We start from the raw sequence: 220554 nt of genomic DNA, 5'->3' as shown, positions 1-220554 counted from the left end.
GCATTAGTTTATTTAAAGGCAATTCCATGAAAAGTGAAACCAGTGGGTTAAAATTTCATATTGCAGTTATGTTACTATATTTTGCATCATTCTAAAGCTTAAAATGTGTATTTTCTATATACTGCATTGGTTTTTCAATAAAAGTTAAGTAATATTCTTTTTTCCTAGTTGGAAGTATGATTTTTCAGGTTTTCAAAACAATAAAAAAAAAAGAGTACCACATTTTCAAATGCTTATTTCTAACTAAAACGTCACCCGTCAAGGTATGACGGGTGAAAAATGCTTCTACTCTTCTACATTTGAGTGAAGCAATTGCCTGTTTGGTGATATTTTGACAGTTTTTTTTTTTTTTTTTTTTTTCATACTGTCATAAGAAATAAATATTTTTCATTTATTGATAGAAAAATAAAAATTTGCACGTCTAATGTCTGTCACACAAAATCTTGTAATGTCTGTCACACAGTTAAAATATTTTTTAATCCTTTTTGGAAATAATTACTTTTTTTACTCAAATATTGTAGAAAACATTCTTTTTTTACTAAATATATATATATATTTTTTTTTTGAACACATAACATAAATCAATTCAGAGCAATGGGGTAACAACGAGGCATCATCCCATTTCCATGTCCATTTTTTGTAATGTCTGTCAGTGTTTTATTACTTTATAACCCCAAAGCAGAATACTACTAAATTTGCGACGCACGTCGCAGAACTGATGCCTGAGCTGCAGAACAATGTTACTCAAATGTGAGAGAAAAAACTCAGACAAATTTTCTGCAGAAATTCTACAGATTTCTGTGAAATTTCTGCAGAAAATCTGCAGAAACTGCAGTTTTTCTGCAAATATCTTCCAACTCAAGATAAAATTTTTCAAAATGTCTGCAGATATCTTTAAAATACCATTAAATCTAAAATTCTTGGAAATTACAATAATTCGGCGGAAAACTCGCAAAAAATGTTGAATTCCATAAGTCATCTGCAGGAACTTAAGATTTACTTTGAACTTAAAGAAATCTACAGAATTTGCGCAAAGCTTCTGCAGAAATTTCATATTTTAAATCTGAAAAGATTCTGATTTTTCTAACGCTTTTGGTTTCTCCTCAATCGACCCTCATCCACTGCAGTTTCCTCCATAAACCTTTTTTTTTTTATACATTTCAACGTCTATCGCCGAAAATTGCGTGTCTTGTTTGAGATTTCAATCCTTTTGTATCCAGAAAATAATTCAGTTATTTAGAAAGTTTTTAAGTGTTTTATTATTTGCTACCCTAACTCGACTCATTTTACTTATTTTTTAAGTAATTTATTATTTTTTTAAACATTATTTTAATTTCTTAGAAGAATTTTTAGAAAATTTTGTATCTTTGCTTTTTTTTATGCATTTTAGGAAGCATGTAAAACATTTTTGGAGAATCTCAATCGGTTTAGGTTCCACAGAGATGCACAGCAGCAGTAAAGTTTTAAAAAAGTGAAAAAAAAAAAAAACTCCTGTATGAAACGATTTTGATTTAGGGCTCCCGATTTGTGGAAAAGATCACGTTGGTTGTTTGTGCATACAATGCTTGAAGTACTTGCTGAACAATTTTGGTCAAATGATTTTACGTTGCAGAACATCGTCAAGTATTCTGCTTTGGGGCTTTATAACTCAAATAAGGGCATAAAAGTGTCTTAGTACACCAAAATTTATTAACATATTTTAATATTTGGTACCTGAAACTAAGGAAAAAAGTTGTCTGATGTAATGTCTGTCACATATGGAATTAACCATAGCAAATGCAGCCATTGTAGCATCTAAAGGTTCATACCTCAGCTTATTCAAAGTGGCAAAATAAGATCAAACTTAATCAAAACAACGTTCCTCACTATAAGAACAAAACAACAAGCGCAATGACTGCCGTCGACTTAGGGTATTCATCGTATCATCGTTTGCTACAGGTCAGGAGCTATCAGGCCGGCATTCCGGTTTCCTTGACTTGAATATCAGGGGTGGCGGCATTCTCCCAGGTGGCGAAAATCCCCCCGGTTTACCCTAGTGACTCGGCAATCTCATGGCAAAAAACTAATATTGTGCCAGGGTCGCTATTATTAATTAGATGCTATTATGAGCTGGCATCAGGGTTGGCTTTCTGCCGGCAGAAACTAGTTTTTGCCGTGCCAGTGGCAGAAACTGGTTATAACCGGTAAAAACTGGCAGAAAATGGCAAAAAACTTAAAAGTGTCTTTAATAACTTTAACTTTACTTAACTTTTAAAGTGATTACTAAATGATATTTGTTTTAATAAACTGAGATATCAAACTTCATTTCATCACTGTAAAAAATAAAATACTATGCTAGTGCCCTTGATTTAGTTCAAAAGGGGAACTTTTCAATTGCAGATGCTTGTAATATTTGCATTAATCTAACAAAGGACAAAAATCAGATGGGTTCTTAGGCAAGAGGAGTAACATACAGAACTAAAAACAGGAAATTACTTATTGTAATTTGCTCGCTTTATATGCTTCATCTAAATCGCTTGTGATTGAAACTATCACATGCTTCAAGAAGAAAGTGTAAGAATTTTACTTGCCAATATTAACCTAGATTTTGTATGTACCTAATGTCACAGCTTTGCAAAACAAATTGGTCCCATTTCTCGAGACTTATTTTCCATTCAAATTTTTATCACTTTCCCAGTTACTAGATGCAGTCCCAGTAGCAGAAACTTTCTAGCCAGTCTCGATGCAGTGTGAAAAAATATACAACAGATGAAAGTTTCACGAATATTGCTTGTTTTTTTTTTTTTTTGATGCATTGCCTGCTAGCTCTTTTGTTGCAAGAATAGTCTTAAGTTCCTCATTTGTGCTCATTAAATTAAGAAAAAACTATTTGGATTTTTAAAACCACCTTTTCTAAGAGGCAACTGCAGGGTCCAAACAATGTAACATTTGTTGCAAAGTAACAATTGATATTGTGCTTTAGTTAACAAATTAATTATTTTTTCTGTGTATTTTCTACTGTGTGTCAGTAATTAATTTTTTGTCATTTTGTGAGTTTTTGCCAGTTTCTGCCACAAATGTGGCAGAAACTGGTTTTTGCCATGCCAGTTTTAACCGGTTTCTACCAGTGGTTTTAACCACCTTGGCAGAAACTTGCCAACCCTGGCTGGCATGAACTTGTAGATTGGTATGCGCCCCCTCCCCCCCCCCCCCCTTGTTCTGCTTCACCACTTTCAACTTTTTTCCAAAACTTTTCAAAATGTTAAAAAAACAAACAAAAAATCTTGTAAGTAAGAATCATAACAGAGACACTACCAAACATCAGTAGTGACTAAGGCTTATAAGGGTGGGGGTATATAAAAAACTAGAAGTTCGGAAAACTTTTACTGACAAATAAAACCACTCTCATTTGTTTGCCCCTTTCTTTTTTCGAAAAGTGGAAGGAAGGATGGGGGGGGGGGGAGGTAGGAGAGCACAATCTGGAATGAAGCTGAACAACATGACAAGTTATGCTCAAAATAGCCAAGTTTGTTTGATCAACTGATTTTAATAGATGTATCGATATATATTGTTGCATGACTCTCCTTTACAATAAATAGAAATTTAAAAGAAAACAAGCAATCAAGAAAAGAAAAAACAGCCGCCCTCCAGATGATGTAGAAAGACAGTTATGTGGACAGACATATGATCTGATACTTTGATTTCTTTTTAGTTTTGTGCGAAAAGAATGGAAAAACATTAAAACAAGGTGAAACACTAGTATTTTGCCAGGATCTTGGGACAAACCATTTCTTTCATCCCTCAAAAATTGAAGGTTGGTTTGCTACCGGGTTGAGAGGGGGGTTCTTTGTCTTATTTTCAGGGTTCGTACGGGTCATGGAAATCCTGGAAAGTCATGGAAAAAAATTTGAATTTCAGACCTGGAAAAGTCATGGAAAATTGAAATTTTTGTCCAAAGTCATTGAAAATTATTTAAAGTCATGAAAAATGTCCTGAGCAAAGAGAAAGTAACAGTTGCTAAAAGAGCAGCAGAAATATTGAGTGATTTAACAGTCTTACATATTAAAACTGGAAAATTGAATGATCCCAAAAACAATTTTGAATTTTGAAATCGCATTACATCCACTTCTGTAGCAGCCGCTCTTTTTTTTTTTTTTGCAATATGATTTTACTGCTTGGGCATCACTCATTTTGCATTTACCATTATTTTCAAGACTTTTTATATTCTGTAGTAGCGAATTTGCACATTCTTGATTTTGCCACTCTCACTTAAAAAATGCAATTCAATTGCCTCCGAAATTGTTTCCATCACTCGTAAAAACTTAATTACTAAATTTAACAGAGTTTATCTCAATTTGTTGAAAGTTTTAGAAAATTAATATCATTAGTCAGGTGATAAAACACAGAAATAGGGGAATTCTAATACTCTAAAACAGTACTGCCCAACATACGGCCCGCAGAACTAATCCATGCGACCCACTGCTACGTTCAATGTCAGGAATCAAACCCTATGTTCAGGAATTTCTGAACCTACTAATTTATATGCATTTGAAAATGTGCAAATAAGTAAACAAGTACATTTGAATCAGAAATTTTTTTTGCTACTGAATGTTTTTCTTTCTTTTTTAAATATAAATATCTGGTTTAGAAACATGAATTTACTAAAGAATGGCTTTTCTTTAATGAACCAAAGTACTATCATGCTATGTGTATGCTTAAATGCACTGCTGATGCTAAAAGGCAACCTTTGAAGCAAATTTATTGAAACTTAGTTAATGACTCATTCAACCTTTGTCCCATTCATTATCATTTTACCTGTTTATAAAGATTATTAGACATTTAAGTACCGTTATATTTCATTCACTGTAGTTTTACTAACTTTACTAAAAGTTATATGATGAAGACAAATAAGAATAGTTTAGTTTTTAGGTGTACACTGATATTTTTTCAATCACAAGTAGTGATGTGGATCGGGTAAATACCCAGTGGGTAGGTAAATATTTTTTGGGTATTTACCCAAGGCCTGGGTAAATACCCAAAAACTGGGTATTTTATAAAAAATGCAAAAAAGTGAATGAAAATTTTTAAAAAAAATCTAAATATGAAAAAATTGGTAAAACTGATATATACATATGTATTACACAGTTTATAATATTTTTTATTGAAAGACTTGATGAAATCATGAAAGAAACATATCGTGAACCAAAGAATCTTTCTTTTCAATATCATAATTGGAGAAGTATAAGCAATTCATTATGAACTTCAGGATTTCAAAATCACAATCTATTTTAGTCATCAAAATGAAAAAAAAAGGAAGCATGAGGGATGTTTGGAAGAATAAACTGAGAAGTTATTAAGACACTATGGTGTTATTTATTTTACTGATATTTAAGTGATAACATGGAAAATATAGAAACAGTTTTCACATTAATAAGCAAAAAAAAAAGTGAAATTTTCTTTTCTGTTGCCTTGCTCATTTGCATTTGCTCCCCTGTAGGGTGGGAAGGTAAATATTTTCTTGGGTATTTATCCGAAGGCAGGGTAAATCCCCTAGTAATTGCGCATTTTGCAAAAAAATTTTAGGTAGTATTAAAAGGTGAATATTTTCTTTTTTAAACATAAACCCTAAAATAAAAGATTAAAAATTTTAAATGAATTTTAAATGTTTATGTATATTATGTGTGTATGTGTGTGATACAGAATACACCTGAACAATGGAACTAAGTTTGGAGGAAATTTCTGCATAAGATATAGGTAAATAAATAGTAATAATAAATTGAGCGACACTTCGTTACATTTTGATGTCATGCAGGGACATATTACTGGGTAGACTAGGACCTTAAAAAATTATGTTTGCTTTTTTTTTTGTAACCAGTTAAGCTTTTTTCTTCTTGTAGAATGACTTTTTATATCTGAAATTTGGCTATCAACAGTGATTAGACATATCCAACACATTTAATGTGAATATCATATTAGATTGCTAAGCTGTTTCGCACAATAATTCTTTAAATATGTGATCAAAATACAATTTTTGGGCAAAACTTTATTGTTTTGTATATGGTTCATTGTATATATACATAATGGAATACATACAGAAAAGTATTTTAGTTGAATATAAATTTTTGAAATAAATACCCGGGTATTTACCTGGGTATATACCCTGGGTATTTACCCCTAAAAATAAATACCCGGGTATTTTACATCACTAATCACAAGTAAGTGCTTCGATGAGGTCGAAGCATTTATGTAGAAGTTTCGCTAATGCTCATTTCCAAAAAATTTCCAGTTTGAAATTAAATAGTACTATTCTCTTCATGTAACAAGGTCATGAAATTTTTTTATGAAGTCATGAAAAAGTCTTTGAAAAGTCATGGAATTTTCATCCGAAAAGAGTATGAACCCTGTATTTTGAAGAAGAATGTTTATAAACCTTTATAATAAGGTTACTATTCATTTTGTTTTGTTTATTTATTTTGCATTTTAGAAACAGTTTTAGAAAAAAAAACCCATCAACTAATGTACTTTAAAATGCTTTTTACCAAATCTTTCTATCTACATTTGGTGCTGAGTTATGATCCATTTTATGTTCAAGCATCCATGAAAAAAAGAGGGTCGTCTAAAAATCAAAGTCGCTTAAATAAAAAAATAAAAGAAATAAAAATCTAAAAGTTTAGACTTTTGATTACCTCAAAAGGTACAATTGATGAGCCAAATTTTAAAGAAATACAAAAATGTGAGAGAAATTTTTCTCAAATTTTGGATCACTTGACATGACCCTGTACTTGATAATTATCACCCTGTATTATAAATTATATGATTAAATAAACTTTTTCTCATTGTGTCTTTTTTTTTCCGCAAATTTTTAGATTTCTTGCTTCAGGATGTACTTATACGGACCTGATGTTTGAATTCAGAATAGGAACATCGACTATCTCTCAATTAGTGAAAGATGTTTGCACCAAAATTTGTCATCATCTGAAGGAGATGGTCATGACCGACCCAAACTCGGAAAAGTGGAAGGCAATAGCCGACGATTTTTATAAACGAAGTGATTTCCCTAACTGTGTCGGAGCTATAGATGCTAAGCAACTAAAAGTTATTTATCATACAGGAAGGCGCAGAAATGGTGAAGCAAAACGCTTTTCTGTTTCTACGTTCGTGCTTCTAGCCATTTGTGATTCCAATTATCTCTTCACAGATGTTGATGTGATACAGTACGATCAAACTGATCCAAAAGACCCCATTGAAGATCCTGGCCTCTTTGGAGACTCAAATATTGGCAAAAAACTATACAATAGTGAAATGAACTTGCCCAATCCCTGTCCTCTTCCAAAGACTGAAAGACCCAACATGCCATTCGTGTTGGTGGCTGGTAAAGCATTTGGACTTGCGAGAAATGTAATGCGTCCATATGCATCAAAGAGCAATGATACAGAATTAAAAGTTTTCAACTGTCGTCTCTCGAGAGCCAGAAGGTTTATTGAGTGCACATTTGCAATTTTTTCTAAAAAGTGGGGTGTTTTTCACAGGCCGATGACTACATCCCCCGAGACAGCTGACAAAATCTTTCGAGCTTGCGTCCTGCTGCATAATTTTATACTGCTTCGAGACGGCTATTGCTTTGAAGATACATTGCAAATCCATGGTTTTTTCGATGTTGCAACAGTAAGTTCTGTAGTTCAAATGACTGGCCCTTCAAAATCCTATCGCAATCTATTTTCTAAGTATTTTGTTAGTCCTGAGGGAGAAAGGAAGTGGCAATATTCTAGGATCTGAAACATTGGTGTTCATATTGTATATGAATCTTTACAAATAGATAATTTTATACTATTAACAATTTATTATATTACATGTGTGTAAAGTTGGTATTTTTTTAATGAAAAATAAAAAAGCAAATTAAAGTAGCATTTTGTCTTTTTTAAGTTATTTGTATAATTGTTTCATGTTTAAAACCAGTTAACCTTGTAAATTGTTGAAAGCTTTTATGATTCAAATAAAAATAAAAAATGCTTAAATTGTTTGATTTACATTCTAACTAGTTAAAAACAATGAATTTTTGCCATAAATCTGTGACCTACATTCAAGCTATTTTATGGCTGATTAAAAAGTTTCCAAGTCAAACTGTTGTTACAATATTACATGCAATCGACTATTAGTTACTCAAAGTCGCAAGGGACTTTTTTTTTCCTCTACCGTCAAATGAGACTGTTTTCATTGCGTTCTTCGTAAATCATAAGAATTTCATACATTATCTATTATTACTTGATTCTTGGAGGCCCTAATAATAAATGGGCAAATACTAAAAACAGGGTTGGTTTTTGGACTGTCCAAAACTGGTTTAGGACATGACAGTGGTTTTTACCGTCTAAAACTGTGCAAAAGTATCCGAAAGTTTTAAACTGTCCAAAAGTAGGCTAAAACTAAAGGGGGGGGGGGTGTAATCTAATCAATTCGTATTTACTGCAACATTCATATTGCATACATATAAATGTTAATAAGTTTTAATTAATGATGTTTGATAATATTTTTCTCAAATATTCATTTAGAAAATATTTTACTGAAAAATTGCCAATAACTCTATTGGATAAAAACTTCCTTATGTAACAGTTGGTAGAGTTATCAAAGGAAATATAAATACAACTAATTTCAGATCCATTTAAAACTCAATGGAGGATGTTAATAAATGTGTAATATTTAGGTGTAAAAAAAAAGCTTAATTTTTTAATGGTTTTTGCACATAGTAAGTTTTAAATGATGTTTTAACAAAAATTATTTTTTTAATCATAGATTAAAGAGCAATAAATTGATGATTAAATATATGCACTTATATCAGGGTTGGTAAAAAAAAAACGTTTTTTTTTTTTTTTGGTTTAAACCGGGTTCTTTTTGGTTTAAATACTATTTGCGAGAAAAACAATTTTCGGAAGATAATTAAGATTCCATGTCATTAACAGTTATTCAATAGCCACAATATACCTAATTTCTTGATTAATTAAAGAAATATGAACAAAATCTTGTAACTAAATTAAATAATTAAAATAGCTTTCTGCGGGTTAATATTGATTGAAATGTTTGACTTGATTAACATATTAGTATGCATGTATATATAGACCCTTTATGATACGAAATACTTCAAGAAGTGGTTGTGATGCAGGTTAAGATAAAATATAATGAAGATCCAAGAAAAAAACTTTATAAAACTAACATAATATGAATAAGGTAAAAGTTATAAAAAGGGGTAAAGGTAAAAGTTATATTTTTAAGCATAATCTTTTCAAAAGAACAATTTTTATTTTTTTTCTTTCTGATCTTACATAATGCTGATTTTTATATACACAATGTCGCAAATATTGAAGTAAAGCAAAATGTACAACAGTACATGATTGAACAGTCAAAAAATTGATTGCTGTTGTATTGACAAAGTTTTTTTTAAAAAAAAGTGCTGCTCTATATTCGACTCCGTTCTTATTTTGGAAAGACTTGGAAAAGATATCGACTATCGCTAAAACAAAGAACCAAATCAAAAATACAAAAATTGGTGTAACATGGCTTAAATTACAGCTTATTTACTGGCATACATGTTGCATCCAGCATTGAAGTTTAAAAAAATATTAAATGCACTCTTTAGAACAAATAAATGTGTAACAAATTCTATTTCAAGAAAAAAATTTTTGCCAAAAACGTTATATACGTGAAGTATAAACTTTTTTTTTAAATTTGATTCAAAAAATATTATTTGCGTTCACCTGCACAACAAATCTTAATTTTTAGGTGCAAACAATTAAGTTAGACTGTTGATTACCTTACAAGTCAAAGTTAAAATTCCAGGAAAGTGCAAATAAATGGGCAAAAATGTCACACCCCTGCAACAGGAGTGAGCAATATAATGGATTGCATCTACAATAAAAGGTTCAATCCTTAGTAAATCTTAACTAATCATGCAAATTAAGCATAATGATGTAAGTTGACTGAAATCTGCTTTACGGCACATATATGAAATAAAAAATATATAATTTTTTTTTTCAATTAAAGCTTGTAATACATTTTGAAGAAGCAACTTTGCAATTTTAGTATTTATCTCTGCAACTTAGCTAGGAACTTAGCATAAATGGAATTTTACATTTTTCAATATGTGTGGGGAAATCAATGTGAACCTGTAAAATAAATTTTTTTTTTGGCTTTTTTTAAAAAAAAAAAAAACATTTTTTAAAAAACCGCATGGTTTTTAACGTTGGTTTTAATGCTATGTTGGTTTAAACCAAACAACCCTGACTTATATTTTTAAACTTTTGCAATTTCTTTTTTTTTAATTTGTATTTTTAATGTGATACATTCTTTAACTATAAAAAAGGGATATTTATTGCAGTTAAGTCGATTATTGTACTATATTTTAAACACATTCTTTTCCACACATGCATAAATGTCAAAAAATTTGATTACTAGTATGAAAAAAAAAGAACCCCTCATGCATACAAATTGAAGTTTTTAATGAACAGTTCAACTTCTGGTAACTAAATTAGAATCAGATGTTTACAGTGAATAAATATTCAATATAAAACATAACAATTGACACATTTTGTTCCGTTTTTGATATTTTCTTGCAAAATACAGTTCCTCTAAAAATGTAGTTTTGGACAGGACCTTGTCAACTCTGACAAAAAATATACCTTAAGAAAACGTAGTGAAAATGATAGGATAACATGTAAATGAATATTAAGAGCAAAAATTTGAAATTATATTAAAAGTTTTGAAGTGTTGAGCATTGTTAAGATTTTTGTTTTTTTCCCTAGCAATATTACAAATTTTAATAATAATTTAAAAACTAGTCAACCCGTGCGGAACTCCGCACTGTGCTTCGAATTGTTTCATACGCTCTTTAAAAATTTCAAAGAAAGAACATTCAAAAAAAGTAAGCGCACCAGAGGAGGCCTGTAATTTGAAGACAAAAGTAGCAAAACCTTGTTAAATACAACATTGTGATAATTTGATCATCGCTCACCTTTTGTTTGTACATATTTTTAATGCAAACATAGATATCATTAAAAGTGTGGCAGAGTGACTCGTGAAGAAGCAGTAATTGTGCATGTGAAAAAACAGGTTGTGGCAAATACAGTCCTGCCCGACACTCCAACAAACCTAGCAATTGCTCCTTCCTTTTCGAATGCTATTCATTGAAAGAATGCATAGTAAAAAACAGCAAAAAGGCTTTTTGCTCAAAAAAATAATAATAAGATCATGCTTCTAAGGTTTATCATTAGCCAGCATGATACGATTTAAAATTATTCATAAAAATGGAATTTGATTAAAGAATGAGGAAGATTTCACGTAGCGATTAAAACAAACATTCTAGAGATGTAATAAATTAGATTGAAAATAAGTGTTTTTATTTTTGAATATTGAACAATTTCCCATAGCAGGCTGCTTTAACTGTTATGACTTAAATGCCCGCACATGTTTTTCTTTTAATCGAACACTTAAAATTCAAAACCAAAACCAGTTGAACTGAGTCCGTTTTTTAAGTGTAATTTTTTGAACGTAGACAAAATGTATTTTTTTTTTCAGCAGAAAGCAGAGGAGTAGAAAATGATTTCTTGCTAATGAAGTTGATAATAATTTTAATGCTTTATATCGTATTCGTGCAAATAAAAATTAAAGATTTACTGGGTGAAACTCGTAGTTTTAATTTGGCGTAGTATTTTTTCATTTGTACAAAAGGTCGAAAACTGCTATTAGAAACATCTACATTTCAGCATACAATGAAAATTTTTTTCTGCACAAAAAGGATTCCCTTGAGGTAAATCTAATACTTTTTTATGCATACATCATGCTTAGTGGTTTAGACCTAGTCAAAGCTTTAAAAAAAAGGAAGAACACCCTTCGATTAATAATCAACTTATCTGAATGATAACTAGCCTGCATAAAGGAGTCGAAAAACCAAGTAGCATTCCTACTGCATTTATTTTATTACCTGTGTTACCTGTTGTATGTTTTGAGTACATGTAATGCGTAATATTAATAGAAATTTGCTATTATGTCGGACAGCCCTGAGCTTGCCGGAAGTTCAGATAGTTTATAGCCAAACGCTCTACCGAAAAACTTATCAATTCAACCGAACAACCAAGTCCAATGCTTTTAAACTTTACACACACACAGGTTAATTTTAATTTTTTTTTTCTTGCCGAAAAAAATTTGAAAATTGTATTAGAACTTTGCTTAAAAAAATCTGCATAAGAACTACAGGCTGCATCAAGGTTTTGGAACAGCAAGGGACGTTTTCGAAAACTTTTTTCAAGAGATAAGAAAGATCTCATATACTGACAGAAAAATAATCGACAGAAATAATATATAAGATAAGATATTGAAGAGAACTGTTTTTATTTCTGAAACTTTTTACAATTTGTCATTGCACGCAGCTTGAACCGTTATGGCTCAGATTTTCGAGGAGTTTCTGTTATTGTAAAAAAAGTCTGGGTGGGGGGGGGGGGGGAATGGAGTAGTTGGCAAATCCTGCTAATGAATAAAGGCAGGTAAGTGCACAATTATCGAAAAAATTGTTCAATCAAACTAAAACATCAACAAAGACAAGTAGTTTTCCTGAGCTATTAAAAATGTAACAAAAGGAAACTGAGAAAATGAAAATGAGGAGAGCTTTTTAAAATTATTTAATTAATATCAATTTTGGGGAGAAAAATTAAAGACAAAAAAAGATAATTAAGTAAGAAAAAATAATAGAAAACACAATTTTTCACCTTTTAAAATACGTATACTTGAAAAAAAAAGCACCTTGTTAAGATAGTTAGAGGCGTTTTTGTTCAAAATTAAGCACTTTTGAGGGACCTTTGTAACAATCACTTAAAGCGCTTTAAAGAAATTGCCAACACCCATGGGAATCCTCTAAAAGTACTTCTTTAAAAATTAATATTGTAGTTCTTATTAAGTCAATTGCTATAAGCCTAAAAAAAGAAATTTGAAAAGCAATCCTCCCTCCAAGACACCTCTAATAACGAACAAACCTTCCAGTCCCGTGACTGTTGGTTATTCAGGGGTACCATGGTATATACAAGCATATCTCAAATACTAAATCAAATTGAGATTAACTCTCTATCAGAACTGAAATCTACAAAGGATTTTTCTTAATCTTGTATTAAAAAGTCTTCGTTATCAAGATGTTTTGGTATCTAGGTCTTCGGCAAAACCAATTTTGTTTCAACTGTGTCCAACACAATTTGTGCATGTAGTTGAGCATCTCAGCTTACTTTTTACACATTCATTGTATCTAATGCCCACCTCAGAGCACACTTAAGAGATGAGGCTCAGCCAGTCTTCTGGAGCAGAAGGCTTGGCTGTTGCAATAGGACGCAGTTAATGTTTCTTTGGTAATAATATTTCTTCATACCCATTAAAAATAACAGTATGTACGAAATTCTATGCGTACCAGTGACATATACGCTGCATTGCTAGCATATTTCCTTGAAGTTTGCTAATCGTTATCAAAAACAACACACACACACACAATGGAGAAGGTATCTTCCACATCTGTAACACATATGAGGCAGTGTGAAGCAAAGGGATGTAAGAGGCAAAATTAAAAATTTGGAGATAACCAGTACACATGGTAGGTGAATCTCTCTTCTGTTTTTGGGCAAGAGATGGTACTAGTAGCCCTGGTAGTTGCTGCTATACAGCATGATTTAGAAAAAAAAATCAATGAAAGCCTACCTAGGATGTTATCTTTAAATGCATTTTACTCAAAACTTGAAAATGTCCACTTACATCCCTTTGCTTCCAGGGCCGGATCAGCGCACAAGCTGCTTGGGCCCGGGGCCCCATCTTTCTAAGGGGCACTGAAGTTTTTGAAAACTTATGCATAGCATTAAAAACTAATGTATTTTTGTAAAAATAAGGAAAAATCATCTTTTAAATAAACGTTAAGGATTATTTTACCATTATTTTGCATTGATTTAATGTGACAGAATAGAGAGGGGGGCTTCCAAAGCATTGTGGGCCTTGGGCCTCACTTTCAGTTAGTCGGGCCTTGTTTGCTTCTCACTGCTTCATGTGAGGTTCTGAGAAGCAAAGGGGTGTAAATGGTAAAATTGAAAATTTGGAGATAACCATAGTACACAAATAGTAGGTGAACCTCTCCTCCGTCTTGGGGCAAGAGTACTAGTAGCTCTGGTAGGTGCTGCTATGCATGCTATGCAGCATGATTTAGAAAAAAATTTCAATGAAAGCCTACCTAGGACCTTATCTTTAAACGCATTTTACTCAAAACTGTCCACTTCCATCCTTTTACTTTTCACTGCCTCATATGACACCACCTGTGTGTTTTATTCTGGTGGATAGATCATTTGCTTCAGGTAACAACACTGTAATGATAGGGGATTGCTCTCCTTATGAAACCATTTTCATCAAAATATGAAGGAGAATAAGAACATAACTCGTACTGGAAGATTTCTGCTGTTTGTTAATCTATCCTTACACAAGGTGACCAGGGTTTTCAAACTAAAAATTAGGACATATAACTGACAATAGGGGGGGGGGGGGGTTCAGAATTTCACTATTTCATTGAATTAAAGGACTTTTAGATTTTAACGAAAAATAGTTTGGATAAAGCCCCCCTTTTGCACCACACATATTTTATGAAATAACAGTAATTATTCTTGAAATAAGAGCAGGATTACCTATGAGAAAAAAAATCAAGTGATCGGAGATTTAGTTAAAAAATTTATGAAAAATACACATTTGAGTGCTGCGAAAGTTTCTGCAGGGTCAAATGAAAATTTTTACACTTAATTTCCACCTAAAATGGTTTGCCAAGTTCTCACATTAGCTGGATTAAATGGGACATCTTCCTGCAGAAATTTTCTTGGCCGTGCGAAAAACAGAAAGCTTACTTTTTGTCACAAAATCAATGATAAATAAGCTCAAAGCATTTTAGAATTATGTCTTAATTACAGACAAAAATGAATTGAGCATTTTTGGTTAAATTGCTGTATAATTGTAAATAGAAGAAAAAATTAGGAACTTAATCTTAAGAACTCAGTTGGACCAGCTAATCAGGACGGTGAAGGTGTTCTTGTGTGAGGGTGTATATCAGCATCAGGACTTGGTAGGTTGGAATTATTGATGAAATAATAAATCATGCTGTTCATTTAGATAGTTTCAAAACCAATTTTAAACTCTTAGCCAAAAATTTGGTTATCGGAAATAATGTTGTTTTTTATCAAGATAACGATAAGAAGCACACGGTTTTCAACTTTTCCGTCTAATGCCTCAAAAACTGTCCTAAGGTTTAGAAAATACCCATTCAATCTCCAGATTTGAAGTTAATGTAACATATTTAGAGATATCTGGAGGCTAGATTACGAAAATACGGCTTTGAAACGAAAATAGTGCTAGAAACAGTAAGACTCGAAGTGGTATTTAAACACTTACTCAGAAATTTCACAAAAAAAAAAGAATGAAATCTATTCCCAGACATTTAAAAGGTGTTGATATTGCGCATGATATTCTACTAAATAATAACTCAGTAAAAAGTTAGATTGTTCAATAATACACATTTTTTAAAGTGTACGAAGACTTTTGTGAGATAAAATTTCCAGTACTTTTGATTTTTAAAAAGTTAAGTTTAAATACCTATTCCGAAACATTAATTCTATGAGAGTCGTAGGTGTACGAACACTTTTGGGAGCCACTGTACTTAAAAAGGTAGTTTATACAAATACATAAGTGATGACCAGCAACAGGCTCTGGGCCCAGCTAGACTGGTCCTAGTCAATTTACAATCCCCAGTGAAGAACATTGGCCCTCTTAAATCTATCTACTCCCTTGCTCATTACCACCTCTTCCAGTAAGCTGTTCCAAGGTTCCACTAACCTGCTAAAATAATAAATTTTCCTAACATCCATGTTAGCCTGAGATTTAAATAGCTTAAAACAATGACCCCCTTGTCCTGTTTTCAGTGCTAAACTTCAGCCCTGTAACATCTTTCATTTTGATAAATTTAAACAACTGAATCATGTCCCCTCAGTCTCTTCTTTGCTCAAGACTGTATATTTTTAGCCTTCTAAGTCTGGAATCATAGTCTAAATGAGAAAGTCCATTTATTAGCCTTGTAGCCTACCTTTGAACCCTTTCCAATATATTAATATCTTAACGTTTAATGCAGTATCACTCATTAGATGCAGTTGCATAATCGAGGCTGTGAAATCTTATTGCAATGAGCAAAATATCGATGAGCAGTAAAAAGTGATGCAATTAGTTTTTTCTTTTAGGTGAGAAGTACCAAGTTTAAAAAACTGTGAGCAACTTGGTATCAGGGTTCGTGCTCAATTTCAGAAATAAAATGAAGGAGTTTTGAAGGAGTAAAATGAGGTTTTGAAGGAGTACTAATGGGCTGTCATTAAATGTCACACTTTTTTTTAAACATATTTGACCCCCTTTGTCACTATGTGTCACACTTCACCTATTCCTTCTCTTGTCACCATGTCATATTTTTTTACAAACATTGTTACAATAACTGTGTGATGTCACATATTGTCCTCCTCTCTCTTTCTCTTGTCACAATTTCATGAACCTGTCTCCCCCTCAAGGTATGACATCACTTGTGATGACCTTTTTACAATATCATAACTGTGATTCACTAAACAATTGTCTCTTTAACACAATCACCTAATGTAGTACATCTACTTGTGTGTTTTTAAATAATTAAATAACAATTGAAAACCTGACCTTTGCTGCTGAGAGTGTGGTGGTGGTGGGAAAAACAGTAATCATAAAGCTTAAAAAATAGCCAAGCACCATTTAAGCATGTTTTACTTCACTAATGAAATGTCTTAATCCATCTAATGATATTTTCATTTGCAACTTTCTTCTATAATCAATTTGTAAATCACATCTTTATGAAAAAGATAGATAAAAAAATTACAACATTAAAATTGCCCTTATACCTTCGCCCTTGTGACGAAGTTAAGTTGTCGATCTTAAGTATTTAAAGTTACTGTCATAGAGGAAGGCTGTATTTTATGTAAAAAAGAAGGAGTATTGAAGGAGTCAAAACCAAAATGAAGGAGTTTGAAGGACCCTTCGAAAAAAATTCCTAAATGAAGGAGTATTGGAGGAGTTTTGAAGGAGAGTACGAACCCTGGGTATTTTGCACATTACGTGCACAATCGTTGAAAAAAGTGTAATTTTCCACAGGTCTGCAATAATGCATCAATAAACTAATATTACTACGTACTGTCTGACCACGGATTGTATGGAAAGACAAACATCCGTTTTACAGCTGGAAATGGACGAATCTATTATTTTTTTACCAATGTCAGCTTTTGCAGAAGCAGAGTTTCATTCAAATGAGCGGAATACGCGCATCAAATTTTTACTTTTCCCAGATATTCACATAGATTCGTCTTATCTGGACGTTTGAAAATTCTATGCAATCCGTGGTTGGACAGTAATGACTGAAAACTAAATGAAAATTGTCAAAATTTGTTTATTTACAAGCAGAAAAGTGGCGGTTATAAACAGCATTCGCTTGCATTAACTGAATCCTTTTTATTTTTTTAATTTTAATTTTTGAAATGGGAGATGATAAAATTAATCTTTTGAAAATAACATTGCTGTAAGTTATTCTCTCACTTCACTAAATTTGGTGTGATTTTTTGGTTTAGTTTAAATTACTATATATATAATGTAGATTTTTCTGGAAATTGCTGGAAATGCAAATATTTACCACTGAAATTTCATTGGTTTAAGCGGTAAACGGCTGACCAATCGCAGCGGAGTTGTTGCTATAGCAACCCACCGGGAAGATTCTAGGCATCTGGCGAGATTCTGGAGTTCTCTAGAACTTGTTTCGTTGTTGTATAAATACAAGTCTGTGTGAAATGACAGTCAGTTGTTATTTGTGCTTCTAAAGTGTTATATCCTGAGTGTGAGCTTTAGTATCTCGAACTGCTTGTATCTGATACGTATTTGTTGAAAGTAAAATGGCTCTGTTTCCATCGCTTCTACGACGCAACTGGTGGGATGCTTGGGATTACCCTTCCAGCATTCTAGACCAACACTTTGGCATGGGTTTGTTGGATTCGGACTTGTACCCTCCATCTCTAATTAGCGGATATATACTTCGCCCTCGTACTCAAGCAGCTATGCAAGCGTCTGGCCAGTCCGAAGTAAAAAACGATGCGGATAAATTCAAAGTTATGCTGAACGTGAACCATTTCAAGCCGAACGAAGTCGATGTGAAAGTTGTGGATAATTTCGTCGTCATCCATGGTAAGCATGAAGAAAAGAGCGACGAGCACGGGTTCATCCAGCGGGAATTCACGCGACGATATATGCTACCCGAAGGTGCGGTACCTGAAGCTGTGAAGTCTTCCCTCAGCCCCAACGGCATCCTGACCGTCGAAGCTCCGAAAAAGGCGAAGGAAATTGCCCCACCGAATGAGCGTGTTATTCCTATCACCATGACGAAGGCTGATGCAGTGGAAGACAAAAAGTAACTTTAAACGTGCACTTTCATTTAAAGACTGGTTCTTTTTCATCCTAAATTTGGACTTCTGAAGTTAAATGTTGATATTAAAGGGACACCTTCATCATGAGTTACCTCAACTGTATTTGTATTTCTGCATTGATTGTAAGTGTACAAATTGTGGATAATAAAGTAAGTTGTGTTTTCTGAATTCATGTTTCTTTATTTCTTGTATTTTGGTTAGTTCTTACAAAGGTGCTTCAAGAAATATAAATTATATACATGAAAAAATATGGTTGACAAATTAAAATATTCTCATAAATAATTCAGTGGAAACATAAAGAGCTTAATTTTGGAAATTAGCTTCAACTCTCGCTCTTTTTTTACTAACTTTTAGTTTTTATATTTAGGCAGTGAATTGTAACTAAAATTTAGAAATTTTGAATGATATAGTTATTTAACTGAAACATGACTATTGTACAGGGCCTGATTAACGCACGGTCCGGCGGGTCCACGGACCTGGGCACCACAAATTTAGGAGCACTAAAATAGCCTAAATTAACTTACTTCCTTTCTTTTTTTTTTCCGTTAAAGTGAACGTTCCTTTTCAGCTTTGAAAATAATCAAAAATCGTTTGAGAAGCTGCGTTTCTCAGGATAATTTACAGGCGTTTTTCCTATTGACCATTGAAAATTCTGTGACATCAAAATTAGATTTCGATGATGTGATCGACACATTTGCCTCTGTTAAAGACAGAAAGAAGCCTTTTTAAAGCTTAATGTCAGACTTAGTTTTTTTATTTTTTGCTATTTTTGCAGTTTTAAATTGTTTTTTAATTCATTTTCACCTTCAGGTAAGGCAATTTTAACTATGATCAAGTGTTTGGTATTCATATCCCATGTTTCTGTAGTAATGTGTAGGTTTCTAGTGTATTAGGTTTCTAGTATGAAACATTAACTTTGAAATTGTGCTGATTTTCTCATGGGGGGGGGCACCAATTTTTACTCAGGACCTGGGCACCAGTTTGTCTTGATCGGGCCCTGCTATTGTATAAAGGCAAGTACTTTAAATAGGTTTGAATTTATCTTTGACAGGTATCGAACAATATTCAAGGATATGCTTTTGAAGAAAAGCCTGAATTTTGCACTATTTATATTGATGTTATTTAGAAAGGGAAATGAACAGCAGTAAAAAACGTGTTTTTTCCAGCTTTGCTGATGCAAGCAAAATTAAGCTAATATTGACAAAAAAAAATTCAAGTGTTATTGAGTCAAACCAGGCCAAAGTTGAGGAAAGAGATAATAGAATGCATTTATATGCAGTTTTACTTTATGCTTTGTCTGTCTTTGGTGGCAGGAAGGGATTACTATTGATAACAAAATTTAAACTCTTATGTTATTACTTAAAAATAATTTAGGTTTAAATTGGGAGAAAACTATATCCTTCTCCTCAAGACAAGAATTACTCTCAAAATTTTGCCCAGAAAATCTCTAAATACTGAGGCTGTTCTCAGAGTATACCAATTGCTCACACGATCAAAAAGAACCTAAATTTTCCGTTTTTGTAGCGTTAATTTCATACTTTTCTGGACGAGCTCCCCCCTCTCCTTTGCTGTTCTACAAATGCCACGAAAAAACCCTAAATTGCATTTTAGGACTTCGGGAAATTTGTCAACTGAGGTTAACTTATCTAACCCTTAACCAGGGATGTAACTAGAGGGGAGGCCGACGGGGCTCATGCAACGGGCGCCAGATTTTGGGGGCGCTAAACTGAGTTAATGTTCAACTTTATTTTTGTTAAAAAAAATATATATATATAAAGAAAATTAATTTGAATTCTGAAATTTTGAATCCAAATTATGTTTTTTGCAATCATGAACTGAGACGGGACCCTAATCATTGGAGTTATTGTTTCTAGAAACGGCTCCTGTCCCCCCTCCCCCCAAGCCTGCCTCTCCTCCTGGACGGTTACGTGTGCATAGTTGTGTGTGTGCGTAGACCTGTGTGTATGCACGTAGGCGTGTATGTGTGTGAACGTGCGTGTGTGTAGGACATGGACGCCTCCGACCAAGAGATCGAATAGCTCAAAACCGGAGCAGCCGCACTGTCAGCAGAGGACGGTGGGCGGTGGTGCTGCAGCGGCTTCTGGTTCAAGTTGAAAAAGGCACTGACACCAAAAACGGTCAAATGAGAACATTAAGCAATCGTGATTGCTCAAAAAAGGCAAATTATTAAGAGTCCAAAAAAAAAAAACCCTCTAAGTGTGGGCGCAGGCAGAAAGCTTGCATGGTTTAATGTGGATAAATAGTGGTAAAGAGAGTGAGGTACTCGCAATTCGTTCGTCTCTCCATTCAAGCGATAAATTGAATGATTACTTTATAGTATGCCTATACGTAACATTATGTGCGCACATTTTAAACGAAACATTTAACTTGTTAATTGAAGCGGAACATTTGAAAATATTTTATTTATTTTCGGAATCGGAAGACGAATTTATATTTGGACAAGCTTATTAATATCTGCTCAAGCAGGTCGTTATCCGAAAGCAAATTAACATAGAATATATATAGGAATAAAGTTAGGACTTTTACCACTAGTCATTATAATTGAATGATTTTTAAAATGTGTGATCGTTACAACGATCGTCGACTGTATATGTAATTTTAAGATTTTTTTCAATTAAAACTGAAGATATTTATCTCTAAGAAGTTTTATTTAGATCTACACGAAATGTAATGCACGTACATAGTTTTGTTTGTGCAAAGTTTTGTACGCACAAAATTATGACTGCATGATGTTTTGTCCATGCGAAGTTTTGACCCATTATCTTAATTACTGCTTATTGTCTGTATTATCCGGATTTTGTTTATTCGAATTGCCTTTGGTCCAAGTTGGTCCGGATAAATGAGATTGTACTGTAAGTGGAAATAAACTAAGAAGCTCACTGAAAACATGTAATGTTATAATGTTTAAGATTTGTTCTTTTTTTAAAAAAGTTAGCAGAACGAGTTTTGATATCAAGCACATCCAGTATATGTTTTTTTATTAAATATTTTTCAGATGTATACTATACAACAGAGGTGGGAAATGTGTGTGCTTTAAAAAATTAGCCCTTGTAATAATTATTTAACTATACAGATTGCGATAATTCAAAATGTGTTGCATATAAAATTAAGGTAATGTTTAAGATTATTTGTCCGTTTCGAGCAATTGTAAGTTGTTGGCTTAAAATCGATATACTAAGTGGTAATAATAAATTAATTTCAAGTGAGAGACAAATAGCCCACTAATTTTTTTCATCGGAGTTAAAATTATTTCACAAATTATTGTGACACGTTGAATATTGTTATTTTTCTAACAAATTTCTTCATAGTAGCATAATAAAAATACTTACAAATAAATAATTGAAAACATTTCTGTTTTATTGTTTTCATTTGAAGTGGTAATTTTAAAATCTTATCTCGATATATTAAAAAAAAGAGTAAGGTCAAAGAAATTGTGAAAGGATGCCTGAGGCGAGCCTGCATCCAGGAGACCTCAGAGCACCTATAGTCTTGAAATTTTGTACAAAACGACTTCGAGCCCCAAGTATATGCACCTGGGGTTGTTTATTTTAAATTTCAAATAAGTTTTTTAATTCATTTTTTAAGCTAAAATTTCACATAATAGCATATTAAAGAAATGAAAGATTTCACACATCGCGTAATACTTCCTGTTGTTCCAAAACAATTTTTTTTTGCATCAAATAAAACTTGTAACAGTTTTATCTATAAATTAGAACAGCAGATCTATGGGTTTCTATTTAAGCGAAAAGTCCTAGGCTCATTCCGGAGCTAAAGAGCAAAATATATTACTGGAGACCACGAACTTAAAAGCAATTTTTCAAACGTACAAAACTGCCATTTTGCAATGCTCGGGAGCGCCTTTAGCACCTATAGCTGTGCAAGTTGGTACAAGTTCGTTTGGAACGCGGGAAAATGCTCTTCAGATCGATTTTTTTTTTTTTTTTTTGCAAAATATTTCGGTTATGCGTATTTCTATCGAATTATTTTTATATTTTCGGGTAGGAGTGGGATTGTGTTCTAAAAATGAGCTCTTCACTTAAATTCTATTTTCTATGGGAGGTAGAGGATTATTTTCACTTTGTTCGAAACGGAACTTGTAACATGTTTTTAAATCTGATTCTTTCTGACAGACGATTTAAATCTTTGCGAAACAAATAAGGTTGCGAAGCAATCTTCGGAGGTTGGCAAGCGTCAGCGAGCAGGAGGCAGAGCCACCTGGTAAAAAAATACAATAAAATAATAACAATGCAACAAGTTCTTAATCACTCTCTTGTGGAAATACAAAATATTTTTCCTTGGAAAACTTCGTATGTAAAATAATGAATAAAATATTTAATGATTTTTATCACCTATCGAAATTTTAAAAAAATGAAATACAGTGATAAAATTGTATAAAAACTTGTAATTACGTAAAAATCGCATTTATAGGCTTATCAACAAATGCAGCCTCCTTTATCACTGCCTAATGTACAATTATATTTTTAAAATAATGATTTTTAAATATTTATTTTTTGTGTGGGGCGAGGAGGGCGCCGAAACGAGGTTTTGCCCCTGCCCGAAAATGTCCTAGTTATGTCCCTGCCCTTAACTTGCCTGAAAGTGGCTTAGATGGCCTTCTTTTGTGACTTCATTTATGAAGGATTTCTGATAAGACCCTCTCCCCGTTAATATCCTGATGAAAGCTTTAAAATGAAGCTTTTGGAGGGAGAGCTTGCATATCTATCACTTTCTCCAATACGTTCAAAACTAACCTAACTTTTTTGGAACCTCAGTGGCAAAATATATCCAGAAAGGGGAGATTCCAAGCACTCTCACTCTCCCCTCCCATTAATGTCCGCAAACATTGCCTAAGGGTGCATTTTTAGGCTCAACGGCAAAAGAGCACCCACTCTTCTGATTTCTCAACATGTAACGGCAGAATATTTCTGTTTCAAAGATTCATTTTTGAAAAGTATTTTGAGGTCAGAACTCGAATCCTGACCTTTCTTTCTACATAATCAAAAATAGCCCAAAATTAGATTTTAGGATACTAATTTAAAAAAATACTCGAACATTTCCATTTCGTAACATTTTTGAGGGAGTATTCGTAAATCAATACCCCGTACGTAACGTGTTTCAAGATGGCCTAAAATTGAGTTTTTAAAATTTCATTTTATAATAAAATTTCTGGGGAGTTGGTTCAAAAATTTTGGATGGCTACTTCCAAAAGGATCGGCTGGATCCGCCACTGATTGGTGCACCACATTACCTAAACTTCTGGGTCTTACTATGTATTTCAATCTAGTATGAAACTACGTTTTTTTCAATATTAATTTGGGGGGGGGAGGGGTAGTGGAGAATCCTAGACCACACACATCTGTTAGAGTTCAACTACTATACTCTTCAAGCTTGTTTGCTCATATTTGAAGTATATGACCCTTTTCTAAACCAGAAGGTGAATCTGCCCTTGGTTGAAGAAGTAATAGTTTTTAATTTAAAAATTAGTTTGGATTTAAACAGCTTAAAACAAAGAAGCTCTAGTTCCACCTTCAGTGGAGATACGTAGCTCAGAGATCTTTTCTCTAAAGAGTGACAACTGAATCACATCCTTTGTTTGATTCTTTGAATAATGAAATTATTTTGAAAGTGAACTTATGCAAATACAAATGTGATGGCCAACAGCAGGCACTGGGCTGAACTAGTCTGGTCCTAGTCAATTTATTAGTCCTCCAATAAAGATCAAAAATCTTTTTGGTCTTTTCAAATAAGATAATATCTAATCATAAAACAATGTAATTAAAGTAAAAATATTGTAAAAAGTTGAATATACAGTGGAGCCCGCTTATTGGAATATCGGATAATAGAATATCCTGCTTAATGTAATAAAATTTCAGTGTACTGCACCGTTGATGCATGTTATTTTTATCCCGGATAATGGAATATCCCGCCTATTAGAATAATTTTACCTGGCAAATTGCCTATATGTGTATATGTTTCAGATTTTCAAGAAACCTCTTTTACAATGCAAAAAATTGGGAGCTTTTAGACTTAAAGTCATCTGAGAAAAGCACTCATACTGATCTTACGTTCCTTGAAATCCTGAAACGCTTGTCTTCTCGACAACCCTGAAACACGTTTGCTGCTTCTTGAAATATTTGTGCTTTGACAGGGACCAGGTCGGCTAGTCGGGGATACCCAACTGGGTCACTCAAGCAGTTTTTTTTATTAAACTTAATACATTTCAATTCACACCTAACATTTTTTAAAGTGTCAAAATAACAATAATAGTAAAAAACTTTACTGTGTAAAAATTTTTACTGTGAAAAAAGCTTTTGGAAACAGGTTTTTTTTTTCATTCTAAGCGGTGTGGACTTCGGCTATTTACTTTGGTCCCCAAAATAAATAGCCGAAGTCCACACATGTGAATGCTTTTCTCTCTTATCAACTTTCTCTCTAGTTTTTTAGAACTCTGGAGGCCACAGCTTCCACTTTGAGGAAACGGGAGAAGGCCGCCCTGCTATAAATGCATGGGCCATGCTTGGGGGTGTTGACACATGAGCACAAGCATGCACAGGGGAGGAGGGAGAAGGGACACCTGTTAGCCCGGTTCCGAGCCTGAAGGGTGCCCAAGATTTTTACTTTCTTCTATATATAATATATAGAAGAAAGTATTGGATTCGTGCAAATTTTCGAATTTCGAATTTTGACGGATTCGAACGTTTTGAGGTGTGTTGAGTCCATTTCGACTATTTTTGGAAAATGTCTGTCGGTCTTGTGTGTATGTGTGTGTGTATGTGTGTCACGTCTGTGTGTGACCAGTTTTTTGTGGCCACTCTACAGCAAAAACTACCGCATGAAATCGAACGAAACTTGGTACACATATGTGCCCCTATGTGAACTTGTGCCCATTGGTTTTTGGCGCGAATTCCTCCAAGGGGGGTGGAGCAATGGGACGTTTTTTGAGTTACATGTGATTGCTATTCCTCAGGAAGTAACTGGCGGAATCAAACAAAATTTGGTCCATATGTTGCCATTAACAGGAACAGGTGCTGATTCAATTTCGGTGTCAATAACTCAAACAGTGGTTGAGCTATAGAACGTTTTTTGTCGTCAATTGTGACTGCTGTATCTCAAGAAATAATAAACGGAATGAAAGAAAAATTTATCGGCAAGTAGCCCTTAGTAGGTATAAGAGCTGATTTTATTTTGGTGTCAACAGCTAAAAAGGGGGTAGCGCAATCGCCCGTTCTTTTTTTCCATTGTGAGTGCCCTATCTCAAGAAGTAATGCTACGTTCTGGTTGAAATTTGGAATATATGTGAATCCATACGTAAACAGGCTTTGGTTCAATTTTGGCGCCAATCGCGCCAAGAGGTGCTGATTTATTTTATTATCATTATTTTTTAGTGAATAAAAATAGTTTTATTAATGCAACAATAAGAAAGATAAATCGTAATGGATTGTCGTCTGCGTATTTCTCGTGATTTTAATTGTATGGAAATGATCGGAAATATTATCTCAATGATTTAAAATTTTTAACTGTTGCCATCTTATGTTTGTTAACAAATAAAATATTTGTAATTAATTCAAGCAAGGCTTTTAAAATACCTTTCAATTTTTGCTCTTTGCTTTGCTTTTGCAATAATTCAGACATTGGGATGGTGGTCCAGTTTTTGCATGTGTAATTTCGTTTTTGTTGGGAATATTGCTTCCTCGTCAAGCATGGGGAGGGATCAGAAAAAAAAAGAAAAATATAGAAGAAAGTTTCGTGATGGCCACAACATACTAGTTTTAATGAGGGGTGATATATATGTAGGGACATAGGGGGGAGGGTAAACAAGATGGAGGGAGTCCCGTAAAAATCATTTGTGACGGGCCCTAAAGTTTCTGTGCACACCCCTGGTATTCTCTGGATGTGACAGATTCAACTAAATGCTGTCAGTTGGCAAGAGATTTCATCTGTCTATTGTAAATTATAGCTATATGAGTATTTTCATCTCGGAGTTGCATACAGGAAATCAAGTTTAGCCTACAATAAACTGAATCTGAAACAGGACAGAATTTTGACTTAGAAGGGAAAGCTCCTTAACATAGGCGGATTTAGGACTAAATTAACAGGGGGGGGGGCTTTTTTTTTGACCAACATTAGTTGTAATCAAGACCACATTTAGACTTAACGGAGTCCCTAAGATATTTCAGGCATGAGGTCTCTTTGTAGTTCTAAAGTCACCAGAGGTTATCTTAAGTCTACAATTGATTACTTAGATGGAAGAACTAATTAAGTCTAAACTTTTCCTTTAAAAAAATATAAAAACATTTTTCATGTGGAGAATAGAGAAGTTTCGTTTGGTGCAACAACGGGACAGAAATGTAAGATCAGACCTCTGCTTTCGCTTAAGAAAGACATTAATGTATTGGAAAGGGTTCAAAGGCGGGCTACAAGGCTAATAAGTGGACTTTCCCACTTAGATTATGATTCCAGGCTTAGAATGCTAAAAATGTACAGTCTTGAGCAAAGAAGAGACCGAGGGGACATGATTCAGCTGTTTAAATTTATTAAAACGAAAGATGTTAGGGGGCTAAAGTTTTGCACTGAAAACAGGACAAGGGGTCATTGTTTTAAGCTATTTAAATCTCAGGCTAACATGGATATTAGGAAAAATTATTATTTTAGCAGGGTAGTGGAACCTTGGAACAGCTTACTGGAAGAGGTGGTAATGAGCAAAGGAGTAGACAGTTTTAAGAGGGCCATTGATCTTCACTGGGGATTGTAAATTGACTAGGACCAGTCTAGCTGGGCCCAGAGCCTATTGCTGGTCGTCACTTTTGTATTTGTATTTGTATTTTTAGTCAATTATGTGGGAAAGACATTAGCCTTTCTATCGGACAGTCAGACACTGATGTTATTTGTTGGTCTTACCAAAAAATGAGTTAGTCTGGACTTACTTGGTTCTTGCATCAAGGCCCTCAATTGTGTGTTTCAGATTTAAATATCAAAACATTGCCAAAGTCTTCGAACCTTCACCATTCCCTTAAAGTCACTAAAGATAGTTTAAAATTTCACTTATAGAAATTTTTGAGGAAGAGATCCGTAACCCTTTTACCTGCACTATAGCCTAAAATTTATTTCAGTTTTAGAAAAAAATGTCCAAAGGGAACTAGTGTTTCCCCCAGACCAAAAAAGTGCTCCTTTTACTTTTTGGTATACTAGATACATACAAATTCAAGTGTTTTCGATAGTAATTATTTTTAAAATATTGAAAACCTTTTTGATGTTTAGTTTAAAAGTAATGCAAAAAACATTCAGAATCAGATTCTTGTGGCTAAGTGATTGAAACGAGAAAGTGACATTTCAAGGGCTTGTGTGAATCTTGGCTTTTTGAAAAAAAATTCACTTTTGTGAAGTTTTGTTTAAACTTTTAAGGGGCAATTAGAGTTGATTAAGTTAAGGGTCAAAGGTTAGCTTAAAAGCGGAAGGGCACGGTGCCCTCCTAAAAGACCTTGGGGGAAACACTCGGGAAACCTGTTTCCTCTCATTTAAATGTTTCCAAATCTCTACATAGTATAAAATGAAGTTTCCAAAAAGCGTCTGTGTGTTTGAACTCGCAAAACTCATGTAATTCTGTTACTGTCCAACTGCAAGAGGGTTAAATATAAATTTCTTTTTTGATGAGACAATACCAAAATCAATCTGTTAAAGTAAAAAATTCGCTTCAAAAGCACGAATTCATAGAACATCAATGAATAAAAGTCGCTGAAGGATTACAAAATGATATTCTCCATCACTAGATGGTGTGATGCATCTAACTTCGTGAGTTTATGTAAACCACGTTTTAATTTTCTCCATTTCCTTGACTTGCTCTCTTGTGAGAATAATTTTTAAGTGTAATTACGAATGGGTTTGTGTTATAAACAATTTATTCCGACTATCATTTGCAACAATTCTTTATGATTGTTTTTTTTTTAAAAATATTTGTCTCAACTGTACTGAATTTTGAGAAAAACTTCTTGTTAGTATAACAAACAGTAATTTGTTCTCATCGGTACTAGCATGCTGTTCTGTCTCACTATTTAGCTTTATACCAAGCGAGATAATATTTATAATGCCTTGAACATTTGTAAAGAGGTAAAAATATAATTAGTTGGAACATATATTGGGATATTTAAATAATTGTATAGAATTTCGAAAAGAGAACAGAAGCGACTGAAACAGAAACTAATAAGATCGACATTCATCGTAAATTTCAAACTAAAGGGTTGATACAAACCTATTCTGAGCAAGAGGAAATCATTCAAGATGATGTTAATAATGGAAATGAATTGTTGCCCGAAGAACAGTTAAATAATAATGATGAAAAAACTACCCACAATACAAAAGAAACACCCACACTCACAAAAATGATGGTTTTAAAGCCAACAAGTTAAAAACCAAATTATTTCAAGATGAAGGACTTCCAAGCAAGTACAGGCGGAGGTGTATCACGCAATATTAATAGTACCACCAACCTGCGTGAATTGAGAAAGACTACTTTCAACTGCAGGGATTTTTTTCACTAAAATGAGTTTCAGGTTCCAGGCTTTGTGACAAATAGATGCATTATCATTTTTTTTTTAATTATGATGTTTGTCCCTTTATTTTATATTTGTTCATTTAAGGGAAAAAATGCACTTTTTCCCCAAAGTAATAAAATATGGCAACGGAACATTATGTTTTTGAATGTTTTTTGGGAAATTTCAAGTACCAGTATTAAGGTCACGTTAAAAAAATACCCAATACCAGCATTGCAATCCCTAGCTGTAGTGTATGCGAGTGTTATTGAATTTTGTAAGCACTATGTGCATACATACACTATCATCCGTTTTTTTAACCTAATTTGTGGATTAACCACGGATTTGTTTATCTGGGTTTACCATGCCACCCTATTCCGCAGTTAATTAGGATTTTACTGTACTTCCTTTTGTGACTATTTCACCTAATCAGTGTTTAAATTTTTCTGAGAATTTCCAATTTTTTAGATAATTATTTTAATAGCAATTATAATAATCATAAAACTGAGTGAGTGTTTATCCCAAGTTCAACCCCTTAACGATATTATTTTCAAGCAATCATAAAAGTGTCCTTTTTTTAATTCAAGAAAATTATGTAAATAAAGTGTTTGTATAATCCACACGTTTATTTTTGATTTTTGGAATTTTTTTAGTTAGAACTTTGCACACTCTAGCTCAGAAATATGGACATGAAAAATCAGAGTTGAGAAATCTGCCCGTAATATTGATGGGAGGAAGTGGGAAGGTGGTTTAGTGATTTTCATTTATTTTAAGAAACTAATTTATTTTGCTTAAGCTGGTACTCGAATTTCATTTTAATAGTCTACTGCATATTACAATTTCAAAATGAAATTATTTTATTCATGTATGTGTATTTAGTGTCAAGTCTGCTAATTTCATTTTACCAGCTCTACTAACTACATCTTTAAAGAAAATTTGGTCAATATATTTCAAGACTTCTGAAGATGACAATGGTCAACATAAAAAAGGCGATAGATCCTGTTCCGTTTCCAAACAAGTATCTAGGTAAGAGTTTTACAATTTTAAAAGATTGAGGGAGCAATTTAATCACATGAGAAATATTAATTGCATGTAGAAGTGTCAATTAGTAATATTGAATATTTTCTTGAATAACTAAGCAAATGCAATAATCCTTTGCATTAAAGTACTTTTTTGTAGACATTTAATATAAGTCATTCAATATACGGTCGAGCCCGCTTAATGGAATAGACAATTTTCTATGAAAAATTATTCTAATAAAGCGGGATTTTCCATTATCTAGGACAAAAATAACACGCATCAACAGCACCGTACATGGAAATTTTATTACATTAAACAAGATATTCTATTATCCGATATCCCAATAAGCGGGCTCGACTGTACCTATTTTCTTATCTTAGACTGATCATGGTTTTGAACATTTGTTTTTTCTTTTTGAATTAGTAACTAAATAAACATTTAAGTTTCTAAATAAAGTTTTAATTTTTAAATAAATCGAGACTTCTCTATTACAGTACAAAACCTTTTATCCAGGATCCGGGAAAATTTTGCTTGATTTTCCGCCATTTTTTAAAAATAGTTTTTCAAAATACCTACCAAAATGTGTACGTTTCTTTTATAAGTACCATTTATACTCATGCATAATTCTGGAAATTTGGTACAAAAATGAGATTTAAAGCTGGGGAGTTAGTTATCCTTTACGTGGGGAAAAATTTAAGAAAAGAGGTCCCAAACGAAACTTGGAAGGGACTCTCCGAGATTTTTATATTTCCAATATTTTGTTACAAAACAACACTAAGTAAATGGGTTCTGGCACCTTTTAATGTTTTTTTTTCATTGAATATCCTTTAATTAAAGCTTGTTGGAGCATAAGTGACTGTTCAAAAAATGTGGCAAATGACAAATGTCAGATTCACGAATTTTCGGAATACACAATACTGTGGAATCTAGACATCGTTAAAAAGATGGGAAAAAAGTCTAACATAGCTACAAGAACATGAACAGAGATTTTATTGATATTAATTAGATTCAAAAAACTAAAATTCACAAAAATCGGAATCACGAAAAAAAAATTCATTTATATAAATAACATTCACAACTCGTTTCATGCACTAATATTTAAAAAAATCCATTTATGGTATTAAACATGTTACATTTCACTTTCAGACACTTCTTTTCAAATACTGCCGTGCATTTTTTTTTCTTTTGAAAGCTGTTTTAAATTTTCGCCTATAAAGTGCTTTTTTTTTAAAGTAAGTTTTAATATTTATTTTTGATATTTATCATCTTTTTTGAACTTTTATCTTACTATTTCAAAATGCATTACTTTTTATTATTGTAGTTTGAGTTCCATAAACAATCTGCAAGTAATGGTTTTCAACACGATCCAGGAAACTGTGAAATTCATATGTCCGGGATAGTGATACTCTCGAGCATTCTGGATAATTGGTTCTCTACTGTACTAAAAAAGGATATCCGCCTGTCTGTACGAAGTATAGGGTCAAGATCATTTAATCGACTTTCATGAATATCAATCACATTTAATTAGTCTGAAGCAAACAAGTGTCTGCATTTTTTTTTCTTCTAAAAATCATTTATCCTATCATTGTTAATATGGAGACAAAATTTCTAGCCAGTTTTGAACTGTATATAATTTTAAAATTTGGTTTATCTACACAACTTTTCTACACAGCATTTGGAAGATTTTCCCAGCTGTCAAATTAGAGAATGCTTTTTGCCTCCCCTGATGACATCATGAATTTTCTGCAGCTGATTTATTAAATTGGGTAAAATTTGGGCGTTTTTTTTTCACATCTAAAAATTTTGTTTTGTTTTTGTCAGAAATTTGTAAATTTTTCAATGTCTCGTTATTTTTCCTACATCCTCATATATATTATCAGAGCTGCCAACTTCTATGAAAAAATCGTAGTTTCTGCGAATTACAGCTTTAAACCACGATGTTATGAAAGTGGGTATAAAATTTACGATTTTGTTTTTTAATTTATAATTTAAAAAAAAAACAGCATGAAAACTAAACTGTTAAGTTCAGGAAATCAAACTTCTACACATGTGCTGAGGGTCTCTGCGCAACAAGCATCGCTCTTTGAAAGATGCATGAGATGGATCGGTTTTTAGATTGCGATGCTGATCCCGTCATTGAATCTTCAGAAAAAAAAATAGAAAAGCTGCCAAAAATTCTGTGAAGAATATGAATTTTTTTTCTTTCATATCAATCATTTTCTGTGTCGTATTTGAAATTTGTCAAGTATCATTGTTTTTGTTCATTTTTATGTTGACAATTCATCACTTTAAATCTACGGCAGCAGCCATGTCCCCCCCCCCCCCATTGTAAAATCATCAACAATGGAACTTCTGCCACGGCATGAGCAATGTTTGACATGCAGGGAAAACTTTGTTTTGACAGGGCTGAACTGGATCCGGTAACTTAACTATTTTACGCTATCGGTTGGAGTTTAGGGTTAATCCACTGGAGTCAGGGGTTAAAATTTCAACTATCAAAATATCACCAAGCAGACAATGGCTTAGTTCAAATGTAGCAATTTTCACTCGTCATAACTTGATGGGCGATTTTCTAATTGCAAACTAATAATCATTTTCACTATGCAATTTAAAAAAGTGTCTGAACAGATTTTTGCAAAAACCAGAGATAGAGACAGGCAAATTGCTTATATACAGGCTATTTAAAGCGCCTTTAATATTAGATGCTTTAAATCAATTTTGTGAAATATAATTTTCATACAAACATGTATTAATGTATGTAGCATTAAACAAGAGGCAGTGTTTCATATAAACATTTTTTATTGTCTTAGAGAAATATTTTATATTAACTAACTCAAAATACACAAACATGCATACACTCAGTCAATGACAAGATGATATAAGAGATGAATGATAATTTTCTAATGGCAAGTCAATGACTAGTTGATAATGAGCACCATGAAAGCTTCGAATTGAAAATCAACACAAATACAAGCAAAAACATTTTTTTTTTAATACAGCTCTATTAATTGACCAATTACACAAAACAAAGATATAGGAATTTCTCTTTGACAGTTTTATACAGAAACATTACAGTGTGTAATTTCATGTATTCCTTTTGATTATATTTTTGTATAGTATTATTTTAAAAAAACGCGGAAAGAAATTTAATACATTCTCAAATATTGTGAATGACTCAACATAAATTTCTATTAGTTCTAATATATACAATGTTCCATTAAAAATGCTCTTTTCATAAATGCATTGACTGGTATATTTATTGATGATTTTATTATCTTATGAAAGTCATATTTTAAAATATATTTGATGACATGGCACAGAAACATCCGTAGGATGGTTCTGTGTCGCATGTAAAGCTTTCTACAGTGTGTATAATGCAAATGTAGTGACTTCTACAATACATTAAAAAGCAATGACTCTGGAGTGCACTATCTCACAATTATCAATCATTCATACAAAAATCCGACCACACTTTTATAGATTGGATGAAATTGGCGTGAATGTATAATTTTTTCCTCAAAAGGAAACACAGGGTGTTTATAAAGTCTTGCACTGATACTTAAAAAAAATTTTCAAAAAAGATTTTACAGGGTGTTTCAGTTAAGGGCCATTCGACGGAAAATGAGCATTTTGTCCCACATGTGACGCCTCATATATTTCATTAAAAATAATATAAAATATTAGTGAAAGTTTTACTTCTACTTAAGAAGCTACAAACCTATGTGGGATTTATTAGGCGACAAATTCCGTCATTACCCTTCAAAATTATTACTTTTTATTGAAATATCTGAACTGTCACATGCAGGACAAAAGGTTGCCTTTTTCGTGGAATGGCCCTAAACGTTTAAGGACTCCTAAGAGGATGAAGGTGCATCCTGAAGGACTTGAAGTCATATAGCAATGCAGTGTTAGAAATGCTTTTCCCGACGTGGTGATGCACACAAAAGCACCGTAAACAGGGTTCGTACGCTCCTTCAATACTCCTTCATTCAGGAAATTTTTTGAAGGGGCTCTTCAAACTCCTTCATTTTGTTTTTAACTCCTTCAAAACTCCTTTTTTTTCAGTTCAAGTCTACATAATATTCCTCTATGACAGTAACTTAAAATACTCTGACAACTAAACATCATCACAAGGGCAAAGGTATAATGACGATTTTGATGTAGTAATTTCATATATTTATTTTTTTCAAAAGATGTAATTTACAAATTGATTATAGAAGTCATAAAAGTTGAAGGCAAAAATATTATTAGATGATTAAGACATTTCTTAATTGAAGTAAAACATGCTTGAATAGTGCTTGGCTATTTTTTCAAGTTTTATGATTATTGCTTTTCTTTCCACCAAACTTTCAGCAGCAAAAGTCAGTTTGTCTAATTATTATTTAAAAATACATAAGTAGATGTACCATATTTAGTGATTTTGACAAAAAGACAATTGTTTAGTAAATCGTAGTCATGATAGTGTAAAAAGGATCATCCACATCCACCAGTGGCGCCGACTCCATGGGACCTGAGGGTTCCCGAGCCCCCTCAAAAAAAATTTTGAGGGGACAGGGCCCCCTCAATAATTTAAGAAGATTATTAGTTATTTAATGCTTTCTAAACTCAAATTTGTCTCAGTATTTTTTATTTTCCTTGTTTGAAGATAGTTACCTTGTAAAATACATTCAGTAGTGGGTTACAACAAATAATTTTTACAGTAAAAAGCAGGTTAACTGAAAACGAGTGGTGTGAATAATGATAGTGTTACATTGCTGCGAGAGCTTAGAATTTATCCCAGTGTGCGAACCTGCGGATAGTCTGTCCGATCAACAATGGGGCAGAAGCGATTAAACAACTTGGCTGTTCTTCATAAACACCGAGGTATTTTGGATGAATTGGATATTCGATCAGTCGTCAACGACTTCAAATTCAGTAATCTATTCAGGCGGTCGACATTTGCACCTTTCTAAAGACAGCCCTAATATTGGCATTCAAAGCAATTTTAAAAATCTCTAAAATAGAGAATTGACTACATACAGAATGTTAGATTTAAAACTTCGAAATATCCTTATATATTATTTCTGTAGCCTGTTTTTGGTTTCTACGCCAAATTTCCCTCAATTCTTGATCGATTTCTTTGATTTACGGCTAATTTTATAGCTTATGGTGCTGGCTACTGACGAAAAATAGACCCGCGGTCTAAAAATTGTTTCCTTTAGCCAAAAAACCTGTTTTAAAGAACCAGAATAAGGTTTTCGGTCAAACTTATAACTTTAATTTGCGCTATAACCGACAGAGCTGAGTAGCTTGATCGGCAGAGCGTTCTCTTCGTAACCAGGAGATTACGTGTTCGGGCCCACGTCCGGACAATCTGCAACAAAAAAATTAGAGAAATATCGCGCATTACATGAACACTGAATTAAATGAATAACAACTGTGAGGGAAAAAAATAAATGAGAAGGAAATGCTCGTTGCTGATATGAAATCATTCAGTGATTTTGTGCTAAATTACTTCGAAATTGCACGTGTTTTTTTTTTTTCTTTTTTTGAAGCTTTGGCTCTGGAAAGAAAATTAAAGCATAATGTAAGCGAAAATATAAGTAACAGGTTTAAGACTTCAGACTACAATATAATTGTTTTTTGTTCAGAAAAAAAAATAAATAAATCGTATATTGAAATATATATTCTTCTAATGAGTTTTTGACTCTTTGCACAAATAAATAAAATACTACCTCAATTTGAAGGGTAAAATATATATTTTTTCTTCTTTTTGCTAAAAAAAAAAAGCTTATCACATTTTTACTACATTCGAAAATCTACGCTTAAAAAAGAGCATAGTTCAATTTATTTTGTATTTTAACCGTGCTGTTAAATGATGAACACGTGCTGCCATCTAAGTTATAACGGTTTAAGCAGCCTGCGATAACAAATTGTAAAAAATTTCAAAAATAAAAACATTTTTCTTCAATATCTTATCTTATATATTAATCCCCTCTCATTTTAAAACCTATCAGGCTGGCCAATGACGAAAAAAAGACTTACGGTCGAAAATTCAAGTTTTCGAAATCGCCTCTTGCTGTTTCAAAACCTTGATGCTGCCTGTAGTTCTTATGCATTTTTTAAAGCAAAGTTCTAATGCAGTTTTCCATTTTTTACGTCGCTTTCGGAAAAAAAAAAAAAAGCCTGTGTGTGTGTTCATATTTTAATAAAGCTTAACAGCACTGGACTTAGTTGTTCGTTTTAATTGATAAGTTTTTTTCGGTAGAGCGCTCGGCTATAAACTATCTGAACTTCGGGCAAGCTTGGGCTGTCCGACATAATATCAAATTTATATTAGTATTACGCATTACATGTGCTCATAACATACACACCTAATAAAATAAATGCAGTGGGAATGCTACTTGGTGTTTCGACTCCTTTATGCAGGCTACAGTTATCATTCGGATAAGTTGATTGTTAATCGAACTGTGTTCTTTGACTACATCCAGACCACTCAACATAATGTAAGCATAAAAAAGTATTAGATTTACCTAAAGAAATCCTTTTTGTGCAGAAAAACATTTTTATTGTATGCTGAAATGTAGATGTCTCTAATAGCAGTGTTCGACCTTTTGTACAAATGAAAAAATACTACGCCCGATTAAAACTACGAGTTTCACTCAGTAAACCTTTAATTTTTTATTCGCGCGAATACGATATAAAGCATTAAAAGTATTATCAACTTCATTAGCAAGAAATTATTTTCTACTCCTCTGCTTTCTGCTGAAAAAAAATACATTTTGTCTACGTTCGAAAAATTACACTTAAGAACGGACTCAGTTCAACTGGTTTTGGTTTTCAATTTTAAGTGTTCGATTAAAAGAGAAACATGTGAGGGCATTTAAGCCGTAACGGTTAAAGCAACCTTCTATGTGAAATAGTTCAATATTCAAAGATAAAAACACTTATTTTCAATCAAATTTATTACTTCTCTAGAATGTTTGTTTCAAACGCTACGTGAGATCTTCGTCATTCTTTAATTAAATTCCATGCTTTGCGAATAATTTTAAATCGTATCATGCTGGTTAATGACAAAACACAGATGCATGATCTTATTATTATTATTATTTTTTTTTTTTTGGCAAAAAGCTTTTTTGCTGTTTTTTACTACGCATTCCTTCAATGAATAGCTTTCGAAAAGGAAGGCGCAATTGCTAGGTTTGTTGGGGTGTCGGGCTGTTAGTTAGAAAGGCGCCAATTCGAATACGTGCCAATAAATATCTCTTTAATGTTTCTTTTTTTCCCGTCAGATGCTAACATGTGCAGGACTGTATTTGCCACAACCTGTTTTTTCACATGCACAATTATTGCTTTTTCACGAGTCACCACTCAGCCACACTTTTAATGACATTTATGTTTGCATTGAAAATATGTACGATTAAAAGGGGAGCTATGATCAAATTATCACAACGTTGTATTTAACGAGGTTTTGTTACTGATGTCTTTAAATTACATGCCTTCTCTTCGGCGCTTACTTTTTTTTCGGTTCTTCTTCATAATGTTCTTCCTTTGAAATTCTTAAAGAGCGAAATGCCTTATGAAACGATTTGAAGCACAGTGCGGAGTTCCGCACGGGTCGACTAGTTACTACTATTTTATTACCGTATTACTATAGTACTGCATTAGCTATTTTCAAATACTTAAATATTTTTAAGGTATAAGACCCTATAAAAACCCGCTATTTACATACTATATTAACTTTATTAAACAAATTAACTGTGGGATAATATTTTTATTTAATGAACTCTGAGCCTTATTCATAGCAAGTTTAAATTAGCTATTTCACTTATTAATCAAAGTACGACAGCAATATCTTATGCTTTATTTTTTTAATGATAGTTTAAGATTTATTTAATATAATTTCAATCTTTTTATATATATATATTCACTATTCTGCAATAGTCTACAAACAAAATTATTATACTATAAATTAAATTTACTTTTTACGAAAATACCGTACATGTGGTTTTTTTTTTTTTCCGTTTTTCAAAGCCAAAACAAGTGTGGAGTTAGCGAGAGTACAGTTTTCGGGGTTCTAATGTTAATATATTACTCTAAAATGCTTAAAAAACTGTAAAACTTACTTTTTCCATCTCCAATTTAGAAAATTTCCCGGGGTTAAACCAGCGATGTGTCCCCCACTCTCCCAATACTTTTTGTATTTAGGCGCACTGGGAGTGCCCTTCCATGCAAGTCAAGTGCCCTTGCTTGTTCAGTGACTAGCCACGGAGCTGCACGACTTCCCCCAAAATAGAACTGTAAAAATGTCCCACTCTGAAGACAAGTGACATGATCTAATTGAACCAGAAAATTTGTATACAAATTCTTAGATTGACTTTGAAAACGCCATGCCACATATTGTTTGTTTGTATAAATCATATACACCAGAAAATATGTAAATTGGCGTTTTCAAGGTTCAAAAAATCTTTTTTTTTTTTTTTTGGAAAAGTGGAGGGGGGGGGGAGGGCGCTATGGGATAACATAACCCATGGATCACCGGTGACGTCTAGCCCCCTCAATAATTTTTGCAAGTCGGCGCCCCTGACATCCACACTTGAGGGGGAGACAGGTTCATGAAATTGTGACAAGGGGAAGAGAGATAGTGACATCACACAGTTATTATAATAATATGACATGTGACAAGAGGAGTAGTAAGGTGAAGTGTGACACTTTGTGACAAAGGGGAAGGGAGTCAAATCTGTTGAAAAAAAAAGTGCGATATCATTTAAGGATAGCCCATTGGTACTCCTTCATTTTATTTCTGAAATTGAGCATGAACCCTGCGTAAAGAAAAGATATTGTAAGTGAAAAATCTTTTTATTAATGCATGTAAAAAAGCAAAAGGGACATGCTTTTGATTTTTTACATCAGTGATGTTCTCATCAATTTTTCTGAGGGTATACTCCCAGTAATCCATTATGAACAATATGTTTATGCGATCGAAAGCCGTCGATTTATTAGGTGTTAAGAAAGATAAAGAAATAAGGTTGCTTGTCAGAAAATGTGGTTAATGGACATGTAATGTTTTTGCTTTGGGAAATTTTAAAAATGCGGCAATAGAATCTGAATTAGAAATGAAAATTTTTGAAACTGGAGTGTAGGGTAGTTCAAAAAAGGTATAAGTGCAGAATGTTTTTTTGACAACCTGCAACAAGAACTGAAATTGATCTTCATTGGTTATTATTTTTCCATTAAACTCTTTTATAATTTATATTAATTCCTTTCAACAAGAGTATTAACAACTGGCTTCCTTCAATAAATTTTAGTACTTTTATAGTTTTCCCCAAACTTGCAGATCTCCCATGTTTTGCATGATTCTGTTTGCAAGATTTACTGGTTTGCAAACAGAATGACTGCTCTACTTAACAAGAAACATAGTAATTTTACTTGAAATATGTTTCTACATAAATGTATTTCATTTATGTAGTAAAATTTACTTTCATCTTATTTTTCACAAAATTTCCAAAATGTAGCAAATTGGCTTTAACCTGAAGCAGTGTTTTTTTTTTTTTATTTTTTTTATGCATTTTCTTTATTAGTGCAAAACTTTATGAACACACTGTATAACAGCATTATTTTTAAAAATGAAAATGTGTTTCACAGTGACACTGAACGTTCAGTAAGCTCAGGCTGGAGAATAGGGAGCATGCAAATTGTAATGTCATAAGAAAAAATGAATACAGCATACAAGCAAAGGAAACTTTTTTTTAAAGAAATAGTGGGATATATTATAGGAAATATTACTATAATTTTGCATTGAATTTTGCAACTTAATTTATTTATAGATTGATAAAAATAAGATTCGGAGTATCAATATGTAATTTAAACAATTATAATTAATTATATGCATGGTTTTAAATATTGTTTTAAAGTAGCTTTGCAGTTTAATGGCCAATTATTATTATTAGCCAAGCAAATTTATCATCTTGATTACATTTTAAGAAATTTATTTTTTCCTGTTTTTTTCCATTTGGGGAAAGGTGGGGCAGCCTGAATTTCAGAATGAGTTTAAAAAAAAATCATAGCAATGAAATGAATTGTTTAATTTGAGTCTAGGAATAGGACATGCATTTGCGTTTGAGGGATGGTTATTAAGTGTAAGTTCAGCTTAATAGTATTTAGTAATTGAACTACCGATAATGATTTAAGATTGAAAAATTTTATATGAAATAATTAGAAGGTTTGAATAGTCATTTTATCTAAGCTGGAATCAATGGTAAATAAAACATATTTATGCAGCTGTCGAACTCTTAACAAACATTATGGTGCATGAAATACACCGCAAAGAAAAAAATTAAAAAAACCTTATGATGCTGAATAATTATTATAATAGAGTTTGGGAAATTTTTGACGATTTGACAAATATTATAGTCAATTGGATGACTTAGTAACATTCATTAACACATCACAATTCAAGTGAAAAATATTGCATTGAAATTGATACTGAAAACTATTCAATTGAAAACCTTTGATTTCATATTTTACATTATAAAAATAATTTTCTGACTAACTTATGATTAAACACGCATTTCTTCAGTTCTCAATGTAAGATATATTTCTAAAAAATGTGTAACTCACAAACACTCATTTAAATTACTTCACACTACCACATTCAATGCACTCCACATGGCAGTAAAATATAAAAATTATGAACCATTTCATTAGCAAAAACGGCATATTAAAAACATGTAATAGCTTAATGTACAGTATCGTAAGTTGAAATATTTTGTACAGTTATTTGATAAAATGGCAACCTACAATTCTTGGTGAAAACAAAACTGTTATGATACAAGGTGTCCCAAAAGTGACCGGTCACTTTTAAAAATCAATAAAAAATTAACGGGTAGAGATAGAAAGACGCGGTTTGTTGCAAGAGGCTTAGGACAGCAGTAAATTTTCACGCATACAAACATAAAAAATTAGCTACAATGTTCCTCAACAGATGGCGCTACAGGAAGTTTAAAAGTTTTAAAAGAAAACACAGACTGTAAGATCGCCAAAATGATCGGTATGTTTAAAAAATCAATACACTAAATGGGCAGCGACAGAAATACACCATTTATTTGCCAGATGCTTGAAAAAACAATATATTTTCAGACAGACACACCTGAAGCTTCCTCTAAATACTTTCAGCACCATCTATTGTCAAAAATTGTAACTATTTTTTATGTTTGTATGCATGAAAATTTACTGTTGTCTTAAGCATATTGCAACAAACTGCGTCTTTCTATCTCTACCCGTTTAGTTTTTATTCATTTTTAAAAGTGACCGGTCACTTTTTGGACACCCTGTATTTTAAATTTCATATATAAAAAACATGTATTGTAACATTAACAAAAACAAGCCATTCTACGAAATCTTTCATTTATTAATGGACCAGCCATGCAATGGCTTGAATGATACGACTCAAATATTTTTATAATTCACAAATATCTACACATTTTATGTGCTTCAATATAGATTTTAAATACAGAAACAGTTTTAAAAAGAGGATCTGCACACTTTGGCACATTCAAATTTAAATCTATATAATTACATATAAAATTAAAAAAGCATTTCTTACTTTACAATATAAAAGAAAATATAAAAATCACATTCAAATAATTCTGACTTTGGTAAAATATTTATAACTTTAAATCTAATGTATGAAACAATGAAAAAAAAAAAAATACATATATAATTCATCAGTTATATCTAAGATAATCCTCCAAGCTGAACAATTGTTGATGGTTAAATACTTACATATGATCCTAAAAGAAGTCTTGCTTTATTATGGTGGAAAGCATAAAGAAAATGAATTTTGAAAATACTATATTCAGTAACAAAAAACAAAAACATAGATAAAAATAAGAATTCTATGACATAATTACTTATTTATTAATTATTATTATTATCTTTATTTTCTTTGAGTGAGTTTTTGAAAATTGTTATAGTGTATGGAATTACATATTTGTTGACATTTATAACAAAATAAATGATTTTTTTTTCTCCTCGCGGGACAAAGTAAATATATTGTAAATGTTAAGAAATTTTTATCTCAATATTTTTTAAACAAATTAAGTTTGTTTTAACTCTTTTTTTTTTTCTGATATCCAAATTGTTTACAGCAAGGAAAACTTTCAGAGAAGTAAGAACATTTTAATATATCATCACCTTAGTTGACATATAATTTGCTTCATGTATCTAATTTGCATTACCTATAACTGACTATAACTATTGACAAAGTTGTAATGCACTAGCTTTAAATCCTTTCAACAGAACCAAATTAAAAATACGACAATTATCAATTTTGTAAAGGAAAACAGCAAAATCTCTCAAATAAATAAACAGTAAATTTTGGGGGGGGGGGGGAAACACTGTTGCTTTATAACAAGTAATCAAACTGCTTTAATAAGAATCTAAAAAAAAAAAAAAAATCCAGGAACCAACCTGAAAGTTTTAATAAAGTCCTAATCAGTCTCTTATCTTTTTAAAGTAATTACACATGCCATTTGCATACTTTTAGTCTTCCTGGTTTATAAGTGAGGGTAACAGAACATGGTAACAGATTTTTTTTTCGCAGTCTGCGAGGCAGATTCCCCCCCCCCCACCAACAAAGATTAACAAATGTTATGTTAAGCTTGAAATGCACAAAAATAAGATGCTCAGCTTAAGAATACAAGTATATGCTACCTGTGGATTATCCCTCTGGAACCCAGGAAATAAGATACAAATTTTCCTTTGCTGAAATTCAAGATTTTTTTTTTTCTGCCCCAACTAAGGAATAGTCTGCAGCCTTTCTCAAGAATCTAGGACAAGTCACACTGTTTCTGTTACCAAGAGGAAGGACAAGTTATTTTATTACTTAAAAAAAAATATATTTCAAAAACTAACCTTTAAAACAGATTTTTATTTTATAATAGTGAAATATCCCCCCCCCCTTCCCTAATATTTTAAATAATACTGCAATGTGTACTAGAAAGAGCCTCATATTAAACAAAAATTAATTGAAAAATGAACAAAGCAAAAATTTAAAACAAAATTAATTGTTGAAATTCATAAAAATTACTCTATTAAAAATTCCAAAAGCATTAAAAATGCTTAAAAATTGACCTATGTATTCAAAGAGTTTAACGTTCCTAGTAAGTTTTTCTCATTGTTGACCATCCGTTTTCAAAATTTTAGTGATTTAATTCACTTTTAAGAAAGAAAAGGAGCTGTGAGTTGCTAGCTCACTATCCAAATATTACATAAAACCAAGCTCATAAATACGCCCCCAAGAGTGTAAAAGTAAAAAACAAAAATGAAACAAAATTTTAATATAAATGGAAGCAAAACAAATGTTTTAATACTTAATGAACCAAATAAATATATGTAAACAAACTACAAACATAAAACATACAACAGTAAATTAGTTACGGGAGAAAATCAGATGGAAGACAACATATCACAAGCAAGATAAAAAAGGTTGGCTTTTAAAATACAGTCATGCCTGAGTATAGTGAAATACACCACATAATAACTTCGTTACAGTCCTATTTTTGTTGTAAGACTTAAAAAAATATACAGTAAAACATGAAGAGGGATTAAAGCTATTATATTATAGCCGCAAATTTGCTACATGAGACTTCGCTATAAACAGACATGACTGTATCCATAAAAGTAACAGAAAAAAAAAGCAAGGTGAATTGTGTAAAATACTTAACAAAAAAACTACAGGTGGGTTGTCTAATAAACATACATGAAAGCCTAATTAGAATACAGTGCGAAAACTAGGGTTCTTAATCTTTATTACCCTGCTCCCCTAAATAATATAAATATAATTGTGTATTTTTCTATCCTCAGAAAAATACAATTTTTTTTTGATTGCCTGCTTAATTAGATAGTATAATTACTAGTTATTGAAAATAAAACTCTGAAAAAATATTTGTTTAATGCATGTATACATTTTGACAAGCAAAAATTTCCCCACTTTTTTGAAGATATTGCAACTCCCCTAGCCGCAGTATTTGGGCCGAGAGGAAAGTCTTGTCAGGATATTTCACAAGTAAGTGTTTGAATATTCTTTTATCATAGTGTCAACCATGTATAGTGCAAATTTTCAACACTGGCTGCTCATATTTTATAATCATGTAATCTAATCTGAAACAAATCCAATGAGTGCCAATTGGAGAAAAAAATCATTTCAAGAAATATTTCAACTAAATAAAATTGTAAGAGTGGGTAACAAGTTGTTGAAAAGCACTTTCATCTAGTTAAGTGTCAAAAAAATATTGCATATTCACATGAGCATATCTACAGGGTGCAACCAGTTACCCTTAATCAGCCGACACCCCCTTTTTTTCTTCAGCAATGATTGGTAGCAGATGTATACTTTCCGTTAACATGAGATAAAGAATTGTACTATAGGAGTTTTAAATTAAAAAAATTTTATTTTCTAACAATTATAAAATGAAAAATTTTTAAGTTTTTCAGTCTGTATAGTATTTATTTAATATAATTTTTTACTCATTTCAATTTTTATTGCATTAAAAAATTTCCTGCTATACATAAAAGAAAGACAAAAATTTTTCATTTTGAGTTTTGTGATTTGCTTACTTTTGCATGCTGAGATTTTTTCTTTTTCTGTTTGTGGTATATATATATCAGTATATCTCATTCTATTTTTTTTTTTTTTTTTTAACTTAGTTGTATAACTGTCTTCAATTTCAAATTTTGTTACATTTTGTTTTTTTAATTATTACGATTCATTGCAAAAGCTTTCAAAACATGTTTTATAACTCTGAAATGCTAGTTGAAAATTTTAATCATTTAAATAACATTTATTTATTTATTTTTTCTTTTTTTGAATTTATTTGGACCATAAATTTCAAATAAATTCTATTCCAAATTTGGAACTTTTAATTTAAAACCTAAGTTTTAGAATTTATTATTTTGGTCAATTTTTGCGGTATAAAAAGCATACTTTTGTGTGATGTTTATTAAAGTGAGCAAAAATTTACTTAATATAACTGTAGAAAGCAAGAAAATGTAGAACGGTTTATAATTCTTACAAAACATAATATTTTCAATTATAAATCCCTTATCATTTCTTATCTTATTTATAATATTTTTGTTAATTCAAAAGCAGAATGATTAGTTTTTTCCCAAATGTAATAATTTATACCACAAAAGCTAATATAATTATACATATGTTTTCATTTACAAAAAGAATGTTTGTTAAGTTTTGACAATCCTTGCATTAATCAATTTTAATATGAACACCCATCATAGAAGAGAGCTCGAAGAATATTAAGAAAGTTATCTCCACTCTCTCCATGTATTGTTCAACATGAAGGCTGTTATATTATAGGTGCACTAGTATATTATCCCTTTTTATTTCTCTCTTGGGGGTTACATGAATTTCAGAATATCGTGCAACCACTCCAAGGCATCAAAACTAAGGATCAAATGCTGCATCTAAGGTGACAGCCTAAATGTTAACAGTATGTGGTGAGAATTAGAATAATGTACATGAAATACACCACCAGCTCAGTCAATTCCAGCCGATTACTGCAGTTTTGTGCTTATTAACACTCATCAGCCCGACATAGGAAGTGACAGCTACAGCTCTGTCACTTCCTATACCGGGCTGATGAGTGCTAATAAGCACGAAACTGCAGTCCTCGGCTGGAATTGACTGAGCTAGCGATGTATTTCTGCCTTAGCCCTGGCTGTAGGGCGGTAACACACTGAATAGAATAATGTGTTGACTCTCTTTAAGCTAACAGAGTTGTTCACATTAGAATTTACTGATGCTGGTAGTTTTCTTAAAACTTTCAAAATGTCTTTGCCACATAAAATAAATAAATAAATAAGAACAAATGCATAATTATATTAGGTTCTTCTTCTTTAAATTCTTGTGATCAGGAAATGACTTTGACTATCTTTGTTTGGAGTTTGTTGTTCGACGCCGAACTCCAGCAGTTGTGAAGATAAAGAGAGGGTAGGGATAATGTGTTGCACCCTGAGTATAATAGCTGCTTCAAAAAATGAATGCTTCATGTTTTAAATCTCTCTTTTTAAGAAAAATGCTTTCGGGGTGTATTGACCAAAATATGTTTTTTTAATGCAAAAAAGGAAAGAAAAAAATGAAAATAAAGTTCTCTATGAAATGAGCTTTATAGAGTGTTTCAGGTTTTTTTTTTGTGTTTCTTGTGTTTCTGAACCAGGAGGATAAAAGACAGCCTGACCAACACATTTTCCCGATCTCAAAACCCTACTTTCCAATTTGTTTTCGGCTTTTTTTAGCAACATTTTTGGGAAGCATTTAACATTAAGTATTCTCTCATGCTTTTTTTTAATTCATTATTGACTTTTACGGGAAAGTAGGCTGAAAACTGGGAAAAAATAGCCATACTGCAACTGATTTGTTAACTTTCACTTTCTATTACTCTTACGATCTGAGATTAAGAACCTCTAGTTAAAATGAGCAAATAATTCACTCTAATCACAATGACGTAATCAAATAGTCAATACAAAATTGATTAACAGATCCCTAGAAGTTTACAAAGAGAGATTGTTTTGTAATAAATAAAACCATTGCAGTTCAGAACCTAGATGAATTAATATGCAATCAGAAATAGCAGTTATGTAGGAAAGTAAAATTTTAATTAAATGTAAAATAATTTGATGCAGTTGTATAACAGATGAAATGTTTTTAAGAATTTACCTGGTCTACAGCTAAAATCTTAAAAGTTTATTTTAATTAAAAAAAAATCTTATTTACATATTTTGAAGTATATTTATTGTAAAATAATGAATGACTGATGAAATTATTAAAATATTGCTTGTAGCATCTTAATTGCTATATTTATATGATTTTGCCTAAGGAAATACATGTTTTCATTATGAATTATGAAAATATTATTTTTCTTTATATTGTTTAAAAAGAAGTTATTTTATTATGATTAGTTTAAAAGACTTGATTTTCTTAAATATCAAATGATACAATATCACATTTCAATGCAAACTACACGAGTTTCATATTATTTCATTATAAATGAATTTGTACAAAGGAAAGAAAAAGAATAAAGCTTTTAAAATCTAATACATTTCAATCATAAAAGAAATATTTGTTTTGATAAAAGTAATTTCATCAACATAAGTGATTTTTTTACTTCAAAAATTATTTTGAAAGGGTATAAAACTCATGTTTTGAAATTGAAGTCACAAATCAATTCTAAAACAGAATATTTATTCTTTCAGAAAAATATTATTAAAAATTTAAAACTTCAACGAGAAAAATAAAAATAACAAACATTTGAATATGAGGTATAAAATTCTATGTTCTTAAGTTACCATATTGTAAAAAGGTTGTATTTCCGCTCAAGAGGCACATATGCTGATTAAAGATACACCAGGATTTTGTTTTGTTCAAATTAGTAGACGACTAGAATATCTCAAGCCGCTGTTCTTCTTTGCATAGAATGTGCCACACAGCAATAATAATAACTTAAACACAGGCAGTACTGTACAAAGGAATATTCACCGCTGTACAACATTAACAAGATCACGCACTGTATTTTGTAAATCAGAGAGTAATTTTGAATTGTCACTACTATTATTACTATTGCAAGTTCGTAGCTGTTCTCCTTGGTTTTCGAGGCGCGACAAAAGTTCTCGGAAACGAAAGCGTCCATGCGGAGGGATGTACTCTGCATACCCGGAACAAGAAGTGCGAAAAAGTTGCACCTTATCAGTTAGCTGGATAATACTCATACTGCTTATATTAGGAGCATTTCTAAGTCCTATAATATTGTTTTCTAGTGCACTTGAAATTTCTACTATTGAAGCTTTGGTGTTAGCGAGTTCCGACTTAGAGTCGCCATCATTTTCGTTTCTTTCGATAGTTTTATCTTTAGCAGACTGGTCTAAAGAAGATTGAGAAGTTGGACTATCAAGCCCCTTTACACCACCCCTAGGAAAAAGTTGAGGTTTTAGAACAGGTTTTGAAGGTTTTGACACAGATGTTAGTGGTGCCACAGGGCGACCACTTTTAACTGGAGGCTTCTGTGGCACTTGAGGTTTGGAAATATTGCTTAAAGGTATTATTGATTCATTTGTATTTTCTTGAAGTTCAGATTTTGTTGAATGCAGATTGTTTTCTGTTGGCTTAGGTTCCTCTTTTTTACTTTCATTTACATTTGAGTCTTTTTGATTTGTGAACTTTATTTGTAAAGGAGGTGAACTTTTCCAAGATAATAGATTGTTCCTAGAACTTTTTTCAGTGTCACCAGAATCAGATTGCGTGCTGCTTATCTTTTGCTCAGCATTATCGGGCATCTCGAAACTTCTTTTCATTCTTGACTCAAGTTGCTGAGTCATAATTTTAGGCGCTACTTTTTTTACACAGTCAATAGATTTTTCATAACTATGGCCCCCTGTCTCTTTTTCCCAAAGCTTTTTCAAACTACTTATGCTACCAGAACTATGCCTTTTGTTTTCATCATCAATATCGACTATACTTACCTTTTCAGGATTAACTATTTCAGTAGTTTCGTGTCGGATTTCACCATCCGATAAAACGCTAGTTCTTTGAACAGGTGTAGTAATATGGTCTTTCAGCTTATCTTCTTCAAGGGAGGCACACATCCTATCCATGACAGGTTTTGAATACACACTACGTTTTTTATCTACCTCATTGCAGCTTTCTGCAACATGATTGTAAGTAATACTGATATTTTCTATTTTTTCATTCATTGCGTTTTCATTTCTCACTTTTTCTTTACTATTTGTTTCGACTTTTAGAGGTTGATCGATGGGAGATATTTTAGTTGAAGCAGCATCATTATTTTGCTGGGCTGCATCAGAAGTTTGGGCAGATGTTGAACCCATTTCTACAGCTCTCTTGCGAGCTTTCATTTTTAGACTTTCAAATAGTTCAGATACAAGTTGAGCAGCAGGGTTTGCTGGTGGAGCTGGAGCTGTTTTATGCCTAGAATTAGACACTGGTTTTAAATTCTGTCTAAAATCATTTTGAACATTTTCATTTGCCGGTCTCATGTCATTTATTAGCATGTCTCCTGGTGGCGGAGGAGGAAAATCATTTACTAGTTTAGAGTCTTTCATTTGTGGAGGACTATTTGCATTTGAACCTAAAGAAGAGGCAGATGGACTCTGAACATGATCTGAAATGGAATTTGATAAGGGAGATTTTTCGTTATTGCGACCTAATTGTTCATCCATTGAGCCACTTTTCACTAAATTATGTTTAGGAGGACTTGGAGGTCTGTCTTTTGGACGCTTTTTTAGAGTTCGCCTCACCAGGCCACAACCGAATGGTGGTGGTGATTGATTAGAAACTATTCTGTCATCCTCAACAGAGTCTCTGTGCTTCAAATTAACTCCAAAGAGTGCAGCACTTTCTCCTGCAGCATCTCTAAGCTCCTTTGCACTTTTAGCGCTGTCTTCCGATTTACCCGTTTTGAGTATATAACGATCATTTTTTTTATTTCTTGGCAACCGAGGAGAAGGAACAGGTTTAACAGCTAAATGATGAGTTTCAGGAATGGAACCAGTCTCAAAAACCTCACTAGATTTGGTATGAGTCAAGTCAGACTTTTGACGCTGAAGAACATTGTGGGAAAAATATCTAGATACATCTACACCAGGCCTCAGGCTAGTAAGATGGGAGTTATTTACTTCTGAAATATTCGCTATACAGTTTGTTTGTCTGTTTCCAGTTTCTATTGTATGTGAATACATATCCGAGCTTACCTCTTTCAACACATCCAATTCCGATTCCAATACTGGTTCCGGTTGGGAACCGGCATGGAGGCCATGCTGTCGAAGAGATTCTAAATATGCACCTATTCTAGCTCCTTTTGGAAGAGTGCCGTAACGGTTTATTGCTCTTTTCACATTCTGCACTTCTAGTGCAGCAATCTGAACTTTCTTTGGTTGTGCTTTGTTATTTGCTTGTGCATTATCTTTCATTCGTTGTTGAATGTTAGGAGGATAAGTTCTAGTCTTTTTCAATTTCTGTTGAGATTGGTGCTGCACGGTATTCGGAACACTGAGTGCAGACGTCGCAGTGTGGCTCTCTGAATCTTCCGTGTCTGGTGTTCGCTCTTGAACATCACTCTCGGTTTCACCAGCACTGCTGTTTAGATCTTGAAGCTCCTTGTTGATGTTTTCAAACACCTTCTCAAGACCATTGACGGCTTCTTTAGAGCCTTCGGATCCATCTTCCCCTCCAGGTTTATCTTGGTAAGTACTATCACGAAAGGAACTTGTTCTCTTTGGAGGAACTGGAGCTGTTTTGCTGCGGGGTCCCGAGCGCCTTAGCTGAACAATGGTTGATTTTGCAACTGGAGCAGACTGCTTTGGTTGACTACTAGCACGGGTACCTGAAATTATCCACAAAAATATTATACAAACATACATGTGAGGCAGAGAAAAGCAAAGGGATGTAAATGCGAAAATTAAAAATTTCAACTCATCCCTGGTAAGTGCTGTTATAAAGCAGGATTTAGAGAAAAATTTCAATGAAAGCCTACCCAGGATCTGAACTTCAAATGCATTTTCCTCAAAACTTTAAAAAGTTCTCTAACATACCTTTCCTTCTCACTGGCACAAATGTTTAAATTGTAATTAATTCTTTTATAACAGTCAAACTAAATTTTTCATTTCAAAGAACTTTTAACAGCTCCATTTCAATCACTGCTTGATCTTTAAAATGTGAACCCAGAGCCTTTTTCTTAAAAGACCAGTCTAGTCATTTGGGCAATCAGGAGTGGGGGAGGGGGGGGGAATAATTTAGCCCCTCCTCTGGATTTTAGAAACATAATGTAATTATGTAATGTTGCTTGTATTGATGTTTTTTTCCCTACAAAATGCATTCAATTGCACTTTGTAGGCACCTTTGCCCCCCCCCCCTCCACACTCCCCAGAAAATGTTGAAATGGCGGGCCTGCAGAGGAACCTGGTTTTAGAAACATTTTTTACATCATTTTGATGAATTTTTTTCTAAATTTTTCAAAGGAAGCTGACTAATATTTGCCTTATATAAAGAGGCATTTTCTTGCTACAAAGGCACATGAATTTCCACTGTTATGCAAAAGTTTACTAATCAAAATGTTTTTTGCTGAAATTCAAAAATAGTTAAATTTTAATAGGAAGTTTTTGAGGAATATTTCCCAACTCTTCCCCCTAAGAAAATTGAAATGCCATTCAATACATAATCCACTTTTCTGGTTTTCAATCAATTTGATGCAAGATTTTCACCTTAAGGGTGAGGCTTTTTTGTCTAACCATTGAGAGATTCACTAAACACTTAGGGATGCTTCTGTAGAAGTAGAACATCAAACTAATACATACAAGTCAATATTGAAATTGCTAGAAGCCATTTGTGCCGTGAAGTACAATTGAGGGTCTTGATGCAAGAACCAGCTAAATCCGAATTTTTCATTAAAAGAAAAAAAGAAAAAAAAATCAGTTTTGCGTGTAGACAATATAGATGTTCCAATTGGTACAACAATGGGACACAAATGTAAGATCATACCTCTGCTTTGTAGTAAAAAATGTGGGAAAGATAATAGAGTTTTTATTGACCACTGATGCTATTTATTGATCTAACCCAAAATGTGCGAGTCTGGACTTACCTGGTTCTTGCATCAAGGCCCTCAATTGAGATCCCCTTGCAACTACTAGGTGTACAAAACACCATGTTACTAATGCATTGGGCGAAAAAACTAATCAAAATTAATTTTGATGAAATTCGCATTTAAAATTCAGTATTTTTAGAAAAGTTGTTTTGTGAATTATTACAGTCTGAACATGTACCTTGATCAGGTTCTTCTGCAGCTAATGATTGAATATTGCTGTTACTTCCACCATGTTTTTTAAAAGTTGATGGGGGAGCCTGTTGTTCCAGCTGCTTTTCAACCTCTGAAATAGATTAAATTGTTAAAGAAAATACTTGATATTTAGTACTTTGAACAAAATGATTAACTTAGTATGAATTCTTATGATTTACCAAGCAAAGGAAGGAAAAAAAAGAGAAAGATTGCCATTATATACTTTAGTATTACAATACTTTGGATCAGTGGTTGGAAGTAGCGCACTACAAGTAGCGACGCTACTGTAGTAGCTACATTTTTGAGTAATTTGTAGTGTAGCGCACTACTGTTTTATAAAAGTAGTGTAGTGAGTAGTTAACTACAAAAAAATAGTAGTTTGTAGCAATTTCTGGAAACTACTTTTAAATAAACTGAAAACAAAAAAAAAAAAAGGTTCAAATGAATTTGATTGGCTCAAATTTTACACAAGTACATCAGCGGATACAATGGGAAATAAGACTCATAAAAATACGAGCTGATCTCAGGCATTTCATTTTGACGCCATACGTTCTGTTTGACGCCATCAGTTTTTTTGCCGTTGTAATTTTTATATTTCACCAATATTCATATTGCAAAAAACACTTATTTTCGCGAAAATAAAGATATCGGTGATTTCGCGAATTGAAAATTTGATGAATTTTATATGAACTGACCGAAGATTAAAAAACAAAAATATTTTAGCGAGGCTTAAATTTTTGACAGTAATTACCAAATAAAAAGAAGCTACTTAATTACTGTTATAGAAAAGGATGAAATTGAACTGTTCTGGATGACTTACAATAAATACGAGCATTACAGTGTGTGAGAGTATGATAACGGACATTTTTATTAATGTCTTCTGATGAGCTAATTTATCAATCTTTTTTCTTCAATTCACTTATGGTGTGTGTGTGTGTGTGTATCAGGATCCCCCCCCCCCAAAAAAAAAAAAATTGAAAGTTGATTTTTCAAGTCGCACACTCTCTTATATTTTATCCTTTTACATCCAAAAAAAAAATCATATAATTTGAACAACGGCAGCAAGTGCCGATTATGTCTGAAAGTGTGAATCAGCATTTGTGTAATGCTAGGCCAAATTGAAATAAAATGTTTTTTTAGAAACTCAAAATTTCTGTTGATAAAACGTTCCTCCTATACCCACATATGCACCACAAAAACATTTATTCAAATTAAAAACCATTTAGATATCCCACACGTGCCTAACAATTATAATTTTCTTCAAAAAATTAAGTTTTTGATACATATTTTCAGAAATGTAAGATTTTATGAAATTATCAAGCTGAAAAATATAAACAGTGTAAAGTAGAAAAGTAGGTAATTAGCGTTAAATAGAAGTGTTTGTTTTCCTGCAATTTTTAAGTCTCCCACATAGTACTCAAAGATCTGGTTTTTTTCCAGGTTGAGTTAAGTTTTTCATTTAAAATATATTATTTTTTTATTATTCGTTTGTAATCGTTGATCTGTAAATGTGTTCGTTATTAATTTTTGAACTTGATATTCTATTTAAATTTATATGTAATTTTTTAAAAGATAACTGAAAAAAAAATCAATTTTTTAAATAAAATTATAAATTTTAGGTCAAGTGTGGCATATTTAAATGTTTTTTAATTTGAATAAATGTTCTTGTGGTGCATGTGGTGTTGAGTACAGGGGCAACGTTTCCCAACAGAAATTTTGAGTTTCTAAAAAACTTTTTTTTTTTTTGCGATTTGGCCTAGCATACAAATACTGTTTTACACTTTCAGGTGCAAGTCAGCACGGGTTGCCCTTGTGCAAATAGTATGAAACTTTTTTTCACGATTGTATTGACGCAAGAGGAAAAATACAAGAGTGTATGCGACTTGAAAAATTGACTTTCATTTTTTGAGGGACAGCCTATTGTGTATGCTTTTTATTTGCTTATTTTTTTGGAAAGTAGCAAAGTAGCGACTACATTTCAAAAGTAGTTTATAGTTACTACATTTTGAAAAAAGTAGTTGTAGCTGTAGTTAACTACATTTGTAACAAAGTAGTTGTAGTTCGCTACAAAAGAAATGTAGTTTTTCCAACCACTGCTTTGGATGTGATATCCACGCCTCCAACTACAACTTATTCTTTGGTCAGTAGAATAAGGTTTTAATTTTTCTCAGTAATACTAACTTTATTATAAAATCTTTCATAGATAACATGAGTCATGTTATCTGTCATGATGAGAGACTACATAATGTAGGTGTGAAATTTACGGAGGCTACTCCGGAAAAATAGATTTTTCTAGTTCACAACTCTCAAAATTCCAGGATTTTTTAACTGAGGAAACTTGGGATTCCAGTAAGAATCTCTTCTGAATAATTTTTTACATGTTGTTTAAGGATGTAATGTGTTTATGTTATAAGTTTAAGTAGGTTGACAACACCAAGGCTAATCAATATCAAACAGAGCACATAACATGCTTTACTGATATTTAAAATTGTACTTATCTTAAAATTTTACAGACATCTAAAAAGAGCATAATTAAAGATGCAGTTTAATACTAATGCAGCAGGGAATGCATGGGAAATGATTATTCTTTTCTAGTAGCTAGTGGAAATGCTTTTTTTTTCCTACTTAAGTTGCAAAATGTGAATATTTATATCCTGCAACTTAAACATAAAATGCCCATAGCTCCTATTTTATGTGTGGAAGAAGGGCATCAATTTTCGGGAACCTTTTATAAAACTTTTTAGCCGTTTCCTTGTTCGAACCTAATTCTAGGTGCATAACTTTTCAAGGTTTTTTGAGCCTCAATCAGCTTTTTCTCTTCTGATAATATACCAACAATTCTTAAATATACAAAATGAAAGGTAAATACATTATATTAAGGCAACTCGCATATTTCAGCAATATTTCATTTCAGTTAAATTTGTTTGAGATAGTTTTCATTCACATACTTTTAATTTCAAATTATGGAACATGCAATTGCTTATTCAGTCCATTAAAACTTAATATGTTATAAATAACGAGGCACCCAAAACTCATTCCTTTAGGGGTGCCTGTACAACTGTTTCACTAAAGTTTCAAAGGTATATTTCACTATAATCAAGCATTACATCTGTAATGGCATAAATTTTGTTGCACTTCCCTTCATTGTATACAGAGGTGTGAAATTTATTAGACTCAAGGAAAGCTTTTTCTGCAGCTGTGAGTAGTGTAAAGTATTTTTTCGTGTATTCTTGCGCTTGGACCACCGAAATAACAAGTTTATGAGTGATTTTGTTTTGCACAGTGGTTTCAGGGAACAGTTTTAGAATTTGTTTTCATGTTTTACCCTTCGAACATCGGTTTTGATGAACTTTGTGAAATGGGTAAGCTGCCTGATCTCTCACCAGGCAAAAAAACATCGGTTATGTGTATGTTACACCAAAATACCTTTTCACGAAAGGAACTTGCAAAAAAACTCACTATTTCCCCAAAAACTGTCAGTAGAATCAATGTTTCTGTCAAAGAAAACACACCAGTTGTCTTAAAGAAGTTTGAAAAATGTGGCAGAAAATGCAAAAGGTCTCCAAGAATGGAAAGAAAACTTATTTAGATGGTCAAGGCCAACAGAAGAGCAACTAGTAAAGACCCTGCTAACAATCTGAAGCATATGGTGTGGAAGTGGAACCACCATTGGTCCAACGAAGACTCATCGCCAATGGGATGCCTGCTCGAAAGCCACACAGGAAGGCCAAAATCACCCCAGATATGGCAAAGAAAAGGATTCATTGGGTCAAATATATACAAGGGATGTTCTACAGACCACGGAGTGCTTTTCTTTGCCTTATCTATGATGATTTTGGCCTTCCTGTGTGGCTTTTGAGCAGGTATCCCATTGGCGATGAGTCTTTGCTGCACCAATGGTGAGTACACCTCCACACCATATGCTTCAGACTGTTAGCAAAGTCTTTTCTAGTTGCACTTCTGTTGGCCTTGACCATCTAAATAAGTTTTCTTTCCATTTTTGGAAACCTTTTGCATTTTCTGCCATTTTTCCAACTTTTTTAAGACAACTGGTATGTTTTCTTTGACAGAAACATCGATTCTGCTGAGTTTTTGGGGAAATAACGAGTTTTTTCATAAGTTCCTTTTGTGAAAAGATATTTTGGTGTAATAAACACATAACGCTTTCTTGCATGGTGAGACACCAAGCAGCTTACCCACTTCCCAAACTTTACCAAAACCGATGTTCGAAGGGAAAAACATGAAAACGAACTCTAAAACTGATCTCTGAAACCACTGTGCAAAAAAAAAAAAAAAAAAAAAAAATCACTGATAAACTTGTTATTTTGGTGGTTCAAGCGCAAGAATACACGAAAAAAATACTCAACACCATCTCACAGTTGCAGAAAAAGCTTTGGAAACAGAACTGACCATAATGACGGAGATTATCAGATAAGACTCAATGCTGTCATGCAGTGGCGGATTGGTTGAAAAAATCGGACCTGGCATTAAGAGATGTAGCGGCCCCATAGCTCTTATAGATATTAAATTTTACTTAACGATTGGGATATCACTTAAATATGAGGACTTAGCTTTCTGGCTTCTGGGAGTTATTAAAGTATTAGCAACATAAACTTAATGGAAAGATTAACATTGAGTCTGAAATAGGGGGGTCCGGGGGGCCTCTATAGCGAAAATTTTTGAAATTGTAGTCTTAAAAGCTCAGTTTTAGACAATATTTGGTGATGTTAGGGGAGCGTAGTTCAGGGTTTCACCTGCTGCAATTTTTCGGAAGTGGAAATCCAAAAACAGAATTTTAAATTATATTCGAGTATATGGTATGAAGAGTGGTTCCGGGGGCTCTCCTCTGAAATTTTTAAAAAAGTATTAGCTCTGAAAACGCAGTTTTTGAAGATCTTTGGTGATTTTAAGTCGAGATAGATTCCGAGGCCACTCACGAGAAAATTTTCAAATTGAAGTCTTAAAAGCCTGTTTTGGTAAAGACTAGGGCGCCGGCAGTTACTCGAAAGTTAAGTTCCAAAAACGAAATTTTTGCTGACCTTCAGTGATGTTAGGAGAAGGAGTTTTCAGGAGGTTCACCCCGGAAAATTTTCGAAATTGAAGCACTAAAAATCAGATTTAAAACGTTCTTTATTGATAATGCCGAGAGAGAGGAGGGGATGGTGCACTTTCTCAGAAAATTTTTGGTACTGTTAATTTAAAAAGACATTTTTAGACCATCTTTGGAAATGTCAAAAAAATGGGAGAGGTTCGAGTGCTTTCCTCCAGCAAATTTTCAAAACTGGAATTCTATGTTAAGGCTGGAGTGGATTTGGCTGGTTTCTTATGAAGTTATTTAAAATTGAAGCCCAAAAATTTTAATTTTACACAATCTTCGATAATATTAGTAGGGGGGGGGGGGAGGTTCTGGCGACCACGGAATTCTTTCGACATTGGTTTTTATCAACTTATTTTCTTTTTAAACTGAGGGGCCCGAAACCGTGAGTTTGTACAGCATACAGAATACTTTATGTTTCGTCAAAAAATGTCTGAAACTCACATTTCGTTGGCCTCTGGCCTTTCATTTGATAATTTTAATAATCTAGAGTCTTACATGCTCCTCAATGGTATTTTAAGATTGCATTTTTTAAATAATTTTACGGAAAAAAATATTTCTTCACTTTTATTCCAATTGTTATAAACAGGGTCGCTGAGAGCAAAAGCGGACCCAGGAAAAAATGACATAGGTAAATTTTTTTTTCACAGGCCCCCTTCTACACCTTTCACCATTAAGATATTTTACCCTCTGCACGAGTTCAATTCCGAGCCGGGCCCCTATTCTCCAACTAAGCTGACATGACCTCATGTCAGGGCTTGTTGTAATTTGCATTTTATAGCAATTGTGAATTTTCATTTATAAATAGAAGCATCTAAGAGACCAAAGGTATTTTAACTTTTTACGATCGCTAAGGTTTCCCTGTTTTTTTTTAAATTTATTCATTTATTTTTTATTACAACACTAATAACATATTGGCAGCCCCAAGGTCCGACTAACTAAAAGTGAGGCCCTAGGCCCACATTAATTTGGGGGCCCCCTGAAGACTATGCAGTGTTTGATTTACATTTTTAAAACAGGCATTTTTGAGGGCCTCTTTGTCTAATCAAACAACTATGTATAAATCACTTATGTACATTTATGAATCCCCTTTGGGCCCTCTCATAATCGTGACCAAGTGAATTCGTTGCTGGCAGAATGATTAAAAATCCCCCTTTGAAGTTTTTTCCCAATTAATAAGTCATATTTTTTTATTTTTTAAAAAATACATGTATTTCTCATATTATTGCAATGCTATGCATAATTCTTTAAAACATTTGGGGCCCCTTAGGAACATGGGGCCCAGACCTAGATCTAGTCAGCCTGTGTGGTAATCAGGCCATGGGCAGCCCCATTTCAGAAATCCCCTCCCCCCTCTTGGTGACGGCCCTGCCTCCCTCCACCCGCAAGCTTGCAAGCTTTAGCCCATGCGTAAAAATGAGCTGAGGCTGTGTTTTGCGAATTTGCGTTATTCTAAACACATGCGAGCAAAATTTATTTTGCTGTTAGTAGACAGGCCTGAAAGACTTTGCTGTTAGTTGATCGGCCCGAAGCATGACCGGCCCACCGGGCAAATGCCCGGCTGCCCGCCGGCTGTATCCGCCACTGCTGTCATGGAGGGGAAACTCAAAGCAAATGAGAAATTTAGCGCCGAAATAATGTATATAGTACTTCGACTGGTCTCAAAAAACATAATTAGGCTTTTAAAAAGGATCTAGAGGCTATTTTTAAGCTGGAATATTCGATTTTCCTGTTTTTCGCTCCTTGAGTCTAATAAATTTAACACCTCTGTACATGATTTAATTATGTAACATTTAATTGTTTTTTTTTTCTGTGCATTTTCTACTAAAATAATGACAGCAATAAATCATCAGAACATTACTGTACAGAAATAACACACATATATTAAAATTAATAAAAAATATTTTTGTAATTTACGTTGGTTTATGTATTTTATTAAAACATAATTTTAAAAAAATGCTTTTGACATTTATTCTCTGTAAGTATTTAAAAAGTTTAGAAGCTGTATGTCAAAATAGTGTGATCATAAAGCTTTTTGACGTTTGGAAGTACGACATTATTTACAAAACACAATAAAAAATAAGAAATGTGTCACTGGAGTGGTCTAACTTATATATTTTTTGAAATATTAATTCTGAATCTTAAAAATCAAATATATTGTAGGGAGAGGTTTAAAACAAAACTGTCATTATTTTAGGACAAAAATTTTGCAGACTTTATCATCATTTAAAACATTAAACAACAAAATGAGTGTGACCTTTAAAACTTTTGGAAGGTTGAGAGGGGAAAAACTGATTACAGGAAATTTAAAGTTTAAGCAAAATTAAAATCATACACAACATAGCAACAAGTGTTGTAACAATGATGTTTGAAAATAAATAAAAAAATAAATAATTAACTTGATAGATAAAGATTACCTTCAGTAATGCTTGAATTTTGAAACATTGTTTCTAATGTCAAGTGAATGTCTTTAAATGTTGGCCTCTCAGATGGCTCCCAGTGCCAACCTATAAAATTTTACAAACATTACCGATTTGTACAATTTACTTGAAACTTAACTTCCAAATATTTTGCTTCAGCATTACGTCATGTAATAAAATAAAACACAAATAAAATTGTAGTTAATACAGTAACAGATAATTATTTGATTGTTTTCTAAACACTATTCAACCACCAAAAGTTAGCTTAAAGTTTGAAGGAGCCTAATGATAAAAATTAATTAATGGCTAATTAATATAAGTTTTGAGAATAAAAAACCTTACAAATTGTTACAGAGTCAGTGTTGTAGTTAAAAAAAATATATTTAGGAGCATCTCGCTTTTTATTGAGTAGATGTCACAGTTGATGAATTTTTGTGATGCCAAAAGAGCTTAGTTCAAATTACTTTTGCCACTTTTTTTTTCAAATAATAGACATTTTATTTTTTTAACTTCAATTCATTTTGTTTTCATTTTACAAAAATAAATTAGTTAGCGTGTATGGGCATCCCCTTACATTCCGCCCAACTACAGAACTACACACAGTACCAGTCAATAAAGTGTGAACTTCACACTTTTTGGCTCTAATTCATCCAAAAGTCAACTGAAATTATCATAAGAACTTCAATACTAATGCTAAGTACTCTCAGATATATTGAAGTGTTTCCTAAGTTTGAGACGCAAATCTGACCTTAAGCAACGATATTGGTTACTTTTATTGAACATAGAAATTACAATTGCAATACCTAAGGTGCCACAGGTGGGTAATGATGGTCATGAACTTCCTTTGAGCATCCAAAGTTAGGCTAAAGCTGCATTTTGGGGATATATTTAGAAAAATTCGGCCTGGACACTCTATTTATGCCCAAAAATTACTAACCCTCGCCTTCCCAAAATGACCCTCTCAAAAACTACAAGATGAATCCCTCCATGGTTGCCACAGCAAGATCGTATCATCAGTGACTATAGAAGAAATGAAAAACCCAACATTAGAATGTGATAAAATAATCCTGAAAGATAAAAAACGCATTGCTCCAAATGTGATGAATATTCAATTACCAAATTTTTGTTAATTATTACTTTTGTTACTTGTAAGTATGTAAGAGTACTTTCAAAAATGCAGAACCATTACTGAAATCAGATTTAAGAGTTAAAAATAGCTTCTGACTATACCGGTAGATAATAAGTTCTAAGTAATTAAAATTGACTTTTTTTGACTGGTTCTGTAAGTTACTTCTTAGAACCAGAAACTATGCTGAATAAATTTAATAAAAGATTAATTATATAAAACAATACTACTAATAGTTAGGTGTAATAAATTCATTCAGACCCCACCTAGCTATTGTGCCTCCATTCGGTTCAAAATTGATAAGTTATCATGGTAATGTGAACATTAAAATATTCATGGTTTTTTAAGAAAAAAAAATACAAATAAAGTTACAAGAAAATTTCAAAATGAAACTGAAATTTTAAAGAAAAAAGGAACCAGGTTTTGAAAAAACCTAATTTTGGGAACTAGAAACTAAAAGGACTTGCATGGGGGAAAGGGGCCAGTTGGCAGCTCTGGGCTATGTTTTACGATATTTAAGTGACTACAAAACATATGAAATTTCAAATGAAGATTAACAGTATACAAGAACATGTAGAAGCTTATATTTAATCAAAAGTGTTGTCATAAATATAACCACTTACACTGTCGCATTAATTCATATACTCTTGGTGGGCATCCAGGTGGGCATTCCATTCGATAACCAGATTCTAACATATGATAAACATCAGTCAGATCAACTCCAGGATATGGCGACATTCCATATGTTGCAATTTCCCACAATAAAATGCCAAAAGCTTTAAAAATAAAATCATGCTATGAATTTATTTTTCTAAAAAAAAGAACATTAAGATAAAAATTTAGAAATAATGAAATAGCATGGATAGAACAAAAGAAGCATTTTCAGAAAAATAATCTTAACCCCCAACTGCCCACCCTGACTGTGAGGTTGCCTAGTCTAAATTTCAGTCAAATTAGACAAATTCAGACATTTTAGTCTTCGAGTAAACACTTGCTCATATCAACCAGTTTTTTTTATCACAAATTATACCTTTAACAAGTTACTCATCTTGAAACATTGTTAATCTTAAAATCACCACATTAGTTATCGTCTTGTTAATCTTGGAACCCCATCCACTGAAACTTTTCTCAAGTCAGGGAAAATTGTGTCTTTTTGACTTTTGATACTATAAAGTTAATTAGAAAAAAATCTTACAAAATACAACTCAAAAAACAGAGGTTACATCAAAGAGACATATATTACTCGATTTTAATCTCAGAATGCTAATTCTAGACTTAAGTTTCCATAGTTGAATTTTGAGCTTGAATGAAACGATGCTTTTAACAATGATCTCCCCTATTGTCCCTCGAGTACTGAGTAGCTTGTCTCAAAATAGTTAATCCTCTACTGCCCAAATTATTATTTTTTGTAGAAAAAAATATTTATATACACAGAGAATGTGTTAAAAAATAATGTATTTAATACCTATACGGTGGATTTCTGTTTTCCGAATTTTTTGAAATATTAAATTGTGTCAGTATCAACAATCTACTGTATTACCCCGCATTATCTGGCGCTGCAAAATTCGGGTGTCACCAGATTTTCAATAACACTTGTCTGGTCCTTTCCGGCATGCCGGAAAAATCGAGGTTAGGAAAAAAATTAATACTATAAAAATAGATGTTCAGCTAAAAAATGAATATAAGTTCTTAAAAAACCTTATTAGTATTAATAAACAGTTTAATTTTGTAAAAAGATTTACCAACAGTATCAATTGTTATTTTAACAGGAAAAATAGTTTAATAACGAATAATTTTATAAAATTTAAATTAAAACTAAGTAAGCAAACATTTAAGTAGTAAGTAACTGCCCCTAAACCAATGCTAAAGAATTTACCATAGCTATTCAATAAATAAAAATGAAACTTGCTTCTCTAAAAGGAAACTAAAACAATTTATTTTAAAAAAAAATATGATCAAATCGCAGTAATGATTATTGCTCCTGAACTGATGAATTAAATCAATTAATAATGACCTGCCATAAATAACAAGCATATTCCATAAATAACAAGCATTATATGCAATACACTTTTTTTTGAAATAAGGTTACTTTCGGAATTTATTTATTTATTTCCTTACAGTGGTTTGCTCTCTGATTGGAACTGAATGGGGAAATTTACATCTGTTTTGTAGCAAAATAAACCTCGAGTTATCCGGCATGCCCGAAAATTCGAATTTCACGGCATGCTGGTCAACCTCGCTTTTTTCCGGCATGCCGGATAATGTGGGGTAATACCGTAAATGTAAAGCAGCCATGTTGCACCACTCAAGTCACACTGATCTACAAAAAAATAATGCTCATAGGGAAATATAATGAAAAAATTTCATGCAATTCTAAGAAAACCAATTCATATAAAACTTACCCCCAGAAGATAAACAAAAATAGTACAAATATTAGCAGTCATCGAAATAATGCATTTGATATCAGCCGTGCTGCTAAGTGCTAATTTACTTAATTTACATTACTCATCCACAAGATCCCTACTTTCATTCCTAGTGGGTGAATAGGGGGATACAATGGAATTGAACATCAGAAGTAAATTCATTGTACACAAATTGTATCATGATTTTCAAAATTACTATTTGAGTTTTGAATAGATTAAATAATGCATCATACCCCACACATCAGATTTTGTAGAAAACTTGTTATATGCTAAGCCTTCGGGAGCTGTCCATTTGATGGGAAACTTGGCACCTGCATGAGCTGTATAAGTATCATCCCTCATAAGCCTCGCCAATCCAAAATCAGCCACTTTCACCAGATGATTCTCTCCAACTAAGCAATTTCTAGCAGCTAAATCTCTGAAAGAAATTAAATATGCATCAGTAATAATCATTTTCTCATAAATTTAATTAATTTAAAAAGACTCTATAAGGTGAAGATTCTCAGGGGAAGTATTACAAGCAAATTTCAGTGATATAAATATCTGCAACATAATTAACTACTCATCACATCACATCACATAACACAATAAGACTTCCATGAGCAACAATTTCACAGGGTTCATACTCTATTTGGATGAAAAAATTCCATGACTTTAAGACTTTTTCATGACTTCATAAAATTTTTCATGACCTTGTTACAAGAAGGGAATAGTACTATTTAATATCAAATTTGCCAATTTTCAGAAAAAAAAAGCATAAGCAAAACTTTTACGTGAGTGCCACTACCTCATCGAAGCACTTGTAATTGCAAAATTATCAGTGTACACCTAAAAAACTATTCTTAAATGTCTTCATCACATAAATTTAAAATCTCAAAGCAAAGTAAAAATACAATGAATGGAATATAATGCAGGGGTCTGTCCAGGATTTTTCACAGGGTCCGTTTTTTGTGAAAAATAAAATAATTTTGTGAAAAGTGAATTATTTTTGTGAAAAATAAAATAATTTCGCAAAAAAAAAAAAAAAAAAAAAAAAAAATTTTGTTAAATCGAAATTTTAGAATTTAGAGCAGGTACAAACTACATCATTTAAACTTAAAGTAGAGAGTTTTCCTCTTCTATGTTGAGAATATCATTCTGGGGTGTTTTTCTAGTATTTAGCGGGGGGGGGGGGGGCATCGCTAACTCAAGTAGCAATATATATCTACCATTCTACATTATGTTAAATTATACTAGAAATATTTCTGTACAGCATTTAAAATAATTGTAACAAAAAAAAAAAAAATAAAATTCAGACGAGGGGGTTCAGCATTTAACTTTTTTACCCAGGACACTCTTAAAATTGCACAGAATTTCGTTTAAAACTTATAAATTCCGTGATTTTAACAAAAATAAAAATAGATTTTGTTTACTTCTTAACAAAGCGTACTAAACATCAAAAATTCAAAATATCGGAATCCCATAGCGGATGCAAAGAGATCGCAATTCTCAAAGTGAAGGCATCAAAGGTATAAAAACGGCTTGTAAAAGAAATATTTTTGATAAAATTATTTTTAAATTGCATTTTAGAGTCCTATGATAAACAAAACATATCATTAATATCTGTGGACACAGCTAAAGCAAAAATAAAATTAAACCATTGATTCAGCATTTTAATTTTTGAGTCATAAAAGAAAATGGAATTTTGCTTTAAAAACTTGAAGTGCGTGTTCTAACAAAAATAGACTTTTCATTTATTTGCATCCTAATAAAACGAAGTTAGCTTGAAAAATGAACAAAATATGATTCTTATATCGGATGTTAAAAGATTGTATTTTTAAAAATGTAGACATCTAAAGAAAAAAAAAGGCAAGTAAAACAGTTTATTTAAAGTTAATCATCCTTGTTAGCATCGAAAAATCAAACCCATATAATTTTCTCCCAAAATAACAGTTGAACATTGCACCGCACCATAGAAACGCAAATATTGACAAGCTGGTAAAATGATGAGAATATTTTCTAATCAAGTCATTATAAAGGTTTAACGCCAGACACTAAATGGCGATAATTTTAAAGTTAGTAACCCTATCTGAAGCGATCACATTTTTTTCCCCACCCTTACTATCCCTTTGCAGTTCTAAGTTCATTTCGCTGATATATATTATTATTGTTTATTAAATCATCAGTGGGGGAGAAAAGTGCTTACCAAACGCCTTTTCAGAAAAGTTTACAACAACACCGCTGCTAATTAGCTGTGATAAAACAAAATTATTTGAAACCAAACTTATTTCCAGCTGTTAATTTCTTTCCAAGAAGCGAACAACAAGCATTATATTTATTTGGCAGTAGCAATTTATGGCTTGCAGGAGCATCACAAGAGTGCCGATTTTTTTTTCTTTGCAAAATTAGCAGATTTTGTATAAGCTGATCCCTCTAATTTGACTTTAAGAAAGGTTCCAAAAATTATCGGTTTAATATGCGTTACTTTGCTTTCAGATTTGCTCCTTCAAAAAACAATTTGTGAAAGATCCGATCTTGTTTATCAGAATTTTGTGAAGGGTCCGTTTTGGTTGATCGGGATTTTGTGAAAGGTCCGTTTTGTTTGATAGGGATTTTGTGAAAGGTCCGTTTTGGTTGATCGGATTTTTGTGAAGGGTCCGTTAACGGACCCAAATATCCTCTGGTCAGACCCCTGTAATGATTCTTAAATATATCTTAATTTTATTAACAGGCAGAATGATAAAGAATGGGACAAAGGTTGAATGAGTTATTACTGAGTTTCAATAAGATTTGTTCAAAAGTTGCCTTTTAATGTCAACTGGGCATTTAACCATGCACATTATCTGACAGTATTTTCGTTTTTTAAAGCAAAGTCACATTCTTTAGTAAATTCATGTTTCTAAACCAGATATTTGTTTAAAAAAAAAAAAAGCTTTTTGTAGTGAATAAATTTTTTGATTCATGTTAACTTTTTTTCACATTTTTAAATACATATAAATTAATAGGTTCAGAAATTCCAGAACATTGATTGATTCCTGACATCGAATGTAGCAGTGAGTAGCAGGGATTAGTTTTGCGGGCCGCATGTTGGGTACTACTGTTTCAGAGTGCACTAGAATTCCCCTATTTCTGTATCCCAATGCCTGACTAAAGATCTTCATTTTCTAAAACTCAACAATTTAAGATAAACTATGATAAGTTTAATAATAAAGTTTTTACAAGTGATGGAAAACTTGAATGAAATTGAATTGCATTTTTTGAGTGGGCGAAATAAAAAATGTGCGAGCTTGATTCTACAGAATATATAAGAAGTACTGAAAATAATGGTAAATTAAAAATGAGTAATGGACCAAGTGGTAAAATAACATTGCAAAAAAAGATGAGTGGCTGCTACAGAAGTGGATGCAATGAGATTTCAAAATTCAGGCTTGTTTTTGGGATTCTCCAGTTTTAATAGCTTTTTTGTGCAATGCTGTTAAATCACTCAGGATTTCTAATGCTCTTTTAGCTACTGTTTGTACGCGTTTGCTTAGAGGGCACTGTCACATCCCTTGCTATCCCTCGCGACTAGTGATGTAAAATACCTGGGTATTTATTTTCAGGGGTAAATACCCAGGGTATATACCCGGGTAAATACCCAAAGTAGGTATTTACCGGGGTATTTATTTCAAAAATTTATATTCAACTAAAATACTTTTCTGTATGTATTCCACTATATATGTATATCACCAACCATATACAAAACAATAAATTTTTGCCCAAAAATTCTTTTTGATCACATATTTAAAGAAGTATTGTGTGAAACAACTTAGCAATCTAATATGATATTCACATTAAATGTGTTGGATATGCCTAATCAATGTTTATAGCAAAAGTTCAGATATAAAAAGCCATCCTACAAAAAGTAAAAACCTTAACTGGTTACCAAAAAAAAAAAGCAAACATCAATTTTTTAAGGTCCTAGTCTTTTATAATGCAGTAATATGTCCCTGCACGACATCAAAATGTAACAAAATGTCGCTCAATTTATTATTACTATTTATTTACATATATCTTTTGCAGAAATTTCCTCCAAACCTAGTTCAAGTTTTCAGGCGTATTCTGCATCTCACACACAGACACACACATATATATACATATATATATGTATATCGTATCAGTCCTTACTTCGCTTATTTCATTTCGATATTTTGACTTTCACTTTTTATAGTATTTCAAGCATATGTATTGAGTGGGAGAAAAAAATAGAGACGTTCCAGATGTTTTACAATGTTTTAATTTAAAGAACAAAACAATTTAATAATAAAAATAAATGCAGTACAACATAAATCTTAGCATAAAAATACTTAATCAATTGTTTTTTTAGTAAAATGTGTTTGAAGATGTTTAAGAAATTTTTTATTAATTCTAAAGAAAAGAAACTGCTGAGGTTTGTTTCAAAATGATAAAGAACTGATAATGGGAAAGAGAAAAATTAAAGATAGCTGCACTTGCAACAGGAAGGAATTTTGATACTGTCTCAAAAATCCTGTGTTCCTGGTGGAATAAGTCTTAAAATAAAATTCCAAAATAGTATTTTAAAATTAAGAAAATTTGAGCCTAAAATAGTTCATTCTAAATTCTGACAGTTTTTTTTTTATATAAGATTTCATTAAGCCTTTAATTAAAAAATTATAATATATAAATTTTTAAAGTTTTAATCTTTCATTTTACTGTTTATGTTTAAAAAAGAAAATTATCACCTTTTGATACCACCTAAATTTGCAAAACGTGCAATTACTAGGGGTCTTACCCAGCCTTCGAATACCCAAAAAAATATTAACTTTCCCACCCTACATCACTAAATGCGTGCATTAAAAATAGTTTGAATAAATTTTCATCACGAAGTACAGGGGAGCAAATGCAAATGAGCAAGGCAACAGAAAATAATATTTTGATTTTTTTTTTTTTTTTTGGGATTATTAATGTGAAAACTGTTTCTATATTTGTCTTGTTATCACTTAAACAGCAATAAAATAAATAAATAACATCATAGTCTTAATAACTTCTTAGTTTTTTCTTCCAAACAGCCATGCTTCCTTTTTTTATTTTTCATTTTGGATATGATTAACCTAGATTGTGATTTTAAAATCCTGAAGTTTATCATTGAATTGCTTATACTTCTCCAATTATGACATTGAAAAGAAAGATTCTTTGGTTCACGATATGTTTCTTTCATAATTTCATCAAGTCTTTCAATAAAAAATATTATAAACTGTAATACATATGTATGTATCAGTTTTACCAATTATTTCATATTTAGATTTAAAAAACAAATTCCCATTCACTTTTTGCATTTTTTTTAAATACCCAGTTTTTGGGTATTTACCCAGGCCTTGGGTAAATACCCAAAAAATATTTACCTACCCACTGGGTATTTACCCGATCCACATCACTAACTAGATCACATGACTAACTCATTTAAATATAAAATTAGAGAAAGAAAAAAGTCCTCATAATATTGTTGACACCATGCCAAACTAATGAATGTGAAAATTGGCATTTTTTAGAAGAGCCAGAACACTGAATCCAATTTTGTTTTATTCTGTTTCATTAAATATTAAACCAGGTACAAACTTAAAGGGACTAAAATAAATGAATAAATCAATTACAAATCATTGATGTTGAGTTTGAGGGAAACAAATGGCAAACTATTTCTTAAACATTCAAGACTGACTGAGTAACCAAGCTAAAACAAATATTGAAAATTATTCTTTAGGGAATGCAGCTTTTAAAAAATTGACTAAAATAATGAATGCACTTAGGAATAAAATAATAATCATTGAATAAATAAATTTATAAACAAAAATTATAACACCTAATGTAGGTAAATGAACTATAAAAAATAGTTTTTGTATTGAATAAAAATAAAAACTATAGAAAAATATGAAACCAACCTATGTATAAAGCTGTGAGATTCAAGATATGACATAGCTGATGCAATTTGTGTAGCCATATACATGAGAACAACTGCATTTATTTCTTCTCTATTGGCATTCCTTAAATAATCTAATAAATTTCCACAAGGCATAAACTCTGTAATAATGTAAAAGGGTGGTTCTCTAGTGCAAACACCTGAAATAATAAGGAGAAATGTCTTACATTTTACGAAATACAATCAAAATGAATCTCCATGTAATTGTTTATTAACTGTTGTCATTTGTTGTCAGGAAAAAAAAGGTAAAAAAATAAATAATTAAGGGATCAACGAGTTTGATGAAAATTACAGAAGGAAAACATCATTCAGTAAACTTAAATATTTCTAGAATAAGTCTCAGTTAAAAAAAAAAATTAACATAAAAAGATGAAATGGAGGAAAAGCTTTAATGAAATATAATGCAATAGTTTATGGCACACACATATTACTCAAAAAATCTAAATGATGAGCATAACTAGCAACTTTTTAAAAACAGACACATCATAGCAAGAGATTTACCACTAAAGTTTTTAAAGCACCACTATTTCATAAATGGTGTCACTGAAATATTTTGTGGTGCCATCTATGAAATAACTAACTGCATCGGTATACTGCAAGCTACATTAACGATTATTGGGCAAACACTGGAAGGGAGTATGGAGGGGGAACACTCTAAATGGACATGCACATGTCATAAAAATGAAAATATTTATGGCAAGACAGGATTGAATGAGAAAAGTCCTTTCTTTTTCCATATTTGTAACTGAATCATAGCTGAGGAAGAATAAGAAATAACATCTGTTCTTGAGAAGAACACCATTTTACAGATATTTAAAGGTAAAGAACCTTGTTAAACTAAAAGGAGATTTACATTATATTGTATGCAAATATATGGAGACCACAGAATAATATCAAAATATTCTTGTTGAAACATTAATCATTGTATCGGATATAGTTGTAGTACTAAACTTTCAAAAAAAAAAAAAGTTTTAATTTTAAGGAAAGACAAAGAAGTTAGTTTTTAAGGAACCAAATACTTAGTGACAACCAATAAGAATTTCTACATTTAATGTTTTAATTTTCATAATTTAAATAAACTACAAAATACATCAACTTTGAAACAATGAAACTATGATAGCAGCCTAAGCCGAAAATAAATAAATAAATAAACCAACTATCTTTATGTAGAATCAATATCATTTACCTATACTATAGCAACATTACGTTAAATATTTCTACTATCAACAGAATGTATGTGTAACTGTTTACTATAAATCATTTGAGACACTCAGGATTTTATTAGTATACAGTAGGAGCTGCTTAGTGTGATCACTTTGGGACAAATACAATTTGATAACAATAACAGACTGATAACAATAGCCGAAAGGAAACAAGGAAGCACAAAATGAAGATTTTTTTAATTAAAAAGCATACAACTGCAAATTTTCTCTGACACTCGTATATAAACTACAGTTTCAAAGCAGATTCAATTTCACCATCATTTCCCGCATGGTTTCGCTTGTTTAAATTTTCAATTTGTTTTCAATCACGTCACATTTTTTTTTTCTAACTCACAAAGTAATGGCTGAGAAATTTTTAGATGTACTGCCTTGACTCATCATGGTTAAATTGTCAAAGTGTTTAAAGAGGAAAATTCTTCTGCTTTACTGATGAGAAAGGAACTTATTTTCCGGGAAGCTACTTGTCAGTGTTTGTCTTTGCATTTCTGTTGATTAAGTAGCAAGAAAGGGGAAAAAAATCAAAATCTGGAAAAGTGATAACAATAAACAAATACACTGATTATAATATATGACTTTTTTAACGCATGTAATACAAGTGTTCCGGGTCTTCGTGATTCTGATAACATTAAGCGAATGATAACATTAACCGTGATCACATTAAGCGGCTCCTACTGTACTTGCAAATTTTGCTTTTAGTCAATACTTTATTGATGCGTCCAAAAAAAGTTTGTTTATATTAGTAATTTGTTTTCATACTTATTTTAATGCTAATGGTAAGCAAAACATATAGGATGCATAAAATCATTAAAATAAGGGGAAAATAAATTTACAATTAATTTTTTATTCATCTAACCTTCATTTGATTTTGTTGAATATTGTGAAATATCGGCTAAAATATTATATAGGTTCAGTAACGGTAAATTTGGAGAAAAATAAAACTTGATAAATACCTAACAATTGAACTAAATTTGGATGCTTCATTTCTTTCATTATAGCTGCTTCTTCTAAAAAATCTTTCAAAGCCATAGTATCTTCCTATGGGTAAAAATAAATGTGTCACATTTCCGTTGAACTACAACCAAAGACTAATGCACATTAAAAGATATTTCTAAACAAAATTTAAATGAAATCTTTTACAACAATTACGAAATCACATTACCTTTTAATTTAGTTAAAATATATAATTCTTTTAAACCTTTGTATGCACACTTATTTATCAATCAATAAATTATTTTCAAAGATAATATAAGTTTTCTTTGAAAATAATTTATTGATCTTGCCCATTTTCTTTTTTTTTTTTTTTTTTTTTTTTTTTTTTGAGAACTTGAAGGATTTTTTTTGTTTTTGCACATATTTCAAACATTTTTTTTTTTTTTTTTTCAAAATGAGCACAATAACCACCTCTAAAAATCTGAGCAGTAATTTGCTTATATATTTATTATAAAACATTGATTAATTATGTAAAAAATCAAACATTTCTCAACAAATTTTATTTATAAAGGTGTAGAATGCTCTACACATTTTAGTAATTCATAAAATGCTTATCCAATGCACAGTTTTGTTAAATATTTAATACTGGGAGCAAAAAGTATTTGAAAGCTATATCTTTAACAGAAAAAAAAAACCTTAGGGATTCTAATAACAAGGCAACACTAAAAAAAGGAAAAAAATCAAGAAAAAAGAATTTTAAAAGTTAATTTTGCATTAGGACACTTATCCTGCATGGCCTAAAGCTAAATGCAACTTTTTTAAATAGAGTGATGAAACGTCTTTCTTTTGTTTGAAATAGCTTAATTTAAAAATAAGTACATATTAAAAAAATACAAAAAAGTCCAGCTAGGTAAAATATATGGTCATTGAAAGGCAATGTGGTAGTGACTTGCTTTTTCATAATCTCTACCCTATTTAGGAAAAATTTTACAGAAATGTCAAGAAAACACTAATGCGTAAATAAATACATCATCAAAACTTTACAGATGATGTAAAGATAACATTGTTCAGAATATAGAAAAAAATTAATAATCTAGAAAAATACCAAACAGGAGATAATAAACACTAATGACATTTTCATCAAGCTTATTTAAAGAGTGTTGGGCATTGGGATAAATATATATCATACGTACAAGAGTTTTGAATAAGGTCTCATGGGACATAATTTACAATGGATTCAGAAAATATTTCTAAGATTAACTTTTATTTTCTAACTGCTAGCAACAAAAACAAGGCTAATGTTCCTTTTTGAACATAAATCCAGAGCGTGGTACTTTATTAGCTACTTAGAATTCAATTCTAACATCATCTATAGTTTTTTTATGATTTAATTTCATGTTTATATTTAGAAAATAAGAATTCTATGAAACTGGTGTTTCAACAAAGACACACTAATACAGGAGAGGAAAAAAGCAAAATAAATTTCATACTTTTAATGTTTTGACAGCAACTGTAACGTTGTATCTTTTCCATATTGCTTCATAGACATCTCCATACTGCCCACCACCTAGCTTATGCTTCATCACAATATCCGTGCGATCTATTTCCCATTCATCAGGTTCAGGACTGAGTGCAAAAACGGTTGGTTTGTTTCTTTTTGGCGCTGGATACAGAAGCAAAGTTATTAATCCATCAGCATGCATTGAATGATGATGAACAAGTTCTGCCAGGGTGTTGAAACGGCATTCAGATGTTACAAAAACCTAAATTGAAGATGAAATAAGCATGTATGAGCATTAACATTGAAGCAAGTTTGTTCAACATTAAGGTTTACATGTGATTAATGGAACCAAAAAGTTGTCCCTATAAGAGTGAGGTCATTATCATAAAGATCATCTCTTTGTATTGTGCATACTACTATATGTATATTTTTTCAAATGTTCAATGTTAATTTTGCTCCAACAGTGAATTTTTCATCCTTGTAGACCATGTATAACACCAATGGCTTTTGAAGCTGGAAAACTATTTTAAAAGTTTTGAGCAAAGTAAGAATTATTTTTGTAACAAATGACATTTACGACACTTACCAAGACAAGCACTTGCTGACAGCTCCATACAATAATGTAAATTGATATACTGTTTTATCCTTAATTCCGAGGGTAGGTTTAGTGTCCTTTACATTGTGAAGTTCTAAGGCTACCCTTAGAAAGATCCAATTCGCCTTTAACAATTTCATTATTTTTTGAAAAAAGGTCTCTATGATTGCATGAAAAGCCAGAGGCAAAAACAAACTTCTTCAGCGGGTGGTGCACTCAAGAAAGCAAAAGGCATCAACGGTCCTTTTAGCATAGACCACCAGACCCATCCATTGGTATACAATACACATTCCAAAATGTTGTCCCTTACTTATTTTTTCTGCTGATACAAAAAAGTTTAGATTTTATTTGAACTTTTTTTAAGTTTCTCCCAAATACCTTTATGCTTTTAAAATGCTTGGGTTTAATGATAGATCAATTTTCAACAATTCTAAGATGGTTCTTCTGCATTTATACAGAAGTTTGGTACGATCTCGTTTGGAGTATGCTGTTCAGATTTGGCCTACCTATCTCAAGAAAGATCTTAGAAATGGTTCAAAGGAGGGATATTAGTTTAGTAAAGGGACTTACAGATTTAGATTATGATACCAAATTTAAAAGTCTTAATATGTATAGCCTGGAGCAAAACAGAATCAGAGGGCACATGATTCAGTTGTTTAAATTCATCAAAATGAAGGATGTCGATGTATTTTAATTTTTGAACTGAAAGCAGGAAAAGAGGTCAATGTTTTAAATTATTGAAATCTCAGGATAATCTAGAAATTAGGAAAAATTACTACTTCCATAGGGCTGTCAACACTTGGAACAGCTTACCGGAAGAAGCTGTAACGAGCAAGGTAATCAATAACTTCAAGAGGACCACAGATCTTCATTGGGGACTAATAAGTTTGCTAGGACCAGTCTAACTAGGCCCAGACCCTGTTGCTGGTCATCATTTATGTATTTTTATTCATTGAAATGACCTCTTATACTGCTATAAAGTACAGGAAAATGAAACAAAGTCAATATATAATTGAATATATCTCACTTTGCTGTCTGTGTCTTCACTGATACGGTAGTGATACACTCTGCCTTCGTATCGCAAGGAGATGGATCTTTGGCCGGGACTGCTCTCACTCTCTCTGACCAAAAAGCTGCCATTGATGCCACTGCTCAACAAGTACTCAGCTGCATTACGAGAGATGGGGCCATGGTACCAGGAATGCTTCTCCAAGCTGTTTACTGGAGTGATATAATTGCTGGGAACCCAGCCAACTTGGCAATTCCTTGACTGTGCCTCACACCATTCCCCTGTCCTGTTGTAAGACAGCACTCTTACTTGTTCACCTGAAATTATAACAATATATTATGTGTTTTGAGCATTAAAAAATATGAAAGCAATAAAAAAGGAGAGGGGGAGGCACAAACAGGAAAAGCAAAGATAACCATATTTTCTTTAAAGAGTAGATTTAGAAGACCCCATCCCCTCTTTTGATCAATTCGGTTAATGGGTCCTTGAGACAAACTACATAATTGCTAACTTTTTTAACCACACTTAAACATTAATGAAATAAATTATAATATTGTAATACATACTGTAAAATCCCCTTTCTATACCTTACTGAAATATACCGCAAAGCATAATTATTCCATTGTTCTAGGATATATGTGTTTAAAGTTGGTTTTAAACTTTTTTGGCTGCAAAAACTCTCTTTTTTTTTTTGAGTACAAAGTTTTTTAAGTGGTCATAAGAATTTGCACTAACAATTAATCGGCTTTTCTTCCAGCCCTTGACTAGCATTCACCCTTCTTTTTCATCTATCTCTAGAATTAAGTAGATTTAAACAAAAGCCTTTAATATTTTTGTGTAAGAAAAAAAAACATGCAATTTTTCATTTATATTTTCCAACTTCCTTAATAGATTTTGAGATATTGAATATTTTATTCACACTATAAAATTTGCATTCATTAGCAAAAAAGGTAAATAACAATTCTTATGTATTTTATAAAATTGACTGTATAATGTCAGGGGTCTGGCCAGAGGATATTTGGGTCCGTTAACGGACCCTTCACAAAAATCCGATCAACCAAAACGGACCTTTCACAAAATCCCGGTCAAACAAAACGGACCTTTCACAAAATCCCGATCAAACAAAACGGACCCTTCACAAAATTCTAATAAACAAGATCGGATCTTTCACAAATTGTTTATTGAAAGAGCAAATGAAATCTGAAAGCTAAATAACGCATATTTCTGTGTATAAACCGATAGTTTTTGGAACCTTTTTTTAAGTCAAATTAGAGGGATCAGCTTTTACAAAATCGGCTAATTTTGAAAAAAAAAAAAAAATCGGCACTCTTACGATGCTCCTGCAAGCGATAAATAATTGCTACTGCCAAATAAATATAATGGTTGTTTGTTTCGTCACAGCTAATTAGCAGCGGTGTTGTTGTAAACTTTTCTGAAAAGGCATTGGTAAGCACTTTTCTCCCCCCCCCCCCGCTCATGATTTAATAAACAATAATAATATATATCTGCGAAATGAACTTAGAACTGCAAAGGGATAGTAAGGGTGGGGGAAAAATATGATCGCTTCAGATAGGGTTACCAACTTCAAAATTATCACCACTTAGCGTCTGGCGTTGAACCTTTATAATGACTTGACTCGAAAATATTCTCATCATTTTACCAGCTTGTCAATATTTGCGTTTTTACGGGTGCGGTGTGGTGTTTAATTGTTATTTTGGGAGAAAATTATATGGGTTTTGATTTTTCAATGCTAACAAGGATGATTAACTTTAAATAAACTCTTTTAATTACCGTTTTTTTTTCTTTAGATGTCTACATTTTGAAAAATGCAATCTTTTAACATCCGATATGAGAATCATATTTTGTTCTTTTTTCAAGCTAACTTCGCTTTATTAGGATGCAAATAAATGAAAAGTCTCTTTATTTCTGTTAGAACTCTCATTTCAAGTTTTTAAAGCAAAATTCCATTTTCTGATAGGAGTCAAAAATTAAAATGCTGAATAGATGGTTTATTTTATTTATTTATATATTTTATTTTTTTGGCGTCAACTGTGTCCACAGATATTAATGAAATGTTTATCATAGGACTCTAAAATGCAATTTTAAAATAATTTTATCAAAAATATTTTTTTTACAAGCCGTTTTTATACTTTTGATGCCTTCACTTTGAGAAAGGCGATCTCTTTGCATCCGCTATGGGAATCCGATTTTTCGAAATTTTGATGATTATTACGCTTTGTTAAGAGGTAAACAATTAAAATATCCTTTTATTTTTGTTAAAATCACAGAATTTATAAGTTTTAAACGAAATTCTATGCTTTTTAAGAGTGTCTTGGGTCAAAAAGTTAAATGCTGAACTCCCTATTCTGAACTTTAAGTTATTTATTTATTTTTTTGTTAATTATTTTAAATGCTGTACAGAAATATTTCTAGTATAATTTAACATAATATAGAAGGGTAGATAAATATTGATACTTGAGAGGGCGATGCCCCCCCCCCCTGGGCCAAATATCGGAAAAACACTCAACTTTAAGTTTAATTGATGCAGTTCGTGCCATCTCTAAATTCTAAAATTTCGTTTTAACAATGTTTTTTTTTTTTTTTTTGCGAAGTTATTTGATTTTTCACAAAATTTATTCATTTTTCACAAAATTATTTGATTTTTCACAAAAAACGGACCCTGTGAAAAATCCTGGACAGACCCCTGAATGTACTATATGCCAGGGCTGTGGAGTCGGAGTCGGACTGATTTTGGCGTAAAGGAGTTGGAGTCGGAGTCGGTAGAAAATATGCCGACTCCGACTCCGACTCCGGTCTACTTTTTTTTCTTTAATTTTCGCTGACTCTCCTGGCATTTTTTGAAAAACTGACTACCAGTTGATTCGATTACATGTATAAAAGCCTACTAATAAGAAAACAACTGTCATTAATAACCAGCTGGCTTGATTGTTCATCGAATTTTCTGTAATAGCCACCTACGCTGTTCCCTAGTTTGCTCAACAATAATAACATTTTTTTTTACTTCGACCTCAGTTATAAAATTGTAAAAGGAATGTACCCCTTGAGCAAGTTGGAGCCCGTATTTCGAGAGGTATCTTACGGTGTTCTGTAATTCAACTTAGTGTTGGCGTGCAAAGGCGCAAATCTAAAAGACATGATAAAATATATCCGTCTTTTCAATTTAAAGACAAAATCTACAAGCTTGGTTCTCAACAAAAGTATGAAATAGAACAAATATCTTGGTTACAACACTCAAATAATTGCAGTTAATCTTAAAATTTTCATTTCAAGATTAATTCTAAAGCAGCCAGTAAAATTAAAATTAAAAATTGAGGGAATAATTATAGGAAAAAGAAAAGCTATTTGTACAAAGCAGTATATTGCCGCATTTTCTGTAAAATTTTCTCCAAGCGTACATGTACCCCATATTTTCCCTCAATACAAGTATAGTGCCTTATTTTCGTTGAAATTTTATAGATGAAATATAATTTCAAATTTATTGGGGATTTTTTTTTCAGAATTAAAGTATGTGTATTGTTTTTATAAACTCTGAAATATACTTGAGGTGTCACCCACCAGATGGATCTCGGCCGGAGCGGACCGCCCTCGCTCTAGAAAGGTTTTTTGACTTAGCAAAAAAAGCGTTTTTGAAAATCACACGATTTGATCAACATCTATTCGTTAAACATTAATGGGGAGCAAGTTAAACCTTTTCAATTTTTTTTAACAATAGGATGATTATGTGATTTCAATTTTAAAATCGTAATTATTGGAACAATTTGATTTTCAAATTCAATTTCTGACGTTGTATGCTTCTTAATTTTACAAAAAAAATACAGCGCTTAAATTTCATAAGAAACAAATTAATATTTCAATCTCTGTATAGAGGTTTTCCTCCCTTCTCATGAGGGGGATAGGGGTTGAATTGAAAAATAAATAAATAAAAAATCCGGAGTCGGAGTCGGGTGTTTCGAAACCCCGGAGTCGGAGTCGGGGTCGGAGTCGGCTATTTTCCTTCCGACTCCGCAGCCCTGCTATATGCCCCCATACTGGCTTTTGTTTTTGGGACTGTGATTTTTGTTAACTATTGCTTTTATTTCCAAACAATAAAATTATTTTTTTCTTTGATTTTCTAGTAACTTTATAACAAAAAATATTTTTTAATGATCTCAAGTTTTCACACGCTCAACTAGCCAGAATATCAGGCATTCTTGCTTATCGGGAATTCGGCGTTTCCTCACCTTTTTTGAGAGAAAGCTGATTGTCTCCTCCCGACTGAAAATCGTACAAAGCGACAAAAACTTGCGGGTCCGCATCCTCCTGGAGCAAGAGATTCTCTTTGGACATCCATCGTGATGCAGTTTCTACGCTCAGCGGAAGACTACCACTAGATTCGTCCAGCAGGCCCGGGATCTCGGGAAGCGGCCTGCTCTGCAGAAGGGCCTCTGCATGGAAACAGGAATAAGCTGTTTGAAAGGCTAGCCAATATAAAAGGTTGCAAAATGAATAACAGGAAAACACCACATAAATTTGCAATAAATAAATTTATGAAAAATATGAATCATTCAGGAATAAATACAGTAGACCCTCATTTTACGCGGTTTCGATTATACGCGGTTTAAGATTTGACACCTTTATTTTATTTTACGCGGATGAGTTTTGGTTTTACGCGGATGAAGCAATGTAAACAGATAAAATTTTTCCCTCTTTCAAAATCCAAACTCCTAAAGATTGCAGATTACGCATACTCAACTGCATTTTGGTGTGCTAATAATCGAACTTGGGCCACTGGAGACATTTTATATGATTGGTTCCAGAGCTCTTTCCAGAAGTAAAGTTATTAAACTCACATAGTTCAAAACTCACTGGAAGAAGAGCGTTTAGGAGTGACAAAGGAAGCCAAAACCAAGGAGGACACCGACGTCGGTGACGCACAACCAAAAACAATCACATTGAAAATTTTGAGCCAATACTAGACAATAGAAATGATTTTCCGATTTGTTAGTGAAGGATGATTCCATCATGGAAATGATACAAGTGATGATGGATGTGTTAATGCTCTGCAAAGAATTACAGAGATTCTTAATGACTGCAAAAAGGCTATCATAGCCAGATTCTCCTTATAATTATAAACAGAACACGAAATTAGTTATGTTTTATTTATGCATGTTCTGCATAAAAGTCGATATAAGTACACATTGAACTTATTATACATCAATCACCACTAGAATGAAGTATTTTGTTATCTACGGGACCAAACCTCTATTTTAACACTATTATTAGGTCTCAATTTACGCGGTTTCGATTTACACGGCATTTCAGTGGAACATAACCCCCGCGTAAATCGAGGGTCTACCGTATAACATGTATGTATTTTACTAGATATGTATAGAGGAGACTGGGTACACTTGATCCTCTTTTTTGTTGGAACTCATAACTTTTACTTCATTCAATGAAACTAAACGATCACACGTTACATACTTACAATAGTATTTGTCCCGACAAAATGCTAAACCTGCTTTTAAAACTTATATATTAGAATAAAAAAAAATTCTTGAAAAACCAAAAGTTACTAAAAGGATCAAGTCTCCTTTATACAAGGAGACTTGATCCTGAGGAAAAAGTGCCATTATAAGTGTTTTAAACACAAGTCAAACATTTATTATTGTGAAATAATTACAGGGCTCCCAACACATTTTAGCCATAGAAAAGGGGACCAAAGAGGACCAGTTAGGATTAAAAAGAGGACCTTGAGAGGACCATTCATAGTTAAATCCAGGTTAGCACCAAACGGCAAATTAGCTGCCTGGCAATAAATACGTGAAGATAATTCGTTAATTAACCAAAATAATGAATTTTAATGATAAATCCTTATCACCTTCTGTACATCTGAACTTCTTATCCATTGAATTATATCATTCACACAAACATTTGGATGGGGGGGGGGGGAGTGACAAGCAAGCATGTGACTGACCATCTTACAGAGTAACTTTAATTGTAAAATAAATTTTCTACTACTTAACAGGTAAAAACTGGCTAGTTAAAAATAATCACCCAAGTGACCGATCAATCAGTGCATACCTAATAAAGACCTTTTAGATACAGTTATTACAGTAAACACCTTAGTACATAGTAGTTTACAAAATTTTTCACATAACCAGTTTAAAGAGAATTCATTTTGATATAAGGTACCACAAGACAAGAAGATATAGTTTGGAGGCCAGGAGGTCCCCCTCCCCCTCCACAGCCCTTGGTTTTTACACATATTTCCAGTCAAAATATGGTAAGTTTATATACATATGAGAGTTTATGACCGAACACACCAAAGCAGGAGGTAATTTCTGGCTACGCTACTAACTGACTAAGTTCAAAAATATTAGAGGTTTGCAAATCATTTATTAGTATGCTAAGTACCCAAATCATTTCTTCATATGTCTGTATTATTTGTTCGGGCACCAAAAAAATATTGCAACTTTCTTCAAGTAAATATAAAAATTAGTGAGAAAGAGAATTTTTTTATTAAAGTCACCATACCCAAAAATATACAAATGCTGCTTAAGTGATAAATACACTGAATGTAAATTTGAGCCTGCTTTTACTGGATAACTTAATGTAATGAATAAATGTGTAAGTTTAGATTCATAGAGCTATATTTTCAAATTGAAAATACTCATTATGAGTACTTGAAAAAATAAGGATACAAAGTTTTTTAGTTTTTAAAAATAAAATGAAATAAAAAAAATTTGAGGTAGCACATGTCAAAACAGGTTCCAATTTTAAAAAATATTAAAGTAATTACAAGATGCAAAAAGATTGAAATCTTGCACAAGAGAATCAAATTTTCGCGAAGTATGTTCACTGTTGGCATAATTTCCAAAAAAAAAAAAAAGAATATTCTCTAAAACTAAACATGACTAAAATTGAACATAAAATATGCTAGTCTAGGATAGCATATGTGATAATAACATTCGATTGCGCAAAATATCAAAATATGTACAAGATGCAAAAAGATTGAAATCTCAAAGACAAGAAGCAATTCCTCGCGAAGTTCGAGTAAGTGCAATGGTTCCAAAAATAAGAAAGTTTATTATCTATTAAAATTAAACAAAAAATAAGCTCTTCTATGATGGCGTATGCCAAAATAACTTCCGATTGCCAAAAATATCATAACATTAACAAGATGCAAAAAGATCGCGAAGTGCGAGTAAGTTCAATGTTGCCATGGTTTCGAAAAAAAAAAAAAGTAGTTTATTACCTATTAAAATTAAACAAAAAATAAGCTAATCTATGGTGGCGTATGCCAAAATAACTCCCGATTGCCAAAAATATCACAATATTAACAAGATGCAAAAAGATTGAAATCTCAAACACGACAAGCAATTTTCCGTGAAGTGCGAGTAAGTTCAATGTTGCCGTGGTTTTGAAAAAAAAGTAGTCTCTTATCTATTAAAATTAAACAAAAAATAAGAATCTATGGTGGAGTGTGTCAAAATAACTTCTGATTGACAAAAATATCAAATTATTTACAAGATGCAAAAAGATTGAAATCTCAAACACGACAAGCACTTTTTGCGAAGTGCGAGAAAGTTCAATGTTGCTATGGTACCAAAAATATAAAAATTAATTGTCTATTAAAATTAACCAAAAAATAAGCTAATCTAAGGAGGTGTTATGTCAAAATAACTTCCGATTGCCAAAAATATCATAACATTAACAAGATGCAAAAAGATCGCGAAGTGCGAGTAAGTTCAATGTTGCCATGGTTTCGAAAAAAAAGTAGTCTCTTATCTATTAAAATTAAACAAAAAATAAACTAATCTATGGTGGAGTGTGTCAAAATAACTTCTGATTGCCAAAAATATCAAAATATTTACAAGATGCAAAGAGATTGAAATCTCAAAACCCAGCAAGCAATTTTCGGCGAAGTTCAAGAAAGTTTGATGCTATCATGGTTCCGAAAAAAAAGTTTATTATCTATTGAAATTAAACATAAAAAACGGACTTTGGCGGGAAAAGCGGACCATTTGGGAGCCCTGCATTTTACACAATTCACTAAAACTTACACATAGAAACAACTATATTGGTTTCATATTTTTAAAAAGATTGCGATCCTTGATGTAAGTTTTGGCTTTATATGTTCAAACACACACACACACACAAAAAAAAGTATCTTGAAGAATATTGAAGCAATATGATCCGATAAATTTCCGTTTTAGAGCAGGAAACTTACATTTTGGTGCAGGTTGAAGCAAAGATTTTTTTCACAAAAGATAAATTTTGGAGCAAAAATGGAGCAGAATATTCTATTTAAGGATGCAATTTCATTGAAAAAATAGCAGACCTTTTTGCTAATTTAGAGCTTCTCCTCGATAATATAGAAGAAATAAACAAATGCAAGGGAAAATATGCATACAAGAAATCTTGTCAAGAAACTAAACTATGATTGAATGTAATTTTTGAAAAAGAAAAAAAAAGGAAAGTGAGAGGAAAAGGGTGAATAAACAGAAGTTTCAAATCCCAGTAAAATCTGCAAACTTAAAAAAAGTTTTGAAATATTTAAACAAAATACAACGAATGCTGCGATACACCTGAAAATAAAAAAAGCAATTTTCTTTTTTTGAGAGCGTAAAAAAAAAAAAAAAAAAAAAAAAAAAAAAAAAAAAAAAAAAAAAAACCTAAAATATGAAACTAAAACGAATAAAATTCAAGTTTGAAAAGATCTATTTCATTTTCATACAAAAACGACCATATCATGATACTGATTCTGAAAAATAAATAGGACATACTCTGATTGAATAACATGACATTTAAGCTCCTGAAGAGCCTGGAGTCTAGATCTGACATTAGGAGAGGGGGGGGGGGTGGCGCCCCCTTTGGGAAATTAATGTAATTTATATGTAAGTAGGAGTAGTTTTTGCTGTTTTTTCTTATAATGAACATTGAGCACATACTCTTTGAACCTCTCTGGAAAAATTCAGACTGACGGGTATACTGAAGCCCCCTTCTGATGTACCTCAGGGGTGTTCCCATAGGGCATACTCTCAAACATTTTTAGACGTATTATGTATATGATCACATACACATATTGTGCATAATGGATTACTGGGAGTTATACCCTTAGAAAAATTGTTGGGAACATTACCGATGGACCTTACAATTTGTTAAGTTGGTTTTCCATTTCAAAGTATGCAATGGAAATATAAAGAAAATGTCTTTAGCAAGAAGAGAGTGTTAAATAAACTCAGCCAAACTATTACATAATTATTGTACCGTATCATCATCACGAATTTAAATTGATGCTCCATACCAAACTAAGTTTGTGCTTCTGTATTTGCTAAACTGCAGCTAATGATGCCTCAACTAAGTTTGCGCTTCTATATTTGAGTGTAACTGACGGTAATGATGCCTCATTCTAAACAGTTCACTAAGTAAAATAGTAGCATCGGGATTGTTGCAACATTTAATTTAGCATCTGTCATTACATCAGAGGTGCCCACTTAGCGGGAGAGGCGGGTCATGGCGCAGACTGCGTCATTGAAATTTTTAGGAGGGGGGGGGATTGATGGGTATTTTTGTCATTTTTAGGGGGGCTCTTGCATTTGGGGGGGTTTTGTGATATTTAAGGGAAGGGCGTCCTTGCCCTTAGGGGGAGCACCCCTGGATAGCATAGTAAACATAAATGAAGGTTAGATTTAAAAAAGTCAATGAAAGTGCAAAGTGCCACTAGGCAAGAAAGAACGACTTTTAATCTTACAATTTTCTAAATAAAAAATACGAAAAAAAATCAAAGCATAAAATCCCTGCCCTAAAAGTAAACAATAAACTTTACTTAACAATAAAATTTGATGCCAACAGCACCCGCACCCGCGTCATAATAAGTTATACTTTTTTATTAGATCAACATTAATAAAATGCAACATTTGTAAATTATAAAAATGCATAACCATGTTTTGAGCATGAACTTTTTTTTTTAATGCAGAAGACAAATCTTTTGAGTGAAAAGCATCTGGCAAAAGCCATTAAGCTTTTTTATTGAAGTATTGTGAAAACGAATTATCAAGTGAACTTCTTAAAACACAAATGCTGTTTCAACACAAAATAATTTAGAACATACATAATTTCTCCACATATTCTAAAACCAGTCTACTCGAATTTTTTTGAAAGAAAAGGTTTTCCTTTTTTTTTTTCTTTCTTAACTTTTCTCACTTTTCCCATCTTTTTTCTTTTACTTTCTCTGATGAGGAGAGTTTTAAGGTGTAAAAACCAAAACAGACTGTACCAGACTCCTCTTTGAGCACTGATGTAAGGTGGGAGTAGGAAAAAAAGGGGTGGGGGGATTAAGAGGCAGAAAACCATCAAAGAAAAGAACATAAAACTTCTACAATTCTGAATAAAATTATCAAAACAAAAACTTTTGAATATTAAATAGTACTAAGTCTTTTTTATTTTAATGAAAACAGATGCACTGAGAAATAATTATGAGAAAAAAACAGAACAGAAACGAAAGACAGGACGAATTTGAGTTCAGCAAAATCAAACATTGTCAAAAACAAAATGTCTATTTCCAGAAGGAAAGGGCAATAATTTGGGATGGGGTGTGTCCCGAAAGTAATTCCCTCAAAGGTAGTTGATCTTTTAAGTTAGCAGTATCATAATTCAATTTTGAGAATGAGTACAGTGTAAATTACAAAATGACTAATTAACTGGAAAAAAAAGGAAGGAAAATTAAAAACTCTCAATGAGTCCTAACTCATAAACCAGTAGTCCACTTCTACAACTGCTTTTCATCGCAAGAATAGGTTATTTGTCTACATTATTTTTTCACACTCCACAAAATACCAAAACATCCAAAAAAACTCATAAGAAAAAAGGCTTTTACTCATGACAACAAAAGAAATAATTTGATGTCTGCGCGCATGTCCGACATACAGTTCAAAACAAAGAAGATCCAGGCACAATACAGTAATTACAACAATTAGACTAATTCAACCGAGAAAAGTTCATCAAATTTTGACGGATCAATGGAACATCAGAGCTTAAAAATCGCTACAACTCCCGGAAATAATGTCAACAAACTTCGACCTCACGAAACACAAACACAAACCACGTGACTCTTGTTTCCATGGAAACGGATCATCCATTGCTCTAGTGAAATGGATGGGCATTTTCCATCCAGGAAAAGAAAGTACTGCTACGGGCGGACGACACCACTCCCAGTTGAATTATTTCTCCAGCGACATGAATTTCAAGTTTGATGTACTGAGAACAATGAATTAGAAAACACATTCCAGCATTTTCTGTTCCATTACTAATCATTGTTTAAACGCACATACTTGTTGGTATCAAATTAAGATTTTTGAAAACAAAAAATCGAAAAATTATGCATATCAGAGAATATCAATTTTATACTTTATGTTTCCACAAGCGCTACCTGCACGGCTTTGCCCGTAGTAGAAAAATAAAAGGTCATTTGGTTCGCCTGTATATTTACAAATAATGGATGATGAATGTCTCACCAATATGCTATGTTAGTTTGCTCGTCTATGTTATGGCAATTTGCTCGTCCATGTTATGGTAATTCGCTCGGCATTGCTGCAGAGAAATTAAATCCACCAATGGTGGCTTAAAGTTGGAATAGAAAAAGAACAAAATCGAATTTTCAAAAAATCGCTTCGAGGTGCTCACTCCTATGCTACGAACTATTTTATGACTAATTTCATGCAAATCGGCCTAACGGTCTAGGCGCTATGCGCGTAACAGATATCCAGGGGCATGGTCGGATACAATGGAGGGGCGATCGCCCCTCCCTTGAAGGGCTCTGCCAGCAATTTTTCGACAATCTACGAAGACTTTAAGGGAGTTCTCAACCGGAAAGGTTTCCGAATATTTTGAACTTGAGGTCTTAAAAACGCGATTTTAAACGAGCATTGGTAAAGTTAGACAAAGGGAATGAGGTTCAAGCTATTTCCTCTGCTAATTTTTCGTAACTGCAGTTCCACAAATGCAATTTTAAACGGTATTCGATTATGTTAAAAGGAGAGGGTTTAGAAAATCGCTAATTTTTCCAAAATTGAAGTTCCAAAAACGCAATTTCGTCCCTCCCTTGAAAAATTTCTGGTCCGCCCTTGCCATACAGTCACGCCGTAACATGAACAACTCATTATTTTTTAAATACAAGAAACAAATTTTTGGAAGTTGCTACTTCATACTATGATACATAATGGTTCCCTTTATTCGAATAGATCAAAATTAAAAGCCGACGTTTAAAATTCCGGGAATAAAATGAAAATGTATGCGTAAAAATGTCTTACTAGTGATAACAGATAGAGAAGTCTTGATTATTTTAGAAAACTGGGAAAGCTTTCAAGCTTTGCTTTGTTTAAAGAAGTCAGCTTTGGTTCTTTGGAAGCTATTTTTTGGGTGTCAGCTTTAGGGCACATCACCTTTTTTTAATTTCTCAGTCAACTGATATGAGCTAAAGATCAATGACACTTGGGAAAGACTCATCGCTACACTCGGCGGTGCGTCACTTCCTCCACTGTTCGATATAATTTTATTCATTTTAACAAGCAAATGATTCAGAATGTCCAGTCTAGTAATTGCTCAAAATTAATTAAGTCTTCCCTTCGATTCATGTAAATTTTTTCAAAAACATAAATTAATTCACCGTCGAACTGACAACCGGTTATTAAATGCTAAGTGCACGCAAGCAAAGAAAGAGCAATTATTTTCGGCTCTGCTTGAGATTAAAAAGACTCACTCATGGAGACTTTATGGGCCAAAGAAAGAAAGTAATTATGAACTACCCTACGCAGATGTATGAGTGTGTGTGTGTTTTAATCTTCTAAAGCCATATTTAGTAATACTGCTCGATGAGCAAGTTATGACAGCAAAATTAAGCATAATTCTATGCATAACATCGTTTTATGCTAAACTAGAGGGGGGGGGGGGGCGCTACAGTTATAAATTATAAGTTGTTTACTCGGCGTAGAACAGTGTGAGGTCATGCCGAATTAAAATAATATCCGATTTAAACTAAGCACCGATTTACTAAACGGTTTTCCCTCCTAGCATGGGGACCGCGATTTCTACAGGCTAAACGGGTCTGATGTTTACTATAGTTCTTTTGGGGAGGAGGGGAGTGTTGCAAAACAGTTTTGTGATTCATTTTGTCCCCAAAAATAAATATTTTGGTAAAAACTCAACAGTATCCTTCATGTACTTTAATTTTTGCCTGAAGCACCCAGACCCTAAATTTTTCGGAGGAAGGAAATTTTCAATTTTTTGAATTAAACGTGATCGAATGATACACTATGAGCATACACAAATAGATACCTGTATCTAATTAAACGCATAACGTATCAAAAAAAAAAAAAAAAAAATTCAAAATTGTAATTTTACAATTTTGTCTGAATTTGCCGAATCGTCAGACAAAATTTACCGAATACGGAATTTTTTTGTTGGTCACAGTCACAGTGACTTGGCCCTTGGTCCCAAATATATTTCTCGTAAAAATTACTCTTTCAAAATTGTATTTTCAAGAAACAATTGCAACCATTTTAAACTGTATTTCACTCACAGAAATCGACAAACAGAAGACTCATTATTTCACTCGAATAATTTTAACAATGCCATCACTTATCTTCTTTTTTTTTTGACTCTCGGAAGAACTTCACTAATAGAGTGAGATAATGCTTCCAAATAATGAAAGGCATAACATCTGGCCGACGTGTGTTCCTGATGCATCCGACATATTGCATATACACACGCATATCCGCACTGAGCGGCGGTTACATTCTTCTAAACGAGGCCACTGCCACGCGTCCCTTTTACATATTTCTCGAACACAATCACCTCGAGATCAATCTGACCTCCCCTACAAAGAGGAATGCAGCAAAAATAAGAGTAGAGAGTCTTTCTTGATCATCAAGGTCACAAACTATCCGAAAGAGTTAAATCATCTCAAGATCGTTAGAGGAGGTTTGGGAAAAACCTTCGGACTTCCATTTTGTTCCACCGATATTAAACGTCCTAAAATGAACGCACACTTGAAGTTTTCTTCATTTCTTTTCGTCTTTATATATATATATATATATATATATATATATATATATATATATATATATATATATATATATATATATATATATATATATATATATATATATATAGTTACAAATTCTGTAAATAGTAATTATTGTAGCAACGTAACCTGCAAATAGTTTCTTGTAATGAATATACAGCCCCCGCACATTTAGCTGAAGTATACGATCCCCCTATTTTTTTCATTGATAAAATTTGTGAATGAAATAAGAAAGTGTAGAACGGTGTAGCATTTTCTGGAATAGTTGAGAGGAAACTTTTCGAAGTTATAAAAAGCCGTTACGCATGATAAAAAGTTTAGTTTCGATTGAGCATTTGTACTGAGAGTGTATTAGCTCTGTTTATTGCGAGGCATTTCGCTGTGTTGTTTTTCGTATTTGGAAGTAAATACGCGTGTAACAGTTGAGTTTACGTGTTGTGTGATATTTGCTTAATTGCTGATGATTAATTTAGCAGTTGTTGACGATCTTCCCTGTACATAGTGTAAATAAATTTCCTGTATTCTTAATCAAGAACTGTGTCGTCCTTTCAAGAAAGTTGGAAGTCGCACCGGATCCGTTACAATATATATATTAGACGCATGCAGACGTTTTCAAATCATTAAAAGGTAGGATTAGAATTGAGATACTTTTTTTTTTCAAATAATAAGAATGGCATTACATTAACCATTTAACAGGGAGGGGGATTTGGAGGATCGCTTTTGCACGCAGCACTGATACATTAAAATGTTCTTCAGATTATGAGTGATTGGTTGAAAAGAGATTCATTTCTATTTTTCAAAAAAATAATAATAATAAATAATAAAAATAATAATTAAATAAATAAAAAATAAAATAATAATCTGTAGTCCTCTTTTTCGAGGGTGGGGAGTATACTTCTAGGATATACAAACTGATGTGTTTGACGGAGAATGTACTTCCGCTGTCTTTAAAACGTAGCATTAAATCAGGTCAGGAAACTTAATTATCGACATTTATAATTGATAACTTTTTAGTGGCAAGTACAATTCTTACAACCAGGGCCGCGCCAAGCCTGATCGGCGCCGTCGTGCAAATGTCTTTTGAGCGCCCTTATGCTCTGGCGTTCGAGAAAAATGTAGTTGACACCTGGAGGGAGGTTTCGTACACAGATATAAAATGAAAAAAAAAAAAAAAAACTTTTGGCATTTAGTTTATCAAAACATAATGCGTGAATATTTAATTTCGCAATATGGTGTACGTTTTTACTTCAAATCTCGAAATTATTCCGAGTTCAGCAGCTCCTCTGATATGCTAATAATGCGTTTCGGAAGAAGAAAATATTTTAATATCTAAGTTAAAGCCACTTTGAATATCTATCTAAATTTCTAAGAGATAAACAATTAACAAACCTTTTATGCCTGTCAAAAGATGACAACAAGAGCAGTAGCGCAACTAGAAAATAGTTTTTTTTTTTTTTTTGGGGGGGGGGGGGGCACAAATTGAAAAAAATCTCTCTTTTAATAAGAGGAGTCCGGGGTTTCTCCCCGGGAAAATTTTGAAACTTGTAGTTTGAAAAACGCAATTTTAGACCGTCGTTGGTGGTGTTATGGAGGAAAAAGGTACAAGGGGCTCCACAGAAATTTATAGAAGTTGAACCTTTTAAACGTAATTATAGGCCATATTTATTGACGTTAGAATAAGGGATGGAACTCTGGGATTCTACCCGATCGTTTTTTTTTATAGACAGAAATCAATTCCTTTTCTTTCCTCCAATTTTTCGAAATTGAACTTCCAAAATGCAACTGTAGACAACTTTGAAGATTTTTACAAAGAAGGAATTCTGAAGCTTCCCCCTGGAAAATTTTTCAAAATTAAAATCCTAAAAACCTAAGCAGTATTCTATGGTATTAAGAAATTGTCAGAGGCTATTCTAACTTAAAGTTTTCGTAAGTCATGTTTGAATACATTAAACGAAGGAGGTTCGAAGAGACGGATCGAGGGCTTTAGTTCGAAGGGCCTTGCTCGAGTATTTACATAAATTGAAAACGTGATTGTAAGACCATATTTGGTAACATTAGGACTGGCAATTATTCGAAATTGAAGCTCTAAGAACGCAATTTTTACTGATTTTCGAACGCAGTTTCAAGCAATGTCGTTTCGAATTCGTGAACTTTCGCGAAATTTTGCGGAATTGAAAATCTGGAAACGAAATTTGAGATGGCCCGTAATGCTGGGGGGGGGGGATTCAGTGGATCAACATTTTGAAAACTTTATTATTTTCAAGCGAACTAGAAAAAAAAAATAACAACAAGGAAAAAAGAAAAGAAACAGGCCGGAGTGGGAGTAGTCGATCACTTAGCTGAAACTATTGAGAATTTTTTAACTCCAAGATTTCTTTTTAAAAGTATTATTAAGTTTTAAAAGAAATTAAAGCTTTACCCCAACATCCTTATTCTTTCCGTATTGAAATCACTTTGCTTTCCAAAAATGCGTTCCCCCCCCCCCCTTCAATAGTAAATATTTTTGAAAAACATTCAACTAAGCATTCTGTTGGGGAGGGGGCACGGGGCGGTGCAACCAGAAGGATGCCTCCTTCTTTAATCTTTATACATAAAGGGCTAATCTCTGTCCGGATGTCCGGGGTAAACTTCAAAACTACTGGAGGGATTTTAACCATTTTTTCACCATATATAGCTACATAATCGGGGAACAACTTAGGCTATAATTTATCGCTAAAAAACTTAGTTTAAGAAGGTCGTGATCGAAAACAGTAAATGTCATGTAATTTCCACATCAAATGATTGAAGATTAAACCCATGGTTTCGAAAATTCGTTGCCTAACAACAGCAATTCGCAACTCCAGACTCGAATACGCTACCTTGCGGTGATTTACAAAACTGCCGAAAAAACTAAAACATTGCGTTCCACGTGTTCATTTTGGGTAAAACAAACAGTTTGTTATGTGTATTTTTTTTATTTGCGTAATTCATCATTTGAAATCGTCATTCGCAACAGCGTAACATCAAAAATATCTGATATAAACTGTGAGTACACATTTTATTTATCTTGTTCTGAGTGAATTTGAATAAATATCAGTTTTTCAATTAGATGGAAAAAAGAGCGGACTTAACAGTATTGACATTAGGGGCATGCTGAAAAAATACTGCTTTTCCTTAACCTAATTCCACATAAATTGTTTAAATAACCTTGTTACTATAGCATCCAACTGAAATGAACAGTATGCAAAAAAATTTTATTGAAAATATTTATCGCAGAACAGATTGAAAAATCCAGAAAGAACGTTAAGAATTTGAACAATAAAAAATAAAAGCTTTGAATTTTTATCACTAAAATACCGCGCCAACTTTACTTGATTGCTCTGCAAAAGCTAACATTATCGGTGGAAGAGTTTCGCCAAAAATCTGTTAATAGAGTTATGGTTTTAAAATTGTGTGAAAGAATAAAGTATCTTGACAAGATTTCGCATATCAGTAAAATCATTTCCATGACGAATGAATTAAATGCATGATGATTTCTTTTGATATCCAATCATATAGTCAAAAAAATAAATTATCTAGTTTTAAATGTTCTCTTGACAGTCTGTCACGTATGTGCACTTTGTGACAAAAGTGTCACAAATGCCGGAAATGTCACAAAAATGTCAACAAATGCCGGAAATGTCACGAAACTGGACATAATATGTACTAGTGTATAGAAAAAACAGTACAAAATGAAAATGCTGTTCGAAGCGAACCAAAAATTTATGAATACCGAATTCAACATCGTGAAAATGGCTACTTCAGAACAACCTACTGCGTGTTCTGCATTAATTTTTTACTTTCGTAATAATTTTTGATTTCTAATCTCTTTCTACATGGGTCAGAATAACCAAAAGATTTTGAAAAATCTTTTCAAATGAATAAAGAACAAAAAATCATACATGCGAACAAAAATTTCTGTCATTTCGTAAGTTTAGAAGCAATTTACAGTGGCTCCCAAAAGTGTTCGTACACCTTGAAATTTTGTAGTAAAACCAAAATAACGCAAAACTGAATTCGAATATGAAGTCCAATTTTTTTTTCACACCATTCCTATGCCATTCTGAATAAAACCCAGTAGTTTTTTTCAAAATATTGCCAGATTTTATTTTTGAAATTTGTCAAAAAACGAAGAGAAAGAGAAAAGATACGCCACAAAAATCATCGTACACTGAAATATTTTCGAATAAATTCATGATTAAGGTTATCACATGTCGGTTTTTGATTATTTTTGCATTGTGTTGATTCTTAAAGGTCATTTGGCTTTAATATTTTGTGTATTTATTCCTCAATATTTTGCTTATTACTTTAAAATGGCTGGTATTCGAAAAGAACCACAAACACCATTCGAAAGTTGAATTTTTTCCCTACAGTAGCGGTAAATTGGTTTGAAATGTCTCTAAATTAGTTAATTTATTCCATTCTATAGTAAAGTGCTTGATAAAATGCTTTAAAGAAAGGAATCGGATCGAAAACAAGGTAAGAAAAGGTCAACTGGCAAAGTTAACAATGCGTGATGAGAGGTTTACAGTTAAAAAAATTATGAAAAATACACATTTGAATGCTGAAAAAGTTTCTGCAGAATTGAATGAAACATTTTACGTTTAATTTTCACCTAAAATTGTTCGCCAAGTTCTCTGATTTGCTGGATTAAATGGGACCTCATCCCGCAGAAATTTTCTTGTTCGTGCGAAAAACAGTAAGCTCACGCTTTCCGTCGTAATATCAATGATAAATAAGCTCAAAACGTTTTGGAACAACTTCTTACTTATAGCTGAAAACAAATTCAACACTTTCGGTTAAATTGTTGTATAATTGTAAATAGAAGAAAAAATGAGGAATTTAATCTTAGGAACTTAGTTGGATCAGTTAAACAGGACGGTGAAGATATTCTAGTGTAAGGGTGCATTACAGCATCAGGACTTGGAAATTTGGAATTTTTTGATGAAATAATGAATCATTCTGTTCATTTAAATATTTTAAAAAACAATTTTAAACTATTAGCCCAAAATTTGGTAATCGGAAAAAACTTTGTTTTTTTATCAAGATAACGACAAGAAGCACGCGTTTGCGTTTGGTGCCTCAAAAATTGTCCTTAAGCTTAGAAATATCTCCTCAATCGCCAGATTTGAACTTAATGGAATATATTTGGAGATATCTGGTAGCTGGATTACGAAAATACGCCATTGAAACGAAAAGCGAACTAGAAACAGTAAGACTCGAAGTGCGTCTGAACACTTACTCAGAGATACACAAAAAAAAAAAAAGAAAAAAACAATGAAATCAATTCCCATACGTTTAAAAGCTGTTGTTGATACTGCATGATATTCTACTAAATAATAACTTTGTAAAAAGTTAGGTTATTTATTAATTGTTTGACATTTTTTCAAAGTGTACGAAGACTTTTGTGAGATAAAATTTCCGCCAATTTTTGGTTTTTGATTTTTTAAAAATTATGTTTTAATGTTTTATTAAAAATTTTCATGTAGTTTTGTTAAGAATAGATCATAGATCTTATAATAAAATACCTATTCCGAAATATTAATTCTAACCAATGGATAATGGCCTATTTCATTGAAAGTCGTAGGTGTACGAACACTTTTGGGAGCCACTGTATACGTTACGGCGTGCGTTTGTTTTAGTTTTTTCGTCCGCCATTAGACAGTGACTGCAGCGTCCCTTATAGTTTGTTGGAGTTGCGAATATTAAAAGTAATCATAATGTAAATTTTGAAACAAGGCCTCTCTGGAGCAAGCACGACATTGCTTTTTTAGGAATTGCATCCTCATCTTTATACATAAAGGGCTAATCTCTGTCCGGATGTCCGGGGTAAACTTCAAAACTACTGGAGGGATTTTAACCATTTTTTTTTTAAATCATAGATAGCTACATAATCGTTGAACAACTTAGGCTCTAATTTATCACTAAAAAACTTAGTTTAAGAAGGTCGTGATCGAAAACAGTAAATGTCATGTAATTTCCACATCAAATGATTTAAGACTAAACCCATTGTTTCGAAAATTCGTTGCCTAACAACAGGAACATTAAAAGTAATCATGATGTAAATTTTGAATCAAGGCCTCTCTGGAGCAAGCATGATATTTATTGCTTTCTTAGGAGTTGAAACATAGCAGAGAGCTTTTTTTTTTCGTTTGAGTGTGTACTATTTAATTAAATAAAGCGCACGGTTTTTTCAGTGATCTTTGTTTTTGTTAGTTCATATTTTGGAAATTCTTCAAATTTTTATATGCTTAAATTCGTGGTTTCGTTTCTAAATGAATATTTATTCGTTCTTTATACTTATTGCTATTTTATTTTAATGGGTAAGGAAGAAGCTCGATTTTTAATGGCGTCAAAGTGATATGTTTTGAGTTCTTTCAGTTAAAACAGAAAACGAAAGGAAGTAGCGATTGTTTCCTACATTTATTTCTGACTCAGGCAACGCCGGGTATTTTTGCTAGTTTAATACATAAATAGTTGAAGAAAAATGCTCAACCTTTATTGTGACATTACAGACATAGCGAAATAACATTCATGGCTCCACACATGAAGAAAAATGCTAATGTATGCATTTATTAGTATCATGTGCTTTCAGTGTAAAAGATTGCGCTTTTGAATAGCATAATTTAGACACAACAAGGCAATAATTTTTCCTTTAGATAGGCAGCAAGGAGGACTGCTTATTTTAATGAACAGTATGATTTCACTGCTACTTTTATTCCGAAAAGTTCAATTATATTTTTTAGTTCGAGATTTTTCCTCCATTTGGAGCATTTTTGATTGGTAGAGCTCGGCGCCTTTTTTGACTGTGGCGCCGTCGTGTGCCGCACGACCTTGCACATAGAGACGGCGCGGCCCTGCTTACAACTTTAGAAATTTTTAATGGACCATTTAAAATCGTTCATTCAGTATTATTTCTATTTCAATTATAAATTAAAAAATATATGTAGGAATTGGTGATGAAAAAAAAAATCACGAAGAAAATTAAGCCTATTAATTTTGTTTGGAAGCACTTTTTATCATAACTGAAAGGTGGAGAAATACTATATTTCAGTAATTGTTGTAGTTTCGTGAAAACTGCAATAAAATGAAAAACCATTTCAAGAAAATCAAACATTTTGGAAATTTCAAAACATACAGTGCACTCACGAAAGCCAGCCCATTCTTACCCTCTTAATCTCGGAACGGCTGCTGCTGCTATATTCATAAAAGCGTTGTAGGCAGGGACATGCACAGAAATTTTGGGGCCCGTCACAAATGACTCTTACGGGTCCTCTCCCGATTGTTCACGCCTACATCCTTAAACCTCATTTCAAAAATAAGGGGCCCCCACAATGTTGGCCCTTCAGGCCCCCTATGACGCTACCTGGTGGAAGACTATGGAGATGGAATTTCTATCTCTAAAACGGAACGAAAGGGGGAAAATGGGGCCTAAATCTATGCAGGAGGTCTCAGTGGCTAAGAGGTCAAAAGCATTTGGTCCCGCACCTGTGCTTCAGTTTTCTATTTTATTAGGAAGCATTTTAACCTTCGTTTTGCTCGTAATTTTCGAATTTAGCATTTTATTTTTAAGCCTTCCTTTTTGCTGATTCATAGAAAGTGTTACGACTAATCTAATGCAGATCTTCATTGTAGGCTACTTTTGGGTTTCTTAATCTACGTCGCAGACTAATAAAAAAAATCTGATATCGGGATGGGTACACTGCAGTTAATGCAAAACGGACTGGGGAAAAAAAAACATCCCAGGTTAATTGAAGCGTTTGTGTTAGGTTTTTTGCGTATGTGTGTTACAAAGCACTTGTTCAACTGATCAACATTTTGCAAAATCGAAATGACCAGAGAATATTCTAAATTAAATTATCGTACAAGGGGTAGATAAAACCAAATAAAATATTCTTTACATACTTTGACGATGAAAATTGAATACCATTACGTTACAACAAAGGTGTTCATAAACTTTTGCATTTACTTTTGAGGGAAAACAAATTCTCGACCATTCTCCAAATTTGAGGAGGATAGTCTTCGATTGAAATCTTCCCCACTCATATCCCTAATCATAAAAATTTGAACAAAACGAAAATGTTTTAGGGGCTGCCCATAAATAATGCCACACTATTTTTCAACATTTTAGACCCCGCTCTAAATAGAGTGTGTCACCCCTCTACCCTCCCTGCGTTATATGTCAAGCACGGGCAGATTTATGGGGGGCGAGGGGGTCAATGCCCCCCAGTCTTGGAAGGACTTTATACATGGTAACAACACACCTTCAAAAATGTGAAAAGAAAAAAATCATGATTTATTTTTCTTTTTTTGAAAAGTTCAGAAGTGAAAATGAAAAGAATAGCGACTGTCCTTTTCTGATGGGGGGGGGGGGGGCACCGTACACTGTATTACAAAGAGTAAAGCTGTCACCGGGTTGTTGAAATGTGTTGAAAACAACTACTTTGAATTGAAAACCATTAGAGCAAGTATATGAGTGAAAATATGAGTAATCAGCCGCTGTACTTAAAATAATCAGCGACTGTTTCAACAAATTGGAAACTAAAACAAAGATTTAAAAAAAAAAAAAAAAAAAAAAAAAAAAAAAAAAAAAACGGATTCACCTATAAACTACACAAGCTATAGTTGACGGCACCGGCCTTGTTGAAGGCCCCCAACTCCGGAAAATTTCATGATTTGTTCTTTAAAGAAAAGAAGAAAAGTACTTGAAAAAATAAATTCCATTTTAAAGTGCTTGAAAATTTGGAAAAGTGTGGATACAAACCATAAATTTAAAAATTTATAACAAATGATGGGGGGTAGGGAAAGAAATGCCAAAATGTTTCAAATTTAGCTCTTTGCCACATCCTGCATCAAAAATATAAAAATCATGGTTCTCACGTTTCTGTGGCACATTACTTGCGATAAATTTTTGTGACTCACATGTTTCATATATTGCTGTTTATTTGATCTCGAATGCAGTAATTTTGGAAATTATTTTGTATTAATTGCTTCTATCTTACTTCTTCTGCATATTGTTAATCTGTTCAGCCCAGAAACAAAAAAAAAAAAAAAAAACTACCTCTATTTTTTTTTTTCGTTTTTTTTGCACTATTTGTAATTGAAAATAAAAATTTGTTGTAATGAGAAATCAATAGTTTTTTTTTCTTTTAAACTTAAAATGTTGTTGTTGTTCCTGATCCCCTTTGGAACATCCAAGGTAATGAATAACGAAGGCGTTAATCCGCTTTTGAGGCTAATATGAGCGGCTTCCGTTTGACTGAGCCCCATTTTAGGTGGAAGTCCGACTTTTGCTCAGACACATAAGACAGATAGCACAATTCATATTTATTACAATACAATGAAATCAGAAGAACACCCAAGGCGGTGGGCGGGAGTCGAACCCGTGCCTCTCTGCATGCAAGCAGTTGCTGAGCAATACCGCTCGGTCACCAAGGCCCCAAACTTAACATAGTTGTTTCTTACAAAGTTAGAACAATACTGTAAAACAGCACAATCAAGTACTAAATTTCAGAGATTGGAAAGGCCAATTTAAGTGCCTTAAATAATTTTAACTGTTCTCGAGTCTTTGAAACGGATTAGATGAGTCTTTGAAATTCCTAAGCAAAGTGTGCTTCAACTTTATTTCTTATCAAGTGTATAAATTATGAATTGTCCAAATGGGCCTATTTTCTAAATCTATACACCATTTCTTTTAAAGCATTTTTTTACTATTAATCATTTTGTATTTAATTCATTGTTGTATTTGTCGGTGGGTTAGAGGCGTGATCAAAAACTGATTGAATTGAACCGACAGCCAAAGTAAGCAAATAACAATGCATAATCTTCTATTCTTTCTCGCTTTTTCTCTCTGAGAACTGCTGTAATTGATTTGTCAACCCGAAAACAATTTTTACTGTGTATTATCGTAATTTGCAAAAGAGTGTTTTGCTATTTGTCTCCGAGATTTTAGTAGTTCCAATTACCCCTTCCAAGGCTTCAAAATATAGAAATTTATATCTATTTTACAAAAATTCCTCCGGGGCCACCTTAGACCTTATGTATAATGCATGGGGGGGGGGGGGGGGCTTTAAAAAATGGCCTTTTTTGCCACCGATAGAAAAGCTGACCAGGCTACTAAAGAGACTCAAACCCTGAAATAGCTTAGGGGCACACTAAGTCTAAATCGAGCCAGTTGTAATCAATACAACTGATAATGCTTTAAAAAAAAAAAAATAAATAAATGCTGCCCCCCCCCCCCCCAGGAACTCAGTTCTAAATCCGCCTATGATGTCAAGTTAGTTTTCAAAAGTAGTTTCGCGTTATAAAAAGCGTGATGTCATTTTTCTTGTCACCAGTTCTTGTCACCTTCCTCCCCCATGTCACAAAATGTCACGATTTCACGTCCTCCACCCCTACCTCAAAGTGTGACATCATTTGTGGACAACCCTTAAAGCGACAAAATTAAATAAATGCAATTAACTTAAAACTTTTACATGAAATCAAAAAGTTATAAATAAAGCATCTCAGAAAAGATCATAATTCGAACTCTTTAATCCGAACACGCTTAAAACGACTTACTGCTGAGAGGAAGACGAGCTTCATTTACGATCCTCGTCCAGTTGTTTGCAGTTTAATGTCGTTCGGATAAAATGAATTGATTTTAAAAGTCCCTTTGAGTTCTTTTTTACGAGGTTCGACTGTATTTGATCGTTTCCATGCAAAAAAAAAAAAAAAAAAGAGAGAGACCCCGAAATGGAGCGCAGTTTCCGATGCCTTGATTTTAAAGCATCGAAAGAAAAATGGTCGATTTCTTTCTTCCCGTGGCCTAGATTTTGATATGGTACAAACATATCCTTGTTTTAAAAATGCCTCGTTTCGAAGTTTTAGCGAAAGATTTCGTATTCTTCTGCAGCGATGTTGACAGTCGTGAGAAGAACAATAAAAGAGCCCTAAGACAAGACCTCGGCTTTTTATTGTTACCAGAGGTGTAATCCCAGGACAAAAACACAAGTGGCGAAGTGTGCCATGCGGATTTTTTTTATGAATGAAAATGCAGTTCACGGAGGGAAAATATTCAAAATTACAGTACGTCGAAACCACTTTGCTTTTCAGTTAGCAGCAAGTTCTTCTATTAAAAAAGTGCACTTCACTTTAAAATCACTTATTTTCAGAGCACGATTAAGCTCCTTATTGGCTCAGTACGCTATTAATAAAATCACTGGTAGGTAAAATAAGTCGTTTTGCGTAATCAAAAACGCGGGAAAATGTAGATATGATAAAAAGACGTCGAAAACTATGACGACGAAAATTTCGCCCTCGAAATGAATATTAAAAGCAACCGTTGTCATGGTAAACTGAAAATCAGAGCAACATCAACTTTGGTCAAGTGAGGATAATAACCAATTCGTGATTGCTTTTTTTTTCCTTTAAAATTGATATAATCATTGAAAACAAGACCTGCATGCCAATTTTGCAAGAAAATTTACTTTTCTCAATGAATGCAAATTTGTGGAATCATCTAATGAGCGGAGTACGAATGATTTTCCTCGTACGTGAGGGGTCGCTGCGCACGTTCTGGAGCAGTTGATAACCCTGATTCGAAGAAACAATTCCATGTATATCCTAATTTCGGCACAACCAGGCGACAAAATGGAAAAACAAAATGATACATAGCCATTAACTCATACTTATTTTAATATGCAGTCCCTTAAGCACGCAACGACGCTTCGTAGAAAGAATTATTACTGTTCCTGGCAACAGCTGTCGGCGCTAATTTAATAGAATGCCTTACTGTAAGTGACATTATGCCATACAACTTTATTACTACACAAAGCTCTAGCATCACAAAACTAGAGCAAAATATGACTTGTATTAAAAGATAGAAACATTTCTTTCAAAAATATTAATTTTGTTTTCATGTTTTTGGCTCATAGTGGCTCATTTCGTCCTGGTTTACGAAACTTTCAGAAAACTTGATAGCAAACAAGAGAATCTTAAATAATTTAAAACTGAGCGTATGTATCTATGTATGTATCTTTGTCCAAGTTACTTCTCCCGAAAGACAGTGAACTGACCATCGAACCAGGTATCGATGGATTCGTAATCTTCCCATCTTTATTTTTGGCTATTTAACATAATCCTCCAATAATAATTAGCGGAGATATCAATTAAAAACTATTAATTATGATACTTAAGACTTCGACATAAAATCCCTATTTTTCGAAGGCTTTCCTCCATTCAAATTATTATTCAGTGCTTCATCTCAACTTTCCGTAACATGCTTTTATTGAAATTTGTAGCGTGAAGAAAATCATTTTTTTCCCTCGAATATGAACAAATAAAATTCTGGCTTTTGTTTTAAAGGCTTTTCCTGCAACCGGGAGATTTAAAGTGTTCACTTTTTTTTATTATTTTTCCGCAATCTGCTGCAAAATTTTACTGATTTTTTTTTTTTTTTTGTTCAAGTCTGATTGTTGAACACAGTCACTTGACATAACTTTTATTTTCGAGGTAGATCGAGCAAAGCCGGGGGACGCAGTCATGAAACAAAAATTTGAAATAAAATTAAAATTATGAAATAGGATTATTAAAAGTAGTTGGTTTGTCACCACGCATGCGCGAAAGATAGTAATTTATAACTTTCAACATTTTGTTACCAAATGAATTTGGCAACTTACAAAAACATTCCAGTTGCATATCTTTAAAATTCAGAAAGATATCGGCGATTTAATGAGCTGATTTCAATTATTCTCGGATAGGGAACAAATCGTAAGAAATCGTTCACAAATAATCTGTTTTTATCAGGAACTAGACTGAGCAACTGCAGGTAAGTATTGCAAATTTGCGAACGATAACCTCACGTTTCGACGTCTATCCGAGAATAATTGAAATGCGGCTCATTAAACCATGGATATCATTCTAAGTTTCAAAGATATTCAACTGAAGTTTTTTTCGTAAGTTGTCAAATTTATTTGATTACAAAACTTAGAAAGTTATAAATTGCTGTCTTTCGCGCATGTGCAAAGAGAAATTAACTACTTTAAATGTTCATATTTAATCAAATTTTCAAAATTTTTATTTCAAAATTTAGGACAATGATTCTCTTGTATGCTATTGCTAAAAAGTGTTTGGAAAGTTTGGTAAGCCAGGACGGAAACTTGCGTGTTATGAGCGTGCCATGTGAACAAAATTGATGCTTTTGAAAGAAATTCATATTTCTTCGTGAATATAAGTGATGCTTTCACGAAAATCTATGAAATTATTGTACAAGTAAGTAAACCAATTTCTGAAATTAACAGCTCATTTCTATGTAATTTACGAGGAAGAAAAAAAAAAAAAAAACCCTTCAGCTCTCTTCAATTTGTTGCTGGTCCCCTAAATGCACGGGTGATACATATATATATATATTTTTTTTTTTGAAAAGGACAGCTGGAGTATACCTTTTATGTGACACAAATTACAGAACAATTGGTCTCATTTCTCGAGACATTTATTAAAAAAGTGGATTTTTGCAAGTCTGTCGAGATTAATAATCGTTAGGTAATGCCATGTACTTTTGTTACAAAGTATGATTTTTGTCGCAATGAATCGTGAGTTTGCTTATTTGAGGATTTGCTTTGCTTATTAACATACTGCCTGGGTTATCCGGATTGGATTTGGTCCCAGTTAATCCAGATAAACGATGTTATACTGTAATTTCTTAGGAAAAATAAGTACGCAAAGCGTGAAATGTTTTTCGTCCCTTTTGTAAAAATAATGGATTGAGCCGAGTGTGATGCTAATGTCTCAATTTTTCTCTGACAATTGGCATAATGTGCTTTACGAGTTGGTCCAGTTTTTTACCAAGACAAAGTGCAGTTGATTTGATATTGCATTACAAAAACAGAACTAAAATACGTTCATTTTTTAAACGTTTACAATGTTTCACGAGAGACAATGATTGTACATTAATGGAACATCATCACTTTAAAGTTTAAACAAACTACAAGGTTAGAGAGGTTTACGACGTTTCACGAGAGACAATGATTGTATATTAATGAAACACAATCTCTTTGAACTAACTACATGGAAAATCCCTCGGCTCAATAAAGCTGGGAGTTCCTCTATGGTTTATCACAGAACGCAGTAAAAAGTTCTGCCACAAGAACATATGTGCTCATTTTCTAAGAGATAGTGCCCAAAACGCCAAGAAATTCCGGATTTCTCCAGCTCAACATGCATTTCCCCAGCTTTTACATCCTTGGGATGATTGCACGGGGGAGATATGGGAATGGCTCTGTACATCCCAAGCATTCAATTTTCATCGAGAGCAGAGGAAAGGCTCAGAATGTGGGAAAGAAAATAAAAGAGGGTCGGTTGCCTCTTCGCGTGTTTTATTACGATACAGCCTCCTTTCGAAAGAGGTTTGGAAAAGTGCATGAACCTTGCTTCCTGTTCGGCGGATGTTCTGGCGAATGCTAATAAAGCCGAATTTCTTGGAACAAGTGGGGGGTCACACGATATCCGAACTTTCGCAGAACTGTCACATGGGGGAGGACGTTCAGCGAAAAACACTCCACAGAGTCCCTTCAGAGGCACTATCAATTTTCGAAGTAAGTGGAATTCGGAGTGTATGGCAACAAAAAATGAATGAGTGCATTTTACAGTGGGTTGCCGAATTAATGCGGACTTCATTCAAATAATGTCACGATTTGATACATTTGAAATGAAATTCGTATCAAAAATCTAATATGTTGTGCATGTACGTCTTACTTAATCTATGTCCCGTATATATCGTCGCTGAAAAGACGAGTGGGCGTATCTCACTTTTAAGCACTTTGCAGAAAACCGATTTTAGATATTTCCAGTTTACTGTATCGCTTGAGAGCATGGGCGCCCATATGCTAAGTTGCAAGGGGGGCTCAAATATTTTCCCCGTGGTTTAGCAGAATATTTTCCCCGTGGAAACCGATTTCAGGACAGATTAGAGTCATTAAAATTTGAAATTTTTAATAATTTATTCATTTCTGGATGGAGAAGAAATGTTTTTACATTTTTGCAAAGAAAAAAGTACTAAAAGCAAGGAAGTTCTAATTTCAAAGGGGAAGGGGCTCGAGCCCCCCATTGCCTCCAATATGGGCGCCCTTGCTTGAGAGTCGCTACCAGTGTGAGGGACTGTAAATTTTTTACTATTTATTGTAGAGAGACGCTCATTGGTCATATTATAAAATCGACTTAGGACATTTCTGTGGTGGTCAAAACTCATTTTTCGATTTTGTCTGAGATACGTCCATTCGTCTTTTTAGCGACGATATAGAGCTTCTAAGGAAAATACACCAAAAGAAATCATAAATAAAAGGTGAAAAAAAAATTTGGTGTGACGTTTCAAACGTTTAGAAGTCGAAGATGATGTGGCTTTAGTGACACGCCATCGAGTTGTCTAATAGCTTTAAAAGATCCTAGTTATCAAGAACTTAAAATGAAAATTTAGGACAGTAACCCTCATGAGTCTTTCGAAACAGAAGCTTCAACCAAGAATACTCTACTCTCTTAAAAAATTCCAGCGATTTTAACTCAGACTGAGTAAATTTTCACTCCGCCGCTATTTCACTCTTTTTTTAGAATAAAATAGGTAAAATCATTTCACTCTCCTTTGGTGAAATTGTTTTTTAAACGTGTTTTCATGTGCTTATGCTGTGTATTTGAATTTAAAACTGTTTTTAAAACTTATTTCATTTGAAAAAAAATTAGTTTTTTAATTTAAAAAATGAAAAAAAAAAAAAATGTTTTTAGTATTTCCGAAGAGGATGCACAAGAACTGTATGGTAAATACGAAGAATTTTCTTTTTTATTAAAACTTTAACTGGTAATATTTCTTGAACTACTGGTACATCGTTACAAATCACCCACGTGCAATATTACGTACATTTCCGAATCTAAAGATTGAAATAAAACTAAAAAACCCACACAGTTCCAAATAAATAGATTTAAAATTTTGAAACTCTATATTGATATTCTCGGTGTGCCTTTTAACATGAATAATGTTTTAAAAGTTACATCAGTTCAAATTAATTCAAAAAGTCATTCATAAATTGTGACAAGATACGTTTGAATTCAATTTTGTTTCTTCGAGGCCATTCATTAATTACGTAAGGACAATTTTGGCAATTTTTGACCTTCCCTTCCCCCTATGTAAGGGTATGTAAGACTCCCCCCCCCCCATCTTAGGTAAGATTCTTTTTTTCTTCACAATAATAAAATAACAAATATTACATCACTGGGATCGTTCTTAAATTAACTATCATTTTTTTAAAAAATTTTTTAAGGAATCTAGACCGAATGTTTTTTGACAAATAATTTTTGTATATGATGCGATAATAATTAAAAATAAGACATGCAAAACACAGTGCGATTCTTTTATTATATTTTACACGTTTCATTCTTTGAAACAAAAGTAAAAAACAGCTCATCCTATAATACATACTTTTACCTTCCTGAAGCAAATGAAATATAATATTTGCCAAACCACTTGACCGCGGATTTCTAATATAAAATATCGGCTTGGAAAATATTACGTAAGAATGGATCTACCCCCCCCCCCCGCTCCCCCTCTCCAAGCAAGGGTATGTAGAGAATTTTCCACCCCCTCCCCCTCAGGACCCTGAATTAATGAATGGCCCGTTACACATATGAATGAGTGTATTATACAAAGTTTATGATACTCTTTAAAGTTTATTATACACAAAAACAATGTTTGATTAATTTAAAATATACGCAGTGGTTGGAGCTCCGACCATCGGGAGCGGATTCGGTATCCAACCTATAGATTTGCGCATGGTCGGGTCTGTAACACCTGCCTAAAATATATATACAGTACACACACACCAAAGATGGTAACGACTGTTTCAAATGTCATATTTTTGATTCGATGATCGAAATAAAATTGTTGATGAAAGTTTCATTCATTTGGAAGAAAGTTACAAAAAGTTCGCCGTAACATTGCACGTGGATGATTTGTAATGATATACGAGCAGTTCAAGAAATATTAACAGTTACAAGTTTTAATAAAAAAGAAAATTCTTCGCACTTACCATGCAGTTTTTGTGCACTTCCTTCAGAAACTTCATTCGGCAACAAATATTGTTTAAATTCATTAAATGAAGACATTTAGAATGCGACATCCACTTGTTACTCGCGACCAACGTTGGGTAAGCCTAACGTGGAGGTGTAGAAGATTCTCCCTAAACAAAATTACGTGACAGAATCGAACCAATGAAAATGTTTTTGAGTCCTTCTTTTAAAGAATGGTTTTATATTTCGCTCATCAACGGAGTGTTTCCGAATTTCACGCGAATAAAAAAAAGTTTTAGTCTTGGTTTTTTCGTAAAGCGTCTTTTTTCGATAAAGCTAGCACTCAGAAAGAATGAATGCACCCGCAATAGATTTCACTCTTTTTAAGAGTTATTTTTTCGCTCTTTTTAATTAAGAGTGTACACTGGAATAAACTTCGTCTGGTGCAGTATATCCCGTGGAGGTTTTTGGAACCATTAAATACACACACCCACACAAAAAAGCAAACAGAGATGTTTAAAGCATGTATAGTTTGGCCCTGATAATTTGAAATCCAATGGACGAAGGATTAAATAATTCACGATTCCATCAGTTAAAAGCAGTACGAAGAAAGTTGGTTAATTTGCCATTAGCAAGCCTCATGTCATGGCAGAGCGGAAATTCCTCCACTTCTTCTCAAGCAGAAATGAACTCGTTCAAAGTCAAACTCTTGTCATCAGACGCATTAAAGGGTTAGATCTTTTTCTAAACGAGCATCATGTTGCTATAAACGAGCAAAAATGCTGTCGTGTGAAATTTCATCTAAATTTTGGTGATTATTGCACAGATTTTCCTTTCAAAATACTTAGTTTCATTTAAAAAAAAAAAAAAAAAAAAAAACTCCGACGGCTGAACTGGTTCATCTCCGTAGTTTGCTTGGAGCCTTATAATTGCAATACAGTAGATTCATAACTCTGAAAATTTTCAACCTTCAAATGCGTCATTTTAATGATGCAACAAAACCGAAAATCAATATAATCCCTTTCCCAACCTTTAAGAGACTGAAAACGACTTTTCGGGTGGACAGAACTTCAAAGAGAAAATAACAAACGTCATTTAAACGAAAATAAAAATGAAACAAATCGGGTGTCGTGTCTTTTCTATGAAGTAGGATTGCGGGAAACGTCAATACAGTAATAACTGATTTAAAGCTGGCTCCCTTCCACCCGCTCTTCTCAAGATGCGGGGAGATCCCCCCACTCCTCCTCAACAACCGGGAAGCCTCTCAAATGGGTGATCTTCCGCGTGACTCATCGGCATCCTCAATGGACCTTAACAATGGGGACAAGTGAAGAAAAAGCCCATGCACATCGCCGTCGCTCACTTTTGGATCCATACTAAGGCCTAGCGAAAAGAAGGTTCGAAAAAGGGCTACGATTCTCGAGAATCAGCGCACCACTTATACTTCATCGGGAGTTTGGGCCCTGGGTAGACTGATCTTTAAGAACTACTGCAGTATTACAGTAACTAGATTTAAAAAAAAAAAAAATATGCATTGCAGTGCCAAATAAATTTGACGCACACATATTATTAAACCAAAAATATGGTCATACGGCCAGGGGTTCCCAACTTGGCAGGCGGAAGAATTTCAAGACGTGTGCGTGAGTGGAAGAAAAATAAATATTAAAGTAAAGCTGAGATTTTACTCAATTTTGTGGTCGAATGTAAATATTAAATGACAGTGCCCACGATTCTTGCGAATCAGGGCCTCACTTATACTTTATCGGGCCTTGGGTAAATTGATCTTAGGAACCACTGCAGTATTACAGTAACTAAATAAAAAATAATAATATGCATTGCAGTGTCCAATAAGTTTGAAAAACACATGGTACACACATCCACATATTATTAAACCAAAAATATGCCGTCATAGGGCCAGAAGTTCTCAACCTGGCAGGCGGAAGAATTTCAAGGCGTGAGTGCATGAAAAATAAATGCAAAATTAAAGCTAACGATTATCTGGACTTTTATTTAAAACCTAGCAACGGCTACCCGAGTAGTGACCGTATGGTTAGGGAGGTGGGGGAAAGGAGGTGTGATCTCACATCAGTACTCAAAGGGGAAGGGGGGAGTAGAGCCTAAAGGTTGAGCTGCGCTATGCGATACAGTATTTAGCACGCATGCAATATGAATGAAACATCACTACACTGGGTGGCTTGTGGCATCCTGTCTTACTGGAAAGCGATTCATTTTGAATGAATCCATCATCTTTCATTTGTATCTTCCCGACCTATAATGCATCATACAGACGTGATTAAACAGAGAAAGATTCCCATTAGGAGGGGGGGGGGTGTTCCACGAAAGTGGCCAATTCATTAAAATCAAATCGGACAATAGGTGCTTGCCATACTTTTCCTCGGCAAACCATGTTCCCAATATTTCTCCCCGAATCCCACCGAACACCAGCGGGAATATTAATGCACCACGAAACTGATATTCCAACGATTTTCATGCATTCTACATCATCTGAAAACGGTGGAGGAAAAAAAAAAAAAAAAAAAAAAGGAGGGGTAAAAAAAAAATCAAATCCACATCTCGAAATGGAACGCTGCATGCGAGACCTACTTGGCAGTATAGAATAATTGGTGGGCGTGGGCTGTAGAAATGCGACATTCTTCAGGCTGGCCGAAGGATCGCAAAGGGCCATCGGTGCATGATGCCATTAGGGTCCACGCGGCTTTGGTTGCACCGAAGCTTCCGAATACCGAACGTGAGCGGAATTGAAGAGGTTAAAGCAGGGGTTAATGGAAAAGGAATGTTAATAATTCTTCGACTGAAAGGATATTTCTGCAGGAATTATTTCGAACCCTTTTAATATCATCAAAATGTAGTTTCCTCTCTCTCTGCTGGCATAGACATTTGCAATCTGAAATGAGCACACGGGGTTTTACATCTACATCTCGATCAAAAAGCTTTTTTTTTTTTCTGCACCTTTGTGTAAGTTGAAAATTAGTCAGTATAAGCAGCGCTTAATTTGCATGGGAGTTTCGCTCCTGTACATTTGAATGTTGTGTGAACTTTCACGAAGTGAGGCCATTTATGTTGAAAATAGGTTCTGAAGACAATGGGGTTTCTGTACTGATTTGTTAGAAATTAAGCCGTGAGGAGTTGTCCACAAATGATATCCCCTCCCCCCCTCTATAATCTTCTTTGATTCGAACCGGGCTCCTTCAGGAGCCGAGCCCCTAGTTTCCGACTAAGCTTACACGCTCTCTTGTCGGCCCTGGCCACGCCTTGAGGGGAGGATTCGTGAAAATGTGCCAGGAGGGAAGGGGTGACAAGAAGTGTGATATCACTTTTTTTTAATAACAAAATGCTCATGAAATACGGCGTGACATGTGACAAGGGGAGAGGAGGGGGAGCGGTGAGGTGTGACACTTTGCGACATAGGCCGGGAGGGGGGAAGAGAAGGGATCAAATATGATGAAAACAATGTGCGACCTTATAATATAGACAGTCCCTGAGATATACTATCCAAAATGCAACTAATATAATGACTAAAACAGAACAATATATATATATATATATATATATATATATATATATATATATATATATATATATATATATATATATATATATATAAAATCTTCGTTTGTTCTATTCCAACATCATCAGAGAAAGTGCCCCTTCTTTATAAAAGAAAATTAGAAAAAAGTTATTTCACATAATACCACTTGTATTCACATATTCACCTATTGTATCATTAAGTTTCGATTCTAAGCGACGTACTTGTAAGGAAACCACATTCAGGAGAGAGAGAGAGAGAGATACTAACATTCTGCAACATTTCTTCTAGCAGACCAAATACTGTTATTTTCTGTTCCTTTGGAAAGCGTCCTCACTCCCACAAGAGGTTGCTTTGAGAAGCAAAATGTACTGATTGTGACACATTTGGATGCAATACGTTGGCGTATGAAGTTGCGGGTGGATTGTAGGTTTCGTTGAGGTTAATTTGCTCCTGAGTTCAACATAATTCCAGCAAGTTCTTCAGACAATATCGGAGAAAACAACTACGTAACTGTAGAGAATAACACTTTTAGTCGAACTTCCACCTTTTTATTTAACGGAAACTTGAAAATGAAAGGAGGAAAATTATATGCTTAATTTCACTCAGGGGCGTGCACAGGGAGGGGGGGGGGGGGAGAAGGGACACCTGTTGACCTGGGCTCGAGTCTGAAAGAGGCGCAAGATTTTTTAAATGGGGCTTAAATATAAGAGAGACGTGGGGCTAAACAATGTGGGGGGGATTCGTAAAAGTCATCTGTGACGGGCCCCAAAATTTCTGTACACGCCCCTGATTTCACTACCAAAATAGGAGTTAAATTTAGAAATACTAAACGCCTTAATTATTGAGCATTGAGGAGAGGATCAAATCCCCCGTAGTCTTTAGTTTTAATGCACATTGCTATCCTAATACGGAAAAGTTTTACATGTAAAGACCATTATGCCCCCCCCCCCTCAAAAAAAAAACGGTCAATTTTGGTTGCACTAGTTACGTTAGTGAAAACAAATATGGTGATTAATTCTATTGAAAAAAACTGGACATGCGATTTTCTAATAAGTTCAACTAATGAGCAAAAAGCTTTAAGCTGAAAAGTTACTTAAAAATCACAGTTATGAATCAATAGTATTACTGTGACTATAACATGAGGTGATAAAAATTAATATAACAATAAAGGAAGAGTAATAGAAAACAAGAGAGGAAAAACATTCCTTTGTAAAATGTGATATCACACACAAAACCATCCAATAACAGCAAAGTTTACTGCATAAACGTAGTTTCGCAAATATAACTCTGACAAAAAAAAATCATTAGTACACCACTCACATCGGAATACATTATTTATATTCCATCAAAAAAAGAAACAAGTTAATCTAAGAAATTCGCACACTTCCTTTATAAAGATGAAAAACAGCACCACAACAGCTGACAGTTTCACTTCAATGGAGGTCAGTGATCTCACAGGTGAACTAAATATCTTGTTCGCAAGGTAGAATAATGCACTAAAATAGCAAACCACTAGCAATTAACACAGATGTCCACTTTGACTGATCTCACTTGGCATTTGGTTGGTTTAATATAGCTCCTTTATGATAATGTATCTGCGTGTTTGAACACATTTCGACACTACGAATCTCTTTTGGTTCAGTCATATGCAGTGGCGTAGATAAAGGGTCGGATTGGGGTCTCAGCTCCCCCCTCCCTCTTCCCTGAAGCAACAAAATTATTCGTATGAACAAACATGCAAAGGCCTAAAATTGCGCTTTTTGGCCTTAGATTCCGAAAAATTCCATTTGCCCCCCCCCCCCCCACACACATGAAACATTTCTCACTACGCCACTGGAGATATAGCATTGTACATACATCATTCTTACTTTATTTGATTATCTTTATTTTCTTCTTTTTTCTTTGTTTTACAAATTTAAAAAAAAATAAATAAATAAAGAATATTTTGATGTAATTCATTTCTATGATTTGCTTCTCCTATTTTTACTCACTACCAAACGGCACGACCTTGAGGGTCGCACGCAGATCTGGACGAAATTCTGGATTTACTTCAATTCGCATTAGAAATGAACCCTGGTAAAGCGCTTTGACTGCATAGGTTCCACTTTGGCTGCAACGGGGGTCCAAAGTTGTTGTTTCAGTCCAGAAAAGCAATGGTTTTTCCTTTGAAATGAAACATTTTTTATCCTTTTCTTGCATTTGCATTGCAGTATGAGCTATTTGAATGCATTCACAGCATAGAATAAATCGCCCTCCTCCCCTTTAATTGCATTGCCAAGAAGAGCCAATGAGAAGGTAGATATTGTCCGAAAGTTTCAAATTCCAATGAAAATACCATTGCAATTCTGGAATCCTGCAAATCAGAATGGTTCAGACGTCAAAAACTTGAGAGTCACGAATCTGGATAAACTTCTAGGTTGACGTAAATTCGTACTAGACATGATCCCAGGTAAAATAGTTTGAGTCCATAGTGTTCGCCATCAAGGAGGGACTAAATTTGCTTGTTTGGTTCCGGAATCGCAATAGCGTTTTCTTTGGAATTTGAATTTTTGGCACAGTAGTTGCTCTCCTAACAACTGTCGCGTCTCTGGTTAAGTACAACGTAGGGGTGGTAAAACACACGCCATACTGTGAATGCATTCAGTTCGGCGATACTGCAATGCAATATCAAGAAAGGAGTAAAAAAAAAGGTTAATTTCAAAGAAAAGACCATTGTTTTTCTGGATCTAAACTAGCAATTTTGGACCCCCCATTACGGCCCAACTAGGGCCTATGCAGTCAAACCGCTTTGCCTGGGCTCATATCCAGTGGGAATTTACCTAAATCGAGAATTTCGTCCAGATCCGTGACCCTCAAGGTCGTGCCCTTTGGTAGTCAGCAATATAGTGGGGGAAAAAGCTGTATGAATTTCATCAACTTCTGTGAGAAAGCGGAATCAGGAATTTACTGAAACATGACGACTAACAGTTAGGGAAAATGAACTTGTTATCGTGTTGGCAAAATCTAAATTGTATTATTCTCACCTAAGTCATGGATTTACTAAAAATGTTTTACTTTGAGAAAGATACATTTGAATTTATTTGAAGCCTAAGACAATCAAGAGAGAGAGAGGGAGACATACGGCTGCTTTTAGAAAACTGATGTTGACATGTGAAAGTAGGTTTTCACGTGTCAACACGAGAAATTTGTTCAAAATGCTCTTAGTTTTCAACCTGAATCATCCTGTTAGATATTTGATGTCTTTGTAATAACTCAAAAGAATAGATGCATGTATTCATATTTTCACATTCACAGTAATGCTTCTTAAACTCATACTTTTTGACACTTATAAGGCAGGTTAAACATAGGATTTGGCACTTTCAAATTTTTAGAATTAAAATGCTTTTATCAGCGTCAGATATTCCAAATTTGAAGGAAAATGCTGTGTTTTGTAAGAAAGGACATTCGCAAATAACTTCAATAAAATATAAATGCTGCGGGAAAACACCGAGTTTCTTCAACAATAATAATTCCATTTTTCAAGTGAAATTAAAAAATAAATAAATAACGAAACACTCATAGTTTTATAAGCCAAAAAAGTATTAAAAAAAGCAGTTTTTGAAAATTTCGGAGGGGGTTTGAACAATATAAGCCCACCGAATATACACGACCCTGACAGTAAATGAGGAGTAATTCATCAAAAGGTAACTTATCCACGTTTTAGAAAAACTTATTTTATGACATTTTCAAAATCTTTCAGATGACCTTAATCGAATCACTTACTCTCAAGAAGTCCAAACGGGTCAAATCCTAGTTTATTTAAGGGTAAAGTTTGACTTTTCGATCAAAATGTAACAAGTCCATCCTCTGAACTTTTTATTTTGAAAAAAGGGGACGTATCCTGAATGAATCTGTGGTACGAAACATTTTTAATTCAAAAGAAACGCATGTCCAATATCTTCAAATTCTAATTCACAAGATTTAGGTTCAAGTACTTCAATAAGAGAATATGAGAAGGTGAAATATATTAGGGTTTTGATGAAATTGGAGCTTTCAACATTCAGGTTTTCTTTCAAAAGGTCACATATCTAAAATTAAGATGGCGATATATCCTTTTTTTCCCCCCCAACATTTCTTACTCAGGGACATAATTTGCTATGCTTTTGTGTTCAATTCTGTATCCAAAAAGAAAGATAAAACTACTTTGCTTTCACCCTATTTCTTTTTTTTTTTCCACCTCCCGAACATTTTTGGAAAACGGATATGTTCCCTTTTGATAAATTAGTCCTCAAATATGAACACGGTTTTCAAGAATAAAACTTAACTTATAAGTAAAAAGCATAAACCCTAGAAAATCATTCAACACATATTCTGATACTTTTCAGAGAAAAAATCGTCAATCAATTGGGGTAAATTCAAGCAAAGAAAGGTATTGCATGAATAGAGATTCATTTAGAATGGCCAATTCCCACCTTCCAATTAAAGTAAAACACACTTACGGTTCAGGATGACTTTACTTTTCATTATTTCTCCCTAAAAACTGCAAGATTATCCAGGAAAACACATGACGAAAACCACCAAACAAGAGTGCGACAGCATGCAGCGACACCGGGAAATCCACAAACTGCCTTCAGAAATGACATCTATCGACAGAGGATGAACGACCGAACACTGAACGAGATGAAGCTTCTCACCTTCCCGACTTCCTCCAAGAACCTGAGTGCAGCCCGGCAGACGACATCATTACAAGAAACAAAGATTTGGAGAAAGCATCCCGACGCCATTTGTGGCCACGAGGTCTATTCGAGATCACGCGTAATTGATGATGATAACATTGTATTTACTTAGCGTTGGCGTGCTCAAATATAACTCAACAAAGACGGGGAAAGTAAAGGTAGCAAAATAATGCATCACTTCAATGCAGAAAAGTATAATTGAGGTAGTGAGAAGCAAAGGGATGCAAGTGGCAAAATTAAAAATTTGGAGATAACCAGTACAAATGTTAGGTGAACCTCTCCTCTATCTTGGGGCAAAAGATTGTACTAGTAGCCCTGGTAGGTGCTACTGTATAGCATATTTAGAAAAAAATTTCAATGAAAGTCTACCTAGGACCTGATCCAGGGGTGGCGACAGAAACTGGAAAAAAAGTTCCCTGACTTTTCCCTGATTAAGTTCACCAAATTTCCCTGATTTACGTTACCTATGATAATACTTCTTTTCTTTGCCCTACCTGAAAAACATTGTATATTAAATAAAATGCAGTGTTTAAAACGGTTTAAGCTGTTAATTAAAACTATATATTTTGAAAAGATGCTCCTTTTTTTTCGGTAAAAATAGTGTATTAAATTATCGACGGAGAAATATTGTAGGAAATATAAAACAAATACTCTACTTCCAGGAACCAGTTAACATAAGAATTCTAAGAAATTACTAAAACCACCCTTAGAGACATATCTAATTGTGGGTAAAACTAAAAAATTTAAATGGAGATAATCTTGAACTGAATTTTTAAGCAGTATAATTGTTGCTGCAAGAATTACAAGTGATAGTTAAAGTACAGAAGTAATGTAGTTTTACTTACGTAAATACTGCCCTGTGCAGGAAAACGGTAGTATCTGCAGAAATTAGTTTTCGAGACATTTGAAGAAATGTGTGGTGGGATTCAGTACTAACAATTGGAAAATGTTGGAATTAGACGATTTTTTCGCGCCTCTTTTTCAGCAAAAAACAAATAAGCGAGTATGTACGATAAAGATAACATACAATAGAAGACAAAAATGCAAAAATAAAAATTAAAAATAAAAATAAAAAATAAAAAAAATATGCAGTCGCAGAATCGACATATTTATGGAAAACAAATTGAAATTTTTCAACAATCAGTCATATTGAGCTATTCTCTAATCAAGGACTTAGGTTTTAATGAATACAGCATTTTAACTATTAAAAAATAATGAAAAATATTTATTTAAGCACACAACTCAATTTCAAATGATTTCATTAGTTGTCGAAAAAAATCTTACATTACTTTAGTAACAAGCAACATTGGTATGCAAAAACAATTATTAATTTTAAAATGTACATGAAAATGGTTTTAAAATAACAGAGTTTAAAAGTCTGAAAAGGAAATACTTCATATAATCTGAAGTGACAGCAAGTAATACCATGGCAAAAAAAACAAATTTGATTTTCAGTCAAAATTTAATTTTAGCAATTTAATTAAAATGCCAAGTGATAACTTTTAGACTTTTTCAGCACTAATTTAAAAAACAAAGACGTTTTCTTGAAATCGTAATAACAGTATGCTAATGACTTCAAGACAATGAGTAAAGGAGAGGGACAAAGTCATCAATAACGGCTTCCTCTTTGCCTGTAGCGTTGTTTATTTTACGTAGCATGTATTTTACTTAGCCTAGAATGCGTGGAAGAAAAATTCAAGCTAGGTAAAATATAAACAACTTTACAGACACAGAAGCAAATTTTACTTTTTAAAAACAATCAACATGCGTAAAATTCGTAAGGAATCAAAGTACTTCACTTTGCAAGGGATTTTTTTTTTCTCATTTGTTCAATTTTCCCTGAATTTTTGTTATTTTTTCAAATTTCCCTGATATTTCCCTGAATGATAAAGTTCCCTGACTTCTCCCTGATCTGTCGCCACCCTGTGATCTTTAAACGTGTTTTACTCGAAATTTAAAATAGTCCACTAGCCTCCCTTTGCTTCTCACTGCCTCAATTGACTGGTGAATAATTATGTAACTATTTTAATCATAGGTAACAAAACACACTACAATGAAGGACGCATGGAGCTTAAAATAAGAACTTGGAAACTTCTGTAACACACAAGGGTACCCCGATGAGAGGTCACGGGAGGTCACTGTGACTTCCCCAAAATTCCCTTATTCGGCAAATTTTGAAAGACGATTCGGTAAAATTAGCATCAATTCGGCAAAATTTGGAGTTATTGGCAGACTGAGAATTTCCACCCTCCCAAAAATTCGAGTTCGGGACGCCCTTGGTAACACAATAAAAATTAATCTGAAATTGAAGCAAATCAAGGGTCTCGTGGAATTTTTAATGGGCAAAGAAGAATTCGCCGATATTCCAAAACTCCAAATATCTGGTTGATTTTTACTGATAATAAATACCGTTGGGAGGACCCAAACACACTCAATTTTAGGATATCAGGCGTGATTTCTATAAAGTATTGATCTGTTACGAGATCAGATCAAATGCCAGCACAACTCTTGGCGAACATATGATTTAACTGAATAAATTTATAATGAAAATTTAAAATAGAAGTAGGCAACGAAGACAATTAAAGTTTCTGGACTAAAAAATAAATAAATAAATAATAGAGTACATACTGAGATTAAAAATAAATAAATAAACAATTTTCAGCAAAACAAATTACAGACTCTTGCACTATACGACTATAGCAATGAAAAATCCCACAACAAATATTTAGTGCGGCTTCGTTATTGTGAGCAATTGATCGTGCTATTTATGTAATTAAAAATTACATCTTTGAATAAACACGTCGCAGCTTTCTGGAAAAGAGAGAACCTTGTCTCTTACTGAAAATATATCTGCAAGTCCCTCTTAAAAAATAAATGAAAAAAAAAGAAAAAAGAAGCGAGCAAAGTTGTTGCTGTTGAGGTGTCCATAAGTTACAAATAGTACAAAAAGACTGAGTGTCATTGCCTAGGGAGAGCGAGGACTTTTAATTGGAGACAAGACAACCAAGAAATATTTAGAGCACAAAAAAAAAAGTAATAAAAAGACCTGTGACCCCCACTTCCACCAATCAACTCTAATTTGAATTCTGACACTTTGAATTCAAATTATGTTTTTCGCAATCACGAGTTGCGACAAGATCCTACTCATTGGAGTTATTGTTTCTAGAAACGCCCCCCCCCCCAAGCACATCTCTCCTCCTGGTTGGTTACGTGTGTAAAGTTGAGTGTGTGTGTAGGCTTAAGTGTGTGCACGTAGGTGTGTGTGTATAAAGGCCCGCGCGTGTGTGTGTGTGTGAATGTGTATGAGCATGCGTGTGTAGGACATGGATGCCACCGTCCAGGAGAAGTGGATTCTGGGGGACAGTGCTCAGGACCAGAGGAGCCGCGCCGGTGGGCGGTGGTGCTGCAGAGGCCCCTGGTCCAAGCTGAAAAAGGAACCTCAACATCAAGGACGGTCAAGTGAGAACAATAAGCAATCGTGATTGCTCAAAAAAGGAAATAACACCCAGAGCATCGGTGGGAATCGAACCCACGATTTTCGACATATGAGGCGAAGCTTCTATCACAAAGCCACGGAAGGTGTGCAAGGTATTTTAACAGAATAAAATAAAATCGGATCCAATTTTAACTAATATTATTAACGACTGCTTCGAGATAAATTTATGTGGAATTTCAACAAAAGGATTGAAAAGATCAAAAATTATCACACATTTTCCAGAAAAGAAAATAGCATCGCAACGTAGTACATGACTGCCTAACATAACCTTTTCAGATACCAGGAAAATATTTTCGTGTACCATCCTGAACTCTACTAATTGCGAAAACATTTGAAACTTTCTTTGTTTAATGCTCTTACCAAATTGGTTGTAGAACCCCAGGCAGCTTTCATAATTTAGCATCATCCAAATACACATAAGATACCAAAAAACAAAAAAGAAAAGAAAGAAAGAAAACACTAAAGCAACATAAGATTTTGTGGTCCGAAATGGTAGGTAATGGCCTCAGCAACACTCTGTAAACATTACAGTAGGCGAAGTCTTCTATTTATTTGATTATTATCGTTTTTTTAACCCCACGGCCAAGATTTCAGGTATTTTGCTATTCGTCGACCTTCGACAATTAGAATTACTATGCAGATGACACAAGTACATCTTCTGATAAGCAAATGCAAGTGGTTTATGAATGTGGGCTGAGTCGCTCCATTACTGGTTTCTGTTGAACTTATCTGTGCACACAAAACATTTTTTTCCCCTTCAGGATGAGTGACGTATATGTGTTTGACAATATGATTATGTAAAGAGGTATAATTATGTATTTGCAGATACAGATGAACCACGTCCCTTAGAATCTCGCTTGAACAAGCAAAAAAATCCAGATAAAGTGTTTTCAAAATGTAATTGTTCAAGTTGTAAATTGACAATGATTATCATTGCGTTTTTTTGTATAGTTGGTAAATCTCCTTTTCCAAGGCACGAATTTACAACCCCCTGGTTTCTTTTAAGCCGTGAAATCAGGTAATGCACAGATCTTTTCTAGGTCTCCATCCAAATTGACGTAAAATCTAAATTCAAAATCGTCAAAATTTAATTTATTTAAAGGCAAAAAAGAACAGTTGTACCTACTATGATTTTCATTAGAACCGGAAAATACTGAAAGATTTATTTATTTATTTATTCTTGTTTTGTTTCTGTGAAGCAAATCAAAAAAAAAAAGAATAATATATATATATATATATATATATATATATATATATATATATATATATATATATATATATATATATATATATATATATATATATATATATATATAGATAGATAGATAGATAGATAGATAGATAGTACTAGCTGCGTTGCCCGGCTTTGCCCAGTCTATTTTGAAAACAAAAATTGTGTCAAGTGACGTATATTCAACAATCAGACATAAATAAAAGAAAAAAAAATCATCATGCAAAATTTCCCCTCCAAGCAATGACGACAGATATTAAAATACTTTTAAGTAATTAATATAAAATGAGAAAGATGGATTTAAAAAGCGTAACCATGGAAACATAAAATAAAATAAGATTCATAATTGAAAATGAGAAAGATGGAAATAATGGATTCAAAAAGCGTTACCGTGGAAACGCAAAATAAAGTGGTTAAAAACTTGATTAGAGAACAGATTTTTGAACTTCATTTAATTCGCTTGTAACTTTTTTTCTAATGGAGACAGAGGGTTAAACTTCCGACCGTAGGTCGAGTTAGATCTGGAGTAAAAAGGGTAGCTCTTTTCAAAGGTGCCAAAAAGAAAACTGTAGGACAATTCCTTCACTTTTTATTGATAAATTTAATGAAGAAAGTAGTGCCTAAATTTCAGCTAAGCCTAAACAAATTCGAGGTAAAAACGTAAATAACTCTCGCCGCAATTAAGTTAGAGCGTTGGAACAAATTGCGTAGAACGCGGAAAATTCTTCCCTTTCCAACGATATATAATATTACTAATTGCGAGTAATTTTTCACCCCCATATTCGGGAACTTATGTGAAAATTGGGCCTAAATTGGAATAAAAAAAGAACTATTCATCGAATTGTTTTCGAACTGGTCTGCAAGCCTTCTCAAAGGAACAAATTGTGAAAATTTTAGCGAAATCGGCCGGGTAGTTCTCGAGTTTTGCGAGTTCAAACACACAGACGCTTTTTGGAGACTTCATTTTATACTATGTAGAGATATCGTTCGCGTCTAAAATATGTTACGATTTGAAGGTTTGCTAAGTTCGAGGTTAAATTGTACTTTAGAAAAAAAAAAAACTATTTTATTTTAAATGTAATCTAGAAGAATGTAGCTAAACATAATTCGCAACTCCAACGAACTATAGGGGGCACTGCAGTCACTGTCTAATGGCCGACTTAAGAACTAAAACGCATGTGGTAACGAAGAAAATGCTATAAGTGTTGTGCTTTTTGTTCGTATGTATGATATTTTTCGCTTTATTCTTTTTAAATTAATTTTCAAAGTCTTGTGGATATTCTGGCCCACGTAGAAAGAAATGAGAATTCAAGAAGGATTACTAAACGTCAAAGATTAATGCAAACTACAGTGGCTCCCAAGTCTTCGTACACCTACGACTTTCAACGAAATAGGCCTCAATCCATTGGTTAGAATTAATATTTCGGAATAGGTATTTAATTATAAGATCTATGATCATTTTTTAACAAAACTACATAAAAAGTTTTAAAAAAATATTAAAACTTAATTTTTAAAAAATTGAAAACCAAAAAGTGTTTTCAATTTAAATTTTATCTCACAAAAGTCTTCGTACACTTTACAAAATGTCTATATATTATTGAATAATCTAACTTTTGATTAAGTTATTAATTAGCAGAACATCATGCAGCATTCATAACACCTTTTAAACGTCTAGGAATAAATTTTATTCTTTTTCTTTCTTTTTTTTTGCGTAATTTCTGAGTAAGTGTTCAACCACACTTCGAGTCTTACTGTTTCTAGCTCTATTTTCGTTTTAAAGCCCTATTTTCGTAATCTAGCCTCCATATATCTCTAAATACATTACATTCAGTTCAAATCTGGAGATTGAGGGCGTATTTTCTAAACTTTAGGACAATTTTCGAGGCACTAGACGCATACGTTGGATACCGTGTGCTTCTTATCGTTACCTTGATAAAAAACAAAGTTGTTTCCAATAAACAAATTTTTGGCTAATAATTAAAATTTGTTTTTAAAATATTTAAAGGAACAGCATGATTCACTATTTCATCAAAAAATTCCAAACTACCAAGTCCTAATGCTGATATGCACCCTCACACTAGAACACCTCCACCATCCTGATTAACTGATCCAACTAAGTTCTTAAGATTAAGTTCCTAATTTTTTCTTCTACTTACAATTATACAACATTTTAAACAAAAATGTTGAATTAATTTTTATCTGTAAGTAAGGCGTAATTATAAAACGTTTTGAGCTCATTTATCATTGATTTTGCGGCGAAAAGCGTAAGCTTTTTGCAGGGCCAAGAAAATTTCTGCAGGAAGAGGTCCCGTGTAATCCAGCAATTCTGAGAACTTGGCGAACAATTTTAAGTGAAAATTAAATTAAAAAATTTACATTCAACTCTGCAGAAACTTTTACAGCACTCAAATGTATACTTTTCATAATTTTTTTCACTGTAAATCTCCGACCACGCTTTGTTAACTTTGCCTGTTGACCTTTTCTTGCCTTGTTTTCGATCCGATTCCTTTCTTTAAATCATTTCATCAAGAACTTTACTATAGAATGAAATAAATTAACTAGTTTAGAGACATTTCAAACCAATTTACCGCTACTGTGAGGAAAAAATTCAACTTTCGAATGGTGTTTGTGGTTTTTTACGAAAACCAGCCATTTTAAAGTAATAAGCCCAATATTAAGGAATAAATAAACGAAAAATTAAAGCCAAATGACAGTTAAGGGTCAACACAATGCAAAAATAATAAAAAAACGACATATGATAATTTTAATCATGAATTTATTCGAAAATATTTGAGTGTACGATGACTTTTGTGGCATGTTATTTCTCTGTCTCTTCGTTTTTTGACCCATTTCAAAAAGAAGATCCGTCAATATTTTAAAAAGAACTACAGGGTTTTACTTAGAACGACATAGGAATGATGTGAAAAAATATTGGCCTTCATATTCGAATTCAGTTTTGCGTTATTTTGGTTTTACTAAAAAATTTTAAAGTGTACGAACACTTTTGGGACCCACTGTACGTATTTCGTAGTTCTAAGCAGCTATTTCCACGATGTTGAATTCGATATTTATCAATTCCTGATAAAACTAAATAATAATTGTGGCCTGACAAGAACAACAATTAATGCTAGAAAATTCAATATGACATAACAAATTATTATCGAAAGAAGATGATACTTCTTTGCCTTGCTTGGCTAGCGCTTATTGTTTTGCATTTGTTGCTGAGTTATTTCTCTCGAATTCCCGAATCGGTTAATTTAAAAATTTTCTGTTTCGATTTTTCTAATTTCTGAGTTACGATTTAATTATGTCAAGTTATGCAAATCATCTACAGAATTCTTACGGATATATGGTGGTAGTTTTCTTTTCAGTTGATTGACCATTATTTCTTTTTACTTATCGAATTCTGTAATCTTACTACCATTTTATTCCACTCATGATAAAAATTAAAAATGGTTTAACTAAAAACGTGAAATCTCGCCAAGGCTACTTTGCTCGCACAATACTAAAACTATAACCCTAAACAAATTTGGCGAAACCTTTCAGCTGAGAATAAAAGGAATAAAGTAAATTCTTTCTCAGTGAAACATTTTTCATTTTGTTCTACGATAATATATTCAAGAAAATATTTTGCATACCTTCCATTCCAACTAAATGCTGCTGTAAAAGATGGTTAGTTAAATTAATTTAAGATTAAAAAAAACTCATATTCTTACAAATTCATACAAAACAATAAATTTTTTTACCTTGTATAACGTTATCCAAGTTTGTTAATCCAGTTTTCGCTTTCACCATTTTCAATCAACTCATATTTTAGAAGGAAATAAGGAAAACTAACATTATTTTGAGAAGCTCGAGAATACTACTAAGGGACAAATTAATTTCTGTAGCTGAAAGCAAACTAAGACTCATCGATTGCGTTAATAAATACTCAGAACAAACTGCCTGTGTTTACGTCAACAGACACACGTGGAACGCAACGTGGCAATGTTTTAGTTTCATTGGCAGTTTTATAAATCACCGCAAGGTAGCGTATTCGAGCGCTGGAGTTCCGAATAATAATAATAATAATAACAATTGAGTATACCATGAAATTTAAGTCACATAACTTCTTGAGTACTGATAAAGAAAACATTTAGCTAAAATTTCAGTATAAACCGTAGACTTTAAATTTAAAACCAATCTACAGATAGTAAAAATGACAGCAAAACGCGCGATTAATGCACAACTTTTTACGAGCTTTTCTCGTCAAAAATGATTGTTAAAAAATAAGTACAAAGAGCTAAAATGTATAAAAATCAGGTTACTGTAAATAAATATCACTTCAATGAATTAAAATACTCTTTTTTATTTCGTCTTTTTAAAAAAATAATTTATGAGTTAAATTTGAAATTATGCAAGCATCCTTTTCACATTAATGAGTGATTGTATTACAGTATATCTGTATCTCTATTTAAAACTTACTAAAACGTACCGCATCGCAAGATCGCAATGTAAAGTTTGCGAAGCATCACGATGTAGAAATTCCTACATCGCCCAGCTCTGGTAGAAAGTTATAAAATGATACAAAACTGAGTATCTGTCAATAAATTATTGTTTTCCTGGTTCACTGACTCGATTTTTATCATGGGTTTTCAATGTACGTACGCGTACATTTACATATATATATATATATATATATATATATATATATATATATATACTAGCGGGCTATCGCCCCCTGCTCGCTATCGCTCGCCAACCCCCGGAACTGCTTACGCAGTTCCCTGTGGATCGCTTCGCGATCCATGCTCGCTTCGCTCGCTCGCTGTATGCCAATACATTAGCCTAGCTAAAATTTTCCGTAAAAATTAAAGTTGGTAATTGCATTTAGGTCACCATCCATTTAACCAATATGAAAATTACGTTCATAATGTTAATTTGTCTGCTTTAGCCAGATTTTCGACAGTTTAACTTTGCTGTATGTAAGATGACTGCCTTGGCAATGTGCACAACTTTACCATTATAGATACAAAAGTGTCTGTCATTGCTTTGGAGAGATTGCACTTCTACCTGTTGGTCCGCGGAAGGTATTTTATTTCCCTCCTACCACCCATTGGAAAACCAATGAAGGCATTCCCCTATCCGCCACCTGGGGACGCGCCCTCTAGGGGTTACAGGCTCCCCCGAGGGATGTATTTACATTATTTACACTCTTATATATTTACATATTTACACTCTTATATATTCTAATCTGAGAAAACTTCCTCATATACACAATTAAAAATGTCCCGTTTGGGAGCCACAACTGACACTGCTTCAAAAGATCTTGTTCTTGATAATGCCACATAGAGCTGGCCATGACTAAAAACAGGCTCAGAGAGCACCAAACATATTTTCTCAAACGTTTGTCCTTCTTGTTGTTATTCTGAATCCTTGCCACGTCACGAACAAAAAATGGTTTAACTAAAAACGCGAAAACTCGCCAAGGCTACTTTGCTTGCACAATACTAAAACTACTATAACCCTAAACAAATTTGGCGAAACCTTTCAGCTGAGAATAAAAGGAATAAAGTAAATTCTTTCTCGGTTATTCATTTTGAACTGAACTGTCGTACTGAAGCAGAGAATAGACGACGCTCAAAGCGCCTACGCGTTCAAAACAACATTGCCGATGAACATGATTGTGGAGCAATGTGTGAAGAATGCGAATTTTGTGGTGCTCTTTATTGGCAGAAAGAGCGTAATACTGCAAATAAATATACTAAATGTTGCCATGACGGAAAGGTGCGGTTACCGGCATTGTGTGACGCACCTGATCTGTTGAAGGAACTGCTGACTGAAAATTCCCCAGCCGCTAAAAATTATCGGCAGCGAATCAGAGAATACAACTCTGGAAATGGCTCGTCTTAAATTGGATTCAAGAACGGTTTCCTGCCTTCTTTGAGCTTTTCTTTGCTGATTAAGGTTGAAATGGGCCACAGCCCGACTCAAACTCATCTCAAAAAAAAAAAAAGTTCGTTGAGTATTCTGTGATTCAAGATTTCAAAACAACGTAGAAGTTTGTTTACATGATTTATCGGCGAAGTGTTGCCAACAGAGGTTTAGAAATTCACCCCTTCATTTGCCGGCACGTAAGAGAATTATATATATAGATATACATTTTTCCCATTTTAAACCGCCTAAACTGTTTTCGACAACCCTTATGTTAACCGCAACCACATCCAACTAGTATGTTGTGGCCATCACGAAACTTTCTTCTATATCTTTCTTATAATTCTGATCCCTCCCCATGCTTAACGAGGAAGCAATATCCCCAACGAAAACAAAATTACACATGCCAAAACTTGATGATCATCCCAATTCCTGATTTATCTCAAAAGCACAGCAAAGAATGAAAATTGAAAATTATTTTAAAAGCCTTGCTTAAAATAATTACAAACATTTATCTGTTAACAGACACAAGATGGCAACAATTAAAAATTTTTAATCATTGAGATAATATTTCGGATCATTTCCATGCAATTAAAAGCACGAGCTGAACGCAGACGACAGTATGTTACGATTTATCTTTCTTATTGTTGCAATTAAAAAGATTTTTATTCACACAAATAAAAAAAAATCAGCCCCCATGGAGCGATTGGCGCCAAAATTAAACCAACGCCTGTTTACATATGGATTCATATTTATTCCAAATTTCATCCAGAACGTAGCATTACTTTTTGAGATATGGCACTCACAATGGAAAAAAAAAGAACGTTCGATTGCGCCAACCCCTTTTTAGCTGTTGACACCAAAATAGAATCATTTCTTATACCCTCTAAGGGCTACTTGTCGATAAATTTTTGTTTGATTACGTTTATTATTTATTGAGATACAGCAGTCACAATTGACGGCAAAAAACGTTCTATAGCTCAAACCCCGTTTGAGCTACTGACACCAAAATTGAATCAGGATCTGTACCTGTTAAGGACATTATATGGACCAAATTTTGTCTGATTCCGCCAGTTACTTCCTGGGGAATGGCAGTCACGCAAAACTCAAAAACGTCCCATTGCTCCACCCCCCTTGGAGGAATTCGCGCCAAAAACCAATGGGCACAAGTTCACATAGGGGCACATATGCGTACCAAATTTCGTTCGATTTCATGTGGTAGTTTTTGCTGTAGAGCGGGAACAAAAAACTGGTCACACACAGACGTGACACACATACACACAGACAGACAGACATTTTCCAAAAATAGCCGAAATGGACTCAGCACACCTTAAAACATTCAAATCCGTCAAAATTCGAAAATTTGCACGAATCCAATAATTTCTTCTATATATTAGATATAGAAGAAAGTAAAAATGAACGCGATTAGCCGTTCCTTCGAAAAAATGGCACACAACAAATGTGCGTTATCGAATGCGATGGGATTAGAAAAATTTTACATAAGCGATTACAGGGGAAAAAACATGTTGTCATTTCAATTTCTATCCTTTAACTTGCACAATTCATAGATTACTAGACGCCGGAGGAATCGCCGCTGGAGAAATTTAAAAAAAAAAAAAAAAAACGCGGTAATGCTTATTGCTGTCTGAAAATTGCACAGAACTGTTACGAACGTTATAGAATAATGCAGTGAAGCGAATAAATGTGCGGAGAATGGCAAGCAGCAGATAACCTAATAGGAGAAAATGAAGTGTTTGAAAGCATTGTGGAAATAAATAAAAAGTTCTTTTAACTACGAAGATAGCTATGCGTTTTACATCAGTGACTATTCGAAGGGACTTACTAAACTTAAAGTGGAGCAACATCTGCACGTATCTAATTCTTTATATATTACCGCTCAAGCAAGCTTACTATTGAAGCATAAAGACAGATATACCCACAGACGTGATAGTAAACCCTTTCTTTCATTTTTGTTAACCACAAAACAGATATCAAATAGACAAAGCACATGGATGCTTCCTAACCACCAACATGAAACCTTCTTTCATGTTGGTGTCGAAGGAGATCTATCCGGCTCTAATAATCCAGTTTCTACACAGATGGGGCCACTGAAATAAAATAATTTATTTATAGGTTAAGTCGCGCCGTCAATGAAATAACTAGGTAGTTAGAGCGGTAGATTGCTTGCTAACAAAACGTTTTTGTTCGTCTACAGGCAAGTCGTCGCACCACGACAATTTCATTTTTTTTCTTCGATGGGTTGAGAATGCCATTTCTCTTTTTCTTTTCTTTCGGCAAAAAATATTTCGTACAACGCAAGTAAACATAATTGAACCAACAATAATCATTGATAGCTAATTAGTTGGAGAACCAAGGCGAATGAGAAGACGCTTCAAGTGATTAAGACCTTTTCTCCTGAAAAAGGAATTATCTTTTTGATATTATACTTCCTCTAAGATTTCTGGACAAAAAAAAAGAAAAAAGAAAAAAAAAATTCCAATTGTAATTTCAAGTCCCATCAAACGAATAGAGATGCTCTACAATCACCTCAAGTAACTAGTTCCTAAACTACCACGTGAATTTACTCAGGTTTGTTAGGGGTTCATCTACTTTCCAAAAATATTAGTTATCTCTAAACAAACATGAGCGCAAGATTTTTATCCCAGTTGAACATCTCTTCCCATGAAACGTTAGCTGGCATTTACCATTAAATCGCTGAAATGCAAAACCACGACTCTTACTGCAGCATTTTTCCATTTCACAATTCACATCATGCATTCAACAACGAACCAGCATAACAAAATTCGTATATCTCGCTTAAAAGTACGACCAGCGATAAGACGGTAAAAGTACTTATCCTTTTAGCGGGCTAATTTTCCATGCTATCTTGAGGAACATCAAAACCCTTTGCAAATGGGGCTAAAGAAAGCTTTTTTTTTTTTTTTTTGGCCCTGTTTTTAACCACTAAACTAATGCGGGACACCACCAATCTCAGGACGACAAAGAGTTCCTGTTTTCGTTCTCACAGAGAGCAGCACAGTGAAGTGTGATCAGCAATAGGGGTGATCTTTTTATTTGGAAAAAGATAAGGGCCGCGGTTAGAGTCATTCGAAAAGAAAGTTGTGAATGAACAGTAGAGAATCCTCTTGTTACAGACAACCGTCGAAGAATCCGCACATTAATTACGTCTCGCCATCACTAAACAAGAAGTCATAAGTAAAAGCGCAACAATTTTATGTATCTTAATAAGTACAATCTTACAGGAATATCTTCCTTTTTTTAAAATTATTACAGTAAAATATGAGGACATTTTTACAGAACACAACGTTTGGCTTGAAATATGCAGTATGAACTATTGTTTCTCTCCTACATTCTGAAATTGCATTTATTTCGTCAATTTCAGCAACTGGTCTTAATCATCTCTCATCATCATTTTTTTTTTTTGAAACTAATAACTATTTAGTATGTTGTGGTCATCATGAAACTTTCTACTACATTTTTCTTTTTCTGATCCCTCCTCATGCTTGACGAGGAAGCAATATTTCCAACAAAAACAAAATTACACATGCAAAAACTTGACGACCATCCCAATGTCTGAATTATTGCAAAAGCAAAGCAAAGAGCGAAAATCGAAAGTTATTTTAAAAGCCTTGCTTGAACTAATTACAAATATTTCATTTGTTAACTAACATAAGATGGCACCAGTTAAAAATTTTAAATCATTGAGATAATATTTCCGATCACTTCCATACAATTAAAATCACGAGAAATATGCAGACGACAATCTATTACGATTTATCTTTCTTATTGTTGCATTAATAAAGCTATTTTTATTCGCAAAAAAAAAATAAATAAATAAAAATAAAAATAAAAAAAAAACCACCTCTAGCGATTGGCGTCAAAATTGAACCAAAGCCTGTTTACATATGGATTCACATATATTCCAAATTTCAACCAGAATGTAGCATTACTTCTTGAGACAGGGCACTCACAATGGAAAAAAAGAACGGGCGATTGCGCTACCCCCTTTTTAGCTGTTGACACCAAAATAAAACCAGCTCTTATACCCACTAAGGGCTACTTGCCGATAATTTTTTCTTTCAATCCGTTCATTATTTCTTGAGATACAGCAGTCAAAATTGACGACAAAAAACATTCTATAGCTCAACCCCCGTTTGAGTTATTGACACCAAAATTGAATCAGCACATGTTCCTGTTAATGGCAACATATGGACCAAATTTTGTTTGATTCCGCCAGTTACTTCCTGAGGAATAGCAAGCAAGCGTAATTCAAAAAACGTCCGATTGCTCCACCCCCCTTGGAGGAATTCCCGCCAAAAACCAATGGGCACAAGTTTACATAGGGGCACATATGGGTACCAAATTTCGTTCGATTTCATGCGGTAGTTTTTGCTGTAGAGCGGCCACAAAAAACTGGTCACACACAGACGTGACACACAGACAGACAGACATTTTCCAAAAATAGTCGAAATGGACTCAGCACAACGTTCCTTTTAACAAACAAAAAACTAAAATATTGTTATATTATCACTCAAATATTCTTGTGGCATAATAAATGATTGTAAAAATTAGAGACGTACCGAGTACTCGGTAATTACTCGGTACTCGGCATACTCGGCCAATTTGCCGAGTACTCGGTACTCGGCCGAATTCTGATCAGATACTCGGCCAATACCGAGTAGTTGTAAAAAATTGAATATTCTCCAAAACAGATACCAAAATTTATATTAAAAAAAAGAGCAAGCATTATATTCTGCAATAATTTACAATTAAAATTTATAAGTCAAATTTAAATTTTGAGAATAATGAAGTTTGTAATGCTTCAATGGTATAAATCTTTCTTTTAATGTCCCAAAGATTATTAAACTTGTTTATTAAAAATTATGCAAAAAAAGGCAAGTATAGAAAATATGGAATTTTTATATTAAAAATGAATATTTTGTACAAACAAATATTAGTTATAAAAAATATAAAAATACCTTTGCTTAAAAAATTAAAGGAAATAAAACAATTTTAAAAGCACAGTGTAGGAACACTGCAGATACGTGTTTTGAAAGTTACAAGGAATTCCTTTTTCTATGCACAAAATGGGAGCTCGTGGATTTAAAGGCATCCGACAAAAGTTGGATTTTTTTGTTGAATGTCTTTACCTTCTCTAGCTCACATGTTATGTACTGAAAAAGACATTCCTTGTAGGGGGGGGGGGGGGGCAGAAACATGTGTCTGCAGTGTTCTTGCACATTTGTTTTATCTGCTTTAAAAAAATATTTATGTTTGGCGGACTAGAACTATAATTGATTGGTATACAGTGAAATCCCTCCTAACGGACACCCCTCTTATGCAGACAATTTTTAATTCCCCAGTTCCAATGCAAATAACATTATTAAACCCCTGTCCTGCGGACATCTCTCTATTGCGGACAAAAAAAATTGTCCTGTTAGTGTCCGCATTAGAGGGATTTTACTGTAATTTGTTTTAATTCCAACTTGATTAATCATGCCTTTTATTTATTTATTTTTAATTTTAAAAATCATTTTTTTGTAAAATTTTTGACACAAACAAAATTGTTTAAATATAATGCGTAATTAAATTTCAGCAGGAATTTAGTTTTAAAAACTATTATATGGACAAGGAGGTCTATACTACTATTCCAATAAGTTCAAAATTCATCACATGTGTGTCGGTGGTTCTTCTTAAAACATAATTGGTACTTGGTAACTCGGCCGAGTCGTGAAAGGCCGAGTACTCGGTAACTCGGTACTCGGCCGAGTAGTGAAAGGCCGAGTACTCGGTACTCGGCTACTCGGCCAAAGTGCTACTCGGTACGTCTCTAGTAAAAATGTTGACAAACGTTTTCACAGAAATACTAAAAAAACGCCCGACAGGACGGGTGAAAATTGCTTCTTGAACGAAGCAATTGCCTGTTTGGTGATAGCTTGATGACATTTAAACCCTAACTCCAGTGGATTACCCCTAAACGCCAGTAGATAGCGTTACTTTTTCGTTTCTTCATTCCCCTGAAATAAACCAGTCTTACCAGTAAAACAGTTAATTTACCGGATCAAGTTCAGCCTTGTCACAATAAAGCCTTTCCCTTCATTTTAAACATTTCTAAAACATATTATCAAATTATCATGCCGTGGTGCGAGTTTCATTATGATGACGTCAGGAGCGTTACTCGATTACTGGCATTTACATATATGAGGAGTGAAACAAAAAGAATGATAAAACGAAGTGCAAAAATAAAGCAAGCCCCCCTTTCCCTCCCCAGGCGTTGTAACATTCCTAAAATACTAGTGTATCTCGATTATTCACACTTAGCTCCTTTGTACAAGTATACTTCAAATCACACAAATGGTGCGATATTCAACAACTAATACATACTTGGAGTGGATTCGGTTTAATATTTCATTCTTCAGAGTTATTTCCCCTCCCTTACAGCTCTAGTTACTCATTAGATGGCCCTAATCAAACTGCATATGAAGGGCAATTAATTTTAGTAGCGCCATCTATTAAGTAATTAGATAACTATAGTGGTGGATATCCTACCGGGGAGAATTTGAAAATTTGCTGGTACTGGAACACGAAAGATAAAAAATTGAATTTTGAGTAGGAGGAATTTTATGTGAAAGGGGAATTTCACTTCTCCAGAAAAACCATACTGGAATGGCGTTTCGGTACCAAATCAACCCTGCATTGCTCTCCTTAACTTTTTAGTTCGTGGAATACACTTCGTTCAAATGTTTTATTCTTTAGGGTCGTTTATCAAAAGAAGTGGTTTTTTGAGTTCTACTGTTGGGACGACTTCCCCTAATTCCACTGACTGAAAATTCATTCCTGATACGCACCCTGTGGACAGACGCTCAGACAACGTCTGGTTGCGATCGAATTCATCATTTAACTGTTGAGAATTTCACATTATTTAAAAAGTCTTACATTTTCTCCATTGTCCTCCGTAAATAGTTATCAAGAACATTGACGATGAAACTTAAAATTTAAACAAAAAAAAAAAAAAAAAAAAAGAAAGAAAGAAAGAAAGAAAGAAAGGAAAAGAAAAATATGTTCTTGTGACGTTAGTAAACGAAGTAGAATGTCTAAAAAAAATTTAAAAAAAAACATTTTATTTTTGTAGAGCATAATTAAGCTAAACACAAAACAATGATTAAAATATTAGTGAAAGACATGCGATTTCATTTTACTAAGTACTACACTACACTCTTGTTCACTGAAAAACCAGGAGTAATTACATGGATATGCTCGAATTTCAAATTTATCAAGCCATGATAGCTTTAAAACCATTATGTTTTTCAAAGCAAATGACGGATGAATAAGAAGAATCGCTTCTGAAAACAGACGTATCACTTTTCAATCTTCCGCAGTACGCAGCAGAAATGTTAGACACTCTGCAAGAGCATTTGCATGAACACAAGAAATAAGCTGAAGTGAAAGGACACAGAATAATCGGATGTTCCATTTACGCACACCTGGTGTAATGGTAGCCGAATCTGCTACGCTTCATTTAACAGGAAGAATGAAGGGTGAGGGTCAAATCAGTTGAATTCAGCTGAGTATGTTCTGCTGCAGTTGGATGCTCAACTTTAGACCAAAAAAACCAAGTTTTAGTTCATTTTGTACCTATAAAATGAACCACATTTGCAAAAATTATTATGGGGAGGGGGTGGGGCTTAATAGATATTATATGAATGTTTATGGTATTTATTGCACGAATTATCTCCAAAACATATGACAGAAGCTAAGCAAAAACCCATTTCGCTAACATATACAATACGTTTTTCCCCAAAGAGCTACTTATTGAGAAAACTGAAACACACATGCACAAATTTCTGCGAATATTTTAATAGACATGCGACCCAAACAGGATGAAAAATACTGAAATTGCATGGCTGTGTGGGGGGCCTCGGTGGCGCTGTGGTAAGCTGTGACTTCTAAGCCAGAGGTGTGGGTTCGATTCACACCTCGCCCTGGGTGTTCTTCCATTCTTATGTATTGTAAATCTTTCATATGTATTGTCCTCAGAATAAAATTTGGAAAAACGTTGTGGATTATTGGAGGTATAAAGCTTCTCCGGTGAGAATATAGCTGTAAGACCTCAATGTGTGTTATCAAATCAAATCATAGTGTGAACTAACACAATACTCTTAGTATATCTCACTACAGCTGAAAGCTCTCCCATGCATTTTTGTATCTATATAACAGATTATTTTAATTGGATGCATGGAATCAACTGGATCATGTGTAATTTAACTTTTAATGCCCCTTCTTTTTTTTCTACATACAGTATTTTGCTCTCTCAAAAAGTACTGAATTCATTAAAAATATTGAAAAATCACATGTCTGTTTTTATCAATACTCTTGAGCCGGGTTTAATTTCCATGGGAGCTCAGCTCCTACTCTTCTTTCCAATTTCCTCATAATGTGGAAAATGAATATTGGATGGAATTCAGACTGCAAGACTGTCCGTTTTCCTTAGCAGAAACCTCCCGCAAATTTGAGCATGCGTCAGGTCTGCGTTGATAGTATCAAAATAGGGGTGGAAACCCGGAAGTAAAAAGATGCAAATTGAAAATACAAAGTAACATGTTCAGCAGTTCTTCCAAAGTAGCGTCGAAAAAGACAGAGATACATAGATAAGTGCGAGCGGAAAGAGTGCCCATCTACAATCTATCGTCTTTTTTTAAATGGAATACATCCAGAGTGCAAGTTCTTGCTTCCAAGAAAGGAATTCCAGAATTAAAATACGTTTATGCCGTACAAGCACAAAGTCTGATCTGCACTTTTATTAAAATTGAAATTCGATCACCAGGTGGATCTTCGTCACATAATTTACCTAGATACAATGTTTTATGGTAATTTGTGAAGGCGCGTGCACGGGGGGGGGGGGACACCTGTTGGCCCGGATCCAAGTCTGAAGGGGGCCCGAAATTTTTTAAATGAGGGGTGAAATATATCGTCGCCTCAGGGCATGAGCAGGGTTGCCAACCTTGGAGGAACAATTTGAGGAGCATCTGTTGTGATTTTGAGGAGCAATTTAAAATTTTAAGGAGCAGTTCGGTATTTTGTATAAAAATCAATGAAAATAACTAAAACCTGTTATCTAAAATTGTTTTTGAGCTTGAATAATCGTTTTAAGCACTAGTAAGAAACAATTATTTTTACTTTCATAAAACAGGCACAATATTTCAGTCTTTGAGTATAAGCACCTTTATTTTCTCATATTTACATGTTTGTCATGATAAAATAGCAAAATATGAGCTTTAAAACGTTCGGGCGGGAAATGCGGAGCAAAATAACTTCTTTGCGGAGTTGCGGAGTTTCGCCTTTTTTTGAGGCGCAACTCCACAAAATGCGTAGCATTGGCAACCCTGCTTCAGTAGGATATCTTAGTGTTATTCCAGGGATTAGATGTCTTACTGGTGCTCTGAAGCGATGATATGGGTAAACAATTTGGAGGGAGGCCCATAAAAGTCATTTGTGACAAGCACCAAAATTTCTGTGCACAACTCTATGTGGAGACGTTTAACATAAAAAGGCAGTTTCTCATTTTTAATTCAGCTGCAAATACGGCTTTAGTGCTTAGCACGTAGAGCTCCTGCACTTATTTTGTTAGAAATTAAACAATGCTCTTAAGGGTAATTTAAGGTTGCGGAAACCACAATTATATAGCCTAATACCTAATAACAGAATTTTTAAAAAATACTAAGTACTTTTCATAATGCACTCAAAAGAACAAAATAACTGTCTTGGTCAGCAAGAACAATTCAAGCGTTCCTGTAGTTTTCAATGATTCCAAGAAACTGACACTACAAACGCAGAAAAGTACGGCTCAAGTCATGTAGAGAATTCCTTATCATTATCTAGCTTTCAATCATAAATTTGAGTACTGAAACATGCATATTTTTCTTAATGGGAAAGTTTGGTTTGAAATGACTTGAGCCACACTTTTCTTCGTTTGTGGTATCAGTTTCTTGGAATCATTGAAAACTAAAGGAATACTTGAATTGTTCTTGCTGACCCAGGAAAGTTATTTTGTCCTTTTGAGTAATTATGAAAAGTGCTTAGTATTTTTTAAAAAATTCTGTTATTTTTTTTTTTTTTAGTGTAAATGTACTTCAGAAAGAAAATAATGTCACCATCACGAAACTTCACCTTATGTTTTCATTTAAATGCTCAATACCAAAAGAAGGAAAAACCTATATGCGTGCCTGAAACTTTAAGCAATTTGCACTAAAAACTAATCCATGTTCCTCTCTGGGATTTATTTGTGTGCTAATTCATTTAAATATTGAAGGTTTCCCAGACTAATTTATATTCCACAACATACAAGTTAGCCCCGTGATCGATCATTGGCGTAGGTAAGGATAAAAACCCTACGAGAGCAATGACAGTGTACATTTCATGCTTGCTTCAGTAGCACCGAGGTGCACTTACCGAGTAGCACTTAGGCCGAGTAGCCGAGTACTCGGCCTTTCACTAACCGGTCGAGTACCGAGTTCCAGTTATGTTTTAAGAAATACCACCGACACACATGTGACGAATTATGAACTCATTGAAATAGTAGTATACACCTCCATGTCCAAATAATAGTTTTTAAAACAAAATTCCAGCTGAAATTTAATTATGCATTATCTAAAAGATTTTGTTTAAGTCGATAATTTTACAAAGAAGTTATTTTTTAAAGTAAAAATAAACAAATACATAGGTAGGATTAATCAAGTTGAAGTTAAAACAAATCATATCAATCTATACTTCTAGTCCGGCAAACTTAAAATAATTTTTAAAAGCAAATGAAACAACGTTAACAGCCCAAATGTGCAAGAGCACTGCAGACACGTGTTTCTGTATTACAAGAAACATCTTTTTCAGTGCATAAAATGTGAGCTAATGAATATTAAAAAAAATCAGATATTTGTAGGATGTCTTTAAATGCGTAAGCTCACATTTCGTGCATTGAAAAAAGCATTCCTTGTAATACCACAACATGTGTTTGCAGTGTTCCTGCACATTTGTGCTTTTGACGTTGCTTCATTTTTTAAGAAAAGGTATTTTTATACTTCTTATAAATAATTTTTGAAGTGGCAAAAGTCCATTTATTAATGTAACATTTTATATTTTTGAGCAATCACGATTGCTTATTGTTCTCATTTGACCGTTTTTGAGGTCCGTGCCTTTTTCAGCTTGGACCAGAAGCCTTTGCAGCACCATCGCCCACCGTCCTCTGCAGGCGGCGCGGCTGCTCCGGTCCTGAGCTATCCGCTTCTCCTGGTCGGAGGCGTCCATGTCCTACACACACGCACGCTCACACACACACACGCCTACGTGCATACACACAGGGCTACGCACACACACAAGCCTACACACTTATACACACAACTATGCACACGTAACCACCCAGGAGGAGAGGCAGGCTTGAGGGGGGGGGGGGACAGGAGCTGTTTCTAGAAACAATAACTCCAATGGGTAAGGTCCTGTCTCAGTTCGTGATTGCGAAAAACATAACTTGAATTAAAAATTTCAGAATTCAAATTAATTTTTTTTTTATCTGTACTTACCTTTTTTGCCCCATTTTTAATAAATAAGTTTCATCAACTTTGGGGCATTAAAATATAAGATTTACTCCATTGAAGCATAACAAACTTCATTATTCTCAAAATTTGAATTTTACTTGTAAATTTGAATTGTAAATGATTGCAGTATATTATATGTTTACATTTTTTTATTAATTGTAAAATCTGCTTTGAACAATATTCAGTTTTTTACATCTATTCAGTATTGGCCGAGTACCTGATCAAAATTTGGCCGAGTACCGAGTAGTTACCGAGTACTCGGTACGTCTCTAAATATTAATGTTGCAAGTCAACAAAATTTGTTACAATGGGTTTTATATTCAAACGTTTAATGGGGAAATTACACGAATTTACTGTTTTTAATCCTAACCGAAATAATAATTTTATTTTAGAACATTTTTCAGCGTTAAGTTGTACCTTAAGATTAAGCAAATCATTTAGTGAAATCCCGAAGCCTCTAAGTGGTCTAGTTGCTGAGATATAAATAAAAGCAGGCCTCAGATTACTCCGTGATGATCAGGCCAAGTATAATAAAAGTGCTTAATAAAAATAGGACTTGTTTGAAACGAACCAAATCAAGTGCCCGAAACACAAGCCCGTCATTTCAAAAATTTCTGGGGGGGGGGGAGGGGGGGGGGCGGGGGAGTAAAAATCTATTCAATACGTTTTATAGGGAAAAAACAAATACATACATACGAAAATGCACAATGACAATTACATTATGTTTCTAAATTCCAGGGGGGGGGGGGCGGTCAATTGAAGCAGTGAGAAGCAAAGGGATGTAAGTGGCAAAATTAAAAATTTGGAGATAACCCGTACTCATGGTCAGTGAACCTTTCCTCTGTCTTGAGGCAAGAGATGGTACTAGTAGCCCTGGTAGTTGCTGCTGGATAACCTGATTTCGAAAAAAAACTCAATGAAAGCCTACAAAGGATGTTATCTTTAAACGCGTTTTACTCAAAACATGAAAATGTCCACTCACACCCCTTTACTTCTCACCAGGGCTGTGGAGTCGGAGTCGGAGTCAAAGAGTCGGAGTCGGGCTGATTTTGGGGTAAAGGAGTCGGAGTCGGAGTCGTTAGAAAACATGTCGACTCCGACTCCGACTCCGGGCTTCTTTTTTTCTTTCCTTTTCACTGACTCGCCTTTCATTTTTTAAAAACTGACTACCAGTTGATTCGATTACATGTATAAAAAGATACTAATGAGAACATAACTGCCATTATGACAATCAGCTAGCTTGAGTGCTTACCGAACTTTCTGTAGCCGTCCCCTTGTTTGCTTGTTTTTTAACTTAACTAATAGCAACTGTCAGCAAACGGTGCCTAAACATTTTTAAGTAATCGCTTTCAAATAAAAATAGAAATATAGTGTTTTGTTCGATCTCAGTTATATAAAACAGTAAAAGAAACGTAACAAATTAGTGAGTCGAGGCCCGTAGCTAAGGTTGAAACGTTTAAGGGTGATCGGCAAATTCAAAGAAGTTCTGCCGCGAAAGCACGAATCCAAAAGATTCGATGAAATAATCTAATGTTTTTTTCTTTATTAAGACTATTTCTATAAGCTTGGTTCCCACTACAAAGTATGGAATAAAATAAGTGTAAATGATTTCTTGCTTACAACACTCAATAATTTCAGTAAATCTTAAAATTTTCATATTAAGGTTAATTCTAAAGCAGCCAGTAAAATTTAAATTAAAAATTTAGCGAAGAAATATAGGTATAGTAAAAGCTATTCGTACAAATTTGTATACCATTGCATTTTGTGTAAAATTAGCTCCTGACGTATATGTGCCCTATTTTTGTTGAAATTTTATTGATGAAATATAATTTAAAATATATTCACGAAAACTTTCAGAATTAAAATTTTTATATTTTTTATAAACTCTGAAATTAACTTTGGGTGTCATCTACCAGATGGGTGTCACCCGGAGCAAATCAACCCCTCTCAAAAACTTGGATTTAGAAAAAAAAAAGCTTTTTTTTTCTCTCAAGTTACAGCTTTCAAAAATTGAAAGCACACGATTTGATCAATATCTATTTGTTAAACATTAAAGGGGGGCAAATTACAGATAATCCTTTTCAATTTTTTTAAAAGGGATTTTTTTAAGTCATCTCACTTTTTAACTCGTAACTATTGGAAAATTTGATTTTTAAATTGAATTTCTAACGTTGTATGCGTCTAGGGTTTACAATAAAAAACAAAATACGCAATTTTCATAAAAGGGTATTAATATTGCAATCTCTGTTTAATGGTTTGCCCCCTTCCCCTGAAGGGAGAGAGGGGAGTACAATTAAAAAATACAATTAAATTTTTTTAAAAAATCCGGAGTCGGAGTCGGAGTTGGAGTCGGAGTCGGGCGTTTCAAAATCCAGGAGTCGGAGTCGGGGTCGGAGTCGGCCAATTTCCTTCCGACTCCGCAGCCCTGCTTCTCACTGCCTCAATTGATCCCCCCCCCCGATCGGCCTGCTAAACAGCTTTCTAACAGCTGTTGTATATGCCTAATTCTCATTGAAACGTAGCACTTGAACTTCAGCAGTCATTTTGAAGAAGAGAAAAAACAAAATTAATAAATAGACTTTCACCGCAAATTAGGGAAAAAAAACAACAATACTCTAGCTAGATCGCGACATTTATTTCAACACAGTAGCCATTCTGCCATGTTTCAATCAAGTGAAGACAAATGATACACACACTTTTCGTAAATAAACTATCAGTTCTCTTTTAGAATAGAAAGATAAATACGACATTAACGTGTTGAGTTTAAAGGCAGAACTATCTGTTCCGCTGTCAGCGAGACAGCCTCCACAGCATCCATTATTGCCTCGTATGTCAGGAAGCACATTCTTACAAAAATAACAAAAAAAAAAAAAAAAAAAAGCCTCATTAGGAAGGATTGACATTAAATAATCGCCACAGAAAATTACTACAAATGCTTTTTTGAAAGGTTTGATGTCCTCCGTAACGAAAGGACAAACTAGTTACTACTTTAAATGCTCTTATAACAGCTATAGGCAACCCGTTGATAGCGATCGACCAGTCCATCTCGAACCCGTTTTCAGTCGATCACGACAACATTCTGGACCAGGCTTGGAGTAATCGCCGATTACGTAATCGTAATCTGCGTAATCGATTACATTTTTGTGTAATTGTAATCATAATCATAATCTATAAATGGGAGACTCGTAATCTCGTAATCGTAATTTTAATCAAGTGTTTCTTGCATAATCGTAATTGTAATCTAAGTTTAGATAATCGTAATTTTGTTACGTAATCGTGTAATCCCAACTTGCTGAAAGTGAAAACTTTCAAGTTGCGTTTCTACAATGCTATGCAGACGATGGGATCTGGACTGAGGAAAAGATAAGACTTCAATAGAAACGTACAAAGGACTAGACAGCAGAGCCTTTAGGCCCTGCTGTTAAAAGGGCTCGTTGGCGAAGGGTCATAAACATGCCGCATCTTAGTGGGTTTTGTACCCTGTAGGTGTCATTGACAGGAACGCGTCCCCAAGTTGGATTGGTCATCAATTTTCCTTTTCATCTGTGAATCACAGACAAACAAGCGGAGCTACCGCCTCGGAAAGAGAACAATATCAACAGTGCCGTACAAGCACATGTTTTCGTTTCGACAAAGTTCTAAAAAAAACAGTTTTATGCCTTTGGTGTTGTTTTTTTTTTTTTACTTTCATTGGCGGAAGAGGAGGAATTTTGTCAAAAGAAGAGCGAATTTGGATTTGCACTTCAGTGCTCATTCACACGCACTATCTTAGCGGTTCTTTGATTTTTGTGATGACATCACTCTGGTAAGTGATTTTTCAAAATATTTTCACAGCTAATTTAATCTTAAATTTATGCTTTATATTTCAATGCTGATACTTTTTAATAGGTATATAAGAGAAAAAAGTTTGCATTTAAAGAATTTAAAAACATTTGTTTTAACCTTTGTAAAAACATTTGCTTTTGAAAAATATCATTATAAAATGCTTATGCATGTGGGGGGGGGGGGGGAAATAATGCCTTTAAATCATAGCAAAATTTATTATACTCATTTTTACTTTTTAAAGTGCTTTACAATTATATTGCTTTAAGAGTGTTCAAGCACTATCTTGAGGACCTCCTGACCAAAAATTTGCAATACTCTAATACGACAGTAAAAAAACTGTTGTCAGCACTAACTTCTTCTAGAATGAGTCACTATGAAGAATCGGAAGCATTTCAAGTGGCTTCATTTTTAGACCCAAGGCTCAAATGCAACTGGTACGATTCAAGCACAAAAAATAAAATAAAAGAAATTATCGAGGAAGAAATAATGTCTAACAAAGACTGTCATAACATTTGCACTGAATCAGAAGATAAGGACACAAAAGATGTGTCACCAAAACAGCCTGCAAAAAAAAGGGAAATGGTTCGCATTTTTAGAAAAACCAGCCAGCAATTACAAAAATAATAATTCTTTAATACAGGAGAAAATCGAAAGCGAAATAAATGCGTATGAAACTAGTGTACCAAATGGGCATAATATTGATCCCCTATAATACTGGGGATCCAATATTCATGTATACCCATTACTGAGCAAAATTGCTCCCAAGTATACTGTTGAGCGGTTATTCAGTATTGCCTGAAAGTTTTATACCTTACAGAGAATGAGGATGAAACATGATGCATTTAAAGCATTGGTATTATTAAAATGCAATAAAAAATTGTCTTGATTGCAGTATTTATTTTGAACATTTATTTTCCTATCATTTATTTATACTATTTGAATATATTTTAATACTATGCATGTTTTGCAAAATTAAATACATAGGGTTTTTTTTTTTTTTCAAAAATAGGTTGAATTAAATAATATTATAGCAAATTGTAGAGAATAGAATGTAGAAATATAGTACATAAATTTTAGAAACCGTATTGGTTGCATGAAAAATAATAATGAAAATTTAAATCATGTACAAAATGCATTATAATGTGGCAAGTCATTTGGATATGGGACACCTAATTACCTGTGCAGGATATATGGTCAAAATAGTTATGTAGCATTTAAAAGCACAATCAAAAATCATAATTTTTTAACTATGACATTGTTGCCGCAAAATAATAATGAGAATAATATAGTATATGTGTGCATGTATTTTCCTCACACGAGTCTGTAATCGTAATCAAAATCGTAATCGGCACATCGTAATTGTAATCGATTACATTTTTGACATAATCTAATCGTTGCTGTAATCGTAATTACGTTTTGGCAGAGGATTATAATCGTAATCATAATTGTAATCTCCTATTTTTCGAGCTGGTAATCATAATCGTAATCGATTACATTTTCTCGTAATCAACTCCAAGCCTGTTCTGGACCATATAACGAATAAATACCTTTGTGCTTGAAAGTTAAATGAATAATTAACAACGTTTCAATGCACAAAAATTTTCAAATTTTGTGTATTAAAGCGCTGGTAATTCATTCATTTAATTTTGGACGATGTTTTACGTCAGATCACCTTGAACAAACGTTATTTTCTGGAGGAAAATTGGGCTCAACTTCTTAATCAAAAATCTTTTGAATACTTTGCAAAACTTTATAGCAATCACTGAAAGTTCCACAAGTTTTAAATTTCATTGAAAACTTCTTTTTGTCTTTTGTTCTTAAAAACTGTCTACAAAAGTTACTACTGAATAAAGGTAATACTTGGCATGGATGTTTTATAAATTTTTAAAGTTGGAAAACATTGTTTTGAGCGGAATGTTACTAGTTACCAGACAGGAGAATCATCCCCCTCCCACCCAACAAGTCGGCCTTAGTGTCCGCCAAACATGAAAAGTAGATCGGCAGTTAATTTAGGTTGCCTACCATACTGCTCTTAAATTTATGTCAGACATCCTCGAGGCTGTCCACAAATAATGTCACGCTTTGAGGGGGGGGGGTATTCGTGATATTATGGCAGTTCATGACAAGAGAGAGGGAGGGGGGTAACAAGTAGTGTGACATCAAGCATTTTTTATAAGAATATTTTCACCAAAAGTAGCATGACATGCGAAAAAAGGGGGGAGGGGTCAGGGCCGCGCCAAGTCTGATCGGCGCCGTAGTGCAAATGTCTTTTGAGCGCCTTTATGCTATGCAGTAATGTTCGTGCAAAACATAGTTAACACTTGAGGTGAGGTTTTATAAGCAAATGAAATATGGAAAAAATATGTTCGGCATTTAATTTATCAAAGGAAAAACAATAAATTTTTAGTTTTGGAACAGTGTACGTTTTTACCAAAAAGTAACAGTTAATAAATGGAGGGAACAATTCCAATCATTGGCTTAGTAAAAGCTGGGGCAAAGAGCTCAAGTCATGTGACTCAAAAACAACGAATGGTTGACACGTTTTGCGTGAAACTAGCCAAAGAAATCTGACTTCTTCCAACATTTGCTTCAGGGCAGTTCTCAAAAGGTGGGAGCAAACACAGACCTCAACTTTGAAGCTTCAACACCAAATAACTTTCATTTGAATTAACTCAAAAATTTTTGAGTTAAACTATAATACTGTATAGAGACAAGAATTGACATAAATTATGGAAAAAAATGCTTTTCAAATGCTCTTAAAAAATATTTTCTTTGCTAAAAGGCACAATTTTGGACATACCAAAACGTTAACTGAGCAAATGTACCATTAAAAAACATTTTTTTTAAATTATTTCCATACGTTTCAAAAAAAAAAAAAAAAAAAAAATTAAAGGTATGAATCTTACACTGAATAACTTTTTGTTAATATTTTACACAAATAACAAAAGTAAAGATAGATTATTTACTTTGTAAACGATTTTAAAAAAACGTAAGTTTGAAATTTGATGCATGTCCAAAATTTACGATCTTTACAATGCTATTATTTGAGAACTAAGTATATGATGTTTTCGTTTTAAAGGTATTTATCGATCTTCAGAATCAATTTTTGATTGTTTAAAAGTGTTTTCATAAGCTTTTATGTTTTTCTTAAACATACATGTGAGATGTCCAAATGGCGTTACGATCTTGACGCCGATAATTCTGGCCGTTTATTCATAATTTTTGATGATCCACTGTCTTCTAACCTCAATAAAAAAAGGTTATTATAATGTTATCTTCTTTAATCCATTGGTATTTTGCATAATTAATACGTTACACATTGAACAATACATAAATTACAGTAGAAACATGGCTGGTTATGTTCGTAACAAAAGCCATTTTGCGCTAAAATCGCCAAGCAAATCTCCATTGGCGACAACACAGTATACGATAAGCTAAAGATTACCAGAGGGGAATTCCAGTTTGACAAATGTACACTGCTTGGCAATTGCTAAGGAACAAGTGATTTATGCAAATTTGTATCTCAACCACCTGGCCAATGGAAATAAATTCAAGTTCAGATGGCGTGGTAGACCAAGACTCGTTACCAGTATAAAAGACAGTGACTCAAGATTCGTACGAAAATTCACGCTGTTCGGTTTTAACAAAAATAGTGCTGGATGTTAAAAAAGGTTTTTCTCCGAAATTTTATTTGGTTCTTGAAATACTTCAGAGTAAAATGTCAGCAAGACATCATTTAAGTATCTACGATCGTGGACGAGCGGGTTGGACGATTGGAAGCAAGTCAAAGTGTTACCACTGTGGCTGCTGCAATGTGTGTATAAAAAAGTGCCATCTCCCGATTAAAGACGGCCGCTGAAGGTGGAAATGTTTTGCAAAAGCATGCCGGGGGTCGTGGTAGGAGCACCACGCCTTCAGAGGATCGCTATGTAGCCCTCGTGGCAAAAAGGAACAGAAATTTCACTCTTGGACAGATAGCTGCAAATCTAACAACCGCTACCGGTACGCATGTTTCTGCAAGAACCATCTCACGGCGAGTAAATAATGTCGGTTTGCATGCAAGGAAGCCCGAACGTTGCATCCAAGTTCAACCACGCCATCGTCAAGAGAAATTACGCTGGTTTAAGGAACATGTTGGTGGGATCATCAAAACTTGCCTAGAGTGATGTTCTCTGACGAATCTCGTTTCAGTGTGACAAGTGATTCTGGTCACCAACTACTGTGGAGAGAGCGTGGAACACGTTATGCACAAAAATTTGTTTGCGAACGTGATCGGTACGGCCCAGGCGTCATGGTGTGGGCAGGCATCATGCACAATGGCAGAACACCGTTTCACATTTTTGAATAAGAAAGCGATACGTCACAAATGTATTGCAGAGATGTTATTCTGGACCATGTTCGTCTTTTTAGGGAGGCTGTAGGTCCAGACTTTTTTTTTACGGACAACGATACACGACCACACTAGAGCATTGAAGTGTCAGACACACTGCAAAATGAAAACATTCTCCGTATGCAGTGGCCTGCTTACTTTCCCGACTTAAATCCAATTGAACTTGCCTGGGAGGCTCTTGGCAGACGTGTTGTGCGAAGAACCGTCCCTCCCAGAACAGTACAAGAACTCAAATCCGCATTGAGAGAGGAGTGGGAAAACATCCCCCAAGCACTCCTCAATAATTAATGGGGAGTATGGAAAACAGATGTAAATTGTGCATCAGTGTCCCTGGTAATCATACATCATATTAAGGTACTCAAGTCTCCATCATTCTGACCTAGATCATTTTTTTGTGGTTGTATGAAAATGATATAAGTAGGATTATTTTTTTATTTTTAAGTTTTTACTTCATTGATGCAGTAATATCTGTATTATTTTGTACTTTTAATAAAGGTACATCCTCTCTACTAACTATATATTTCGTTCTGTTTGTTTAATCGTTATCTATTTTTAACTATTCCAAAAAACGTAATTGTTCCTTAGCAATTGTCAAGCAGTGTAGTTTATCGTCAGCTGCACCAGTTTTGGCGACTTTTATCACCTGCGCTAGCATTTTTTTTTTTATTTTTAATTTTTTAGAGTTAAAAAAAATCGTCTGCAGTTGATTTGTAAACAAATATCAGTTGGTAATTTTCATTCTATCTTGAGATTTGAGAGATAGTAAGCCTTTTGAATTAACAACATGTTTTGAAAAAGTGTTTTAAACAATTTAATTAAGTTCTTTTATGGAATTTGTGTTGTATTTATATGCTTTTTGAAGTCATTATTGATTTTTAATACCTACGTATTTGCAAAAGGATTTATTGCAAAGTTTAATGCTCACACGAGATAATGTCTCCTAGAAGTAGAACAAAAAGTGAGGTTCTGGTAGAAGTACATTCTAAGTTTGAAAAATATCTGCAGAAATGAAAGTTAATAATCCAGAGAAATACAAATGTTATTTAATAAAAGAAGCTACAAGTTTGTATAGTTATTTCCATGAAGCGTTTTTTTTTACCTTTCATCAACTTCTTCAAAATCATTCCAAAACTTTATTATATGGAAAGAGCAATATGTATAGCCATTCAAGTACTTCATTAATATCCTCTTTATTATTAAATTTCAAAATTCAAAAAGTAGTAAATAAAATTTTCATTGGAAAAGATAAAAATCAGATTAACAATTGTCAAAAATGGTGAAACTTACATTGTGATGATGTCCAAAATCCGTTACCTACAGGACAAATATGTCCAAAATCTGTTACCTACAGACTGCTGATTTGATTTGCTAATTAACAATTTTTACAAATACCTGCTGTCTTTTCATGTTCATATATTGTGTTCTAGGTATGCATGCTGTAGAATAAAAGCAAAATTGATGTCAAATTTAAAAATTTTTGAAATTGCTCAAAGTTAAGTTTTTTGTTCCCACCTTTTGAGAACTGCCGTTTAACATCTATCATGCGACTTGGGGTCTTTTCTCCACGAATGAAAGTCTTCACTACCTCCATTTTATCTCTTCTCAATGGCTTTTATTTCACATCTCGAAGTAAGGGCGGATGTAAAGGAAGGGTGATAGAAATTGACTTTTGAAATATGACTTTTTTTCTTGGAAACCTTGCATTGAGCTGCAGTTAAAAAAGAGATGCCTATTATGCAGCTCAAATTTCTAATATTTGATATACTGTCTAGAAAGCAAGATGTCAATTTCTGGACTTCGTATTGATCAATATTTACCGTAGATGGCCAAATTATTAGGGACACTGCTCAAATTCGACGACCTTGCACAGAGGGACGGCGCGGCCCTGGGAGGGGTATGGTTAAGTGCGACAATTTGTGACAAACGGGGTGAGAGTCAAAAATGCTGAAAAAAAAGTTGTATCATTTTTATGAACAGCCCCTTATTTGCGCATTCCTATTTACAAAACAAAATACTACGCACAAATGAGAAATGACGAGGAATATAATAAAAATACGCACAAATGACTGCTCCGGTAGAAAAGAAATTGATATAGCAACAGTGCGTAAATGTATAGGGGAGAGCGTTGTGTCTTGGGATGTTTGTACCATGGAACACTGCAAATGTGGTGGTTTCCTTCAGTCAAAAGTACTACTTTTAATCATTGAAATGGATAGAATGAACAAAAAAAAAAAAAACATAGACCAGAAAATACTTTCATTTTCCCAACAGTTTTTTTTTAATTAATTTTTTAAAATGTCCGATTTTTCAAACAAGGCGTGGTCTTGATGACGTCACAAATGATGCACTTTGCCCCATCTTTCTACTACGTTTCCAAGTTATGATAATCAAGCAGCGAATTAAATTTTGCGCTCTACGCTTGCTATCAACCATATCGCTAGATTGACCAATATTTTAGTTTTTCTTTAAACCACGTGGTGATTGTAGCCTTGGGATAGTCAAACATTTTTTACCTTTGGACAAGTTCCAAAGTAAAACATATGCATGGTTCTTAATTATTAAGATGTGTTTAGGAACATGGAACAATGTTCGAATCTTATGTAGTAATTTAAACACATTTAATGTTACATAATAATTTATAATTCATTATTAAATAATTAGCTATTCATGATTTAATTCTCTACCTTAAACAAAATATGTTTTTTGTTTTCTGGTGCAAAATTGGTTCAAGTGTATGGCTATTTCATAAATCATGAAGAATTTACCACAGTACAACAGGTTGTGTCCCAAGGTACAATAGGATATTGTATCTTGAAACAGCTTGGAATTTTTACTTTAAATGGCTGGCAATATTTTATTTTCAAACTGTCTGAATTTTAAAAAATATACTGCATAGAAGCATTTTGGGGTATTTTAATGTGACTTTTAGATTTTAAATTTGATTCAAATAATTGACATTAAAAACTAAAATATGAAAAGTGTCACAAGAGACCAGTGGTTTCCAACTTCCAAGTGTTGAGGCGGGCCACCACACAACTGTAACCGTAACAGGTAACAACTGAAATATTTGTTCGGAAACGGACATACTAGAGCAGCATAATAAATCCGAATTATTAAAAAAAAAAAAAAAAAAAAAAAAAAAAAAAAAAAAAAAAAAAAAAAAAAAAAAAAAATTAGAATTTTGACATCTTGAATTAAAATTATGTTTTTCGCAATCACGAGTGTGTGTACGTAGGCGTGTGTTTTTGTGTGTGGGGGGTATATGTGTTTGTGTGTAGGGGGTATGTATAGGCATGTGTGTTTGTGTCTGTGTGCTGGCATGAGTGTGTGGGTAGTTGTGTGTGTGTAGGTGTATGTGTGTGCGTGCGTGTGTGTGCAGTTGTGTATGTATGTGCGTGTGTGTAGGACATGGATGCAACCTGGAGACGGCTTTCGCTATAGGAGCAGCATCGTGAGGACCCGGTCGACGGTGATGGTGCGGAGGGTGGCGGTGGGAAAATAAAATGATAGGACGCCAAAAACAGTCAAGTGAGAACAATAAGCAATCGTGATTGCTCAAAAAAAAAAAAAAAAAAACGAAATTTTGCCAAAAGTGTATGATAAAGTCAATGAAAAAAATTCGAGTTTTCGGCTCGCGCACAAAATACAACTGAATCTTAGAAGTGCGTCTTTCAAAGCCCTATTATTGAACAGCAAACAAAACCGATATGGGTGCTCAAAAGCTATTTTTCTCGCATAAGACTTGAAACTTAAATCTGCAAACTATTTTCTCAAAAGGCATCGCTGGTCGCGAGTTGAAAACCTCTGACACAGACGACAGCAAAAAAAGATGTAAAAAGATTTACCGTCTGCAAAAAATTAATTAAAACAAAATGAAATAACAAAGCGATGTCACGGGACTCGCTATCTACTAATAGAATCACTGAGTCTGAGAAACGTCAAATGCATAAAAAAGTTATAACATGCGCAGAGAAAAAAATAGTTTTCACAATAAATATATATGTATATAAATAAAACAAAGAATATATACCTGTGTATGTATGTTCCCTACACAAATCTAGTTTTCGTCGATCTGGACCAAATCTGGCAGGGAGGTACTTGACCACCTGAGAAAGAACGTAGGGGGGGGGGGGGGGGGTTGAACGCCAAAAAAGTACCGATACCGAAAAGATCTAATTTTAATTTTAGGGCCCAAAAATGGCATGAAATGGCTCTTTCTACCCGAAATGATTATAAGATTTCTTTGATTCAGTTCCTTTTCGAAACCCCGCGAAAAACACCCATAAAGTTCATTCATTTCCTTCGAATTAAAAAAAAAAAGCTGTAAAATAACCGGGGAGAAAAATAAAAAGCACTGCCAAACCTAATGGAACAGAAATTTTTTAATCGGAAAATTATCGTTTGCGCGATCTCGTTTTAAATTCGAGTTCAGAAGGTTGCCACTTTTTTTTTCCTCGGTTGCGACTAAATAAAACTTTGATTTTATTTTAAGGTAAAAACTCCCCCCTTTTGATTATTATCTGGCGATTTATCTTCTTTCTTTTTCTTTTAAATAATTTTAGTTGTATTTATGGAGGATTGCGTTTGATTTTTTCGGGAACTTTTTATTTGCCGCTTTCTTTCTTTGAGAATGATTATTTTGACGGGAAATTTTGTAGTATTTTTTTTCCCTCCTAATTGAAGTCTGATTGTTGAACATGCGTCACATGACAAAACCTTTATTTTCGAGGTAGACCGTGCGAAGCCGGGCAATGCAGCTAGTAATAAAATAAAATGAATCCCCGTCCATGCACCTACAACCGAGAAAAAATCAATTGGGAGAAAATCCCTCAAGGTCGCGAACGGATCTTTTATCAGGGAATTGACTCACTCCACTGATTTACTTCCGCGCAATCTTCATGACAATTCCAAATAAACAAAGGACTGGGAGAGAGAGAGCTTTTCATATCCGGATAATTTTAAAACCGTGGCTAGATCATCCTTATCCTTTTCTTAACTCGTTTCGTCTTTCATAATAGTATCTCTGGACGTCTGCCATGCTACGGTGATTGCCCAAGATGCGTATACATAATAAGCACAATGGAATTCCAGCAGAATTACTAGCTTAAAAAATTGGACGGCTGTGTTGAAACTTTTTTTCGTGTTTTGTTTTTCGCAATTCTTTCACCTCAACTTATTTCTCTTGTATATCGAGTGGTTAGTTCAAAACCTTGCAGTGGCAGAGGGCGTTACACTCCACACACGTTTGAACTAAAGTTATAAGCAAATGAAATATATAATACACGAGCGCAGGTCAAAGGCGGTTCAACTTTTTGCAATGGGGAAAATAATTTATTGTTTCTCACATTTTGTTTGTCACAAGTTTGAGCAAAGAAAAGGGATAATTCCCCCCCCCCCCAAATTTAAGTAAAGTTCAAATTTTATAGTGACGGTAAAAGCAAGATTATGCCCCAGAGCTTTTTTACATTTTTCTATCGGAAAAGGGGGAAATCGCATAAAAAGATTTTTTCCACCAAGGGGATGAACGAATCAGTCTCCGAAGGAGTTCTGTTCAAGTAGTAAAATGAAATATGTTCGCGAAATTGCAGAATAATAAACCATCATTTCATAAAACTAGCTCAAAAACATTGCACCAAAATGTTCTAAAAGGTTTACTAGGGAAAAAAAAGGTACTCCAAGCAAAAATAAGGAGACATGAGTAATTCCAGCCGCCATGGAGAAAAGACAGTGAAATGCCGTTACAACGAATACCAATACAACGAAATTTCAGTCACAACGAAATGAAATTTCAGTCCCGATTTAATTTCCAATACGGCGCTTTAATTTTCCCCTTAACAACGAACAAAATTTACGTTCCCTTGAAGTTCGTTGTAACGGGATTTCATTGTATTTTCTTCAGGAGTTACATGCAGTCAGGGGCGGATACAGAAACTCATTTTAGGGGGGGGGGAGTCATGTTAAAGAAGCCCCCCCCCCCCTCTCCCCTGAACAAACGTACGGTTTTGGGTACGAAAAATTTCTGAAACTGCTTTGGAGTCACTAAAAAGCACCAAATCGGTCAGGAATAAGGCACCTAATTGGGGATAAACTTTGCAAATTAATTTCTCAAGCAATGAAACGAAGTAGTAGCTTAAATATTTATGTACTTTCAAAAACAATTAATGAATTGAAAAGATACTGTAATCATTTACATTTTATGCACAAAGTGTTTCAACACAATGTGGACGGATACTGTTGTTGACGGTTTAGGGAGGGGGGGGGGGGGGCATGACCCTCCAGTGGCGCACACAGGAATTTTGCAAGGGAGAGGGTCCAAGATCGAAAGCCTCATTCTCATACCATAACCCCAATACGCCGTCAAACATATTGACTCGATTTTTTTTTATTATCGAGAACGAAATACAGTAAAATATAAACTTTTGAACAAATGATTAGCATTATTGAATGAAATATACTTAAATAAATTACCAGAAGGCAAAATAATATACGCATTAACTTTTCTCATAATAAAAAAATGGATTCAAGAAATCAAATTTATCGTTGCAGAAGCACCGTATGATAATAGAAGTTCATAGAATCTCATTTGATGTAATCTGTAATTACAAAACTAAAAACATGTTTTTTTAGTGTATTCAACTTATAATCACCATTCTGCTTGTTATAGGCAATTCGTTATAGGAAAAGTGCACTATATTTTTAAAAATCTTTTATCATGAGGATTTTTTTTCCACTTATTAGAATTGAGACTTTGACTATGACCTTTGGGAGGGGTCCGGATCCCCCGGACCCCTCCCTTGTGTGCGCCACTGTGACCCTCCCTTTGTATCTCGAATGCAGTGTTAGTTTTGGCTAAATGAGAAAAAAATCTATTGAAAAAAAATTAAGACAATAAATTGGACGTGCATGAAATAGTGCTCCGATTTTTCGCACTACTCATGAACACATGAACCAGAACATTTCCCGCTGTCGGAATCAAGGCTCAGCAATGGCTCGGGTTGACTGCTTCAGCGAAACGAATGATATCGACGTTCATTTTCAAAAATACAAGGCTATTAAAAATAAAAAAATACTAGAGCAGATCTGACTAAACATAAAAACGCAAAAAATTGCAATGGGGTCGTTTCTGAAATTTTAGAAGTATTTTTTACAGAAATAGCAAGCTTAAAAACATAGGATCTGACCATTTTTTATAAATAATTTGACTAAGTTTAATAGTTTAAAAATTATTTTTATCGTTGCGTTTTCATTGTTTACGCTTCCGCCGATGACATCACAAATCATGAAATGCTATTCCCTGATGCCATTCACAGATCACAATATTTAATTCGCTTTTTTACTCACTTGTACTGGCAACCATATGGTTAATAGCAAGCGTAGAGATCAATATTTAATTCGCTTCTCGATAATCATAACGTGCAAGCGCGGTTGACAGATGCGCCAGGGTACATCATTTGTGACGTCATAAAGACTACGCCTTATTTTCAAAATCGGACGTTTTAAAAAATAATTAAAAATCAAGCGTTGGGAAATTAAAGGTTTTTCAAGCTCCATTTTTTTCCCCCTTTTTTTTTTTTTTTTTGCTTCTTCTATCAATTTCAGTGACTAAAAGTAGTACTTTTGACTGAAGAAAACAACCCCATTGGTGTTCAAAATACACTACAGAGTCAAATATAGTGAGCTTGTAAATCTATAAAAAAAGTAAATAAAACAAAAAAAAATCTCTAAAAATGGTTTTAAAAGGAAATTTTCCAAAAAAATAGTGGACCCCTTCGCCGAACTTTCTGCACTGAAAATCTGTGATCCGCTGAATACATAATAATAATACGTAGTAGCTTTACGTTTTTCTAATGCAGTTAATTTTCCTATAGAACCTTTAATTTCGTGATTTGAATTGAAACACAACAGAAAAGTCGACACAAAAACCTTCTCGTGCTCTTTGCACCAATGAAATCCAGATTTTCCCTCAGTAATTGTAATTAAATACTCTATTTACCAAGCGTGACCAGCATTACCGGAAACGAGATGGTATCGCAAGTACATAGCAATATACGTTTCCTAGCGGGATACCCGTCTTGTCTTAATTTTTTTATACATCTCAGCACGTTTCCGCTTTGTCCTGTTATCGATCAAGGCCAAGAACAAAACGCAGTCAGGTGTTTTGAAGCGTTAATGCACCAGCAAACTGATGAATAAATATAAAGCAAAAAGATCAAACTTCATTAATATCAGTTAAGATTGAAAACATTTCGGGAAATCTTCAAAAGTTATCAGATTTCAGTTGTGATAACCAATACTGCATCATCGCAGGGGTGCCAATCCCCCCTCCATTTGTCTCTCCCCCTCCTCCTTTTTAAGCTCTCCTTTTTTTATTTCATTAATTTTTTTTAAAATTTCTTATTTACTTATTTATTTATTTTAAATTATTATTATTTCATCCGAAAAGCTCCGTGCTAAGCCAATGACATACCACATACACACACACGAACTAAATAAATAAAAAAAATAAAATATTAACAGAAAAAAATGAAATAAAATTTTAAAAATTATATAAATTAAATATAAGTCAATAAAAAGTTTAAATAAATAAATATAAAAATGTAAAAAAGCTCTCCCCCCCCCCTAAAAATTTGGATTGCACCCGTAATCCCCTTTGTGGGCACCCCTGCATCATCCACACTATTACAAAGACACACATTTACACCTTGAAAGATTGAAATTTCTTTCATTTCAATTTTCGTAATAACATGGAGTTGCTATGCAATGAGCCACTAACAGTTGTAATTAAAATCGAACAGATTTAATTTAGATCGGTAGTACATAAGATGTGGTGAATTAAAGAAATAAACATAATGGGAAGTAGTCTAGAAACTTCAGCAAAACAGGATGTCTTCTAAAATCTTATTGTTTGATACCTTTTAATTTTTTTTACGCGTATGGTTGGGGGGGGGGGGGGGAGATCTACAAACAAAAAGGAATTGTAGTTCATTTTTAAGTTAATAATTTTGTGTAAGATTCGCTTGTGTAAGAGCCCTAAATTTTCGTGAAGAAGGGTCTTGACGATCGCGAGTTCTGTAAAAGGCTGGTTTTAAGGAATAAAACTACGCAGTTCTAAAAAGACCTGTCCAGGCCAATGTAACGAAAGCACTTAATAAACGAGCTGATGTGAGCATCACATGACTTCCTTTTACTCCAATTTAATGTTATTTCCCCATTAATGGCAATTTTAATGTGATTCAATAGTTTACTCTCTAAATATCACCAACAGTGGCCAAATTGAAACAGATAAAAAAAAAAAAAAAAAAAAAAAACCCGCAAAATTTGTCGCCAAGTTGGAGACAAAACAGGCGACCAAAAGACTGGCGATCTATCGCCAAGTGTCCGCAATATTATAACACCACTTGAGTTTACATCGAAATCAACAATGATTTCCCCCCCAAAAAGGAGGGAAAGACCCCTTTAGAAACACACGAATGCAACCAAAAGGGGAGGTGCACAACTAGACCCCACTAGGAGTCTACGTACCAAATTGTAACATTCTAGGACTTGCCGTTCTTGAGTTATGCGACATACATCCGCACATGCATACACATACAGACGTCACGAGAAAGTTCGTTGTAATTAACTCGGGAATCGTCATTATGGATATTTCGCATGTCTATACGTTCTTAAGCACTTATCCACGTGTGGTCGAGTCGAAAAAAAAAAAAAAAAACTCATTATTCATTCGGGGGTGATTAAAATGGAAATTAAGGTCGATTTTTGAGTGAAATTTTTTTCGCGAATACAATACTTCCTTTTTTGTAAAAGGAAGTAAAAAGGCCGGCAAAAGAGCTGATATGACCAAAATTACAGTTGAAATAAACAAGTTCTATAAAAAACTAAATAAACCTACTTTACCGTATGCCAGGCCCGCGGTTTCTAATTTTTCCGGGAAGGGGGCGTGTACTAAATGCAAATTTTAGCGGAAAATAACAAAAAACCACCCCACCCCCATTTATAAATAAATAAATACAATTATTATTCAAAACCAGGGGGGTAGTTTATCCCCCTGGAAAGAATTTTTTTTTGTCAACTCGTATTTTTCTAAGGTTTGATACTTTTTCAAATATGCTTGAAAAGCATCACGTTAACGAAATATTAAGGTTCTCGATGCTTCCGAGAAACGAGAGATATACATGTAAACACTGCATAAGCATTACAATCATTTCAGCTATAAGAAGCCTACTACTGAATATTGGCCTCCTCTCCCTAACAGTCATCCACCTAGGGAAGCTCTGAGCTCGTTGCGTATAAATATTTAACGCACGGTATTGCCAAACAAGTAGTTTCTAAGACCAAACATGGCGACAATAAATATGAAAAAAATGTTTGAAAATGTGCCGCTACCTTCTTATAACACTAAAGTACCAAACAAAGAAGATTCTGAATTCAATTAAATCAACATTTTGCTTTAAAGTATCTGTTAAGGGAGGCTGGGGTAGTAAGAGACAAAAGAGGTAATAAGAGACAAAAATAAAATAAAATGTATACTAGTATTCCAAAAAACTTGAAACAACTTCTCATATTAACTGCAATAAATGGACTCGTCTTGATTTTTTAGGCGATTATTTAACTTAAATATTTTGGTTTAAAAAATAGTCAAAAATTTCAATAATTCTTGTCTCTCATAACCCCATATGGGGTAATAAGAGACTAAGGCTGCCACTCTTGAAATGTAGCAAGGTAAAATCCTGTGGAGTAATGAGACACATGTGCAAGCAATTCTGAATCCGCCAATATTTTTAAATTTTTGATACTTGCATCCGTTAAAGAAAATATTTTTTTCTCAAAAATTAATGTTTACAAATGTGTTTGTGAAATTCATTTCTTATAATTCTAGGTCTTAAATAACATAATATTAGACTTAATGTTAGTCTTAATTAATGAACACAACCTTAGGGATCGATCAAAAACATCGATCTAATTTAAAGTGGCCAGAAATTTTTGTAAAACTTCTCTAATGTATAGTAGAAAATATGTAAAAAAAAGTGTCTTCAAAGTATGTTATTAGAGGTTTTTCTAGTCCCTAAGTATAAATGAACTTGGGCTTTTTATTATCTAATGAAGTAGTAGTGATTTATTAGTAACTTACAGACATTCTACGCATAAAATCATACATTTATAACATCTAAATATGGTCTACTCTGATGAGTACAGCTGATTTTAGATTTAGGCTATGTTGAAAGAAAAAAAAAAAAAACTAGTCTATGAACTTGCGAAACTTGCGACTAACCAAACTCATCGTATTTTACCTAAAACAAACAAATTTGATAGTATGGGGTAATTAGAGACACCTGTCTCTTATTACCCCTACAAAAAATAAAAATGGGGTAATAAGAGACTGGCCCACAACCTGTAAATAAAAGAGATTTTCAAGATTTCAAAAAAAAAAAAAAAAAAAAATAGTACTGGTCAGAAGTTTACACATTAATAACTCCTAAACACTTCACCTACGAAATATCGCGAACTTTTAAGGTAAGATCAACGTAAAGGTTTTATTCATTGCATGGAAAAAAAAAAATTCAAATCATGTTATAAGCTTTTAAATAAATGTATCGAAGTAAAGTACACATATGGTTCTTCATATTACATATTTTTATAGTTGTCTGAGATTTTTTTTTTTCTGATTTTTTGACTGCGTCTCTTATTACACCGGCCTCTTACATTTTGTTTCCACTATACAATTCTCCTGTCATTAATTAAAAGACTTTGAACTTGAGGCTAATTTTACTGTGGGTAAATCGGTTTTTAACCCAAAACTTCCTTACATACTATGTCGAGATTCACGATTTTATCCCAATCGAGATTTTCCTTTGGAATAAGTATTTTTAGTGTAGTTGGTCACTTTACGTCAGAAAATGCTACATACAGCATTCTATCCATAAAAACTGATGATCCACAAGCCACTCCAACAAATTATAACAACAAAATATAAACAGTTTCTTGACATATGTTTTTCGAAATAAAATTTAGATGCGTGATTTTTAAAAAAAAAACATTTAAAACTATTTGAAGTGTAAAAAAGACTATAAGTAAATAAAATAAAATGAGACAGTCAAGCAATAGTTTTGCTTAAATAAAAAAAAAATCCTTACATCGATTTACATAGTGCTTTTGAATTTAAGGGGCACTGACAAAGTGCTGAATCAACTCTCCCTTGATCGGAATTTTGCCTAACTGAATAATAAATTTAAAAAATGGCATAAAAGAGAACAAGCAGAAACAGCTAGCGGTAGCAAATTGAAAGTGGCACTCACATTTAAGCTCCACCAGAGAGCAGTAGGTCCAATATTCCCTAATCCAGATATTGCCAACCTTTTTTATTTTGAGTTTTAATCTTATATATTTAGTTTTTTCAGAAAAAAAAATTGTTGATAGTTGTTTTCCCTTATAAAGTATATGAATTGCATCGAAAGCTCTTTCCACTAAGAAGGATGCTTTAAGCAAGGGCGTGGGCAGAAATTTTGGGGCCCATAACAAACGACTTTTATGGCCCCCTCCATATTTCTTACCCCTATGTTCGATGTTCGTACACATATTACTACACTCCCCATTTCAAAAATCTTGGGCCCCCTTCAGGCTCGAGCCCAGGTCAACAGGTGTCCCTTCTACCAACCAGGGCCCGACTAGCTAAAATTGAGGCCCTAGGCCCACAATAATTTGGAGGCCTTCTGAAGACTGTAGCTAAAAAACTTGACATTTGTCCGACCAAAACTCAAGTAGATATTCCAGTTCTAAGTTTTAAGGGGCCATACAGAAGATGAGATTCGAACTTATCACTCTTTCAAAAGAATGACAGGTTGTCAATATTAAAAAAACAAGGTATTTATATTTTTTATTGCTATTCAAAAATAACTGCAAATGTTATGCCGTGATACGCAAAAACACACTGCAAAACCTCAAACAATTTGAAAAACCACACTCCATACACACATATAATTTTAAACACTTGTTAACTGCTATATTTTCCCCCAAAAGGTGTCATTGACGGTGAGTGTAAAGTGGTGTAAGTCACAAAACGCTGCGTTTCACATCTCAGTGAATATTAGTCCTACCAATTTCAAACTTCATGTGTCGGAATTGTTTTTCAATTCAGATTATTTCAGATTAAAAGTTAAATTTTGCAATTTTGACTCATTTTGATTTGTACTTCAAACTTTCAATACCTTACTCTACATCTGATTTTGAACATTTTTGCAATTGGAAGTATGTATCTAGGACTAACGGTTGCGAAAATAGAGGTCTTGCAGGAGAAAACGGAACCTATGTTTGTAAGTTCCCTATATATATCCAGTTTACCTCGGATCTCGACCAAATTTGGCAGGGTGGTTCTTAGGCAACCAAGAAAGAATGTAGGAGGGTTTTCGAACGGCAAAAAGAACTAAACTGCTTGAATTTTAATTTTAGGAGCTGAAAATGGAGTTTTCTTTATAATATGAGGATGAAAATATGCTTGAAAAAATTAGAATAAAATGTCCACGGAAATCACCGAGCTTTCTGCATCAAATAAAATTAGTTTCAATATTCCAGATTTACTATAGGACCATTTTACAGTATTTTGTCCAAATGTCGAGTTTGCAACATGACACTTCTTTTGCCATAACTATTTAATTTATTGTGTGATTAGCATCAAGTTTTATTCTGAGTTAATCCTACCTCTTACCAACGCATAAACTCAAAACAAAACAATGTGCTAATCAAACAGTATATTAAATGTTGGGAACTCTACATTTGGACAAAATATTGTGAAATAGCCCTATACTCAGACTTACACCCTTGAATAAAGAATTAAATTTATATTCAAATATGAAAGACGAAAAAAAAATGCTTTAAATCAATTCATTTTATTTTTTACAATAACATATCTAGTATGTGCTTATTTTTCACCAACTGAAGAAAACTGTTAAAACCATTATTTTTTTCACACATGTGCTTTAAAAGGCTTCAACAGAAATAAACTGTTTTTTTTTTTTTTTTTTCAATTAAAAAAAATATTTTGTTTGTTTGTTTTTTAAACTAATGCTAGCAGTTTAAAAAAAATTCCTGCTGAGCGAAAAAATTTCTGCGAACACTGTTGGCGGGTTTGTCTATATTATGCAAGACTGCCTATATTTAAAAAGTCGCAATTGCAGAGACATAGCCGGATTTATGGGGGTGCCAGAGCAGGGTTGTTTGGTTTAAACCAATTGGTTTTTTTAAAAAACCATGCGGGTTTTTTTTTTTAAATAGTTTTTTTTTTTAAGCCAAAAAAAAAATCCATTTTACAGGTTTACATTGATTTTCCCACACATATTGAATAAGAAACAAATTAGGATTGGAAAAAGCTTCAAAGCTAGTCTTTTTGTTCAAGGCTTTCAACTAAATGAATTTTTTCTAAAGACTGTTGGATTAAACAACGGTTCTTTTGGTTTAAAGCAAAATATTTTTAATCTGTTACAAACAAAAACTAAAATTACATTTATAAATAAATATACAGGGTGTCCGAAAAGTCCTTGACACATTTAACCTAAAATACCATTGTTATGTGTCGAGGACTTTTCGGACACCCTGTATATGTAATGTATTCAACTCATTTCAGAAATATGTGTATAAATCTTTTTAGAATTACATAAAATCAACTTTACACCACAATAACATATGCATAAGGGGAATCGATTGGAATAATTTTTACCATAGTAATAGCAGAGAAGAGGAATTTTTGAAAGTAATTGGTGACTGTTTCTTAGATCAAATTGTAACTCAGGGCACTCGACAGGACGCGATTTTAGATCTAGTTTTCTGCGACATGGAAGGCTCTGTTCAGGGGTTATGTGTAGGGGAACACATTGGAGATAGTGACCACAATAGTATTAGGTTTGGGATTAAATTTGATATGCACAAAGTAGAGAATTTTAGGCTTGTGCCCAATTTCAGAAATACTGACTTTGTGGCACTTCGGCAGAGTTTGAAAGCAGTTTTTTCTTCTGGATTGGACAATAGCGATGTGAATCTTCAGTGGGCAGAGTTTAAGGAAAATCTAGCGAATACAGTTAGGGATCATGTTCCTTTTAGGAGAAAGGGTGCCAACACTAAAATTTGGCCAATGTGGTTCTCCAGGGAAACTAAAGACGCTCTGAATTACATTCAAGCTGCTTTTCATAGGTTTAGAGAAACAGGTCACAGTGCAGATAGGCTCCAATATTGTAAGGCAAGGCGTAAATTTAAGTATTTGGTATGGATTCAGAAAGGAGAGTTGGAGCAAAGACTGGCAGATAACATAAACAGGAGTCCCAAGGGCAGGATTTTTTTTTTTTTTTTTTGCAACATTTTTATTCCCCCCCACTCCCATGTTTTTGTCTGTTTCCTGTGATGCATAAGTGCATGCTTTATTTTTTTGTTTGTCGTTTTCATTAATGGGTGTTTTCATGCTGTCCTTTTTGAATTGACCTTAAGAGAGGGAGCTGGTATCTAGAGAGTGATGCAGGGCTCCCTATTAAGTGGAAAATAGAATATCTCCAATTTTAGGGAGCCGGGGGTTTCTCCCCCAGAGGAAATTTTGTAAAATAGATATAAAATTCTGCATTTTGAAGCCTTATAAAGGTTAATTGGACAGACTAGAAATTGATAACTAGATTATACAGTTGTACAGTATTGTTCAAACTTTGTAAGAAACAGCCATTTTAAGTTTAAAAGAAAAATTAAACTATAGATTTCTCATTACAGCAACCTTTTTTTAATTATAAGTAGTGCAGAAAACGAAAAGAGGTAGTGCATCATTTTTTTTCTTGGCTAAAGAGATTAACAACATGCAGTAGAAGTAATTAGAGCCCACTTCGCTTAGGATTTTCAAAGAATTATTTAATTATTTTCAAGGATTCTAAAATAAATAAAATTATTTAATACGCACTTCATTTGTACTTTCCAGTCTCTGATATTTTAGTACTTTTGATTGTAAATTTTTACAGTCTTGTTCTAACTTTGTGAGAAATAGCTATTTTAAATTTAAAAGAAAAAACAAACCATAGATTTCTCATGACAACAACTTTTCTTCAGTTGAAGTGGGACAGAAAAAGAAGAGGAATCGAAGTAGTGTGTCATTTGTTTCCGTGCTAAACAGATAGACAATATGCAGAAGAAGTAAGATAAAAGCAATCAATACAAAAGAATTTCCAAAATACTGCATTCGGAATTGAATAAATAGCAAGATATGAAACATGTGAGTCACAAAAATTTATTTCAAATAATATGTTACAAATGTGAGAACCATGATTTTTACATTTTGAATACAGGATGTAGCAAGGAGTTGAATTTGACATTTTAAAATTTAAGGTTTGTAGCCACACGTTTCCAAATATTCAAGGTTTTCAAGCACTTGAAAATGAAATTAGTTTTTTCAAGCAATTTCCATTTTTTAAGGAACGAATCATGAATTTTTTTTAGTAGTTAGGGACCCACTTCAAAGCAGGGGCCCTAAGCATTTTTGTAATTTTTACGTAAATTCGTCAGTTTTTACGGTTAATGGATTTTTACGATTTTACCAATCTTTCTAGGTTTTTATAGACTTTTATAAAATTTCAGCGAAATTTTCCCAAAACTTTTGATGACGCAATTATTTAGATTTCAATAATGACAAGGACGGACTCACTTAGACTTTGATTATGACTTACCTTACTTTTTAAACAGTAAAGTAAGTAAAATTATACTCTCCCTCTAAGTAAAAATATTCATTTAATCAGAACACTCAGATAACTGAAATTTATTCAGTTTACGGTAGTATTTATTTTCTCTCTCTCTCTCTTAAAAAATAGAAATAAAAAGAGAGAGAGAAAAGAGAGAGAGAGAGAAAGGAAAAAAAACCAAGCTTTTTTACAATTTCTCAAAAGACCAATTATTCTACTAAGAACATAAATATTATGCACAAATATACTTGAAATGTGGACACAAATCATAACGAGTAGGTTAAAATAACCGTCAATTATAAGTGTTGCAGCTTAATGTATAGCTCATTTAGCCTATATTTTCATTCATATATTTGCCCAAATGGTTTTCAGTTCAAAATAGTGAATTTAGACACATTTTCAGCACCCCAGTGACAGCTGTACTATTTGTATTTAATGTTCGTTTCCCCTCCCCTTTTCTTTTCTCCCATTAGAAAAGGACATTCGCTTTTCCCTTCATTTTCATTGAACTATTCAAAAAAAAAGTCCTGATTTTTTTTTTAATTTTTGGAAGATGTGTTGTTACTACATAAAGTCCTCCCAAAACTGGGGGGGCATTGCCCCCCTCTGCCCCCCCCCCTAAATGCACCAATGTTCTTGAAGTATTTCGTATCATAAAGGGTCTATATATACATGCATACTAATATGTTAATCAAGTCAAACATTTCAATCAATATTTCCCCGCAGAAAGCTATTTTAATTATTTAATTTAGTTACAAGATTTTGTTCTTATCTCTTTAATTAATCAAGAAATTAGGTATAATGTGACTATTGAATACCTGTTAATTACATGGAACCTTAATTACCTTCCGAAAATTGTTTTTCTCGCAAATAGTATTTAGACCAAAAAAAACCCGGTTTAAACCAAAAAAACCTGGTTTGAACCAAAAAAAAAAACGGTTTTTTTTACCAACCCTGTACCAGAGGGTGCACTGCACCCCCCACATTTTTGGTTGGATTTTGAAAAATGGAAATCAATTAGATTTCATCAGGAAACATAGCTTTTTGAAAATAACCTTTCATTTTCACAGCTACAAAGCAACTTAATTTACTTGAACCCCCCCCCCCCCCCCCAACACACTCACACACACACAAAAAAAAATATGATGTTCATTGTGTGACCCCAATGAGTGTTGCAAGAAATCGGCTGCGCAAGAGAAGTATGACTGAATAAGAGGTTTTTTTTCTTGAAGCAGTTGTGGTTAAGAGAGTCAAAAAAACATGAATTTTATCGAAAACCATAAAAACTGTTTTAAGTTCTTGCTCACATTCCAGAAAATTGTGCCACAATATCTGTTTTGAAATCAACTAAAAACCAATATTTTAAGGATAAACTTTCAAAATTCTCCTAGGGGCTTGTAGATCTCTTGCTTGTCTTAGGGAAATACCCCTCATGAGACCCCCGGTATTGTTGCACCCCCGAAATTCACGGCTTAAATTCACCTATGTGCAGAGATTCTCCATCTCATCTAGAGTCGTCAAAGGAGATTCAAAAAGTACATTAGTATTTTTTTTATAGTTCTGTTAATATCTAAGGTGCTCTCAAAAATGCATTGAGATGGCCCCAAAACTGTAGATCCACCACTGGTAGGAAGTGGATTAGGAAAAATCTCCATAGAAAGAAACAAAGGGGGGGTGGGGATTGGGGGGCACTACTATCATCTCATTATATATATGTATGAAACACATATTTTTGATGATCATTTGGTAAAAATCCAAGTTTCATTTGGTAAATTTAGAATTTTTCCCAGCTTAGAAATTTAGGGTCCAGGCAACCCATCAGTATTAGATGCATACGGACCCAGAATTGCTATCCTAAGTCTTGTTGCTCTGAATCTTTTCCTCTATTATCCCATCCAATGTTTACATTTTCTTCATGAGTCTCTTTTTAAAGGTAAATTTAAAGACTTATCAAATTACCACCAGCAATATTGTTGGAGATTTTTCAAATAACTAAGCAGGGCCTTACTTGCACGTTTCCATGCCAGGGACCTTTCAAGTTTTCTTGCCCCCTTTGAATGGATGGCTTTTCTTGCCGTCCTTTTATACTTTCTGTCTTGGTCAGTGTCATAATTGATTGTATTATGAAAAAATACAAGTGTTAATAAACTAACCAAATAATGCTAACCGAATTGATCCCGTTAACCATATTACGAGTAACAAGATATAATCATGGGTGCCCATATGCAAAATTTTAAGGGGAGACTCTGATATTTTCCCCATGGGTACAGATTAGAGTTATTAAAATTTGACAATTTTAATAACTTATTCATTAATGGATGAAAAAAAAAAGATTTTACATTTTTACAAAGAAAGAAGTACCTACTAAAAGCAAGGAAGTTCTAATTTCTAAGGGAGGAGGGCTTAAGCTCCCACTGCCCCCCCCCCCCCCACATGGGCGCCCATGGATATAATACTTATTTTATGAATCCATTCATTCAGAAGTGAGACATTTCACAACGTGAAGTTTTCTGGGAAACTGATAAACAGTTCCACAAAAAGTAAAACATTTCCTGCCCCTTAAAAATTCTATGCACTGAGAAAGGGTCCCAGATGCCAATGTGCTAATCTGGGGCTGTAACTAGGGCACTCATACCTGTAGTATTTGAGTTTTTAAAGAATGCAAATCTGTGGGATAAAACTGAAATGAATATGATTACAGAAATAGCTTTATGCATCAAAGATTCGAAGAGCTCGAAAGTAAACAACTTTCAAAGACAATTTTCTATAATCGTGAAAAAAGCAATACAAGAACTTATTTTTACAGTCATAGTTTCAAATACTGCTCAGTTACTACATAATAGAATCTAACTCAAGATCAGAATCAAATGCATGTAAAATGATTATTGTAATACTTTCTTGTGTAACTAGCATACAAAGCTACCCATAATGAAGTCGATTTACCAAAAACATTAACTAGGCGTAAAAGTTTTCAAATTACATGCAATGAGACTGCAAATTAAAAAGCCAAACTGGGAGATGATAAACAAATGGAATTTAATTAATTAGAGATCAGACGATCGAGTATCAGCTACATGGGTCATACAAAAATATCTAACCTGTTTATTACGTTCGTAAATTTCTAAAAAATTTTTGAAATATTATTACATAAATACAAACAGTTTTTTAACACAAATGACAACACACAAATATCGTCTTCAACTTGATTCATAACAGAGACTGACAAATTGAACCAAAGAAAACAAACTTACCGTTGTGTTCGATGAATATATTCCCAGCACCAGTAGATATTCTGGTATCCTTAGATTTAGATTTATGTTTAGCTGGTTTACCCCCATGACTGCCACTACCAACAGATGAACTGCTTCCTCGATTTTCTTTGCCCTGCTGGGCACCCATGGCCTGGCAAAGGAAGGCTTATCCGGGTTTTAATCTCACCATGAACGTTTCGGGGGTGCTCTCAAGAGACAATTATATTCATAGGTCCTTTCTAATACACGCGATTTTGCATAGATAGGCAGTATGTCAAGTCAAAACATTAAACACGAACAGCCATCTTCGCTCTTCCTTCTCTTCCGGCCTAACAAATTGGAGTAAGCTACTCTCGTCATCTAGACATGCAATCTCCTCCTGCTAGTGAAGAACATTTTTAATGGAAGGAAATAAAGCGATTAAATAAAACTCAAGCACAGCATTGAAATAGTTATAAGTCTCATGAGATGTGGGAATTCATCATGCAAATAAATAGAAAACAAGAGACTGGATTTGAATTTAATAACATTTTATCAATCTATAGAAACATCGCATATTGTAGGATTTTATGCTTAAAAAGACTGCCTGCCTGACTTCATAGCCTGTCATTTCTGTAATTTCTTTGCTGTTTTGTTCGCTGTAACATTCCTTAAATTAAAATCGAAATGCCTGCAAAAACAGTGAACCACTGTTATATACAACTATCATTTTCATTTCAAAATATTCAGTCTGTGATGTTTGACAGTCTTGCCTTTTACGTTTAAGAAATATTGTATTTTGAAGAGAAAAAAAAAATAATATTATGTATTAAAATTGATTTATTTGCATCTTTACTTTTGTTTTCAAAGTATACACTACAACTTCTACTTCCAAAAGCCGAACGCGCAGTTTAATTTTCATTCTGGTATAGTGTTCTTTGTTTCTTGACTACGTGCAAATTTATTGTGCCATGCCATTTGTCTTTCTGCTCATTTGCTATTAAATTATAGTATTGAATTTTGTTCATCAATTATTTGTTTTTCTACTTTTATTTCGCTTTTAATACTTGCTATCATGAGTAATACTTGCTCTGTTTGCAGCGCAAACTTTCAATTTTAGCATTGGCTTAAGCATTTGAAAGCCCTGAAAAGAAGGGGGGGCCACGGCCTAGTTGGCCTATTCAGTAATCTGACCCTGCTTATTTTATCATAAATGTATCGACTTTTTAAGAAAACGCAGTTTTGCTAGGACAGATTAGTGCTGTCTGCTGATTGAACTACGTATCTGAGGAGAAAATTAATTTTAAATCTAAGGCTCTGGACCTTTTGTTTGTTAGAAAATAAAACAAAACAAAAAAAAAAAAAAATCAAATGCATAAAACATGAAGTATTTTGAAAATTTGACCTGAAAATTAATTATTTTAGTTGGTTGCCAGGTGCCTAGTAGGTGCTTTTGATCACATTTTATCAATTAATTTTCTTATCAATTGATGCAAAACAGAAAGGATATCTCATATAAATTATGTTATTCTACACAAAATCTTTAAGCAGTAAGCAATTTGAGACATATTAACATATTTTTCGGAAAATAATTTACTATCAATGATTTTATGGCAACTGCAATAAAGTTGAAAAAAAAAAAAAGTGAAGATTCAGTCTACACTTGTTATAAAGACCCTCTGTCTGGTTATAATGACCATTCCCTATCATATTTATGTTTCCTTTTAAAAGAGAATGAAGAAACTAACAAAATAATTTTTAAAGATGTTATTAATTTATTTCTATTCTGGAAAATTTTGTGCTGCAGTTGCAAGAGCTTTCTGTTTTGTTGACTTTTTCAAAAAAATATGATTTTAATGTCTACCATTTGTGTGCAGGTTTCATCACTTCTTTGACCGTATACTAACAAATTATTCTTTTCAATTGAAATATTTTACCTCTAAAAGCATAAAATGTTTTAATTGTTTTCAAAAAGTTAGTCCTTACATTAGTTTTGGACGTAAAATTGGATTGAGTGCAAGGGCACCCATATAGGAGGGTAAGTGGGGGCTCAAGCCCTTCCCTCTTAGAAATGAGAACTTCCTTGCTTTTAGTGCTTTTTTCTTTGCAAAAATGTATAACAATTTCTTTTCCAGCCATTAATGAATAAATTATTAATAAAGTCAAATTTTTTCAATATCTCCAATCTGTACTAAAATCGTTTCCATGGGGAAAATATTCTGCTAAACCATGGGGAAAATTTTTGAGCCCCCCCCCCCTTAAAATGTTGCATATGGGCGCCCTTGAATGAATGGTCCAGTTCAGACATTCTAATGGACAGTAAAATGACATTGCATCCATGGAATAGGAAATAAGACATATGAATCTATTATTATAACAAAAGGGTCTCAATAATGGGAAGTCTTTCTATAGAGTGTTTGAAAAAACTAATTAACCCTTTTAAACTAGCATGTGTTAAGTTGACTTGTAATTTTCAAAATAATTGAAACATTAACAGGATCTATAAAACTTTGAAATTTGTCATTCAATTTTCAGTTGAATATCTGCTCAACATTTGGCAAGTTACCTTTTCTTATTAAGTGCTGGAAACAATACCATGTTTTTATGTTCAAGGAGATTTTTGAAAAATCATTCCAATCTCTGGGGTTCCTCCCCCCTCCCAAACTAAGAGCGAGGGCGCACCCTCCTAGATGAGTAAGATATTTCCCAAAACACAGCCCCCATTTCTTAAAAATTTCTATGACGCAGAGAATAATAAATGTTTGTAGAAATCTAAAAATATCGATTTGAATATTTACAGTGTTTTGAATTCAGTAGTGTTTTTTAAAGCATAAAATGAAGAATCCAGCCTTGGGAGATAATCGCAATCGTCGATATATCTGACAAACAATCAAGGAGGAGAAAGAAGCTTATTTCAGTTTTTTTTTTTTTTGGCAAATTAATTACAGCAGAAAACACTAGATTAATTACAAATCACGATATCTTGACCGAATATTGGAAAATGGTCGAAAGTTCTCTTTTTTAAACTATATTATCTATTGTATCTCAGTATAGTTGATGCTATGAGCTTTTACAAAAGCTCTAGATCAGGGGTCTCCAATTTTTTTTACTCAAGAGCCACATTGTCAATTTTTGATGTCGAGGCAAACCAATAATCCCATAATATTTCCGTTCAGTATATTTTTCCGTATACTCCTCTTCCCCCGTCTCAAGCACTTACGGTTTTTCAACTAAGCAGTCAGTGGCCATTTTTGAGATTTTATGGTCTTAGTTTTCTAAAAAAATTGCTTAAAAAGAAACATATTATCAAATAAAAAAATGTTTATTTCAGTTTGTAAGTTTCTTGCAGACTTGACAAAGTTTGTTCGCAGAGCTGTAGGTTAAAGACTCCTGTTCCAGATTAGAGGGCGACCATTTCAAAATGACTATGAAAAAATCAAGTCTTAGTGGCTAAAAGTGGCGGACATTTTGTTTCTTTATTTGATAAAAATCACAGTATAACCTCAGTTTAACTATTTTCGAGGGACTGGAAAAAGTAATCATTAAATCAAGCAGCATCGACATTTAGTCAAACCCGGACCAGTGAAATGTATCATTAAATTGAGGAAATTGTTAAATCGAAATGACACTGTATTATATACTATGCTACGATAAAAGTTTTCCTGTTATGAGATGTTCAGTGCATGGCCCTATTTAAGTGATGGGGCTTTTAGGGTTCAAACTCACTCCGGAATTTTTCAAAGCTATCCCTAAAAATGCTTTTCACTATACTTTTTTGCTAAAAATTTAAGAATACTATTTTATTTTTTATTTGTTTATTTAATATTTTATTTCTATATCCATTAATTTATCTATTTTCCCAAATCATTTATAAAATCAAATGATTATTATTATTGTAGAATTGTAAAAACTCATTGCTTTATCTACAGCATTTATTTTTACTGTAGTTATTGTGAACATCACTTCTTACAAATCATGTCTTCAAATCTTGACTTCTTGTCTTCAGATTTTGAGTAGCTGGTGCTAACAAAAGCATCAAAAGTCTTTAAATTTGAAAGTGGCAACCACTACATCAAACATATATCATACAAGTATCAAAGGTATTAATTTGAGACTCATTGCTTAAAATGCACAGAGTTATTAAAAGTACGTTAAATGTTTAACAGGGAAGTTATCTAGTACACACATCAATTTTTTCTTCTTCATTCAATAGATCTAATTTTTATGCGTTAATGCCCTTAAAGTAGCACTTCCTCCCCCATTTAAATCATGCATTGTCTCAAAAATCAATATAATAGGCAAATGAAAACAAATATTAGTTATCATATAGATTTCACGAGTAGGTAATGTGCTTTTGGTAAAACCCTCCTTGAAACAAAAATCTGTTTACGTCCCTGCATCAGTCGACTGCATCTTGGCATCTTAATTCAGAGCAAGCTCCTTTAAGGTTATTTATTTTATGTGCTGAATGTATTTTTTTTTTTAATGACTGTCAAGTGACTATCATTTTTTGACTCTGGTGGCTAGTGACTATGATTCAAAGTTCCCTCGTCTAAAGCTTTAGCTTTTACAGCCAAATATTAGAGTATTTTGATTTTGGTCCCAATTTTTTTGGTCGGCAATTGCCGATAGGCGAACTCTTAATAAAGGGCTGCCAAAAGAGGGTAAGCTGGTTCAGGGCAGGGACAAACGGGTCGCATGGGCGCTGGAGCAAGTGCTAGGAGAATGTTGTACATTCATCAAAAATGAAAAGTTATTCTATGAATAATTTTATTACATTTTGCATTTTAGAACTTGCTGCAATTTGATGTAATAGTGAGCTTTTTAATTGTAATGTTGCCATGAAAATTCTTTAAACCTAAGGGCTGTGCATGAATGATGTCGCATTATTTTTCAGCAAATAAGTATATTGTTATATAAAAAACTGATGTCGCTCTTTTTGTTACCACCCCCTTCTCCCTTATCACAATTTCGCAAACCACTCAAAGCGTAACATCATTTGCGGACGGCCACCTAGTTAAAGTTTTTTCAAATGTGACAGGAAAATAAAATTAAAATATGTATATGTATGTTCCTGACAGAATCTCTCTTTTTTTTTCTTTCTATTCACATTCGCTGTATAAAATATTTTGTAATGTTTTTTTCTCTAATTATGTGTATTAATTCTACAATTAGGCTACAGAAAATAAGAAAATTGAGAGAGGCCCAGTGCCTGCTCTTGCTTGTGCTAAAATGCAAGGTAAGCAGTCTATTAAATTAAGTACACCTTTGTAAGAAATTTTCATTGCAATTTTTCTCGGATTAAAAATGTTGCTCTGGTATTCTTTCTCTCTGGTTATATTTTTGCAATGACTATAAAATTATTAGATGTATCTAATTATTTCAGATCAAGGATGAATTCGTAATTCATCCCTGAATGAGAGTGAACTCAACCCTGAGTTGTGACCTTTTTATGTAAAAAGGTTTTTTTTTCCAAAAAGGCGAAATTAGAAGACGTCCCAGCACGTTGCATCTTAAGGAGGCCAACAGACCAGGAAATTTAAAAAAAAAAAACTAGTACCAAGACTTAAGTTGCATACATATACTGTTGGCCTCTGGGGTTACTGAACCCAGAGGCCTTACAGAGTTTGTTGCAGGGATGGCCAAAAATATATAGATTCGGGCCTGATACAGATATGCCTATTTGATGATTTGACTTATTATTTTACTGTGTACTATGCTGTGCTTGCACAAATAATCAAATAGGTGTTTTTCATATTTCGGCAAACCCTTCAACCATGCATCTGAACTTGCGATGAGATGTGTAGCATTTTCTAAAATTTTTAAGCAATGCAACAAAAAGTTTTTTCTGGGGAGAATTGATTTGTTGTCAATAAATGTGTACTTTAATAGTCATATTTTCCCATAAAACTTTAAAAGTGCTAAATAATTAAAATTATATGCAGTCTATGTTATTTTTCGTTTTAAGAAATATGCGTCAAACTATTACTATTAAAAATGCTTTTCTGTTTTCTGTCTGTAGATTTCTACTTTAAAAACACCAAAACCTATCCAAATTACTAAAATACAAATCTGATGATCAGCAACAGGCTTTGGGCCCAACTAGGCTGGTCCTAGTCAGTTTATTAGTCGCCAATGAAGATCAATGGCCCTCTTAAAGCTATCTGCCCCTTACTCATTGCAGCCTCTTCCAGTAAGCTGTTCCAAGGCCATCAATCCTACAAAAGTAATTAATTTTTCCTAATTTCTAAATTAACCTGAGGAGATTTGAATAGCTTAAAACATTGATTTTCCGACTGGGGTTCCCGAAAACAATACTGTAATGACGGAAAATTAAAATGTTTGTGTGAGATGAATTCTCAAGTTCAAGCGTTTTTGTTCACCATTTATTCATTTGTCTCTTGAACATTCAAAAATTTGATTGAACTTGATGGAAACATTATATGGAGCATATAAGAGCGTTTGAAACATCTTCTTAATTTTCTATGTTTAGTTTCTTTACCATTTGAGTGGGATAAAGAGCTATTGCACTTCTTTTGTGCTTCCCCGAAAATGCGAGTGACACGATAAGTGCAATGGCGCTATTTCTTGCTATATTGAAGTACGTCATAAAAAGATTAATGGAATTAAAAAATGAAGATTTGCGCTCTAGGTAAAAAAGGAACTCCTGAAATTTGCGCAGAAAAACTCTCTTGTAATAAATTCAGCATGAATATATTTTGTTGGTAAAATTTATTGTTTATGTAATAATTAGAGTTAATTGCAGATGTTTCTATTGTTTTTCAAAAATAAAATCAAATAAAAAATAACTACGCATTTTATTCCGCTCTTTTAGAAGGAAAAGAAAATTCTTCAACACTCAAACGATTAAAGTACACAATGTATCCTCATCAAACAACTAGATTTGCAGTCCTTTCCAAGAAGATGTAAATTTAGAGAACTTTCTAATTTTATTGGAAGAAAAAAAGATCATTAGGTTAATCTGAGACATTTTCTCTAAGAGGTATTTTGAAAGATTAACTGATTTAGCGTCACAAATAAATGTATTGATGTCACAGAAAAAGCCATTTTTAATTTCACTACCCTTTTTTCACTTCCATGGGAAAATTGAATTTCAGCATATATAGAAAAATATAGAAGGAAATTAAATGCTGAACCTAATGTAAGACTGAAACTGTCAGACAAGACATTTGAGCCAAACTTTGAAATTCTTTGTTCCACAACCATCCTACTAAAAATTTGTTCAAAGTAGGCAGAAATTCAAAGAATTATCACTGGGTTTGGTCCCTTAAATTTGTTTTGTAGTAATTTTCCAGCTATCATTTTACTTTGTAGCAATGTTTGTACCTCAAAAACTTGCAGTTATTATTTTTGATTCTAAAAAAAGAAGAAAAACCTCCCTCAAATTTTACTGTATGTGTATGGGAGGGGGAGAGGTACTTGTCACTTTGTACTTAGTGCACGAGGGGTTCGCCAAATTTGTACAGATTTTGGAAGGGGTTTGCAAAGCAAAAAAGGTTGGGAACCACAGGTTTGAAACAATGACCCTTCGCCGTGTTTTTTGTGCAAAAATTTAATCTATTAACATCTTTCATTTGGATAAATTCAAACAATTGAATCATGTCCCCTCCGACTCTCCTTTGCTCCAAGCTATACATATTAAGACTTTTTTAAGTCTTGCAATATAATCTAAATCTGAAAGTCCCCTTACTAGCCTAGTAGCTCTTCCCCTTTGAACCCTTTCCAATAAAGAAATACCTTTTTTTTTTTTGAGATAAGGAGACCTAAACTGAACGCCATACTTCAAATGAGGTCTTACCAAACTTCTATATAAAGGCAGAAGAACCTTATTAGATTTGTTTGAAATAGATAGATTGATAAACCCTGTTGGCTTTGTTACTTGGAATGTTGCACCGGTGACTAAACTTTAAGTCCTGATTTATTAAGACACCTTGATCAGTAACATTTGCTGCCTGACTAATGATCGAACCTTGTAAATAATGACTGTTATGCTTATTTCCATGACATAAATGAAAATCATCATTTGGCAGTTTATTTTTTTATTTATTTATTTTATTTATTTATTTTTTATTTATTATTTTTTTGTAAGGCTCTTTCTTTTTTTTAATTCTTAAATCAATTTTTTGGCCAAAATTTGGTTTTATTTTTATTTGTAAATCAAATTTTTTTCAAGAAAAAAAAATTCTTAAAAAAGTTGGTTGCATTCATTTACAGGCATGTGTACAACACACATGTATATACACACATAAAATGAATATACGTCAAAATTTTAACTATAATATTTCCACTGATTGAATGGAATTAATAAACCTGTCCTGTGTGTATTATACATTACAGTTTTAGTGAGAAATGTAGCATATAAAACTTTGTGCACAGGGAAGTTAAATTATGGTACATAAACTTACGCAAGGAAATAAAGTTATCAAAGTTAATATTTTCATGTGGAATATCATAGAGTACCTTTATGATACTGAAGCTTGTTGATTGTTTTTCCATGTTGGATACACTGCGGATACTAAACATACAAAAATATTTGAATAAAAATGCATTTTGATGCAAAAGTTTTAATTTCTAAATATGTTAAATAACTTTGTGTTCGAAATTTTCCCAATTATCCCCCGAGTGAAAATACCCCCTACCTTAAATTTAAGATTGTAGTGGCATCTTTTGACTCCTTTTTTTTATTAGGAAAAAAAATGATTTATTTTTCAAAAAAACTTTTTTAAAAAATAGAAAAAAAAAGAGCTCTTCTTAATATGTCCGGATTTTGAAATTCCAAATTTGGGATCCCATATGGTAATGCAATGGTCCATTTGTTTTTTAAAGATGGAAAATTCTTCAGAAATAAGCCCATTTGTGGTCAATGGCCATCTTATACAATAAATAAATAAACCTTCTAATCTAAAAAAATCTTTAAAAAAAACCCTTCAACTATTTATGCATTTCTTCTAATATTTAAATCAAGAAATTCTAGACAATTATCAAATATCTGAAACTTTGTTAATTGTTTAAAGTTCTTTAATTTCCTTTAAGAAGGAATGTACACCAAGAGTTGAGCAAAGTATTGTGCATTATATCCATTGTAACAAAATGTATATTCTTTTGAATTATCAGAAATGTACATTCGTATTTGAAGGGGTATAGCTAGCTATAAAATGGCAAAATATTAACAAATTTGATATCACTCGTAATGTCTTGTTTACATATTAGCCATTAGATATAATGTCTAGTCTTTCAAGAGAAAATATGTTTGAAATGCAGCAAAACAAGCTTTTCACAGATTCACTCCAATCATACCAAAGAATTATTTGAAACTCTTAAGAGAAGAAAGAGGGGAAACAGCCAGTAACAGCGCCTAATTTTTGAGTTGCTGATGGTTTTTGTTTCATATTTAAAAGCAATCATGGTGATATTTGCTTAAAAAATAAGATATTTTTACTCACTGTAATGTTTTTGATTTGTTTCATGTATGATATTATTCACCTAGTTCCTAATGGCGAGCTCTGATAAAAATTAAATAAGAAAAAAGCATCTCCCAAGTTGATGTACTAGGTTAAATCTTTGTCGTTCCTGTATCTATTTTGTAAGCCATAAAGGAAATTTAAAACATTACACCGAATAAAAATAAGACTAAAAATGAATCAGACAATTGTAATTAATTGATAAGATGAAAAAAGTCTTGACATCACAGTTTTCAAAAGTAGCAAGAAACCCCTCTTCTGCCACGTTTCTGAGTACAGTTAACTCTCCATAACTCTTAAGTCCCAAACTTCTGAGTTACTGGTAGTTCGAGTCATGACAACTTTCCACAACCTTATTAAGAGTTAGGAAGCCAGTGAGAACTTCAAGATTCAACTGTTGTATTTTATGCATGAATGTTTGTATATTTCTATATGGAAGATTGAAGAGAATGGAAGTGTCAATTAATTAGAAAAAAAAATATTTTAAATAATGCTTATCATGCATTTTACATGCAATGGAAAAAGTAATAATACACCCAAAACTGTTTTTGTGCGGTCTATAGGGACCACATTTAAAAAAAAAAAATGCACAAAAAAAAATTCATTCATTTTATAAATAACTTTGTTTTATAAATGATTTCATCTGATTTATAAATAATTTTGTCTATTCAGTCCCAATCTGATTGAAATTTTCATACACTGCACAAACAAATTTTGCAAAAAAAAAAAAACGCACAAAAACAGGCTTGGGTGTAATTTCTTTAACGTTCCAAAAAAATGTTTTAACATTTCATGTTAAGTTTAATTGCTAATGCAATTGTTTTCATGGTTTTGAATTCATAAAAATTTATTCAGTACCAAATTTACCTAATGTGAAATTAATCTAATAATTTTCTTATAGTAATTGATTTGACAAATTCTGAAGATTCTTTTGAAGTCGACAATGATGTCATAGTATGTATTATTTTCAGTAACTACTTTCTTCACATAAATAGAAAATTAATTAAATTAGGATTTTGTATAATTTTCTTTGAAAACAGAAATGTTTTATCATAAAGAGCATTTGAGATCAGTCATTTGCATTCTGGGCAAAGAAATAGCATTCCCACTAATCAATTATTTTCTAGTATTGTGCTTTAATGGTATTATTTGTATATTCCCCTTCATCTAGGTTATTTATAATTTTCTCAATTTTTTTCCCCACACCATTAAATCAGAAAAGATTTTTGATCAAATGGGGGGACGGGGATATAACTTGATGAGTAGTTTTTTTTTTTTTTTTTTTAAATATCTTTTCTGAACATTTTTTTTTTCAATAGAAATTACTTCCACCCCTCCTTATATTGTGCTTGTCCAGAGACAACAAAAAATGTGATGCAATAAAACCAAAGTCAAGAGAAAGAAGGATGCATTTACCATAAAAGTAAAAATTAATTACTACAAAAAAATTTCATTTATTACCATATAAGGGAGTCTGTAAAAAGTACTAGGGTTTGGGTATTTTACCGGCAAAGTGGCATTGTTGCCAGGACAGTGGCAAAAACTGAGGAAAACCTGAGGAAAAGGGCAAAAACTAGGAAAATTGATTCGATTAAATAAAAATATTAATTAGAAATTTCATTATGTGAAATTAATAATTAAAATGATTTTAATTATTACTGAAATGAAAACCATTTTTTTTAATGAGGCTGAACACTACCTTTTGCAGACCTAGAGCATTCCCCAGAAATAGCATATACTCTATCACGTAGCACCACTATCGGTGCGATGCCATTGCCACAAGAATTCGATGCCCAGTTGCATCACCAGATGAATCGCCTGGGCTCTATTTGATGCAAAATTGCTCTAGGAATTTAATTTTGCCAAAACCACTCTAAGCCAAACGAATGGTCATTGGATCTTTTACATGCCACATAATCATAAGACACGGACAGTGTCGATTTTCTGCAATTTGAAAATCCATTGAATGGAGCCAGAACCAAATCTGCGCCTTTGGGCGTAAGAGACCAGCGTCTAACCACTACACCACTCTGTCGGCACTAAAACTAAAATAAATTGGGAATAATGCTTCAAAACTTGTTTTTGCAATGCAATGTAGAAAAAGCAAGAAATGTGTTCCAATGTTGAAAATTCAATTAAATTTAGTGAGATTTAACTATTCTATGTAATTTCTTTTCATTATGCAAGTTATAGTATAAAAATCTTATACATTTTTTTACGTATAGTTATTGTACATTCTAATTATAGTTTGTTTCATATAAAGTTTCTTTGGTTTTGATAGCAAATCAGAATTGGCATTACAGTCTTATCCCGACTTACGCAAGGGATGTGTTCCAAGACCCCTTGCATAAGTCGAAATTTCGCATTGTGGAAAAACATATGTTTAGAAATTTTTTATAAGCATACCCTAGTATTTTAGACATTCGTAAACACCCTTGAATTGTATCAAACCATTTCTTAACTATATATTACCGTATCTTTTATAAAGAACTGACTTTTTACTGTGTTTTAGAAAAAAGTTATTATTTAACATAAATTATGGTTATGAAGCACAAAATCAATGATCAATAGGAGAGAGAGACATGAAATAAAACAGTACGGTACTTACATTATGCACATTACATAATTATAATAGCACTGAACAGTAGATATAATAAACTTAATTATAATTTTAAAAATTAGGAAGATGATGGTTTATGCATTGCGATCAGACTGTTAGCTGTCTTCTGACAACGCATGCACGTCAAGAAACTCGTCAGAAGAAGAAGAAGGTGTGATAGTTCATCTTCTGCATTTTTAGTATCATTTGGGGGGGGGGGGGTTCGGTGAATCAGTCACCTTTATCAGAAAGGATGTTATCTTTGGTTGCCTTAGTTTTTCCTTCTTTTAAAACAAGTAAATTGTTGTAAGGAGCTCACTCAAGGTGCTTAGCGAAGGTAATGGAACACATCATATTCTGATCTTATGTCTCCGACAGTTTTAGCATTTCTCTTGCGCGTATGCTCATTTTGTTAAAGATGTCAAAATTCAGTTCAGGCAGCTCCCATTCAAGCTCTTCATCTTCGTTTTCTTCTTCACTTACAGATTTAACAAATTCTGCCTGGTCAGTATCTGATAGTTTGGCCAACATGGCTGTCGATGAGCTCGTTTATGTTCTCTTCCTTCATATTGGAGAAACCTTCTCCACCGAGGTGCTCGTTAACAGGGGCGTAGCTAAGGGGGGTGGGGGACGAACCCTCCCCCCCCCCCGAAACGTTTGTCTCAAAAAAAGAGAAAAAGAAAAAGAAGAAAAAGAAAAAAATCAAAATGACTTTTTTCTGAGTAACAAATGTCAAAAATTCACTTCGCTCCCCCCCCCCCCCCCCCCCAATGCTATCGAAAATCTGCTCCATGAGTACCCTCAAGTATAAAGACTCCTCCCTCTGCTGAGACAATTTTTTGATAATTGAGTGAAATTTGACACTTCGCTTTAGAAATGAGATTGATTTGTTACATCCACGTATATGTAGCCTTTCTTTGTCATAGATTCTGCAAATTGTTAAATTTGTTTAATTTTATGAGAGGCGCAGTGGGAATATTGCATACAGTAGAATCTGTATAGTTTGAATTTCACACGAAAGAAAAAAATCGAGATAAAGAGGTCTGGAGATACGGGGGGCTTTAAGAAACTTTATAGAAATTTGGAATATGATGGTGAAAATTTGAAATCGATACTAAAGACAATATGGGCTCTTGATTAAAATTCCTCTGTATTAGTTTTGATAGGTATTTATTCCTTTATTACATTATTAAGTGCTTTATTGCGAGTTTAAGGAGTCATTTTGACAGTAAAAGAAACTTGAAGCATATTTTTTCAAGAAAAAGTCTTTTATTGTTTTTGGTCCCTGATTTTTTTTTTTCTTTGGATTCATTATTTATCCTCTTGAGGTTAGCAATTGCTGCAAATCTAACTTGGCCAATATTCTACGATTTTCCTTTTTTCATCACTTGAAAAAATCTTATACTTTCTTTTCACTTCTATCATTTTGTTTTTCTTAGGAATCACAATTTTAAGAAAGAGAGCAACCAAAGAACAGTACTAATCCAGATAACAGCGAAATGGCTTTTAACTTGAATGGCGTTTAACCATGAACTTGAAAAGTTCAATTTACATGTCAAACCTCTGAATTTCACCCCTTTACTCTTCTTCCAAGAAAGTGCGCGAAACGACTGTAATTTTCTTAATCTTTCTAGAAAACCTATTCGTGGAACGCATTTCTCAGTTTTTTTCCACTGCCTCCTCAGCTCTTGAAGACAATTCCTCTGTTTCTGAATTGAAGAAAATGTTTTTGTATGCTGCTTTAAAGATAACTGGGCTTCGAATCTGAAAATGATGGCATAACTGGAATTCGAGACAATAGAGGTTTTTGTTGGTCTGGTTTCGTGTGTGTCATGGTTCATAGTCAAAACTACCTTTGCTAACCAGAGTATCCATTGTAATCACATTGATTTTTCAGCCAGTATTAACTGCATATTCTTTTGGAAACCTACAGTCTGTTTAGAATAGTACATTCTAAGTGAAAGTTGCTGCATAATGAAGTGAGCAAAACCGATAACAAGCTTTTTTAAACCCAAATAAAAAAATGAAAATGACGAAAAGGATTGCTCTAAAAAGAGAACGTTAACGTCGTCTGAAGAAAACGATTTACAGTCTGCAAAGCAGCATTAGTCCTATCAGACCCTTCTAAAGGTAATTTTATTTTAATTCAAAAGAAAAACTGCATAGCATTACATGAATAAAATGTTTAAAAACGAAATGACGAAATGAATCTAGATTATTTCTGTTAGCTTCGTTTGCATTAAAAAACAGAAAATAAAAAAGACTTCTGTTCATAACACTCGAAAATTGCTGTTGCTCTCTCAATATTTATGTAAATTCTAAAGCAGCTAATGAAATTAAAAATAAAAACTTGAAAGGAGAACAGATGGTACGCAGCTTTGAGCGAATCACGTTCTACTGTCTATATTTCTTCCCTAATTTTTTTTTAATTCAAATTTTATTAACTGCTTTAGAATTAGCACAAATGTAAATACATGAAAAGCAACATATAAATATAATGATATGAAAAGCATTTTCATTTTTTTCGGGTTATAATTCAAGAAGTCTTTTTTTATTTTATTTCATTATGAATTTATGAATCATACTTTTAGTGCAAACGAAGTTAGTAAAAATAGTCTTTATAGTCTGACCACAGATGAGATTGAAAGCCAAACATCCAGTTTACAGGCGGATATGGAAGTATCTATTAGTTTTTAGGGATGCCAGCTTTTGTAGATGTGTGTTAGCCTCTAAATTAAGCAGTCACACTGAAATGAACGGAACACGCTCATCAGATATTTGATTCCTCCCTGATTTGTATAGACTGGTTTTGACAAGACATTGCTAGAAAATTTCACTTTAAATTAAATGGAGGGAAAAGAAAAAAAGTTGAATTTTCCATAACATTAAAAAAAATTTAAAAAAAAAATTCTTTGCTTTTGTTTTGTTTGATACAAGTATCGGACTTGGGGCACTCCATTCCAAAGTATGTAAGATTCACCTCCCTGTTATTTTTTTAATACTAAAAAAAAGTTTACACACACACACACACACACATATATATATATATATATATATATATATATATATATATATATATATATATATATATATACACACACAAAAGAAGTACCCCCCTACCCCCCGAAAGTCGGGTCTAGCTACGCCTCTGCTCGTTAATGCCACTGCCTTTTGAACTGCTTCACAGAGAATGTCTTCAGGAGCAAGCCTTCACAACCCATATACGTCAATCACAAGTTAACTTTCATTGGTTGACGGTTTTTAAGGCTTCTAATGATGTGCCTATGTTTTGCAATGCCGAGGCAATTCTGTTATTGTGTACTGCTTCCCGTACTCTTTTAGGTTGAAATTTTCCACACAGTTTAATGCTTGCACAAGGTTTCGGAGAAACTCCCTTGTATAAAGGACTTTAAATGCCTTAATAACATACCTTAATAACGCTTGGGAGCCATTCTGTCCTATCAACATTCATATGTAGTTACAAAGTTATTATCGCCAGTTGCTGAGATACTTTTGGTCACCATAAAATGGTGCTAAAGAGTTTCATTCGAAATGTTTCCAAAATAAGTAGTAAAATTTGGCGATTGTTTGAAATTGTGAAAAAGGAAAATTAATGGAAGTTTTTGTGCTGTTTATGGATTTGCCTAATTTAGTTGCTGGGTTATTTAACACAATAAAGAAAGTTTTTTAAAGATTCTTTGATTGGCGATATTTTGTTTACATGGTGAAAGCTGAGAAACATTATGACGTAGTCTTCGGCTTCAAAAACAGCGACGTTGAAAAAAACTGCCAAATGCATGAGCTACGGAAATCTTTCTGCAAAAATTTTGGCGGTCTGCTGGTTGAATGAATAATGAGTAAGTGTACAATCAGCATAAATAATAATAAAAATCATTAATTACATTAAAGTTCTGTTTAAATGGAAAATGATCAGCCAAATCATATATTATTTGCCAATAATGTGCAAAAATCTTACTTCCAAGATTTGACTTGAGAAAAGCCTTGAACAGTCACAAAAAGCAAAGATAGTCAACAATACAACAATTGTCGCTATCGACAGGGAGTTGAGATGATACACTAAATACTGTATTGAGTTTAGGAAAGCCTTCGAACATGGAACTAAAAAGCTCATAACTCGTTTTTTATTCTACTTAAAAATTTCTAATAGGTGCCATCTTCAGCAGAAAAATCAGAGCTTTAGATGGACATATAATGTAAATATGTGCAAGTATTTTTTCATCCCTATATTAGAGAATTTATACGAAAATTGTATTTTATTGCTCCCCTAAGGGGGTTTTGCGTCCCATAACGGGACAAAAACTACCTTATGTGTTATTCTGATGCATAAGCTATATTATTGTAAAGTTTCATCAAAATCCGTTCAGTAGTTTTTGCGTGAAAGAGCAACAAACATCCATACATCCATACAGACAAACTTTCGCATATATAATAGTAGTAAGATTTGAATTTTCCGATTTATCAATACTGTTCAATTTTAAATTGATCGAACAAATTATTTGTAGAATGTTTTATGTTCTTTTTTTTTCAATGAAAAACAAGACATGTCCCCAACCCCCTCATCACAAGTTTTATTCAGTTATCTTTTGTAGGGTAACAGGGACCTTGCATCAGGGGCGGATATAGACTACCATTGGGGGGGGGGGGTCTGTCACACTGAAGAAGGACCCCCCCCCACACACACAAACGAACTTTCGGTTTTGGGTACGAAAGTTTTCTGAAAAGGCGTGGGGTGTCAATAAAATGCACCAAATTGGCCAGGAACCAGGCCCCTTTTTTGACATAATCTGTCCTAATTAATTTCAAAAGCAAGGAAAAGAGGTTGCAGTTCAAATACTTACTATTAAAAATAATTACTGAATTGAAAATATTACTGTAATTGTTCACATTTTATTCATAAAGTGTTTGAATACAATGCGGACGTATAATATTTTCGAAGGTTTTAGGGGAGAGGCATGACCCCCATGACCCTCCCCTTGTATCCGCCACTGCATAACATTTTTTCTTTTTTTAAAAAAAAAAAAAAGATTTTTGCAGTTCTCAGCAGTAAATATTACTTTTTACCAGTGAAAATACTGTTAAAAATCTACCTTAAAACTGTTAATGTTTAAGGTTGTCTCTCTGTTAGAATTGACGTTTGTGACACTCTAAGTTATACATGCTCCCTTGATGGTGCTAAATGAGTAACAGCTAGAGGCTATGGCTGTTTGCTCGAAGAAGATATATTCATGAAAAATTCCATTAACATATCCTCCAGTGGAATGCTGGACCTGTCAAGTGTTAAAATTTTCAGAAATTTAAAAAATAGTTGTAGAGTCATATGTTGTATATGTTGGTAATGCAAACATCACAAATAGAAAAATAAAATTCTATAATCTTAAAGGCTATTACACAAAAGTAGACTTTTTTTTTTTTTGAGTGAAAAAAAGAAAAGTTCCAGTTCATTCTTTGATATTGTTGAATTCATCAGTGTCTTCCTAAAATGTAGATTTTTATGAGAGCATTTTTTTTTTCAGTGCCTTGATGTAAGTTTACCTGAGGTTATTGAAACGATACAAGTTATTACTGTGCCAGATGCTACCACTTCATCTACCCTGTTGAATGATGAAAAAAAAGAGGGCAAATCATTTGTAGAAAAGATAAGCGTCTCGTAAGTTATATATCCTTTTTCTTTCATTTTATTTCCATAATGTTTGAAAACAAATGATTTAAATCGGAGATTTTAATCATGATTTAAATGGAAGGTTATTTTTTTAAGCCAAAATTAAGCGATTTAAATCATATTTTAACCTAAACCATAGAAATCCTTATGAAAGTTCTAAGTAATTCCATCTGTGCTACCTTTTTCTTTGTCGGCTGCACTTATCCAAATCAATGGGGACCAAACTCCAGTCAGATAATCAAAAATTCCCCATTATTTGACTTTCGAAAAAAAAAAAGTCTTTTTTAATCAATTACTGTGTGTATGTTGAAAATGAGAGGAAAGCATGTATTCTGATGGATATAGAGCTTTTAATTAATGAAATGGAAACCCAACACTTTATGCTAAGCATACTTACAGGTGCTGTACCTGTACATTAGGTGGGGGAGGTAGAGTATGTACCTACAGTGCAACAAATGAAAAGTCATAGCCTGCGAAATATCTCAGTCGAAGTAAGCTATTTGCATAGCTTAGTGGAGAAAAGGACTACAAAGTGCGTATACAGAATCATTACTTTGAGAATCATTGTACTTTTGACCTTAATTTTTTTCCGAAACTCTGAAAGGGATTCGGATTATCGGCAATCGGATAGTTGGAGTTTGGGTGATTGGAGTTATACTGTACAACCTTTCTTTTTTATATTGGTTTTGTTTTAAAGATTTATCCTTGCTTGGGGGGGGGGGGGAATGCTTTAGTTTATTGTTTAGGTTTATGTTATCGACTGAATAAATTTACTGAACAACATTATCATCAATTTAACCATCTCTGTTATTGTCTGATCGAAGTTTGTAAAATTGAATAGAACATTTCAAACACACAATACTAACAAGCAGAAAATAATTAATGAAATAAAATAGTTTTAAAATACCAAGTTTTTAAAATGAAACGGAAAATATAAAATAACTTTACATAAGCTTCACGTAGATTTAAAGCCCCATACAGTTTCAGAATTTCTTACAGATTGTTGTGAAAATTTGTGATTGTGAGTTCTTAATATCTATCAAAATACTTGTGAGCTTTGAAAGGAAAAATATAATGTGCATGCAACACTTAATTGATGCCCATTTATAATTTAACTAACAAATGTATCCCCCAGGTAGCATCAACTCATCGGATTTTGCTTGGCCGATCATAGACTCCTCCTAAACTCATCGCGTAATGCACGCTGATATCGTTGCGATCAGAATCCGAGAACGGTTTCGATGAGCTGTTTTTTATTGGAAAACTATATCCTTACGATCAAATTTCCCGATGAAAATTTGCCCAGCTGCATTTCATCGGAAAAAGAGATCGTAACGATCAAATTTTCCGATGAAAATTTGCCTAGCTAAATTTCATCGGAAAAAGAGATCGTAACGATCAAATTTTTCGTTGAAAATTTGCCGAGCTGCATTTCATCGGAAAAAAGATCGTAACGATCAAATTTTTCCTATGAAAATTTGCCGAGCGAAATGTCATCCGAAAAAGAGATCGTAACGATCAAATTTTCCGATGAAAATATTCCGAGCGAAATTTCATTGAAAAACGAAATCGTAACGTTTAAATTTTGCGATGAAAATTTGCTGAGCTACATTTCATCGGAAAAAAAGATCTTAACGATCAAATTTTCTGATGAAAATTTGCTGAGTTACATTTCATCTTAAAAAAAGTAGGTCGTTTAAATTTTCCGATAAAAATTTTCCCAATCTAAAATTTTTGGAAATCTCCCAATTGTTAAAATAGGATAAGTTTTATTATTCAAATATCCAACTATTGATGAAACGTAAGGCCATGGGCGGCAAATAGGGGGGTCAAGAGGGGGCGGTCGCACCCCCAAATTTTTTGAGAGGAATGATAAAAATGAGCAAATTTAATTTACGTAAAACGTCAATTAATGTTCAAGAAAAACAATCTTGCTGGTTCTCTGTAACGGTTGATGAAACTCAACACATTTCTAAACATGAGCAAGTGTTTTTCCATTTTTTAAATTATTAGAAATTCATCAAGCCTTTTCAGAACAGAAAAAACTGATGAAGAATCATGGTTAATTTTAACTAAAGAAGCAATTTTCTCATATAGGCTAAATATCTCGTTCTTGTGTGCTCTGCATAATGATGGTTATGAGAGGCCCGTGCAGTGGTGTGGCTGCATGACTTTCACAAGAAAATGCTTTGGTATTTTACATTCATTGTTACGCTCATACTTTGAGTGTGTCCATTTAATGAATGTTCATCACTTTCTTCTTCTGGAAATACATTTCAGCTGCTCAATGCATAGTATGCTTCCATAGATACTCTTTAAAAATATGTATTATTTTGTAAAAAAATATCTCACATCAACAAATATCTATTCTGGGGGCTCTTTAACTATGCAATCTCCCCCCATATCATGATTACTTGCTGTCAGCCAATATGTGTTTTGTTCCATACTGAGGTAATTTGTATTTAAGAAACTCGACCTCCCCCCCCCCCCCCAAATGAAATGCTGAAATGCCGCCCCTGCATAAGGCTATACGGATCAACATTCAGGGTTGCGAATCGGAGGAAAAAATGACTGAGACTTTGACTCTAAATCCGACTCCTGGATTTTGGAAGGGTTTACTCCGATTTGCTGCAAAATCAATTCAACTTTAACTCCACGATTCCAACCCCGATTACCTCACTGGAATTGCGAACAAAATGAGACTCCGACTCTTGAGTGATTTGTCTCTATCTCCAAAACAATTCCACTCCGTTCAATTTGACTCCCAAAATTACTGACTCCGACTCGATTTGCGGGCAAAATGATAGACTACGACTCTTCACTAGCTGGCGCCATAAGTATATTCACTGAAATAAATTCTCACTTTCCGTTCAGAAATCTGTCATGGCCTTGCCCCCCGATAGATGGTGCCACAAATGATTTTCCATTTGATGCATTATTTTCCTCCTTGGAAAGAGCATTACTTGTCTAGTGGTTTGCATATGAATCTCGTATTCCAGAGGTCTAAGGTTCGATTCCCGGCTAAAGCGACTTAAATTGAGCTCATGAATCACCAGGGGTCTGGCCAGAGGATATTCGAGTCCGTTAACGGACCCTTCACAAAAATCCGATCAACCAAAACGGACCTTTCACAAAATCCCGATCAAACAAAACGGACCTTTCACAAAATCCCGATCAAACAAAACGAACCCTTCACAAAATTCTGATAAACAAGATCGGATCTGTCACAAATTGTTTATTGAAAGAGCAAATCTGAAAGCAAAATAACGCATATTTCTGTGTATAAAGCATATTTCTGTTGTGTATAAACCGATAATTTTTGGAACCCTTTTTTAAGTCAAATTAGAGGAATCAGCTTATACAAAATTGGCTAATTAAAAAAAAAAAATCGCCACTCTTGCGATGCTCCTGCAAGCGATAAATAATTGCTACTGCCAAATAAGTATAATGGTTGTTTGTTTTATCACAGCTAATTAACGGCGGTGTTGTAAACTTTTCTGAAAAGGTATTGGTAAGCACTTTTCTCCGCTCATGATTTAATAAACAATAATAATATATATCTGCGAAATGAACTTAGAACTGCAAAGGAATAGTAAGGATCAGGAAAAAATATGATCGCTTCAGATAGGGTTACCAACTTCAAAATTATCACCACTTAGCGTCTGGCGTTGAACCTTTATAATGACTTGATTAGAAAATATTCTCATCATTTTGCCAGCTTTAGTCCAGGATCTGGCAGCACTTCTGTAGGAAAGTTCGAGTAGGGAGAGTTTCCTTTCAAAAATGTTTAGTAGTTGTCCTAGAAAGTATTTTGGACTCGGGTGGACATCCACCACCTGGTCACTTCTCCTGCTATGACGTCATCAAAGATGGCGGCCGCTCGCTCTCATAAATGCTTAGTACTTCGATGGGAAGATTGAGTAAGGAGAATTTTTCTTCAAAAATGTTTAGTAGGTGTCCTAAAAAGTATTTAGAGCTTAGGTGGACATCTGCCATTTCGTACATTTTTTAGCTATGACGTCATCAAAGATGGCGGGCCCGCGCTTTCGTCCCCATATAAGCCCAAATTTATGTCAATACTTAACCAACAAAAATGAAAATTCGGCCAGTAAGTCACAATTAGTGTTTTTAAGGCGAATAGCAATGTATTTTTACTGCTGCTATTAATAACTATTTTTTATATTTTTTTGTTGCACTTAATAAAATGATATTTAAAAGGGGTTGTTACAAGTTGGTTGCAAACCAAGGGCGCCTATATGCAAAATAGTAGGGGGGCTGGGCTCAAATATTTCCCCCATGGGTTAGGAGGGTATGTTCTCCGTTGAAACCGATTTTAGGACAGATTAGAGTCATTGAAATATTTCATTTTTAATAACTTATTCATTAATGGCTGGAGAATAAATGTTTTTACATTTTTGCAAAGAAAAAATTGCCAAAAGCAAAGAAGTTCTAATTTTAAAGGGGGGCAAATCTCCCTTTCCCCCTTATATGGGCGCCCTTGTTGCACACCCGTACTATTACACTTACAGAAAGAGCAACAGGTTACTTCATTTGCTCTACAAGCACAGGAAGATTTGGCACATTTCAAGCAATTACATGTTTTAATAAAATCGGTTGGAAATCTCTGTAAGTTCTTTTCTGGCATCAAATCATCAACTACCACTGCAAAACCAAATTCACAAGGATCTAAGTCAACAGCAACATCGTCAATACAATGTCGTTGTCGGTATGTGTAAAAATGATTTTAATAAGCGACTCTTAGCACTTCTGCTAGTAGGCGGCAAGTTATCAGTGTCAATATTTTTCGCATGATGATACAGCCATAACCTAAGTTCGTCTAAAGATTTACAGAATGACCCTTTCCGCAGTACTTTCACTAAGTATTCTTCTGCAGATTTAAGGCTTTGCTATATATAAATCCAGTCAGATGATACGCCAAAACCCCCCAAATACTCTACAGATGCACAATGAAGAGCAGATTTTTTGGTACGAAATTTACTTGCATAATCTGATCCAGATAGTGTGTGGATGGCAGGAAGCAACGAACATAAGTTTGCACCTTTTTTCAGTGAATATCATTAACAGATAAGAATCGTGTAAAATCACCAACTCCAGTACGCACCCAAAGTTCCTGAACACCAAATCGTTGAAGAGTAAGATAGTGAAACAAAGCTAACACCATTATATCAGTGTCGGCGCTAGCAATAATGATTTTAGTGAACAACACAAAGGGATGCATGTTTTGAAGGAATCAACATTCTGAAGTCATCTTCCTCTACTGTCAGACAGTTTAATTCTGGGTTATTTATCTGTTTTCCACTTTGCACAGATCTACAGTTAAATATTACATCATCCTCTTCATCACCATGAAAGGCACTAAAAGTGTGGTTGGTACTGAGTCAAAGAAGCTGTCACTGTATCAGCAATGAACTTTTGCATCATCAGTTTGTTTCTTGAAGATCCCCAAAAGCTGCTGAGTCGGACAGACAATGGAATATATCTTCTGAGATTTTGACCACATCTATAACGATGCTGCTACCTTGTCTTTGCACCCTTTCAGACTTTACGAGAAAATTTGCGATAACTGTCAAAAATGTAATGTACTCTTCCACAGTTCTTGGTGATGCTCCCGATGTATGACGAAAAAGCTGAAACAGCTCCGTCAAAAGTTTTATTTTCATTTATCATAACCTTTCGTACAGAGTTCATGACGTCAACTATAAAACAGGTTTTATCGTCAGACTTGAACCAGGTTTCATTACTGGTGCTACCATAAGATGTTTCCAGATCTTAACAATGCACTTTTTGGTTGTTTTACCATTAGCGCATTGGTCATAGAACAATGAACAGTTTTCAGATAGCTCATAACGAAAGAGCTCTTGCATGTCATACGAACGAGCCTGAGCTATTTGTATCATTCGGCGAGATGACTTGTTCGATATCTTTTTAGTAACTTGCCTTGTAGCACCTATATTTTGCACTTTGGTGCAATGAAATGGTGGCAACATGGCTTTATGGATGGTGCTTGATATTCTTACTGTTTTGTCCTCGTATCGTGTTTTCTGCAATGTACAATACATCTCTTCGCCGGTCTTAAATAATTTTAATATTTTTTCCTTTGTATCTTGGGAAACCAGTGCTTTTGTTAACAGATTGTGCAATGGATTAGGAAGCTAGGAAGCATATGCATATAAAACGGATTACCTTTGTTCCCCTTCATGAACATTTCATGCACCTCTGGGGACGTCTTGGTTAGTCTCCTCATTTCTTCTAAATACAGAGAAAACCGTCGCTGATAGTTGACACAGTCAAATACGGCAAACACTGGTTGAAGTTTCTGCACTGTATTTAAATGTAATTCCCAAAGACCTTGTCTATCTGAAAGAATCAAATTTCTGAGAAGTTGGACGAGTTTCAAAAAATTGTCCCAGTACAAAAATTGCTTTGACATTTTCCTTCCTCGGCTGACAAACCTCAAAGTCCGAGAAGAGTTTTTCCGCATTACCATCTACATCTATATGATCTGATTTTTTTTCCCCAAGCCAAAGAAATATTCTGCTGTAAGTTTTCAAACTCTGTAGCGTAGGACTCAATGGAACATTCTTCAAAAAAGATTTCGCTTGCAATCTGAGCATGGTTTCTCCCAACATGAACATCCCCTTGACACCTCTCACATAATTTTTTCCATGTAAAACCGATTGTAGCACATTTACTCCAAAGACTGAACATTCAATAAACACATCGGATATTCCACTTCCTCGAAGATATTTACCTAACCAACATAGCACAATTTTAGCCATATGGAATGCACCCAACACCAGTACAATATTTGAAAATTTATCTGGATTGCTAAGTTGCACTCCGCGTGCAATAGCGTATACACCTTTGTCACAGGTTATTGGTAAATAATTTACCAGTAACTTGCCATCTTCACCTTTTGATTTTTCCTTCTCATTTTGAAGCTGTAAAAGAGGTTTCTTATGACAGTATTGATTATAGCATGCATTATTCATATGGTAGTACAACAACTCTTCCTTACTTAACGCTTTCAAACGCTTAGTAACTACGTCATTTCGCAATTTTGCAGTGGCCTTTATTTTTTCACGACCATTTTCTGTACTTATCACACTATTGTCTCTTTTATTACATATAATGCAAGTCTTTTCAACTGGTTTAAGGTCTCTTATGCTGTCTTTTGACACTCTCGACAATTTAATAACATCCATATCTTAATTTTATTTCGATAAATCTCGAACAAAAGAATCATTTAGATTAACAGCATTTCATCATCTCAAAAACCACCCTCTGTCGCACCCATAACACATCATATAATTCAATGGCTGCCAACTTACTACTTCGAAGAATAACAACGCGCTCGAATGTTATCTCTGCGCCGCCTATAGTGGCGCACTTAAGTGGAGCGACTAATAAACATTCTGATTGATTAGTCACACCAGGTGAAGATGGTAAAAAAAAAAAACATTTTTTTACGTAAATAGTTTTTGAGTATAATTTTATACGGTTATTCAACGATTGACAGTTGAAAAAATAATTTAAGAATGAATTTTAAACAAGGGAAGTAAATAAAAAACAATAAACTAAATTTTTTTTAACTACGTTTTCGGGAAAACTTTAACACTGTAACTGAAAAGTAAACTAGTGAATATAAATTAGTACAAAAAGTGCAAGAATTACTCAAAAAAGTCAAGTATTAAAATTAATATGAGCATTTATGTGATCGAGATGCCGCCATCTTTGATGACGTCATAGCAGGAGAAGTGACCAGGTGGCGGATGTCCACCCGAGTCCAAAATACTTTCTAGGACACCTACTAAGCATTTTTGAAAAAAAATTCCCCCTACTCAAACTTTCCTACAGAAGTGCTGTCAGATCCAGGACTAGCTTGTCAATATTTGCGTTTTTAGGGTGCGGTGCGTTGTTTAATTGTTATTTTGGGAGAAAATTATATGGGTTTTGATTCTCCGATGCTAACACAAGGATGATTAACTTTAAATAAACTCTTTTAATTACCGTTTTTTTTTCTTTAGATGTCTACATTTTGAAAAATGCAATCTTTTAACATCCGATATGAGAATCATATTTTGTTCTTTTTTCAAGCTAACTTCGCTTTATTAGGATTCAAATAAATGAAAGTCTCTTTATTTCTGTTAGAACTCTCATTTCAAGTTTTTAAAGCAAAATTCCATTTTCTGTTAAGAGTCAAAAACTAAAATGCTGAATAGATGGTTTATTTTATTTTATTTTTTGGGTCAACTGTGTCCACAGATATTAATGATATGTTTATCATAGGACTCTAAAATGCAATTTTAAAATAATTTTATCAAAAACATTTTTTTTACAAGCCGTTTTTATACTTTTGATGCCTTCACTTTGGAAATTGCGATCTCTTTGCATCCGCTATGGGAATCAGATTTTACGAAATTTTGATGATTATTACGCTTTGTTAAGAGGTAAACAATTGAAATATCTTTTTATTTTTGTTAAAATCACGGAATTTGAGTTTTAAACGAAATTCTGTGCTTTTTAAGAGTAGAGTGTCTTGGGTCAAAAAGTTGAATGCTGAACCCTATTCTGAATTTTATTTTATTTATTCATATTTTTGTTACAATTACTTTAAGTACTGTACAGAAATATATCTAGTATAATTTAACATAATGTAGAATGGTAGATAAATATTGATACTGGACAGCGATGACCCCCCCCCCCCCCCCGCCAAATATCAGAAATAAAATCCAGAATGATTTTCTCGATGTAGAAGAGGAAAACACTCAACTTTAAGTTTCATTGATGCCGTTTGTGCCATCTCTAAAGTCTAAAATTTTGTTTTGACAAATTTTTTTTTTTTTTTTTTTTTGCAAAATTTTTTGATTTTTCACAAAATTAATTCATTTTCACAAAATTATTTGATTTTTCACAAAAAACGGACCCAGTGAAAAATCCTGGACAGACCCCTGATCACGTTCATCCAAAGTTGTTAAATTAGAAATTAAATAAACATGTTATTAAAAAAAATTAAAATATATTAAATAATTGTCCCAAATGACGTCATCCGAAAATACCCCTTCTGAAAGTTTTAAAGATGGCGGAAGGGTCACGTGATCATCCAAGATGGCGGACCCATCTTCCCACTGTTAATTTTTTTTCCTCCTGCTTGTCCCTATATCGCGGTTGTTATTACTTCTCATCGTATTTTCATCCTAAATTCATCCTAAATTCTTCACCTCGGAACAGCACTGCTCGTATATTGCTTCAAATCTCATCGTATTTTCATCCAAAATTCATCGCCTCAAAACAGCACTGCTCGTATATTGCTCCAAATCTCATCATATTTTCATCCAAAATTCATCGCCTCGGAAAAGCACTGCTTGTATATTGCTCCAAATCTCATCGGTATAGAGAGCAAAATTCATCAGATTTCTATGATTGGATTCTACTATTGCCGATGAGACATATTGGAGCAATTTCCGATGAAAATTCATCGGAATCCGATCATCGACCGATCCAAGTTTGATCGGATTTCGATGAACGGCCGATGAGTGGATGCTACTCGGGCCTCTGAAATTATTTATACTGAGCTGCTAGCTTTTTCATGATAGTCTTTCTTTACACTTATAGTTATGTTATGTAATATATGTGTCCTATGCTTTTCCTTTTAAAGCTTAGAAGTAATTTGATAGCTATTGAAAATCCACAATACAAATTTTTCAGACAATCTGTAATAAATTCAGAATTGTTTAATATTTTGCAATTCATTTTTTAAATAATTTTCTGCTTTTTAGTGTTTTGAGTCTGAAATGTTTCAATCAATTTTAAATCCTTCGATCAGACGATGACGGATATGGTGAAGTTGAGGATGACGGAGTTCAGTGGATAAAAATAACTTAAACAATAAACTGAATGATAGATAACATTGTAACCCTAGAAAATATTAAGCTTCATTTGCACTTCTATGTGCAACACAAGTTCAGTGCAAGCAAAATAGTTTTAATGTAGTAATAGAAATAAATATATTTCTCATTGAATGAACTGGAAACACATTGCCAATTACAAAAATATACCATTGATGAGCCAAGCATAAATAAAAATACATATCTGGTAAAAAGTTGCAGCTCAACCTAATATTTAATTCACATTTTCCAGCACTCGCACTGAAAGTTTGCCAATCTGTTATTTGCCTTGCATGCATTTATTGTGATATTTATATTGCTTTAAACATTTGATGCGTATTTTAATAAAAGCATTGTTCCATAATGGTATAGCTGGAGCTGCAGCAGCTTTCATCTACTTTAAGGGGAATCAGTTAGCAGAGAGCTGGAGTATAATACTTCAATCTCAAAGCAGTATTTTTCAAGTAGAACTCTATGCACTTCAAAAAGCTACTGAGTTCTCCTCGTCATTGCACTCCGACGAGACCCAAATATTCTCTGACAGCCTATCTTCCTTACAAACTCTGCGGGATCCATTCAACGGAACCCAATAGCTACCCAAATTCAGGAGTTACTCACATTTCTCATTCTTCTATTTCGCTTCACTGGATTAAGGGACATTCTGGCGACACAGGGAATGACCAAGCTGATATCCTAGCAAGGACAGTGGCCAATGACCCTCTTCATATTCCAACTATAAATCTGCCTCTCCCAAATTCAGCGCTTCTTAATAATATTGGCACCCAAATGTAAGCAGATTGGCATTTCCGTTGGAATGAAAATGAAACTGGTTGCAGGGTTTTTGAATTTTTTCCACAGTTACTCTCCCCTTGTGTTAAACATGGTTTTGAGACCACTTTTATTTCTGGCCATGGACCTTTTCCTCAATACCTACATCGTTTCCAGACTCCGTTCTCTGTTCCTGTGGCAGTGTTCGTTGATTTAAATCATGATTTAAATCAATTGATTTTTTTTTTTTAATCATTGATTTGAACCAAGTGATTTTTTGTCGAAATCCTTAATTAAAATCAGTTAATTTTATTTTTATAAATTAATGTTACATTTTTAGAATATGTTGCTCTAAATTTAACTTACACTGCATCATACAATCTTAACTTCAAGAGGCAAAACTACATAGATCCCTATTTATGTGTGTGGAACAGATTTTTCTTCTTGCAATATTGCTTTTACTCCAAAATTACAGTTCAATTCAGTATAAAATCAAATAAAAATTTTCAGTTTTTCTCATACACCATCACTGATATAATTAAGAAAAGTAATTACTTCAACATATTTTTTTACACTAAAACGTACATGATGATTGAAACCATATTTTTAAGCAAAGCATAAAACAAAATCACTTCTTATCGAAGTATTATAATGTATTTATAAATCTTAAAAATGTATTGAATAGTTAGAGAACTTATCTTAGTTTGAAAAGTAAGCTAAATAGATTCATCTTATTCAAATTTTAAAAAATCTGATTTAAATCAAAAAAATCTGATTTAAATCAATAAAACATCCGAATTTTTTGACTTTTTAAAAAAAATCACGAACTTGGTCCTTTGGAGAAATAGGCTCTCCAGAGCAGAACATTTCATCCGCCTTGTCACTCCCCCATTGCAGAGAACTCATGAATTCATTCTTTCTCCATCTATCTCAAGAAGGTTATCTGTTCATAGGTATGTGATCTCATCCATTGACTTATCTTTCTTCTCTTCCTCCAAGCAGTGTTGTTCCTTGAGTGTTTTATTCTTTGTGTGTTTACTCGGATATCATATACGTATATCCCATAAAATCTCTAGTTCACTAAGTTTATCTCTAGGAAAGTTTTAGATGCACACCCCTTCCCCAGTATCTTTTTTACTAACTGTCCAGGGTTCTAATGTATTTTGTAAAGGTACTTCTGTTGATCTCGACTAATATCGTATTCTTGTTGTCAGAACACTTTAAATATATGCTTTTTTTTTTTTAACTCTGTCAAAGTATTGTAAACAAAAGAATATTTTTACTGTAAATTTTTATTCTGTTACAAATGCTTGAAAGACTTAAACTGAGGCTTAACCATCTCCAGGGCTTTACTCAACCAGTAAACCACATCTGTGGTAGGTATAGGGGACGTTAGGGTGTAATGTATTGTTATGTTCAATAATGACAGTGACCGACAATGAATTTTCCATTAAAGCTGTAGCCTACATTTTAGATCATTAGATTTGACTTGAACACATACACCAAACTAAGTCAATAAAAACATGGTAAAAAATCAATTTTGAAGGTGAGGAAACTTAGTCTTTTTTCAGTAATAGCCTAAAATGGGGAGTAACAGCAATTGATGTAATGACAAAAATCAGTGGAAGTAGTTAGTTAGTTCATTTCCGTCTGGGGTGTTGATCATAATTATTGACTATGCAGTTGATTCAGGTTAATAGGACCACATTGGGACGGGACCATTTTGCCCCTAATGACTGGCCGGTCTGATTAAGCGAACAAGACCTGTGCAGCTTGACCAAACATGCTATACACAAAACATTTAAATTCCCTTATTATTGTGAGCCCCAAATGCATAGTGAGCATACAAAGAAGAAAAATTGCTGTTTACAAAATTCTTTCATTAAACAAATTAATAAAAATAAAGCGAATAATCTTTTTACACTCGTTCAACAATGTGTTCCGACTGATATGGTTTTAGTTATTCCTTCCAGACAGTAGCGATTCAATTCAATAATCAGAAGTAACTTAAAATGTGCGAGTGAAAAAATAAGTGTCTAAAAGTACTAACCGACCATTAAAAATTCCATAAAGTGTAAATTACGTATTTTACAACTAAATATTTTTTTTTTTTTTTGAAAAAATTTACATATTATTGAACATGCTTACTCAACTGAAGACATTTGAAATTTCACTGAATTTTTGATATTTGCTGGAACAGTGCTTTCATGCAATGGGAGTTTCATTAATTATTTTTTCTTGTATATATTGCTGGTTTTGATTGAAAGTTACAGTGAACCATTATTAATTTTTATTGCACTAACTATTAATAGTCAAGTTCGTTGACCCACTTGAAACTCGCTTTACACGGGCGATTTTTAATTTTTTCCACCTTGTTTTCATATTCCTTGGTCCGATTAAATGGATTTTTAGTCCCAATAAGCGAATAATATTAGGCTTTGTAATGGGATTTGTTTTGGTTCTTTAAGATTTGGTTCGATTAACAGGCAGTCCAATTTAGCGGATTCCACTATATTGGAGTCAAGATTGGCATCTGTTCTATACTCTGCATTATTTGGAAGATTTTCTTGACTTAGCAATATAAATCACTCTCCTTTAAATTATTTATTGTATTGCTGACTTTGAAATTACTCCTTCCTTATTATATAGTTGAAAATCATAATTATTGTCTGTTTTCAGCACCCAAACTGAGAAACTAATACTCTGTGGGGTTTGTTTGGAAGATTTAATTAAGGTAATAATTCTTAATTATTATTATTATGCCTTTAAATTTTATCCACTTCTTTGGATATTGTTTTTCTTATTAAGTACATATAACAGGTTTATTTATTTATTTGTCTTCAAAAAGTAAGTTTAGTTTAACGTTAGTTTTATCACTGGATTATTACAAAAAAAAATTTTGCCAAGTGCCAGATAAAACCAGGTTTGGTTATGAAGAGCAATAAAAAATGCAAAAAAAATCTGTTTCAATGCTTCAGAAGCTCAAAATAGGATAGGGCACTAGTAGTACAGTGAAGCACCGTTTATACGTTTTTGAAGGGACTGTACGAAAAAAGCGTATAAATGCAAAAAAACGGGTAATAGGTATTCGTTAATGTGTATTAGACTCTGTAGGGACCAATTTAAAAAACGTATAATTGAATAAAATGTATAAAAGAGAAACGTATAAACGGTACTTCACTGTATTTACATTTTCCTAAAAACTTAAGTTTTTGGCAAATTTAGCAAACATTTTCATTTTTAAAGCATATTATGTTGTCAAAAAAAATCTTGCTTTTCTGTTCTTTTTTAGCCTCTTTTATTATAAAATTTCTTTAAAAGTTTGAAATAAAAGTTTAATATGCATTAAAAAAATTTAAATAAAAGGAAGTAGAAAAATATGAAAGAATTGAATAAAATGGGAAGGGGGAGATCAAAGTAGGGTTGTGAGATAAGTAGATGAAGAGGCGGCGATTGGGAATAAAAAGTGGGGGGGGAGATAGAAAAAAATTAACGACAACTAAAACCATAGGACTTTTAGTGGCAAGCAAAAAAATGATTAAAAATAACAGAAAAAAAAATTCTAGGGCGGGTTTTAAGAGCAGATGAGTGATAATTGATGTAAATCAAACAACCTAACTCATGTTTTTGCTTTAGATTTTGATGAATTATGTACACAATAACTTTTTCACAAGAAACACTTAGACATGAATTAGACTTACATTATTTACCCCAAATTATTTGAAAAACTCACAGACACTAGGTAATAATTTCATTAAACAAGTATTGCTTGTTTTAGGTAAACAGTTGATTACTAATATCTAAACAATAAATACATAAACTAAAAGTTATTGCTTGTGCTAAATGATGTTTCGTCAACATATAATACAAAAAAAAAAGCAAATAATTATGTTCTGAAAATTTTGACATTCCTGTTTTTTTTTAATATAATTTCTAGTTTTAATTTCTAAATTGGAAAATTAAATAAATAAATGAACCATAAAAAGTGCCCCCCACTCCCCACCTCCAAACTGTCGCTACTTAGTAGATGTTTCTTTAACTTAGTGTGTCTCATTTGAGTAAGCTCTTGAAGCAAAGCTGAAACTTCATTTTGGAACCTCTAATATTTTTTACCTGAGTTTATCTTTATTTTTATGAAAACTTTCTTAGGACGTTTGCATTTTGGTTGATTTTATGCAATCAGTGTCATTATTTTTGTTATTGGGCGTCTTTCTCCAAATGCTTATATACTTAATCTTAACTCATAGGGCTTGTGAATGTCTTGCTGAAATTGTATATGCAAATAACTACTCATATTGCACCTTGTAGATGTTATTATTGTGATTATTTTGAAAATATTTGCAAAATAAAAAGTCTTACAACTTAAGGTTTTTTTTTTTTTTTTTTTTTTTACTTTTAAAAAAAGAGGATATTATTTTTAATCTTTGAAAATAAATTTTGATTGCTAAAATCAATGAGTAGGCAATACACCCAAAGGTTTCAATAAAGAACTTATTTTACTTAAACTAAAAAAGAAAATATTTTGTGAGCAACGCAACCACTTAAGTACGAAAAATCTGAAGAGAAGTTTTAAAATGTTTTTTTAAAGCATTAAATTTACCATTGCCTTTTTGTGGTATTTTGCATAGTAAACTTACCAAATTTGTATTTTGTGCTGGTTAAATCAATCTATGAATCAAAAAATTCAAAAAATTGCATTTTTTTCCCTTTTAACACTTTTAGTGGAGTAAATACTGCTAAACTTAGTCTCTCAGCTAGTTATCAAAAATATGTTTGAAGTTGTTCATTGCTTAAAAATTCAATACTAAGAGATCATTCCAAAACCTTCATTGTCAACTTTTGAACAGGTGGGATAAATTTCTGATTTGTCCGGTATCATTTTCATACATTTTGCTTTCATCTGCTGATTTTAGAACACGTAGAGCAAAATTTTACCATCTGGTACACTCTGCTTTGGGCTCAAATATAAGTGAAGTCGATTCTGGTTAATAGGACCACATTGAGACGGGACCATTTTGGTCCTAACAACCGGCTGGTTCGATTAAGGGGAAAAGACCTGTGCATCTTGACCGAACATTTTATACACAAAACGTTTGAATTCCCTTATTGTTACTGTGAGCCCCATATGTATGGTGAGAGAAAAATTGCTGTTTATGAAATTTTTCCATTTAAAATTAATGAAAATGAAGCAAATAACCTTTTTACATTCGTTCAACAGTGTGTTCAGAATGATATGGTTTTAGTTTTTTTCAGTCAGTAGCCATTCAATTCAATAACCCGAAGTAATTAAAAATGTGAGGGTGCAAAAAAAGTGCTGAAGAGTAATAATGGGTCATTAAAAATTTGAATGAAATGCAAATAGTGATGTGGATCGGATAAATACCCAGCGGGTAGGTAAATATTTTTTGGGTATTTAACCGGGTATTTACCCAAGGCCTGGGTAAATACCCAAAAACTGGGTATTTTACAAAAATTGCAAAAAAGTGAATGGGATTTTTTTTTTAAATCTAAATGTGAAATAATTGGTAAAACTGATAGATACATATATGTGTTACACAGTTTATAATATTTTTTTATTGAAAGACTTGATGAAATCATGAAAGAAACATATGGTGAACCAAAGAATCTTTCTTTTCAATGTCATAATTGGAGAAGTATAAGCAATTCATTATGAACTTCAGGATTTCAAAATCACAATCTAGGTTAGTCATATCCAAAATGAAAAAAAGAGGAAGCATGAGGGATGTTTGGAAGAATAAACTGAGAAGTTATTAAGACTATCGTGTTATTAATCCCTGTTGGATAAAGCAACCAGCTTTTTGACGAATGTCCAAGTGGTTGGTTTGCTTCCCAGGTATGGAGTGCATAGGAGCTGGCTAAATCAACGTGCGAGGTGTATGAACTTGCTACTGATGTCAATTTGCGAAATGCGCAGTATCAGGTTCATTGATGTATGGAGTCATTGTAAACGGAATTGGATTGCTAGGGATGGCCTGCATCTGAGCTCTACAGGGGTCAAAATGGTTAGTGGATTAATTTTAGGGGCTTCGGAGTCAAAAGACTAAGTTGGAATGGGGGGCATGGGTCAAGCATCAGGTATCGAGAGAATGAAATTTTTTTGGGTATTGCTAGAAATGGAAATAAAGTGTTGAACAAGAGTAGTAATGCTAACAAGTGCGATTTAGGAAATTTCAGGGTGTTAAATAAAAGCCTAAGGGTGTTAAATAAAGTGTTTTCTATACCAATGCTCGCAGTATTAGGAAAAAGATGGATGAATTGAAAGCATAGTTATGGATGAGAAGTTGGATGTTATTGGAATTACAGAGACATGGGCTACCAAATCTGATGCAGAGTTATTACATATTGCTGGGTATAATTTGTTCAGACAGGATAGAGTAGGTAAAAGAGGTGGTGGGGTTTTAATTTATGTCAGAGACAATTTTATTTGCAATGAATTGGTCATAAATGATAAGCCTACTGATATTGATATGGTTTGGCTGGAGTTGATGAGCAGTAAGGGCAAAAAGCTACGCTTAGGAAACATTTATAGGCCACCTAATTCAAACCAGGGACAAGATGAACAGATGTACCGTATTATTAGCGACATGTCCAGTAAGGGATCCGTTATCATAATGGGGGATTTCAATTTTCCGGGTATTGATTGGAATAATTTTTATCCTGGTAATGGCAAAGAAGAGGAATTTTTAAAAGTAATTGGTGACTGTTTCTTAGATCAAGTTGTAACTCAGGGAACTCGAGAGGAGGCCATTTTGGATCTAGTTTTTTGTGACATAGGTAGTTTTGTTCAGGGGTTGAGTGTAGGGGAGCATATTGGAGATAGTGATCATAACAGCATTAGGTTCCGGGTTAAATTTGAAGTGTGCAAAGATGATAATTTTAGGTTTGTGCCCAATTTCAGAAACACCGATTTTGTTGCACTTAGGCAGAGCTTGAAAGAGGTTTTTTCGTCAGGGTTGGAAAATAGCGACGTAGATCAGCAGTGGACGGAATTTAAGGATAAACTTGCTAAAACCGTTGGGGACTATGTTCCATTTAGGAGAAAAGGTGTTAGTACCAAAATTTGTCCCATGTGGTTCTCCAGGGAGACTAAAGAAGCTCTTAATTATAAGCAAGCCACTTTTCGTAAGTTTAAAGAAACTGGTCAGAGTGCGGAGAGGCTCCAGTATGGTAAGGCAAGGCGAAATTTTAAGTATTTGGTACGGATTCAGAAAAGGGAATTGGAGCAAAGGCTGGCAGATGACATTGATGGGAACCCTAAGAGGTTTTTTGCTTACGCTAATTCTGGGAAAACTCGAAACAGTCAAATTGGGCCTTTGGTTGATGAGTATGGAAATTTAATCCAAAACGATAGGGATATTGCAAATGTTCTAAATAACTTTTTTTCCAGTGTGTTTAACGATATCGGTATCTCAACAGTTGACACTAACAAGACACAAGCTATTATACAGCTTGAGGATTTTCTATTTTCCAGGGAGGAGGTTTTATTTCATTTGAAAAAGATTAAAGCAACTAAAGCTCCGGGACCAGATAATATTTATCCAAAAATTTTAGTTGAATGTGCAGAGGAATTAGTGGATGTTATTTTGAATATTTTTAATGCTTCTTATAACTCGGGGACGGTGCCAGAGGACTGGAAGCTGGCTAACATAACGCCACTCTTCAAGAAGGGGTCTAAAGGTATTGCTGGGAATTATAGACCTGTAAGTTTGACTTCGGTGATTTGTAAGATTTTCGAAACTTTGATCAAAATTAAGATCATGATGTTCTTAGAGACTAATAGTCTGTTGACTAGTTTGCAGTATGGTTTCAGGAAAGGTAAATCCTGTACTACTAATTTATTGCATTTCTACGACAAGGTTACCTCAGCTTTAGATAACAATAAATGTGTGGATGTTGTTTATATTGATTTTCAAAAAGCTTTTGACAAGGTACCGCATGTTGCTCTTCTCAGCAAGTTAGCTGACATTGGAATAGGAGGAAAAACTTTACTTTGGGTTAGAAATTGGTTTACTGGTAGGAAGCAAAGAGTAGTTGTGAGAGGAAAGCATTCTAATTGGAGTGATGTTTTAAGTGGGGTTCCTCAGGGATCAGTTTTAGGGCCTCTTTTGTTTATTATATTTATGAATGACATCAATGAAAATATTTCTGGAAGCATAAATTGTTTTGCTGATGATGTAAAAGTTATGGGGATTGTCGAAAATGAAGAACAAGTAAATCAGCTGCAAGAGGATTTAGATCATATTACTAAGTGGGCAGATAAATGGGGTATGGCAGTTAATGTAGGGAAATGTCAAGTGCTACACTTAGGTCATGGAAATAAGCGTATGAGATATCCTTTACAGGGTTCAGTCATATATCAGGCAGAAAATGTTATGGATCTGGGTGTCTTTATAAATCAGGACTTCAAGTTTAGTCAACAGTGCAGTATTGCTAGTAACAAAGCCAACAAAATGCTTGGGTTCATCAATAGATCTATTTCAAACAAATCTAAGAAAGTTCTTCTGCCTTTATATAGGAGTTTAGTAAAACCTCATTTCGAGTATGCTGTTCAGTTTTGGTCGCCTTATCTGAAGAAAGATATTTTTGTATTGGAAAGGGTTCAAAGAAGGGTAACTAAATTAGTAAGGGGACTCTCAGTTTTAGATTATGATACCAGACTTAATAGGCTTAACATGTATAGCCTGGAGCAAAGGAGAGTCAGAGGGGACATGATTCAGTTATTTAAATTTATCAAAATGAAAGATGTAGATGGATTAAATTTTTGCGGGGAAAGCAGGACAAGTTGTCATTGTTTTAAGCTATTTAAATCTCAGGCTATCTTGGAAATCAGGAAAAACTACTACTTTAGCAGGGTCGTGGGCACTTGGAATAGCTTACCGGAAGAGGCGGTAATGAGCAAGGGAGTGGATAGCTTTAAGAGGGCCATTGATCTTCATTGGGGACTAATTAATTGACTAGGACCAGCCTAGCTGGGCCCAGAGCCTGTTGCTGGTCGTCACATTTGTATTTGTATTTATTTTATTGATATTTAAGTGATAACATGGAAAATATAGAAACAGTTTTCACATTAATAAGCAAAAAAAAAGCATAATATTCTTTTCTGTTGCCTTGCTCATTTGCATTTGCTCCCCTGTAGGGAGGGAAGGTAAATATTTTTTTGGGTATTTTTCCGAAGGCAGGGTAAATCCCCTAATAATTGCGCATTTTGCAAAAAAATTTTAGGTGGTATTAAAAGGTGACTATTTTTTTTAAACATAAATCCTAAAATAAAAGATTAAAAATTTTAAATGTTCATGTATATTATGTGTGTGTATATATATGTGTGTGTGAGATACAGAATACACCTGAACAATTGAACTAAGTTTGGAGGAAATTTCTGCATAAGATATAGGTAAATAAATAGTAATAATAAATTGAGCGACATTTCGTTACATTTTGATGTCATGCAGGGACATATTATTGCGTTATAAAAGACTAGGACCTTAAAAAATTGATGTTTGCTTTTTTTGTAACCAGTTAATCTTTTTACTTTTTGTAGAATTGCTTTTTATATCTGAAATTTGGCTATCGACATTGATCAGGCATATCCAACACATTTAATGTGAATATCATATTAGATTGCTAAGCTGTTTCACACAATAATTCTTTAAATATGTGATAAAAATACAATTTTTGGGCAAAAATTTATTGTTTTGTATATTGTTGGTTGTATACAGAAAAGTATTTTAGTTGAATATAAATTTTTGAAATAAATACCCGGGTATTTACCCATTTTGGGTATTTACCTGGGTATTTACCCCTAAAAATAAATACCCGGGTATTTTAAATCACTAAATGCAAATTATGTATTTACAACTACAGTCGGACGCCGATTTAACGAATTTCGCGATTTAACGAATTTTTCTTTATACCTGGCTAAAATGAAGGCAAAATCCCCTCTTTACCAAAAAATTAACCCTGAATTAACAAATTATTTTAACAGCCTTTTTTTTTTTTTTTGTGGATTTGAGTTTAGAAATATTGGATTGTTTTCTGAATGTTATATTCATATTGTCCGAAATAGAAAAAGACTTTTCTTGAAATCAGAAATTTTTGAGGGGCAAAAAAACAACCAACGAATATTGATTTTGATGCAGAAACCGATAATGAAACTTCCATTAAAACTGTTTACTTTTTCAAACGCTTTTACATGGCCTGGAAACTAAAAACATATCTCATGCAGCAGGCTGTAAATGACACAGTATTTTCTTCTCTCCATGAAGTCGGAAGAGAACTATTTCGAGTTAAGTATCAAGGAAATTGACAAACATTGATTATTCAGTAGATTGAAATTTCCAATTAACTAGTGTGTAATAAATCATGAAATGCTGAATAAAAAGTGAACACTTTCTAATTCTGGATATTTTTGTTCAGTTGCTTATTAGGAGTTTTAGATAAGGTATAAGTGCAGTTTTAAAAAAAATTTTCCACACCCTGATTTTATGAATAACCCCAATTTAACATGTAAAAGTTTCGGTCCCAATGAATTCATTAAATCAGGGGCCGACTGTATTTTATTTGAATACATTATTGAACGAGCTTACTAAACTTGAGAAATTTGAAATTTCACTGAAATTTTTATCTTTGCTGGAACAGTGCCGCCATGCCCTGGCAGTTTCGTTAACCATTTTTTCCTCTATATATTGCTGGGTTTAACTGAAGGTTATAAGGAACCATTAATTTTTATTGCACTAATTGTTGAGTTCTTTAACCACTTGAAACTTGCTTCAAGCAGGCGATTTGTGTTAATTTTTTTTCACAATTTGTTCTCATGTTCCTTGGTCCGATCAAACGGATTTTTGGTCCCAATAAGCCAAAAATTTTAATCTTGTGTAATAGGATTTGTTTTAGTTCTTTAGATTTGGCCCGAATAAGTGGCTGATCCAATTAACCAGTGGTCCAATTGAGCGGCTTTTACTGTATTATATTGCTTAATTTTAGACCTGGCCTTGGCTAGGGGGTCAACAAAAAGCAGAAAAAATCATCAAGGGGTTCACAGAACAAAAAACCTTTGGAACCTTTGACTTTAAAAAGAAATTCAAGATTCATTTTTGTAGATATGTTTTGCAGCTGCATTACAAATCGAATTAAAGATTTTTTTTTTTTTTTTTTTTGTAATATTGTCTGAAAATAAAACTTATTTCATGACTAAAAACCATTTTCTGCAAGATTGTCCACAGCAATCTCAGAGCACATTTTTTTCCTGCGATAAATATTAATCCATATTGCAATTTATGTAATTGTTCTGAATAAGCAGCTTTTTTTTTCCTTCCCTTATTGCTGCTAACTATTGTCGTTTCTATGAATGAAAATATTTTTTTTTGTAATGTGAACGATAATTGCTATGATACAAAGTTGTGATTCATTTTGCGAGCTTCTAGAAGGAACAATCCTGATTGCTCTATGCCTCCTGAAAATCAAAACTGCCACCAGCTAAAAGCAACTCTCTTGCAGGATCTTTTTCCGGGTAGTGTCAGGGATGGATTGAGTGAGGTGCATAGGCTTAGGTGCCCCCCCCCCCCCTCGAAAGATTTATAAGTGTGCCATTGCTGTGCCCAAGGGGCAGCATTTCATGTTGTGTTTGCATTTTGCGTAATTGGTAGGGTTTCCAATTACGCTCCGAATTCAGTCCTGCGGGATTTCGGGATTGTAAGGAGCCAATTCTGCGGGATTGACTTTATTCTTCTAAAATTTAAATTTTTATGTCAGATAGAAAAAGTTATGCTTTTTAGGAAGGACTGCATTTATTGCTTGAATTAAGCGTCTTCTTGGAAAATCCGTACCGCAATTGTAAAGCGCTACAAAGTTGGATCCTAATTAGCAATTATCATTTGTTAAGCAAAAATGTGCCGCTCGTATGCGGTGGTAAAAGATTTTTTCTCTAAAAATAATGCGCTTGATGAAAACACATGTTGTGGCTCCACTGCGATTGGTTTTATTAAACTTAAATAATGGAGGACATTTAGAAAAAGATCCACATTAACTTCATCACCTTCTGAAATATATTTTATTTTTCTTATGATAGGTTTTTGCCCTGGAACTGAAAATTTTGGACAAAAATTATACCTCTTGGATATGTGTTTTGCTGCATCCAATTTAACTTACCTTGATAATACCCTTGTTGCTTCATTAACATTGGTCATTGTATCAGTGAATTTGATTCATTACAGCAAGAGGTGAATACTGCTTAAATTCACCATTTCACCAATTCGCAGTGTCAGTAAAAATATTTGGATAATTTCGCTAATTTTACCTCTCATTTTAAAGAGGAATTCCAAAAAAAAAAAAAGCAGCTTAACTATCTGCACTGTCATGCGAGACATTCTGTGTTTTCATACAACTTTCTGTCGCCCCTTTTAAAGTCAAGTCGAATATATAAATGTCGGATTTGTCATTGCTTTCTTCTTTAGTGTACGAGGGGGGACCCAAAAGAAACAGGACTGATGTGCGATGTCAGTCCTAGATGTAGTAGTGTTCTCTAGCTACATGACTCAAGTAGAGACCTTCACGAACCAGCTGTGCAATTGACGTCTGTTTAGTTGATAATGTCTGATTGTAGTGTTGGTTTTCTCAGGTGTTGTTGCTTTCCACCTGCGAACTCATTATGGCAGATTTGAAAGAACAAACTAAATTTGAAATTTTGCTTCCTGCTTAAAAAGTTGGCAACAGAATAGCTTACCAAATGTTTCAACAATCTTTCAAAAACGATGCTATGAGCCGCACACAAGTTTTCGAGTGGTTTGCGCGCTTCAAACGTGGCATGATCTTCAAAGTGAGCATGATCTTCAACATTCATGGTAATGTTGAAGATCATGCTCACTCTGAGCATCTTCAACGTCTCGAAATGATGAAAACGTTGAAAAAATCCACTAAAAAATCAACAAGAGTCATCATTTTACGAATGACGAAACTTTAGAAGAAACAAGAGTTAGTTGGAGCTCGCGCGGGCGATCGGAAGAATGGTTCCTTCACCATAATAACGCTCCCGTACACACAGTCTTCACTATTAACTGCTACTGGGCCTCTCAGGGGTGGCCAGTTGTTCCTCGACCCCTGTATTCACCAGACCTAGCCCCCTGTGATCATTTTCTGTTCCCGAGGATGAAAAAAATTCTGAAAGTAAAGCGTTGTGATGTAGAGGCAGTAAAAACTGCTTTGTAACGGGCAATGGACATGGTCAAAGTCAAAGAGTTCCAGGGGAGCTTCTAACAGTGGGAAAAAAAGAATTAACAAGTGTATTGCATTTAAGGATGAACACTTTGAAGGAGGCAAAAGAAGTTTTGTGAATAAACTAATATATAAATATTTTAGACAAAAATCCGGGTTTTTTTTGGGTCCCCCCTCGTATACTTTTTGTAATTTAGGTTTTGAGTGCATTACTAAAGCGTGCACAAGTACTCCAACATGGCATTCAGGCTACTCCAGCAGTTTTTGGAATATTAAATACTTTTCTATTTTTACTTTCTTCTATATCTAATACATAGAAGAAAGTATTGGATTCGTGCAAATTTTCGAATTTTGACGGATTCGAACGTTTTGAGGTGTGCTGAGTCCATTTCGACTATTTTTGGAAAATGTCTGTCTGTCTGTGTGTGTGTGTCACGTCTGTGTGTGACCAGTTTTTTGTGGCCGCTCTACAGCAAAAACTACCGCATGAAATCAAACGAAATTTGGTACACATATGTGCCCCTATGTGAACTTGTGCCCATTGGTTTTTGGCGCGAATTCCTCCAAGGGGGGTGGAGCAATGGGACGTTTTTTGAGTTACGCGTGCTTGCTATTCCTCAAGAAGTAACTGGCAGAATCAGACAAAATTTGTTTCATATGTTGCCATTAACAGGAACAGGTGCTGATTCAATTTTGGTGTCAATAACTCAAACGGGGGTTGAGCTATAGAACGTTTTTTGTCGTCAATTGTGACTACTGTATCTCAAGAAATAATGAACAGAATGGAAGAAAAATTTATCAGCAAGTAGTCCTTAGTGGGTATAAGAGCTGATTTTATTTTGGTGTCAACAGCTAAAAAGGGGGTAGCGCAATCGCCCGTTCTTTTTTTCCATTGTGAGTGCCCTATCTCAAGAAGTAATACTACGTTCTGGTTGAAATTTGGAATATATGTGAATCCATATGTAAACAGGCTTTGGTTCAATTTTGATGCCAATCGCTCCAAGAGGTGTTGATTTTTTATTTTTTTTTTTGAATAAAAATAGCTTTATTAATGCAACAATAAGAAAGATAAATCGTAATACATTGTCGTCTGCGTATTTCTCGTGATTTTAATTGAATGGAAATGATCGGAAATATTATCTCAATGATTTAAAATTTTTAACTGTTGCCATCTTATGTTTGTTAACAAATAAAATGTTTGTAATTAATTCAAGCAAGGCTTTTAAAATAACTTTCAATTTTCACTCTGCTTTGCTTTTGCAATAATTCAGACATTGGGATGGTAGTCAAGTTTTTGCATGTGTCATTTTGTTTTTGTTGGGAATATTGCTTCCTTGTCAAGCATGGGGAGGGATCAGAAAAAAAAAAGAAAAATATAGAAGAAAGTTTCGTGATGGCCACAACATACTAGTTTCTAAACTGTAATTTACTGGATTTTAAATGTTTGTGATGGTTTTCGAAAATGCTTATAAGTTTTATGCATCTTCTCAATTGCTGAACGTATGAAAACTGAAACCTCGAATGAGAATACCTATTCATTCTCACATAAACATAGTCTATCTTTATTATGTTCTTAAATGGTAAATCCATCATCAGTCATACGAGGCACACCAGTTTTCCTTGCTCTTCTTACAGATATACAAAGAAAATTCCAACTTCAGATAATGCTTGTGAAAATGGTCATTTTATGAGCAACAAAAGCTGGAAAATGCTTCAATGGGGGGGGGGGGGTGGAGATTGCAGGATAGGGAATCTCTCGGGATTGATAGCAAAATCCCACGGAATCAATCCTGCTAAATATCCTGCAGGATCTTTTGGGATCAGAATTGGAAACCCTAATAATTGGTGTCATTGTTTTAGTTGTTAGGCATCTATCCCTAAATTCTTATGTTCTTCCTTTCAGCTCATAGGGTTAGTGAATGTCTTGATGATATTGAAAGGCTAAAACAGATTCAGCAGTTACATTTACATAGACCTTCTGGCACACCAAAAGTTTATATATTTAATGACTTAGTTCATTTGTTTAGTGTTTTTTTTTTTTTTTTTTTCATTTTGATGTGACTATTAGTCTTATTTAATGGATTGTCTTTTTTAAAAACTGAACCTCAAATGTTATATTTCAAGAATGTTGATTTTGGCACTGTTTGAAGAGCAAATAAGCTTTTAATTGTTGTTACCAGTTTGCCAACAAAATTTGAAAATGAGACATCACATATTTAAAATATTGTTACCGATCCGGTGCAACTTCAAACTTCCTTCAAAATAACGACACAGTTCTTGAGAAAAACACAGATTTGTTTATGATTATGTGCAAGAAATATTGTTAACAACTGCTAAATTACCCATAGCAATTAGGGAAATATCAATTAACACTGTAAACTCAACGATCACACATGTATTTATGTCAAAATACGCAAAAACACAGCGCAAAGGCTAATACGTATACTCTTCCAGCAAAACCCTGAAAACGAGACTCCACAGTTAGAAAGCAAACTAACTGACTCCCCTTCATTCACAAGATGCCCAGCGTTTTATGCCAGCAAAGAAAGATCCAGAAATTCCTACAATGTTCTACAAATTTCTCATATTTTCTTTTTATTCCATTCACAAATAGAAATGGGGGGACTGTATACTTCAGTCAAATGTTTGGCGGTATGTACATTACAAGAAACTATTTACAGGTTAGGTTACTAAGATAATTTTAGATGAAAGATAATGAAATAAATGCCAAATTTAGCTAGATTACAACAAATTAATCATAAAAATAATTACTATTTACAAAATTTGTAACAATATGAAAGTGCCACCCTAATCACCCTTATCCATGTACGATACTTGTCCGTTCAATGTAGCTTAACTTTAAATTGAGACAGTGAACATCTTAAATAAAAAATTATTTTTTTATTTACACTATTTACAATGGCGATTCTTAGCTAGCAAATAACTGAAGAGAATCGTTGAATCTTTACTTTCATTTGACTGAATATAATTGCTTCAACTTAATTCTAGAAATAAAAAAGCATAGTCCTTTGATATTATAAAGAATGAGTGTAAAGATACTTTCCTGGTGTCTTTCCAGTCCGTTGAATGAAGAATACATGTACTGTTGACTTGTCCCCAACTAGAAGTAGAATGGCTGGTCAAAGACCAGCTGACCAAAAGAATTATGAGCTTGTTGCAGCTAAAATGGAACTACTTGAACAGTCGACTCGACTTAGATCAGACTGATGAATAAACGAACTGGCGACGACTTCACTCATAGCAGAACCAGTTTGCGTATGACGTATGTCCTTTTCATTTGCATTTCAGGGCAGAGACTCTCCTCTTCTGTTAGTCTCGTGGTTTATACAAAAGTAATTTTTTTTTAAGCTGATGTTTATCCTTTCGCCTTGATACAATAAAATATGCAAAAATCGTAACTTCAAAAAGATTTATGCGTTACAATGCATAAAGAAATTGGGTTTTTAAGATTTTTTTTTTATAAATAGCTTGCTTTTTCAATATGCTTTTTAATTTAGAACTTTGCAGCTCTGAATTAGTTTTTGTTCAAAGTAAAGTATTTTGTTTCTAGTTTCTGGATTTGAATTTCTGTTTTATTTCTGCTCATAATTTTCAATACTGTTTCCATTTCAGGTGCGAAATTCCGATATGGAAGAAATAGTTTCTACAATCTGTGGGCATCTTTTTTGTAGGAGGTGCATAATGACAGCCATTAGTGTATTCCATAAGTGCCCAGTCTGTCGTAAACGTTTAGGAGTGAAAAGCTTCCACCCTATTTTTTTTTAATTTCTTCATTTTGAGCTTTTAATTGGTTTCCGCAATCATTTTATGTATAGAAATATTTTTGTAAGTTTTTATTATGCTTAACGTTTTGTAAGAAAATGAGTGCATTCCTGAATGCTAAATTCTAAATAAATATGTTGCTTTTCTTTTCCAAATTTTTTATTAGGGTAGTGTGTTTATTGATATTGATAACTTTAACTTTGAAAGACTTTGATTCAAATTCTTAAGCAAAATGCAATCTGTTTTTTTACCCATACCGGATTAGCCATTTTTGAAGGGAGAAAACATTTTTACACTAACCCCTCATTATAGTTTAGAGGAAGGTCGTGTGCTTTGGGCCCCCTGCTATCTCTGTTTTTTGGGAAGGGAAATTCATGTGAACGTGGGAAATTGACGCACATGTTGTGGCAACACTGCTCCTTTGTTTTCGTCACTCCATAGGTCGCCATTTCAGTTCTGTGTAGTAATATAAGAAACAAGTGATAGAAAGCAAATTTTTCTCACCCAATCACCTGTGTTTTTTAGTGAGAGGTAATTTTTTAAAAATTCATTGATGAAAATCTTCCGCAGATCCGCAATTTTCCACTTTTTCTGTTATTTTCATTTCCTGGCCGCTGAGCATTTTCAAGCGATAGATCGTAATCTGTTTTTCCCTTCAGGATTTTTGCTGACTCACATGTTCTTTCTAAGGTAGAAAGAAGAAAGGAACTTCTTTTCGTAAGTGGGGAGGGAAAAAGGCTCGAGAATGACCTAGAAAGCGTCGGCATTTATGAATTTCAAAATCCGATTGCATTCGCTTCCATAACACTCGCTCATTTTTGTCTACTATGCCATCCTATCACTTTAACCTTTATAACTTTTTGTAGACTATTATTTTCAACCCTTCTATGTGTTTTATTTTTTTCTGAAGACTTGTGCGCTCATTGCTTTTCCACGCCCATTTTAGCTACTTTCTAGCGATCGCGCAAATACCCCCTCACCTCCCTTCTGCCCCGACCTTCCCATCAGGATTCTTCCTGAGGCACACGTTTGTTCTTGAGTAGAAAGAAGTAAGGAACTTTTTGCAGTTGGTGAAACGGGTGAAATGCTGGAGAGTGACGGTAGGTGCAATCGTTAGATGTAGATTTTGAAATCCGATTGCATCCGCTTCTGCAACACTCTCTCATTTTTATCTGCTATGCCATTCTACTACTTAGATATTAATACCTTTTTGTAGACTAATATTTTCAACCCTTCTTACACTTTATTTATTATTTTTATGAAGACTGCCACGCCCATAATGTCATTTTGTAATTATGGTGTCCTAGTGGTTCAGCTTGTATTAAGTGTTTAATTATATGAAAGTTTTATAGCATTAGATGTCACATTATAAAGTTTTAATTTCACCTGATTTGTGGGCTACTGAAAATTGAAAGTGGTAAATGGAATTGATACATCTGTTAAAATCTTAAATAAATGCTAGCTTAATTTATTTTTTCATTTGTTAGCATTTCTACTAGTAAAAAAAAACATAACTTATGTTACATTTATGTATTAATATTTAAAAGACGTTTATGTTTCAATATAATTTTGCGTATAATGTAAAAAAATATATGTATATACAGTCGAGTCCCGACTTACGCGAGGGATGCGATTCAATTCCCTTCCCGTAAGTTGAAATTTGGCGTTGTGGAAAAGGGTATGTGTAAATTATTTTATAAACGTACCTATACGATTAAAGACACTTGTAAACATCACCTCAAACTGTTAAAAACCATTTCCTAACTATACATTACTGTTTCTTAAATAAAAATTGAATTTTTATTTATTGTAATTTTTTTTTAAAGTTTTATTTAACATAATAAACTGCTACCATGCACAAAATCAATGATCAATGGGAAAGGAAGACGTAAAATAAACCACTACGGTACGTACATAATGTAGTACCAACAAACGCACTATAGTTGTTGAAAAGTTCTCTTTTTCCTTCTATCTTCACAAACTTTAAACAAAACAGCGCTCTTAGGTGTCATTATATTTCATTAACTTTCCCATATAGAATGAAAAAAATAAATGGAAAATGAGGAGTATAGAGTTAATTGTATAAGCGATGTTCAAACTAGTGTGGTGTGGGAACTTCCGCTCTCAGTGATGCCAAGGGGATGAAGGTCTATTCATGAAAAAAACCGTGATTCCCTTCGGAAAATTTTCGTGTTTCGGGTGAAGAATTCGCGTTAGGAATACAATTCTTTACCGGGGAAAAAACCGCGTTATAGCCATTTCGCGTAGGTCGGATCGCGTTGTAGCGGGAGTCGACTGTATTCAAATTTTAATGCTCGCAATTTTTTCTTTTTTGACTTGGGGCTGTTTTTATCTATGAAAATTCAGTACTAGATTATTTTCATACTTTGAAATGTGTACTTCATGATGTATCGTCGGGTTTCTTGTTTTGTTAACAACGTTTCAACGTTTTGGTTTTTCTTTTTCAAAAATATTTTGAAAGTCACTGTTGTGTACCTTGGTCATATATTTTTCTTGTAGCTTGGGCACCCAAAACAGGTGGGTAAGTGGATGCCCAAGGTACAATCAAGGTACAAGTGTGGAAACAGTCGAGGAAGACTGGGGAAATCAAAAATCCTTACTGATGCACTCGAAAAAATGATTTGATAAATGCTTCACAAGCCAGAAAATGCCGTAAGAAGATTTCAAAAGACCAAGTAGCAAAGAAAAAGCTTGCTTGGGCCAAGAAGAGATCAAAGGAAAGGACTGAAGAGGAAAGTTTAGAAGAATAAAATAAGTGGAGTAGTTTGTCTAGTGAACAAGATGATGGCCAGATCTAACGAAATTGATAGCAGAAGATCAGAAACCACAGACTCAGGTTAAATAGATCGAGGGGGAGTGAGATTTTACTATAATCCAGCAGAAAGTATTGGCAAATGAGTTCTAGTATCTTTCTCGACAGCAAACGTACCCAAATTTTACCTGGGCCAGGTGCTTAAAGCTAAACAAAATGACCAAACGACTGAAATTTTTAAGAAAGAAGAGAAATGTTTTTATATGGCATTTGATTGAAGACGATTGTTGAGTGAGAGTTGCAGATGTTATATAAATAAGTATCACCCCAACCTCTGGTCCACAGGCGAACTGAGATCCAATTTGACCTTACTTTTGATGGGATCACTTTTTATTAGCTGCAAAATGAGATGAAATCACAAAATGACTGGTTTATTGCCCAAAGTACAATCAAGGGTGCCCAAGGTACCAGGCCCGTGTCCAGGATTTCATCAAGGGAGGGGTTTTAGCAGGCCTGTCACTTCAAAATATTTTGTTTTGAAGGGGAGGGGCAAAGCGTTTGATAGATACATTTTATCTGAAAAAACAACAAAATATGTACAAAAATGCTTAAATTCATCATGTTTGCTGGGATGTGCCAGTTGCGACAAACTGCTCCAAAAGACTGCTAAATTAACTTTTCTGCTCCAAAATCGGACAAACTTGCGCCAAAAGTGCGATTTTGCATTTAATGTTGCAGTTCCTTCAACATATTTGGCAGTTTTTTCAGATTATCATCAAGTTTAGGCATTTGGAGCTTGTTTTTACGATTTTTTTTATATAGCCCCGATTTTTTGCGTATTTCAAAATCCGATTGCATCCGCTTTTGAAAAATTCAATCGTTTTAATTTATTATGTGATCGTTTCCTTTGAGTTGAAAAATTTTGCATTGACCATTATTTTCAACCATTCTTATCTTTTGTTTTAAGAAGAAGAGGACTTGTAAGTTCGTTTTCTTGCCATGCCCACTCAAAAATGTCAAATCTAGTTGCATCCGAATTGATCTAAGCAAATGCCATGTGTAAAAATTAATATTGTTCACCAGTTTTTAATCTTGGGTTTCTTAAGATTTTAGGACAGAAAATTGATCCCTAATTTTGGTTGGAGACACATAAGATAGCAAAAATCGGGGAATTCTAATGCTCTGGCGATGAAAATGCAGACATTTAAAGTTTCTGAGACTCAAGCATTACTTTCCATATTCTGAGCCTGCCTCAAAATTTTTATTTTTATTTTTTCACATGTATTTTAAAACTCCTTTTCTTATGACATCATTTCTCAAAAGCATTTTTTTTCATTGTAATTTCATTATTAATTTTGTGATTAAATATCAAATAGTTAAAAATTAAAGGTTTTAATGGTTTCCTTTGCTTGATCTTCAGATTTGTTAATCAATCAGCTCAGTATGTAACATATATGACTATGTGTATAAGGTCAAATGTTAGTAAATAACTTACAGGTACCAAAAAAAAAAAATAAATAAATAAATAAAAAGGAGTAATAAATAGTTCTTTAAAACTCACTTGTAATTTGTTGAGGTAAAGTTTTTAAATTTAACTATTCTTTTTTGCTTTTTTTTAGCCTTTTTGAATATGTTTTTGAGTTTTATGTATATATATCTTGTGTCTTTTACATATATGTATGAACTACAAAAAAGCAAACAAAATTTAAAAATAGATATCAAACACCAAAACTTAAATGTGAACAAAAGCAGTGATGTATTAAGGAAAGTAAATATGTGAACTAAATTTAAATCAGTGTAAGGGAGAAAAAGTAGAGCAGGACATGGCTTGTTTTTTGTGAAAAATATTAGACAAAAAAGAAAATAAATAAATAAATATAAAATAAAATAAAAATAAACAAATAAATAAATGTAATTAAGAGAGCTTCAATTAGTAGTTGGAGTGTTGGAGTTACGGTTTTTTGCATCCTTAATCTCCTTTTTTATCATTTTATCATGTCACACATATTTCTGTGCGTGAAATATACATAGTTGCTACAAATTGATGCAAAATTTAACTTTTCGCTGCTGCAAGCTGCTCCAAATTTGCAATTTTACTGCTCCAAATTCACCATTTTACTTCTCCAAACTCACCATTTTCCTGCTCTCAAGATTGCTCTAAAAGCGAGTTTAGGACGGCACAACCCTGTGTTTGTAAAATGCAGGGAGAGGGGTAGCAATTGACCCCCCTGATCTCCCAAATGACGGGCCTGTTTTTGGCTTCAATTGTTTTCATTCTTAGTTGCAGGAAAACACACTTCAGTGTGCAAATAATTCTTCACAGTTTAAGGTCACAATGAGGGGCTTAGCAGTTTGGAGGGGAGGGAGGATGGTTCAAATTCACAGAAGATTAGGTTTTAAGTAATATACTACCTATTCTATAAATGTATTTTACACACAGCAGAACCTCGTTTAGCCAGCGCCTGTTTATCCAGATCAAATTTGTAGAAAAAATATATTTACGTAAATAATCATTTAAAATTATGATTTCAAGAACAGAAGTTTAAATGCGCCAAATACTCGGTTTCATTTCAATTAAGCATACTACTTCTGCAAAGGACGTGCAATAAAGTATAGTACTAATTTAGCAAACAATATGATGTACTCTTTGGATGTCAGCCCAATACTATTGCAGCTGAATTATAACTGATGAAATAATTGAGAAAAAATGGTATGATATAGTTTTGTTAGAAAGCATTGTTTTTTGGTGCAATAAAAGATAAGTCTGCATATTTAAGAATATTATTGATTATTATCAGGATTTTCGTTTATTAGCATTGCCTTTGGTCCTATCTAGTCTGGATAAATGATGTTGTATTGTACATGTAAGGATCGTTATGAACCCCACCTCCCAGAAGGAAATTTTTGGTTGGGCAAGAAAACCTCAGTATTTATCCATTTTACTGCTTGTTTAGATTCAAATCTATTATCTGTTTACAGTGCAATATATTGCAACAAGTACTGAGAAAATTTCAAACTCTTTTATAACATATGTTTTCAGGTTTTAATGTTGTAAGATAATGCTTAGCAAACTAAATAAGAAGAGTTTTGATGCAGATGTAAATTACATTAACAAACGCAATTACTCTGCATCTACTGAGCGGCAAAGTTATCGCTTTTTGTGAAACGCCCCAGATCAAAACCCCTTATGAGAAGCAATATTAAACAAAGTATTGACAGCCCATTCAACTGTTCCTCCATCTCTGTTTTTCCAAAATATGATTTTAGTTGATTAAGAGAAGACAGTGTCGTAAGTTACCAGGCAACTTCAAAGAGAATGCTTTTTAAAAAAAAAGTTCTGTACACAAATTTGAACATTAAAGCTAATTTTAAGTCAAATATGCACAATTCTTCATTTATTTTTTTATTTTTTTCTCCAATGGGAGGGGTTTAACCCCTAAAACCCTCCCCTTGGACACGGCTCTGCAAGGTACAACCCTTGATTGTATGTACCGTGGGCAGAAAATCACTTTAAAAAAAAATTACCAAAATTCACCTAATCAAAATTTTTTACAATTTCAAAAATAAATAGAAAGCTAACAAGCAGGAGAATCCGTAGAATCAAAAACCATTTATTTTACATTTCGTTAATATGCTAAAAATTAGCATTGAAAAAAAAACTGCCCAAGTTACATGACCTTCCCCTACTTGTTGGGAATGCATAGTATAAGCACAATTTATCCGAAAATGCTATGCATCTGACACATAAAGGATGTGTGCAGCAGCAAGCAATTTTGTGTAAAAATGAGGCACAGACTCGATACCGAATATCATTTTTGGCGACTCATGCTGAAGAATGTGCCCCCCTCCCCCCATGAAAAAACGTACGGTTTTGGTCATGAAAGTTTCTGAAACTGCTTGAGTGTCGGTACAAACAGGGGCGGATCCAGAAATTTTTGTAAGGGGGTCAAGTTTCAATGGCTTCAGCATGTTATACTTCCTATGTAACAAGTCAGTTAAGCAGGGGTGGCTATACTCCCAAGAATAATGGTGCACCCCTCGTATGGAACAGAGAACCCCTTCCCCAAATGAGATCAAAACCCTTTCAAATTTCAACCCCACCCCTTAAATTTGTCGATACCTGCGCCATGGATCATACTGCTTCTTTTGAAAAAGACCAAAAAACTCAAAATAGCAATAACCCAGTAATCAAACTCAGCCAATCCATTGAACTATGACTCACTTAGAAGAAACACCTAACAGAAGCAAGGAAGTAAAAAAAAAGTTAACATTGATTCCTGTACCAATTTTTTGGATCTAAAAAATTGATGTTTAACATCAATCATAGTAAAATTCTTATCACGGGGGTCAGCTGACCCTTTGACCCTCCCCTGAATCCGCTCGAGTACAAAGCACCAAATCGGCCAGGGAAAAGGCACCTAATAAGATGTAACCTCACTAATTAATTTTACAAACAATGAAAAGTGTAGTATTTCAAATATTTACTTTAGTGAATTGAAAAGATTGTGAAATCGTTTACATTTTATTCTTTTAGTGGTGGATATAGTGTTACAGTGTGGGCGGATTATATTGTCGGTGGTTTAGCAGGGGGGACAGGGATGGGAGGGGGAATCATGACCCTCACCTTGTATCCGCCCTGCTCAGACAAAGATATATGCAGCTCATTTTTTTTTTCAACATTTAATCTACTTTATTTATTTTTAAACAGCTACCAACATATTGGAAAGAAGCTTATCAATTATAATAATAATGATAAACTGACTTGAGGAGCTGCTTCTAAAAGTTCATGTCATAGAAGGGCATAATCTGTCACTTAATAGCACTAGTCAATACCAAAAATGCATCCAGCTCAAAAATAGCTATTTCCGAAGTATTTTGCCTCGCTAAACACGAAAATCACCATAAAAAGTTGAGATTAGCTCTAGTTTTCAAGATACAGAACCAACTATGATAGTGAATTCTCACTGATGTTCTTTTTACTTTATTTTACAAAAAAAGAAGTATTGTATTCACGAAAAAAATTTTCTCTCAAAAATCAGCCTTAATTTCCAATTTGCTCACCCCCAAATGAATGTTTTTTTTTTCAACTCGACCACACGTGGATAAGTGCCTAAGAACGTATATACACCCGAGATATAAATTTTGACTATCCCCAAGTTGATTACGAGTTTTCGCGTGACAAGTTTTCTCGTATGTGCGTATTTATGTTGCATAACTCAAGAACAGCAAGTCCTAGAAAGTTGAAATTTGGTAAGTAGACTCCTAGTGGGACCTAGTTGTGCACCTCCCTTTTTGATTGTATTCGGATATTCCAAAAGGGGTCTTTTACACCTTTTTGGGGAAAAATCATTGTTAATTTCAATGCAAACTCCAGTGGTGTTATAATTTGGCAAAAAATAAAAATTAAAGCAAGAACTGTTGTTTTCATAACTACATACTTATTTTATTAGTCCAATCGCGTTAAAATTTTAAAAAAATGTTTGCAAAATTCACAACAATCATTTTTAATATTGAATGAAGAGAAGATGGTCTGTTGTTTTGGAAGTTGCCAGAGCAATAGTTTTAGAATTGTTAGATCGAGAATAAAAATAGGGCACTACTGGCTATGGCATTCTGTTTTTTTTCCAGTTACAAGAGATATGTATACATGCACATACATCATACACTAAAAGTCTTCTTTTGTGAAAAAATTTTTATTTTATTGAAGTGGAAAAAATATATTCATTTATTGAATTTCTGGAGTGGAAAGGAAGAAACAATGTATCCCACTGGATCAAACAATGCCTCTAGCCTTACAATTATTTTTACCCCAGTTTTTCATTCTTGTTCCCAATCTATTACAGATAGATTAGCATTAATCAGTACAAAACTGGCAATGCGCTGAAAATGTTTGATCCATTTTAGTGTTGTGTCTTATCCTTAGTCTTTCTGGTTACATTTTCAACCATAAAAACTAGTCTTAAACAAACACATTTTATTAAAATATTACAATAAATTATTTACATTCTTTCACTATATGCTTCTTCATGTTGAAATATGTTCCCGTTCAAATGTAGAATAGTTGATGGGATCAACTTGCATCCTGTTGCTCTCAAAGTCCATGATCCATTTCTGGCTCTGTCTCGGCATCAAACGAAACTTCGTGATCTATCCTCGTAGCAATTTTATGGTTGAATACTATAGTAAATACAAAATTATAATAAATATATACACACCCAATACATGTACAGTATAACTTTGATTTAATGATTCCCGATTTTAGCGATTACTTCAATTTATTGCTACATTTCACTGGTCCGGATTTGACTGCCTATGCCCCAGTGGTGGCTCATGCCTTAATTTAGCGGGTGGACCCGCTGTATAAAATGTATAAATACCTTTGGCTGAATAGTAAAGTCAGACCAAACAACGTAAGTAGAAGCACAAATTTATAAATTACAGCAGACACGTGTTTCGGCGTTACAGGGAACGCCTTTTTCAATGCAAAAATAATGAGCTTATGGATGAAAAGACATCCGACAAAAGCCAAGAGCAGATAAGCATGCAGCTTAAAAGATAAAAACAGCGGATTAACCAAACACCAATGACAAAGTTATAAACCTTTCAGGAACCAATAGGAATGCAAGCAAAGGTCAGGAGCTTTCGCTTAGGTACGAACCCAGAAAGAAAGATTCAATTGGACAAGGATTAAGCCGAAGCTTAAACAAAAAGAAAAGAAATTGTCAGTAACCGTGAACCGCAAGAAAGGAAAAGCAGAATGGAAAACCATGAAAAAAGATAAACAGAAACAAAAAATATTCGAAAAAAGGAAAAATAAAGATAAATAGAAGAAAATTGGGGGGGGGGGGGTGTCAATCAAGACAAAAAGGCGAAAATAAACAAGAAAGATAGATAAAAATGAGTGGGGGGAAAAAAAGAGGGGGGGGAATGGGGGAAAGGACAGTATTAAAGATATGGGAGCCAAATGTTAGAAAAATATGGAACTGCACTAAGATCGTTAACTAAGTTAGAACTGTTCCTCAAAATATGAAAGGATTCCCAAAGTCAAGATCTGATGAATTGGGGCATTTTTGATAATCTGAAAAGAGGCTAAATCAAAAGAGTGATTCGAATCCCAACAATGTTGAGCAATACTAGACTTATTTAATTGTTGTTTTTTCACATAATTTTGATGCTCTTTCAAGCGAATTTTTAAAGCACGCCGAGTCTGTCCAATATAGGCAAGTTTACAACTACAATTAATTCTATAAATTCCACAACAATTAAGAGGGTGAATAGGATCTTTAAGAGAAGAGAATGAAAGTTTATTAATAGGAGAGAACACCACCTGGAATTGGAAACGTTTTAGAATCTTAGCAACCTGATAGCTTACAGATGGAAAGAATGGTAAAAACAACCAAATTCTTTCTGATGAAGGTTCGGTTAAGAACATTAGTTTGGGATTTATTGAAAGTTTTTTATAATTGGAATCAATCAAAGTTGGCGGATAGTCTCTATCAATTGCCACAGCTTTAAGATAATTAAGTTCCACTTTAAGAAGTTCCGACGAAGAACAAATATTAATTGCGCGATAAACAAAAGAATTAAAAGCCGAATATTTTTGATTTGGAGGATGAGACGATAGTCTATGAGGAGGTAAAGAGACAGCAAAAGGTTTGCGATAAACAGTAGTTTCAAAACCAATTTCTGTACGAGAAACAAGTACATCAAGAAATGAAATGCAATTATTCCGTTCTTTCTCACAAGAAAACTGAATATGAGGATCAATGGAGTTTAAAATAGATAAAACCTCATCACTCTCAAACTGATTCTGGTTCATTAGAACAAAACAATCATCAACATACCGAACATAAAATTGGAACTGCAGTTTTTGGAACAGCTTAACCTCAAAATAATGCATGTAAATATCACTAAGAATGGGCTAAGTGGGTTACCCATAGCCAGACCATCTAACATAATATAAAAATTCCCATTAAAAAACAAAAGAACATTGTTAAGACAAGTACGGGTAAGGAAAATTAATCCTCAATTTCCGTATTGGTGGAAATGAAATTCAGAAAGTCTTCTACGAAGGCATAACAATGAACCCTCGACGGGAACGTTCGTAAATAAAGAGTTAACATCAAAAGAAGCCATAAAAGAATTATTTGGAACGAAACTATGAATTTTTTAACAAACTCAACAGAATTTTTAATGGTAAATAATTGTGACTCCTAAGGGGAGAAAACACAGAGACTAAATATTTTGCAAGTTTGTACGAAGCCGTACCAATATTGGAAACAATCGGCCTGAAAGGAATACCAGCTTTATGCACCTTAGGTAAAGCATAAAATCTAGCACAATTAGCAATAGATGGAACAACAGAGCGTTT

At 33.5% G+C, this 220554-nt stretch overlaps 3 protein-coding genes across 3 annotated transcripts; 2 read left to right on the top strand and 1 right to left on the bottom strand.

Annotated features, from left to right (window-relative positions):
- The first annotated feature begins 17794 nt into the window (after nt 1–17794).
- Nucleotides 17795–18665, top strand: LOC129217582 (protein lethal(2)essential for life-like). Its single transcript, XM_054851909.1, has one exon. It carries the CDS (start codon nt 17970–17972, stop codon nt 18483–18485), a length of 516 nt encoding a protein of 171 aa, XP_054707884.1. The 5' UTR covers nt 17795–17969; the 3' UTR covers nt 18486–18665.
- Nucleotides 18666–47590: 28925 nt separating this feature from the next.
- Nucleotides 47591–164298, bottom strand: LOC129216726 (tyrosine-protein kinase Abl-like). The gene is made up of 11 exons (XM_054850943.1): nt 163985–164298; nt 78420–78623; nt 74197–74495; nt 72564–72836; nt 71094–71178; nt 68883–69060; nt 63201–63385; nt 61168–61320; nt 59416–59505; nt 51890–51994; nt 47591–50454 (listed from the first exon to the last, which is right to left on the bottom strand). The coding sequence occupies exons 1-11, from the start codon at nt 164130–164132 to the stop codon at nt 47591–47593; spliced, it is 4584 nt and encodes a 1527-aa protein (XP_054706918.1). The 5' UTR covers nt 164133–164298.
- A 546-nt stretch (nt 164299–164844) lies between these two features.
- Nucleotides 164845–209565, top strand: LOC129217581 (uncharacterized). Its single transcript, XM_054851908.1, has 6 exons — nt 164845–164889; nt 169139–169202; nt 174347–174399; nt 181579–181712; nt 195080–195134; nt 209261–209565. Exons 2-6 carry the CDS (start codon nt 169196–169198, stop codon nt 209411–209413), a joined length of 402 nt encoding a protein of 133 aa, XP_054707883.1. The 5' UTR covers nt 164845–164889; nt 169139–169195; the 3' UTR covers nt 209414–209565.
- The last annotated feature ends 10989 nt before the right edge of the window (nt 209566–220554 follow it).

The sequence above is a fragment of the Uloborus diversus genome, chromosome 2 (assembly GCF_026930045.1).
Source record: "Uloborus diversus isolate 005 chromosome 2, Udiv.v.3.1, whole genome shotgun sequence".
NCBI classification, from domain to species: Eukaryota; Metazoa; Arthropoda; class Arachnida; order Araneae; family Uloboridae; genus Uloborus; species Uloborus diversus.
The sequence above is the reverse complement of the archived record's forward strand: the minus strand, read 5'-3'. Positions and strand labels throughout refer to the sequence as shown.

Coding starts and splice junctions, on each gene's coding strand:
- LOC129216726 (XM_054850943.1), bottom strand. CDS start 164,132: ATGGGTGCCCAGCAGGGCAAAGAAAATCGAGGAAGCAGTTCATCTGTT. Junction 71,179..72,563: donor TTGCTGTCAAAACATTAAAA/GTATGAAATTTA, acceptor TTTTACCCATAG/GAAGATACTATGGCTTTGAA. Junction 63,386..68,882: donor TCTCACAGCTTTATACATAG/GTTGGTTTCATA, acceptor AATTTCTTTCAG/AGATTTAGCTGCTAGAAATT.
- LOC129217582 (XM_054851909.1), top strand. CDS start 17,970: ATGGCTCTGTTTCCATCGCTTCTACGACGCAACTGGTGGGATGCTTGG.
- LOC129217581 (XM_054851908.1), top strand. Junction 181,713..195,079: donor GTAGAAAAGATAAGCGTCTC/GTAAGTTATATA, acceptor GTCTGTTTTCAG/CACCCAAACTGAGAAACTAA. Junction 195,135..209,260: donor GTTTGGAAGATTTAATTAAG/GTAATAATTCTT, acceptor TTTCCATTTCAG/GTGCGAAATTCCGATATGGA.